This window comes from Anomaloglossus baeobatrachus, chromosome 1 (genome assembly GCF_048569485.1).
Source record: "Anomaloglossus baeobatrachus isolate aAnoBae1 chromosome 1, aAnoBae1.hap1, whole genome shotgun sequence".
Classification (NCBI taxonomy): domain Eukaryota; kingdom Metazoa; phylum Chordata; class Amphibia; order Anura; family Aromobatidae; genus Anomaloglossus; species Anomaloglossus baeobatrachus.
Genome location: NC_134353.1, coordinates 202922881 through 203211238, shown reverse-complemented (window position 1 = coordinate 203211238; position 288358 = coordinate 202922881). Strand labels below are relative to the sequence as shown.

Sequence of the window (288358 nt, the reverse complement as noted above, 5' to 3'; positions counted from 1 at the left end):
CTCATCCCTACTCCTGACCACACAGCCAGCAGAACAAGTAATCAGATGACTCCAGTGTCGGCCGATTACTTGTTCTGTGTCCCCCTGTATCTATCGCAGCGTGTGTGGGCTGTGAGGTCAGCTGAGCTCAGTCCGGCACTGGAGTCAGCTGATCTCAACTCAGTTGAACTCCAGTCCACACACGCTGCGATGGATGCAGCGAGACACAGAACAAGTAATCGGCCGACACTGGAATCTGCTGATCTGAACTCCTGACCACACAGCCCGCACACGGTCACATGTGAACGGCAGCAGGCAGTGACTGCTGTTAACCTGTATCCATCACAGCGTGTGCAGGCTGTGAGATCAGGAGTCAGCTGACTCCAGTGGCGGCCGATAAATTCTGTGTCCCGCTGCAGAAGGATCCGGTAAAATAACAATTGCGGTTGCACGTTTAATCCACAGGATCCGGTCATGTGCGGTTTGCGGCTTTTTGCCTACAGGCAAAAAAACGCTGATGTGAAAGTAGCTTGCAAAATGCATGCCACACGGATGATACGGACGACACAGAGACTAGGCAAGAGGGGAAAAAGCAATCTCATGACCCCATCATTTTTTCCCCAATTATTTATTTTTTTCACATGTTGCACCAGCTAAGGCTGCTTTCATACATCAGTTTTTTGCCATCAGGCACAATCCGGTGAAAAACGGATAAAGCCGGATCCGCTTTTTTCCGCATTGAATTGCATTAGCGTCAGATTGTGCCTGATGCCCTTGTGTTTCATCCGTTGTGCACGGATCCAGCAAAATGTATGTGTCCAGCTGCTGGAAAGGACGCAGCATGCAACATTTTTTGGCAGCGGCAAAAAAAACGGACAGCGCCGGATCCGGCGTCATATACAATGAAAGCCTATGGGCGCTGGATCCGTCGTAAAGCGGCATACAGCGCATTACAGCGACTGATTCCGTTTTCTTCTACTGAGCATGCTCAGTATCAGAGCAGATCCGTCCAAGAGCTAAAGGAACTGATGGAAAAAACTAATGCAACTGATCCGATTTTTCGCCTGATCCATCGCATCAGTTCTTACACCGGATTGTGCCTGATGCCAAATAAGTGATGTGGGAAAGCAGCCTTATCATAATTTCTGTACACACACACACACACACACACACACACACACACACACACACACACTTACTTCTAGAGCCACAAAAGAATTATGGGAGTTGTAGTAACTGAACCCAGGAAGTCAGGAGAGAGATTAACCTCATCAGAGCTGGAGCCAGAAATGAGGATGTGCTGCTAGAGCACGATAAAAGGTAATTTTCCTGAAATAACATAATAGATGTGTGGAGAGGCACATATTAGCAAGATTTATGAGGAGGAAAAAAAACCCAAAACGTTTTGGTAACTGGACAACTTCTTTAAGATGTAGTACTTATCCTGGGTAAGGAGGGGTTAATCGCTGGTGTTTCTCACATTCACACACCAAACACAGTTAGGTGCTTTCCCACTGGGGGGATAGCCTGGGGTAGACAGGGGGTGGCTATCACGAAGCATGGGACTTTCCCGGTCACTAGGACAACCACTTGGGGAAAAGGGAAGGAGCATATACACACTTAGTCAGTCAACCTTGGGCAAAACTTGGGGTGAGGAACACAGTTGGGACCTCGGTCCAATCTTCTTTTACCCTACACTTCTGGAAGCACCATATGACCCGCGGCTTGGAGCAGATAGCTCAGCCCGGGTTCTCTATAGCTACACGGGATTCTAGGGTCTGCGGAGAGTGCAGGAAACACCCGCAGCCCTTTGCATATTCCACATACATCGGGATTGGAGGGACTCCGACCAGAAAGGACTTACAGTGGGAACACCGGTGGTGACCTCGAATTGCTCTAGGATCGACTGGGGCCCATCAGGGCGGTGACCGGTACTCCGGGAGTGGCAACCGGGACTGTGAGTAAAGAAACCTTGAACCCGCGGAGACTGTGTCCGCTTGTCCTTGCCGGCACACCGCGCTTCTGCACCAGCCATCACCACAACTCTCATCATCCTCCCCGGGCCCGCTCCACCTGTGGTGCACAGAAACATCTTAGCTGCTACAACCATCCGCCCCGGAGGACAGCGATGGTAGTGACGGCTAATCCCTGGCCGCGTACCGCAGGTGGCGTCACAAGACAAACCACCATCCACCATCATACCCCCCCTTTATTATACGCCTCGGGGCCACAAAGCCGGGCAGGGACACCCATGACATCCCCAGACCTGGCGACGAGTAACAAGTTTAACCCCTTGCCCCGTGGGTGCTACACATCCGTGTATCTGAATGATATATATAGCAGCGACTGGCGTTCTCACTTGTCTCAGGTACAAGCGGTACTAGACTCACTCAGAACCGCAGGTTTGATGGGAAACACTAAATGTGTAATAGGTCTCAAAGAAGCTCGCTACTTGGGGCTATGTGATAGGCCAAGCGGCTATCAAGCAACAAATTAATAAAAACTAAGCCATACAAAACTGGCCTTGCCCCCGTACCACAAAGCAGGTAAGAGCTTTCCTTGGCATAATGGGGTATTACAGGCATTTCATACCCAATTTTGCTGGGAGATCAGCACCCTTGACCAATCTGTTAAAAAGGAAGAAGTCAATCATGGTGCACTGCAACCCTTAGGCAGAGGAAGAGGTCTAGTGACTGAGCGTCTGAGTAAATTAAACATTGACAAATCCCCCAGGCCAGATGGCATTCATCCATGAATATTGAGGGAATTGAGCTCCTTAATCGACAGACCGCTGTATCTCATCTTTTAAGACTCGCTTGTAACAGGGTTGGTGCCTCAGGATTGGAGGATTGGTGATGTGGTACCGATATTTAAGAAAGGTAAGAGGGTAGATCCAGGCAACTACAGTCCAGTAAGCCTGACATCAGTAGTATGCAAAGTTTTTGAGGGCATTTTAAGGGATGACATGCAAAAATATATTGCAGAAAATAATATAACTGACAGACAGCATGGATTCATGAAAGATAAATCGGGTCTAACCAACCTGTTGGGGTTCTATGAGAAGGTAAGTGCAAATCTGGAAATTAGTAATACAGCTGATGTGATTTATTTACTCTATCACCATTTATCAGTGTGCTGTCACCAGGGGCGTACATAGAAATCATAGGGCCCCATAGCAAAAAAGTCTGAATGGGCCCCCCCCCAAAAAAATATAATGCAATAAAATATTAACATAAACAGCATATAAGTTACTGGGGGCCGGCATACACGTTACTGGGGGCGGCTTACACATTACTGGGGGGAGAAAACAAGTTACTGGGGACCAGAGTGGGGGGGGCATACAAGTTACTGTGGGGTGTATATATGCATTTTGAATTAATCTTTATCCTAGCCAGGCTATACATCTACTAGAAGTGCTTCCGTGTGGCTTCCGGAGATTTTGCGGGTTTATTGACTTGTATTGAGTCACGGTCCGATATTATGGAACAGAAAAGGACATGTTCCATAAAAACGGAACGGACATACGGCATCCAATGTGTTTTTTTGTAGGATCGGATGCACACGGAAGTGCTTCAGTGTGCTATCCAATCCTACACAAAAGGCATTGAAAAGATTGTCCTGTCCGTGGGTCCACAAAAAAACAGGAACTGACCTGGACAAACGGAACGGTCATATGAATGAGCACTTCAAAGAATGAACAAATCCCAAAAGACAACCTCCGCAAAAGTGTGATAACCTACTCTAATACAATACCCATAAATACTGTAGTTAATGCGCATAACAATATAATACATGGAATAAGTATGTGCAGTGCCACACAAGTAGAACAGAGACATACATTCAAATTATATTCTCATATAAACCTGATATGGGCACTGCAAAGAAGGATTAGTATAGAAGGGAAGACCGTCAGGTAGCCCTGAATAATGCTCTGTGCAACAGACCCAATATACCAGATAAGGCACTTATTATAACCCACTCTTATAATATGCCCATAAACAATAATGCACAATAATTCAATACATTGATTAAATATGCGTAGTGCTACACAGCCAGTACAGAGTCATACCTATATCTTAATTACAGATTATTATACCTTACTGCTAACATATCAGCACATCTATGCGATCTAATCAAATAATGAAAAAAGTAACACATAGGATCCTATACCCAGAATGATGATCCACTGAACCAGGAACTATCAATCTCTATACAGATATAGATATGGGACAAGTGCAAAAATATGCCAAAAATATACATGTGCCGGGCTAACAGAAAGGGGGTGGAGGACTTGGATAAATGCTCTGAAGGTCTGATTAACCTGATATAGGAACTGCAAAAGAGTATTAGAATAAAAGGGAAAAAGTCAGGAAACCATAAGTAAACACTCTGTGCAGCGCTGTGAAACAGAGCATTTACATAGGGTTTCCTGACGGTTTCCCTTTTAGTACAGGGATAGGAACACACACACAATGATGTCTCAGAACAGGGATAAAAATACACACACGCAGTGATGTCACAGTACAGGGATAAAAAAACATACACACAATGATGTCACAGTACAGGGATAAAAATACACACACACAATGATGTCACAGTACAGGGATAAAGATACACACACACACAGTGATGTCACAGTACAGGGATAATAATACACACACACAGTGATGTCACAGTACAGGGATAAAAATAGACACACACAGTGATGTCACAGTACAGGGATAAGTTAAAAGAAAAAAGTTTTTCTACCATGTTAGCTAGATGAAAAATGACTGATTGCTCTCAGTGAGAGACACAAAATTATAATCTTGTAGTTGTGATACCTTTTAATGGCTAACTAATATAAAATAAAGTGATATTACAAAGCAAGCTTTTCTCATCTCAGGTCTCTTTATCAGGCATGGTATAACAAAGTATCTGAAGAAACACAAATATATACACAAACAGAGCAGAGGGATGGCATAATAAAAGGACATTTAAATAAACAAACACTGAGCTTAGAAAGTGAATCCTTAATTAGATTTGATTAGTGGTTTGAAAGTTTTAGTGTCCCAATATCCATATAGGATCAGAGGCCTGGTGCCCTCACCATCTCTTGAGCAGACGAATGCTCAGACACTGAAACGCGCGTTAAGGTTGGCACCTATTCTAGCTGGAGAATCTTTCTGTTTATATGGGTACGGAATTTGCACTTTAGACACTGTGCACATGTCACTTTATGATGTGCAATATATTGTACTAATGCATTATGTATACAACAGTTAAGTAGGTCCATTACAATGTGTGACCTATTATCTACACTGTATCATACTATATTAAACTCTCTGCATTTACAATTTAGGACATCTCCTTATATATTATTACTAGCTGTACTACCCGGCTTCGCCCGGGTTAATAACTGCTGTTAACAAAATAGAATGTATTAACAAAAATGTATTCTGCACACAAAAACCACAAAACAAATAGATATACATGTAATTATTAAATTGTTGCCTATATTAACCAATCAGAGCTCAGATTAATTAACTGTACCAAAATAGAAGCTAAGCTGTGATTGGTTGCTATTGGTAGCCTGATAAATCTCCAGGCAACAGAAAGCCCTCCCCCTTGACAGTATATATTAGCTCACACATACACATAATAGACAGGTCATGTGACTGACAGCTGCCGTATTTCCTATGTGGTGCATTTGTTGTTCTTGTAGTTTGGCTGCTTATTAATCAGATTTTTATTTTTGAAGGAAAATACCAGACTTGTGTGTGTTTTAGGGCGATTATGTGGCGAGGTTGGTGTATGTGTGGTGAAATGTGTGCGGAGGGTGGTATATGTGTTCATGTACGTGGTAGTGTGTGGCGCATTGTGTGTGTGTTCATATCCCCGAGTGTGGTGAGTATCCCATGTCGGGGCCCCACCTTAGCAACTGTACGGTATATACTCTTTGGCACCATCGCTCTCATTCTTTAAGCCCCCCTTGTTCACATCTGGAGCTGTCAATTTGCCCCCAACACTTTTCGTTTCACTCTTTCCCCATTATGTAGATAGAGGCAAAATTGATTGGTAAATTGGAATGCGCGGGGTTAAAATTTCACCTCACAACATAGCACCCGGCGCTGCCCAGGATAGTAACGGTCTCTCTGTTTCTCTCCCATTCTCTGTCTGTCTCCCCCTCTGTATATCTCTCTCTGTCTTTCTCTCTATCTCTTTGTCTGTCTGTCTCTTTCTCTGTCTCTTTCTCCGTCTGTCTCAATCTCTTTCCCTGTCTGTCTATCTATGTCTGTCTCTTTCCCTGTCTGTCTCTTTCCCTGTCTGTCTCTTTCCCTGTCTGTCTCTTTCCCTCTCTTTCCCTTTCTGTCTCTTTCCCTCTCTTTCCCTGTCTGTCTCTTTCCCTCTCTTTCCCTGTCTGTCTCTTTCCCTGTCAGTCTGTTTCTTTGTCTGTGTCTGTCTCTTTGTGTCTAGTACATAAGTATAAGGCTGCACATCAAAGCTAGATAATAGTATAATGCTATTAGCATACCGAAAAACATTGAAGCATACAATAAAAAATGCCACTTGCTAACTTGAAAGTGTGAATAATGAAATGCATACTTGCCATGAATATTAGGAAAAAGGAGATATTTAGCAATCGCATTGATCAATGTAACTGAGCCCCAAAACCTCGTCAAGGTATATCTCTATATTGGGGTCCCTAGCTCTATGACCCTAACTATGTGTCATCTCATTGCAATTAAAAACTGTTGTGGGTGGAGAGGGGTAACCAAGGCCTTTCTTATATAGGAGATGGAAAAAACATGGCCGAAAGGGGCGGAGCTGTGTTCACATTCAGAAAAAAAACTTCATAATACTAAATGCAGGTATGCATTTCATTATTCACACTTTCAAGTTAGCAAGTGGCAGTTTTCATTGTATGCTTCAATGTTTTTCGGTATGCTAATAGCATTATACTATTATCTAGCTTTGATGTGCAGCCTTATCCTTATGTACTATGTATTTTTTTGGGCTTGCAGTCATAATATATATTAGTGCTCACTTCAGTTATCCTATTTAGTATTATGAAGTTTTTTTTCTGAATGTGAACACAGCTCCGCCCCTTTCGGCCATGTTTTTTCCATCTTCTATATAAGAAAGTCCTTGGGTACCCCTCTCCACCCACAGCAGTTTTTAATTGCAATGAGATGACACATAGTTAGCCTAGATAGTGGCATTTAAGTTAGGTTCCCGGATTACAGAGATATACCTTGCCGTTGGTCTCCGGGCTTACATGCATTGGCCAATGCATAAACTAAATATCTCTCTTTTGCAGTAATGCAGTGCCATATTTTCCCTGATAAATTTTTGGCTTTTTTCAGTGTGCAACTGTTTGCATTTATAGTTACTATGTTTTTTCAGTTAGCACCTGTTCACATTTGTTGGATGTGCGGGTCAGTTTTTTGATATGACACATAGTTAGGGTCATAGAGCTAGGGACCCCAATATAGAGATATACCTTGACGAGGTTTTGGGGCTCAGTTACATTGATCAATACGATTGCTAAATATCTCCTTTTTCCTAATATTCATGGCAGGTATGCATTTCATTATTCACACTTTCAAGTTAGCAAGTGGCATTTTTCATTGTATGCTTCAATGTTTTTCGGTATGCTAATAGCATTATACTATTATCTAGCTTTGATGTGCAGCCTTATACTTATGTACTATGTATTTTTTTTGGCTTGCACTCATAATATATATTAGTGCTCACTTCAGTTATCCTATTTAGTATTATGTCTCTTTGTGTCTGTCTCTTACCCTGTCTATGTCTGTTTCTTACCCTGTCTGTGTCTGCCTTTTTCCCTGTCTGTGTCTGTCTCTTTCCCTGGCTGCATTGTGACACGCCAACATTCCATATAAGGGCGTGGCTGCGCATTCTTCTGAAGTTCTGGCTGCACTGTGGCTCCCAGCTCCATTCGCTTTAATGGAGGCAGGTTTTTTGGCGAATAACTGTAAAGTGCGGGGTTAAAATATCCCCTCGAAACATAGCCTATGACGCTCTCGGGGTCCAGAAGTGTGAGTGTGCAAAATTTTGTGGCTGTAGCTGCGACGGTGCAGATGCCAATCCCGGACACACACACACATACACACACACACACACACATTCAACTTTATATATTAGATTATTAATTATTTTATATATATATATATATATATATATATATATATATATATATATATATATATATATATATATATATATACATATATATTATATATGTGACTTACTGTGAAATATACTGCATTGTCAATTTCTACATCCACCAGTTTGGGTATTGTTTCTGTATGTGTACAAATACATCGCAATTCTTCTACAATGTCTGTATACTGCTATACACTGACACCTATTATAGTGGTTAGTATTTATGTAGCCATTTCATGTACGATACACAATAACTATTTTCCCTCACCCACTGATATTTTGCCTCCATTTTACTGGTCATTCAACCTTTTTTCATCTGTCCTCATGTTTTATTTTATGTGTTATACCTAATAAAATTATATTTTATTACTACTACATATGAGCGTTATCAGCATTAGTGATGAGCGAGTACTAAAAAGCTCGGGTGCTCGAGGCTCGGGCCGAGCATCCCAAGATACTCGTGTACTCGGCCCGAGCACCGAGCCCAATGTTATCCTATGGGAGACCCGAGTATTTTTGTGAAATGACCCCCGGCAGCATGTAGAAACCCTAAAAATGGCACAAAAGTCTCAGAAGAGTGCTCAAATGACATGGCAACAGCATGGGGAAGATCCCTTGAAGCATTTATCACGCAAAAGTCACAGCTGTGAACAATTTTGTCCGCGTTTTACGCCATTTTTACGGACTCACCAGAAAACCTTCAAAAATGACACCAAAATGAATTTTCATGGCGGAAATGTTAAGGGCACATACCCAATAGTGAGATAGAGCTAATGTATGTTACTTTTTGAGATTAATACATGAAAGATTTTACGTAAAACATTGTGTGGAACTCCGATGTCCCTGAGAAGAGAGGTACATAAAGGCCTCTGAGTCTAATGTGCCCATTTTGAGGAAGTGAGTCTTTGTAGTATTTTCCTTTGCCAGGGCAGTCCAAAATTGTGAGGTTCACCAATGCCCCTGCATACAGACGTGCATGAGGGCCTGTAAACCTGAAGTGCCCATTGTAAGGAAGTGGGTCTATTGTAGTATAGCCCTTAGGCAGGGCAGCCAAAAATTGGGAGGCTCCACGTTGTCCCTGGATAGAGACGTGCATGATGGCCTGTAAACCTGAAGTGCCCATTGTAAGGAAGTGGGTGTATTATAGTATAGCCCTTAGGCAGGGCAGCCAAAAATTGGGAGGCTCCACGTTGTCCCTGGATAGAGACGTGCATGAGGGCCTCAAAACATTAAGTGTCCATTGTCAGGAAGTGGGTGTATTATAGTATAGCCCTTAGGCAGGGCAGCCAAAAATTGGGAGGCTCCACGTTGTCCCTGGATAGAGACGTGCATGAGGGCCTGTAAACCTGAAGTGCCCATTGTAAGGAAGTGGGTCTATTGTAGTATAGCCCTTTGGCAGGGCAGCCAAAAATTGTGAGGCTCCACGTTGTCCCTGGATAGAGACGTGCATGAGGGCCTGTAAACCTGAAGTGCCCATTGTAAGGAAGTGGGTCTATTGTAGTATAGCCCTTAGGCAGGGCAGCCAAAAATTGGGAGGCTCCACGTTGTCCCTGGATAGAGACGTGCATGAGGGCCTCAAAACATTAAGTGTCCATTGTCAGGAAGTGGGTGTATTATAGTATAGCCCTTAGGCAGGGCAGCCAAAAATTGGGAGGCTCCACGTTGTCCCTGGATAGAGACGTGCATGAGGGCCTCAAAACATTAAGTGTCCATTGTCAGGAAGTGGGTGTATTATAGTATAGCCCTTAGGCAGGGCAGCCAAAAATTGGGAGGCTCCACGTTGTCCCTGGATAGAGACGTGCATGAGGGCCTCAAAACATTAAGTGTCCATTGTCAGGAAGTGGGTGTATTATAGTATAGCCCTTAGGCAGGGCAGCCAAAAATTGGGAGGCTCCACGTTGTCCCTGGATAGAGACGTGCATGAGGGCTTCAAAACATTAAGTGTCCATTGTCAGGAAGTGGGTGTATTATAGTATAGCCCTTAGGCAGGGCAGCCAAAAATTGGGAGGCTCCACGTTGTCCCTGGATAGAGACGTGCATGAGGGCCTCAAAACATTAAGTGTCCATTGTCAGGAAGTGGGTGTATTATAGTATAGCCCTTAGGCAGGGCAGCCAAAAATTGGGAGGCTCCACGTTGTCCCTGGATAGAGACGTGCATGAGGGCCTCAAAACATTGTTCCCATTGCAAAGGAGCGGGTCTCCTGTCGTTGTAATGTCCATTCTGCAAAGAATGGGCGAAAAAATTTACCACTGGGGGTATACCTGAAACAAAGGCCTAACTATTGTAACGGTCATCATGGTGGCGCATGAGGAGAAGGAGGAGCAGTCCAGCGATTATCCAAAGTCCAGAAGTGTGTACCCATGGGTGAGTGGAGGTACATGGCAAATTCCCGTTACAAACTTTAAATTCCGCTCTCATTTGCTGGTGGTGTGGTGAAGTCTGGCCCAATCCAACCCTTGTTCATCGTGATCAGAGTCAGCCTGTCAGCATTTTCAGTTGACAGGCGGGTGCGTTTATCTGTAATGATTCCACCTGCGGCACTAAAAACACGCTCTGACAAAACGCTAGCGGCAGGGCAGGCCAGGACTTCCAAGGCATAGAGAGCCAATTCATGCCAAATGTCCACCTTTGATACCCCATAAATTTTAAGGCACAGAGGAATGTCGGAGTACAGTTGTTCGATCTGCAAGGTACTCCTTGAGCATCTGGGCAAACTTAGGATTTCTTGTGGCACTACCCCGCACCTCAGGGGCTGTGGTACGTGAGGGGCTGAGAAAACTGTCCCACATCTTAAAGACTGTTCCCCTACCTCTGGCGGATTGGACTTGTGCCTCTCTCGGCTGTACGCCTTGGTTTTCCACTGATTCCTGACCTATGCCGCTAGCGTTTTGTGAGGGGAATACTTTGCCTACTTCCGTGACTATGGCCTTCCGGAACTGCTGCATTTTGGTTGACCTCTCCGCCTCGGGAATAAGAGACATAAAGTTCTCCTTGTAGCGTGGGTCTAACAGTGTTACCAACCAGTAATGATTGTCGGCCAAGATGTTCTTAACGCGAGGGTCACGAGACAGGCAGCTTACCATAAAGTCAGCCATGTGCGCCAGACTCTTAACAGCCAGGACTTCAGTAGCCTGACCAACACGATGACTGAACATGCTGTCCTCCTCCTCCTCCTCCTCCTCATCTACCCTGTCCTCTGGCCAGCCACGCTGAACCGAGGATATGACTGGTGTGCATGTCATATCCTCAATTTGGCCGGAGAGTTGCTCCATGTCTTCATCCTCCTCCTCGTCATAGTCCTCCACTGCACGTTGTGATGAGACGAGGCTGGGCTGTGTGTTATCACCCACACCCACTACTGTTTCTTGCTGCAACTCATCGCGCTCCGCCTGCAATGCATCATGTTTGTTTTTGAGCAGAGACCGTTTTAGAAGGCAGAGTAGCGGTATGGTGACGCTAATAATGGCGTCATCACCACTCACCATCTTGGTGGAGTCCTCAAAGTTTTGGAGGATGGTACATAGGTCGGACATCCATCTCCACTCCTCAGGTGTTATGTGTGGAGTTTGACCCATTTCCCGACGGCTTAGGTGATGCAGGTACTCAACAACTGCCCTCTTCTGCTCACATATCCTGACCAACATGTGCAGAGTTGAATTCCAACGCGTGGGGACATCACACACCAGTCTGTGAGCCGGAAGATGCAAACGGCGCTGAAAGCCGGCAAGGCCAGCTGAAGCAGTAGGTGACTTTCGAAAATGTGCAGACAGGCGGCGAACTTTTACCAGCAGATCAGACAGCTCTGGGTATGACTTTAGAAACCGCTGAACCACGAGGTTGAGCACATGGGCCACGCATGGAACATGTGTCAGCTGGCCTCGCCTCAAAGCCGCCACCAGGTTCCGGCCATTGTCACACACGACCTTTCCTGGCTTTAGGTTCAGAGGTGTGAGCCAGTGATCTACCTGCAGTTTCAGAGCTGTTCACACCTCTTCTGCATTGTGGGGTTTGTCACCTATGCAGATTAGCTTCAGCACAGCCTGTTGCCGCTTCGCCGAGGCAGTGCTGCAGTGCTTCCAGCTTGGGACTGGTGTGGAGGGTAAAGTGGATGAGGATGCGCAGGAGGAGGAGGAGGCTGAAGAGCATGACATTCCGGAGCTGTAGAGTGTGGGTGAAACCCTGACTGAGGTAGGGCCTGCAAACCTTGGTGTGGGAAGGACGTGTTCCGTCCCTCGCTCAGACTGGGTCCCAGCTTCCACAATATTAACCCAGTGTGCCGTCAACGAGATGTAGCGGCCTTGCCCACAAGCACTTGTCCACGTGTCTGTGGTTAGGTGGACTTTGGGTGAAACAGCGTTGTTCAGGGCACGTGTGATGTTTTGTGACACGTGGTTATGCAACGCGGGGACGGCACACCGGGAGAAATAGTGGCGGCTGGGGACCGAGTAACGTGGGACAGCTGCCGCCATCAGGTCGCGGAATGCTTCTGTCTCCACCAGCCTAAAAGGCAACATTTCCAGCGCAAGCAGTCGCGAAATGTTAGCATTTAGAACTGTGGCATGTGGGGCGTTGGCAGTGTATTTGCGCCTGCGTTCAAAGGTTTGCTGAATGGATAACTGAACGCTGCGCTGGGACAAGGACGTGCTTGATGATGGTGTTATTTCTGCGTAGGCAACTGCAGGTGCAGGACCGGAGGAGGCTTGTTCGCAGGCAGCATGGACAGGGGATTGGCTCGCATGCACAACTAGCGAAGACGTAGCAGTGACATCAGCAAGCACTGCTCCTCGACTCTGTTGTACTTCCCACAAAGTCGGGTGCTTGGCTGACATGTGCCTGATCATGCTGGTGGTGGTCAGGCTGCTAGTTTTGGTACCCCTGCTGATGCTGGCACGGCAGGTGTTGCAAATGGCCTTTTTAGAATCATCTGGAGCCAACTTAAAAAACTGCCAGACTCGGGAAGACCTAACATTTGTACAGGCACCTTGTGTCGTGTTGTTGTTCCGGGGAACGGTTGCCTGACTTCTGCCTGGAGCCACCACCCTGCTTCTTACTGCCTGTTGGGATGCTACGCCTCCCTCCCCCTGTGCACTGCTGTCCTCGCTCTGCATATCCTCCTGCCAGGTTGGGTCAGTTACTGGATCATCCACCACGTCGTCTTCCTCTTCCGCACCCTGCTCCTCCTCCTGACTTCCTGACAATTGTGTCTCATCATCGTCCACCCCTTGTTGAGACACGTTGCCAACTTCGTGAGAACGTGGCTGCTCAAATATTTGGGCATCTGTACATACGATCTCCTCATGACCCACTTCAACATGAGCTGGCGAGAGGCCAGAATGTGCGAATTGAAACGTGAACAGCTCTTCCGAGTGTCCAAGTGTGGGATCATTAATGTCCGAGGACGTGTACTCAGCCTTGTGGTAGGAAGGAGGATCAGGTTCTGAAATGTGCGGTGCAGTATCACGGCTACTGACACTTGACCGTGTGGAAGACAGAGTGTTTGTGGTGGTGCCAATCTGACTGGAAGCATTATCCGCTATCCAACTAACAACCTGTTGACACTGGTCTTGGTTCAAGAGCGGTGTACTGCTGCGGTCCCCAAGAATTTGGGACAGGACGTGCGAGCGACTAGATGTGGCCCTTTGTTGTGGCGAAATTAGAGCTTGCCCACGACCTCGGCCTCTGCCTGCACCACCATCACGTCCACTTCCTTGTTCCTTGCCAACGCCCTTGCGCATTTTGCAATGCTGTGCTGACGTGTATTCACTAGACTTGTGCGTTATATCCAAGTTTGTGCAAATCGTGCACCTGTACGCTGCCACCGACAGGCACACACGTGCGGTTTTTAAATGCAAGCACGGACGCACTAAGAACCAAAAATTACTGAGAAGTCTGACACTATCAGCCACTGCTGACTGACGTGTATTATACACTACACTTGTGCGTTATATAATAGTTTGTGAAAAACGCACACAAGTGCACCTGTACGCTGCCACCGACAGGCACACACGTGCGGTTTTTAAATGCAAGCACGGACGCACTAAGAACCTAACAGGTTTTTAGGAGCAAAAATTACTGAGAAGTCTGACACTATCAGCCACTGCTGACTGACGTGTATTATACACTACACTTGTGCGTTATATAATAGTTTGTGAAAAACGCACACAAGTGCACCTGTACGCTGCCACCGACAGGCACACACGTGCGGTTTTTAAATGCAAGCACGGACGCACTAAGAACCTAACAAGTTTTTAGGAGCAAAAATTACTGAGAAGTCTGACACTATCAGCCACTGCTGACTGACGTGTATTATACACTACACTTGTGCGTTATATAATAGTTTGTGAAAAACGCACACAAGTGCACCTGTACGCTGCCACCGACAGGCACACACGTGCGGTTTTTAAATGCAAGCACGGACGCACTAAGAACCTAACAGGTTTTTAGGAGCAAAAATTACTGAGAAGTCTGACACTATCTGGACTGTTTTAGACTGTGTACACCAGCCCCAGATATGATGAAGGCTCCGTCCCAGTCTCAGGTCTTTTGCAGACTCCATCTACTCCTTCCATCTCAATATGATCTCTTGCACAGTGCTCCTTGGGATGCTTAAAGTTTTGGAAATCTTCTTGTAACCAAATCCGGCTTTAAGCTTCTCCACAACAGTATCACGGACCTGCCTGTTGTGTTCCTTGGTCTTCATGATGCTATCTGCGCTTTAAACAGAACACTGAGACTATCACAGAGCAGGTGCATTTATACGCAGACTTGATTACACACAGGTGGCTTATATTTATCATCATCAGTCATTTAGGACAACATTGGATCATTCAAAAATCCTCAATGAACTTCTGGAGTGAGTTTGCTGCTCTGAAAGTAAAGGAAACGAATAATATTGCACACCCCAATTTTCAGCTATTTTTTTTTTTTTTTTTTAAAGTTTAAAATAAGCAATACATTTTGTTCACCTTCACAATTGTGTCCCACTTGTTGATTTTTTACCAGAAAATTAAAATTTTTATCTTTATGTTTGAAGCCTGAAATGTGGGAAAAGGTTGAAAAATTCAAGGGGGCCAAATACTTTCGCGAGGTACTGTATTTACATTGGCTGGAGATGGCATAGCTTGGACACCCTGTGTGTTTTGCAGCTTGTCAGTGGTATACGGCTCAAGAGTCTGAAACCAGTGATTCTCTGCAGCAGTCACATGGGGCATCTGGGCTGTGATGCCTGCAGCCATTGTAAATGGAAGCATCAGGGAATAGAACACTAGAGCTGTCAGATTATAGAAAGATTAGGATTATAGTTTATAAAAGGCATTGTCCAGCAGATTCTGTAAAAAAAAAAAAAAAATTGTATTCACCTGCTGTCACCTCCTGGATCCTGCGCCGGCCGCCCGTCTGTGCCAGCATTAATTATGTCACCATTCTATGGGATACAGGACTGCTGCACCTTTTGAAGCATGCAGTTCAAGTCACCTGAGCGCTGCAGCCGATCACAAACTGCAGCGGTCCTGTGTCTGGTAGAACAGTGACATAATTAATGCTGGGACAGACCACAGGACAGCCGGGGCAGGATCCAGGAGGTGACAGCAGAGGTGAATAATTTATTTTGTTAGTTTTATAAAATGTAACCCCCATTAGATCCTTTTGCCAGACAATTTCTTTACAGTACCTGTATTGTATTTCAGACAACTCCTTTAAAGGGAACCTGACAGCTGATACCCATGAGACATGGGCAGCCTGTGACAGGCAGTGGCTGTACGATCACAGCCAGATGTGTGTGACCCTAAAACGATGATGAGATTCACAGAAAGACATTAATAGATGTCAGGGACTGAGCCAAATGAAATACTAGTTGTACAGATGTGATGTCTGATACAGGCTGCTTGATCCACGGGTGACATGTATCTGCTGTCAGATCCTAGTAAGCAGCGATCTATACCACAGGTGGTACAGAAGAGAAACAGAGGAAATACAACAAAAAACAGCCACACCATATCATTAAAGAAGGTCTCACTAATTTGTTTACTGATGCAATATGTGTATATGCATGTAGTGTCATAATATACTCACCTACCGCCGCTCTCTCCAGCGCTGTTCTGCTCCATTCTTCAGTGACATGACCGCCGCTCTCTCCAGTGTCCAGCGCTGTTCTGCTCCTTTTCTCAGTGAGGTCACCGCCGCTGTTTCCAGTGTCCAGCGCTGTTCTGCTCCTCTTCTTAGTGATGTCACCACCGCTCACTCCAGTGTCTAGGACAGTTCTGCTCCTCTTCTTAGTGACGTCCCGCTCTTCAGTATCTCCGGGTCATACTGCTCTGTAGGACCTGAAAGTGACTTACAATGTAAGTCTATGAAGCACCAGAGTATAGTGTGACCCGAGATACTGGAGAGCGGTGACTGCACTCAGGAAAGTAGAAGAGCGGCAGTAGATGAGTATATAAATACACTCACACTACATTACTTGCACAAACATACTCCATCAGTAAAAAAAGTGAGTAGGAGGCTTCAGTATATGACTGTATTCACCTATATGCTCACATGCGACTTCACCACATCAGGTCTTTCTCACACTTGTAATGGAGCTGAAATAATATGAGCATATAGGTGAATACAAGGATGTATACAGATAAATACACGTACAACATATACACATATGTGCAGAAATACATAGACATGACACATATACAAACAAATTAGACATATAGATGAATGGATGGATAGATAGTAGATAATAGATAGAGGGATAGATAGACAGAGAGATAGAGGGATAGATAGAGGGATAGACGGATAGATAGAGGGATAGAGAGATAGAGGGATAGATAGAGGGATAGACGGATAGATAGAGGGATAGATAGATAGAGAGATAGATAGAGAGATAGATGGATGGATAGAGGGACAGATAGATAGAGGGACAGATAGATAGACGGATAGATGGATAGATAGACGGATAGATAGAGGGATAGATAGACAGAGGGATAGATAGATAGATAGGTGGATGGATAGATAAATAGAGGGATAGATTGAGGGACAGATAGATAGAGAAAGATAGATAGATAGATATGTGACGCCCCTGGACTATCAGGTCATCACAGGGTACTGCACAAGCTGCCCTTCCGTGCAGTATTCCGCCTCCCTCTTGGTTCTGGGTCCCTATCTAAATGGTGTTGCCTCCAACAGCAAATCAAATCCTAGATACACCCTGCACCACACCCACCAGACACACCAATGGACGGCTTGAGTGGAATAGAGTCAGCCACCTGGGGGGTCAGGGAGGGGAGATGAGGAGTGTAGTAAGTCTGTGAGTGGAGAGAGAGTTGGGAAGTAGCCCTCGAGCTGTTAGGAGCTCAGAGGAGGTCAGGAGTGGTGGCGCCTGGAAGAGCTGTCTAGGTTGCAGACGGTGGTGTGGGCCTAGAGGAGTCGGACCCTCGGTCGCAGGGGACTGTGGCAAGGTGCCTGGACCTGTCGAGGAGAACAGCCGGCAGCCGAGCAGTGTCACCGGTCCGGGACCGAAGGCACGATGGGGTACACGGACCCTAGGTCGGGGAGTAGCTTCAGGCAACCCGACAATTCACCTGAGGAGAAAAGAGCCTTTATGATCTGTTCCCACCCACTCCAGAATCGAGGCATTAGCGCAACGAGGGGGATAGGACTTTCCAATCCAAAACAGTCCACACTTAGCCATAGTGGGGAGCGGGGCCCAGCTAGTTCTATAGTAGTGGGCCACCAAGTTGAAGTCAAACTTAGTGCCAGGAGGCAGGTCACGGATCACCAGGCAACACTATTGGGGACGGGACCCGGAAAAGCTCCCCTCAGCAGCAGCGGTACCCAGAGACTTGGTTTACCTGGTTGTCAGCGTCTGCTTATGAACTGAGTGTGTACTAGAGCAGTGATGGCGAACCTATGGCACGCGTGCCACCAGGGGCACGCTGAACCCATTCTGTTGGCACGCGTGCTGTCGCCCGATCCTGCAGTTTTGGTCTGCTAGTGCAGTCGCGCCGGCAGATCAAATCTGTGTTGGAGTGGAGGAGACATTTCTCCTCCGCTCTGACACTCCTCCTCCCCCAGGCTGCAGGTGTGTTGTCTAGGGGACGGAGGAGCGTCAGCTGGCCGCGTGGGAATTGAGCAGCGTGCAGCGGTGGAGCGGGTGCAGGAAGGTAAGTTGTGTGTTGCTTTTTTTTTTTTTTATAACTCGTGTGCGGCAGCGCCAGCATGGGGTGGGGGAACGCACATTGCAGCGTGGGGTGGGAGAGGGGGAACGCACATGGCAGCGTGGGGTGGGAGAGGGGGAACGCACATGGCAGCGTGGGGTGGGAGAGTGGGAACGCACATGGCAGCGTGGGGTGGGAGAGGGGGAACGCACATGGCAGCGTGGGGTGGGGGTGGGGGAACGTACATGGCAGCGTGGGGTGGGGGAACGCACATGGCAGCGTGGGGTGGGGGAATGCACATGGCAGCGTGGGGTGGGGGACTGCACATGGCAGCGTGGGGTGGGAGAGGGGGAACGCACACGGCAGCGTGGGGTGGGGGAACGCACATGGCAGCGTGGGGTGGGGGAATGCACATGGCAGCGTGGGGTGGGGGAACGCACATGCCAGCGTGGGGTGGGGGAACGCACATGCCAGCATGGGGTGGGAGAACACACATGCCAGCATGGGGGGGGAACATGCATGTCAGGATGGGGGGGGAAACATGCATGGCAGGATGGGGAAAACATGCATGCCAGGATGGGGGGGAAACATGCATGCCAGGATGGGGAAACATGCATGGCAGGATGGGGAAACATGCATGGCAGGATGGGGAAAAATACATGCCAGGATGGAGGAAACATGCATGCCAGGATGGGGGAAACATGCATGCCAGGATGGCGGAAACATGCATGCCAGCATGGAGGAAACATGCATGCTAGGATGGAGGAAACATGCATGGCAGGATGGGGAAAAATACATGCCAGGATGGAGGAAACATGCATGCCAGGATGGAGGAAACATGCATGCCAGGATGGGGAAACATGCATGCCAGGATGGAGGAAACATGCATGCCAGGATGGAGGAAACATGCATGCCAGGATGGAGGAAACATGCATGCCAGGATGGAGGAAACATGCATGCCAGGATGGGGAAAACATGCATGCCAGGATGGAGGAAACATGCATGCCAGGATGGAGGAAACATGCATGCCAGGATGGAGGAAACATGCATGCCAGGATGGGGAAACATGCATGCCAGGATGGGGAAACATGCATGCCAGGATGGGGAAACATGCATGCCAGGATGGAGGAAACATGCATGACAGGATGGAGTAAACATGCATGCCAGGATGGAGGAAACATACATGCCAGGATGGAGGAAACATGCATGGCAGGATGGGGAAAAATACATGCCAGGATGGAGGAAACATGCATGCCAGGATGGAGGAAACATACATGCCAGGATGGAGGAAACATGCATGCCAGGATGGAGGAAACATGCATGCCAGGATGGGGAAACATGCATGCCAGGATGGGGAAACATGCATGCCAGGATGGAGGAAACATGCATGCCAGGATGGAGGAGACATGCATGCCAGGATGGGGGAAACATGCATGCCAGGATGGGGAAAACATGCATGCCAGGATGGAGGAAACATGCATGCCAGGATGGGGAAAATATGCATGCCAGGATGGAGGAAACATACATGCCAGGATGGAGGAAACTGCCAGGATGGAGGAAACATGCCACGATAGGGTACATTTACCAGGAAGGGGTACATTTACCTGGATGGGGTAAATTAACCAGGATTGGGAACATTTATCAGGAATGGGGTACATGCTGGGATGGGGGAACATTTACAAGGATGGGCAATATGTCAGGATGGGGTACATTTACCAGCATGGGGGAACATGCCAGAATGGGTAACACTTACCAGGATGGAGGACATTTACCAGGATGGGGCCGTGATGGGGACAAATATACCAGAATGTAGGAAATATATATCAGGATGGGGGACGTTTACCAGGAAGTGGCCGAGGAAGGGGGACAGAACTACACAATGATGGGGAGGGGAGCCACTCGTACGTCTTTATGGGATTTCAAGATGTTCAGACTTTGAAATGTAGATGTGGAATACAGGGTGACATCTGATTGCATTCCATGCTAAAATCTCTGTCTAATATGCTGCAATTTTTTTCCCAGAAAGATCAATCCAACTGCTGTGTCTGGAAAGGTCAGGGGCTCAGCTCCAATGTGTGGTAAGCATGCATGAGCGTGATGCCCCCTGATGAAGAGAAGAGGGCAAAGGTAAGATTAAAATCAATTGTTTATATAATAGGATTGGTTAGCACTTCGGGAAAAAAATTGGGTTTAGGGCTACAGTTTGGGCACTCGGCCTGTAAAAGGTTCGCCATGACTGTACCAGAGTGACCCCTGCATCCCACGGCACCCCTACACCGAGTCCCAGGGCATTCCCCCTACCCATGGAGGGTTACGACACCTTACTGCCCCACTTCATCACCCCGGGTACTCCCAACGGCAGCTGCGGAACACCACGGGTGGCATCACGAACTACATATCAACTCCCCTGTAAATATCCCCCTTACATTTGATTGGCCGCACGACCCCCGGGTCCAGAGAGCCTCGAGCCACTGCAAACCCGGATCTGAGCAGCTCGTTTGCTACCACAGGGACGGCACAGATAGATAGATAGATAGATAGATAGATAGATGCATAGATAGATGGATAGATAGATAGAGAGATAGATAGATAGATAGAAAGAGGGATGGATAGATAGATAGATAGACAGATAAATAAATACATAGATATCCACCTGTCTACCCGCTACTCCCTGACCTCTCCTCTCTGCCAATCCCTTCACTGGCTTCCCATTGCCCAACGACTCCAGTTCAAAACACTAACTATGATATATAAAGCCATCCACAACCTGTCTCCTCCCTACATCTGTGACCTAATCTCCCGGTACTTACCTGAACATAATCTTCGATCCTCACAAGATCTCCATCTCTGCTCCCCTCTCATCTTCTCTTCCCACCATCGCATCGAAGATTTCTCCCGTGCCTCCCCCATACTCTGGAAAGCTCTGCCACAACATATCAGACTCTCACCTACCTTGACAAGCTTCAAAAGGAACCTGAAGACCCACCTCTTCCGACAAGCCTACAACCTGCCGTAACCCTGAGTCTGATATAACGCCGCACAACCAGTACTACCCTAACCTACTGTATCCTCACCTATCCCTTGTAGACTGTGAGCCCTCATGGGCAGGGACCTCTATCCTCCTGTACCAGCCTGTGCCTTGTATTGTTTATGATTATTGTACTTGTCCCTATTATGTAACCCCTTTCACATGTAAAGCGCCATGGAATAAATAGCGCTTTAAAAATAAATAATAATAATAATATGCACACATTACACATGGACTCACCCTCTCTGCAGACGATGGCACATGGTGGTCAGGACGGCAGGTTTTTCTCCGGAGCTGGTACTTCCATTTTGTGTGTGGTGCAGCCTCTCCTCTTCCTCCTGGGGCCCGACTGCTGTATTTTCTTTAAATATTTCCAGTGCGGGAGGAGGGGAAGCAGCTCTGGGATGAGGGGGGCAGGGACCCATTTCTGCTATACAGCACAGGCCTCTCTCTGCACTGCTGGAAACGTAGCTGGTGGGCGAAGCCTCCTCTGTCTCTGAAAAATGACGTCATCCTATGCACGCCGGCAGCTTGTGTGGAAATGAATCCTCTCTCTCCTGCAGGCCCTAACAGGTGAGGAAGGGGCCCGTGTCAGCTCAGCATAATGATATGCGTTCAGCTTATCGGGCCCCTGCTTCTCCTGTTAGGGTTCAAGCTGCCGCTGGCAAAGGAAATCCCCATATGTTTTCAGGCCCTGGGGGCCCCCTCTCGCTCTGGGAATCTGTGTGGCTGAACATGATCATGATGTCACCAGAGGTCCTGAAGCCATACTGATTCAAATTAATATCCAAATGTCTATATCATAAAAAAATATTTTTGATATAAAAACATACTGACACATGAATTAAAATACCAAATTTTTATTAACCCATATTAAAACATAATTAAAAAGCAAAGGACGTCACCAGTGTAAGAGTCTCAATCACAAGGCCATAAAAAGACCAAAAATAGGTAACTTTCTCAGTTATTCGTATACACCTGGTAAAAAAAGAAATAAGTATTTAAAAACAGAATGCCGGGTAAGTACATAAAGATCCTATTACAAAATATATACAGATGTGATCTAAGTGCAATAAATATTAATTTTTAAAGTATAGGGTCAATATAGGTATCTACTAATGCTGTGCATGTTGATAACCCTAATTAGGGCTGTGTGAGATAAAAGAATCTCCACTATGTAGTACAGGTAGTATACAAAGTTAATACCTATAAGTAAATAATGCGGAGACTCTATATGTACACACTCTTTTCTTATGGCTCACCAAAAAAACTATAAACAATGCTATGACTGGTGATGTCAGAAAATAACCAATATATCCCACATAAAAAGCTAAGTAGCTACAAGATTAGACTATATGGCTAAATCTGTACAATACCTGTGGTCAGTGGTCTATGTGCATGCCTCCTGCCTCCGACTCCTTCATCAGGAGGCGTGCATTCAGTATAGCTCCTGCTGGGAGCAGGGGCCCTGGACATTTATCACGTTTGCCTTGCCCTAACACCGGCCGTGTATGTATGTGTGTACATGTATATGTATATATGTGTCTATGAATCCTCTATGTGTACGTATGTCTGTATGCATGTGTGTATATGAAACCAGAAGTTTCCCTCCACTCTCTATTAAGACACATCTGCATGTTTTTCTCACTATCTGACATGAAATCAGAATAAACCTTTTTTGCAGAAAGTAATAAAAATGCACTAAAACATTCTCTGTCTCATTATTCTGACATTTGGCAAATATAAAAAATTTAGGTTCCAAATGGACCTAAAACAGGAAAGGTTTATTCTGATTTCATGTCAGATAGTGAGAAAAACATGCAGATGTGTCTTTTTAGAAAGTGTATGTAAACTTCTGGTTTTTACTGTATAACTGTATATACAGTCATATGAAAAAGTTTGGGCACCCCTATTAATGTTAACCTTTTTTCTTTATAACAATTTGGGTTTTTGCAACAGCTATTTCAGTTTCATATATCTAATAACTGATGGACTGAGTAATATTTCTGGATTGAAATGAGGTTTATTGTACTAACAGAAAATGTGCAATCCGCATTTAAACAAAATTTGACCAGTGCAAAAGTATGGCCACCCTTATCAATTTCTTGATTTGAACACTCCTAACTACTTTTTACTGACTTACTAAAGCACTAAATTGGTTTTATAACCTCATTGATCTTTGAACTTCATGGGCAGGTGTATCCAATCATGAGAAAAGATAATTAAGGTGGCCACTTGCAAGTTGTTCTCCTATTTGAATCTCCTATTAAGAGTGGCATCATGGGCTCCTCAAAACAACTCTCAAATGATCTGAAAACAAAGATTATTCAACATAGTTGTTCAGGGGAAGGATACAAAAAGTTGTCTCAGAGATTTAAATTGTCAGATTCCACTGTGAGGAACATAGTAAGGAAATGGAAGAACACAGGTACAGTTCTAGTTAAGCCCAGAAGTGGCAGGCCAAGAAAAATATCAGAAAGGCAGAGAAGAAGAATGGTGAGAACAGTCAAGGAAAATCCACAGACCACTTCCAAAGACCTGCAGCTTCATCTTGCTGCAGATGGTGTCAATGTGCATCGGTCAACAATACAGCGCACTTTGCACAAGGATAAGCTGTATGGGAGAGTGATGCGAAAGAAGCCATTTCTGCAAGCACGCCACAAACAGAGTCGCCTGAGGTATGCAAAAACACATTTGGACAAGCCAGTTACATTTTGGAAGAAGGTCATGTGGACTGATGAAACAAAGATTGAGTTGTTTGGTCATACATAAAGGCGTTATGCATGGAGGCAAAAAAACACGGCACTCCAAGAAAAGCACTTGCTACCCACAGTAAAATTTGGTGGAGGTTCCATCATGCTTTGGGGCTGTGTAGCCAATGCCGGCATCGGGAAGCTTGTTAAGGTTGAGGGTCACATGGATTCAACTCAGTATCAGCAGATTCTTGACAATAATGTGCAAGAATCAGTGACGAAGTTGAAGTTACGGAGAGGATGGATATTTCAGCAAGACAATGATCCAAAACACCGCTCCAAATCTACTCAGGCATTCATGCAGAGGAACAATTAAAATGTTCTGGAATGGCCATCCCAGTCCCCAGACTGAATATCATTGAAAATCTGTGGGATGATTTGAAGCGTGCTGTCCATGCTCGGCGACCATCAAACTTAACTGACCTGGAATTGTTTTGTAAACAGGAATGGTCAAATATACCTTCATCCAGGATCCAGGAACTCATTAAAGAGCTACAGGAAGCGACTAGAGCAGTGATGGCGAACCTATGGCACGCGTGCCAGACTGGGCACGCAGAGCCCTTTTTGCTGGCACGTGCGCTGTCACCACACTGAGCCATTTTTAACTATCTGTGTGATCGCGCCAGCAGTTCAAAGTTGTGTTTAGTAGAGGAGACATCTCTCCTCCTTCTGACACGCCTCTTCTCCTGGGCCGCAGGCCTGTTGTCTAGGAGACAGAGGAGCGTCAGTAGGCGGCGCCGGCGTCTTGTGGCCGCACGGGAACTGAACTGACTGAGGACCCAGCGGCGAGCAGCAGAGGAGCGGAGGCTGGAAGGTGAGTTTTTTTATTTTTATTTTTAAGCTGTGTGCAGCTGTGCCAAGGTGTGGTGGGACAGAGCCAGCACGGGGCAAACAGACAGAGCACGGGGCATACAGAGCACGGGGCAAACAAGCAGAGCACGGGGCAAACAAGCAGAGCACGGGGCAAACAAGCAGAGCAGAGGGCAAACAAACAGAGCACGGGGCAAACAAACAGAGCACGGGGCAAACAAACAGAGCACGGGGCATACAGAGCATGAGGTAAACATGGAGAGCAAGGGGCAAACATGGCTGCAAGGATGGGGGAAACGTGCAAAGATGGAGAGAAACGTGCAAAGATGGGGGAAATATGCAAAGATGGAGAGAAACATGGCTGCAATGATGGGGAAAACATAGCTGCAAAGATGGGGGAAACATGCAAAGATGGAGGAAACATGACTGCAAGGATGGGGGCAACATGCAAGGATGGGGGGAAACATGACTGCAAGGATGGGGGAAACATGACTGCAAGGATGGGGGAAACATTCATGGATTGGGGGAAGCATGGCTGCAAGGATGGGGGGAAACATGCCAGGATGGGGTACATTTAGCAGGAAGGGGTACATTTACCAGGATGGGGGGAAACATGAAAGTATTGGGGGAAACATGCCAGGAAGGAAATATTTACAATGATGGGGTACATTTACCAGGATGGGGTACATTTACCAGAATGGAGGACATTCACCAGGAATGGGGTACATTTACCAGGATGGGGAATATGCTGGGATGAGGTACATTTACCAGGATGGGGCCATGATAGGGACAAATATACCAGAATGTAGGAAATATAAGTAAGGATGGGGCACATGTTTACCAGGAAGTGGCCAGGAAGGGGGACAGAACTACACAATGAAAAGGGAGGGGAGCAACTCGTACATCTTTATGGGATTTCAAGATGTTCAGACTTTGAAATGTAGATGTGGATTACAGGGTGACATCGGATTGCATTCCAGGCTAAAATCTCTGTCTAATATGCTGCAATTTTTTCCAGACAGATCAATCCAACTGCTGTGTCTGGAAAGGGCAGGGGCTCAGCTTCAATGTGTGGTAAGCATGCATGAGCATGATGCCCCCTGCTGAAGAGAAGAGAAGACTGCAAAGGTAAGGTTACAATCAATTATTTACATAATAGGATTGGTTGGCACTTCGGAAAAAAAAAATGGGTTTAGGGCTACAGTTTGGGCCCTCGGCCTGTGAAAGGTTGGCCATGACTGGACTAGAGGCTGTTATTTTTGCAAAAGGAGGATCTACAAAATATTAATGTCACTTTTATGTTGAGGTGCCCATACTTTTGCACTGGTCAAATTTTGTTTAAATGCGGATTGCACATTTTCTGTTAGTACAATAAACCTCATTTCAATCCAGAAATATTACTCAGTTCATCAGTTATTAGATATATGAAACTGAAATAGCTGTTGCAAAAACCAAAATTGTTATAAAGAAAAAAGGTTAACATTAATAGTGGTGCCCAAACTTTTTCATATGACTGTATGTATAGAATATATGTGTGTATTTGGATGTATGTACATATTTGGTTTTGGGTCTTGTATGCTATTGTAACGAATAGGAGAATTAAACTGGCTCTTTAAAGAGTTATTCATCCCAATGAATCAAGCTTTCCCTGATCCATGGAATAAGGGATAACCTGCTGAGAGATTCCAATAACATGGCTGGCTCTGCAGTCCCATCCTGAATGAAGCACAGTTGTGCATGCCTGGCCTCTGCCCAATTTATTATCATTATCTATAGAACTGATGAGCACTATGGTATTTCTATCAGCTCCAAGGACAATGAAGAGCAGAAGCTGAGCATGCGCACCTCCAATCCATCCATGGCTGAGCTGCAGAGTTCAGTTCTCAGGACAGACCCCAACAATCACTAAGTTATCCCCTATCATTAGGATCAGTGATAACTTAATGTTTGTGAAGGAATAACCCTTTTATACTAAATGGCCTCTCTTACTGCATATGTGAAGCCCCACAGGTGTTGTGTCGCTGCACTACCTTCAGGGACTCCACGTGGATGGAACAGTCTGGTCACAGGTAGGGAACCTTCTTTTAAGATTGTCGTGACGCCACTCTCGGTATTGCGGTCAGGGTGACCGCCACTGCAGATTAAGGGGTGCCTGGGGCGGATGGTGGGTGCAGTCAGTTGTAGTGGCCTCCCGAGAGTGAGGCAAGCCCCAGGGCCCTGTGTAGGTGTGTAGGTGTGTGGCACCACAAGTCGCAGAATGACTCACACGCACAAGCAGAATGTCTTTCAGGGGTTTTACTCACATTAGGTGGCAGGGTGAGTAACCCGGGCATAGCTGCGATGAACCAGGCTGGAACCAGGAATTCTTATGGCTGGCTGATAAGGGTGACTACCAACTCGCCTTCCCTAGCCCTTTGTGTTTTTGTGGTGACCCCGACTTAAAGTCCCTACGGGGGTCACCAAGGGAAGTTGCTGCTGCCTGTTCTCCCCTCGTTTTGGCCAGTTTGTTTGTAGCCTGGACCAGGTCACTCCGGCTGCTTGCCTCCTGTGAACTATGGGCCCTATCTTTGCTACGTGGCTGCGGACTCTGTGGTGTTGTCTTGAGGGTCTGAAGTGCCCCCTCAGGCAGGTTTGGCAGAAGAAAGATGAATCTATCTCTGCACTGGGACCTGTTACCCTTGCGAGCCTGGTACCTCCCTGGCAGTCCCCTTACTCTGCCACCCTTTTGCTCTCTCTAGCCTTGGGTGGATTTCGGGAGGCACTACCAGGTGACCGATCTCCCCCATCGGTAGTCACTGCGCGGACGCTGTTAGACTGAAACAGCTCCAGGGTCTGCTCCTCACGTCTGCTCTTCCTGAGCTGCACACTAAACTGGCTCACTGCTCCTCCTCTCCTGTTCTTGCCTACGCCACCTAGCAACCAGGCTCTCTACCACACCCCTTGAGTGGACATGGAGGCTATGCCCCCTCCTGGAATCTGTCAGGAGTCCCCTCAAAGGTCAATGTGTGAGACCTGATATCTATGCGCCTGTGTAGTCACACCTCGGTCAGCCTTCTGGATTACCTGTATTGTACTGCCCCCAGCATGGGTGCAGTACTCAGTGGTGCCTGACCAGGTCAGGGGCGCCACACATACACCAGGATGCATATGTTAAACGGTTGCCTTCTATAGATGCTACATAGTGGTTTCCCACATCCACTGTAAAAAAGATGTAAATGTTTTAGCCATGTGTTTTACAGGATACTGTTGTATGGAATAGTGCAGTCTCTAACACTCTAGTACATATAGTTTTATTTGTAGTGTACTTTTCACTGGATGTGTGGCTTCTGTTTGGGTTTGTCACCGAAACAAAGCTTGTTGAAAAGCTGCAGAGCAGCCAATCAGCAAGCTTTTAGGCAGTGGCACTTCTGGAGCCATCGCAGCCGTGCCAAGTATTGCTGCTCACAATTAAAGAGGAAGCTTTGCATATGGACCGGTTGGAGATGTAGGAAGAAACTTCACAGGGAGCTGCGTGCTTGCATATCCTGAGTGGTTGACCTGGAAATGTTACAACTAGGTATGTGGACACTGAGGCTTTCCATTCATGGCGGCAGCCACCCAGCCGCCAGTATATTTCCCGGGATGCCGTCCCTGCCTTAGATCAGCATGTATCTCATAACATCACCCGTACCCTGACCGATGCAGTTAGGATGCAGCAGCAGTACACCTATAGAAGGACTGTAAAGCAATATACCTTGCCTATATGCCTCTAATCTATTCCTCCTCAAGCAGCTATCGCTATACTGAGTACAGCTGACAGCGGTATTAATAGGGAATAGAATAGACGTAGACCTGAAAAGGACTTTTGGTTTTAGGTTAAAGCAGCAAGGACTGTAAGGATATAATCCTTGCCTACATTTCTCGAATGCACAATCCCTTCTCAACCAGCTCCACCTGCACTAATTGCAGCTAAGAGTGGTATTATTAGAAAATAAAATACATGTGTGTTAGCTCTGACAAGGACATTTTGATTAATGTTGCATCAGCAAGGTTTGTAAGGCTAGAATCCCTGCCTTCCTGCCTCTAATACTAATATTATCACTTTTCCATCAGCTCTTCTTATACTAATTGCAGACTAATAGCAGCATTATTAGAGAATATAATGTATTTAAATTAGCCCTGAAAAGGACTATTGGTTGTATGTGGCAGCACCAAGATTGTAACGCAATAAACCCTGCCTAAATGCCTCTAATACACTATCCCTACTGCAGAAGCTAACTGTACACTAATTGCAGCTAAGAGCAATATTGGTATATAATAGAATCTATTTCAATTATCCCTGAAAAGGACTCTTGGTTTAATGTTGCACCTGCAGGTACTGTGACGCTATAACACACTGTTCCTTTTCCAGCAGTAACTCTCACTACATTATTTCCGGAAGCATAGCATCACCGGGTCTTATATAAACTTCATGACGCCATGCGGCCAGCCAATCAGAGTAATGCCAGCAGCCAAAATGGGTACGGCATTACTGTAATTGGCAGACAATCTACAGATGTTTAATGGCTGAAAAACATTGGCAAAACATGAGGAGCAGTGACTCGAGCTTGGCGCCCGAGTACCCGGATACTTGATGAAGTACCTCAATGCTCTATTAAGTACCAAGCAGCTCTCCCATCAATGTGTAAACAGAACAATAAAATCCTGTGATCCCAATGTATTGTTACTCGTCTATAAATAATTTGTAAGGTCACATCTAGAATGTGGGATCCAGCTTTGGGCTCCACATTATAAACAAGATATTCAAAAGTTAGAGTCAGTTCAAAGGCAGCAAGTAGATTACTACAAGGAATGGAAAGAAGGCCTCCCATGTAATAAGAGGCTGGAAAAGTTGGTTTTGTTTAGCTTAGAAAGAAAACGTCTCAGAGGAGATATCATTTATATGTATAAACTAGCTGTAGTACCCGGTGTTGCCCGAGATAGTAACTGTTTCTTTGTCTCTCTCCCAGTCTCTGTCTGTCTGTCTCTCTATCTCTCTGCCTGTCTCTCTTTGTCTGTCTCTCTATCTCTCTGTCTGTCTCTCTCTGTCTGTCTCTCTCTGTCTCTTTCTCTGTCTGCTTTTGTCTCTCTGTCTGTTTCTTTCCCTGCCTGTCTCTGTATATCTTTCTCTGTCCGTCAGTCTCTGTCTATCTGTCTGTCTGTCTCTGTCTGTTTCTGTCTGTCTCTTTCTGTCTTCCTCTGCCTCTATATCTCTCTGTCTGCCTCTCTGTCTGTCTCTCTGTCTGTCTCTCTCTGTCTGTTTGTCTCTTGGCCTGTCAGTGTCTGTCTGTCTCTTTCACTGTCTGCTTCTGTCTGTCTCTTTGTCTGTCTCTGTATCTTTTTGTCTGTCTCTGTCAGTCTCTCTCTATCTGTCTCTGTTTCTGTCTGTCTCTCTCTGTCTGTCTCTCTGTCTGTCTCTTTCCCTGTCTGTCTCTGTATTTATTTGTCTGTCTCTCTCTGTCTATCTGTCTGTATCTCTCTCTATTTGTCTGTCTCTCTCTGTCTGTCTCTTTCCCTGTCTGTCTTTATGTGTCTGTCTGTCTCTGTCTCTATCAGTGTCTGTCTGTCTATCTCTCTGTCTCTGTATCAGTGTCTCTGTCTGTCTTTCTCTATCTCTCCATCTCTCTGTCTCTCTCTGAATGTCTGTCACTTTGTGTCTATCTGTCTCCTTCCCTGTCTGTCTGTCTATTTCTCTATCTCTCTGTCTGTTTGTCTCTCTCTGCCTATTTCCCTGTCTGTCTCTCTCTGCTTCTTTCCCTGTCTGTCTCTGTTTGTCTCTGTCTCTTACTCTGTTTGCCTGTCTGTCTCTTTATCTGTCTGTCTCTTTCCCTGTCTGTTTGTCTCTGTCTCTTTCCCTGTCTGCCTCTTTCCCTGTCTGCCTCTTTCACTGTCTGCCTCTTTCACTGTCTGTTTGTCTGTCTCTTACCCTGTCTGTCTGTTTTTTTTCCTGTCTGTCTTTCACTGTCTGTCTCTTTCCCTGTCTCTTTCCGTGTCTGTCTGTCTCTGTCTGTTTGTCTCTTTCCCTGTCTACCTCTGTCTGTCTCTTTCTCTGTCTGTCTGTCTTTTTTCCCTATCTGTTTCTGTCTGTTTGTCTCTTTCCCTGTCTGCCTCTGTCTGTTTGTCTCTTTCCCTGTCTGCCTCTGTCTGTCTGTCTCTTTCCCTGTCTGCCTCTTTCTCTGTCTTTACCTGTCTGTGTCTCTGTCTGTCTCTCAGTCTGTATCTGTCTGTGTCTGTCTCTCCACCGACATCATATTACCTCACACATAAGCTTCTTATACTAACAATTTCCTTTGTTGCCTATAGCAACCAATCACAGCTCCTATTAATAACCTGTATCTCCCAGCTCCATTCACTTTAATGGAGGCAGCTTTTTGGAGAGTAACTGTAAAGCGAGTGGTTAAATTTTCCCATCAAAACATAGTCTATGATGTTCCCTGAGTCAAGTGGGGTGTCTGTGCAAAATGTTTGGATTGTAAATGCGACGGTGCGGATTCCTTTAGCGGACATACACACACACACATACATACACTCAGCTTTATATATTAGATACATGTGTGGCCAATATAAAGGACTGGCACATGACTTATTCCTTCCAAAGACAAAACTAAGGACTTGGGGGCATTCACTGTGAGTGGAACAAAAGCGATTCCGGCAGCTAAATAGGAAAGGGCTCTTTACAGTTAGAGTAGTGAGATTGTGGAATGCCCTACCACAAGAGGTAGCAATGGCTGATACTATAACCCAGGGGTCTCAAACTCAGCTAGGTGTATGGGCCGCACAGAGGAAAAAAATAATTTGGGGGGCCGCATTCTTTGCGAGACAAAGTGACATTTTTATTGGTACCATATATATATTTTTTACACACCTTTGGATCACTGATTTTCAACATTTTTCACTTGTTTATTATAACAAATGTGCACATTCTTTGGTTAAATATAATAAAAAAAAAAAGTCATGCCTTATTTTCTTTGTTTTTTTTTACATTTTATCCCTTTCTTGTAACTAATAGTGTTACAATTATCACTATATAGAAATTTTGGCCAATATCTTTTAGTATAGTTCCTCATCCTATAGTAATGTGCCCACCTTGTCCCCATCCTATAGTAATGACCCCAGCCTTGTCCCTATTCTAATGTCCCCATCCAATAGTATTATGCCCATCCTTGTAATGTCCCCATCTTTTAGTAATGTGCCCACCTTGTCCGCATCCTATAGACATGTGCCCACCTTGTCCCCATCCTATAGACATGTGCCCACCTTGTCCCTATCCTATAGACATGTGCCCACCTTGTCCCTATCCACCGTGCGGAGCTGCCGCCCGACCACCGTGCGGAGCTGCCGCCCGACCACCGTGCGGAGCTGCCGCCCGACCACCGTGCGGAGCTGCCGCCCGACCACCGTGCGGAGCTGCCGCCTGACCTACACCCCACCTATTGTCTCCTCCCCATAATCCTATAGAATGTAAGCCCGCAAGGGTAGGGCCCTCTTCCCTCTGTACTAGTCTGTCTACTGTAACTTGTATACGTATTTTGTATGTAACCCCCTTCTCATGTACAGCACCATGGAATTAATGGTGCTCTATAAATAAATAATAATAATAATAATAATAGACATGTGCCCACCTTGTCCCTATCCTATAGACATGTGCCCACCTTGTCCCTATCCTATAGACATGTGCCCACCTTGTCCCTATCCTATAGACATGTGCCCACCTTGTCCCTATCCTATAGACATGTGCCCACCTTGTCCCTATCCTATAGACATGTGCCCACCTTGTCCCTATCCAATAGACATGTGCCCACCTTGTCCCTATTCTATAAACATGTGCCCACCTTGTCCCTATTCTATAGACATGTGCCCACCTTGTCCCTATTCTATAGTAATGTGCCCACCTTGTCCCTATTCTATAGTAATGTGCCCACCTTGTCCCCATCCTATAGACATGTGCCCACCTTGTCCCTATTTTATAGTAAGGTGCCCACTTTGTTCCCATCGTATAGACATGTGCACACCTTGTCCCTATTCTATAGAAAGGTGCCCACCTTGTCCCCATCCTATAGACATGTGCACACCTTGTCCCTATTCTATAGTAATGTGCCCACCTTGTCCCCATCCTATAGACATGTGCCCACCTTGTCCCTATTTTATAGTAAGGTGCCCACTTTGTCCCCATCGTATAGACATGTGCACACCTTGTCCCTATTCTATAGTCATGTGCCCACCTTGACCCTATTCTATAGACATGTGCCCACCTTGTCCCTATTCTATAGACATATGCCCACCTTGTCCCTATGCTATAGTAATGTGCCCACCTTGTCCCCATCCTATAGACATGTGCGCACCTTGTCCTTATTTTATAGTAAGGTGCCGACTTTGTCCCCATCGTATAGACATGTGCACACCTTGTCCCTATTCTATAGTAATGACCTCATCCTGTAGTAATGGGGGGGCAGTGGCGGCAGCGGGTGAAAGGGGGCGCTATAATTTACCGATCACTCTCGTCTTCCTTCCACCCACAGATGCCGGAGTGAAGCTGAGGGGGCGGTCTCCAGCCCCAGATCCACAGTGATTGGACAGATCGGTCACAAGGCCGGTCTCTCCAATCAGAGCTGGGGGCGGGTGAAACTGAGGTCACCCAGCTCCAGCCAATGATCAGGGCTACAGCTGCACTGATTAGGGCTGGATTTCAATGTTATAGCCATTTTCAATGGCTGTAACATTACAGTGGCTGTGATTGGCTGACGAACGCCGCACAGCCAATCACAGCCTCCGTACGTCCGGGGAGGAGACACCACCCCTCCTGAGGTCCCCTCCTCCCCGAATCTAAGGTATTTGCTATTGGCAATGCAAACGGCGATCGCAGCCACCGGGGCCACGATTTCACCATGACGTACTGGGTATGTCATGGGTCCTTAAGTACCAGGGAGCCATAACATACCCAGTACGTCATAGGTCGCTAAGGGGTTAATGTGCCGTCCTTCACATACACAAAAAATAAACAAACACCATTCTTCTCACCTGTCCCGCGTTCCCTCGGCTCCTCATCTCTGCTTCTTGCTGTCTTCAGGCCGTACCCCGGTGACTATCGCTGCCGGTGCAGGGGCCGCAGCCACTGGCAGCGATTTATGTCAGATGAATGTTTTGCCGGCGCTGTGCGCGCACAGTCCTTGCCTCTGAGAACGCAGCGCCGGCAAAACACTCATCTAACAAAGTGCAGACAGTGGCTGCGGCCCCTGCAGCTACCGCGATAGTGACCAGGGGCACGGGCCTGGGGGCCGCACGAAGCAGACTGACGGGCTGCATGCGGCCCGCGGGCTGCGTGTTTCAGACCCCTGCTATAACCGCTTTTAAAAAAGAGCTGGATGCTTTCCTCAGCAAAAATGGCATTGTTAGTTATAGATAATTTAGTGACAAAGAATGTATGATGGTGGAGAAAGGTTGAACTTGATGGATCCAAGTCTTTTTGCAACCTATGTAACTTGTGAATCTCACAGAAAAATAACTCCTGATATACCCCAAAATGAAGTGCAAACGCACAACTAAACATTTTGGTTGCGTTTTGACACACCTCATTCATTTCAAAGGGTGAAAAATATTCACAAAATGCAATGAAGAAGTGACATGCTGCTTTTTTTAGGCAATGCTTTTGACAAAAAAAAAGCAACGTGCGCATGGAAATTTTAGATTTATCATAGACTTTGTTGGGGAAGCAAAACGCATACATTTTGTCATTGACACGGTGCAGTTTAAAACGCAACCAAAACGCAGGAAAAAAGCAACGTGCGCACATGGCCTAATCGCTGTGTATAGAGGTATTTAAAGGGGACATTAAATTTACACAGTTATACAAGCTGCAGACTGACTACTTTACATTGTATCAAAGGGTCCTATCTTCAATGCTGGCCCATGAAAATATATAACACAATATTTGCAATAATGTGAGGGGTGTACTCACTTTAGTCACATGCAGTATTATACCCAGAGGGAGCGACTGCAGGAGAAAATCCAAAAGGGACCTCAGTGCTCTGCCCCCTGATTGGACCCCAATGGTCTGATTGCTATGGCATCTCCCAGCTATATGTAACAATGTTCTGTGATGGAAATACGCAAGAACGTTAATGGGGAAATTGAAACAAAAAATGCTTAGATTTGTTCTGAACATAAAACAACAATTTTCGGGCCTTTACAGACACTACCAGGCCTTCTTTATACACAAACCATTGACAATACAGGTAATTTTACCCCAGACATCTCTACAGCTCCTCTAAGTAAATCCATGTAATATATGAAGAGATACAGAAGAACTGCCCACACATTATCTGAGCAGCTCCATGTAATATACAGTGTTATATGAAATCTATGGTAACATTTACTATAGCGCAATGACTGCGTCCTGGCCCTTTAAATCTGCAGATGTCTCTGTTACCATGGTGCCTGCATTCATAGACAGCCAATAGAAATGCACAGTTTGAAAAAAAAGGTGTTTATCCTCAGTTTGTTACATCTCATGTGAGTGTGAAGACAAACACCAGCGATCAGCGCGAGATATCAGGTAATATAAGACACCCGGCCGGCGATACATCCATCACCCGCACTCACACTATATACCGGGGGGCAATACATCCATCACCTGCACTCACACTATATACCGGGCGGCAATATATCCATCACCTGCACTCACACTATATACCGGGCGGCGATACATCCGTCACCCACACTCACACTATATACCGGGCAGCGATACATCCATCACCTGCACTCACACTATATACCGGGCGGCAATATATCCATCACCTGCACTCACACTATATACCGGGCGGCGATACATCCATCACCCGCACTCACACTATATACCAGGCGGCGGTACATCCATCACCTGCAGTCACAGTATATGCCGGGCGGCGATACATCCATTACCCGCTCTCACATAAGATACCGGGCGGCGATACATCCATCACCCACACTCACACCAGATACCGGGCGGCGATACCTCCATCACCCGCACTCACACCAGGGGGATCAGGCATCACTATCTCCCATCAGACAACCCCTAGTGGAATCGATCTCATATGTAACAGGAAATATCTTTCCATTTCCCAATCTCACCCGTCCACAGCAGCCCCTTAATATAGAGACAATATTCTTATGTGTTTTCAGGAACTGTACACCCAAGTCACAGAAATATGGATGAAGTCTCTACAACCTCTGTTCCTGTTTTATAGGATTTTGATTCATTACGACAAGCAAAGATGTCAGAAGAATCCATGGATTGGACTGGATATTGCACCAGCGTTGAACCAGGTAGTATCCGTCAGTTTGTGAGGTCCGACTGTTCCCTAGATTTAGGATTTCCACTTTAAAGGGGTTATCCAGGAATATTTAATTGTTAGACTTTAGGCCTAGAACCTATCAGGCCGGTAGATGCTGACTACCTGTCTGTTAGCTTTTAGGCCCATAGTAAAAAACTAAAATAGTCCCAGATAGCCCCTTTAATTAACTGTAACTTTAATGGGATCCATCAATATTAATTGCACGGGTCTAGTAAACTCCAAAGATGCCCAGGATAATGTTATTCAGTACTGACAGAATCAGTCTGCAGCGCGCTGGTCCTGTCTACACGGACTACTGATGGGGATGATGGGCCAGGGGTTTGCAAATCATTTTACTTATGTCCTACCATAACGTTTTTGGTATTTCTGGAAGTAACTGTAGCATCAAAAAAGTAACAAAAAGCTTAAAAAGAAAAAAGTCATCAGTAATCGCCTATTATTTAAATCAGGTTTCTGTGTTCAATGTATTGTTTAATAATAATATTCGTCATTGCTCCTTTTTACCCATATTACAATCTTTATTGTCACCACTGGGGCTTTTTTTTTGGGGGGGGGGGGCGCTTTAGTCTCTAATCTGATCCTAATATCTGGTTGTTTTCTTTAGTTTACATTACACCAGAGGAAAAACCGAGAAGACTGGCATATTGTATAAAACTGCTGCCTTCACCGCTCTTCAAGAAGGAGGTCAGTGAGAAAGGTAAAGGGAAAAATTGTTGTTTCTTTTATTATAAGATGTTCCTTTTAATCCTTGTAACTTAATCTCTTGTCTTCCCAGCGCCTGATGCCGACCAGCCCCGAGGCCCAGAGAATGTACCGAGTCCGGCACGAAGAACAGCCTGAACCATCCAGAACAATCAACATCACAGTAAAAAGGAAGAGGGAACAAGAAGATGTAAGAAGAAAGATTATGAAAGAATTATGCAACTGGCTGGATGAAGAAGAAGAAGAATGCGTGCCACAAAAGTCTACAAAGAAGCTAAAACTGGATATCCACATCCCTGAAAGGAGGAGGCATCAAAGAACGGTACAGCAGGAAAGCAACCGCCACTACATTAACTGGTTCCTGAGAGGAAGGAGAAATATCATATGGACCATCCTGTTGGGACCTCATGACTGAAACAACAAAGATGGCGGTGGTAAGTATAATAATAAGAACAATAATATGAGAGATAATAAGAAAGTAGTAAAAGAAGAAATGAAGAAAATAACAGTAGTAATAGGTAGAACAGCAGATTGATCCAGGGTTCTAGGACTGATCGCCTTTTCTCGGGGTCAAGAAGGAATTTTTCCCTTGTGACACAAATTGGCTAAATGTGTACTGGGGTTTTTGCCTTCTTCTGGATCAACATTGTAGGGATAGTATAGTTTAATTAGTTATAGAAAATTTAGAATTATACTGTAATAAGATAGCAGGAAAATAATAGTAATAAAATAGTTATATCTATAAAAATAAAACACTAAATTATAAAAAATGTTAACGTTAGAATATTTCTGTAATAAGATAGCAGGATAATAATAGTAATAAAATAGTTATATCTATAAAAATAAAACACTAAATTAGAAAAATATAAAAGTTAGAATAATACTGGAATAAGAGAGCTGTATAAAAATAGTATAACACCTAAAATCTATAAACACTATAGTACTAGTTGAATTAATACTGCAATATTAATTACTTAACTAGAAATAACATTTAGTTTTGATCCAGGGTTCTAGGACTGATTGCCTTTTCTCGGGGTCAAGAAGGAATTTTTCCCCTGTGACACAAATTGGCTAAATGTGTACTGGGGTTTTTGCCTTCTTCTGGATCAACATTGTAGGGATAGTATAGTTTAATTAGTTATAGAAAATTTAGAATTATACTGTAATAAGATAGCAGGAAAATAATAGTAATAAAATAGTTATATCTATAAAAATAAAACACTAAATTATAAAAAATGTTAACGTTAGAATATTTCTGTAATAAGATAGCAGGATAATAATAGTAATAAAATAGTTATATCTATAAAAATAAAACACTAAATTAGAAAAAATATAAAAGTTAGAATAATACTGGAATAAGAGAGCTGTATAAAAATAGTATAACACCTAAAATTTATAAACACTATAGTACTAGTTGAATTAACACTGTAATATTAATTACTTAACTAGAAATAACATTTAGTTTTGATCCAGGGTTCTAGGACTGATCGACTTTTCTCGGGGTCGAGAAGGAATTTTTCCCCTGTGATACAAATTGGCTGAACGTGTCCTGGGGTTTTTGTCTTCTTCTGGATCAAAAATCATCAGGATCAAAAAACATTTATTAGGATTTTTTAATACAACAATTAGAACAAAGGATAAAAATATGATAAAAAAAATTATAATAACAGATGGATATTGAAAAAAAAGTGCAGTAATAATAAAAAATGGTAGTAATAATATCAGATTTCACCTAGCCTCAGATAGTTAATAATTTAGTGATAAGTTAGTGTAGGGACCCATCTGAAGAGGTCGCCTTGACGTTGGCAGATGGGCTCACACAATATGATAACATTGTGTGCTAAGAACCTCACATGTATTTGTAAAGAAAATATAGTATCTATATAGAGATCCTGCCAGCTTAATCCCACATATGCCCAAGTCCGCATCTAGGTGGTTAGTCAGGAGAGGGCTATCTCTACACTCAATTGCTTCCCAGTGATGAGATTGCGGGTGCTGATGGATGGCTCAGATCCCCCATGTCTACCAACTTACTCCTTTTATATGACCTGACAGAAACCAAGCTCAGAAATGACAGATCAGTGAATTAATTTATAGACCTTGAGGTGGTAAACTGATTTCAACAATAAAGATTATTACATAAGTCGCCTCCTGTGTTTTGGTGATAATTGTCCTCTGTCATATCTACTCTAATAAAATACTAAGTGAAAACCAGATAGTACTGTTTTTGGGGAGCTGGGGGTGGTGTTGTTTATTAACCCCTTAACGACCTTGGACGTACTGAGTACGTCATGGTCACATGGTGCTAAACGACCCATGACGTACTCAGTACGTCCTGGCGAAATCGCGGTCCCGGAGCCCCGGGGAGTGAAATTTATTTACTTAAACGGATTCGGGAAGGAGGGGACCTCTGCCTGACCTCCTCAGGAGGGGTGGTGCCTCCTCCCCGAACCTACAGAGGCTGTGATTGGCTGACGAACGCCGCTCAGCCAATTACAGCCACTGTAATGTTCCAGCCATTGAAAATGGCTGGAACATTGAAATCCAGCCCTGATCAGTGCTGCTGTAGCACTGGCCATTGGCTGGAGCTGGGTGATCGATGCTTCACCCGCCCCCAGCTCTGATTGGAGAGACCGGTCTTGTGACCGCTCTCTCCAATCAATGTGGATCTGCGGCCTGTGACCGTCCCTGGAAGCCGAGGAGAGCGGTAAGTTGTTGTCCCCGCCGCCCGCCCCTGTCCCCGATCGCCCCGCCGCCCGCCCCTGTCCCCGATCGCCCCGCCGCTGCTCCCGCTTCACCGCTGTCCCCGCCGCTGTCTCCGATCGCCCCGCCGCTGCTCCCGCTTCACCGCCGCTGTCTCCGATCGCCCCGCCGCTGCTCCCGCTTCACCGCCGCTGTCTCCGATCGCCCCGCCGCTGCTCCCGCTTCACCGCCGCTGTCTCCGATCGCCCCGCCGCTGCTCCCGCTTCACCGCTGTCCACGCCGCTGTCTCCGATCGCCCCGCCGCTGCTGCCGCTGTCTCCGATCGCCCCGCCGCTGCTGCCGCTTCACCGCTGTCCCCGCCGCCATGCTCCCGCTGCACCGCTGTCTCCGCCGCCGCTCCCGATCCACCGCCGTCCCCGCCGCCATGCTCCCGCTGCACCGCTGTCGCCGCCGCCGCTCCCGATCCACCGCCGTCCCCGCCGCCATGCTCCCGCTGCACCGCTGTCTCCGCCGCCGCTCCCGATCCACCGCCGTCCCCGCCGCCATGCTCCCGCTGCACCACCGTCCCCGCCGCCATGCTCCCGCTGCACCGCCGTCTCCGCCGCCATGCTCCCGCTGCACCGCTGTCTCCGCCGCCGCTCCCGATCCACCGCCGCCATGCTCCCGCTGCACCGCTGTCTCCGCCGCCATGCTCCCGCTGCACCGCTGTCTCCGCCGCCGCTCCCGATCCACCGCCGTCCCCGCCGCCATGCTCCCGCTGCACCGCTGTCTCCGCCGCCGCTCCCGATCCACCGCCGTCCCCGCCGCCATGCTCCCGCTGCACCGCCGTCCCCGCCGCCATGCTCCCGCTGCACCGCTGTCTCCGCCGCCGCTCCCGATCCACCGCCGTCCCCGCCGCCATGCTCCCGCTCCACCGCTGTCCCCGCCGCCGCCGCTCCCGATCCACCGCCGTCCCCGCCGCCGCTCCCGATCCACCGCCGTCCCCGCCGCCATGCTCGCCACTGTCCCCGCCGCCGTCGCACCCACCTTTTTCAGCCGCTGCTGCTCCCGATCGGCGGCCGCCGCCGCCTCCTTCATCGGCTGCCCCTTCTCCATCGCCACACCACCTATCCCTCCATGTGCTGCAAGCCACCCTCCCCCCACGTGTGGGGAGGGTGGCTGGCTTGCAGCACATGTGGGGGGAGGGTGGCTGGCTTGCAGCACATGTGGGGGGAGGGTGGCTGGCTTGCAGCACATGTGGGGGGAGGGTGGCTGGCTTGCAGCACATGTGCTGCAAGCCCCCCTCCCTCCCCCTACATGTGCTGCAAGCCCCCCTCCCTCCCCCTACATGTGCTGCAAGCCCCCCTCCCTTCCCCTACATGTGCCATCTCTCTCTCCCATCAGACTCTGCCCCCCTCCCCGATCTGCTGCCTGCTCTCTCCCATTTTCCATCTACTGCCCCCTCTCACCCTCCTCGATCTGTTGCCTCCTTCATCTGCTGCCTCTTCTGTCTGCTGTGATCCTGCTGCCTAGATCCATCCTGTAAGGTAGGTATCCCCATCTCACCTCCCTCCCCCCCCCATCCTCTGCCGCTCCTCCATCCACTGCGCCATTTCCCATCCATCCGCTGCGCCATTTCCCATCATCCATCCGCTGCGCCCTTTCCCATCCTCTGCCGCTCCTCCATCCACTGCGCCATTTCCCATCCATCCGCTGCGCCATTTCCCATCATCCATCCGCTGCGCCCTTTCCCATCCGCTGCGCCCTTTCCCATCTTCCATCCGCTGCGCCCTTTCCCATCCGCTGCGCCCTTTCCCATCTTCCATCCGCTGCGCCCTTTCTCATCTGCCGCCCCGCCCTCTCGCATCGCATTATCCAGCGCAGTTGCTCGCTTCCAGACTGCAGTGGATGATGCGATGCGAGACTCGTGCATTGCTCTCACGTTTGGCACTGGTCTTAGTGGCAGGCGCTCTTTTTTTTTTTTTTTTTTTTTTTTTACTGATGTCTGTATTTTTTATTTCGCCAAACTAATTTTTTTTGTATGGGGGGGGGGGGTCTAGTTTCCAAAATGGGATCACATGTGGGGGAGCTCCATTGTTTAGGCACCTCAGGGGGTCTCCAAATGAAACATGGCGTCTGCTAATAATTCCAATCAATTTTACTGTGAAATGGCGCTCCTTCTCTTCTGAGCCCCGCCGTACGCCCAAACAATTGATTTCCACCACATATGAGGTATCGTCGTACTCAGGAGAAATTGCACAATACATTTTATGGTGCATTTTTTCCTGATACCCTTGTGGAAAAAAAAGCTACCTGTTTGAAAAAACAATTTTGTGGTAAAAAAAAGAATAAAATATTTTCACGGCTGAACATTACAAACGTTTGTGAAGCCTCCAGGGGTTCAAAGTGCTCACTAAACAGCTAGATAAATTCCATGAGGGGTCTAGTTTCCAAAATGGGGTCAATTGTGGGGGAGCTCCATTGTTTAGGCACTTCAGGGGGGTCTCCAAATGAAACATGGCGTCCGCTAATAATTCCAACCAATTTTGCTGTGAAATGGCGCTCCTTGCCTTCCGAGTCCTGCCGTGCGCCCAAACATTTGATTTCCACCACATATGGGGTATCTGCGTACTCAGGAGAAAATGCACCATAAATTTTATGGTGCATTTTTTCCTGATACCCTTGTGATAAAAAAAGCTACCTGGTTGAAGCAACAGTTTTGTGGTAAAAAAAATTTTTTTTCTTTTCACGGCTCAACGTTATAAACTTCTGTGAAGCCCCCAGGGGTTCAAAGTGCACATCAAACATCTAGAAAAAATATTTGAGGGCTCTAGTTTCCAAAATGGGGTCATTTGTGGGGGAGCTCCATTGTTTAGGCACCTCGGGGAGTCTTCAAACCCGACATGGCGTCCGCTAATGAGTGCAGCTAATTTTGCACTCAAAAATTCAAATGGCGCTCCTTGCCTTCCGAGTCCTGCTGTGTGCCCAAACATTTGATTTCCACCACATATGGGGTATCTGCGTACTCAGGAGAAAATGCACAATACATTTTATGATGCATTTTTCCTGATACCCTTGTGAAAATACTAATTTTTATGGCTAAAGTAACATTTTTGTGTTAAAAAAGTAAAATTTTCATTTTTTCGTCTACATTGCTTTGGTTGCTGTGAAGCTCCTAAAGGGTTAATAAACTTCTTGGATGTGGTTTTGAGCAGAGTGAGGGGTGCAGATTTTAGAATTGGGTCACTTTTGGGTATTTTCTGTCGCCTAGGTTTCTCAAATCACTCCAAATGTGATGTGGTACCTAAACAATTTTTTTTTGTAAATTTTGTTGGAAAAATGAGAAATTGATGATGAACTTTGAACCCTTCTAACTTCCTAACGGAAATTTTTTTTTTTTCAAAAATTGCGCTGGTGTAAAGTAGACATGTGGGAAATGTTATTTAGTAACTTTTTTGTGTGACATATCTCTCAGATTTATGGGCATAAAATTTCAAATTTTGAAAATTGCAAAATTTTCAAAATTTTCGCTAAATTTCCGAAATTTTCACAAATAAACGCAAAACATATCTGCCTAAATTTACCACTGACATGAAGTACAATATGTCACGAAAAAACAATCTCAGAATCGCCAGGATCCGTTGAAGTGTTCCAGAGTTATAACCTGTCAAAGTGACACTGGTCAAAATTGCAAAAAATGGCCGGGTCTTTAAGGTGAAAACAGGCTGGGGGCTGAAGGGGTTAATTTTATTAGCGTCTAATACAAATTTACCTCTGTACCTCCGTCACTTCCGGGTTCAGTGGAGCTCCAATCAGCTCCGTGACCCAACATGTGGCGGAGTGTGCACTTTCCAAAGGTCACAGTAGCATGATGAGTTTCCATAATCACACTGCCAGCAGCTCTGCAGAGTGCCGCTGAGGAGGAGCGGTCGCCAAAGTAGGGAGCAGGTAAGATCTCCTGGAGCTGAGCATACTGTGGGTTGGGATCTGCATGGTGGGGGGTTGGGAACTGTATGGAAAAAGAGGAAGCCTGGGTGGAGTCTGTATGGAAAAGAGGGCCGCATGTGGTGGAATCTGCATGGGAAAGGGGGCAGTATGGGGTAGATCTGTATAGAAAAGTGGGCCGTATATGGTGGGATCTGCATGACAAAGAGCTCAGCCTGTGAGTGGGATCTGTATGGAAAGGGGGGCAGCCTGTAGGTTTGGATCTGTATAGAAAAGGGGGCAGCTTATGGGATTGGATCTGTGTGAATAAGGGGATAGCCTGTGAGGTGAAATTTGAGTGGAAAAATGGGCAGCCTAGGAGTAAATCTGTATGGAAAAGGGGACTGTATAGGGTGGAATCTGCATGTAAAAGGGGGCTGCCTGTGGGGTGGGATGAGTATGGAAAAGGGGGCAGCATTGGGTGGGATGATTATGGAAAAAGAGCAGCCTGCGGGTTGTGATCTGTATTTCAAAGGGGGCAGCTTTCAAAGTAGGATCTGTATGGCAAAGGAGGCAACCTTCAAAGTGAGATCTGTTTGGCAAAGGGGGCAGCCTGCAGGCTGGGATCTGTATGGTAAAGGGGACAGACTGCGGGATGGGGGATGGAATATGTATGCATAAGGGGGCAGCCTGCAAGGTATTCTGCATAACATTAAAGGGTCTGTCTTGGCCGTACAGTATATAGTGATGACTTAGGACCATCTTTCCGGCAGGATGTAAACAGTGTACAGATCTGGGACAGCAAAGCACCACGGTGTCAGGTGGACATTATCAGGTACTGCAGCTCAGCTTCTACTGAAGTGAATGGGATCTGAGCTACAGTAATCAAGAACAGATGCTACACTGTGTACATAGCTGCGCTGTGCTTTGTGTATATCTGGCCGCAGTGGGAGGTACAAACAACAAATTAGGGAGGTGTTGATTGCCAGAGCAACATTTATCTGATATTGATGCTCTTTGCTAAGTACAATCACCTTAAAAAAAGAGAGACTGTTTAGGGCAGGGGCCTGAAACACTCGGCCAGGATGTGGCTCCTGAGAAAATTGAGTCCAGGGAGTCAAGGGGCTGCGAACACCAGTATTTATTTTCATCTCCTTTCCTCTGACATGCATACTATTGAAATGAATTGCAACACAGAGAAGAACACTCTTTTTATCACTTTATGTAAATGAGCTCTTCCAGGCTATGGGGTGAATTTTGCCTGAAAGGTAACTCCGCCTTCAGAGCTTATTTTAAATAGAAGGGAAAGTTACCAGTGTGAGACAAGTAAGTGACACAGAAAAGGAGAAATGAAATGTGACTTCTTGCAAACACATTTTTTGCAGCTCATTGTGTTCTGCTTCATTGCAAAAATATTGCAACACTGTCTACCTGTGGGATGGAAACTGAGAGGAACCTGCAGGTGTCAGTTATAATCACACACAGCTCTGCAGTGAGAGCAGAGAGCGGCCATTAAACATCACACTGGTAACACCCCTTTTATATAATATAATCTCTGGAGGCGGAGTTATCTTCCAGGCTACATCCGTCCCATAGCCTGGAAGAGCTCATTTACATAAAGTGATAAAGAGAATTTATCCACAACAAGGCATCTGATATGAGACATACAGGTATGGCTTTTTCAGCATTCTATAAGCTGTATGCCCATATTAATAGTTTAGATAGGTTAAAAGTGGTGACAGATTCCCTTTAAGGCTGGGTTCACACATAGTGACAGCGATAACGACGTCGCTGTTACGTCACCATTTTCTGTGACGTAACAGCGACCTAGTAAGTCGCTGTTATGATCGCTGCTTAGCGGTCAAACACAGCGACGCAGCAGCGATCATACCGTCGCTACATGTGCAGAAAGCAGGGAGCCGCAATCACTGCTTAGCGCTGGCTACCTGCACTCCTAGCTACAGTACACATCGGGTTAATTAACCCGATGTGTACTGCAGGTACACGTGCAGAGAGCAGGAGCCGGCAGCACAGGCAGCATGAGAGAGGCGGAGGCTGGTAACGAAGGTAAATATCGGGTAACCACCTTGGTTACCCGATGTTTACCCTGGTTACAGCTTACCGCAGGCTGTCACACGCCGGCTCCTGCTGCCTACACATGCAGGATTGTTGCTCTCTCGCTGTCACACACAGCGATCTGTGCGTCACAGCGGGAGAGCAACAATAAAAAAAACTAACCAGGGCTGTGTGTAACGAGCAGCGATCTCACAGCAGGGGCAAGATCGCTGCTCAGTGTCACACACAGCGAGATCGCTAATGAGGTCACTGTTGTGTCCAGGGCCGTATTTACCATTAGGCACCCGTGGTCCGGTGCCTAGGGCGGCAGATTGTGAGGGGCGGCACCTTCTGGCAGCAAAAAAAAAAAAAAAAAAAAAATTTTTTTTTTTTTTTTTTTTTACATTTTTTTTTTGTGGCTGCTGAGCACAGGGAGCTGATTGACCCCGGAACTGCCGGCGCCTGCACTTCCGGGGTCACAGGCGCGCGCCAATCAGCTCCTTCCTCTGCGCTGCATCCACTGCTGTGTGGACGTCACATGCAGAGCTCACAGCAGGACGCCGCGGATGACGCCGTGATGGAAGCCGGTGTCAGAAGAGGATACTCACGTGAGCCAGGAAGATGGCGGCGGGCACTGGAGCAGGTAAGTGGATTCATAAGGAGCGTGGGAGTGTCTCTAATGCAGACCCGAGATCTGCGCATGCGGGGGGGGGGGAGGCGGCAAAGGCTGATACTGGAGGGAGGCAGAGGCTGAGACTGGGGGGAGGCTGGAGGGAGGCAGAGGCTGAGACTGGGGGGAGGCTGGAGGGAGGCAGAGGCTGAGACTGGGGGGAGGCTGGAGGGAGGCAGAGGCTGAGACTGGAGGAGGCTGAGACTGGAGGGAGGCAGAGGCAGAGGCTGAGACTGGAGAGAGGCAGAGGCTGAGACTGGGGGGAGGCTGGAGGGAGGCAGAGGCTGAGACTGGAGGGAGGCAGAGGCTGAGACTGGAGGGAGGCTGGAGGGAGGCAGAGGCTGAGACTGGGGGAGGCTGGAGGGAGGCAGAGACTGGGGGGAGGCTGGAGGGAGGCAGAGACTGGGGGGAGGCTGGAGGGAGGCAGAGGCTGAGACTGGGGGGAGGCTGGAGAGAGGCAGAGGCTGAGACTGGAGGGAGGCTGGAGGGAGGCAGAGACTGGGGGGAGGCTGGAGGGAGACAGAGGCAGAGACTGGGGGGAGGCTGGAGGGAGGCAGAGACTGGGGGGAGGCTGGAGGGAGGCAGAGGCAGAGACTGGGGGGAGGCTGGAGGGAGGCAGAGGCTGAGACTGGGGGGAGGCTGGAGGGAGGCAGAGGCTGAGACTGGGGGGAGGCTGGAGGGAGGCAGAGGCAGAGACTGGGGGACGCTGGAGGGAGGCAGAGGCAGAGACTGAAGGAAGGCTGGAGGGAGGCAGAGGCAGAGACTGGGGGGAGGCTGGAGGGAGGCAGAGGCAGAGACTGGGGGGAGGCTGGAGGGAGGCAGAGACTGGGGGGAGGCTGGAGGGAGGCAGAGACTGGGGGGAGGCTGGAGGGAGGCAGAGGCAGAGACTGGGGGGAGGCTGGAGGGAGGCAGAGACTGGGGGGAGGCTGGAGGGAGGCAGAGGCAGAGACTGGGGGGAGGCTGGAGGGAGGCAGAGGCCGAGACTGGGGGGAGGCTGGAGGGAGACAGAGGCAGAGACTGTGGGGAGGCTGGAGGGAGGCAGAGGCAGAGACTGGGGGGAGGCTGAGGGAGGCAGAGGCAGAGACTGGGGGGAGGCTGGAGGGAGGCAGAGGCAGAGACTGGGGGGAGGCTGGAGGGAGGCAGAGGCTGAGACTGGGGGAGGCTGGAGGGAGGCAGAGACTGGGGGGAGGCTGGAGGGAGGCAGAGACTGGGGGGAGGCTGGAGGGAGGCAGAGGCTGAGACTGGAGGAGGCTGAGACTGGAGGGAGGCAGAGGCAGAGGCTGAGACTGGAGAGAGGCAGAGGCTGAGACTGGGGGGAGGCTGGAGGGAGGCAGAGGCTGAGACTGGAGGGAGGCAGAGGCTGAGACTGGAGGGAGGCTGGAGGGAGGCAGAGGCTGAGACTGGGGGAGGCTGGAGGGAGGCAGAGACTGGGGGGAGGCTGGAGGGAGGCAGAGACTGGGGGGAGGCTGGAGGGAGGCAGAGGCTGAGACTGGGGGGAGGCTGGAGAGAGGCAGAGGCTGAGACTGGAGGGAGGCTGGAGGGAGGCAGAGACTGGGGGGAGGCTGGAGGGAGACAGAGGCAGAGACTGGGGGGAGGCTGGAGGGAGGCAGAGACTGGGGGGAGGCTGGAGGGAGGCAGAGGCAGAGACTGGGGGGAGGCTGGAGGGAGGCAGAGGCTGAGACTGGGGGGAGGCTGGAGGGAGGCAGAGGCTGAGACTGGGGGGAGGCTGGAGGGAGGCAGAGGCAGAGACTGGGGGAGGCTGGAGGGAGGCAGAGGCAGAGACTGAAGGAAGGCTGGAGGGAGGCAGAGGCAGAGACTGGGGGGAGGCTGGAGGGAGGCAGAGGCAGAGACTGGGGGGAGGCTGGAGGGAGGCAGAGGGGAGGCTGGAGGGAGGCTGAGGCTGAGACTGGAGGGAGGCTGAGACTTGAGGGAGGCTGAGACTGGAGGGAGGCTGGAGGGAGGCTGAGGCGGAGACTGGGGCAGGCTGAGGCTGGGGGGAGGCAAAGGCTGAGACTGGGGGAGAGAGGCTGATGCTGAGGGAAGATAGAGGCTGATGCTGGGGGAGAGAGGCTGATGCTGGGGGAGTGTGAGAGAGGGGCTAATGCTAGAGACAGAGGACAAGGGATGAGGGATAGTGCAATAACAAAATAGAATGGGTGGGGGGAGTGTAAGGACTCAGAACAAGAGGGGGCAGCATTGGGAGCTCATTGTGAAGAAGGGGCAGCATGTGTGGGATCAGTATGGAGTGGAGCAATGTAGGGGAGTCAATATCAAGAGTGGGGTAGTGTGTGTGGGGGGTGGGGTCTCAGCATAAGCGTTAGTGTGGTGGTCTTAGCATGAGTGGGGCAACATGAAGGTCTCATTATGGAAAAGAGGAAGGCAGCATTAGGAGCTCATGGAGAGGGACAGCATGCATGGGACATTGTGAGAAGGGGGCAGCATGCATGGGACACTGAGGAGGGGGCAGCATGCATGGGACACTGTGAGGAGGGGGCAGCATGCATGGGACACTGTGAGGAGGGGGCAGCATGCATGGGACACTGAGGAGGGGGCAGCATGCATGGGACACTGTGAGGAGGGGGCAGCATGCATGGGACATTGTGAGGAGGGAGCAGCATGCATGGGACATTGTGAGGAGGGAGCAGCATGCATGGGACATTGTGAGGAGGGAGCAGCATGCATGAGACATTGTGAGGAGGGAGCAGCATGCATGAGACATTGTGAGGAGGGAGCAGCATGCATGGGACATTGTGAGGAGGGAGCAGCATGCATGGGACATTGTGAGGAGGGAGCATCAAGCATGAGACATTGTGAGGAGGGAGCAGCATGCATGGGACATTGTGAAGAGGGAGCAGCATGCATGGGACATTGTGAGGCGGGAGCAGCATGCATGAGACATTGTGAGGAGGGAGCAGCATGCATGGGACATTGTGAGGAGGGAGCAGCATGCATGGGACACTGTGAGGAGGGAGCAGCATGCATGAGACACTGTGAGGAGGGAGCAGCATGCATGGGACATTGTGAGGAGGGAGCAGCATGCATGGGACATTGTGAGGAGGGGGCATCAAGCATGAGACATTGTGAGGAGGGAGCAGCATGCATGGGACATTGTGAGGAGGGAGCAGCATGCATGGGACATTGTGAGGCGGGAGCAGCATGCATGAGACATTGTGAGGAGGGAGCAGCATGCATGAGACATTGTGAGGAGGGAGCAGCATGCATGGGACATTGTGAGGAGGGAGCAGCATGCATGGGACATTGTGAGGAGGGAGCATCATGCATGGGACATTGTAAGGCGGGAGCAGCATGCATGAGACATTGTGAGGAGGGAGCAGCATGCATGAGACATTGTGAGGAGGGAGCAGCATGCATGAGACATTGTGAGGAGGGGGCAGCATGCATGGGACATTGTGAGGAGGGAGCAGCATGCATGGGACATTGTGAGGAGGGAGCATCATGCATGGGACATTGTAAGGCGGGAGCAGCATGCATGAGACATTGTGAGGAGGGAGCAGCATGCATGAGACATTGTGAGGAGGGAGCAGCATGCATGGGACACTGTGAGGAGGGGGCAGCATGCATGGGACATTGTGAGGAGGGAGCAGCATGCATGGGACATTGTGAGGAGGGGGCAGCATGCATGAGACATTGTGAGGAGGGAGCAGCATGCATGGGACATTGTGAGGAGAGAGCAGCATGCATGGGACATTGTGAGGAGGGAGCAGCATGCATGGGACACTGTGAGGAGGGGGCAGCATGCATGGGACATTGTGAGGAGGGAGCAGCATGCATGGGACATTGTGAGGAGGGGGCAGCATGCATGAGACATTGTGAGGAGGGAGCAGCATGCATGGGACATTGTGAAGAGGGAGCAGCATGCATGGGACATTGTGAGGAGGGGGAAGCATGCATGGGACATTGTGAGGAGGGAGCAGCATGCATGGGACATTGTGAGGAGGGGGCAGCATGCATGGGACATTGTGAGGAGGGGGCAGCATGCATGGGACATTGTGAAGAGGGGGCAGCATGCATGGGACATTGTGAAGAGGGGGCAGCATGCATGGGACATTGTGAGGAGGGGGCAGCATGCATGAGACATTGTGAGGAGGGAGCAGCATGCATGGGACATTGTGAGGAGAGAGCAGCATGCATGGGACACTGTGAGGAGGGGGCAGCATGCATGGGACATTGTGAGGAGGGGGCAGCATGCATGGGACATTGTGAGGAGGGGGCAGCATGCATGGGACATTGTGAGGAGGGGGCAGCATGCATGGGACATTGTGAGGAGGGAGCAGCATGCATGGGACATTGTGAGGAGGGGGCAGCATGCATGGGACATTGTGAGGAGGGGGCAGCATGCATGGGACATTGTGACGAGGGAGCAGCATGCATGGGACATTGTGAGGAGGGAGCAGCATGCATGGGACATTGTGACGAGGGAGCAGCATGCATGGGACATTGTGAGGAGGGAGCAGCATGCATGGGACATTGTGAGGAGGGGCAGCATGCATGGGACATTGTGACGAGGGAGCAGCATGCATGGGACATTGTGAGGAGGGAGCAGCATGCATGGGACATTGTGAGGAGGGAGCAGCATGCATGGGACATTGTGAGGAGGGGGCAGCATGCATGGGACATTGTGAGGAGGGAGCAGCATGCATGGGACATTGTGAGGAGGGAGCAGCATGCATGGGACATTGTGAGGAGGGGGCAGCATGCATGGGACATTGTGAGGAGGGGGCAGCATGCATGGGACATTGTCCTCACATCATGCTGCTCCCTCCTCACAATGTACAGATCATATTTCATAATCGAGGAAGGTGTGGTGCATATACAGTAGTTTATAAGGGAGGGCAGAATGGTGTTTTAGTTTATTAGGGGCAGTGTCACAGTCACAGTATATAAGTGGGGACGGTGTGGTGGGAATATTTTATACTCATGCTATGTTTTGATGTGCCTGTGATGATTCCCATTGGGGGGGGGGGGTTCGTTTCTTATTGATACTTTTTAAAGTGTGCTACAGAGTAGATCTGCCTTAAACAGATGTCGTGTGCGAAAACTCAGTTTTACGTTGTCACTAAGGGGCGCGACCACTTAAAGTGCCTAGGGCAGCATGAAGGCAAAATACAGCCCTGGTTGTGTCACTAAAACCGTGACGTAGCAGCGATTTTGGTTGCGATCTCGCTATGTGTGAAGCACCCCTAATGCCCAGGCCAAATTTTACAATTCTTAAAGGGGTGGTTCACCCATTTTTTTTATTTTCTGTAGGAGTTCTACTTACCTTTCTAGGTGTTTTCTCCATTGGTTTCTGTTTCCAGTTCTGGCACTGAGCGGCGCTATCCTGCACGCTCAGTGCCTGTCACATGACCCCCTGGAGCTGTGGCCGCCAGCATCCTCTGACGTCCCGGCATTTCCGGGCTCTCAAACAAGACGGGTACGTCAGAGGAGGCTGGCACCACTCACACTGAGTGACCGGGGTGTGGGCGGTGACTACCGCACATCACAGCCCAGTATCGAGGGGAGGATCCGGAGGACATCACTGTGGAGCCGGCGTCCTGCAGATGGTGAGGCACGGGGCGCCAGTGTGCAGTACAGGGGGGGAGGGTTCTTCAGCTGAATCCCCCCCTGCACGTAAGTATGTGATCACACTGTCCACCCGCCCACTCTGCTGCGATGTCAGGAGTGCGGCCGGTGTCAGGCAGTGTGATCATCTGCTCCTCCCAGCAGCAAGACACTGACAGGCATGTCACCGCTGTGCTCTGCCATCTGTCCTGCTGCATGGGACCAACTGTCTGCACTCTGTCACCTGCACCACAAGTCACAGAGTGGAGACAGTTGGTGACATGTAGCATCCGGTCACCTGCACAACAAGTCCCAGAGTGGAGACAGTGACATGCTCTGCTCTGACACATAGTGTGCTATATGTCACTAACTGTCTCCACTCTGGGACTTGTTGTGCAGGTGACCGGATGCTACATGTTACTAACTGTCTCCACTCTGGGACTTGTTGTGCAGGTGACCGGATGCTACATGTCACTAACTGCCCCACTCTGTGACTTCTGCTGCATAGTACCAACTGTATACACTCTCACCTGCACAACAAGTCCCAGAGTGGAGACAGTTAGTGACATGTAGCATCCGGTCACCTGCACAACAAGTCCCAGAGTGGAGACAGTTAGTGACATGTAGCATCCGGTCACCTGCACAACAAGTCCCAGAGTGGAGACAGTGACATGCTTTGCTCTGACACATAGTGTGCTGCATGTCACTATCTGTCTCCACTCTGGGACTTGTTGTGCAGGTGACCGGATGATACATGTCAATAACTGCCCCACTCTGAGACTTATTCAGGTGAGAGTGTATACAGTTGGAACAATGCAGCAGAAGTCACAGAGTGGAGCAAGTTAGTGACATCTATCATCCGGTCACCTGCACAACAAGTCCCAGAGTGGATACAGTGACATGCAGCACACTATGTGTCAGAGCAGAGCATATCACGAACTTGCTCTGCTCTGTCATCTGCGGTGCTGCATGTCACATTTTTGCCGCGATTTGGTGCGTTTTTTGCTGCGTTTTTGCTCACTGCGTTTTTAATCAGTGCACAATGCCATTAAAGATTGTTGATGAAAAAAAAAAAGGTCTGATGTCATTTCCTTATTCAAAATGTTCATTGTATGCAGGAGAGCAGACAGCAGCTGCAGAACTACAAGGCTCAGCATCCTCCATTCACTAGTGTATGCAGGAGAGCAGACAGCAGCTGCAGAACTACAAGGCTCAGCATCCTCCATTCACTAGTGTATGCAGGAGAGCAGACAGCAGCGCAGATCTACTTGGCTCAGCATCCTCCATTCACTAGTGTATGCAGGAGAGCAGACAGCAGCTGCAGGATTACAAGGCTTAGCATCCTCCATTCACTAGTGTATGCAGGAGAGCAGACAGAAGCTGCAGAACTACAAGGCTCAGCATCCTCCATCCAGGACTGTATGCAGTTTTTTACCCAAAAAGAAAAAAAAATGACATGGGCTTCGCCATATTTTTGTATGCTAGGCGGGTACAGCAGGCAGGTACAGGCTGCCCCCAACCCCCAGCTGCCTATTTGTACCCGGCTGGGAACCAAAAATATAGACAAGCCCTTTTTTTTTTTAATTATTTCATGAATTTCATGAAATAATTTAAAAAAAAAATGACTTGAGCTTCGCCTTATTTTGGTGTCCAGCCGGGTACAACTAGGCAGCTGGGTATTGGAATCCACAGTGAAGGGTGCCCAAGCTTTCTGGGCACCCCCACTGTGAATTGCAGTCCGCAGCCACCCCAGAAAATGGCGCTTTCATAGAAGCGCCATCTTCTGGCGCTGTATCCAACTCTTCCAGCTGCCCTGATGCCGGGTGGCTAGCTGGATAATAATAGAGTTAGGGCTAGCTGTATATTATCAGCTAGCCATAAGCCCGAAATTCATGGTGTCACGCCAATATTAGACATGGCCACCATGAATTTCTAGTAATGATAAAAAAAAAAAAACACAACACACAGAAAAATATTTTTATTAGAAATTAAACATAACACAATTAGTGGCTCCATCCTTATTGAAATAAACCCCCCTCCGCAGTAATCCTGGGTTAGGGTCCCGCGCCGTCCAATCCGGATCCAATATCATCTGATCGGTTTGCTGGAAGGCAAAGAGATCAGATGATGTGTCAGGTTAAAGGATGTGAATCACATCATACATCAGCTGATTGTATAAAAGCCGATTATACAATCAGCTGATGCATCAGTAGAAAAAAAATAAATAAATAAATACATACTCACTTATGTGCTGATTACCGGCAGCTCCTACAGCGGAGTCTGATCCTGGCCCATCACTGCAGGAGCTGCCGGTAATCAGCTGATGAAGTCCCCTGACGGCAGGATCAGCTGATAGCCGGCCGCCGGCACCGCGAGAATCGATCAGCTGATGCATCAGGTGACTGCATCAGGTGATCCACCGCCAGGTCCTGCAAGCTTCGTACGTTCCCTGGGGAGACTGCACACAGCCGAAGCGGCGGTACCGAGACAGGGGCTGGAAGCAGGCATGGCACCGGGACCCTGCAGACAGGTGAGTATGACATACACACTCACACACACACTGTATACGCGCACACACTGTATATACACACACACACACACACACACACACTGTATATACGCGCACACACACTTTCTTCCCCTGGCTGTGTAGAGCTGCTGCTGTCTCTGTGTGATTGCTCTCAGTGCACATCCACTGGGAAGAGGCAGGGAGGAGGGTTTGGTCGGAGAGCAGAGTGGGTGTATTAGACACAATGGGTGTGTTAGATAAGCTAGACACCGCCCTAGAGCCACAAAGAGTTCTGGGACTTGTAGGAACTGAACACAGGAAGTCAGAGGAGAGATTAACCCCATCAGAGCTGGAGCCAGCAATGAGCATGTGCTGCTAGTGCACAATAAAAGGTAATTTTGCTGAAAAAACATAATAGATGTGTTGAGGGGCGCATATTAGCAAGATTTATCAGAAAAAAAAAATCAGTTTTGGTAACTGGACAACTTCTTTAAAATAACAAGAAACAAAAATCCACAAGGAAAATGGTTGCATATTTAATTAATAGTACATGAAATCTAATTATAGTCCACAATTTACAGCAACCAAATGTGACTACATATATTCTCTGGACAAGTCGCAAGGGGCAAAAGCTAAAGCAAAACCGAGAAGCAAACAGACCAGACGTCCTGATTGCAAGTGAAAAATATCTTTATTGATCAAAAATAGGTGAACAATGAACATACCTTATGATTAAAAACAAAGTCAAAAGACGGAAATTCCCAGCATGATCATGGTCATAGCAACAGCATAAACTATACAAGGCAGGCAAATGTCCCAAAAATACAGGTATTACTATCAGATGTCACGCAATAATGCTGAACAGTATACATATATAAGCAATAATAGTAATTACCTAGTACAATATCTGTAAACCAATTAAAATCCACTATAGAGACATTATTTTCAATTATAGTCAGAGAAAGGAGGGGATTGTAGCTGACATAACGTCCAATGTTAGCAAATACTGGCACCACCGCTGCTGATCAATTCTAACAATGCTGGAGAGCTCAAAATCACAGGGTACTACACAATACCTGCGTTATAATTCACTGTGGTAAATCTATATGACCTGAACAGTGACTAGAGCATAGGAACAACTGATAACACGTCACTAATGGCATTACCACACGGAGTTAAATCAAGTATGATACCTGCACTCAGGACCACCATCAGGGCATTTCAACCGTGACTGGTGTATGGGGGCCGGTGAAGAGCGGGGCCCGGTTTAATTACTTAGCTTTAATTAGCTGTCACTAATAGCAATACCACACGGACTAGCACTGGCCTATGTGAAAGTCCTTTCACTTAAGTTTGATGGTCTCCAGATGTGAGCTGTTGGTGAGGCCTGTGATTACAGTATATACAGCTGTACACAGGCCCCTTTACACACTGCAACATCGCTAGCGATATCGCTATAACGTCACCGGTTTTGTGGCGTAATTGCGACCTCCCCATCGACATTGTAGTGTATGACATGCATCAGCGACCTGGCCCCCGCTGTGAGGTCGCTGATCGCTACAAGTCGTTCAGGACCATTCTTTGGTCCTTTGTTTCCCGCTGCGCAGCATGTATCGGTGTGTTTGACACCATTGCGACGACATCGTTAGCGATCGAGCCCATAGGCATGCTAGCGTTCCCTTTCCAGCGAGGGCGTTCTGCAGGTCCGTATCGCTGCTGCGTCGTTGGCCAGATCTACCTGTTTGACAGCTCACCAGCGGCTGTTAGAGACTTTCCAGAGATCCCGGCCAGGTCAAGATTGCTGGTGGGATCGCTAGAAAGTCTCAGTGTGGAAAGGGGCCTATAGGGTCCACATTAGTGGATGTAATGGTTTTATATCTGGTTATGTTAACAGTGATATGGTATATGCAGTTAATATCTTTAGTTTCTCTAATGGTCAAGGTGCGTTTGGTGCTGGTGTGGCCTGGTATTACACAAAGGGTCCACGATAATACAGGCAGGGCCGCCACTAGGAATTTTAGGGCCCCATACTAGCAAAATTCTGGGGCCCCCTTGAGGTTCCGCCCAGGCTCCACCCCTCAAACTTTCCACAATATGCCGCCACTCTTGGAAAACCTTATATATATATATATATATAAGGTGTATATGATAGGATGTGTGCAGTGTATATGAGGTGTATATGATGGGTTGTATGTAGTGTATACAGGGGCATAACTACCACGGTCGCAGCGGTCGCCATTGCGACTGGGCCCGGGAGGTTAGGGGCCCGCGGCCGCCCGGCAGATCAGCAGACAGCTCCTTTCTGGGAGAGAGGAGCTGCGCTGTTCTGCCGCAGGCCACGCGGCGTGGCGGCCGCTATATAACCCGGTCACCGCGCACTGCTTGCATTAATATTGCATAGAGCGACCAGTGCCGCTCAATGCATCATCAATCTTCCCCCATGCCTGTGCGGTGACGTCACTCCTGTGCGACTGCTGTGTGTGGTGAGAGCACAGGAGGACGCCGACCGGAGCCACGGGGGAACGAGGACAGAAGTGACGACGAGCAGTGGTGAAACAAGTAGAGGTGAGGACAGAGCTGCGGTGGAAGGAGAAGAGAGGTGAGTACTTGTTTTTTTATTTTTTTTTTTTATAAATCAGTGAGTACACGGGGAGGCTGGCTGCATGACACATGGAGCTCTTGGAGGGACTCTGGCTGCAGGATACATGGAGTCCTTGGGGGGGGGGGCTGGCTGCATGACACATGGAGGCCCGGGGGGCTGGCTGCATGACACATGGAGGCCCTGGGAGGCTAGCTGCAGGACACATGGAGGCCCTGGGGTAGCTGGCTGCAGGACACATGGAGGCCTGGAGGAGCTGGCTGCATGACACATGGAGGCCCTGGGGGGGGGCTGGCTGCAGGACACATGGAGGCACTGGGGAGGCTCGCTGCATGACACATGGAGGCCCTGGGAAGGCTGGCTGCATGACACATGTAGGCCCTGGGGGGAGGGGGGGCTGGCTGCATGATACATGGAGGTCTATGGGGCTGCATGATACATGTTTTTTTATTATTTTTTTTTAGAAATCAGTGAGTACACGGGGAGGCTGGCTGCAAGACACATGGAGTCCTTGGGGGGGCCTGGCTGCATGACACATGGAGTCCTTGGGGGGGCCTGGCTGCATGACACATGGAGTCCTTGGGGGGACTCTGGCTGCAGGATACATGGAGTCCTTGGGGGGGGGGTTGGCTGCATGACACATGGAGGCATTGGGGGGCTGGCTACATGACACATGGAGGCCCTGGGGGGCTGGCTGCATGACACATGGAGGCCCTGGGAGGCTAGCTGCAGGACACATGGAGGTCTGGAGGAGCTGGCTGCATGACACATGGAGGCCCTGGGGGGGCTGGCTGCAGGACACATGGAGGCACTGGGGATGCTCGCTGCATGACACATGGAGGCCCTGGGAAGGCTGGCTGCATGACACATGTAGGCCCTGGGGGGGGAGGCTGGCTGCATGATACATGGAGGTCTATGGGGCTGCATGATACATGTTTTTTTACTATTTTTTTTTAGAAATCAGTGAGTACACGGGGAGGCTGGCTGCAAGACACATGGAGTCCTTGGGGGGGGGGCTGGCTGCATGACACATGGAGTCCTTTGGGGGGGCCTGGCTGCATGACACATGGAGTCCTTGGGGGGGGCCTGGCTGCATGACACATGGAGTCCTTGGGGGGGCTGGCTGCAGGACACATGGAGTCCTTGGGGGGACTCTGGCTGCAGGACACATGGAGTCCTTGGGGGGAGGGGGGCTGGCTGCATGACACATGGAGGCCCTGGGGGGCTGGCTGCATGACACATGGAGGCCCTGGGGGGCTGGGAGGCTGACTGCATGACACATGGAGGCCCTGGGGGAGCTGGCAGAGGGACACATGGAGGCCTGGAGAAGCTGGCTGCATGATACATGGAGGTCCTGGGGGGCTGGCTGCATGATACATGGAGGCCCTGGGGGGGCTGTCTGCATGGCACATGGAGGCCCTGGGGAGGCTGGCTGCAGGACACATGGAGGCCCTGGGGAGGCTGGTTGCATGACACATGGAGGCCCTGGGGAGGCTGGCTGCAGGACACATGGAGGCCCTCGGGAGGCTGGCTGCATGACACATGTAGGCCCTGGGAGGGGCTGGCTGCATGATACATGGAGGTCTATGGGGCTGCATGATACATGGAGGTTTATGGGGCTGAATTATATATTGGAGGTCTATGGGGCTGCATAATAAACATGAAGGACACCTTACACATGGACTATATGGGTGCATTATACATGGAGGAGTATTGGGCTGCATAATACAACATGAAGGTTTATGGGGCTGCATTGTAATACATATAAGACTATGGGGGCTACATTATAATATATGGAGGACTATGGAGGCTACTTTATACATGGAGGACTATGGGGGTGCATTATAAAACATGGAGGACTGTGGTGCAGTATAATATATGGAGAACTATGGGGTGAATTATAATACATGGAGGACTGTGGTGCAGTATAATATATGGAGGACTATGGGGTGAATTATAATACATGGAGGACTATGGAGGTGCATTCTAATATATGAAGGGTTATGTGGACCCTTTATACTATATGGAAGGCTATGTGGGGGCCATTATAATATTTGGAGAACTATAAAGGAGGGGAGACAAAGATACAAGCAGGGGATAGGAATGTTTAGTGCTGAGGGAAAAAGGCTCTTTCCCTCAGCACCCAGCTTTCCCATGCTCTGCTATACATCTCTCAGCACCCAGCTTTCCCATGCTCTGCTATACATCTGCAGTGGGTGAGCAGACCCCCTGCAAAAGGGAGCATAGTTAACCCGGAAATGTTACTAATAAAAATGTTTTATTTGCATGTGTATTGTGTTACCTAGTGGCCGGGTGGGACGGCTGTCACCACAGTGGGGAGGAGGAGCCGGCAGAGACAAGGGGAGGAGAGAGCAAGGGTGTGAGGAAAAGATTAGATCAAGAGAGCAGTCGTCTCGGGGACAGGAGCGGAGCAGCAGAGCCGGGGCAGAGTGTGGGAGCTGGAAATCAGGGAAGCCGGTGAGAAAAGGAGCGGGCGGAACCTCATAGTGTGAAGCAGTCCGGTGTGGGTCCGGGCTGTGGGTAGCCAGAAGTGGGAGCCGGGCGAAGTGGAGTAGCCAGGCACATCCCCACTGGAGGGGACGCAAGGACAGGCTTCCCCCAGCTAAGAGAGCGTATCATCACCTTTATTGCTTTGTTTGGGACTTTGTGAAGAATAAAAGAATGTTTGTTCATTGCATCGAACCCTGCCTGAAGAGTGTTTGTGCGCCGGATAACATCTGCATCACCACCACACTCTGCCCCACCAAGTCATCTCCTGTCCCCATAGTGACGGTGGAACCAGGGGTAAGCCGGATTGCAAGGGCCACGACTACAAGGCCAGAGGCACCCCTGGCACCCCGTTACATGTGGCGTAGTCGGCAGGATCCGAGTCCCCTGCCGGGGACCCAGGAGGCTGGAGATCGGGTCGTGCCTGAAGCACAGGATCCGGACCGTGATACAGGATTTCCAGTCCCGTGGTGGGAAGAGAACCTAGTACCCGTAGCGTTGGACCGGGTACAAGATGGCGGCAAGGAGGCCGTTATCTGTGAGGAAGAAAAGGCGCGGAAAATTGGCGCCGAAAGAAGAGCCTGGGGCTGGCCGGTGCCGAAGAGAAAGCATGGAGTACTCCGCCCAAAGAGGGGAGGCGCCAGCTCCAGGGCATGGAAGAAGAAGAAAAAGAAGTACCTCAGCGGAGGAGTCAAGATGATGCGTGAGGCTGGGGGTGGGGTCCGTTTAAGAGCGGGAAACGAAGACCCGCCTCCACTCTTCCCAGTCTCAGCGTCGACACCACCGCCATCTCGGGCAGAGACGCCATCACCCCCAAGAGGAGCTGCAGCAGCTGTGCCGGTGGAGCCGCCTTTCGCCCCTGTGTCTTTCAGGCGAATCCGCCGCCAGCCGGGACAATCTCTGGGGGCCTATATCCAGGCTCAAGCAGAGGAGGAGAGCTGTGCACACTGGTGGCCGTCCAGAGGAGGAGAACTGGGCACACTGGTGGCCGTCCAGAGGAGGAGAACTGGGCACACTGGTGGCCGTCCAGAGGAGGAGAGCTGCGCACACTGGTGGCCGTCCAGAGGAGGAGAGCTGTGCACACTGGTGGCCGTCCAGAGGAGGAGAACTGGGCACACTGGTGGCCGTCCAGGGAATGGAAGAGGGCCTGGCCCCCCAGAGTAAGTCACCACTGCTGATCTGTTGTTTAAGTCCGGCGCCGTTTAGCCGGCAGAAGTTCTTTTAAAGTTTTACGGGCCGTTGCCCCATTCTGTGTGTTTGTACGGGCAGTCGCCCCATCTAAGACCGGGAGCGCTGTTGCCAAGCCTCCGGGCGCCCATCTAAGACCGGGAGCGCTGTTGAGCCTCCGGGCGCTAGTTGAAAGAAGGACCGGGAGCGCTGCAGAAACCGCCGGGCGCGGGACTGGTGCCCTCTGTGTGGGTGCTGCGCCTATTGTGGACGGTATTGCAGACTTTACGTGCTTCTGTGTGTTTTAAGTAAGAGCCGTGCCGGGAGGCTCGGGTTTTAAGAGGGGAGGTATGCAGTGGGTGAGCAGACCCCCTGCAAAAGGGAGCATAGTTAACCCGGAAATGTTACTAATAAAAATGTTTTATTTGCATGTGTATTGTGTTAGGGTACCCCTAGTGGCCGGGTGGGACGGCTGTCACCACAGTGGGGAGGGGGAGCTGGCAGAGACAAGGGGAGGAGAGAGCAAGGGTGTGAGGAAAAGATTAGATCAAGAGAGCAGTCGTCTCGGGGACAGGAGCGGAGCAGCAGAGCCGGGGCAGAGTGTGGGAGCTGGAAATCAGGGAAGCCGGTGAGAAAAGGAGCGGGCGGAACCTCATAGTGTGAAGCAGTCCGGTGTGGGTCCGGGCTGTGGGTAGCCAGAAGTGGGAGCCGGGCGAAGTGGAGTAGCCAGGCACATCCCCACTGGAGGGGACGCAAGGACAGGCTTCCCCCAGCTAAGAGAGCGTATCATCACCTTTATTGCTTTGTTTGGGACTTTGTGAAGAATAAAAGAATGTTTGTTCATTGCATCGAACCCTGCCTGAAGAGTGTTTGTGCGCCGGATAACATCTGCATCACCACCACACTCTGCCCCACCAAGTCATCTCCTGTCCCCATAGTGACGGTGGAACCAGGGGTAAGCCGGATTGCAAGGGCCACGACTACAAGGCCAGAGGCACCCCTGGCACCCCGTTACACATCTCTCAGCACCCAGCTTTCCCATGCTCTGATATGGGAAAGCTGGGTGCTTAGGGAATGATGTATAGCAGAGCATGGGGAAACTGGGTGTCGAGGACAAGATGGATATCAGAACATGGGAAAGCAGGGTGCTGATAGATTTCAGATCATGGGAAACCTGGGTGCTGAGGGTAAGAGCCAAGTGTCAGTGTCATTATCCCGTACCCCAAGTGTCGGTGTATGTGGAGGGGGGTCCCTGGTACAAATTTTGCACCGGGGCCCATCAAACTCTAGTTACGCCACTGAGTGTATATGTGGTGTAAATGGTGGGAAGGTGTGCAGTGTATGAGGTATATGGTAGGATATGTGTACAGTATATGCGGGGTGTATGCTGGGATGTCTGTGCACGGGGTGTGGGGGGCTGGAGGGGGCGGTGTATGACCTGTGCAGTGTATCACAGGCTCATTCTCATCCACACTAAAAAGTTTGTTTCTCCCGCTCAGTCTACATATTGGTCACCTCGCGGTCACGTGGTACATGTCATGTGACGGTGATGTCATCAGTGTCGATGTGTTGTTCGGTGCTCTAGTGTGTTCCCGGGTGCTGTGCAGTGCTGTGTTATCGGTGCACACGAGTGTAAGGTATAACCGGGCGCCGCTGCTCCGCCAGTGTCCGCCTCGGGAGTGAGTCCGTCCGGTTAATAAGTGATACTGAGTGTAGAAGCGGACGCTGGCAGCATGGTGAGTGCGCGTCAGTTTCCCGCCTTCAGCGCCTGTCAATGCACTGCCGTCTGTGTAAGGAACAGTGGCCAGCCAGAGCTGTTACCCATAGCAACCAGTACCGTCCAGTCACATTGGACACCGCAGGGTACAACAGCCGCATACTGACTAGCTGCACTGGTGACAGAATATCAGTGCCCTGCTCCCATTATCCTGTGCCCATGTATCAGTGCCCTGCTCCCATTATCCTGTGCCCATGTATCAGTGCCCTGCTCCCATTATCCTGTGCCCATGTATCAGTGCCCTGCTCCCATTATCCTGTGCCCATGTATCAGTGCCCTGCTCCCATTATCCTGTGCCCATGTATCAGTGCCCTGCTCCCATTATCCTGTGCCCATGTATCAGTGCCCTGCTCCCATTATCATGTGCCCATGTATCAGTGCTCTGCTCCCATTATCATGTGCCCATGTATCAGTGCCCTGCTCCCATTATCATGTGCCCATGTATCAGTGCCCTGCTCCCATTATCATGTGCCCATGTATCAGTGCCCTGCTCCCATTATCATGTGCCCATGTATCAGTGCCCTGCTCCCATTATCCTGTGCCCATGTATCAGTGCCCTGCTCCCATTATCCTGTGCCCATGTATCAGTGCCCTGCTCCCATTATCCTGTGCCCATGTATCAGTGCCCTGCTCCCATTATCCTGTGCCCATGTATCAGTGCCCTGCTCCCATTATCCTGTGCCCATGTATCAGTGCCCTGCTCCCATTATCCTGTGCCCATGTATCAGTGCCCTGCTCCCATTATCCTGTGCCCATGTATCAGTGCCCTGCTCCCATTATCATGTGCCCATGTATCAGTGCTCTGCTCCCATTATCATGTGCCCATGTATCAGTGCCCTGCTCCCATTATCATGTGCCCATGTATCAGTGCCCTGCTCCCATTATCATGTGCCCATGTATCAGTGCCCTGCTCCCATTATCATGTGCCCATGTATCAGTGCTCTGCTCCCATTATCCTGTGCCCATGTATCAGTGCCCTGCTCCCATTTTCCTGTGCCCATGTATCAGTGCCCTGCTCCCATTATCATGTGCCCATGTATCAGTGCTCTGCTCCCATTATCATGTGCCCATGTATCAGTGCTCTGCTCCCATTATCATGTGCCCATGTATCAGTGCCCTGCTCCCATTATCCTGTGCCCATGTATCAGTGCCCTGCTCCCATTATCCTGTGCCCATGTATCAGTGCCCTGCTCCCATTATCATGTGCCCATGTATCAGTGCCCTGCTCCCATTATCATGTGCCCATGTATCAGTGCCCTGCTCCCATTATCATGTGCCCATGTATCAGTGCTCTGCTCCCATTATCCTGTGCCCATGTATCAGTGCCCTGCTCCCATTTTCCTGTGCCCATGTATCAGTGCCCTGCTCCCATTATCATGTGCCCATGTATCAGTGCTCTGCTCCCATTATCATGTGCCCATGTATCAGTGCCCTGCTCCCATTATCCTGTGCCCATGTATCAGTGCCCTGCTCCCATTATCCTGTGCCCATGTATCAGTGCCCTGCTCCCATTATCCTGTGCCCATGTATCAGTGCCCTGCTCCCATTATCCTGTGCCCATGTATCAGTGCCCTGCTCCCATTATCCTGTGTCCATGTATCAGTGCCCTGCTCCCATTATCCTGTGCCCATGTATCAGTGCCCTGCTCCCATTATCCTGTGCCCATGTATCAGTGCCCTGCTCCCATTATCCTGTGCCCATGTATCAGTGCCCTGCTCCCATTATCCTGTGCCCATGTATCAGTGCCCTGCTCCCATTATCCTGTGCCCATGTATCAGTGCCCTGCTCCCATTATCCTGTGTCCATGTATCAGTGCCCTGCTCCCATTATCCTGTGCCCATGTATCAGTGCCCTGCTCCCATTATCCTGTGCCCATGTATCAGTGCCCTGCTCCCATTATCCTGTGCCCATGTATCAGTGCCCTGCTCCCATTATCCTGTGCCCATGTATCAGTGCCCTGCTCCCATTATCCTGTGCCCATGTATCAGTGCCCTGCTCCCATTATCCTGTGCCCATGTATCAGTGCCTTGCTCCCATTATCCTGTGCCCATGTATCAGTGCCCTGCTCCCATTATCCTGTGCCCATGTATCAGTGCCCTGCTCCCATTATCCTGTGCCCATGTATCAGTGCCCTGCTCCCATTACCCAGTGCCCATGTATTAGTGCCCTGTTCATATAGTGCATGTTTTTCTAACTATCTCACATGAAATCAGAATGACTTTGCAGAAAGTAATAAAAATGTCTTAAAGCATTCTCTCTCATTATTTTGGCATTTGGCAAATATAAATAATTTTGGTTCCTATTTAATCTAAAATAGGAAAGATTTACTCTGATTTCATGTTAGATAGTGAGAAAAACATGCAGATGTGTCTTTATAGATAGTGTATGTAAACTTCTGGTTTCAACTGCATTAGCCATAACCCCTCTGTGCCAGTCACTTTAATGGCCTCCCTGGCATTTTCCCTGGCATAGTGATGTGTGGCAGGGCATAACCCGGTCAGCCAGAACCCAGTGTGCCGTGTATATCATCTTATGCTGACGTATCTGCATTAAATACACATTTTGTTTTCTTTCAGTCTAAGAAAAGAGGGCTTAGTGTGGAAGAGAAAAGAACGAAGATGATGGAAATATTTTTTGAGTCTGTAAGTTTTCATCTGGTCCTTGTAAAATCCTTTTTCCGTGCTGTTCAGGGAATGTGCACACTGAGGTATCTGAGCAGAAAATCTTCAGATTTTCCTAAATATAAAGCTTAAAGTTTCTCACGAGTTTTCATTCCTAAAACTCAGCAAAAAGCCTCCAAATGTGCGAACCTCAAAGAGGTTTTCAGCTGGGTGGATCTGTCCCTAAATAAAGGAAAAAGCCTCCGGAGGCTTTTCTGCGCCACTGACAGCATTAGGCTATGTGCGCACATTGTGTATTTGCATGCAGTTATGTTGCGATCTGCACCGCAGCGTAACTGCATGCGTCCTGCATCCCCAGCATAATCTATGAAGATTATGCAGGAGAAGTGCGCACGTGGCGTATTAGGGTATGTGCGCACTAGGCGTTTTTTTCACGCTGCGTTTTTATGTGCGTTTTTGTCTAAAAAAAACGCACCCGCGGCTAAAAAACGCGGCAAAGACGCATGCGTTTTTGCCGCGATTTGGTGCGTTTTTTGCTGCGTTTTTGCTCACTGCGTTTTTAATCAGTGCACAATGCCATTAAAGATTGTTGATGAAAAAAAAAAAGGTCTGATGTCATTTCCTTCTTCAAAATGTTCATTGTATGCAGGAGAGCAGACAGCTGCAGAATTAGTGTATGCAGGAGAGCAGACAGCAGCTGCAGAACTACAAGTCTCAGCATCCTCCATTCACTAGTGTATGCAGGAGAGCAGACAGCAGCTGCAGAACTACAAGTCTCAGCATCCTCCATTCACTAGTGTATGCAGGAGAGCAGACAGCAGCTGCAGAACTACAAGGCTCAGCATCCTCCATCCAGGACTGTATGCAGTTTTTTGCCCAAAAAGAAAAAAAAATGACATGGGCTTCGCCATATTTTTGTATGCTAGCCAGGTACAGCAGGCAGGTACGGGCTGCCCCCAACTCCCAGCTGCCTATTTGTACCCGGCTGGGAACCAAAAATATAGAGAAGCCCTTTTTTTTTAAATTATTTCATGAAATAATTAAAAAAAATGACGTAGGCTTCGCCTAATTTTTGAGTCCAGCCGGGTACAACTAGGCAGCTGAGGATTGGAATCCACAGTGCAGGGTGCCCATGCTTTCTGGGCACCCCCACTGCGAATTGCAGTCCGCAGCCACCCCAGAAAATGGCGCTTTCATAGAAGCGCCATCTTCTGGCGCTGTATCCAACTCTTCCAGCTGCCCTGAAGCCGGGTGGCTAGCCGGGTAATAATGGAGTTAGGGCTAGCTGTATATTATCAGCTGGCCCTAAGCCCGAAATTCATGGTGTCACGCCAATATTAGACATGGCCACCATGAATTTCTAGTAATGATAAAAAAAAACCACAACACACAGAAAAATATTTTTATTAGAAATAAAACACAACACAATTAGTGACTCCATCTTTATTGAAATAAACCCCCCTCCGCAGTAATCCTGGGTCAGGGTCCCGCGCCGTCCAATCCGGATCCAATATCATCTGATCGGTTTGCTGGAAGGCAAAGCGATCAGATGATGTGTCAGGTTAAACTACGTGAATCACATCACACATCAGCTGATTGTATAAAAGCCGGTTATACAATCAGCTGATGCATCAGTAGAAATAAAAAAAAAAAAATAATACTCACTTATGTGCTGTGGTGATTACCGGCAGCTCCTGGAGCGATCGATTGGACAGGAGTCTGATCCCGTCCGATCGCAGCAGGAGCTGCCGGTAATCAGCTGATGAAGTCCCCTGACGGCAGGATCAGCTGATAGCCGGCCGCGAAAAAGCCGGCGAGACTACGATCAGCTGATGCGTCAGGTGACTGCATCAGGTGATCCACCGCCAGGTCCTGCCCCGGGGAGACTGCACACAGCCAGAGCGGCGGGACCGGGAGGAGATGGGAGCGGGCATGGCACCGGGACCCTGCAGACAGGTGAGTATATATGACATTTTTTTTTTCTACTGTTCACTTTGGTTTTCGCCGCTGCCTCCACCTCCTGCCTGTACATGGCGCCGCACGGAGCTGACATGGCACCGGGCGGGTTGTGGACGCAGCGGTGACGGTACCGGGAGGATTCATGCTTCTGTGTTTACCAACAGAAGGAATCCTCTTCCTGTACACGTCACTGTAGTACCCACCCCTTGCGTTTATAGCTGCGTTTTTAGTCATAGAAACGCGGCTATATGCGTTTTTCATTGCGTTTTTAACATCTCATTGAATTCAATGGGTGAAAAACGCAGTGAAAAACGCAGAAATAATTGACATGCTGCGTTTTTGTGGTCACCACAAAAACGCAGCTAAAAAAAACGCTGTGTGCGGACAGCACTTATGAAAACCCATTGACATTGCTGGGGAAGCAATGTCACTGCGTTTTCAGCACAAAAACGCGGTAAAAAACGCCGCTAAAAACGCCTAGTGCGCACAAGGCCTTAGAGCGCAGCGTTTCGGCTGCTGCATGAAGCGCGCGTTCTAAGAAGTGACATGTCACTTCTTTCCTGCGCTCTGCATGCATCCCCTGCTCTGTCTATGGGAGGGGCTGCAGTCAGAGCGCATGGAATTGGCTTTTTTTCTTTCATTACGGACTCTTTCTGCAGCTATTTGAAGCGCACGTGTGCTGTTCAAATCGCTGCAGAAATTTCTGCAGGGACAGAACGCAACGTGCGCACATAGCCTTACTTCCAGTCCGACAGAGACTGTTAATGGTCTAGTGGCGCAGATTTTGGTGGTAGGAACATATACTTTTTGGTCTACGCCTGTATGCCTCCATATTATGGCTGTATACTCCTCATGAAAGCAGCACTGCAATGTAGCCCAGCGCTGAGCATATGACAGCACACAATGCAGATTGCTTTATTGTTCTTTCAGATATTATGCTATTTACTGCTACATTTGTCCATTTTTTTTTTCTATTAGAAGGATGTATTCCAACTGAAGGACCTAGAAAAAATTGCCCCAAAGCAGAAGGGAATCAGTAAGTAATTGAACAATGGTCTTCTGTTTTCATGTCACTTGAAGGTATATTTTATGCCCATAAAACTTGAGCAGCTCCAAGTTGAAAAGCTGGTTTTCTGAATCTTCGTTTTTCAACACTGATAATAAAAATGAGTTACAGAGAAAAAGTTCCCTCCAGGCACCTCAGATGGCCAGCAATTTTCCCATGACAACAAAGAATCAGTCATATTGAAATTCAACATGCCCGATAATTTTTGTTCCCCCAGCATCTTGTGTTGGGACACCTCCATGCCCATAAGATCAGCTTTTCCTGCTCCTTAATATTGGGGCGAGTTAAAAGTCTATTCTCATTTCATAATGTGGTGAAATATTTCTATGTTATGTCATGGCTTTATGATCGTGAGAGCCTAATGGTACTAATTTTGAGATTTAGGCCCTGTACAGTTTTTGTTTTTGGTGCAATTTAACCCCTAAGGCTGCTTTCACACATCCATTTTTTGCACTGCGGCTCAATCCGGCTCAAAAACCTATGCAACAGATGCGGCGAAAAAAACGGATCCGTTGCATAAGTTATTTCATGCGGCCCGTCCGTTTTTTGACGGATGCGCCTTGATACTGAGCATGTGCAGTTCAAAAACCGCATCCGGATGCGTTTTTTGCCGCAGGACACCGCATCCGTAGCCATAGGCTTGCATTGTAAATTGCGCCGCATTGCGCCGGATCCGGCGTGATGCGTTTTTTTTCGCTGCACAAAAAAACATGCCAGGCAACGTTCCATCCGGCCGCCGCATGGGCTAAATATGCCGGACGCAACGCAAGGCCGTGCAGCACAATACGGCGCTAATGCAAGTCTATGCGGAAAAACCGCAACCGGCGGTCAAAAAGAAAGGTTGCGTTTTTTCTGCAAAGCGCCGTATTGTGCCGCTCAGCAAAAACCGGATTTGTGAAAGCAGCCCTAATGACCGCGGGCCGTAATATTACGTCCTTGCAGTCATAGTGTTAATCCCCGCAGGCTGCTGTAAACAGCCTGAGGCGCACAGCTGACATGTGTGCCTGCCAGGCACGAGTGGAATCACGTTGCGCTCGTGCCTTTTAACCCCTTAAATGGCTCTGTCAATATGTGACAATGCCATTATAATCACGATCGCACTAAAACTTTTACTTACAGCCTGACACGGGAAGTCATGTGACGTGATCACGTGGATTCGATGGTTGTCATGGTAGCACAGGGTCATGCAATGACTCCTGTGCTCACATGACTAAGGTTCTGTAACCAGCAGCCAACTACTGCAGGATACTAAAGATGATCCTTTCTCCCGGTCTGAGCGGTGCTGCTCTGCTCATGAGAAAGGAACAAGCGATCAGACAGCTGATCCTTATTGCACCCTAGGAGGTCTATTAAAAAAAAAAAAAGTTTTTAAAAATTAAAAAAGTTCATATCAGCCTGCCTTTCGCCCCATTGAAAATGAAAGGGTTAAAAAATACACACATTTGTTATCACCACATTAAGAAATGCCCGATCTATCAAAATATAAAATCAATTAATCTGATCGGTAAATGGCGAAGCTGCAAAAAAAGTCTAAAATAAGTGCAATTGCATGATTTTTTTTGGGATAGTTTATTCACAGTGTTCACTATATGGTAAAACTGATGTGTGGGTGTGATGCCTCAGGTTGGTACGAGTTCGTAGACACCAAACATGTCCACCGTGTGCAGAATTATTAGGCAAGTTGTATTTTAGAGGATTTTGTTCTCAGTCAACCCAAAAGACTCATAAATATCAAAGCTTAATATTTTTGGAAGTTGGAGTGTTTTTTTTTATTTGGCTATCTTAGGAGGATATCTGTTTCTGCAGGTAACTATTACTGTGCAGAATTATTAGGCAACTTAATAAAAACCAAATATATTCCCATCTCACTTGTTTATTTTCACCAGGTAAACCAATATAACTACACAAAATTTAGAAATAAACATTTCTGACATGCAAAAACAAAACCCCAAAAAATTAGTGACCACCTTTCTTTATGAAGACACTCAACAGCCTACCATCCATAGATTCTGTCAGTTGCTTGATCTATTTACGATCAACATTGCGTGCAGCAGCCACCACAGCCTCCCAGACACTGTTCCAAGAGGTGTACTGTTTTCCCTCCCTGTAGATCTTACATTTTATGAGGGACGTAAGGTTCTCTATGGGGTTCAGATCAGATGAACATGGAGGCCATGTCATTATTTTTTCATCTTTTAGACCTTTACTGGCCAGCCACGCTGTGGAGTTGTTGGATGCATGTGATGGAGCATTGTCCTGCATGAAAATCATGTTTTTCTTGAACGATACCGACTTCTTCCTGTACCACTGCTTGAAGAAGTTGTCTTCCAGAAACTGGCAGTAGGTCTGGGAGCTGAGCTTTACTCCATCCTCAACCCGAAAAGGTCCCACAAGTTCATCTTTGATGATACCAGCCCATACCAGTACCCCACCTCCACCTTGCTGGCTTCTGAGTAGGAGTGGAGTTCTCTGCCCTTTACTGATCCAGCCTCTGGCCCATCCATCTGGCCCATCAAGAGTCACTCTCATTTCATCAGTCCATAAAACCTTTGAAAAATCAATCTTAAGATATTTCTTGGCCCAGTCTTGATGTTTTATCTTATGTTTCTTGTTCAAAGGTGGTCGTTTTTCAGCCTTCCTTACCTTGGCCATGTCCCTGAGTATGGCACACCTTGTGCTTTTTTTTTCCCCAAACCGTTTTTATTGATTTTCCAATTATATAAAACCGTTATAAAATAATTATGATTACAAAATGGGTTCATTCAACTGACAAGTTGTGACATAGAAAAGAGTAATATTCCAGCTTTTGAGTCCCTAAAGTTCTTCAGTTGAAAATGATGCATAGTAAATTAGAGCAAAAGATTCTACCTAAAACACTTGTAACACAAAACCTTAAAACCCTTTGTCATTCTTTAGTATTTTGAGTGCCGATGTCGTATCTTAAGTCAATCCTTAACGTCTCATCTCCCCCTCCCTCCTGGGTCTCCACTAGGGGAACCTCAATATCCCCAAGCTATCCTGGATTTCATTCAGAAGGTACCACTCAGTTTGCATGAAAGGTGTCACCAAAGTATTTATTTCTCTGTCGCTCCATTGGGAGACCCAGACAATTGGGTGTATAGCTTCTGCCTCTGGAGGCCACACAAAGTATTACACTTTAAAAGTGTAACCCCTCCCCTCTGCCTATACACCCTCCCGTGGATCACGGGCTCCTCAGTTTTATGCTTTGTGTGGAAGGAGGCACACATCCACTCATGCATTCTCATACATAGTTATGTCGTATGGAAGAAAAGAGGACCCCGATGGGGTCCCCGGCATGTTCCCTTCTCACCCCACTATGTCGGCGGTGTTGTTAAGGTTGAGGTACCCATTGCGGGTACGGAGGCTGGAGCCACATGCCGTCTCCTTCACCATCCCTTATGCGGCTCTGGGAGAAGTGGGATCCTAAGCGGTCATCCATGAGCTGGGACCGTGCTCCATCCGCAGCCCCTGGTGGAACCTGCCGGACCGGAGCTTCTTCACCCCCAGGGACCGGGCCCTGCAACTGGAAGGTACTCTGTGTCCCCATGTGGGGACTGTACAGAGAGGGTCGCACCTTATCCCCGGAAGCCGCGGTAGTTCCGTCCGTTGTCTTTTCGGCGGACTTCCGCGCCGACCGTGCCTGCTTGTCGGGCACGGCCTTAAATTTAGTCCCCGGCTTCGCCGCGGCCTAGTCGCGAAAAATCCCGCCCCCGAGCCTGCCTGTCAGGGGTTAGGGCGGGATTGCCGACATGACGTCGGCTTTGAGGGCTGGAGCATCCTGCATGTTTCCCTCCCCCCTCATTGACCACTGTGGGGACTCCAGATCCCGCTCTTTGCTGGCGCCGCCCTCGGCTCCACACCCCCCCTGAGAGCTCCGGCAGCCATTTTTAGCTTTCCGCCGGTGGATGCTACTCAGCAGCAAAGCTCTGCAGCTCCGGGGGATCCACGACAGGGAATCTGGAGGACACACTCCGCTCGTTAGCGGTTGGTAAGCCACACCGGTCACCCGGTGCTGGTCCCCCTAGGGTGCCGGGATATCTATATATAATAGATATATATATCTGTTCGGAAAGGCTGTATACCCTTTTCCTATATACCCTCAGTGGTCACTCTCCTAAGAGACAACAGCATGTCGTCCACAAGGAGCAAAGCTACTAAGGCACAGATTTTTTTCGCTGCCTGTACCTCTTGTGGGGCTATGTTGCCTGCGGGATCCACCTACCCTCACTGTGATCAATGCTCGACTCCTGCCACGCTTGCTCAGCCGGAGCCTAGGGCACTTGTGGGCCCCTTGGCTCATGTAGATCCCCCTGCTCCCACTGAACAGGCTGCAGGGACAGAGTCACCGTCGTTGGCCTCAGTCACTTTCTCAGTCCATTGCTCAGTCTATGGACAAATGGTCATCTAAGCTCCTTGAGGCTTTGCAGTCCAGACCGGGCCCTTCACAGGCCCCGGCCCCTGTTAGTCTGTCTCCTCCAGGCCCTTCTCGGTCCGCGCCGCAGCGCGCTCCCAGGATAGCCCCTAGGCCCCAGGCGGAGGACTCCTGCCCGGACCGCAGCCCCAGACCGGCTAAGCGGCCTCGCTGGGACTCTTCCCCGGCCTCCTCACGCTGCTCTGGATCCCAGCTTGAGGACTCTCAGGACGACGAGGCGGACGTGGGAGCTCAGGGCTCTGACCCTGACTTCGCCCTTAACCTTGATACCCCTGAGGGGGACGCCTTAGTAAATGATCTTATCTCGTCCATCAACCAGGTGTTGGATCTCACACCACCGCCGCCTCCTGCAGAGGAGTTGGCTTCTCAGCAGGAGAAACACCAATTTCGATTCCCCAAACGTACGCGCAATACGTTTTTTGATCACTCTAACTTCAGGGACGCTGTCCAGAAGCCCAGAGCGGTTCCGGACAAGCGCTTTGCTAAACGGCTCACTGACACGCGTTATCCCTTTCCACCTGAAGTCGTTAAGGGCTGGGCACATTCTCCCAAGGTGGATCCTCCAGTCTCTAGATTGGCTGCTAGGTCCGTTGTGTCTGTTGCCGATGGCTCATCCCTGAAGGATGCCACTGACAGACAGACAAAGCTCTTGGTGAAGTCTATTTATGAGGCCACGGGCGCGTCTTTCGCCCCGGCCTTTGCGGCCGTGTGGGCTCTTCAAGCAATCTCGGCATGTCTGACTGAGATTAATGCTGTCACGCGGAATTCTGCTCCACATGTTTCTTCCTTGACCTCTCAGGCATCAGCATTTTCGTCCTACGCCATGAACGCCGTCCTGGACTCCGCTAGCCGTACGGCTGTAGCATCCGCTAACTCCGTGGCAGTCCGCAGGGCCATGTGGCTGCGCGAATGGAAAGCAGACTCTGCTTCCAAAAGGTTCTTAACTGGTTTGCCTTTTTCTGGCGACCGTTTGTTTGGCGAACGGTTGGATGAGATTATTAAGGAATCCTCGGGAAAGGACTCCTTACCCCAGTCCAAACCTAAGAGACCTCAGCAGAGAAAAATCCAATCGAGGTTTCGGTCCTTTCGTCCCTCCGCCAAGTCCCAATCCTCTTCGTCCAACCGGCCGGAGAAAGGCCAGAGGAACTCCTATGCGTGGCGGTCCAAGTCACGTCCCCAAAAGGCCGCAGGAGGCACTGCCTCCAAGACGGCCTCCTCATGACTCTCGGCCTCATCTAGCCACATCCTCGGTCGGTGGCAGGCTCTCTCGCTTTGGCGACGCCTGGTGGCCACACGTTCAAGACCGATGGGTGAGAGACATTCTGTCTCATGGTTACAGGATAGAGTTCAGCTCTCGACCTACGGCTCGTTTCTTCAGAACCTCCCCACCCCCCGCGCAGGCCGACGCACTTTTTCAGGCAGTGGACGCTCTAAAGATAGATGGAGTTGTGATTCCCGTTCCCCTTCAGGAACGTGGTCGCGGTTTTTACTCCAACTTGTTCGTGGTGCCAAAAAAGGGCGGGTCATTTCGTCCCGTTCTGGACCTCAAACTACTCAACAGACATGTGAGCACCAGACGGTTTCGGATGGAATCTCTCCGCTCGGTCATCGCCTCGATGTCACAAGGAGACTTCCTAGCATCGATCGACATCAAAGATGCTTATCTCCATGTGCCGATCGCACACGAACATCAACGCTTCTTGCGTTTCGCCATCGGGGACGAACACCTTCAGTTTGTGGCATTGCCCTTCGGCCTGGCGACAGCCCCACGGGTTTTCACCAAAGTCATGGCATCCGTCGTGGCGGTCCTGCACTCTCAGGGCCACTCGGTGATCCCCTACTTGGACGATCTCCTAGTCAGGGCTCCTTCTTGGGTGGCGTGTCAACGAAGTCTTTCCGTCACTCTGGAGACTCTCCAGCAGTTCGGGTGGATCATCAATTTCCCGAAATCCAAATTGACGCCGACCCAATCACTGACTTACCTCGGGATGGAGTTTCATACCCAGCCAGCGTTAGTCAGGCTACCGCGGGACAAACAGCTTTCTCTGCAAGCGGGGGTGCAATCACTTCTTCGGAGTCAGTCACACCCCTTAAGGCGCCTCATGCACTTCCTGGGGAAGATGGTTGCAGCTATGGAAGCAGTGCCGTTCGCGCAATTCCATCTACGGCCACTCCAATGGGACATTCTTCGCAAATGGGACAAGAGTTCGGCTTCCCTCGACAAGAACATCTCTCTTTCCCTTGCAACCAAAACATCACTTCAGTGGTGGCTCCTACCCACATCTCTGTCTCGGGGAAAATCCTTCCTACCTCCAACCTGGGCCGTGGTCACCACGGACGCGTGCCTGTCAGGTTGGGGAGCGGTTTTTCTCCACCACAGGGCTCAAGGAACCTGGAATCCAATAGAATCGTCCCTTCAGATCAATATCCTGGAGATAAGGGCAGTATATCTAGCCCTATTGGCTTTCCATCGGTGGCTGGAGGGCAGGCAGATCCGAATACAGTCGTACAACGCCACTGCCGTCGTGTACATCAACCACCAAGGCGGCACTCGCAGTCGTCAAGCCTTCAAGGAAGTCCGACGAATTCTGCAGTGGGTGGAAGTCACAGGCTCCACCATCTCCGCAGTTCACATCCCGGGCGTAGAAAACTGGGAAGCAGATTTTCTCAGTAGTCAGGGCATGGACGCGGGGGAATGGTCTCTTCACCCAGACGTGTTTCGAGAGATCTGTCGCCGCTGGGGAACGCCGGACGTCGACCTCATGGCGTCACGACACAACAACAAGGTCCCGGCCTTCATGGCTCGGTCTCAAGATCACAGAGCTCTGGCAGCGGACGCCTTGGTCCAGGATTGGTCGCAGTTTTGACTGCCATACGTGTTTCCCCCTCTGGCGATGTTGCCCAGGGTACTACGCAAGATCCGGTCCGAATGCCGTCGCGCCATTCTCGTCGCTCCAGACTGGCCGAGGCGGTCGTGGTATCCGGATCTGTGGCATCTCGCGGTGGGTCAACCGTGGGCACTTCAAGACCGCCCAGACTTGCTGTCACAAGGCCCGTTTTTCCATCTGAATTCTGTGGCCCTCAACCTGACTGTGTGGCCATTGAGTCCTGGCTCCTAGCGTCTTCAGGGTTATCTCAGGATGTCATTGCCACCATGAGACAAGCCAGGAAGCCAACGTCCGCCAAGATCTATTACAGGTCTTGGCAAATCTTCTTATCCTGGTGCTCTTATAACGGTTTTCCTCCATGGCCGTTTGCCTTACCCACATTCCTTTCATTTCTACAATCTGGAATGGACAAGGGTTTTTCCCTCGGCTCTCTCAAGGGCCAAGTTTCGGCGCTCTTCGTGTTTTTTCAAAAGCGTCTAGCCAGGCTTCCGCAGGTCCGCACGTTCAGGTCCGCACGTTCCTGCAGGGGGTTTGCCACATGGTTCCACCTTACAAACGTCCGTTGGAACCTTGGGATCTTAACAGGGTCCTGACGGCTCTTCAAAAGCCGCCTTTTGAGCCGCTGCGGGATGTCTCTCTCTCCCGTCTTTCTCAGAAGGTGGCCTTCCTGGTGGCAGTCACATCACTTCGGAGAGTGTCTGAGCTTGCAGCGCTGTCATGCAAAGCTCCCTTCCTGGTTTTTCACCAGGATAAGGTGGTTCTGCGTCCTGTGCCGGAATTTCTCCCTAAGGTGGTATCCCCTTTTCATCTAAATCAGGATATCTCCTTGCCTTCCTTTTGCCCTAATCCAATTCACCAGTGTGAAAAGGATTTGCACTCTTTGGATCTAGTGAGAGCACTCCGGCTCTACGTGTCTCGCACGGCGCCCCAGCGCCGTTCAGACGCGCTCTTTGTCCTTGTCGCTGGCCAGCGCAAGGGCTCTCAGGCCTCCAAGTCAACCTTGGCTCGGTGGATCAAGGAACCGATTCTCGAGGCCTACCGTACTTCTGGGCTTCCGCTCCCTTCAGGGTTGAAAGCCCGTTCTACCAGAGCCGTAGGTGCGTCCTGGGCATTGCGGCACTGGGCGACGGCGCAGCAGGTGTGTCAGGCAGCTACGTGGTCTAGTCTGCACACTTTCACGAAGCACTATCAAGTGCATACCTATGCTTCGGCAGACGCCAGTCTAGGTAGGCGAGTCCTCCAGGCGGCGGTTGCCCACCTGTAAGAGGGGGCCTTTTTCGGCTCTTTCTATTGAGGTATTGTTTTTACCCACCCAGGGACTGCTCTTGGACGTCCCAATTGTCTGGGTCTCCCAATGGAGCGACAAAGAAAAAGGGAATTTTGTTTACTTACCGTAAATTCCTTTTCTTCTAGCTCCTATTGGGAGACTCAGCACCCACCCCTGTGCCCTTCGGGCTGGTTGTTCTTTTGTGTAGACATGTTATGTTGTTGATGTTGATTTTGTTCTTTTGGTTCATGGTCTTCAGTTCTCCGAACATCCTTCGGATTGAATTTACCCTAGACCAATTTATAAGTTTTCTCCTTCCTGCTTTTGCACCAAAACTGAGGAGCCCGTGATCCACAGGAGGGTGTATAGGCAGAGGGGAGGGGTTACACTTTTTTAAATGTATAATACTTTGTGTGGCCTCCAGAGGCAGAAGCTATACACCCAATTGTCTGGGTCTCCCAATAGGAGCTAGAAGAAAAGGAATTTACGGTAAGTAAACAAAATTCCCTTTTTCTCCCCGCGTGAAATGGATTTCTATAAAGTTTGTCCACCTCCCAAAAAATTTGTCTGTCTTCTTGTCCTTATCCCTTTCCGCCTCTAGTTTCTCCAATCTCAGAAGGTTGTGTAAGTCGTCGATAACCTCCTTTTGTAGATGGAGCTTCCCTACGTATCCAGTGTCTTAAGATGCACCGTTTAGCTATCATAGCTAGGTCATGAATGATTGCAAATGTCCTTTTGTCCGGGATACTTTGCCACCCTCTAACTCCTCCTTCAAAGACCTGGAAAATCCACACCATTACCTCTAATTTACAAAATATTCCCCATGTTGATTGGGCCAAAATTCTGACTTGATTCCAGAACTTTTGAATTACCTTACATTCCCATAACCCATGTAACGTGTCCGTTTTCTCTTTTTGACATTTGGGACACCGCGCCTCTCTTCCCGGAATGTTATAGCCCACAATGGCCCTATGTAATATCCTGAACTGAGTGTCTCTCCATCCCTCGTTGATGACGTGCTTTCACATTTAAACCCATCCTTTCAGTATGCTTCCTGTCACTTCTTGTCCTTTCAGTTGTTTTCCCCACGCTGTAAGGCTATGTGTCCACGGTAGAATGTACCTGCGGATTTTTCTGCATGAAAATCCGCGACTTTCGCGGCAAATCCGCACCCTCGGATTTGCCGCGGATTTTGATGCAGATTTTTTTTTTTTTTCCCCCCATTCTATACCCAAAATCCGCACCAAATCTGCAACAAACAATTGACATGCTGCAGATTTTTCCGGATCAAAATCCGCGGCAAATCCGCAGCGGAAAAATCCGCAGCATGGACACAGCATTTCCAAAATGCCATTGAAATGGCTTGGAAGTGCCGCTGCTGCAGATTTTCGGGAAATCCGCGGCAAAATCCGCGGTAAATCCGCAGCGTGGGCACATAGCCTAAGGGTACGACTATCCTCCCGAGATATGAGCACTCCCCTAAATGTTCGCTAAATTTGGGAGACATTTACATTTCTTGCATCACATTCCTGGAGCTCATCAATCAGGCTTTTGTTCAATTCTCTTCCAACCTCACCAAGATCCCCAATCACTCCATACTTCAATTGCTCGTACTGAATGATATGAAAGTTATTGAGGTCGTATATGTCGAGCACTTCCCGACCTGTGATCCACCTTCTCTCTTCCACATTCATAACATCCTTCATTCTCTGGATACCCTTCTCTTTCCAACTAATAAATAGCTTGTTATCTCACCCCTGGGGGAAGCTTGGGGATGCCCAGGGATTTAAATATTTAGACACCTTCCACGCAAGTCCCAACTTCCTTCTTATTAGTTTCCAGGTCAACATGGTATCCCGAAATATCATTGAATTTTTTATATGGCCTTCAACCCCAGACAATGAGGAGTGGAGAATAGACATCAGATCCCATGGTGCTGCGTATTTATTTTCCAAACCATAATCTGAGTGTCTACTTGTTCCTCTTAGCCAATCAATTACATGTCTCATAATGCACACGAGGTTGTAACCCCTAACATCTGGGAAACTGAGTCCTCCCTCCTCCACTGACTTCATCAGCGTACGTAGCTTTATTCTAGGTTTCTTCCCCCTCCATACAAAATCCGCATACGCTGAGTTGAGTCTCTTGACCTCTTTTAGTTTCAACAATAGCGGAATCGTCTGGAAGGGATACAACAACCTAGGAAAGCTCATCATTTTTACTAGGTGGCATCTTGCCAGAAGTGGTAAGGGCAGACCCCTCCACCCCCTTAGTTGGGTTATGATTTTTATAATCAGCGGGTCATAGTTCAATTTATAAATTGCTTCCACCGATCTTCCTATATGCACTCCCAAGTACTTGATTGATGTCTGTGCTATAGGTATCCCACATAGACAACCATCTCTCGAGCTTCTACCTGTTATCCCTTGATATCCCCTTAAAAACAAGATCTCACATTTTTTTTTGTTTAACTTAAAGCCTGAGAGTGAACCAAATTTTTCAATCATGGCAAGAGTCTGTGGCAAATCCGCGTTAGGATCCCCCATATACAATATCACATCATCAGCAAAAAGTACTGTTTTTTTATTTCTGTTCCTCTTATCCTAATCCCTTTGAAACTGTTTTGTCCTTGTAGTACTCTTGATAGTGGCTCAATTGCCAAATTAAATAACAGGGGTGATAACGGGCAACCCTGTCTCGTCCCCCTCATCAGGGGGAACACATCCGACAGGAAGCCTGGGGTATGGACCCTAGCTCCGGAATTGGCGTATAAGCCCCTGATGTAGAGTCTCATTCTGCCTTCAATCCCTGTGGCCTCCATCACCTTGTCCAGCCATCTCCAATTGACATTGTCGAATGCTTTCTCAGCATCGAGTGTGACTAGAGCAGGTCTTGCCCCCCCCTCCGTGCACCCCAATCTAACCGCGTCTACCACTAGCATCGTCTTTCTAATGTTAGTTACTGCATTTATCCCTTTGATAAACCCTACCTGTTGGTCTGATATTATCCTGGGTAAAATAATGGCCAGTCTGTCAGCCATGATTTTAGACTTTAGTTTCAGATCTTGATTGATGAGCGATATGGGTCTGTAACTGGAGGGGTCATCCAGTTCTTTGGTTCCCTTAGGGAGTAATTTGATATACGCTATGTTGGCATTTCTAGGAATTTCTGCTCCTCCCAGGATTGCGTTAAAAACTGCAGTTAGATCCGGTGAGATCTGCTCCTTCAACACCTTATAAAATTCGCTATTAAAACCGTCGGGTCCTGGTGCCTTATTGACCTTGAGCTTCCTGATTGCTCTTGTTACCACCTCCACTGTTATGTCTTCATTTAAGGCTCCCCTGTCTTCCTCCATCAAACTAGGCATTTGGGCTTGTCTTAACCATTCTTCCTCATTAGGTGTGTGATTATTTCCTGTCCCTGTTACCTCTCCCTCCTTTGTTTTCAGACACCTTGTGCTTTTTGATACTCCAGTAACGTTGCAGCTCTGAAATATGGCCAAACTGGTGGCAAATGGCATCTTGGCAGCTTCACGCTTGATTTTCCTCAATTCATGGGCAGTTATTTTGCACCTTTTTTGCCCAACACGCTTCTTGCGACCCTGTTGGCTATTTGCCATGAAACGCTTGATTGTTCGGTGATCACGCTTCAAAAGTTTGGCAATTTCAAGACTGCTGCATCCCTCTGCAAGACATCTCACAATTTTGGACTTTTCAGAGCCCGTCAAATCTTTTCTGACCCATTTTGCCAAAGGAAAGGAAGTTGCCTAATAATTAAAGAAGTTGTCCAGTTACCAAAACTGATTTTTTTTCTGATAAATCTTGCTAATATGTGCCCCTCAACACATCTATTATGTTTTTTCAGAAAAATTACCTTTTATTGTGCACTAGCAGCACATGCTCATTGCTGGCTCCAGCTCTGATGGGGTTAATCTCTCCTCTGACTTCCGGTGTTCAGTTCCTACAAGTCCCAGAATTCTTTGTGGCTCTAGGGCGGTGTCTAGCTTATCTAACACACCCATTGTGTCTAATACACCCACTCTGCTCCCACCCAAACCCTCCTCCCTGCCTCTTCCCAGTGGATGCACTGAGATCAATCACACAGAGACAGCAGCAGCTCTACACAGCCAGGGGAAGAAAGTGAGTGTGTGCGTATATACAGTGTGTGTGTGTGTGTGTGTGTGTGTGTGTGTGTATACAGTGTGTGTACGTATATACAGTGTGTGTGTGAGTGTGTATGTGTGTGTGTATGTCATACTCACCTGTCTGCAGGGTCCCGGTGCCATGCCTGCTTCCAGCCCCTGTCTCGGTACCGCCGCTTCGGCTGTGTGCAGTCTCCCCGGGGCACTTACGAAGCTTGCAGGACCTGGCGGTGGATCACCTGATGCAGTCACCTGACGCATCAGCTGATCGATTCTCGTGGTGTCGCCGGCTTTTTCGCGCCCGGCCGGCTATCAGCTGATCCTGCCGTCAGGGGACTTCATCAGCTGATTACCGGCAGCTCCTGCAGTGATGGGCCAGGATCAGACTCCGCTGCAGGAGCTGCCGGTAATCAGCACAGACGTGAGTATTTATTTATTTTTTTTCTACTGATGCTTCAGCTGATTGTATAATCGGCTTTTATACAATCAGCTGCTGTGTCATGTGATTCACGTAGTTTAACCTGACACATCATCTGATCGCTTTGCCTTCCAGCAAACCGATCAGATGATATTGGATCCGGATTGGACTGCGCGGGACCCTGACCCAGGATTACTGCGGAGGGGGGTTTATTTCAATAAAGATGGAGTCACTAATTGTGTTGTGTTTTATTTCTAATAAAAATATTTTTCTGGGTGTTGTGTTTTTTTTTTATCATTACTAGAAATTCATGGTGGCCATGTCTAATATTGGCGTGACACCATGAATTTCGGGCTTAGGGCTAGCTGATAATATACAGCAAGTTGGGCTGCAGTGTGTACATCGCCCAGGCCAAAAGCTAATGCTCTACCAGGATACAGCTAAACCCCCACTAATGTGGAAGCATCACAGGTGCAGGTGAAGCAGATCACACACACACCTCCATGGAATGGAGGGGAGGCGAATGCTAGATGATAAAACTGCACACAAGTGGCTTGCATAGAGCGCTGTTCACATGCAGATGGCACAGTCACAAACCCGCAGCCTATTAGGTGACGCCCTTCTATTAGATCAGGCGGGCTGCCAAGCCGTACCCCACTGTGTATCATGCATGGACAGACACTCTACAATGCAAGGCCCAACAGAAAGGGGCCTGGCTGTATCCTGTACAAACAAAAAAATATGAGGTTTTTGTTGGTATTTATGGCCATAAAACGTAAGCCTACACCCTCGTCACGGGACCTCATGTCTGTAGGTCCCTACACTAAATATAAAAATAGCAACAAAAAGAGGACAATTTTTATTTAGTGTAGGGACCTACAGACATGAGGTTTTTTGTTTGTACAGGATACAGCCAGGCCCCCTTTCTGTTGGGCCTTGCATTGTAGAGTGTCTGTCCGTGCATGATACACAGTGGGGTACGGCTTGGCAGCCCGCCTGATCTAATAGAAGGGCGTCACCTAATAGGCTGCGGGTTTGTGACTGTGCCATCTGCATGTGAACAGCGCTCTATGCAAGTCACCAGTGTGCAGTTTTATCATCTAGCATTCGCCTCCCCTCCATTCCATGGAGGTGTGTGTGTGATCTGCTTCACCTGCACCTGTGATGCTTCCACATTAGTGGGGGTTTAGCTGTATCCTGGTAGAGCATTAGCTTTTGGCCTGGGCGATGTACACACTGCAGCCCAACTTGCTGTGAGTAATACTTAATTTTTGGAGGACATTGTCCTCTTTTTGTTGCTATTCTGATAATATACAGCTAGCCCTAACTCCATTATTACCCAGCTAGCCACCCGGCATCAGGGCAGCTGGAAGAGTTGGATACAGCGCTAGAAGATGGCGCTTCTATGAAAGCGCCATTTTCTGGGGTGGCTGCGGACTGCAATTCGCAGTGGGGGTGCCCAGAAAGCTTGGGCACCCTTCACCGTGGATTCCAATCCCCAGCTGCCTAGTTGTACCCGGCTGGACACCAAAATTAGGCGAAGCTTACGTCATTTTTTTTTTTTTAAATTATTTCATGAAATTCATGAAATAATTAAAAAAAAAAAAAGGGCTTCTCTATATTTTTGGTTCCCAGCCGGGTACAAATAGGCAGCTGGGGGTTGGGGGCAGCCCGTACCTGCCTGCTGTACCCGGCTAGCATACAAAAATATGGCGAAGCCCATGTCATTTTTTTTTCTTTTTGGGTAAAAAACTGCATACAGTCCTGGATGGAGGATGCTGAGCCTTGTAGTTCTGCAGCTGCTGTCTGCTCTCCTGCATACACTAGTGAGTGGAGGATGCTGAGCCTTGTAGTTCTGTAGCTGCTGTCTGCTCTCCTGCATACACTAGTGAGTGGAGGATGCTGAGCCTTGTAGTTCTGTAGCTGCTGTCTGCTCTCCTGCATACACTAGTGAATGGAGGATGCTGAGCCTTGTAGTTCTGCAGCTGCTGTCTGCTCTCCTGCATACAATGAACATTTTGAATAAGGAAATGACATCAGACCCTTTTTTTTTTTTCTCATCAACAATCTTTAATGGCATTGTGCACTGATTAAAAACGCAGCACAAACGTGACATGCAGCACCGCAGGTGACAGAGCAGAGCAAGTTGGTGACACGCTCTGCTCTGACACATAGTGTGCTGCATGTCATTGTATCCACTCTGGGACTTGTTGTGCAGGTGACCGGATGATATATGTCACTAACTTGCTCCACTGTGACTTCTGCTGCATTGTTCCAACTGTATACACTCTCACCTGAACAAGTCTGAGTGGGGCAGTTAGTGACATGTAGCATCCGGTCACCTGCACAACAAGTCCCAGAGTGGTGAAAGATAGTGACATGCAGCACACTATGTGTCAGAGCAGAGCATGTCACTGTCTCCACTCTGGGACTTGTTGTGCAGGTGACCGGATGCTACATGTCACTAACTGCCCCACTCTGTGATTTCTGCTGCATAGTACCAACTGTATACACTCTCACCTGCACAACAAGTCCCATAGTAGAGACAGTTAGTGACATGTAGCATCCGGTCACCTGCACAACAAGTACCAGAGTGGAGAAAGATAGTGACATGCACACTATGTGTCAGAGCAGAGCATGTCACTGTCTCCACTCCGCTGACCTCACAGCCCGTACACGCTGCGATGGATGCAGGGGGACACAGAACAAGTAATCGGCCGACACTGGAGTCATCTGATTACTTGGGATGAATGAGAAGTAAAATGCTCCAGTGCTCGATGGGCGAAGCCCATGCCGATTTTTCTTTTTAAAAAAATTCATTAAAAATAAAAAAAACAAAAAAATCACATTGTTTGTGGGCTCCCGCTGCATTTTCTATTGCTAAGGGTAACCAAAGCAGCTACTGGCTGCTAGCCCCCGCTGCTTGGTGTTACTTTCACTGGCAATAGAAATGCAGGGAAGCATTTTTTTTTTTTTATAAAGGTTTTTCCCTGAAAACGTTTTTAAGAAAATGACGTGGGCTTAGCCATATTTTTGTATGCTAGCCAGGTACAGCAGGCAGCTACGGGCTTCCCCCAACCCCCAGCTGCCTAGTTGTACCCAGCTGGGAACCAAAAATATAGAGAAGCCCTTTTTTTTCATGAATTTCATGAAATAATTAAAAAAAAAAAATAAATGATGTGGGCTTCGCCAAATTTTTGAGTCCAGCCAGGTACAACTAGGCAGCTGGGGATTGGAATCCACAGTGCAGGGTGTCCAAACTTTCTGGGCCCCCCACTGCGAATTGCAGTCCACAGCTGCCCCAGAAAATGGCGCTTTCATAGAAGCGCCATCTTCAGGCGCTGTATCCAACTCTTCCAGTGGCCCTGGTGGCAGGTGGCACGCTGGGTAATAAGGGGTTAATACCAGCTATGTTTTACCAGCTGGTATAAAGCCCGAGATTCTTAATGTCAGGCCAAGTTTAACCTGGCCATTAAGAATCTCCAACAAAGGGTTTAAAAAAAAAAAAAAAAAAAGACATCACACAGAGAAAAATACTTTATTAGAAATAAATACACAGACACAGTAGGGACTCCATGTTTATTACTCCCTCCACGATGGAGAGATTTCTGTACTGACCATGCCAGGAGAGAGCGAGGAAAAAGAGCGAGCGGGGAGGAGGAAAAGAGAGCGAGCGGGGGGGGGAGGAAAAGAGAGCGAGCGGGGGGGAGGAAAAGAGAGCGAGCGGGGGGGAGGAGAAGAGAGCGAGCGGGGGGGAGGAGAAGAGAGCGAGCGGGGGGGAGAAGAGAGCGAGGGGGGGAGAAGAGAGCGAGGGGGGGAGAAGAGAGCGAGGGGGGGGAGAAGAGAGCGAGGGGGGGGGGAGAAGAGAGCGAGGGGGGGGGAGAAGAGAGCGAGGGGGGGGGAGAAGAGAGCGAGGGGGGGAGAAGAGAGCGAGGGGGGGAGAAGAGAGCGAGGGGGGGAAGAGAGAGAGGGGGGGAGAAGAGAGGGAGGGGGGAAGAGAGGGGGGGGATAAGAGGGGAGGAGAAGAGAGAGGGGGGGGAGAGAGGGGGGGAGAAGAGAGTGGGGAAAGAAGAGGGGGGGGGGCAGAGGTGCTCTGTCACTAACTGTCTCCACTCTGTGACTTGTGGTGCAGGTGACAGAGTGCAGACAGTTGGTCCCATGCAAGATGGGGTATGGCTAAGCACACCGTTTAGAGTGGGTGCTCTGGAGAAAAAAAAAAAAAAAATCGAACTATAGTATAAGTAACTCCGGCACTCAAGAGGAATTTTATTTTGATTATTTTTATTCAAAAAAAGTTTTCTTCCAGTAAGGTTATTATAAATAAAACGTTTCGGCTATTCGCCTTCTTCAATTTTATATGGTTCTATATAATGAGAAAACAAAGTATCAATACAATATGTATATACACATACATCAAATAGAAGAGAAAATCATGTCACAAACGGGGTAAATCAAAATATCAACCATACTTGGGAATGTACAGTAAAAATAAACAGAAAAATTAATTTCTCCATTTTGTTAATAAATTCAATTATCCATTACCTCTGGTAATGGAAGATAGGTGCTGGACTCACAACACTTTTATCTTTGCTTATGCAATTGAAGTGAAATTATCTGTGTGAAAAATAAAAATGCATACATATGAATTGTAATACTATTATAGACAGCTGTTTGTCAGCAAGATACAGGTTTACTGCAAGCTGCAGGATATCAATGAGAGACTATGAAAGGGTTCAAATGAACGAAACTGATAACAATCAAATCAGCCCTCACCATAAATGCCATCTGTATATATCCAGACACATACCTCATGCTGCTCTGATAATTAACAAGTTACTGTGTGATATAATGCCCTTAAGGCACAGGAAACATCAGGTCATGAAATGAAGGATCTAATGTGAACAATAAAAAAATAAAAAAATAAGTCCCATGCAGCAGGACAGATGGCAGAGCACAGCGGTGACATGCCTGCCAGTGTCTTGCTGCTGGGAGGAGCAGATGATCACACTGCCCGACACCGGCCGCTCTCCTGACATCGCAGCAGAGCGGGCGGGTGGAGAGTGTGAGCACATACTTACGTGCAGGGGGGGATTCAGCTGAAGAACCCCCCCCCCCCTGTACTGCACACTGGCGCCCCGTGCCTCACCATCTGCAGGACGCCGGCTCCACACTGACGTCCTCCGGAACCTCCCCTCGATGCTGAGCTGTGACGTGCGGTAGTCACCGCCCACAGCCCTGTCACTCAATCTGAGTGGTGCCAGCCTCCTGTGACGTACCCGACCAGTTTGAGAGCCCGGAAATGCCGGGACGTCAGAGGATGCTGGCGGGCACAGCTCCAGGGGGTCATGTGACAGGCACTGAGCGTGCAGCATAGCGCCGCTCAGTGCCAGAACTGGAAATACAAGCCAATGGAGAAAATACCTAGAATTGTAAGTAGAACTTCTACAGAAAATAAAAAAAAATGGGTGAACCACCACTTTAAGCACACCTTATACAGGGTGTTGATGTCATTACTCCACACCCCTCCTCATTACAGAGATGCACATCACCTGATTTACTTAATTGGTAGTTGGTTCTCAAGCCTATACAGCTTGGAGTAGGACAACATGTATAAAAGTATCATGTGATCAAAATACTCATTTGCCTAATAGTTCTGCACACAGTGCATAGGTTTACTTTTATTTAAGGGGTTAAAAAATGCAGAAGTTTGAAAAAAAAAAAAAAAAGGCGCACTTTTTGCACCATTTTTTGTGATCCATAGTTCTCTCATTTTTTGGGATCTGGGGCTCAGCGATGGCTTATTTTTTGCGTTTTGAGCTGACATTTTTAACGGTACCATTTTTGCGCAGATGCTACGTTTTGATCTCCTGTTATTGCATTTTGCGTAAAATTCGCAATGACCAAAAAACGTAATTTTGTCATTTGGAATTTTTTTGCCTCCACGTCGTTTACCGATCAGATTAATTAATTTTATATTTTGATCGGGCATTTCTGAACGCAGCTATACCAAATGTGTGTGTATTTTTTTATTTTTTTAATCCTTTAATTTTCAATGGGGTGATTTGAACTTTTATTTTTTTTATTTATTTTTTTTAAATTATTTAAAACTTTTTTATTTTTATTTTACTAGTACCCCTAGAGGGGCTATAACGATCAGCACTCTGATCGCTGTTCTGCCATCTGTCTGCCGGCTGTAAGAGGAACTAACTCATAATAGCTACAGGAGTCATCACATGACCATGTGCTACCATGGCAACCATCGGATCCACGTGATCATATCACGTGACTTCCAATTGAACCGCGTAAGTGAATGCTTACCACAGCCCTATGTTACATCGCGCTGTGACATTTTCACAACGCGCTGTAAGGCTATGTGCGCACTGGAAAATGGAATTTTCTCAAGATAATTCCGCAGGTATTCAAAGATTACCGCACCCGCGGTAAAAAACCGCGGCAAACCGCACCCGAAAACCGCATGCGGTTTGCTGCGGTTTTACCGCGGTATTGTTCGCGGTATTGCCACGGTTTTGCCGCGTGCGGGTTGGGATGTGCTTTATTCCATTCAATGCAATAAAGCACATTGAAAAAAAAAAAAAGTCATTTCACTCTGAGATAGATAGATAAAGAGACAGAAGAATAGATAGAGGGATAGATAGATAGACAGAAGGATAGATAGATAGACAGACAGATGGATAGATAGATAGACAGATAGAGGGATAGATAGAGAGATAGATAGAGAGATAGATAGACAGAGGGATAGATAGACAGACAGAGGGATAGATAGACAGTCAGAGGGATAGATAGACAGACAGAGGGATAGATAGACAGACAGAGGGATAGATAGACAGACAGAGGGATAGATAGACAGACAGAGGGATAGATAGACAGACAGAGAGAGGGATAGACAGACAGAGGGATAGATAGACAGACAGAGGGATAGACAGACAGACAGAGGGATAGACAGACAGACAGAGGGATAGACAGACAGACAGAGGGATAGACAGACAGACAGAGGGATAGACAGACAGACAGAGGGATAGATAGACAGACAGAGGGATAGACAGACAGACAGAGGGATAGACAGACAGACAGACAGAGGGATAGACAGACAGACAGAGGGATAGACAGACAGACAGAGGGATAGACAGACAGACAGAGGGATAGACAGACAGACAGAGGGATAGACAGACAGACAGAGGGATAGACAGACAGACAGAGGGATAGATAGACAGACAGAGGGATAGATAGACAGACAGACAGAGGGATAGACAGACAGACAGAGGGATAGACAGACAGACAGAGGGATAGATAGACAGACAGAGGGATAGATAGACAGACAGAGGGATAGATAGACAGACAGAGGGATAGATAGACAGACAGAGGGATAGATAGACAGACAGGGGGATAGATAGACAGACAGAGGGATAGATAGACAGACAGAGGGATAGATAGACAGACAGAGGGATAGATAGACAGACAGAGGGATAGATAGACAGACAGAGGGATAGATAGACAGACAGAGGGATAGATAGATAGACAGACAGAGGGATAGATAGATAGACAGACAGAGGGATAGATAGATAGACAGACAGAGGGATAGATAGATAGACAGACAGAGGGATAGATAGATAGACAGACAGAGGGATAGATAGATAGACAGACAGAGGGATAGATAGATAGACAGACAGAGGGATAGATAGATAGACAGACAGAGGGATAGATAGATAGACAGACAGAGGGATAGATAGATAGACAGACAGAGGAATAGATAGACAGACAGAGGAATAGAGGGATAGATAGATAGACAGAGAGAGGGATAGATAGACAGACAGAGAGAGGGATAGACAGACAGACAGAGGGATAGACAGACAGACAGAGAGAGGGATAGACAGACAGACAGAGGGATAGATAGACAGACAGAGGGATAGATAGACAGACAGAGGGATAGATAGACAGACAGAGGGATAGATAGACAGACAGAGGGATAGATAGACAGACAGAGGGATAGATAGACAGACAGAGGGATAGATAGACAGACAGAGGGATAGATAGATAGACAGACAGAGGGATAGATAGACAGACAGAGGGATAGATAGACAGACAGAGGGATAGATAGACAGACAGAGGGATAGATAGACAGACAGAGGGATAGATAGACAGACAGAGGGATAGATAGACAGACAGAGGGATAGATAGACAGACAGAGGGATAGATAGACAGACAGAGGGATAGATAGACAGACAGAGGGATAGATAGACAGACAGAGGGATAGATAGACAGACAGAGGGATAGATAGACAGACAGAGGGATAGATAGACAGACAGAGGGATAGATAGACAGACAGAGGGATAGATAGACAGACAGAGGGATAGATAGACAGACAGAGGGATAGATAGACAGTCAGAGGGATAGATAGACAGACAGAGGGATGGATAGACAGACAGAGGGATGGATAGACAGACAGAGGGATGGATAGACAGACAGAGGGATGGATAGACAGACAGAGAGAGGGATAGACAGACAGACAGAGGGATAGACAGACAGACAGAGGGATAGACAGACAGACAGAGGGATAGACAGACAGACAGAGGGATAGACAGACAGACAGAGGGATAGACAGACAGACAGAGGGATAGACAGACAGACAGAGGGATAGACAGACAGACAGAGGGATAGACAGACAGACAGAGGGATAGACAGACAGACAGAGGGATAGACAGACAGACAGAGGGATAGACAGACAGACAGAGGGATAGACAGACAGACAGAGGGATAGACAGACAGACAGAGGGATAGACAGACAGACAGAGGGATAGACAGACAGACAGAGGGATAGACAGACAGACAGAGGGATAGACAGACAGACAGAGGGATAGATAGACAGACAGAGGGATAGATAGACAGACAGAGGGATAGATAGACAGACAGAGGGATAGATAGACAGACAGAGGGATAGATAGACAGACAGAGGGATAGATAGACAGACAGAGGGATAGATAGACAGACAGAGGGATAGATAGACAGACAGAGGGATAGATAGACAGACAGACAGAGGGATAGATAGACAGACAGACAGAGGGATAGATAGACAGACAGACAGAGGGATAGATAGACAGACAGACAGAGGGATAGATAGACAGACAGACAGAGGGATAGATAGACAGACAGACAGAGGGATAGATAGACAGACAGACAGAGGGATAGATAGATAGACAGACAGAGGGATAGATAGATAGACAGACAGAGGGATAGATAGATAGACAGACAGAGGGATAGATAGATAGACAGACAGAGGGATAGATAGATAGACAGACAGAGGGATAGATAGATAGACAGACAGAGGGATAGATAGATAGACAGACAGAGGGATAGATAGATAGACAGACAGAGGGATAGATAGATAGACAGACAGAGGGATAGATAGATAGACAGACAGAGGAATAGATAGACAGACAGAGGAATAGAGGGATAGATAGATAGACAGAGAGAGGGATAGATAGACAGAGAGAGGGATAGATAGACAGAGAGAGGGATAGATAGACAGACAGAGGGATAGATAGACAGACAGAGGGATAGATAGACAGACAGAGGGATAGATAGACAGACAGAGGGATAGATAGACAGACAGAGGGATAGATAGACAGACAGAGGGATAGATAGACAGACAGAGGGATAGATAGACAGACAGAGGGATAGAGGACAGATAGCTGCATTTCCCACGGTCGGCAGTGAGTTCACATTACCGGCCGTGGGAAATGACCGGTAATTACCTCTGCTGTCTCGCTGCGAAACAGCAGAGGTAATTCAGCGCTGTGTGTCAGTCGCGGCTGGATGTAAGCAGCGCGGGACCTGTGGATTACGTCGGAGCTTTGTTTCGGGAGGGGTTAATAAAAGGGTTAACGAGGCTTGTTTATTTTATTTAAAATAAAGGATTTTTCTGTGTATTTTTTCACTTTACTTACGGGTTGATCATGTCAGCTGTCTCATAGACGCTGCCATGATCAAGCCTGGAGTTAATGGCGGCGATCCGCCACCATTAACCTCTTGTATTACCCTGACAGCCACTGCTACACGGCGGCAGGAAGAGCCGGGGACATGCCGGTGCTGCCGCATAATGCATGCGACAGTGCCGGGGCAGCTGCGGCTGATATTCTCGGCTGAGGGAGGCGGGGGACATTAACCCTGCCCCTCTCCCTCCTCAGCCTGAGAATACCGGGCCGCCGCTGTGTGCTTACCTCAGCTGGACGGTAAATATACAGCGGAGCCCACGTTATTTTTTTTCTATATTTCCGTTTGCTTTCTATGTGTGTTCTATGTGTCTGTGTCTGTGTTCTATGTCTGTGATGTGTGTGTGATGTGTGTGTTTACTCTCTGCACGGCTTCCTCTTCCTGTAATGACATCACTTCCCTGCAAAACCGCAGACAAGCGATGTACATTACCGGAGGTAAACCGCAGGGAATAACGCAGGAAAACGCAGTGAACCGCACAGAATTTGCTGCCTGCGTTATTCCCTGCGGGATTTCACGATTAACATTGGAGTCAATGGAGTGAAATCCCGCAGCTACGTGCGGAAAAGAATTGACATGCAATTGTTTTTGCTGCGGGAATCCCGCAGCAAAACATGCAGCTGTCAAATTCCGCCTAGTGCGCACAGGATTTTTTTTGCCCATAGGTTTTGCTGGTGATGCACTGCAGAGATGTTATGAACATTTTCTGCAGCGAAACATGCAGCAAAACCGCAAAAAATCCGCGGACAAATCCGGTAAGTGCGCACATAGCCTAAGGGTTTAACAGGCACGTGTGAGTAGCGAATCAACTCGTGCTTCATAGCCGCACGTCAGCTGTTCAAATCTGCTGACATGTGCAGGGATTGCTACCGACTGCCTGCGTCAGGGATTATCCTCCCACGATCCATGACGTACCCAGTACGTCATGTGTCGTGAAGAGGTTAAGTGACTGCTGGCTAAGAGTGATGTGAAGGAGCTGCAATATTGATTAGAACAGCAGCTTTTTAAAGACAACCTGGTCTCAGGTGTTTCCTGTGTAATCCAAGTGCAGTGTGATGTAGGGGCTGAGAACTGGATTCCAGCGATGTATCACTTGCAAGGCTTTTTCAATAAAATCAGTATTATCAGCAGGAGATTATCACTACAGGACTAGATGTCTCAGGTCTCCTAGTCAACTGCTCTGTATAACCGACCCCAGCACTGATTAGCAGCTTTATGTGTACACTGCATAATGACAGGCAGCAGCAAATCAGCGATGTGGGCAAGTTATTCAGGGATCTGCAGCAGGGAAAACCGTGATTGTCAAGACAGCTTTGTAGTGATGGATGAATAGTAACTATTCATGTTTGGATACTGCTTACCGAATACTATTCCAGTGTTCATCACAGCAAGAAAAACGCTTGGGTTCCCCATTGACTTGCGTTAGGTTCGTTATTTGTGATGAATCCCAGAATAGTGCTTTGGTATTTGGTAAAATAATCCAAATAGTTACTATTTGCTCATCACTACTTATTTATGATCGCATTATACTTTAGTGTCAGGCTTATCTCTTAATAGAGCTTGTGTTATAGAGCATAGTAGGTACCCCTCCCTTCAGTTGTAAAATTGTTATCCGTCCATCTTCCTTCTAAGGTTACATTCCCATAATGAGCGTTTCAGTTTCTGCAGAATTTCAGCACCTATGATGTAAAGTTAGGTTACTTGTGTTTTTCATTGCGCTTTTTGTGTATTTTTTTTTAACGTTTAAGGCTATGTGCGCACGTAGAATTTTTTTTCTCCACGTTTAAGCAGCATTTAAAACAGCAGCGTAAATGCATGTGTTCTGCTTCCCCAGCAAAGTCTATGAGAAGTCAGCAAATTCCATGCCCATGTTGCTTTTTTAAACGCAGCGTTTTCGATGCCAAATATTTGACAAAATCAATGGGTTTAAAAAAGCAGCATGTCACTTCTTATGTGCGTTTTGGTTGCATTTTCCACCCATTGAAATCAATGAGGTGTATCAAAACGCAACCAAAATGCGCTTGCAATGCATTTTTGTTGCGTTCAACATGCTTTTTTGACAAACAGAATGCAGGTCTTTCGGCTTCTCTCTCTCTGTCGGTTGGTCGGTCGGTCTCTGTCTCTTGTCGGTCTCTCCCTCTCCATCCTTCATACTCACCGATTACTGTCACGGCGCTGCACAGCTGTCGCACTGCGGCGGCGTCTCCTGCTTTTGAAAATGCCGGCTGCTTGTTATTCCATCTCGTATTCCCTTCCTCCCCCGCCTATGATTGGTTGCATTTAGACAAGCCCCCACGCTGAGTGACAGCTGTCTCACTGCAACTAATCACAGCTGCCGGTGGGCGGGTCTATATAGTGTAGTAAAATACATATATTTTGCTCCCCCCCAATTTTGGTACTAGCCAAGGTAAAGCCATACGGCTGAGGGCTGGTATTCTCAGGATGGGGAGCCCCCCAACCTAAAAATATCAGCCAGCAGCTGCCCAGAAATGTCGCATCCATTAGATTTGACAGTCCCGGGACTCTACCCGGCTCATCCCGAATTGCCCTGGTGTGGTGCCAATCGGGATAATAAGGAGTTAATGGCAGCCTATAGCTGCCACTAAGTCCTAGGTTAATCATGGCAGGCGTCTGAGACACCCCCATGATAAACCTGTAAGTTAAAGAAAATAAACACATACACCCAAAAAATCCTTTATTTGGAATAAAAGACAAAAAAAACACCCTCTTTCACCACTTTATTAAAATCCTCAAAAACCCCTCCAGGTCTGGCGTAATCCACACAAGGTCCCACAATGCTTTCAGCTCTGCTACATGAAGCTTGCAGGAGCAGCCACAGACCACGACCGAATTTTAATATAGGAATTTTCTTTATGGTTTTTTGATAATTGGGTTCCTCCTTCTAATTGATAATTGAGGTATATAACAGACCACGACCGCCCTGTGTCAGCTCCACGCAGCAACTGAAGTGAGCCGCGCGATCAGCCGTGATGTCACTCAGGTGACTCTCGGCCACTGCTCTCAGGTGGAGGACTCCAGCTGGCCGCGGGTAACCTGAGTGATGGCACCGCTGATCGTGCGGCTCATTTCAGTCACCCAGGGGATTTGTGGTCACCAGTGAGTCCTTCACCTGTGATCGTAAATCAGGCGGCGGCACACAGACAGAGCCGCGCAATGACAATAAAGTCAGGTGAAGTTCATTCTTGTTCATTCTGATCGCGCGGCTCTGTCTCGCAGCCAGCCGTGCTCTATGGGGATGTAGTAGAGCCGAGTGGGACCGCACTGTCAAAAATGCATCCAAAATGCATGCGTTTTGGATGCATTATTTTTTTGTCAAATGTAGTGTTTACAGTTGTCCAGTCTGCCAGAGGGTGCTTTTTTTCTGCACTTGACAGAACGCAGTGTGCGCACATACTCTTATTGACGCAGCGGTTTTTGTCTCTTGTTTGTACTTCATGCTTTAAATAAAGCTGCTTTATTTTTGATACATCCTGGCATTTGACTTTGACAACTTTATTATATGCTTTGGTGTGGATTACATGCATTTTTAATATTTTAATTTCTTCGTCGCTCCATTGGGAGACCCAGACGATTGGGTGTATAGCTACTGCCTCCGGAGGCCACACAAAGCATTACACTAAAAAGTGTAAGGCCCCTCCCCTTCTGGCTATACACCCCCAGTGGGATCACTGGCTCACCAGTTTTCTGCTTTGTGCGAAGGAGGTCAGACATCCACGCATAGCTCCACTGTTTAGTCAGCAGTAGCTGCTGACTATATCGGATGGAAGAAAAGAGGGCCCATATAGGGCCCCCAGCATGCTCCCTTCTCACCCCGCTGGTGGTTTGTAAGGTTGAGGTACCTATTGCTGGTACGGCGACTGGAGCCCACATGCTGTTTTCCTTCCACATCCCCCTGAGGGGCTCTGAGGAAGTGGGATCTTACCGGCCCCAAAGCCCTGAGGCCGGGCTCCATCCACAGACCCATTGAACCTGCTGGATACGGAGCTGGGTACCGTTCAGGGACATGGCCCTGCACCATTCAGGTACTCTGTGTCCCCGTACACACAGGCACAGCACACTCCAGACTTGCTGGGTGTGCTAGTGCGCCGGGGACAGTAAAGGGTTACAGTCACTGGAGCCTAGCTGAGTGACTTTATGTATGGGGAACTACCGCGCCGGACGCTCGGGAGCGGCGGCGCGGCTGGGACTTGTAGTGCGCCGGGGACTTAGCGCCGACCGCGCTTTTACGGCGGCGGCGCTTATAAATCCAGTCCCCGGCTTTTGCGGCCTAGCTCCGCTTCGTTCCCCCCCCCACCCTGTCAATCAGGGTAGGGGAGAGACGCTGTACAATCAGCAGCGCCGAGGCCTGGAGCCTTATTTACATGCTCCAGCCCTCTCACTGGACACTGTGGGACGCCGGTTTCCCGCTCTGACTTGGGGGCCCGCCCCTACTCACACGAGCTGGAGAAGGACGCCGGCAGCCATTCCTGCAGTCCGAGCTGAGAGATCGGACTCTGGGCGACCAGGCACAGGACTAAGGCGACCACACACCCGCTTATAGGCGGGCGGTAAGCGGCACCTGAAGTGCTGACCCCACTAAATACCGCAGTTGTCCATTTGTATTTTTATGCTTACACTGCATAGGTCGCTATTTTTGGCTATATGCCCTCTTAGATGGCGACACATCAGCAGCAGGAAAGCAGGGGTGCTAAGGCACAGGCTTTCTATGCTGCTTGTATTGCATGTACTGAAGTGTTCATGTGTATTTATGCTTGTATGCTATACACTGCACTGTACGGTCCCTAGTCTGGGCTATTTTCGCCTAGAATGACTAGACTACAGCAGCAGAAAAGCAGGGGTGCTGAGGCACAGGTTTTTTCTATGCTGCTTGTATTGCAGGGGTTGCAGTGTTCATTTGTACTTATGCTTGTATGCTATACATTGCTCTGTATGGTCGATATTCTGGGCTATATTCCCCTAGATGGCTAGTCTACAGCAGCAGAAAAGCAGGGGTGCCAAGGCACAGGCTTTCTATGCTGCTTGTATTGCATGTGCTGCAGTGTTCATTGTACTTTATGCTTGTATGCTATACATTGCATTGTACGGTCGCCATTCTTGGCTCTATGTCCTAGTTGGCTAGTCGGCAACAGCATATAAGCAACACAGGCTTTCGATGCTGTTTTTACTGCATGTGATACTGTTCCACGGCACTGAACCCCATTGTGTGCAATGCTCCCCTGGAGCACTTGATCAGCCGGGGTCTCTACTAGACGTGGCCAAAGGAACCACCTGTCAACCCTGTCCAAGGACAGGGATGGAGTTGCAATGGGATAGAGACTTGCAGTCCGGACAGGCCATGGGCAATCTGGATCATTGCTCCCTGGCCACCCTCATTGGGAATAAAATCGGTGCTCCGGGGGGGGTCCCAGGAGGCTCTCTGTATGAGGAGGCAGACGTAGCTCATCAGGACTTTGATCCTGACAACGCTCTCAATCCGGATACACCGGATGGTGACGCCATAAGGAATGATCCTATAGCGTCCATCAATGGAATGTTGGATCTTTCTCCCTCAGCTCCCCCAGCGGAGGAGTCAGCTTCACAGCAGGAGAAGTCCCATTTCAGTAGCTCAAACGTATATTGAGTATTTTTCTGGCCACGCTGACTTCAGAGAAGCAGTCCAGGAACACCACGCTTACCAGATAAGCGTTTTCTCCAAACGTATTAAGGATACACGTTATCCTTTTCCCCCTGACGTGGTCAAGCGCGGGACCCAGGGCCCAAAGGTGGATTCTCCAATCTCCAGGCTTGCGGCTAGAGCTATAGTTGCAGTGGAGATGGGACTTCACTTAAAGATGCCAGACAGATGGACTCTGGTTGAAATCTGTCTATGAGGCTATCGGCGTGTCGGTTGCTCCGGCATTTACAGCCGTATGGGCACCCTAAGCTTTTCAGCGGTTCTTGCACAGCTGGTCTTGAGCATATGTACATTTGTGCCGCAGGGGCGTCCGTAACCTCGCAATGTCTGCATTGCGACTTACCCTATTAATGCTGTCCTGGAAGGACAGTCGAGGTTTCGGTCCTTCCCAAGCTCGGGCAGGTCCCAATTGTCCTCGTCCAAAAGAGCTGAAAAGCCTCAGAGGGGCTCAGTTTCCGGGGGCTCAATCACGCCCAAGGAAGGCAGCCGGAGGAACCGCTACCAAGGCGGTCTCCTCATGACTCTCAGCTCTCTCATCTCTCCGCATCCGCGGTTGATGGCAGACTCGCTCGCCTTTGGCGACATTTAGCTGCCACAGGTCATAGACCGGTGGGTGAGGGACATTGTGCCCACGTGCACAGGACAGAGTTCTGTTCTCGTCCTCCGACTCGATTCTTCAGAACGTCCCCACCTCCCCACCGAGCCGATGCTCTTCTGCAGGCAGAAGGAGTGGTAATCCCTGTTCCTCTTCAGGAACGAGACACGGTTTTCCTCCAATCTGGTTGTGGTGCCAAAAAAGGATGGCTCTTTCCGTTCCGTTCTGGACCTAAAACTGCTCAACAAGCACGTGGAGGCCAGGCGGTTCCGGATGAAACCCTCCGCTCCGTCATTGCCTCAATGTCTCAAGGATATTTCCTAGCATCAATAGACATCAAAGATGCTTATCTCCACGTGCCGATTGCTACAGAGCACCAATGTTTTCTACGTTTCGTGATGGGAGACGACCATCTTCAGTTCGTAGCTCTGCCATTCGGTCTGGCGACAACCCCACGGGTGTTCACCAAGGTCATGGCGGCAGTGGTAGCAGTCTTGCACTCACAGGGACACTCTGTGATCCCTTACTTGGACGATCTACTTGTCAAGGCACCCTCTCAAGAGGCATGCCAACTCAGCCTGAATGTTGCGCTGGAGACTCTCCAGACGTTCGGGTGGATCATCGACTTCTCAAAGTCAAACCTGTCACCGACCCAATCACTAACGTATCTTGGCATGGAGTTTCATACCCTCTCAGCGCTAGTGAAGCTTCCGCTGGACAAGCAGCGGTCACTACAGACTGGGGTGCAGACTCTCCGTCAAGGTCAGTCGCACTCCTTAAGACGCCTCATGCACTTCCTCGGGAAGATGGTGGCGGCAATGGAGGCGGTTCCGTTTGCGCAGTTTCATCTGCGTCCTCTTATTGGGACATTCTCCGCCAATGGGACGGGAAGTCAACATCCCTGAACAGGAAAGTATCCTTTTCACAGAAGGACTCTCTGCAATGGTGGCTTCTTCCCACCTCATGATCACAGGGAAGATCCTTCCTACCACCGTCTTGGGCGGTAGTCACGACAGACGCGAGTCTGTCAGGGTGGGGAGCAGTTTTTCTCCACCACAGGGCTCAGGGTACGTGGACTCAGCAGGAGTCCACCCTTCAGATCCATGTTCTGGAAATCAGAGCAGTGTATCTTGCCCTACTAGCCTTCCAGCAGTGGCTGGAAGGAAAGCAGATCCGAATTCAGTCGGACAACTCCACAGCGGTGGCATACATCAATCACCAAGGAGGGACACGCAGTCGGCAAGCCTTCCAGGAAGTCCGGCGGATTCTGACGTGGGTGGAAGCCACGGCCTCCACCGTATCCGCAGTTCACATCCCCGGCGTAGAAAACTGGGAAGCAGACTTCCTCAGCCGCCAGGGCATGGACGCAGGGGAATGGTCCCTTCACACGGACGTGTTTCAGGAAATCTGTAGCCGCTGGGGAAGGCCGGACGTCGACCTAATGGCGTCCAGGCACAACAACAAGGTCCCAACCTTCATAGCACGGTCTCGCGATCACAGAACTCTGGCGGCAGACGCCTTAGTGCAAGATTGGTCGCAGTTCCGGCTCCCTTATGTGTTTCCACCTCTGGCACTCTTGCCCAGAGTGCTACGCAAGATCAGATCCGACTGCAGCCGCATCATACTCGTCGCCCCAGACTGGCCAAGGAGGGCGTGGTATCCGGATCTGTGGCATCTCACGGTCGGCCAACCGTCGGCACTACCAGACCGACCAGACTTACTGTCCCAAGGGCCTTTTTTCCATCGGAATTCTGCGGCCCTGAACCTGACTGTGTGGCCATTGAGTCCTGGATCCTAGGGTCTTCAGGATTATCCCAAGGGGTCGTTGCCACCATGAGACAGGCTAGGAAGCCCACGTCCGCTAAGATCTACCACAGAACGTGGAGGATATTCTTATCCTGGTGCTCTGCTCAGGGAGTGTCTCCCTGGCCTTTTGCATTGCCTACCTTTCTTTCTTTCCTGCATTCTGGGTTAGAAAAAGGTTTGTCGCTCGGCTCCCTTAAAGGGCAAGTCTCGGCGCTATCCGTCTTTTTTCAAAAGCGTCTAGCACGACTTCCTAAGGTGCGCACGTTCCTGCAGGGGGTTTGTCATATTGTACCCCCGTGCAAGCGGCCGTTAGATCCATGGGATCTGAACAGGGTACTAGTTGCCCTCCAGAAGCCGCCCTTCGAGCCTCTGAGGGAGGTTTCACTTTCTAGACTATCACAGAAAGTGGCTTTTCTGGTAGCGATCACATCTCCTCGGAGAGTGTCTGAGCTAGCAGCGCTGTCATCCAAGGCTCCTTTCCTGGTCTTCCACCAGGACAAGGTAGTGCTGCGCCCCATTCAGGAGTTTCTCCCGAAGGTGGTATCCTCTTTTCATCTTAATCAGGATATCTCTTTGCCTTCTTTTTGTCCTCATGCAGTTCATCGGTATGAGAAGAATTTACATTTGTTAGATCTGGTGAGAGCACTCACAATCTACATTTCCCGCACGGCGCCCCTGCGCCGCTCCGATGCACTCTTTGTCCTTGTCGCTGGTAAGCGCAAAGGGTCGCAGGCTTCCAAAGCCACCCTGGCTCGATGGATCAAAGAACCAATTCTTGAAGCCTACCGTTCTGCTGGGCTTCCGGTTCCATCAGGGCTGAAGGCCCATTCTACCAGAGCCGTGGGTGCGTCCTGGGCATTGCGACACCAGGCTACGGCTCAACAGGTGTGCCAGGCAGCTACCTGGTCGAGTCTGCACACTTTCACCAAACATTATCAGGTGCATACCTATGCTTCGGCGGACGCCAGCCTAGGTAGAAGAGTCCTGCAGGCGGCAGTTGCCTCCCCGTAGGGGAGGGCTGTCTTCGCAGCTCTAACATAAGGTATTTCTTTACCCACCCAGGGACAGCTTTTGGACGTCCCAATCGTCTGGGTCTCCCAATGGAGCGACGAAGAAGGGAATTTTGTTACTTACCGTAAATTCCTTTTCTTCTAGCTCCTATTGGGAGACCCAGCACCCGCCCTGTTGTCCTTCGGGATTTTTGGGTTTTTTCGGGTACACATGTTGTTCATGTTGAACGGTTTTTCAGTTCTCCGATGTTACTCGGAGTGAATTTGTTTAACCAAGTTATTGGCTTTCCTCCTTCTTGCTTTTGCACTAAAACTGGTGAGCCAGTGATCCCACTGGGGGTGTATAGCCAGAAGGGGAGGGGCCTTACACTTTTTAGTGTAATGCTTTGTGTGGCCTCCGGAGGCAGTAGCTATACACCCAATCGTCTGGGTCTCCCAATAGGAGCTAGAAGAAAAGGAATTTACGGTAAGTAACAAAATTCCCTTCATTTTGTACAGAAGCACACTAAAAACGCATGTACGTTTTCTACCTGCGGATTTTTGACATTTAATGCTAGTGTATGGGGAAAAGCTGCACAGAAAGCTCAGCATACCTGCCAGAAGAACTGACATGCTGCTGATTTGATACACGCACTGCAGATGAGGTTACGCTGAGTAAAAAAGCACAGAGGGCAGGAGATTTCTATAAAGCCCATATACTTTGCTGGAACTGTAAAACACTGCTTTTTATGTCACAGTAAAAATATGCATCAATAACTCACCAACTTAGGGGATGTATCCTACTATTCCCCATAGTGAAAGAGCGCCCTGAACATTGTTACTGTAAGTGCTAGTGCACATGAAGCAGCATGTCATGGCAGGCAGCTCTACCGCAAGCCAGGTCTAGCACATGAGCTATGCCTAGACAAAAGAGTTCATTAAATGTGTGACAGGATGGTACTTGCTTGAAATATTGAGGTGTAACAATGAAAACAAGGTGTGGCGGTAAAATAAAATCTACTAATCAGATTTTTGGTGCCATACAAATATTTCTCTTCCATTTCTATGTATATAACTATCAGAAAAGTAGATGCAGGAGACCACCTATATTGATGAAGACATAGCATATTATTATATCAAAAGACAAGATGGCACTAGTACTACCGTATTTCTGAATAATAGTAATATTAAATCTGGTTTTATGAGATCAATGTAGTGATATGCCCAAAAGACATTAAACCTCCATTCATTTTATCAAACCATGTCCATGAGGCTGATGGAAGCAGCAGAGCTGTACTTTATTTTCACCATGAGTCTCATGAACATTACTGGAGTAAAGACGTGTGGTCATCTGCTATAAAAGGGTGGTGGCTCTTACTCTCAGGCCGGGGCCACACTGGGATCTACTGCGATCCTCGCATAACACTCGGCTCACGCTGGCAGCACAGCAGGAGCCGATTGTCATTAAAGTGTCACTGCGACTGAGGTCCAATCATGCGATTGGACCTCAGCTGCGGGGGGCTGGTTTGGCACTCAGGAGGGGCGGGCCAGCGGTGCAAAGGGGAGGGCGGGATTTATCTCCCTTTCTCCTCCATTGCCGGCTATTGACATTCTCACCCTGCACTCACAGTACATCGTTGTACTGTGAGTTCAGTGCGATTTTTCTCTCACCCCATAGACTTTAATGGGTGCGAGAGAAACCTGGATCGCATTACAGTCGCAGCATGTTGCGATTGTTTTCTCGGTCCGATTAGGGCTGAGAAAATAATTGCTCATGGGTGCTGACACACAGGCTAATATTGGTCCGAGTGGAATGCGATGTTTTATCGCATCCCACTCACTCCAATTTTCACGCCGTGTGTCTTCGGCCTAACTCCGTCATCCACATGACGCGATCGTTGTTATCCGATGGTTGTCATTGCACTAAGAGACCAAATGATGTCATGTGTACAGTGACCTGCAAATGTTTGGGCACTTCTTGTCAAAATTACTGTTGTGGTAGATGAAATGATCTCTAAAACACAAAGTTAAAGATGACACATTTTCTTAGTATTTTGGGAAAAAAAAACCCAACTCATCTTTTTAATTCATCTTTTTAATTTAAGAAAAAAAAGAAACTGAGCCGTTGCAAAAGTTTGACCACCCTGCATGGTTAGTACCTAGTACCTTTGGCAAGCATAGGCTTGTAAACAGTTTTTGTAGCCAGCCAAGTGCCTTTCAATTCTTGTCTGAGGGATTTTCATCCTTGGAAAAGTTTTCCAGTTCTGTGAGATTACTGGATCATCTTGCATTCTCGCCTCTTTTGAGGTCTAGCCACAGATTTTCAATGATGTTCAGATCAGGGAACAGTGAGGGTCATTGTAAAACTTCCAGCTTGTCTATTGTGGATTTAGACATGTGTTTAGGATCACTATCCATTTGTAGAAGCCATCCTCTTTTCAACTTCAGCTTTTTTAACAGTTGGTGTGATGTTTGCATCAAGAATTTGTTGAAATTTCATTGAATCCATTTTTCCCTCTACTTGTGAAATGATCCCTGTGCCATTGGCTGCAGCACAACCCCAAGCATGATTGATCCACCCCAATGCTTAATGGTTGGCGATATGTTTTTTTTTTTTTAAATTCTGTGCCCTTTTTTCTCCAAACACACCTTTTGATCATTGTGGCCAAAGAGTTCTATATTAACTTAATCAGTCCACAGGATTTGTTTCCAAAATTCATCAGGCTTGTTTAGATGTTCTTTGCATACTTTACATCTGACCCTGAATTTTATGTTGAGAACACAGGTGAGGTTTTCTTCTGATGACTCTTCCATGAAGGCCATCTTTGTGCAGGTGTCTCTGAACAGTACAATGTACCAAAACTCCAGAGTCTGCTAAATCTTCCTGAAGTTCTTTTGCAGTCAGGCGGGCGTTCTGATTTGCCTCTGTGGCAATCCTACGAGCAGCCCTCACAGAAATTTTGCTGCAAAAAAGCTGAAGTTGAAAAGAGGATGGTTTCTACAAATGGATAATGTTCCTAAACACACGTCAAAATCCACAGTAGACTACCCCAAAAGGCACAAGTTGAAGGTTATACAATTGCCCTCACAGCCCCCTGATCTGAACATCATTAACAATGTTTGACTAGACCTCAAAAGAGCCGTGCATGGAAGACGACCCAGGAATATCATAGAATTGGAAGACTTTCCAAGGAAGAATGAATTAAAAACCCTCAAACAAGAATTGAAAGACTCTTTAGCTGGTTACAAAAATAATTTACAAGCTGTACTACTTCCAAAGGAGGTGCTACTAGGTACCGTATTTTTCGGACCATAAGACGCACTTTTTTCCCTCCAAATGTTGGGGGAAAGTGGGGGTGCGTCTTATGGTCTGAATATAGGGCTGCGGGGAATGAGGGTGCTGCGGTGGAGCGGGTCATCGGGGGCACGAGCAGGCTGTAGCAGCCTGCCGTGACCACGTGGACCCGCTCATTTAATATGCACGCCCATCCTCCCGCCCATCTCTCAGCGCTGAAGCCGGCACTGACAGGTGGGCGGGGGATAAACAGCCGGCCCGCATGATCACCCCTGGCAACTGCAGCCTGGAGTGATCATGTGCGGCTATATTCACTGCCCCCCGCACATCATCATCAGTGCGGGGGGCAGTGAATCAGTACACATTACTCACCGTTCCCCTGCAGCACCGCAATCTCCTCCGGTCTGTGCCGGTCAGCTGACTTGCATGGAGTCTAGCGCCGCGCACAGCGATGACGTCATCGCTGTGCGCACGTGTCCACACGGACAGACAGGAGAAGATCGCGATGCTGCAGGGGAACGGGGACGGCTCCACACTCCAGCGCTGCCGCTGACATAGACGGTAAGAGGAGCGGTGCTGCAGGGAGTAAGGTGAGGTAAGGTGAGTATGAACGTTTTTTGTTTTTTTTGATGTGGCACAGGATGCGGCCATACACCAGAATGATAGGGGTATATGAGCAGGATAGGGGTTTATTATGAGCAGGCTGGGGAGTATATGAGCAGCCTGGGGAGTATATGAGCAAGCTGGGGAGTATATGAGCAGCAATGGGGAGTATATGAGCAGCAATGGGGAGTATATGAGCAGCAATTGGGAGTATATGAGAAGCAATGGGGAGTATATGAGCAGCAATGGGGAGTATATGAGCAGCAATGGGGAGTATATGAGCAGCAATGGGGAGTATATGAGCAGCAATGGGGAGTATATGAGCAGCAATGGGGAGTATATGAGCAGCAATGGGGAGTATATGAGCAGCAATGGGGAGTATATGAGCAGCAATGGGGAGTGTATGAGCAGCATGGGGAGTGTATGAGCAGCAATGGGGAGTGTATGAGCAGCAATGGGGAGTGTATGAGCAGCAATGGGGAGTGTATGAGCAGCAATGGGGAGTGTATGAGCAGCAATGGGGAGTGTATGAGCAGCAATGGGGAGTGTATGAGCAGCAATGGGGAGTGTATGAGCAGCAATGGGGAGTGTATGAGCAGCAATGGGGAGTGTATGAGCAGCAATGGGGAGTGTATGAGCAGCAATGGGGAGTGTATGAGCAGCAATGGGGAGTGTATGAGCAGCAATGGGGAGTGTATGAGCAGCAATGGGGAGTGTATGAGCAGCAATGGGGAGTGTATGAGCAGCAATGGGGAGTGTATGAGCAGCAATGGGGAGTATATGAGCAGCAATGGGGAGTATATGAGCAGGACATTATCCCATAACAGTGTCAGCAGCAGATCCTCGCCCCATAAGTGTGTCATGACCATATTTTTTGCTTAAAATTTTATTTTCCCATTTTCCTGCTCTAAAACCAGGGTGCGTCTTATGGTCCGGTGTGTCTTATAGTCCGAAAAATACGGTACTTACCATACAGGAGGGTACCTAAACCTTTGCATCTGCCCATTTTCCTTGTTTATTAATTTTAAAAAGTTAAAGATTAAAATATGTAATTTATTTTGCCTAAAACACAAAGTTAGGCTATGTGCGCACGTTGCGTACAGTCACTGCAGAAATTTCTGCAGCGATCTGAAGAGCACATGTGTGCTTTAAATCGCTGCAGAAATGTCCGTAGTGAAAAAAAAAAAAAGCCGATTCCATGCGCTCTGCCTGCAGCTCCTGCCATAGACAGAGCAGGAGCTGCCGGCAAAGCGCACGGAAGAAGTGACATGTCACTTCTTAGAACGCAGCGCTTCGGCAGTAGCCGAAGCGCTGCGCTCTAAAACGCCATGTACGCACGGCCCCTGCACAATCTCCATAGACTGTGCAGGGGACGCAGGACGCATGCAGTTACGCTGCGCTACAAAGCGCAGCGTAACTGCATGTATTTACGCAACGTGCGCACATAGCCTGAATGTGTCATCTTTAATTAACTTTATGCCTTTTAGAGATCATTTAATCTTCAACTTGCTTAACTGTTCACAATAACAATAATTTTGACCACGCGTGCCCAAACTTTTGCATGCCACTATGTATGCGGTAAAAACTATTTTTCTTCATCATATTTCAGAACAAAAAGTGAAATAAAAAGCAATCAAAAAGTTCAATGTGAATATAAACAGTATCCCTGAAAATGTCATCTCATACCACAAAAAACTAGCCACCCCTTAGCTCTATCAGTGGGGAAAAAAATGCTATAACTTTAAGAATTTGGACATACAAAAACTTTTTGTTTCTGAAACAGTGCTTTTTAGTGTTCAAAATTGGCAAAATATAAAAATAGGTATCACTATAATCATAGTAAGCCAAAGAATGAGTAGTTTTATCAGTTACCCCAAAAAACAATTCCTGAGTTGCTACTTTTTTGTTCATTCTGTCCTCCAAAAATCGGAAAAAAATGAGCATAAAATGTTAGGTGCCCTAAAGTGGTTCCAGTGAAAACTAATTTTTTTAAAAAACAAGACCTGACATGATCTTGTTTGCTGAATAATAGGAAAATTATAAGTCCCAAAATATGGAGATGAAAAAATATTTTTTTAGTGTGTGATAGTAGCAAAACTGAAAAAAAACAACCCCTATATAAATCTGGTATCACTGTTATACTGACTCAAAGAATAAAGAAGTCTCATCACTTATACCACATACTGAATGGCCAAAAAAGAACAATAAAAGCAATTCCTAAACTGCTGTTGATGTGTTCATTCTACCTCCCAAAGATCACAATAATGCTCAGTTTACATTTGTGTGCTTCATGCTGAACACTTATGTTGTGATCTCACAGGGCGTTTTTGCTGCTGTGTTTTTTTTTCTGCAGGAAAACTATAGCAAAACCTCATCTCTTGGCAGGACATAACCTGCAATTTTGGTGCGGTTTTTACAGTTGTTTTGCACTTCCTCATTGCTTTGTATAGGTGAAAAAACAGTGCAAATCCACTGAAAGAATTGACTTGCTGCTGCTTTCAAAAACAAAAAGGGAAGACAGGAGTATAAAGTGCAGACCTATAATACTTTGACAATAATAGATCACAAACACAACACCATAAAACCACTGTGTAATAAAATCAAGCATGGTGGGGAATGTGACATCAATCTGTCAGTAAGATCAGTAGAAATGCAAATGCAGGATGATCAGGGAGAGGAAAGGGGGAAGGTAGATGCAGGTGGAATGGAATACATGTTATAGTCCCAAAGCACTATCCTTCACCCATGCAAGACATGGTGCCAATCATTCGTTAAAAGGAATAAATGTATCAATTACCTAAAGTGCCAAGTGCATACCAGCATGTAAGGAGAGTTCCAAGTAGTCACAGTGATCCCCACAGAACGGACCTATGGACCCCCCAATGCACATTTCGCTAGGGTTTCTTATGGCTTCATCAGGGAGCAAGATCCCACTGGTGTGTCAGCACAATGTGCCTTAAATAGCCCGCCAAGCAAAAATAATAGGCAACAGATGTGAAGTGGCCGAGTGGTGAGCACGCAAAGCGCGCTGTCGCACCGCTGAGGCTATTTCCTGGTGAGCAGTAGTGACGCATGCGCCGACCAGCAGAGGTTGGACGGCGGGCTGGCGGGCCGTGTGACTGAAGGGCGCACACGTAGCAGTGGGGAAGCATCACCCTAGTAACCACGCATGCATCCCAGTACAGAAGACTTCAGGCGGGTCGGCCGGGAGGATCAGCCATTGGCACATGCATAACTGGGAACTGGATTGTAACACCATGGACCAACACCTTAAGCCACTTTGTAACCAGTTTGGCAGTATGCTTGGGGACATTGTCCATTTAGAAGACCCATTTCCACCCAAGCTTTAAGTTCCTGACTGATGTCTTGAGTTGTTGCTTCAGTTTTGCCACATAATTTTCTTTCCTCATGATATTATCTATTTTGTGAAGTGCACCAGTCCCTCATGCTGCAAAACAACCCCACAACATGATGCTGCCACCCCTGTGTTTTACAGTTGTGATGGTGTTCTTAGGTTTCAAAGCTTTTCCCTTTTTCCTCCAAATGTGGTCATTATGGCAGTTTAATTTTAGTTTTGTCAGACCACAGAAAATGTCTCCAAAATAAGGTTTTTTTCCCTTTGCATATTTGCAGACCTTAATCTGGCTTTTTTTTATGTTTCTTTTTGCCTTTCAGTCCATGTTGATACAGTACTCATTCCACTGTGGATAATGACACAATCTTTCCAGCTCCCGCCAGCATCTTCAAAAGGTCTTTTGCTTTTGTTCTTGGGTTGATACACATGTCTGACCAAAGCACGTTCATCTCTTTTACACAGAACTCTTTTCCTTCCTGAGCGGTATGATGGCTGAACATTAGCATCTTGTTCGTACTTACTTATAATTGTTTGTACAGATAAACGAGGCACCTTCAAGTATCTGGAAATTGCACCCAAGGATGAACTAGATTTGTGCAAGTCCACAATCCACTTTCTGAGATCTTGGCTGATTTTTTTTGACTTTCCCATGATACTACACAAAGTAACAGTGTTTTTAGGTGTGCCTTAAATGACATCCACAGGTGTGTCTGTAACTCAGATGTTGCCAATAAACAGAAGCTTCCAAAGACATGAAATTATCATATGGGCTGTCCAATATTGTTTTTAAATGCATAGTACTCTTACTGTATGTAAACTTTTGACTTTGCAGAAAGTAATATAAATGCCTTAAAAAATTCTCTCTCTCATTATTCTGGCATTTGGCAAATATAAATAACTAGCTGTAGTACCCGGGCGTTGCCCGGGATAGTAACTGTTTCTCTGTCTCTCTCCCAGTCGCTGTCTGTCTCTTTGGTTGTCTCTTTCTTTTTCTGTCTGTCTATATCTCTGTCTGTTTCTATCTCTCTGTCTGTGTTTGTATCAGTCTATCTGTCTCCATCACTGTGTCTGTGTGTGACTGTCTGTCTGTCTCTTTTATCAGGCTGTCTCTGTGCCCAGGCTGTCTCTGTGCCCGGGCTGTCTCTGTGCCCGGGCTGTCTCTGTGCCCGGGCTGTCTCTGTGCCCGGGCTGTCTCTGTGCCCGGGCTGTCTCTGTGCCCGGGCTGTCTCTGTGCCCGGGCTGTCTCTGTCTGTCTCTCTCTATCTGTCTCCCCACCATCATCATATTACCTCACACATAAGCTTCTTATACCAACAGTTTATTTTGTTCCAATAGCAACCACTGACAGTTGCTATTAAAGGGAACCTGTCAGCAGAAATTTCGCCCAAAACCTAAAAGATTCCCCCTCTGCAGCTCCTGGGCTGCATTCTAGAAAGGTCCCTTTATAAAGCGGTACCTTTTTGTATTCAGATTCTGTAAATGTGACACGGGGGCGGGCTGCGTGATGGCCGTTATTCTGCCTCCTGCCGCTTTAGGCCGTCCCCCATCGCTGATTTCCATAGCTGTGGACGCCGCCCAGTGCTCCACAGGTCCCCGCGCATGCCCAGTGCCTATCTCTCGTGGATGAGCACTGTGCCCAGTGTCACCGCTGGTGACGTGCGCGCAGGCTTTAGATTATGGGCGGTGCTGTGATGTTTATTACCAAGCAACCGCCCATAATCGCGGGACCGCGCTTTCCCCCTCGGCCTCCTTCGTTCTGCGCAAGCGCGGTGCTGCTGACCCCACGTCACCTCCTTCCCATCTTGCCCTGCTGACAGGTTCCCTTTAATAGCCTGTAGCTCCCACCTCCATTCAGTTTAATGGAGGCAGAATTTTGGAGAGTAACTGTAAAGCGCAGGGTTAAATTTTCCTGTCAAAACATAGTCCATGATGTTCCCTGAGTCACATGGGGCGTCTGTGCAAAATTTCATGATTGTAAATGCAACGGTGCAAATTCCTTTAGCACACACACACACACACACACACACACACACACACACACACATATATATATATACACTGAGCTTTATATATTAGATTTTGGTTCCTGTTTGACCTAAAATGGGAAAGGTTTATTCTGATTTCATGTCAGATAGTGAGAAAAACATGCAGATGTGTCTTTTTAGATAGTGTATGTAAACGTCTGATTTCGACTGTACAAATATAATGTCCGTTATATAATAACCCCATCCTTGTCTGCAAGGTAACATCAGTCTATCACTCCCCCACCAGTGAGCGCCGGTGTCTTTTTAGTGTTATATAATATTCTCAGTTTTAGTTCTGCAGTAGTAAAGAGTGGTCTCTCGTGCACTGCTGGAGCCAATCAGAAGCTGGGGGTGTGTCCTCTTGCCATCCAAGCTTCCGACGGAATGACAGGTTCAGCATTATATGGTGAATGCTGCGGCTCGGGAAGCCACACCGCATGTCAGTTTACACTGCGGGAAAAACAAGCACAGTGGGCATGGGACTTCTAGAAATCCATCCACTGTTCTTGTACTGTACAATGCAGTTTTTTGAACGCAGAAAAAATACTCTGTGTCCAAAATACTGTGAACCCGGATCGTGGGTATACAGCCTAAATAAAACATTATGCTAATATTCTGAGATGCTCTACAGTACCCCCACAGCCTCATCAGGTCTTGGTCTATTTAATAATGTATGCAGTTTAAATTGTGAATTCGGGGGACAGATCCAAAAAAAGCATAAATTAAGATTCCAGTTAAAATTCCTGTACCAAAACTGCTTGTGCATCTGCACATAACAGAGAAATTGTAGAATGGGGCTTTGTAAACCGCGCCAAAGATCACTGATGAAATCTTGGATTAATGTAAACTTTTTATTCTTGCACAGGTCTACACGTTTCAGGAGACTCTGCTCCCTTCCTCAGGACCAAACAGGCATAAGTTACATCAAAGGGATTTGATGTAACTTATGCCTGTTTGGTCCTGAGGAAGGGAGCAGAGTCTCCTGAAACGCGTAGACCTGTGCAAGAATAAAAAGTTTACATTAATCCAAGATTTCATCAGTGATCTTTGGCGCGGTTTACAAAGCCCCGTTCTACAATTTCTCTCTGTTATCTGCCACCTGGGGTACTGCTGCCTTTGATCCGGATTTATGCTGTTACAGGAGTTGTGCCTTTCACAACCATCTTTGGTGAGTAGGATAATCTCCTTTATCACCCCCTGTCTGTCAGGGTAAGACCCTATTGCGCTTTTTTGTCTGCAGGTTCTTTTTATCTATGTGGATCTGCACATGAACACTTAATGAAGGTATGGGAATATATATTTGCAGTTCTTTTAAGCCAAAGACCAAAGTGTATTTAGAGAAAATGGGAAATCGAGAAGAAGGATGCATTTTCTGCTTCTTGCTGGATTCATATCTGACTGTAGGTTAAAAATTTCGTCAAAAACTTCAGTGGTGTGTTTTCAGAAATAGGCAGGTACATTTATTAAGACTGATGGTTAATGTGCCAATCCAATAAGAGGGAGGAATGGAGGAAATTGTGCCAAATGTCTTAAAATGGGTATGCCACTTGCACATTTTTAGATTGCCCTAAGGTGAGAATTTGCAGTGACACCTTCTGTGAGCAGACAGAGATGGTAATCTTCCCACACAGTCTCCCAGCTTTTGGCGAGTGGTTTAATTTCTTATATATAATGCACTGTGATATGATGCAGGGGGGATAATGAAGCCACGTGGAGATACAAGTCAGTGAGCTGCATTGCATTACTTCCTGTATACATGCTCCTGGCTAATAGATTTCTGATTGGTGGCAGCTTCCATGTCGGTGAAGGATGTCCTGCAGAGCCTGGTGGATGACGGAATGGTAGATTCAGAGCGCATCGGAACTTCCAATTATTTTTGGGCTTTCCCCAGCAAGGCTCTTCATGCACGAAAACGAAAACTGGAGACATTAGAAAGCCAGGTAATCCTGACATGTTATGTTTTTTGGGTCGCCTTTATTGTACATAAAGGAAGCACTTTGATTAGTCACATTCTCACTGCCTGCACCAATACTTATCATTTATGTTTCTACTTTTAACTAGTGTTTGGTGGTTTTTTTTTATGTTTCACATGATTTGCATCTTTAATTACCATATTTTTCGGACCATAATACGCACTTTTCTTCGGCGCTCCATTGGGAGACCCAGACGATTGGTGTATAGCTACTGCCTCCGGAGGCCACACAAAGTATTACACTAAAAAGTGTAAGGCCCCTCCCCTTCTGCATATACACCCCCCGTGGGATCACGGGCTGCTTCAGTTTTCATGCTTTGTGCGAAGGAGGTCAGACATCCACGCATAGCTCCACTGTTTTTAGTCAGCAGCAGCTGCTGACTATGTCGGTTGGAAGAAAAGTGGGCCCATATGGGGCCCCCAGCATGCTCCCTTCTCACCCCACTTTTGTCGGCGGTGTTTGTTAAGGTTGAGGTACCCATTGCGGGTACGGAGGCTGGAGCCCACATGCTGTTTTCCTTCCCCATCCCCCCTCGGGGCTCTGGGTGAAGTGGGATCTTACCGGTCTCCAGGCACTGAGACCGGGCTCCATCCACAGACCCGGAGAACCTGCTGGATATGGAGCTGGGTATCGTCAGGGACAGGGCCCTGCTACATTAAGGTACTCTGTGTCCCCGTACACATCGCGCACACACACACCAGCATTGCTGGGAGTGCTAGTGCGCCGGGGACAACAGCGCGGAGCGCTTGTGCTATTATTCACTGCAGCTTAGCTGAGTGAATTTATGTGTTAGAAACTGCCGCGCCGGCCGCTGCGGGGTGTTTTACACTGTGGCGCGGCTGGGACTTGTGGTGCGCCGGGGACTTCCGCGCTGGCCGTGCACATAGGACGGCCGCGCTTATTACTCGAGTCCCCGGCTTTGCGGCCTAGTTTTCGCTTCGTTCCCGCCCCCAGCCCTGCCAGTCAGGGGAGGGGCGGGACGCTGTACAGAAAGTCAGCGCCGAGAGCTGGAGTCTGCTTTGCATTCTCCAGCCCCCTTCACTGGACACAGTGGGACGCCAGTTTCCCGCTCTTGTCTGGGGCACGCCCACGGCCCGCCCCTCTTCACAAGACGCCGGCAGCCATTCCTGCACGCAGTCTGGGCTGGAGAAGGGAGACAAGCTCTGGGCAACCAGTCACAGGATTCGGGCGACCACACACCCGCCTTTGTGCGGGCGGTAAGCAGCACCTGAAGTGCTGACCCCACTAATGCCATTTGTACTTTATGCCTAGATGGCTAGACTACAGCAGCAAAAAGCAAGGGTGCTAAGGCACAGGCTTTCTAGGCTGCTTGTATTGCATGTGCTGAAGTGTTCATTTGTACTTTATGCTGGTATGCTATACACTGCACTGTACGGTCGCTATTCCTAGCTATATACTCCTAGATGGCTGGACAACAGCAGCAAAAAAGCAAGGGTGCTAAGGCACAGGCTTTCTATGCTGCTTGTACTGCATGTGCTGAAGTGTTCATTTGTACTTTCTGCTTGTATGCTATACATTGCACTGTACGGTCGCTATTCTTGGCTATATGCTTCTAGATGGCTAGGCAACAGCAGCAAAAAAGAAAGGGTGCCAAGGCACAGGCTTTCTATGCTGCTTGTACTGCACGTGATACTGTTCCACACGGCAGGTTCCACTGTCCCCATTGTGTGCAATGCTCCCCTGTAGCACTTGGTCAGCCGGGGTCTCTGCTAGAGGTGGCCAAAGGAACCACCTGTGAACCCTGTCCAGGGACAGGGACGGAGTTGCAGTTTCGGCTGATAGATTGTCTGTGACTGTGACTAACATCTTAGAGACTTTGCAGTCCAGACGGACCATGGGCAATGTTGATACAATGCTCCCTGGCCGCCCTCATTTGGAACAAATCTGTGCTCCGGGGGGGGGTCCCATGCATCCCAGGGCGCAGGCTCTGACACGGACGACAGTCCCAGACAGTCTAAGCGAGCTCGCTGGGAGCGGCACTCGGCTTCATCACTGGTTAGGGTCCCAGCAGGACTCTCTGTATGATGAGGCAGACGTAGCTGATCAGGACTCTGATCCTGAGACCGCTCTCAATCCGGATACTCCGGATGGTGACGCCATAGTGAATGATCTTCTAGCGTCCATCAAGGGAATGTTGGATATTTCTCCCTCAGCTCCTCCGGTGGAGGAGTCAGCTTCACAGCAGGAGAAATCCCTTTTCAGTATCTCAAGCGTATATTGAGTACTTTTCCGGCCACTCTGACTTCAGAGAAGCAATCCGGAAACACCACACTTATCCAGATAAGCGTTCTCCAGTTATCCTTTTTTCTCCCTGACGTGGTCAAGCGCTGGACCCAGTGTCCAAAGGTGGATCCCCCAATCTCCAGGCTTGCGGCTAGATCCATAGTTGCAGTGGAAGATGGGACTTCACTTAAAGATGCCATTGACAGACAGATGGTCCTCTGGTTGAATTCTGTCTATGAAGCTATCGGCGTGTCGGTTGCTCCGGCATTCGCAGCCGTATGGGCATTCCAAGCTATTTCAGCTGGTCTTGCGCACGTGGACACTGTCACATGTACATCTGTGCCGCAGATGGCGTCCTTAACCTCGCAATGTCTGCATTGCGACTTACGCTATTAATGCTGTCCTGCACTCTACGAGCCGTACGTCAGTGGCGTCCGCCAACTCCGTGGTTTTACGCAGAGCATTGTGGTTGAGGGAATGGAAAGCAGATTCTGCTTCCAAAAAAGTGCTTAACCAGTTTGCCATTATCTGGTGACAGACTATTTGGTGAGCGATTGGATGAAATCATTAAACAGTCCAAGGGTAAGGACTCTTCCTTACACCAGCCCAGATCAAACAACACCCAACAGAGGAAGGTACAGTCGAGGTTTCGGTCCTTCCCAGGCTCGGGCAGGTCCCAATTGTCCTCGTCCAAAAGGACTCAAAAGGCTCAGAGAGGCGCAGATTCCTGGCAGGCTCAATCACGCCCAAGGAAGGCAGCCGGAGGAACCGCTACCAAGGCGGTTTCCTCATGACGTTCAGCCCTCTCTCTCCGCATCCGCGGTCGGTGGCAGACTCTCCCGCTTTGGCGACATTTAGCTGCCACAGGTCAAAGACCGGTGGGTGAGAGACATTTGGTCTCACGTGTACAGGATAGAGTTCTGTTCTCGTCCTCCGACTAGATCTTCAGAACTTCCTCACCTCCCGACCGAGCCGATGCTCTTCGGCAGGCAGAAGGAGTGGTAATCCCTGTTCCTCCTCAGGAACAAGATACGGTTTTTACTCCAATCTGGTTGTGGTACCAAAAAACGACGGCTCTTTCCGTTCCGTTTTGGACCTAAACCTGCTCAACAAGCACGTGAAAACCAGGCGGTTCCGGATGGAATCCCTCCGCTCCGTCATTGCCTCAATGTCTCAAGGAGATTTCCTAGCGTCAATAGACATCAGGATGCTTATCTCCACGTGCCGATTGCTCCAGAGCACCGGTGTTGGCTACGATTCGTTATTGAAGACGAGCATCTTCAGTTCGTAGCCCTGCCCTTCGGTCTGGCGACAGCCCCACGGCTTTTCACAAGTTCATGGCAGCAGTGGGAGTAGTCCTGCACTCTCAGGGTCACTCTGTGATCCCTTACTTGGACGATCTACTTGTCAAAGCACCCTCTCAAGAGGCATGCCAACACAGCCTGAACGTGGCGCTGGAGACTCTCCAGAGTTTCGGGTGGATCATAAACTTTTCAAAGTTAAATCTGACACCGACCCAATCGCTGACATATCTTGGCATGGAGCTTCACACTCCCTCAGCGATAGTGCAGCTCCCGCTGGACATACAGCGTTCACTACAGACGGGGGGGCAGTCTCTCCTTCAAGGCCAGTCACACCCCTTAAGACGCCTCATGCAGAGGCAGTCCCTTTCGCGCAGTTTCATCTGCGTCCACTTCTATAGGACATTCTTCGCCAATGGGATGGGAAGTCGCCGTCCCTAGACAGGAACGTACCCCTTTCTCAGACGGGCAAGGACTCTCTTCAGAGGAGTCCACCCTTCAGATCAATGTTCTGGAAATCTGGGCAGGGTATCTTGCCCTGCAAGCCTTCCAGCAGAGGCTGGAAGGCAAACAGATCCGAATTCAGTCGGACAACTTCGCAGCGGTGGCATACATCAACCACCAAGGCGGAACACGCAGTCGGCAAGCCTCCCAGGAAGTCCGGCGGATTCTGATGTGGGTGGAAGACAGAGCATACACCATATCCGCAGTTCACATCCCGGGCGTAGAAAACTGGGAAGCAGACTTCCTCAGTCGCCAGGGCATGGACGCAGGGGAATGGTCTCTGCACCCGGACGGGTTTCAAGAAATCTGTAGCCGCTGGGGGAGGCCGGACGTCGACCTAATGGCGTCTCGGCACAACAACAAAGGCCCGATTTTCATGGCGCGGTCTCACGATCAAAGAGCTCTGGCGGCAGGCGCCTTAGTTCAGGATTGGTCGCAGTTCCAGCTACCCTATGTGTTTCCCCCTCTGGCACTGTTGCCCAGAGGGCTACGCAAGATCAGCTCCGATTGCCGCCGCGCCATCCTCGTCGCCCCGGACTGGCCGAGGAGGTCGTGGTACCTGCATCTGTGGCATCTCACGGTCGCCCAACCGTGGGCACTACCAGACCGGCCAGACTTACTGTCCCAAGGGCCGTTTTTTCCATCTGAATTCTACAGCCCTGAACCTGACTGTGTGGCCATTGAGTCCTGGATCCTAGCGTCTTCAGGATTATCTCAAGACGTCATTGCCACCATGAGACGGGCTAGGAAGCCGACGTCTGCCAAGATCTACCACAAGACGTGGAAGATATTCTTATCTTAGTGCTCTGCTCAGGGAGTGTCTCCCTGGACATTTGCATTGCCTACTTTTCCTTCCTTCCTGCAATCTGGTTTGGGAAAAGGTTTGTCGCTCGGCTCCCTTAACGGATGAGTCCCAGCGCTGTCTGTATTCTTTCAGAAGCGCATAGTACGACTTCCTCAGGTACGCACGTTCCTGCAGGGGGTTTGTCACATTGTCCCTCAGTACAAGAGGCCGTTAGACCCATGGGATCTGAACAGGGTACTAATTGCTCTCCAGGAGCCGCCCTTTGAGCCTCTGAGGGATGTTTCACTTTCTCGACTTTCACAGAAAGTGGCCTTTTTGGTAGCGGTCACGTCTCTTCAGAGAGTGTCCGAGCTAGCAGCGCGGTCATCCAAAGCTCCCTTCCTGGTGTTTCACCAAGACAAGGTAGTGCTGCGCCTGATTCCGGGGTTTCTCCCTAAGGTGGTATCCCCCTTTTCATCTCAGTCAGGATATCTCCTTACCTTCCTTTTGTCCTCATCCAGTTCATCGATATGAATTGGATTTGCATTGTTGGATCTGATGAGAGCGCTCAGAATCTACATTTCCCGCACGGCGCCCCTGCGCCGCTCGGATGCACTCTTTGTACTTGTCGCTGGTCAGCGCAAAGGGTCGCAGGCTTCCAAATCCACCCTGGCTCGATGGATCAAGGAACCAATTCTTGAAGCCTACCGTTCTGCTGGGCTTCCGGTTCCATCAGGGCTGAAGGCCCATTCTACCAGAGCCGTGGGTGCGTCCTGGACATTACGGCACCAGGCTACGGCTCAGCAGGTGTGCCAGGCGGCTACCTGGGCGAGTCTGCACACCTTCACCAAGCGTTATCAGGTGCATGCCTACGCTTAGGCGGATGCCAGCCTAAGTAGAAGAGTCCTGCAGGCGGCGGTTGCCTCCATGTAGGGAAGGGCTGTTTTTACAGTCCAAACTTGAGGTATTAATTTACCCACCCAGGGACTGCTTTTGGACGTCCCAATCGTCTGGGTCTCCCAATGGAGCGCCGAAGAAGAAGGGAATTTTGTTACTTACCGTAAATTCCTTTTCTTCTAGCTCCAATTGGGAGACCCAGCACCCGCCCCTGTTCCTTCGGGATTTTTGGTTGTTCGGGTACACATGTTGTTCATGTTGAATGGTTTCAGTTCTCCGATGTTCCTTCGGATTGAATTGTTTAACCAGTATTGGCTTTCCTCCTTCTTGCTTTTGCACTAAAACTGAAGCAGCCCGTGATCCCACGGGGGGTGTATATGCAGAAGGGGAGGGGCCTTACACTTTTTAGTGTAATACTTTGTGTGGCCTCCGGAGGCAGTAGCTATACACCAATCGTCTGGGTCTCCCAATTGGAGCTAGAAGAAAAGGAATTTACGGTAAGTAACAAAATTCCCTTCTTTTCCCCCCAATTGTTGCTGGAAAGTGGAGGGTGCGTCTTATGGTCTGAATATAGGGCTGCGGGGAATGAGGGTACTCCGGTGGAGCGGGTCATCGGTGGCATGAGCAGGCTGTAGTAGCGCCTGCCGTGACCACGTGGACCCGCTCATTTAATATGCACGCCCATCCTCCCGCCCATCATCTCTCAGCGCTGAAGCAGGCACTGACAGGTGGGCGGCGTGATGGGTGGGGGTGCGCGCATAGTAAACAGCCGGGGTAAGCCGCAGTCTTCTAAGGAGAGCCATGAATGCAAGGGCCCATAATGTTAATGTTTTGCCAAATCTTCCTGAAAAAGGACTCCAGTGTAAAGCCCCCGTCACACACAGCGAGATCGCTAGCGAGATTGCTGAAACGTCAAAGGTTTTGTGACGTATCAGCGACCTCGCTGTGTGTAAAAATCAGCAACGCGTGGGCCTCTGCTGTGAGGTCGCTGATCATGACACAACGATCAGGACCGTTTTTTGCTCGTTGGTCTCCCGCTGTGCAGCACGCATCGGCATGTTTGACGGAGGGAGACCAACGAGTGCCCAGCGTCGAACTGGCTACTGGAGAAATTTCCAGTGATGCCAGGCCTGGATTCAGTTACCTGCATTGCACTCCGGAACTCTCACCTGAGCTCCAGAGTGCAGCCTAGACTGTACCGCGAGCGCCGAGTGATTGATTCCCCGGCGATTGCGGTTCAGTTCTTGACAGCTGAAGACAGGCTGGGCTGATCTCTAGTGCTCTCACCTGAACTCCGGAGTGCACCCCGCCCTGTCTGCAGTTGTTATGAACTGAACCACAATCGCCGGGGAATCAATCACTCTGCGCTGTCGCGGTGCAGTCCTGCAAACTCTGAGATCAGAGGCTGCAGCTGAGAGCTCCGGAGTGCAAAGCAGGTAACTGAATCCAGGCCTGGCATTACAGGCGATTCCTCCGGTAGCCAGCAGGGAGCCGTCGTTACACGGGTCGATGGTGGCTGATCTCTGATCGCTGTTGAGATCTGCCTGATTGACAGCTCACCAGCGACCATGTACCGACGTCTCAGCGATCCCTGCCAGGTCGGATCGCTGGTGCGTCACTACGTGTAACGGGACCCTAAGTATAAACCGTAAATGAGATTATTGGTACCCTTTACTTGTTTTATTACATATAGCAAACTCCTGTGATAAGATCTTATTTACATTTACACTGCCAGTCGTTTTTCTGTATAAATCAGACATCCGTCGTAGCATGTTAGGTTTTAGACTCACCCACAGCGTCTCATTTACCCTATAAAAATCCTTTTCTTCATCGGTAAATAGAAGCATAAGGGGCTGAATATTTATTCTGAATTTGTGTATAAAGTTTAATGTTTCAGTAGTGTTGATGCCTCCCTTCCTCTCATGAATCCCGCCAATCTGGGTGGATAACGTCCTATAAAAAAAAGAGACATTCTGGACACAATCATTTTCGTAAACTGTTTAATATCTACAATTCTACATTAAAGTGACTGTCAGGTCCCCAGTGCACCCAAACCACAAGCATTTATGTGCCCATATCTTTATTCCCTGCATGACAGCCCCTGCATCTAGTACCATACATAAACAGATTTTCTTTGTCGCTCCATTGGGAGACCCAGACAATTGGGTGTATAGCTTCTGCCTCTGGAGGCCACACAAAGTATTACACTTTAAAAGTGTAACCCCTCCCCTCTGCCTATACACCCTCCCGTGCATCACGGGCTCCTCAGTTTTATGCTTTGTGTGGAAGGAGGCACACATCCACTCATGCATTTTCAGATTAGTTATATCGGTTGGAAGAAAAGAGGACCCCCACGGGGCCCCCGGCATGTTCCCTTCTCACCCCACTATGTCGGCGGTGCTGTTAAGGTTGAGGTACCCATTGCGGGTACAAAGGCCGGAGCCTAATGACTTTTTCCTTCACCATCCCTTAGTGGCTCTGGGAGAAGTGGGATCCTGACCGGTCATCCATTCACTGGGACCGGGCTCCCTCCGCAGCCCCTGTGGGAATCTGCCGGACAGGAGTCTATTCATCCTCAGGGACCGGGCCCTGCATCTCTAAGGTACTCTGTGTCCCCATGGGGACTGTGCATGGAGCGCCTTCTTCCCGGACGCTGCAGCAGCTGCTGATTTGTGAAGACCGGCGGACTTCCGCGCCGACCGCGCCTGCTTGTCGGCCGCGGTCTTAAATTTAGTCCCCGGCTTCATCGCGGCCTAGTAGCAAAAATCCCGCCCCTGGGCCTGCCTGTCAGGGGTAAGGGCGGGACTGCCGACCTGACGTCGGATGTGAGGGCCGGAGCATCCTGTATGTTTCCTCCCCCCTCACTGATCACTGTGGGGACCCCAGATTCCCGCACTTTTTCTAGCACCGCCCACGGCTCCACTCCTCCCCTGAGAGCTCCGGCAGCCATGTTTTTAGCATTCTGCCGGTGGAGGATTATCAGGGAAGAGCTCTGCAGCTCTGGGAGACCTGAGGCAGGGAATCTGGAGGACACACACTCCGCTTTTTAGCGGTCGGTAAGCCACACCGGTCACCCGGTGCTGGTCCCCCATAGGGTGCCGGAATAGATATATATATATATATATTTCTGTTCGGTCGGGCTGTATACCCTTTCCCATATACCCTCAGTGATCACTCTCCTAGGAGACAACAGCATGTCGTCCACAAGGAGCAAAGGTGCTAAGGCACAGGGGTTTTTTTTGCGACCTGTACCTCTTGTGGGACTATGTTACCTGCGGGTTCCACCTACCCTCACTGTGAGCAATGCTCGGCCCCTGTTTCGCTTGCTCAGCCGGAGCCTCGGTCACTAGTGGGCCCCTCGGCTCAGGTAGACCCCCCTGCTCCCCCTGTCCAGGCGGCAGGGACAGAGTTTGCTGCTTTTGCGGAGAAACTCTCTGAGTCACTTTCACAATCCATGGCTCAGTCTATGGACAAATGGTCTGCCAAGCTGCTAGAAGCTTTGCAGTCCAGACCGGTCCTTACACAGGCCCCGGTCCCTGTTGGATCGTCGCCTCCAGGCCCCTCTCGGTCCGCGCCGCAGCGCGCTCCTAGGTTGGGCCCTAGGTCCCACGCGGAGGATTCCTGCCCGGACCACAGTCCCAGACCGGCTAAGCGGGCTCGCTGGGAATCTTCCCCGACTTCTTCACGCTGCTCGGGTTCCCAGCTTGAGGACTCTCTGGAGGACGAGGAGGACGTCGCAGCTCAGGGCTCTGAACCTGACGTTGCCCTCAATCTTGATACACCTGAGGGGGACGCCTTAGTAAATGATCTTATCTCGTCCATCAACCAGGTGTTAGATCTGTCCCCCCCGCCTCCACCTGTAGAGGAGTCGGCTTCTCAGCAGGAGAAACACCAGTTTCGGTTCCCCAAACGTACACGGAGTGCGTTTTTCGATCACTCTAACTTCAGAGATGCTGTCCAAAAGCCCAGAGCGGTTCCGGACAAGCGCTTTACTAAGCGCCTTACTGACACACGTTACCCCTTCCCCTCTGACGTAGTTAAGGGTTGGGCTCAATGTCCCAAGGTGGATCCTCCAGTCTCTAGATTGGCGGCTAGATCTGTGGTCTCGGTTGCAGATGGTTCATCGCTAAAAGATGCCATTGACAGGCAGATAGAGCTCCTGGTGAAATCCATCTATGAAGCCTCGGGCGCGTCTTTTGCCCCGGCCTTTGCAGCCGTGTGGGCACTCCAAGCTATCTCCGCTTGTCTGGCTGAGATTAATGCAGTCACACGTAATTCTGCTCCGCAGGTCGCGTCTCTGACTTCTCAAGCGTCAGCTTTTTCTTCCTACGCCATGAACGCAGTCCTAGACTCTGCTAGCCGTACAGCGGTGGCATCCGCTAATTCTGTGGCAGTCCGCAGGGCCATGTGGCTGCGCGAATGGAAGGCAGACTCGGCCTCCAAGAGGTTCTTAACCGGTTTGCCGTTCTCTGGCGACCGATTGTTTGGCGAACGATTGGATGAGATTATTAAGGAATCCAAGGGAAAGGACTCCTCCTTACCCCAGTCCAAACCTAAGAGACCTCAGCAACGGAAAATTCAATCGAGGTTTCGGTCCTTTCGTCCCTCCGCCAAGTCCCAATCCTCTTCGTCCAGCAGGCCGGAGAAAGGCCAGAGGAACTCCTATGCGTGGCGGTCTAAGTCACGCCCCCAAAAGGCCGCCGGAGGCACTGCCTCCAAGGCGGCCTCCTCATGACTCTCGGCATCCCCGAACCGCATCCTCGGTCGGTGGCAGGCTCTCCCGCTTTTGCGACGCCTGGTGGCCACATGTTCAAGACCGATGGGTGAGAGACATTCTGTCTTACGGTTACAGGATAGAGTTCAGCTCTCGTCCTCCGACTCGTTTCTTCAGAACCTCTCCGCCCCCCGCTCGGGCCGACGCACTTTTTCAGGCAGTGGACGCTCTGAAGACAGAAGGAGTTGTGATCCCTGTTCCCCCTCAGGAACATGGTCGCGGCTTTTACTCCAACTTGTTCGTGGTACCAAAGAAGGACGGATCATTCCGTCCCGTTCTGGACCTCAAACTACTCAACAGACATGTGAGCACCAGACGGTTTCGGATGGAATCTCTCCGCTCGGTCATCGCCTCGATGTCACAAGGAGACTTCCTAGCATCGATCGACATCAAAGATGCTTATCTCCATGTGCCGATCGCACACGAACATCAACGCTTCTTGCGTTTCGCCATCGGGGACGAACACCTTCAGTTCGTGGCATTGCCTTTCGGCCTGGCGACAGCCCCACGGGTGTTCACCAAAGTCATGGCATCCGTTGTGGCGGTCCTACACTCTCAGGGCCACTCGGTGATTCCCTACTTAGACGATCTCCTAGTCAGGGCACCTTCTCGGGTGGCGTGTCAACACAGCCTTACCGTCGCTCTGGCGACTCTCCAGCAGTTCGGGTGGATAATCAACTTCCCAAAATCCAAGTTGACACCGACCCAATCACTGACTTACCTCGGGATGGAGTTTCATACACAGTCAGCGGTAGTCAAGCTACCGCTGGACAAACAGCTTTCTCTGCAGGCAGGGGTGCATTCTCTTCTTCGGGGTCAGTCACTCCCCTTGAGGCGCCTCATGCACTTCCTGGGGAAGATGGTGGCAGCGATGGAGGCAGTGCCGTTCGCGCAATTCCATCTGCGGCCACTCCAATGGGACATTCTCCGCAAATGGGACAGGAGGTCGACTTCCCTCGACAGGAACGTCTCTCTGTCCCTTGCAACCAAGACGTCTCTTCAGTGGTGGCTCCTTCCCAATTCTCTATCGCAAGGAAAATCCTTCCTACCCCCAACCTGGGCTGTGGTCACCACGGACGCGAGCCTGTCAGGGTGGGGAGCGGTTTTCCTCCACCACAGGGCTCAGGGAACCTGGACTCCGCTAGAGTCTTCCCTTCAGATCAATGTTCTGGAGATAAGGGCAGTGTATCTAGCCCTATTGGCTTTCCATCGGTGGCTGGAGGGCAGACAGATCCGTATACAGTCGGACAACGCCACTGCCGTCGCATACATCAACCACCAGGGCGGCACGCGCAGTCGTCAGGCCTTCCAGGAAGTCAGGCGGATTCTGCAGTGGGTGGAAGCCACAGCCTCCACGATCTCCGCAGTTTACATCCCGGGCGTAGAAAACTGGGAAGCAGATTTTCTCAGTCGTCAGGGCATGGACGCGGGGGAATGGTCTCTTCACCCAGACGTGTTTCGAGAGATCTGTCGCCGCTGGGGAACGCCGGACGTCGATCTCATGGCGTCACGACACAACAACAAAGTCCCAGCATTCATGGCCCGTTCCCTAGATCACAGAGCTCTGGCGGCGGACGCATTAGTTCAGGATTGGTCGCAGTTTCGACTGCCTTATGTTTTTCCTCCTCTGGCGATGCTGCCCAGAGTGTTACGCAAGATCAGGTCCGACTGTCGTCGCGCCATTCTCGTCGCTCCAGATTGGCCGAGGCGATCGTGGTACCCGGATCTGTGGCATCTCACGGTGGGTCAACAGTGGGCGCTTCCAGACCGCCCAGACTTGCTGTCACAAGGGCCGTTTTTCCATCTGAATTCTGTGGCCCTCAACCTGACTGTGTGGCCATTGAGTCCTGGCTCCTAGCGTCTTCAGGATTATCTCAGGATGTCATTGCCACTATGAGACAGGCCAGGAAACCAACGTCCGCCAAGATCTATTACAGATCTTGGCGGATCTTCTTATCCTGGTGCTCTGATAATGGGTTTACTCCCTGGCCGTTTGCCCTACCCACTTTTCTTTCATTCCTTCAATCCGGAATGGACAAGGGTTTGTCACTCGGCTCTCTCAAGGGACAAGTATCGGCGCTCTCCGTATTTTTTCAAAAGCGCCTGGCCAGGCTTCCGCAGGTCCGCACGTTCCTGCAGGGAGTTTGCCACATAGTCCCACCTTACAAACGTCCGCTGGAACCCTGGGACCTTAACAGGGTGCTAACGGCTCTTCAGAAACCACCTTTCGAGCCGCTGCGGGATGTTTCTTTATCACGTCTTTCGCAGAAGGTGGCATTTCTAGTGGCAGTTACATCACTCCGAAGAGTGTCGGAGCTTGCAGCGCTGTCATGCAAAGCCCCCTTCCTGGTTTTTCACCAGGATAAGGTGGTTCTGCGTCCTGTCCCGGAATTTCTCCCTAAGGTGGTATCCCCTTTTCATCTCAATCAGGATATCTCCTTACCTTCATTTTGCCCTAATCCAATTCACCAATGTGAAAAGGATTTGCACTCATTAGATCTAGTGAGGGCACTCCGGTTCTACGTGTCTCGCACGGCGCCCCTGCGCCGTTCAGATGCGCTCTTTGTCCTTGTTGCTGGCCAGCGTAAGGGTTCGCAGGCTTCCAAGTCAACCTTGGCTCGGTGGATCAAGGAACCGATTCTTGAAGCCTACCGTTCTTCTGGGCTTCCGATTCCTTCAGGGCTGAAAGCCCATTCTACCAGAGCCGTGGGTGCGTCCTGGGCATTGCGGCACCGGGCTACGGCTCAGCAGGTGTGTCAGGCAGCTACCTGGTCTAGTCTGCACACTTTCACGAAACACTATCAGGTGCATACCTAGCTTCGGCAGACGCCAGTCTAGGTAGGCGAGTCCTTCAGGCGGCGGTTGCCCACCTGTAAGAGGGGGCCGTTTTCGGCTCTTTTTATCGAGGTATTCTTTTACCCACCCAGGGACTGCTTTTGGACGTCCCAATTGTCTGGGTCTCCCAATGGAGCGACAAAGAAGAAGGGAATTTTGTTTACCACTTATCGTAAATTCCTTTTCTTTTAGCTCCTATTGGGAGACCCAGCACCCGCCCCTGTGCCCTTCGGGCTGGTTGTTCTTTTGTGTACACATGTTGTTCATGTTGAATTGTTCTTTTGGTTCATGGTTTTCAGTTCTCTGAACATCCTTCGGATTGAATTTACCTTAGACCAATTTATAAGTTTCCTCCTTCCTGCTTTTGCACCAAAACTGAGGAGCCCGTGATGCACGGGAGGGTGTATAGGCAGAGGGGAGGGGTTACACTTTTAAAGTGTAATACTTTGTGTGGCCTCCGGAGGCAGAAGCTATACACCCAATTGTCTGGGTCTCCCAATAGGAGCTAGAAGAAAAGGAATTTACGGTAAGTAAACAAAATTCCCTTCTTTAGAAAAATTATTTCGAAAGATCATTTATGAGATGTTAATGAGGGCTGTGACTAGTCGCAGGGGCGTTAGTTCCCTGACTAGTCGGCCCACTAAGCTTGTTATCACACCCCTGTGGGTGTGATAACATGCTTTACAGCGGTAGTCATCATCGGTAGCGCGATACAAAGCCGCACATGCTCACAGCTTTGTACCTGTCAGCATTGAGCTTCTTTGATGCCGAAAGAATAATATTTAGTGGCTACCTAAGTGACTCCATAGTAACTGTTACCACGGTTGCAACAGGTATCCTTTATTTATGATAGGATACCGACTGTAGTTCTCCTAAGAGCTTTTTGGTTTATGTTATGTCCGTCAGTAGGACATTACTAGTGTTGAGCGGACCCGGATCTGAAAAATCCGGATCCGCACGGTTCGAGGTTCCGATCCGAGTCCGACCAGTACCCGGGATCCGGGGTGCACGATCCGGATCGTTTTTTTTTTTTTCCTCTCTCTCTCTCCCGGATCTCCCGGATTTCTCTCGTCCCGGATCCCGTTCCATATTGATTTATATGGCCGCGGATTTCAAATCTGATCCGGACTTCAGCGGCAACCCGTTCAGTTTTTTATTTATTTTCTGATTTATTATTTTTACAATTTCTTTTAACTATTTTTTCTTTGTCGCTCCATTGGGAGACCCAGACAATTGGGTGTATAGCTACTGCCTCCGGAGGCCACACAAAGTATTACACTCAAAAGTGTAAACCCCTCCCCTCTGCTATACACCCTCCCGTGCATCACGGGCTCCTCAGTTTTTATGCTTTGTGCGAAGGAGGCTGACATCCACGCATAGCTCCACATCTTAGTCAGCAGCTGCTGCTGACTAGGTCGGATGGAAGAAAAGAGGGCCCATATCAGGGCCCCCAGCATGCTCCCTTCTCACCCCACTCTTGTCGGCGGTGTTGTTAAGGTTGAGGTACCCATTGCGGGTACATAGGCAGGAGCCACATGCTGTTTTCCTTCCCCATCCCTTTAGGGCTCTGGGTGAAGTGGGATCCTAATCGGTCTCCAGGCACTGGGACCGTTCTCCCTCCGCAGCCCTGGGGAATCTGCTGGACAGGAGCCGGGTATCGTCAGGGACAAGGCCCTGCTACTGTGAGGTACTCTGTGTCCCCGTGGGGACCGCGCATGGAGCGCTTGTGCCATACACACTGCAGCACTGCTGGGTGTGTTAGTGCGCCGGGGACTACCGCGCCGGCCGTGCTTATTTGCCGGCCGCGCTTATAACTTTAGTCCCCGGCTTTTGCGGCCTAGTTTCGCTTATTCCCGCCCACAGGCCTGCCAGTCAGGGGAAGGGCGGGACGCTGCACAGGACGGCAGCACTGAGGGCTGGAGCATACTCTGTATCCTCCTCCCCCCTCACTCAGCACAGTGGGGCACTGGATTCCCGCACTTTCTAGGGCACGCCCACGGCCCCCTCCACCCCACAGAACGCCGGCAGCCATTACTGTCAGCACTTCTGACGCTGGAGAGGAGAGACAACATCAGGGGGGCCCGGGCACGGATTCTGCTGATCACACAACCGCTGTGAGCGGTCGGTAAGCAGCACCTGAGGTGCCGGCCCCGCTGAGTGCCGAAGTGTACATATATATATATATATATATATGCTTGTTGTATGGTCGCACTGTTGATTTTTGGCTACTCCTAGAGAAGCCTTACAGTCCAGCCCCGGGCACTGTTCAATTATTATACCACCCCGGACCTGCCAGTCAGGAGGAAGGGCGGGACAGTCGGACTGACGCCGACAGTGAGGGCCGGAGCACACTTCGCTGTCCTCCGCCCCCCTCACTAATCACGCTACGGAACTGATCCCCTCAAGGACTCAGTGTCCCCTTGGGGACTGTGCAGAGAGCAGCTTCGCCTCAGACTTGGCGACTACCGCGCCGACCGTGCCTGCTTGCCGGCCGCGGTCTGTAACTTTAGTTCCCGGCTTTTGCGGCCTAGCGCCTTAAACTCCCGTGCCTGGCCCTGCCAGTCAGGGGGAAGGGCGGGACGGTCAGTCGGAGGCTAGCAGTGACGGCTGGAGCACACTTGGCTGTCCTCCGCCTCCCTCACGTTTCGCTCAGGGCACCAGATTCCCGCACTTTTGGGGTTACGCCCACGGCTCCCCCCTCCACTGTACACGCCGACAGCCATATTTTCAGCAGCACATACTGCTTCAGGGTCGGTACACCAGGGGGCTTCTTCTCGATGCTGGGCCCCCTAGAGTGATGAACTGTATATGTGATACACTGTATATATGGCTATATAAGGTTTGAATGCAGTTTCACTGGTTGAGCTTCGCCGGCGTTCCCTGTCCAGGCGGCAGGGACAGAGTTACAGCTTTGCTGAGAAACTCTCTGGGTCATTTTCACTATCCATGTCTCAGGCTATGGACAAATGGTCGGCTAAGAGACTAGGAGTTTGCAGTCCAGACCGGCCCCTTACACAGGCCCCGGGCACTGCGGGATCGCCCCAGGCCTCCCTCGGTCTGCGACGAAGCGTGTTCCTGGCGTGGCCTCTAGTTATTACGTGGTAAACTCCAGCACGAACCGCAGTCCCAGTCCGGCTAAGCAGCCTTGCTTGGAATCTTCCCCGACTTCTAGGGTCTCAGCTTGAGGACCCTCTAGAGGATGGGGCGGAGGTCGCAACCCAGGACTCTGTCCGGACGTGGCACTCAAGGCTTCACAGATTCTGTCCAGAAGCACACCTTCCCGGACAAGCGTTTTACTGAACGCCTTATAACACACGTTGTCCCTTCCCCTCTGACGTTGTTAAGGTTTCGGCTCAGTGTCATAAGGTGCCCGCCAGTCTCGGGACTGGCGGCTAGATCAGTAGTAGCAGTGGCTGGCGGGTCCACGCTCAAGAATGCCACGGACAGACAGATAGAACTCCTAATGGGATCCATCTATGAAGCCATAGGCGCGTCCGTCGCCCCAGCCTTTGCAGGGGTGGGCACTCCAGGCTATCTCAGCTGCTCTGTCTCAGATCAATGCGGTCATCCTGTGCTCCGCAATTAGCGTCTTTGACGTCTCAGGCGGTGGTATTTTCATCCTCCGCCGTGCACAGAGAACCTTTTTCTGCATGGCGGTCCAGGTCAGGGGAGTGGTCCCCACATGTCCAAGACCGATGTAGGAGACATTCTGTCTTACGGTCACAGGATAGAGCTCAGTTCTCGTCCTCCGACTCGTTGCTTCACAGCATCTCCATCCCCCGAGCGAGCCGATGCACGTTTCCAGTCGGTGAACACTCCGAAGGCAGGAGGAGTTGCGATCCTCGTTCCCCTTCAAGAACGTAGTCGCGGCTTTTTACTCCAGCTTGTTCGTGGTACCAGATAGGACGGATCACTCCGCCCCGTTCTGGACTTCACACGGCTCAACGGACTGAGAACCTGACGGTTCCGGATGGAATCTCTCCGCTTGCCATCACCTTTGATGGCCCAAGGAGGTTTCAGGAACAGAATGTGTCGTTGCTTACCAGTTGAATAGAGAATTAGCAAAGCAAAGGTATTAAAATTGTGGTCACAATTAAAATTTAACTTTTAATATTTGAATATTTTTTTAAAAAAGAAATTATACCACACACCATAAATGGTTGTAAAACCAACCAGCTAAATAGGGCTGTTGTTCAAGCCCCTATTATTACCCAGTCAAGGACACTGTGTAACCAGTAATAATAGTTCTACTGGAGTAACACCAATTGAGACAATTGTCCCATAAATGCACATATAGATTAATAATCCATAGCATAGACAGATACTAAAGTGGGTATAATCCCACTATAATATCGATATTAGAGACTAAAAGATGTTGTTGTCTCCACAATATTCTACAAAAGCTGCTTACTACCAGCCCGGACACAGTATGTTGGCTGTCCGTCTCTTCAATGAAGTTGTTATTTCTTGACCACAGTCCCCTGAGGATTAAGATTAATTAAGAAACGCGTCGGGAGGTCTAAAGAAAACATCAGGTCAGATCGTTGCCAGCCAAGGGGTATTGTGAGGCGGATTGGTGCGCCCCCCCCTGGTACTGGACAACTAAAAACAAGTTTTTGTTTCAATTGACCATACTGTTGGTTACTGATTGCTGCAGATCGCAGCTTTTGTAGAATATTGTGGAGACAACAACATCTTTTAGTCTCTAATATCGATATTATAGTGGGATTATACCCACTTTAGTATCTGTCTATGCTATGGATTATTAATCTATATGTGCATTTATGGGACAATTGTCTCAATTGGTGTTACTCCAGTAGAACTATTATTACTGGTTACACAGTGTCCTTGACTGGGTAATAATAGGGGCTTGAACAACAGCCCTATTTAGCTGGTTGGTTTTACAACCATTTATGGTGTGTGGTATAATTTCTTTTTTAAAAAAATATTCAAATATTAAAAGTTAAATTTTAATTGTGACCACAATTTTAATACCTTTGCTTTCCCAAGGAGGTTTCCTAGCATCAATCGACATCAGGGATGCTTATTTCCACGTGCCGATTGTACCAGAATATCAGCGCTTCCTGCGCTTCGCCATAGGGAACGAACACCTTCAGTTCGTGGCACTAACTTTCGGCCTGGTGACAGCCCTACGGGCCTTCACCAAGGTCATGACAACGGTGGTAGCGGTCCTCAGGCAATCTGCTGGTCAAGGCCCCCTCTCGGATGGCATGCCAACACAGTCTGAACATTGCTCTAGAGACTCTCCAGAGATTCAGGTGGTTCATCAATTTTTCCTAAAGTCAAAATTGACACCGGCCCAATCACTGACATATCTCGGCATGGAGTTTCATACTCTCTCAGCGATAGTGAAGCTTCCGCTGGACAAACAGCGTTCACTACAGACAGGGGTGCAATCGTTCCTTCGAGCCCAGTCACACCCTTGAGGCGCCTCATGCACTTCCTAGAGAAGTTGGTGGCAGCAATGGAGGCAGCTCCATTTGCGCAGAGTCATCTGCGCCCACTTTAATGGGACTTTCTCCGCAAATGGGACAGCAAATCGACGTCCCTCGACAAGAACGTTGCTCCTTCTCGGGCAGCCATGGCCTCCCTTCAGTGGTGGCTTCTTCCCACTCTTGTCGAAGGAAAAATCCTTCCTGCCCACATCCTGGGCAGTGGTCAAGGCGGACGCGAGTCTGTCAGGGAGTCTTCCTCCACCACAGGGCTCAGGGTACATGGACTCAGCAGAGTCCTCCCTCCAGATCAATGTTCTGGAGATAAGGGCAGTGTTCTAGCCCTAATAGCGTTCCAGCCATGGCTGGAAGGCAGGCAGATCCGAATTCAGTCGGACAACGCCACGGCGGTGGCATACATCAACCACCAAGGCGGCACAAGCAGTCGCCAAGCCTTCCAGCAAGTCCGGCGGATTCTGCTGTGGGTGGAAGCCACAGCCTCCACCATCTCCGCAGTTCACACCCCGGGCGTAGAAAACTGGGAAGCAGACTTTCTCAGTCGCCAGGGCATGGACGCAGGGGAATGGTCTCTTCGACCGGACGTGTTTCAAGAGATTGTTGCCGCTGGGGGAAGCCGGACGTCGACCTATTGGCGTCCCGGCACAACAACAAGGTCCCGGCATTCATGGCACGTTCTCAAGATCACAGAGCTCTGGCGGCAGACGCATTCTGAATTCTGCGGCCCTCAACCTGACTGCGTAGCCATTGAGTACTGGATCCTAGCGTCTTCAGGGTTATCTCAAGAGGTCATTGCCACTATGAGACAGGCCAAGAAACCAACGTCCGCCAAGATCTACCACAGGACGTGGAAGATCTTCTTATCCTGGTGCTCTGATCAGAGTTTTACTCTCTGGCCATTCGCCTTGCCACTTTCTGTCCTTCCTTCAATCCGGAATGGAAAAGGGGTTGTCTCTCGGTTCCCTTAAGGAACAAGTTTCGGCGCTTTCTGTGTTTGTGTTTCAAAAGCGTCTAGCCAAACTCCCTCAGGTACGCACGTTCCTGCAGGGGGTTTGCCACATAGTCCCTCCTTACAAGCGTCGGCTAGAACCCTGGGATCGGAACAGGGTGATACCGGTTCTTCAGAATCCACCCTTCGAGCCAATGAGGGATATTCTCTTTCACGCCTTTCGCAGAGGGTGGTCTTCCTAGTGGCAGTCACGTCACTCCGCAGAGTGTCTGACATAGCAGCGCTGTCATGTAAAGTCCCCCTTCCTGGGGTTTCACCAGGACAAGCTGGTTCTGCGTTCGGTTCTGGAATTTCTCCCGAAGGTGGTATCCTCTGTTCATCTCAATCAGGATATCTTCTTACCTTCTTTTTGTCTTATCCGGTTCACCAACGTGAAAAGGATTTGCACTTGTTAGGTCTGGTGAGAGCACTCAGACTCTACATTTCTTGTACGGCGCCCCTGCGCCGCTCGGATGCGCTCTTGTCCTTGTCGCTGACCAGCGTAAAGGGTCGCAAGCTCCCAAGTCAACTTGGCTCGGTGGATCAAGGAACCAATTCTTGAAGCCTACCGTTCTGCTGGGCTTCCGGTTCCTTCAAGGCTGAAGGCCCATTCTCCCAGAGCCGTGGGTGCGTCCTGGGCGTTGCTGCACCAGGCTACGGCTCAGCAGGTGTGTCAGGCGACTACCTGGTTGAGTCTGCACGCTTTCACGGAGCACTATCTAGTGCATACCTACGCTCGGCAGATGCCAGCTTAGGTAGGCGAGTCCTTCAGGCGGCGGTTGCCCACCTGTAGGAAGGGGCCGTTTTACGGCTCTATTACGAGGTATTCTTTTACCCACCCAGGGACTGCTTTTGGACGTCCCAATTGTCTGGGTCTCCCAATGGAGCGACAAAGAAGAAGGGAATTTTGTTTACTTACCGTAAATTCCTTTTCTTCTAGCTCCAATTGGGAGACCCAGCACCCGCCCCTGTTCCCTTCGGGCTGTTATTCTTTGTGTACACATGTTGTTCAGATTGAATTGTTCTTGGTCATGGTTTCAGTTCTCCGAACATCCTTCGGATTGAATTTACCTTAGACCAATTTATAAGTTTCCTCCTTCCTGCTTTTGCACCAAAACTGAGGAGCCCGTGATGCACGGGAGGGTGTATAGCAGAGGGGAGGGGTTTACACTTTTGAGTGTAATACTTTGTGTGGCCTCCGGAGGCAGTAGCTATACACCCAATTGTCTGGGTCTCCCAATTGGAGCTAGAAGAAAAGGAATTTACGGTAAGTAAACAAAATTCCCTTCTTTGTAAACTTTTTTTAGTTTGTCCCTATATTACCTTTTATTGCCCTGATTGCAAGTATAATGTAATGCAATGAGCCAGCATTGCAAAACATTATTGCTGTCAGTGCAGCACTGACATAAGCCTCTGGGATCATGCCAGGAGCATGATCGCAGAGGCCTTAGGAAGCTCTGTGAACTGGAGGTCGTTATGACGACCTTGGGTCACCATGGCAATGATCTAGCCCACACTATGACGCTGCAGGGGCACTGATCGGACTGGAGAGGGAGTGCACTTCCACTCCCAAGCCCTTAAATGCTGCTATCGATATTGATTGTGGCATTTTCGGGGTTAAACAGACAGAGACTGCACGGGACCAGTCCCTGGTTGTGACAGCTGGGACTCGGCTGCCATGTAAGCCAAGCCCTTGGCGGCGATCGTGTGAGCACAGCGCCTGTGCTCAGACAATCACCAGGATGTACACAAACTTGACACCGTTTTACCGGCCAAGGATGAAGTGAATTAATACAATATCATCAATGAAAAAATGTATTTTATTATTAAAAAACTCACAAATATACACTTTCAAACAAGAGAGCCACCTGGGGGGCACATGGTTCCAGATTATCTACATATCATATCATTCCTATACATATATATATCATATCAAGGTTAACTCCAAGAAACTGGATAATTGCACTCAATATTTATACATAAATACTTATTCAAATTTAAGAGTCACATCCAGAGTCTGTTTACATTAACCTACAGTGTATAACAAAGATTGATTGCAAGCAGTCCTCAATTTCTCATTCAGACATATGTGACTACTTTTAGTACGCATATCACCGCTGCTGCCCAATCTATATAAACACCTACTTTTCTTTGCCTTCATCAGCGCAAAAAAATGAGGTAGAAAAGTATAGATTCCTCTAACATTATATTAGGGCTATCATACGCACAGCTGAATTGTCCACCAATACATCAATATCAGCATCGCCTGATTTATATATAAAACACTATTCAACTGCTGCGTCTCCGTCATCAAATGACGACTGATCCCCACAAATCACGCTGATGATGCAAGGGGATCAGTCGTCATTTGATGACGGAGACGCAGCAGTTGCAGCTGTGCGTATGATAGCCCTAATATAATGTTAGAGGAATCTATACTTTTCTACCTCATTTTTTTGCGCTGATGAAGGCAAAGAAAAGTAGGTGTTTATATAGATTGGGCAGCAGCGGTGATATGCGTACTAAAAGTAGTCACATATGTCTGAATGAGTAATTGAGGACTGCTTGCAATCAATCTTTGTTATACACTGTAGGTTAATGTAAACAGACTCTGGATGTGACTCTTAAATTTGAATAAGTATTTATGTATAAATATTGAGTGCAATTATCCAGTTTCTTGGAGTTAACCTTGATATGATATATATATGTATAGGAATGATATGATATGTAGATAATCTGGAACCATGTGCCCCCCAGGTGGCTCTCTTGTTTGAAAGTGTATATTTGTGAGTTTTTTAATAATAAAATACATTTTTTCATTGATGATATTGTATTAATTCACTTCATCCTTGGCCGGTAAAACGGTGTCAAGTTTGTGTTCAACCAGATTGCATAGAAGTGTTCATAAGTAAGTGGACTTTGGTGATTAATCACCAGGATGTACTGGATATGTGCAAAGTTGGGAAGTAGTTAAAGGGAATGATATCGGAGAGCAGCTTAACGTAGGGGCAGAGATCCTGATTCCAGTAATGTCACTTACTGAGAAGTTAGTGTATTTTTTTATAAAATCACTGATTAATCAGCAGTAGATTATCATTAAAGGACTGCTTAGGCTATGTGCGCACTTACCGGATTTTGCCGCGGATTTTTTGCGGTTTCGCTGCATGTTTCGCTGCAGAAAATGTTCATAACATCTCTGCAGTGCATCACCAGCAAAACCTATGGGCAAAAAAAATCCTGTGCGCACTAGGCGGAATTTGACAGCTACATGTTTTGCTGCGGGATTTCCGCAGCAAAAACAATTGCATGTCAATTCTTTTCCGCACGTCGCTGCGGGATTTCACTCCATTGACTCCAATGTTAATCGTGAAATCCCACAGGGAATAACGCAGGCAGCAAATTCTGTGCGGTTCACTGCGTTTTCCTGCGTTATTCCCTGCGGTATTTCGCGGTTTACCTCCGGTAATGTGCATCGCTTGTCTGCGGTTTTGCAGGGAAGTGATGTCATTACAGGAAGAGGAAGCAAAGCAGAGAGTAAACACACACAGATCACAGACACAGACATCACAGACATAGATCACAGACACATAGAACATACATAGAAAGCAAACGGAAATATAGAAAAAAAAGAACGTGGGCTCCGCTGTATATTTACCGTCCAGCCGAGGTAAGCACACAGCGGCGGCCTGGTATTCTCAGGCTGGGGATGGAGAGGGGCAGGCTTAATGTCCCCCACCTCACTCCCCCTCCCGCAGCCGAGAATATCAGCCGCAGCTGCCCCGGCACTGTCGCATGCATTATGCGGCACTACCGGAGTGTCCCCCGGCTCTTCCTGCCGCCGTGTAGCAGTGGCTGTCAGGGTAATACAAGGGGTTAATGGTGGTGGATCACCGCCATTAACTCCAGGCTTGATCATGGCAGCGTCTATGAGACAGCTGACATGATCAACCCGTAAGTAAAGTGAATAAAACACACAGAAAAATCCTTTATTTTAAATAAAACAAACAAGCCTCGTTTACCATTTTATTAACCCCTCCCGAAACAAAGCTCCGGCGTAATCCACAGGTCCTGCGCTGCTTACATGCAGCCGCGACTATCACAGACACTGCGCTGAATGAATGCAGCAGACAGCAGAGGTAATTACTGGTCATTTCCCACGGCCGGTAATGTGAACTCACTGCTGACCGTGGGAAATGCAGCGATCTGTCCTCTATCTATAATAATAATAATAATAATAATTTTATTCATTTATATAGCGCTATTAATTCCATAGCACTTTACATACATTGGCAACACTGTCCCCATTGGGGCTCACAATCTAGAGTCCCTATCTGTATGTCTTTGGAATGTGGGAGGAAACCGGAGTACCCGGAGGAAACCCACGCAAACACGGGGAGAACATACAAACTCCTTGCAGATGGTGTCCTTGGTGGGATTTGAACCCAGGACCCCAGCGCTGCAAGACTGCAGTGCTAGCCACTGAGCCACCTATCTATCTATCTATCTATCTGTCTATCTATCTGTCTCTCTATCTGTCTATCTATCTATCCCTCTGTCTGTCTGTCTGTCTGTCTGTCTGTCTGTCTGTCTATCTATCTATCTATCTATCTGTCTATCTATCTATCTATCCCTCTATCTATTCTTCTGTCTCTTTATCTATCTATCTATCTCAGAGTGAAATGACTTTTTTTTTTCAATGTGCTTTATTGCATTGAATGCAGTAAAGCACATCCCAACCCGCACGCGGCAATACCGCGGTAAAACCGCGGCAAACCGCATGCGGTTTTCGGGTGCGGTTTGCCGCGGTTTTTTACCGCAGGTGCGGTAATCTTTGAATACCTGCGGAATTTTCTTGATAAAATTCCATTTTCCAGTGCGCACATGGCCTAAGTGCTGCCAGGTGGTGCAGCATATTCATGAGCTCTGTATAACTGCTAGATCTGCAGCAGAGAAAACAATGATTTTATCAAAATGACAGCAAACACCTCAGTAAGTGACACATCGCTGGAATCAGGGTCTCTGTCTCTACATTATGCTGCTCTCAGACAGGGGAGAAAAAACCTGCTGCAGACTCCAATTAGGATGGGAATACATTGAAATTAAAGCTGAGTCTGCACTTTATATAAACCCATATTGATTTTATAACTACATATTTTTGGACCTACATTTAATAAGCAGAAAAAAAGTCAGTTTTTTCTTCTGCAGAATGTTTAGAAACTGAAATAACAGGTTGTATGAAGCTTTTGTCTGGTCTATAACGGCAGGCAGTGCTATAGATATTTACTCAGTTGTCACACATGTTGGAGACTAAGTCACACAGTGCTCACATCAGTGAGAGCTTGTATATCCCAGTGACATTACCCATACACATGCATCTCACAGCCAGTAAGAATTCTGACCACTAGAGGGAGATCCACACTATGAGGTTTCTATGTCAGATCCATTCTGTTCATCATCAGTATAAGAGAGAAACCAAACTAAGTTATGGCACGAGCTTTACCTTATATGGCAGTCTTCCCGCAGGTTATTTAAAGCACATCCTATATCATTTCCCTTTTTAAAAATATTCACCATAGGTTTTTGTTGTTTCTTTTTTTTTTTTTTTTTGTAAGCATAACACAGTTTGAGTTTTAGACCATACAAATTACAAAAGCAACAGTAAAATGTAATACTTTACCAAAAACACTTACAGAAAAAGTAACATGAAAGAGAACATGTCAGCATGATTTAACAATGTAAAGTATAGACGTGGCCATAATGGCGCTGTTATACTGATACCGCTTTGTGGTTCTTCACCATTTGAAGTTTTCTTCTATGATTTCAATGGACAAGGGTGTTCTCATGCTCTGGCCTGCCTCCGGTGTGTCAATGATAGGTCAATCATTTTTCAGCGATCTACCTCCAGTTTAAAATTTTGCACCTCGTCATTATTGGAATGGACAGCACATGCGCAGTTTGATTTCCTTTTAACTACTTCTGGACTACCCATAGACTTTAAATGTCTAGGCATCTATGACTGCTGCAAATGGGACCTGGAGCCCGCAAACCATTTCAGCCTAATTTACACTCTCCACATTTGGAGTATCTGTGCGCTCAGAAGAAATTGTACAACAAACTAAGGGGTGCTTTTCTCCTGTTACCCTTGTGAAAAGAAAAAAAATGGGGCTAAAATAACAATTTAGGAGAAAAAAAAAATGAATTTTTTTTTTTTCTTCCAGCTTGCATTAAAGAGGTACTCTAGGGACATATAAAATTATTCTAATGCCCATGTATGTTTCCCATTCTCAAAGTACCTGTAATTCAATGTAACAGCTGCTCCTTGGTGCTCCCCCTCCTTCTGGGACATTACATCACAGATCAAGGGGTGTCGCCTATTTCCTGTTGTTAGTAGCTGCCAGCCTCCTGATAGCTGCTTCTTTCTATTCAGTTGCAAAACAGGGAGCATGGTGCCGCTTTGCCTGCACCGTGGTATAGGACTGCAATAAAGCTGATATCAGAGGTCCGGCAGCTTCTAGCAGCAGGGAGCAGGCCTTGCCCCCTGTTCTCGGACTGAATAGGAGATACCAGGGTCTTATATTATTGTTTTCTCTGAAAAATGGGCTTACGGCTTATCTTCAGGGGACGTCTATTTTTTCCATGAACAACAATCCACATTTATCCTTACACCAAAAAAAATCAACATAAATTCAAATATATCACGTTCTAGAACAGTGTTTCTCAACTCCAGTCCTCAGGACCCACCAACAGGTCATGTTTTTAAGTTTTCCTCAATGTTAGACAGGGAATAATTCCATCACCTGTGAAACATTAAGGAAAACCTGATGAGGAAAACCTGAAAACATGATCTGTTGGTGGGTCCTGAGGACTGGAGTTGAGAAACACTGTTCTAGAACATCAACATGATTCTCCAAATACTGTAACACGTGTATCATATATAATAAATACGTGTGTATGTGCATGTCTGCTATGAATAAACACACATATATACCAGCCCGTCTGCTCTTTAGCGTTAGGTTATGTGCACACGCTGCGTTCGTAATTTGAAAAAAAAAAATTCACGCCCTGGCAGACTTTGACAACTCTAAACACTGCGTTTGACAAAAAAAATAACGTGAAAACCCACGCGTTTTCAATGCGTTTTTGACACTGCATTTTTTAAAGGAGAAATAAAATATGATCGGGGAAGGGGCGGAGCCGGACATGGCTGAGTGAGGGCGCTGCTTGCTAGAGCTCCTCTAAGTAATCCCCCATAGAACCGGTTTATCATTTACAATGGGCAAATCATTTTTCTAACACAGATATTTGCCCAGGCTCCACTGAGATTTGATCTCAGATCACTGGATTCAGAGTCCAGAGTGCTAACCATTACACCATGGAACCAGGGACATTTTCTAACACAGAGATTTGCCCAGGCTCCACTGAGATGGAGCAAAATACAATGGGCAAATCAACAGCAAAAAAGAACAAGCCAAACAAGCCCAGCACCTCAGGGCAACCTCCTGCACCCCAGGGTACCATCGGGGCTTACCTTACACGCTCCCAGGAGCCTGGGACTGTCTCACTGCCACGGAGAGAGCTACGGCCTACAGGGCCTGAAGGGAGCCCTATCACGGTGCCCGAGGGGGCAGAAAGTCCGGAGACCCAGGGAAGGGGTGAGGCAGCAAGGGTCCCCCGCGATCCAGGGGGACCCTCCAAAGGACTAACGGCGGCGGTGGGAGCTGGCGGTCCCCCCGCAACTGAGGCAGCGTTACCGCCAGCGGCGCCATTCCAAGATGGCGGCCGTGATCCATAGACGCTGGCAGGCGGACCAGGACTGGAGGACGGGTCTCCCGCGGCTGTAGCCCTGCCAGTCTCGCCCTCCGCTATGTCTCTGATGGCGCCGAGGAGCTCTGGTAACTCACCTGTGGCCAACACCAGTGGAGCTGGGAGAAGTGCGGGAGCGTGGCGCACATGTGCTCGGGCTCAGGAGATGACTCATCGATGCGAGCCCGAGCACTGGAGAAGCAGGCGCTGCATGGAGAAGCCGCGCTACTGACACCACCGCTCCCGTCCTCACAAGCAAGCACACTGATCAGAGGTGAGGAGGGAGCGGCAGCAAACCCTGCTAGTCTGCTGAAATAAAAGACCCAGGTGCAGGGTCCGCAGACAGACCTGGGGAGCGGGATACAAGCCAGAGGGGGGAACAACACCATCAGCCACTTACCAGGGGCCACACGATCCTCAGGGGGAGCAGGAAATAGAGGAGGGCCACCTGAATTTTGGGTGGCTGCCAATGAGTCCTGGGGGATACCTCAGAGGGAAGCACCCTCCCCAGATCGGTTGTCCACTGGGTCCTCCTGGGCTGAGAGTCCGACAGCCGCAGACGGGGACCTGGAAAGGGGCCCACTGATCCCCGTGAATGGGGTACCGAGGGTACTGGGGTCACCCCCAATTCGTCTTACATCTGTACCACAAGTATGGGACGGCATAAAAAACCCCCAAAATACGCAGACGCTGACATATGGTCCGGCCCTTCGGGACGCTTTCTACGCATACCCCAATATGTCTCGCGCTGCCGCCTCGATGGGCGACGATTGCCTGGCATCCCTGGCAAACTTGCGATCACTGTTACAAGCGATCCCCACCAAGAACGACATTGCAGCACTGGCTAATCAAGTGGTGGCGGAATGTAAACAAGAATTTATCCAGCTGCGACAGGATCCTCTCTTCACTTACAGGGTTGATACCCTGGCAAAGCAGCAATCTAATTCTCAGGTGTCTATTCGATCTATCCAAGAAACTGTAGAAAACCAATCCAAGCAACTATATGCCCTTCAACAACATGTAGATGACTTGGAGAACAGAAACAGACGGAACAATCTACGGATTAGAGGTCTCCCGGAATCTATTGCCGCCCCTGATATTCCTGCTGCTCTCCGTTCCATTTTTAACAATTTGCTAAAGAGGCCACCTGGTGCTCCCCTTGAACTTGATAGCGCCCATAGGGCTCTACGCCCTCCGGACCCAGATGACTCCCGCCCAAGAGATCTCGTGTGCAGAGTGCATTTCTTCGCTGTAAAAGAGGCCATTCTACAAGCAGCCAGGAGAAAACAGAACTTGTCATATAATGGCTCTACCTTTCGCATAATGCCAGATCTCTCACGGCACACCCTGGCCCAACGTGCGACTCTTAAGCCCCTCCTTGATGTCTTAAAAGAGAGAGGTCTACCGTTCCGGTGGGGATTTCCATTTTCCTTATCGGTACAGAAGGACTCCCGATGGATGGTCCTGCGTTCCCCAGAGGACCTCCCGGCTTTTACTGAGAGTCTGAATCTGCCTACAATTTCTATTGCACCCTGGCCGACTACTCTACTCCAGCCGTGGGTACCCAGGGGACGACCTACCTCTTCTAGACCAACTCCACCTCCAGAGTCCAGCAGGGGGTTACCTCCGAGAGGAGAACGGGGTCGTAGGGCGGGCCTTCCGCGGTAACCGATAATGAGGAAATCAATAGCTGAATACGCCTGTATGACTTATATCTTTTACAGTAATTTGACTTACTTGGCTTCCACACGCTGCCTCACAGTCTATTCATAGCCCGTATTACATAAGCATTTGTTACCTTTGCCGGTGTCTATGGTTATCCTTAATGTTTTTTAGTATATACAGAGCTCTGCTCGGCTATGTCTGACATCCTTTTTCCCCAAATAGGTCGGGATCCTCTGTCCTGCCTAGATGAGGCGGATATGTTCCCTAGGAACGTTTGTTCGGATTTAGTTTACTATGCTAGGCTTTTTGTGCCTGTTGTTCTCCTTGTTCTCTTTTCTCTCTTCTTTTTTTTTCCCACTACATTCTACCTTCCTCAAGTCTTCTTTTCTCCCTATCTTCGGCGGCTGGGCTGATCGTGTTCAATCCCCTTTCTTATATATCTCTAATGACCTATTCTCTTATAGATGGCGGACCTAACAATCGCTTCTTTCAATGCCAGGGGCCTCAATGTTCCGGAGAAAAGGACACAGATACTATATCATCTTCATAAACAGAAGGTGAGAATAGCATGTCTACAGGAGACACGCTTCAAACAAGGACATGCCCCTATTCTTAAAAATAAATATTACCAGACATGGATGTCCTCGGATAACCCTAAGTCCCGCTCTAAAGGTGTGGCGATAGCCATCCATAAATCCCTCCCACATCAAATCCTAAAATGCACGACAGATAGTCTTGGAAGATATATTATTCTCTCACATCTTCACAATAATCAATGCGTACACCCCAAATCAAAAACAGGACAGTTTTGTTTCCCGTTTGATCGATACCGCGATCTCCCTGATACAGGGTACGGTGATTTTATGTGGTGACCTTAATGTCACACTGGACCCTACTTTAGACAACTCCAAGGGGAAATCCAGTATTGCATACACTAGCATTAAACGTATTAAAAAAGCTTTACTACGCATGCAATTGTTTGACACCTGGAGAATACAACATCCATCGGACACAGACTATAGTTTCTATTCCCAGACTCAGGATTCATATAGTCGTCTTGATTACATACTAATACAACACAGCGCGCTCCCTTGGGTTCAACACACGGGCATGGATAATATATTATGGTCAGACCATGCGTCGGTATATTGCACGATTGGGATTCCCTCTCTTTCGGCTCCTAGAGGGTCGTGGCGTCTGAATGAGTCGTTGCTACTGGATGAGCTTTGTGTTTCGGATATCCAGACCTCTATTGCAAGGTTCATGGAGGACCACTCAGTAGATGACACAGCCCCCACTTATAAGTGGGAAGCACTGAAATGTGTCCTACGTGGCATTTTTATTAAGCACGGGTCCCGAATCAAAAAAGAAAAGGCCCAAGACATAGTAAAAGCTCTCCATAGGGTTTCTGAACTGGAGCTCATCCACAAGCGAGCCTTATCGGCCACAAATTTACAAGCCCTCCTGCAGGCTAGGTTCGAGGTTAAGAAACTGCTTGATTCCTCATATCAGCGTCTAATACAGGTGGGAAGGGGGAAGTTTTACGAGTTTGGGGATAAACCCGGCAGACTGTTGGCAAATGCGCTGAGGGAAGAAAAAGCCCATACCCTCATTCCCTGCATCAAGAATTCACGCGACGAATTACTTTATGCCACCCCAGACATCTCAAATACCTTTCACGACTATTATTCCAAGTTATATAATCTACCTGTCGAGCCCCATAGACCGAGTGATGGGTGTCCTTCAATGCCCTCACCTTTTAGATGTCCCGACAGTTCTATAATTGATAACCTGGAAAGTCCATTTTTATTGGAGGACTTATTGGCAGTGATTCGCGACACTCCGGGCAATAAGAGTCCTGGCCCCGACGGGTTCCCCGCCAAATTGTATAAATCCTTTTCAGAACAATTAGCGCCCCTAATGCTCCTTTCCTTCAATTCAATTTCGGACTCCGTCCCCTTTCCGCCCCACTCCACCACGGCTTATATTTCACTAATCCGAAAGGCCGGAAAAGACCCCATGGCGTGTAGCAGTTTTAGACCGATATCGCTCCTTAATGTATATTTAAAAATTGATGCCAAGCTTTTGGCAAATAGACTTGGCCCTTTGATTCCCGACTTGATCCACCTTGATCAGGTCGGGTTTGTCCCAGGTAGAGAGGCAAGGGACAACACCATAAAAACCCTGGATTTAATTCAACACGCACATACTAAAAAAACTTCCCTTGATGTTGCTATCTTTGGATGCTGAGAAGGCTTTCGACAGAATCTCCTGGCAGTCGCTCTCACAGACCCTGGACCATATAGGCCTGCGACCGGTTTTCTCGTCTAAAATTATGGCTTTATATCATTCCCCGACTGTTCTCCTTAAGATTAATGGCACTCTGTCGAGGCCCTTCTCCATACGAAACGGGACCCGGCAGGACTGCCCCTTGTTACCGTTACTATATGTTTTAGTCATGGAACACTTGCTGTCGGCCATCCGGGCTAACCCAGACATACGGGGAATTAGGATCGCCAATCGGGAGCATAAGTGCGCTGCCTTTGCCGACGATCTTCTTGTGTATTTGTGTAACCCCACCACATCCCTCCCGTCCTTAATGATGGAGCTAAACTGGTTTAGTAAGTGGTCCAATTTTAAAATTAATTTTGATAAATCAGGAGCCCTAAATATCTCTTTACCCCAAGCAACTGTAAATATTATAAAACCAAACTTCCCCTTTAGATGGCCACCCCATGGTAGTATTGGATATTTGGGCATCAAGATCCCATCTGACCTGTCCAGACTCTTTCAATTAAACTACCAAAGTTTCCTGTCACGGCTCGAGGGGGATCTGGCTCGGTGGCATAGGGGCACTCTTTCATGGTTTGGCAGGATCAGTGCACTCAGGATGACTGCTCTGCCGAGATTGCTGTATTTGATACAGACGGTTCCGGTCTATGTTCCAGCAACCTATTGGGCCAAGATGCAGCGCATATTCGGTTGATTTGTATGGTCTGGAGGGCGTGCTCGTATAGGGAGTGGCGTCTTAACTAGGACCAAAGGTGCGGGAGGAACGGGGCTGCCTGACTGTAGACGGTACTACTTGACTGTAGACGGTACTACTTGGCAGCCGCTCATACCAGGGTCTTGGACCTTTTGCATAATTCTAGTTCTAAGCTTTGGGTTGGCCTGGCACAAGATATGTGCCCCTTATCAATACCAACCCTGCCGTGGACCTGGCCGCTCCTCACCAAACATAAGATTGAAATGTCTTACAGCACCAAACAAACTCTGAAAACGGTTCACTCTGGGTCGTCGCGCAATCTCATGATCCAGCCTAGAGGGCTCCTCATGCCACTGACGGATAACCCGGAGTTTTTACCGGGTGCATCATCCAACAATTTTTTAGGAAGCACGAAATTGAATCCCTTGAGACTAAATCGGGTAGCCCCGGGGGGGTCCATCATCCCACTTCAGGAGATGGTGGAGAGCCGTAATTTCAAACTGCGATTTCCATTTTGAATATGCCCAACTCAAACACTTCTTAACCTCCCAAGACACTATCATGACTCACCCCTCGCCCCAAACTCCCTTTGAAAACCTTTGCACTGGTTCCTCTGATACGCGCCACGCTATATCAAGGGTGTACAAGCTTATGACGAGTGCAGTAGAGGTGTCGCCTCCTCGCTTCTGTAAAGCATGGGAGTTAGAGCTCAACCAAACGATTTCCAGGAATCAATGGGAACGTTGTTACCGCCTGACCCACAGGTCCGTGGTTGCCACTAGGATGCAAGAAACCAGCTATAAAATACTTTCCAGGTGGTACAGGGTACCGGCGTCCCTTCATGCGTGGTGCCCCGAAATACCTGACACTTGCTGGCGATGTGGAGCCCCAGGAGGCACCATGTCCCACATCTGGTGGCACTGCCCAAACCTGTCGGTCTTTTGGAACAAAGTACTAGCAGCCATACAAGGGGCCACAGGGATCGTAGTCCCCAGTCGCCCGGAGGCAGTTTTACTGTATATCTTTAACGTATCGGAAAGGGTTTTTAAGAAATCTATCTTAGGCCACCTTCTTCAGGCCACCAAGACCGTGATCCCTCGGCGCTGGAAGGATTCCAACCCTCCGACGGTAGATGAGTGGATAACAGAGGTAAATGTGATTCACCGCATGGAAACGGTGATTGCCGAGTCACAAGGGCAGACGGTGGAGACAGCCACCAAATGGTTCCAATGGGAATCTTTCTTGTCTAGTAAAAAAACTTCTTGAACTAATTTAATCTCCGGAAGGGGGGCACTCTGGCTTTTTCTCTTTCAGACAGTTCATACCGCCTTTTCGACAAATTTTAGCTCAACAGACAATGTGTCAGTCCCGTTCGCCCCATTCTGCTTTCTATCTCTCCTCTCCTTCCTCTGAATCACCCCTCTTTCTTTAGATTCTGCGACTTTTTCTCGCTTTAATCTCTTCTTCTTGTTTTATCATTTTCTAAGGTTTTAAATGATTATCTATGTACCATTTCTACCATCCATAGAATTTTGCGAAGCCTGCAAAGGCTTGGTGCCGCATTGACTTCTGATCTGCATCATTTGTTATAGCATGGATGTATGTTCTAATATTGTATTTCTTTGGAAAATTAATAAAATCTTAAATGGGGAAAAAAAATATGATCGGGTAGGATAATTGATAGCTAGCTAGAATAGATAGAACATATAGAATAGATAGAAAATATAGATAGAACATATAGAATAGATAGAACATATAGTATAGATAATAAGAAAGAACAGGTAGGATTGAGAGAAATAACAGAATAGCTCGATAGAGCGACAGCTAGATTGGACAGCTGTTTTTTAAAAAATTTGTGTAAAAATAAAATAAAAAATGAGGTAGTGTCCCCCCATTTTTCATATCCAGCACAGGAAAGCTGCGAGCTGCAACCCTCATCTGTCTGCTGTACCTTAGTTGGTTATGAAAAATAGACGGTATCACACATTTTTTTTTTTTTTTATTTATTTGATTTATTAAAAAAAAAAAAATGACGTGGGGTCCCCCCATTTTTATAAAACCAGCCAAGGTGCAGCAGACAACTGGGGACTAATATCATTAGAGTGGAAGTCCGATCGTTATTTGGCTATTTCCAGCCTAACAATAGCAGCCCATAGCCGCCCCAGAAGTGGCGCATTCATTAGATGCACCAATTTTGGCGCTGGACCCAGCTCTTCCCGTTGCCCTGGTGTAGTGGCAATCGAGGTGATAAGGAGTTATTGGCAGCCCACAGAAACCACTAAGTCCTAGATTAGTGATGGCAGTTGTCTGTGAGACCTCGCCCCATCACTAATCTATAAGTGAAAGTAAATAAACACATACACCCCCAAAATCCTTTATTTGGAATAAAATAGAAAAAGCACCCTTTTCACCACTTTATTAACCCCTAAAAACCCTTGCAGGTCTGAAGTAATCCACACAAGGTCCCACGGCGATTCAGCTCTGCTATATGCCTGTTTTGTCACTGCTAGCACCATAGAGCATGACTACCCGCTGACACCAGACAGAGCCAGAGCTGCGCGATGAGAATGAACTCGGGTGAACCTCTGACATCAGTGCGACGATACAGGCAGTAGTGCGGGGCCAGCAGCTGTGACGTCAGAAGTTCACCTGAGTTCATTCTTATTAGGCAGCTCTGTTTCTGCGTCACGGCCTGATTTGCTGTCACAGGTGGAGGACTCCAGCTGTGGCTGCGGGGAACCTGAGTGACGTCATCACTGATAGCGTGACTCACTTCAGTTGCTCAGTGGAACTCACAGCAGGCCGTCTTGTTCTATGGCGCTCACTGTGAGTGTCAGATGAAGCAGTGCTGGAAGCGTCGTGGGACCTTGTGTAGATAATGTCGGACCTTGAGGGGTGTTTTGGGGGTTAATAAAGTGGTGAAAGAGGGTGGCTTTTTTGTCTTTTATTTCAAAGAAAGGATTTTTCGATGTACGTGTTTATTTACTTTCACTTACAGATTTGTGATGAGGGGTTGTCTCATAGACGCCTTCCATGACTAATCTAGGACTTAGTGGCAGATATGGGCTGCCATTAACTTCTTATTACCCCGATTGCCACCGCACAAGGCACTCGGCTGAGCCGGGCGGGTAAAGTCCCGGGACTGTCGCATCTAATGGATGCAGCAATTCTGGGTGGTTGCTGGCTAATATTTTTAGGCTTGGGGGCTCCCAATAACGTGGGTCTCACCAGCCTGAAAATACCAGCCCCCAGCTGTGAGGCTTTATCTTGGCTGTATATCAAACTTGAGGGGGACCGCACGCCGGTTTTTTTTTTCAATTATTTATTTTACTGTACGATATAGACCCTCCCACCGGCGTCTATGATTGGTGCACTCAGACAGCTGTCACACAGTGTTGGGGCATGTCTGACTGCAACCAATCATAGGCGCCAGTGGGCGGGGGAAGCAGTGAATATATAAGGAGCTTAATGTGCGTCCAACACTGTCAAAAGCAGGAGAAGCTGCGGGAGCAGTGTGACAGCCGGATCGGTGAGTATTAAGCGGAGAGAGAGAAAATGGAGAAAAGTTCGTGACCTGCGTTTTTGTTGACCAGTACGGATCCAAAATGCAACAAAAATGTGATGCAAATGCACAGCTAACATTTTGATTGCATTTTGGACACACCTCATTCATTTCAATGAGTGGCAAAACGGGACCAAAACGCAAAAAGAATGAACATGCTGCTTTTTTTGTCAAAGATTTTGACAAATATTTGTCAAACAAAACGCTGACAAAAAAATGCAACATATGCATGGAAATTCTGATTGCTCATAGACTTTGCTGGGGAATCCAAATTATGTAGTTTGTCAATGACACAGTGAAGTTTAAAATGCGACCAAAACGCAAGAAAAAAACTTAATGTGCACACAGCCTCAGACTCCTCAAATTAAGTAACCTTTGGTAAAATCATGGCTGCATAACCTTGATATCACAAAGATTCTTCTTTACCCCACAGCATGGTTTTGACCTTCATGACCATGCCATTCTTTCAATTCTGACCAGTCTCACTTTGACAGTTTATAAGTCTGGAATGATTCAATAGATTGCGGTGATTCTGACATTGTTTTTGGATGACTTATTGTACTTCATGATAGTGGTAAAGTAAGGATGATATTTTTTGCATTTATTTGTGAAAAAAATCAGAAATTTAGAGAAAATTTCGCAATTTTGAAACTTGACAAAGTGCCTAAAAATGACACCATTCTAAAAACTGCACCCCTCAAACTGCTCAAAACCACATCCAAGAAGTTTAATAACCCTTCAGGTGCTTTACATGAACCAAAGCAAAGTGGAAGGAAAAAATGAAAATTATACTTTTTCTTACAATAATGTTAGTTTAGCCCCAAATGTTGCACTTTCAAAAGGGTAGCAAGAGAAAATGCACCATACAATTTGTTGTGCAATTTCTCCTGAGTACGGTGATACCCTATATGTGGTGGAAATCAACTGTTTGGGCGCACGACAGGGCTCTGAAGAGAAGGAGCGCTATTTCACTTGTAGAGCGCAAAAGTGTCTGCATTGGGTAACGGATGCCATGTCACATTTGGAGAGCCCCTGGGTGCCTATAGTGGAACTCCCCCACAAGTGACCCTATTTTGCAAACTAGACCCCTCAAATAACTTATCTAGATATTTGGTGAGCACCTTGAACACCCAGGTGCTTCACAGAATTTTATAATATTGAGCCGTAAAAATGAAAAGATACATATTGTACCACAAAAATCACCGAATCTTGAAGGCTATAGTTTTTTTATTTTTCTGCCAACAGTCACGTGAGGGCTTGTCTTTTTTATATCATTTTTTTATGTTCTGCCACTCTTACACCATAACATTTTTTTTTTTATAGATCACAAAATGTTTTGTGTTGCTGTATTTAAAGGACTATAGTTTTTTTTATTTTATCACTGACTAAGGTGGCTTGTTTTTTGCAGGACAAGATGACGTTTTCTATCATAACATTTTAATCTATTGATCACGTTTATTCCAGTTTTTTGTCAGCTGTATGATGAAAACACATAGTTTTTGCTACGTGTATCTTTTATGGGTTTTTTTACGGTGTTCACTGAAGGGGCTAGCTAGTGTGAAAGTTTACTAGATCGGGTTGTTACGGGCTCGTCGATATCAAATATGTGTACTTTTTTGTTTGTTCTTTTACATAAATATACATATTTATTATATTTTTCTTGTATTTCTTTTTGGTTCTTTATTTTCTGATTTATTTTTTTTTTTATAGTTTTACAATTTATTTTTTGTACATTGTCCCTATATAGAACATTACCTTGAGCTGCCCTGATCGCAGCTATAGTGTATTGCAATGGACCAGAATAACAATACACCATAGCTGTCAGTGCAGCATGAACAGAAGCATCTGAGATCATGCTCTTGACATAATCCAGGAGGTTTTCCTTATCTTTGTGACCTGGGTCACCATGGCAACGATTGGACCCTTGCAATCACATTGCGGGGCCACCGATCAGAGGAGAGCAAGAGTGTGATCCTTCTCTCAGAACCCCTAATGCTGCAATCGATATCGATCGCAGCATTTAGGAGATTAAACAGTCAGGGATGGTGAAGGCACCATCCCTGGCTGTGAGACCCGGGGCTCGGCTGTCAGGAAAGCAAAGTCTCACGGCTCCTGTGCCTGCACGATCGCTGGGACTTGTTATGAAATGTACTGTATGTAAACCTTTGACTTTGCAGAAAGTAATGTAAATGCCTTAAAACATTCTCTCTCTCTCATATTATTCTGGCATTTGGCAAATATAAATAATTTTGGTTCCTAATTGACCTAAAAGGGACATGTTTATTCTGATTTCATGTTAGATAGTGAGAAAAACATGCAGATGTGTCTTTTTAGATAGTGTATGTAAACTTCTGGTTTCAAAAGTATATCTCTGGTATTAACAAGTCTGATTTAGCAAAATGAAACTTATTTAGCTTTTTTTGTCATCTTTTTTTATATACTTTTAAGAACTTTTTTGGCTTATTTTATACTTTTGTTTTTATTCCCCATAGAGAACTTGAGCCATGGTATTGCTGCATATTAAAAATGACAGCCTGATATAAAGGCCCCCAGCTTTAATGGCATTCCATCAGATCCCCACAGTTCTATTGTTGGAGGACCAATAGGTGTCAAAAGGCTCCCTTACCGGCATTGCACCGTTTAAATGTAATGAGCAGCAGCATTTAAGTGTTTAAACAGCCCCAATCAGGGCTAGCATGGCAAACTGGCACCTGCCCTGCTTGGAGCATGGACAGTTCCAGAGCCCACTCCACACAATGAGTTTCCCCGTGCCATTGCTTATTAGAAAATCCTTAAATTAAACCGGTCAGTCCTTCCATGCTTCCCGAACCAGTGGCTGAATAAACCCGACACAGACTCCTTTGTTATTCTAAAATTCTGTGGCGCTGTAAAGAAAACATATCTTGAAAAAACAAACTTGGCTCCGGGAGATCAGTCCACTACTAGAATGATCTCTGGCTTTACTGTACTTGATTAACAGGTTTGTCACTGTAAGCAAGTAGAGAGAAAGCTGTCAATCACGTAGAGCTGCATGAAGGTAAGCCAGACAAAGCCTCTTCTAGCCTTGCCAAGTTCATTTTTCACGTTCTGTTTTTTTTTAACACTCTGTATTGTTTCAGAATAAAATATAGTTTTCCGTAATTTTGGAACCGGTTTCTGTTTCCTGATGCTCATGGTTTGAGCTGCATGTAATGGTTGATAGGTTCCCTTTGGGGATTCCTTATAAAATACATTTTATCATTTAGCAATAGACTCGTTATTGTCAGAAAGCAGCACTAAACCTCAGACTGAAAGATAACTCCAGGTATTTTGACTTATGTTTTGTTTGTAGAACATGGTAGCCTCTGCAACAGATTTTTTTTTTTTAAGTAAATATTTGTACTGCGTGCTGATCTGTATAAAACAATCCTGCTTGCAACTGACTTCTCTTATAACAATTGACCACTGTTTTTTATGTGTAATTGATCAAGACTATAATATACCGTATTTTTCATTTTATAAGATGCACCGGATTGTAAGACGCACCCCAAATTTGGAGGGGAAACAAAAGGTAAAAAAAAAAGGGGTCCGTTTTATAATCTGGTGGTGTCTTACCAGGGAGAGGGGGCAGCAGCGGAGCAGGGGTCACAGGAGGCAGGGGTGGTACTGGAGTACTGAAATACTGCGAGTAGTATAGAGAGGGCCCAGATACTCACTGCGGGTGCTGCTCTGTGCGGGGCCGGAGACGCCGCTCTGCTCTGTGCGGGGCCGGTGACGCAACTGCTGTGTGCGGAGGGCGGTGAGTCACCAGCTATTCTAAAGATGTTGGCGGTGAGCGCTTCAAATAATAGCAGTCGGAGTTAGCGCGTGTGCAGATGAGAGCTTGAGCTGAGAGCTCCATCTGCACACGCGCTGACCCTAGGCGCCATTATTTGAAACCCTAACCGTGACATCTTGAGAATGACCGCTTGGAGCAGCCGAGCAGAATGGAGCAGCCGTGCACAGAGCAGAGCGGGGCCGCCCAATGCACAGAACAGCGTCGCACAGACCAGCAGCGCCTGGCAGCACACCACCACAAAGTATTATCCTGGCTCCTTTGACCACTCTGCACAACCCCCCCGGTAAGCTACATTCGGATTTTAAGACGCACCCCTCATTTTCCTCCCAAAGTTTTGGAAGGAAAAGTGCGTCTTATAATCCGAAAAATACGGTAACACCTTCTATGTTTTATTTTTTACTTATTGAATGCAAAAATTTTAATATAAACCTAAGTTCAATCTTTGTCCTTGAGCTTCGGCCAAATTTTGATGTCTGATCTGACCGCCGGTCTCCTGACCTGAACAGCTTTATACAGTGGGGAAAATAAGTATGTGATACACTGCCGATTTTGCAAGTTTTCCCACCTACAAAGAATGGAGAGGTCTGTCATTTTTTATCGTAGGCACACTTCACCGGTGACAGACGCATTATATGATTTTTAAATAATTAATTTGCATATTATTGCATGAAATAAGTATTTTGATACAAAAGAAAAACAGAACATAATATTTGGAACAGAAACCTTTGTTTGCAATTACAGAGTTCAGACTTTTCCTGTAGTTCTTGACCAAGTTTGCACACACTGCAGCAGGGATTCTGGTCCACTCCTCCATACAGATCTTCTCCAGATCTTTCAGATTTCGGGGCTGTCACTGGGCAACATTGCGTCTCAGCTCCCTCCAAAGATTTTCTATTGGGTTCAGGTCTGGAGACTGGCCAGGCTACTCCAGAACCTTCTTATGGAGCCACTCCTTAGTTGCCCTGGTTATGTGTTTCGAAATAGAAATTACATGTTTATCTTCTAAGTATGCAAATTAGCTACCCTCCAATCAGTCTCCAAAACTTCACTGAACCTTATAGTAATATTAAGAAAAGTCGTGGCCGATAGTGTTTTCGCCCTAGAAACTGTTTCTGAAAATGAAGTATTTCTCCCAGAAAATTTTTGCAATTACACGTTTTGTCATACACGTTTCTTTCCTTTTGTGTGTATTGGAAAAACACAAAAAAAAATAGAAAAAAAGGCAAATTGCATATAATTTTACACAAACCCTAAAAATGGGTCAGACAAAATAGCTGGCACCTTTCCAAAATTGTGGGTAAACAACTTTGTTTCAAGCTTGTGATACTCATTCAAACTCCACCTCTGTCAAGAAACAGGTGTGAGCAATATGAAAATCTCACTTTAAACCAGATAAAAAGGGGAGAAGTTGACTCACTCTTTACATTGTATGTCTGTGTGGGCCACACTGAGCATGGAGAACAGAAAAAGGAAAAGAGCACTGTCTGAGGACTTGAGAAACAAAATTGTTGAAAATTATCAACAATCTCAAGTTTACAAGTCTATCTCTAGAGACCTTGATATTCCTTTGTCCGCAGTTTGCAAAATAATCAAAAAGTTTACAACCCATGGTACTATAGCTATTCTCCCTGGATGTGGACGGCAGAGAAAAATTGATGAGAGGTTGCAATGCAGGATTCTCCTGATGGCGGATAAGCAGCCCCAATCAAGCTACAAAGACATTCAAACTGTCCTCCAGGCTCAGGGTACATCAGTGTTAGCACTAACTACCCGTCAGCATTTTTTAGAAATTAAATGCTATGGCAGGAGGACCCCATTGCTGACACACAGGCATAAACAAAGCTAGACTGCAGTCTGCTAAAATGGACGTGAATAAGCCAAAATGTTTTTGGGAAAGCGTCTTGTAGACAGGTGAGACCAAGATAAGAGTTTTTTGGTAAAGCACGTCATTCTACTGTTGACCAAAAATGGAATGGAGGTTCAAAGATGTTTTGGTGTTATTTTGCAGCCTCTGGCACTGGGTGCCTTGACTGTTTGCAAGGCATTGTGAAATCTGAAGATTACCAAAGGATTTTGGGTTGTAATGTTGTGCCCAGCTTGCGAAAGCTGGGTTTTTGCCTTAGGTCATGGGTCTTCCAGCAGGACAATGAGCCCAAACATACTTCAAAAACCCAGAAATGAATGGAAACAAAGTGCTGGAGAGTTTTAAAGTGGCAGCAATGAGTCCGTATTTAAATCCCATTGAACACCTATGGAGAGATCTTTAAATTGCTGTTGGGAGAAGGCGCCTTCAAATATAAGCGACATGGAGCAGATTGCAAAAGAAGAGTGGTCCAAAATTCCAGTTGAAAAGTGTAAGAAGCTTGTTGATGGTTATTGGAAGTAATTGATTGCAGTTATTTATTCCAAAGGGTGTATGACAAAACTTGTGTAATTGCAATAAAGTTTTAGGAGAATTACTTAATTTTTGTCAAGAATTTCAAGGGTGCCTACACTCTCAGCCATGACTGTATTGGAAAACTAGAAGATCATTCTAATACAGCCGGTATTGGCCTCTGGTCATTACGGAGCCGAGTAGTGGTTGGCAGAGTCAGAAGCCTTTAAAATAGTTCTGGGAAAGGGTAGGGCTCGCTTGAAGACTATGTACAGTGCCTTGCGAAAGTATTCGGCTCCCTTGAATTTTTTAACCTTTTCCCACAGTTCAGGCTTCAAACATAAAGATAAAAATTTTAATATTATGGTGAAGAATCAACAACAAGTGGGACACAATTGTGAAGTTGAATGAAATTTCTTGCTTATTTTAAACTTTTTTTAAAAATCAATAACTGAAAAGTGGGGCGTTCAATCGTCCCCTTTAAGTTAATACTTTGTACCGCCACCTTTTGCTGCGATTACAGCTGCAAGTCGCTTGGGTATGTCTCTATCAGATTTGCACATTGAGAGACTGAAATTCTGCCCATTCTTCCTTTGCAAACAGCTTGTGCTCAGTGAGTGTGGATGGAGAGCATTTGTGAACAGCAGTTTTCAGCTCTTTCCACAGATTCTCGATTGGATTCAGGTCTGGACTTTGACTTGGCCATTCTAACATCTGGATACGTTTATTTGTGAACCATTCCATTGTAGATTTTGCTTTATGTTTGGGATCATTGTCTTGTTGGAAGACAAATCTCCATCCCAGTCTCAGGTCTTTTGCAGACTGCATCAGTTTTTCTTCGAGAATAGTCCTGTATTTGGCTCCATCCATCTTCCCATTAATTTTAACCATCTTCCCTGTCCTTGCTGAAGAAAAGCAGGCCCAACCATGATGCTGCCACCACCATGTTTGACAGTGGGGATGGTTTATTCAGGGTGATGAGCTGTGTTGCTTTTACGCCAAACATATCGTTTGGCAAGGTGCCCAAATAGTTCGATTTTGGTTTCATCTGACCAGAGCACCTTCTTCCACATGTTTGGTGTGTCTCCCAGGTGGCTTGTGGTAAACATTAAACAACACTTTTTATGGATATCTTTGAGAAGTGGCTTTCTCCTTGCCACTCTTTCATAAAGGCCAGATTTGTGCAGTGTTAGACTGATTGTTGTCCTATGGACAGACTCTCCCACCACAGCTGTAGATCTTTGCAGTTCATCCAGAGTGATCATGGGCCTCTTGCTGCATCTCTGATCAGTCTTCTCCTTGTTTGAGATGAAAGTTTGGATGGACGGCCGGGTCTTGGTAGATCTGCAGTGGTATGATACTCCTTCCATTTCAATATGATCTCTTGCACAGTGCTCATTGGGATGTTTAAAGTTTTGGAAATCTTTTTGTAACTAAATCCGGCTTTAAACTTCTCCACAACAGTATCACGGACCTGCCTATTGTGTTCCTTGGTCTTCAAGATGCTCTCTGTGCTTTAAACAGAACCCTGAGACTTATCACAGAGCAGGTACTTTTATACGGAGACTTGATTACACACAGGTGTCTTATATTTATCATCATCGGTCATTTAGGACAACATTGGATCATTCAGAGATCCTCAATGAACTTCTGGAGTGAGTTTGCTGCACTGAAAGTAAAGGGGACAAATAATATTGCACGTCCCAAGCGACTTGCAGCTGCAATCGCAGCAAAAGGTGGTGCTACAAAGTATTTACTTAAAGGGGACGAATAATATTGCACGCCCCACTTTTCAGTTATTTATTATTTTTTTTTTTAATTTAAAATAAGCAATAAATTTCATTCATCTTCACAATTTTGTGCCACTTGTTGATTCTTCACCATAACATTAAACTTTTTATCTTTATGTTTGAAGCCTGAAATGTGGGATAAGGTTGGAAAAATTCAAGGGAGCCGAATCCTTTCGCAAGGCACTGTAGATGAATTAGAGACTTACAAGTAAACCTCTATGGGCATATTAATTTTCCTTCAGAATGGAGCAATTGTTAATTTTAATTTACATTTCACTTTGTTTTGTGGTGTTAAGAAAGTCTGACTTTTGAAGGTCCATGCAATTACATGTCTGTGTGATAAGTATGCAATTTAGCTCCATTCCAGAAAATAAAAAAAGTTTCCATACTGCCGCCTTTTGGAGGCACCTACGTTATACGTGAATGTCCAACTTTGTTCTTGGTATATTACACTTAGGCCCGTTTCACATGTCAGTGAAAACCACTGACGTGTAAAACACGCACATGGCCCTCCGTGTTCCGTGATTCACGGCACACGTGCGTTGTCCATGTGCGATCCGTGGTTGCACATGGACATTACGCACCGGCCTTCACTACTGCTGTTCATGGTGCTGAACTCCTCGGCTCTGCAGCGTCCGCCCACCGCTCTCTGCAGCTACTTCCGGGTCGGCTGTTTTTGCTTTCATGAATATTCATGAGCCAGGCAGGAGCTGCGGAGGCTGCACAGCGAATCGCTGGAAAGGTGAGTTGAAAATATTTATTATTTGATATGCCAGTGTTTTTCTAGTATGTGTTTCACGGATCACACATGGATCACACCATAGTGTGGTCCGTGGGTCATCAGTGATGCCAGAAAAAAACTGACTTGTCTCCGTGCAGAATCACGGACACTTTTGTACGCTGCACGGAGACACGTTCAGTGAAAAATCACTGATGTGTGAGCAGACCCATTGAGTATAATGGGTCTGCGTATGTCAGTGATTCTGGTACGTATAAAAAAAAAAAGCACATCCGTACCAGAATCACTGACGTGTGAAGGGGGCCTTAGTGACATCCATTAAATGTATGTCTAAGGTTTCTGGAAATTTTGTATTCCTAGAAAAGAATCCATTGTACACATTGACTGCACATACAACCATCAGGTAAGTCCAGTTTTCACTAGACCTAGATAGATGTCGTTATATCTGCATTTAAATTTATTGAGCCCCCTCCCGAAATGAGGTTTATTAGCAAAATTTATTACAGTAAACTAATGAAATCACAACAATTTATATAACTCAACACAAGTGGTTTCTCCGAATACTACAAAAAATGCCACTTTTATTGACTAAAAACATAACTCGCAAGTGCCTCAATCACTATAGGGGTAAAAAGTCAAATTTGAGTGTAGCAGAAAAGTGTGCGTACCTGGCACACACTCAAGTGACCAAGGAAAAACAAAACATTTATTTTCCACACTTCAAAATTTTTTTCCAATATTGAGAAACTGAGAATGAAATTCAGCAAAAAAATGTGTAAGTGCAAGAAACTAGAATAATGATGGTTCCTAATATAACATAATACAATGATCAGGCAGCCATGCAAAAGGCATTTGACTCACAGTGCATACAAACTATTAAAAAAAATGTACATGATGTGGCTGCTTTTGAGAATATAGAAAGGAAGAGGACCTGTACGTAGTTGGTCAGAATCTGTCTTTATCCATATTTTGTTTCAAAGTCCCTCTTATTTGATAATCCACAGCTGATGGTGATGGTAAAAACTAATTAATCTCCTGGTGTGTTCAATGAGGGAGTGATTCAGCTGGTAGCGTACTCCTCTCACTAGGAACACCATGCAGTCTGAGTCATGTCAGTCCTTCCAGTGCAGGTACCTCTCAGGACCATAAAGAATATAAACACAATATTTTTGAAGTGGGCAAAGTAAATTTTTGTTGTTTCTCCACTATTGCAGTCTCAGAATTATTCAACTTCTTGAAGACAATTGTCTTTAGTACTTAGTGGAGCACCTGGCTGTTATGACCTGCTGTAAAGATAATGCATAGTCGGACACCGGATTCTGACAGTGTTCCTGAGGATTCTTAGCCCATTCCTTATCAACAACCTCCAGATCTCTAATATTCTTCTCTGGTCAAGAGATTTAGTCCAAAATATTCAGAGAAGAAATCATAGCCTTGCACAAACAATGTAAGGGTATGTGCGCACTAGGCGTTTTTTTCACGCTGCGTTTTTATGTGCGTTTTTGTCTAAAAAAACGCACCTGCGGCTAAAAAACGAGGCAAAAACGCATGCGTTTTTGCCGCGATTTGGTGCGTTTTTTGCTGCGTTTTTGCTCACTGCGTTTTTAATCAGTGCACAATGCCATTAAAGATTGTTGATGAAAAAAAAAAAAAAAGGTCTGATGTCATTTCCTTCTTCAAAATGTTCATTGTATGCCGGAGAGCAGACAGCTGCAGAACTAGTGTATGCAGGAGAGCAGACAGCAGCTGCAGAACTACAAGTCTCAGCATCCTCCATTCACTAGTGTATGCAGGAGAGCAGACAGCAGCTGCAGAACTACAAGTCTCAGCATCCTCCATTCACTAGTGTATGCAGGAGAGCAGACAGCAGCTGCAGAACTACAAGTCTCAGCATCCTCCATTCACTAGTGTATGCAGGAGAGCAGACAGCAGCTGCAGAACTACAAGTCTCAGCATCCTCCATTCACTAGTGTATGCAGGAGAGCAGACAGCAGCTGCAGAACTACAAGTCTCAGCATCCTCCATTCACTAGTGTATGCAGGAGAGCAGACAGCAGCTGCAGAACTACAAGTCTCAGCATCCTCCATTCACTAGTGTATGCAGGAGAGCAGACAGCAGCTGCAGAACTACAAGTCTCAGCATCCTCCATTCACTAGTGTATGCAGGAGAGCAGACAGCAGCTGCAGAACTATAAGTCTCAGCATCCTCCATTCACTAGTGTATGCAGGAGAGCAGACAGCAGCTGCAGAACTACAAGGCTCAGCATCCTCCATTCACTAGTGTATGCAGGAGAGCAGACAGCAGCTGCAGAACTACAAGGCTCAGCATCCTCCATCCATGACTGTATGCAGTTTTTTGCCCAAAAAGAAAAAAAATATGACATGGGCTTCGCCATATTTTTGTATGCTAGCCGGGTACAGCAGGCAGGTACGGGCTGCCCCCAACCCCCAGCTGCCTATTTGTACCCGGCTGGGAACCAAAAATATAGAGAAGCCCTTTTTTTTTAATTATTTCATGAAATAATTAAAAAAAAAAAATGACGTGGGCTTCGCCTAATTTTTGAGTCCAGCCGGGTACAACTAGGCAGCTGGGGATTGGAATCCACAGTGCAGGGTGCCCATGCTTTCTGGGCACCCCCGCTGTGAATTGCAGTCCCGCAGCCACCCCAGAAAATGGCGCTTTCATAGAAGCGCCATCTTCTGGCACTGTATCCAACTCTTCCAGCTGCCCTGAAGCCGGGTGGCTAGCCGGGTAATAATGGAGTTAGGGCTAGCTGTATATTATCAGCTAGCCCTAAGCCCGAAATTCATGGTGTCACGCCAATATTAGACATGGCCACCATGAATTTCTAGTAATGATAAAAAAAAACCACAACACACAGAAAAATATTTTTATTAGAAATAAAACACAACACAATTAGTGACTCCATCTTTATTGAAATAAACCCCCCTCCGCAGTAATCCTGGGTCAGGGTCCCGCGCCGTCCAATCAGGATCCAATATCATCTGATCGGTTTGCTGGAAGGCAAAGTGATCAGATGATGTGTCAGGTTAAACTACGTGAATCACATCACACATCAGCTGATTGTATAAAAGCCGGTTATACAATCAGCTGATGCATCAGTGCAAAAAAAAAAAAAATAATACTCACTTATGTGCTGTGCTGATTACCGGCAGCTCCTGGAGCGATCGATTGGACAGGAGTCTGATCCCGTCCGATCGCTGCAGGAGCTGCCGGTTATCAGCTGATGAAGTCCCCTGACGGCAGGATCAGCTGATAGCCGGCCGGGCGCGAAAAAGCCGGCGAGACTACGATCAGCTGATGCGTCAGGTGACTGCATCAGGTGATCCACCGCCAGGTCCTGTAAGCAAGGTCCTGCCCCGGGGAGACTGCACACAGCCAGAGCGGCGGGACCGGGAGGAGATGGGAGCGGGCATGGCACCGGGACCCTGCAGACAGGTGAGTATATATGACATTTTTTTTTTTTCTACTGTTCACTTTTGTTTTCGCCGCTGCCTCCACCTCCCGCCCAGACATGGCGCCGCACGGAGCTGACATGCACAGGACGGGAGGTGGACGCAGCGGTGACGGTACCGGGAGGATTCATGCTTCTGTGTTTACCAACAGAAGGAATCCTCTTCCTGTACACGTCACTGTAGTACCCACCCCTTGCGTTTATAGCTGCGTTTTTAGTCATAGAAACGCGGCTATATGCGTTTTTCATTGCGTTTTTAACATCTCATTGAATTCAATGGGTGAAAAACGCAGTGAAAAACGCAGAAATAATTGACATGCTGCGTTTTTGTGGTCACCACAAAAACGCAGCTAAAAAAAAACGCTGTGTGCGGACAGCACTTATGAAAACCCATTGACATTGCTGGGGAAGCAATGTCACTGCGTTTTCAGCACAAAAACGCGGTAAAAAACGCCGCTAAAAACGCGGCAAAAACGCCTAGTGCGCACAAGGCCTAATGAATACAAAAATGTAGCAAAGGCATTGACTGTTAGTAAAGATACATTTGATAGCAAAGTGTGCAAATTCAAAGTTAAAGCAATACTGGCTACGCTACCTCGATGTCATAGGAAGAAGAAGCCAGATTTAAACCTTCAAGTGACTATAAATGACCTGCAGCAAAATTTGGCGACTGTATGTGTGACGCCCTGGGCAAGCCAGGGGTCACAGGTCATCACACCACCACACCCTACATCCCAGTTAGGAACACCAAGGCTACTAAAATCCTTGTTGCCTTCCTCCAGGGGCTGATGTTCACACCAGGGGGTGGGCCAGGCGGTTGGCTCCGCCCACCGAGGAGTTCACAGCCCTGGAGGCGGGAAGAACCAGGCAGATAGAGAAAGGAGGAGGAAGTGGAAAGAAGTAAAAGTTGAAGCCAGACTAGAGTCTGAGGAGGAGTGCAGTTAGGGAAGTGAAGGAGTAAACAGTGGAGTGGTAGAGGAACTAAGTGAAGTGAAAGTGAAGTAGTAGTGGAGCAAAGAAGAAAAGAGGAAAAGAGAGAGGAGGAAAGCCTGAAGTTGGTCCGGCTGTGTGCCAGGACAGTGTCAGCAAGGTCAGCAGACGGCGGTGACAGTCTGCAGGGGAGACTGCTCAGAGGTTGCTGGAAGGACCGCGGACGGGTAGTGGCCCGGCGGTCTGGAGCAGTATACGAAGAACAGTCAGCACCAGGGCAGGGGCCTCTCGGACCCCGGCAAGGCTAGGAGTCGCCGTAAATTTGCCAAATCCGTCAGTGAAGGGGACGTCTGTCTCCAAACAACCAAGTCCCGATTGAAGGCAACAGTCCAACCATTGAGGAGAGACACCGCCACCGCCAGGGCACCAGTTTCTCAGGGCCAGCGCCTGCGGGCAAAGTAGGGCTCCTCCGGCCCATATCCAAGCCGGGGAGCGGGTTACCGGTGGGAACCCATCGCTACCAACACAGGAATATTAGGTGCAGGACAAAGGGACATCACCGTCACCTACTGGGAGAGCAAGTGCAGCCGTCTGTGGGAACAGTCTTTCCAGCCGTGTATTTTACCGAGAACTGTGTCATCGTCTCAGGCTGAGTGAGTACCACAGTGCCGCAAGGCACAGCGCTGCCCCCGCGTCCCTGCGCCCACCAAGCCCTGCATCTCCCAACTCATCACTGGGCCCCGGGATCACCAACCCCTACCCATGGAGGGGCAACACAACAACACAACAACTGGCTGCTCCATACCATCCTTCCCGGGATCCCCACACAAGAGCAGCGGTGGTGCTAACAAATCACCACAACCGTGGGTGACGTCGCGGACAATAAATAATCCCCTCACCCAAAAAAAACCCCTTTCTTTGTCACTCCATTGGGAGACCCAGACAATTGGGTGTATAGCTTCTGCCTCCGGAGGCCACACAAAGTATTACACTTTAAAAAGTGTAACCCCTCCCCTCTGCCTATACACCCTCCCGTGCATCACGGGCTCCTCAGTTTTGTGCTTTGTGTTGAAGGAGGCACACATTCACTCAAGCTCCACTTTTTAGTCAGCAGCAGCTGCTGATTATATCGGATGGAAGAAAAGAGGGCCCCAGGGCCCCCGGCATGCTCCCTTCTCACCCCACTAAGTCGGCGGTGCTGTTAAGGTTGAGGTACCCATTGCGGGTACAGAGGCTGGAGCCACATGCCGTTTTCCTTCCCCATCCCTTAGAGGCTCTGGGTGAAGTGGGATCCTATCCGGTCATCCAGGCACTGGGACCGGGCTCCCTCCGCAGCCCCTGTGGGAATCTGCCGGACAGGAGACTTAATATCATCAGGGACAGGCCCTGCATCTAAAAGGTACTCTGTGTCCCCTTGGGGACGGTGTATGGAGCGCTCGTGTCACAGACACCGCAGCGGCTGCTGTATTTTTATGTCGGCCGGGACTACCGCGCCGACCGTGCCTGTTTGTCGGCCGCGGTATTAAATTTAGTCCCCGGCTTCTGCGGCCTAGTACCATAACTCCCGCCCCTGGGCCTGCCAGTCAGGGGTAAGGGCGGGACGGTCGACCATGACGTCGACAGTGAGGGCTGGAGCATACTTTGGTGTCCTCCTCCCCCCTCACTGATCACTGTGGGGCACCAGATTCCCGCACTTTATTAGTCGCCGCCCACGGCTCCCTCCTCCCCTGAGAGCTCCGGCAGCCATTTTTACAATCATTCTGCCGGTGGAGGATTTCAGGAACGAGCTCTGCAGCTCTGGGAGGCCCAGGCAGGGAATCTGGTGGACACACAACCGCTTTGGGCGGTCGGTAAGCCACACCGGTCACCCGGTGCTGGTCCCCCTAGGGTGCCGAAGTGTATATATATATATAATATTATATATATATATATATATATATAATATTATATATATATATATATTATATATTTGTATACATTTTCTCTGTTCGGCCGCATTGTTTTGCTTTTGGCTATATACCCTCAGTGATCACTCTCCTAGGAGACAACATCATGTCGTTCACAAGGAGCAAGGATGCCAAGACACAGGGTTATTTTGCAACCTGTACTTCTTGTGCGGCTATGTTACCTGCAGGTTCCACCTACCCTCACTGTGAGCAATGCTCGGCCCCTGTTGCACTCGCTCAGCCGGAGCCTCGGGCACTGGTGGGACCCTCGGCTCAGGCAGAACCGCCGGCTGCCCCTATTCAGGTGGCAGGGACAGAGTTTGCAGTTTTGGCTGAGAAACTCTCTGAGTCGCTTTCACAATCCATGGCTCAGTCTATGGACAGATGGTCTGCTAAGATACTAGAAGTCCTGCAGTCCAGACCGGTCCTTACACAGGCCCCGGGCACTGTAGGATCATCGCCCCCAGGCCCCTCTCGGGCTGCGCCGCAGCGTGCTCCTGGGGTGGCCCCTAGGTCTCACGGGGAGGACTCCGGCACGGACCGCAGTCCCAGACCGGCTAAGCGGGCTCGCTGGGAATCTTCCCCGACTTCATCACGCTGTTCGGGGTCTCAGCTTGATGACTCTCTGGAGGATGAAGCGGACGTCGCAGCTCAGGGCTCTGAACCTGACGTTGCTCTCAATCTTGATACACCTGAAGGGGACGCCATAGTAAATGACCTTATAGCGTCCATCAACCAGGTGCTAGATCTTTCTCCTCCAACTCCACTTATAGAGGAGTCGGATTCGCAGCAGGAAAAACACCAGTTTAGGTTTCCCAAACGTACACGGAGTGCGTTTTTCGATCACTCTAACTTCAGAGAGGCTGTCCAGAAGCACAGAGCATTTCCGGACAAGCGCTTTAATAAGCGCCTTAATGACACACGTTACCCCTTCCCCTCTGACGTAGTTAAGGGTTGGGCTCAATGTCCCAAGGTGGATCCGCCAGTCTCTAGACTGGCGGCTAGATCCGTAGTATCAGTGGCAGATGGTTCATCGCTCAAGGATGCCACTGACAGGCAGATAGAGCTCCTGATGAAATCCATCTATGAAGCCACAGGTGCGTCTTTTGCCCCGGCCTTCGCAGCCGTGTGGGCACTCCAAGCTATCTCAGCTTGTCTGTCTGAGATTAATGCGGTCACACGTACCTCTGCTCCGCAAGTTGCGTCTTTGACTTCTCAGGCGTCGTTTTTTTCGTCCTACGCCATGAACGCCGTCCTGGACTCTGCTAGCCGTACAGCGGTAGCGTCCGCCAATTCGGTGGCAGTCCGCAGGGCCATGTGGCTACGCGAATGGAAGGCAGACTCTGCTTCCAAGAAGTTCCTAATCGGTTTGCCATTCTCCGGCGACCGATTGTTTGGCGAGCGATTGGATGAAATTATTAAGCAATCCAAGGGAAAGGACTCGTCCTTACCCCAGTCCAAGCCAAACAGACCTCAGCAACGGAAAATTCAATCGAGGTTTCGGTCCTTTCGGCCCTCAGCCAGGTCCCAACCTTCCTCGTCCAACAGGCCACAGAAGGGCCAGAGGAACTCTTATTCATGGCGGTCTAAGTCACATCCGCCAAAGGCCGCCGGAGGCACCGTCTCCAAGGCGGCCTCCTCATGACTTTCGGCCTCCCCAAACCGCATCCTCGGTCGGTGGCAGGCTCTCCCGCTTTTGCGACGCCTGGTGGCCAAATGTCCAAGACCGATGGGTGAGAGACATTCTGTCTCACGGTTACAGGATAGAGTTCAGCTCTCGTCCCCCGACTCGTTTCTTCAGAACACCTCCGCCCCCCGAGCGAGCCGAGGCACTTTTTCAGGCGGTGAACACTCTGAAGACAGAAGGAGTTGTGATCCCCGTTCCCCTTCAGGAACGTGGTCGCGGGTTTTACTCCAACTTGTTCGTGGTGCCAAAAAAGGACGGATCATTCCGTCCCGTTCTGGACCTCAAACTGCTCAACAGACATGTGAGAACCAGACGGTTTCGCATGGAATCTCTCCGCTCGGTCATCGCTTCGATGTCCCAAGGAGACTTCCTAGCATCAATCGACATCAGGGATGCTTATCTCCATGTGCCGATCGCACCAGAGCATCAACGCTTCCTGCGTTTCGCCATCGGGGACGAACACCTTCAGTTTGTGGCACTGCCAATCGGCCTGGCGACAGCCCCACGGGTCTTCACCAAGGTCATGGCATCCGTTGTGGCGGTCCTACACTCTCAAGGCCACTCGGTGATCCCTTACTTGGACGATCTCCTAGTCAAAGCACCCTCCCGGGTGGCATGTCAACACAGCCTGACCGTGGCTCTGGAGATTCTCCAGAGATTCGGGTGGATCATCAATTTCCCAAAGTCAAAACTGACACCGACCCAATCACTGACTTACCTCGGGATAGAGTTTCATACTCTCTCAGCGATAGTCAAGCTACTGCTGGACAAACAGCGTTCGCTGTAGACAGGGGTGCACTCTCTTCTTCGGGCCCAGTCACACCCCTTGAGGCGCCTCATGCACTTCCTGGGGAAGATGGTGGCAGCAATGGAGGCAGTCCCCTTTGCGCAGTTTCATCTGCGTCCACTCCAATGGGACATTCTCCGCAAATGGGACAGGAGGTCGACGTCCCTGGACAGGAACGTCTCTCTTTCCCTGGCAGCCAAAACCTCTCTTCAGTGGTGGCTCCTTCCCACTTCTCTGTCGAAGGGAAAATCCTTCCTGCCCCCATCCTGGGCTGTGGTCACGACGGACGCGAGTCTGTCAGGGTGGGGAGCGGTGTTTCTCCACCACAGGGCTCAGGGAACCTGGACTCCGACAGAGTCCTCCGTTCAAATCAATGTTCTGGAAATAAGGGCAGTGTATCTGGCCCTGAAGGCGTTTCATCGCTGGCTGGAGGGCAGGCAGATCCGCATACAGTCGGACAACGCCACGGCGGTCGCGTACATCAACCATCAGGGCGGCACGCGCAGCCGTCAAGCCTTCCAGGAAGTTCGGCGGATTCTGCTGTGGGCGGAGGCCACAGCATCCACCATCTCCGCAGTTCACATCCCGGGCGTAGAAAACTGGGAAGCAGACTTCCTCAGTCGCCAGGGCATGGACGCAGGGGAATGGTCTCTTCACCCGGACGGGTTTCAAGAGACCTGTTGCCGCTGGGGAACGCCGGACGTCGATCTCATGGCGTCTCGGCACAACAACAAAGTACCGGCATTCATGGCACGCTCTCAAGATCACAGAGCTCTGGCGGCGGACGCATTAGTTCAGGATTGGTCGCAGTTTCGACTACCTTATGACCTTATGTGTTTCCTCCTCTGGCAATGCTGCCCAGAGTGTTACGCAAGATCAGGTCCGACTGCCGCCGCGCCATCCTCGTCGCTCCAGACTGGCCGAGGAGGTCGTGGTACCCGGATCTGTGGCACCTCACGGTGGGTCAACCGTGGGCACTCCCAGACCGACCAGACTTGCTGTCTCAAGGGCCATTTTTCCATCTGAATTCTGCAGCCCTCAACCTGACTGTGTGGCCATTGAGTCCTGGATCCTAGCGTCCTCAGGGTTATCTCAAGATGTCATTGCCACCATGAGACAGGCCAGGAAACCAACGTCCGCCAAGATCTATCACAGGGCTTGGAGGATCTTCTTATCCTGGTGCTCTGATAAGGGTTTTACCCCCTGGCCATTTGCCTTACCCACCTTTCTTTCCTTCCTTCAATCCGGAATGGACAAGGGTTTGTCTCTCGGCTCTCTCAAGGGACAAGTATCGGCGCTTTCCGTGTTTTTTCAAACGCGTCTAGCCAGACTTCCGCAGGTCCGCACGTTCCTGCAGGGAGTTTGCCACATAGTCCCACCTTACAAGCGGCCGCTGGAACCTTGGGATCTTAACAGAGTGCTAAGGGCTCTTCAGAAACCACCTTTCGAGCCGCTGCGGGATGTCTCTCTATCACGTCTTTCGCAGAAGGTGGCTTTTCTAGTGGCGGTTACATCGCTCCGTAGAGTGTCGGAGCTAGCAGCGTTGTCATGCAAAGCCCCCTTCCTGGTTTTTCACCAGGATAAGGTGGTTCTGCGTCCGGTCCCGGAATTCCTCCCTAAGGTGGTATCCCCGTTTCATCTCAATCAGGATATTTCCTTACCTTCATTTTGCCCTCATCCAGTTCACCAACGTGAAAAGGATTTGCACTTGTTAGATCTAGTGAGAGCACTCCGGCTCTACGTGTCTCGCACGGCGCCCCTGCGCCGTTCAGATGCACTCTTTGTCCTTGTCGCTGGCCAGCGTAAAGGGTCGCAGGCGTCCAAGTCAACCTTGGCTCGGTGGATCAAGGAACCGATTCTTGAAGCCTACCGTTCTTCTGGGCTTCCGGTTCCTTCAGGGCTGAAAGCCCATTCTACCAGAGCCGTGGGTGCGTCCTGGGCATTGCGGCACCAGGCTACGGCTCAGCAGGTGTGTCAGGCGGCTACCTGGTCTAGTCTGCACACTTTCACGAAACACTATCAGGTGCATACCTATGCTTCGGCAGATGCCAGCCTAGGTAGGCGAGTCCTTCAGGCGGCGGTTGCCCACCTGTAAGAGGGGGCCGTTTTCGGCTCTTTTTATCGAGGTATTCTTTTACCCACCCAGGGACTGCTTTTGGACGTCCCAATTGTCTGGGTCTCCCAATGGAGCGACAAAGAAGAAGGGAATTTTGTTTACCACTTATCGTAAATTCCTTTTCTTTTAGCTCCTATTGGGAGACCCAGCACCCGCCCCTGTGCCCTTCGGGCTGTTGTTCTGTTGTGTACACATGTTGTTCATGTTGAATTGTTCCTTTGGTTCATAGTTTCAGTTCTCCGAACATCCTTCGGATTGAATTTACCTTAGACCAATTTATAAGTTTCCTCCTTCCTGCTTTTGCACCAAAACTGAGGAGCCCGTGATGCACGGGAGGGTGTATAGGCAGAGGGGAGGGGTTACACTTTTTAAAGTGTAATACTTTGTGTGGCCTCTGGAGGCAGAAGCTATACACCCAATTGTCTGGGTCTCCCAATAGGAGCTAGAAGAAAAGGAATTTACGGTAAGTAAACAAAATTCCCTTCTTCACTCACGGGCGAGGAGCGCCGCTAGAGTCCCCGGGATCCGGCTCATCGCTCGAGGCACCGAGCAGCAGCAGGCCGCAGCAGCCGCGGCAGCCGGACCCGAGCAGCAGTGGGAGAGCGCGGCGTCCCCTCCTCCGCCCGTGACATATGCACTGATGTTTGTTTGCCCAGGTAAATGCTGAAGGTCTAATCTGTTAAAGTCTACTTGCCCGGACTCCGACATACACTGACCTTAAAACATATGAAAAGTGTGCTCCATTATATTCAAAATCACATATCTAAGCCACCAAAGTTTTAGATTTCTCTCCTGTGGCTCGGCAAGAAAAAAAGTAGTCCTTCTCTGACCTATCTGTGGTATGCTTGGAGGAGACAAAAACACTCATATACTGAAAAGAATTCCTTGATTACAGTGAAGCCTAGTGAGAATGCAGTGATGATCTGTGGCTGCTTTGCTTCCCCTGGTACTGAAAACCTGCAAGCAGATTGGAAGGCAAGATCGATTCAATCAAATATCCTTGGCAAAAATGTTGCATCTACTGTGAGGAAGCTGGAGTCTGGTCTTCATTGTACCGTATATGAACCCAGCACACCTCCAGTGTTTACCAGAGTTTGGTCTCCGATGAAGAAATCTAAAGACGGCTTTGCATCAAACACCAAGAATATTAGTGAACATGAGGCTTGTGTCCATGAGAAATGGACTAAGATTCCTCAGGGATTTTTCCAGATGCTGGTGTCTGGCTGTTATCTTCCACAATCATGATGCATAGTCAACAAGTCTCCGCTAAGTGCTAAAAACGCTTGTCATTAAGGGTTTGATTAAGTCTGTAGTAGTCACTATAAGGCTATGTGCCCACGGGGAAAGTGTTCTGCAGATATATCCGCAGGACATTCCGCAGGAGCTCCCAGAAAACCGCAGCACAACTTTGTCTGTTTACATGCTGCGGTTTAATTGCGGCATGTCCTGCGGATATGCTGCGGTATTCTGCATTGAGGATATATTACCATGGCTTCGGCACTGCATCCTCAATTGAGAACAAGTTCTGCAGTGATCGAGGCGTTCATACTTCCCTCCATCACGCAGCACTTCACTTTCCAGCCGTGTCTGTCTGCACTTTACAGGAGGTGAGCGGGCCTGAAGTAGCTCCAGCTATCACATGACCGGAGAACGTGCAGGCCCGGCCCACCTCCTGCTACTGGCTCCACTGCGCTCCTCTGCACCGGAGGAAGTGACTCCGGTGTCTTCTATCAAGGCAGGTAAGTATGGGATTGTGCGGAAAAATCCGCAGGAATAATTCACATGCTGCAGATTTTTCCGCAGGGCAATCCGTATTATTTCCGCTGCGGACAAAAACGCAGCATGGGCACAGGACTCCCCAAATGCCATAGAAATGGCTGGGGAGTCTCTGTACTGCGGATTTTTGAAAAATCCACGGAAGTTCCACGGAAAAATCATGTCAAATTCCGCAAATTTTCCGCAGCGTGGGCACAATAGCCTAAAGGCTGCTTTACATGCCCCCATCGGTTGTGCGTCATGGGCAGATCGCTGCCCGTGACGCACAACATCACTCGGACCCGTCACACTACTTACCTGCCTAGCGATGTCGCTGTGACCGGCGAACCACCTCCTTTCTAAGGGGGCGGTTCGTTCAGCGTCACAGCGACGTCACTAAGCGGTTGCCCAATAGAAACGGAGGGGTGGAGATGAGCGTGACTTAACATCCTGCCCACCTCCTTCCTTCCTCATTGCTGTTGGCCGCAGGTAAGGAGATGTTCCTCGCTCCTGCGGTGTCACACATAGCAATGTGTGCTGTTGCAGGAATGACGAACATCATCGTACCTGTAGCAGCAACGATATTTGGGAACTGGACAGCGTGTCAATGAGCAACGATAAGGTGAGTATTTTTGCTCGTTAGCGGTCGCTCGTACGTGTCACACGCAACGACGTCGCTAACGAGGCCGGATGTGCTTCACGAATTCCGTGACCTCAACGACATTGCGTATAAAGCGGCCTTAAGTGTCATTTTGTGTTGATTTTGGAGAAACCACTCATCTTCAGTTACATTGTTCTTACCTTTTTGGGGGTTTTTTCAAATGCAGAAAACCTGTAAATTTATTCCAATAAATCTAATTTGTAAAGGGAATTGAGTAATTTAGATTGAAGCTATATGTGTGTAATATATATATATTTATATATATATATATATATATATATATATACACACAAATATCGATAGCCCTCTAGTCTATACATACTGTATGCACTGTAAAGTAGATGTACTACATCAGAAGGTGATTTGAGTTGGCGGTTACTTGATTGTTGCATTTCATTCAATTCCTGTAACTCTGTGTTACATGGTGTATTAATCCCTCTGTGGACATCCATATTGGTACATGAATGATTTAATTATGCCACATAACTAGGACTTGTGTTTGGTTATTCAGTGATTTATAGACCAGTCTGCTTGTACAAGTGTAATGACTTATTTTTTTACAATGTATGGTTCATTTATATATTTTTAGCTCTCCAGTGAAAGTGTTTTAAATGTTCTTGGACTGCAGCCTGAAAGTTACCCATGCCTTAGGCATTAGCGCTTCGCTCCATCTATGCTATTGCCTTACACTGATCCATGGCTTGTTGACCTTATATGATTTAAACACTGTGACCTATGAATCCAAAGCTAAACTGTCTAAAAACATTGCAGTCATTCCTGTCTTTAGTAAGGGAAATAAATTATATCGGTCGTCAGTACTAAATATAGACCTCCGCATTTGAAAACTTTTTATATACAACAGTATGAATAGTGCCTCATTCAACAACTGTACAGTGATCGTATCCTAAAAACATGAAGTTTAATAAATATATAATGTGAGCGTATTTGTGCCAGCATTTGTCAATTTCTCATGATACAAATAAAATACACATAACATGCAGAAATGATATGGATGTAAAATACAGATCCATACCTTGTGTCTGGAGAGAACTCTACACACATGGCCTCTGATTGAGCATAGATCATCAAGAAAGTATTGGATAACACAATACGTTATTGTGTATATGAGGCCTAAAAAGAAGACGTCCCTTTATACTGCTGTTTTTTTCTAGATAATATCTAATATCAAAACAGATAAAAGTTGCATGTACAGTGCCTTGAAAAAGTATTTTTACCCCTTGAACTCAACATTTTTTCATGCTGAACCCACAAACTTAAATGTATTTTATTGGGATTTTGTGATATACCAACACTAAGTAGTAAGTACTTGTGAAGTGTAAAGGAAATTATACATGGTTTTCTAAATATTTTAAAAATTTAAATCTTAAACTTGTAAAGTTCATTTGTATTCAGCCCCCTATAGTCTGAAGCCCCTATATAAAATTCTGAATGACCAATTACCTTCAGAAGTAACCTAATTAGTAAATTGAATCCACCAGTATGCAATTTATTTTCAGAAGTCTAACTACAGTCATTCTGTGAAAGATTCAGAGTTTTGTTTGAGAACAGTAGGGATCAAACAGCATCATGAAAACCAAGGAACACACCAGACGGGTCAGGGATGTAGGGGACACAGCTAGCACGTGGAAGAAGGTGCTTTAGTCAGATGAGACCATAATAGAACTTTTTCGGCTAAATACAAAACACTGTGTGTGGAGGAAAGCTAACACTAGACATCACCTGAAACACCACCCCCAACATCAAATCTGGTGGTGGCAGCATCATGCTGTGGGGATGCTTTTCATAAGCAGGGAAAAGGTAGGTGATTACAGTTGATGAAAAGATGGATGCAGCTAGGTACAGGGCAATCTTGGAGGAAAACCTGTTAGAGGCTGCAAAAGACTTGAGGCTTGGGTTTAGGTTCACATTCCAGCAGAACAATGACCCTAAATATACTGCCAGAGCTTGTGGGATTTTGGGGGGGGAGGGGGGTGTACAATGCTGGGAGGATGCCTATGGTGGAATTTTCAGGGTTTATAATGCTGTGCAGATACCTGTGGTGTGTTACAGGGTGTGTGCAGTGATAGGGGGAATCTTGTGGTGGGATTTACAACCCAAGAACCGCACCTTTTAGCCCTACAACCCAGGGACCACACTCTTAATCCTACAACCCAGGGACAGTGCCCTTAGTTTTACAATCAAGGGACAGCATCCTGAGCCCTACAACCCAGGGACAGCGCCCTTAGCCGTACAACCCAGGAACAGTGCAATTAGCCCTGCAACCAAGGAACAGTGCACTTAGCCCTACAACCCAGAGACCGTGCCCTCATCCCTACAGCCCAGGGACAGCATCCTTAGCATTACAACCCATGGACAGCTCTTGGATAGCTCTAGTACCCAGAGACAGTTGTCCTACAGCCCTACTACCCACGGACAGCCATTGTACAGCCCTACAACCCAGGGACAGCTCTTGTACAGCCCTACATCCCAATGACAGCTCTCGTATAGCCCTTCTACCGAGGCACAGCTCTCATATAGCCCGTCTATCCAGGGACAGCTCTCGTATAGCCCTTCTACCCAGGGACAGCTCTTGTATAGCCCTTCTATCCAGAGACAGCTCTTGTATAGCCCTTCTATCCAGGGACAGCCCTCTTATAGCCCCTTACCAGTTTGTGCGTTGCACTTCATGCTCATAGCATGTTGTATGGTGATCTGCTTTAGCCCTTAAAATTACAAGCAGCAGTTTGAAGGCAACCATAATGCTGGTGTTGGCCTTGGTGAAAATGAGTTTGACACCCCTGCCATTCCATTGTAATTCTGACAGTATGTTTATGTTCATTGTGCTGTTGGAAGGTGAACCTACTCCTCATTATCAAGATTATTGCAAGTTTTTCTCAAAGATTGCCCTGTATTTAGCAGCATCCATCTTCCCTTCAATTCTGACCATCTTCTCTGTCTCTGCTGAAAAAAAGCATCTCAACAACATAATGCTGCCACAACCATGTTCATGTTTGTACACTACACTGAAAACACCATCCCCACCGTCAGTGTTAGTTTTCCGCCTCACAAAACATTTTGCATTTAGCCTAAAAAGTTCCACTTAGGTCTCATCTGACCAGAGCACTTTTTCCACAAGCTAGCCGTGTCCCTTAGGCCCCCTTCACACGTCAGTGATTCTGGTACGTATGTACTTTTTTTTTATATGTACCAGAATCACTGACATACGCAGACCCATTATAATCAATGGGTCTGCTCACACATCAGTGATTTTTCACTGAACGTGTCTCCGTGCAGCGTACATGCGTGTCCGTGATTCTGCACGGAGACAAGTCAGTTTTTTTCTGGCATCAGTGATGACCCACGGACCACACTATGGTGTGATCTGTGTGTGATCCGTGAAACAAGTACCAGAAAAACACTGACCTATCAAATAATAAACATTTTCAACACACCTTTCCAGCAATTCGCTGTGCAGCCTCCGCTCTCTGCAGTTCCTGCCCTGCTAATGAATATTCATGAAAGCAAGGAACAGCTGACCCGAAAGTAGCTGCAGAGAGCGGTGGGCGGATGCTGCAGAGTCGAGGACTTCAGCACCGTGGACAGCAATAGTGAAGGCAGGTGAGTAATGTCCATTTGCAATCACTGATTGCACATGGACAACCCACGTGTGCCGTGAATCACGGAACACGGCGGGACATGTGCGTGTTTTACACGTCAGTGAAGAACGTCAGTTTTTTTCACTGACGTGTGAAGGGGGCCTTACATGGATTTTTGCAAACTGCAAATGGGATTTCTTAAGGCTTGCTTTCAAAATTTCTTTCTTCTTGCCACTTATCCATAAAGGTAAGATCTATGGAGTTTGACTAATACTTGTCCTCTGAACAGATTCTCCCACTTGAGCTGTGGATCTCTGCAGCTCCTCCAGAGTAACAATGGGTTTCTTAGCTGCTTTTCTAATTAGTGCTCTCATTGCTTTTGAGGTAAGTTTAAGTCGTTGGCAATGTTTTGGTAGGTTTGTAGTTCAGCATTAGAGGAGGTTAACAGTCAGTACAAGTAGTGTGGACTCAGCTGCTGCTCTGCATATACGGAGCAGTGAGTTAACCAGGGCCACCCCCAAGACTGAAACCCGAGTGCTACCGGGAAGATTAAAGTTAATTTCCTCCTGGCAGCGGAATTCGGTGTGCAGGTGCCGGGAAGGTTTGAAACTCTGTTAGCCTGCAAATTGACCCCATGTAATGCAGGTTAATACTTTTTTTTTTTTACATTTGACGGTTTCCCTTTAAGTAAGATATAATGAATAATAAACCTTGCAACTACATTTCTATGTATACTTATTACTTTACATTATGTCCTTGTTTGCAGTTGTCTTTTAAAAATACACGTTCCAGCAAGTCTAGGGAAACATAAATGCATCTATGGTTATTAAATATAATTACAGGCTTTATTGTAATAAATATATTTATCTTTGCATTTATATTCCATTTATGTAATCTGTCATCCCACAATGCCATGCACTGCTGCACTGACACTCTAGTATTTGACTTGAATTTATAGCGTTGTTAAGCACATATGGTAAGGCTCCCATTCATCACGACCAGTGATCTTCATGCCTGGCTTGATCAGTTGGAGGACGAGACTCCTGATTCATTAAGAGGCTTAGGCTAAGTTCACATTTCCGTTGATTTGTATCAGTCACATGCGTCGCTTGACGCATGTGACTGATGCGCTGTTCAACGCTGTACAACGGATGACAAAGAACAGAATTCTTTGTCGGATTCCGTTGTGTGCGGGGGGCGGAGTTCTGGGGCAGAGCCGAGCGGGGGGCGGGGCCAGGCGCTGAGGATGTCAGTGGCAGTGCTGCGGTCTGCATGGCTGGGGACAGGTGAGTGTATCTGTGAGTGAGTGAGTGTGTGTATGTGCATGTATGTATGTATGTATGTATGTGTGTGCACATGCAAAGTGCGGGAGGGGGCGGAGCCGAGCGGGGGGCGGGGCCAGGCGCTGAGGATGTCAGTGGAAGTGCTGCGGTCTGCATGGCTGGGGACAGGTGAGTGTATCTGTGAGTGAGTGTGTGTATGTGCATGTATGTATGTATGTATGTATGTATGTATGTGTGTGCACATGCAAAGTGCGGGAGGGGGCGGAGCCGAGCGGGGGGCGGGGCCAGGCGCTGAGGATGTCAGTGGAAGTGCTGCGGTCTGCATGGCTGGGGACAGGTGAGTGTATCTGTGAGTGAGTGAGTGTGTGTATGTGCATGTATGTATGTATGTATGTATGTATGTATGTATGTATGTGTGTGCACATGCAAAGTGCGGGAGGGGGCGGAGCCGAGCGGGGGGCGGGGCCAGGCTCTGAGGATGTCAGTGGAAGTGCTGCGGTCTGCATGGCTGGGGACAGGTGAGTGTATCTGTGAGTGAGTGAGTGTGTGTATGTGCATGTATGTATGTATGTGTGTATGTATGTGTGTGCACATGCAAAGTGCGGGAGGGGGCGGAGCCGAGCGGGGGGCGGGGCCAGGCGCTGAGGATGTCAGTAGAAGTGCTGCGGTCTGCATGGCTGGGGACAGGTGAGTGTATGTGTGAGTGAGTGTGTGTATGTGCATGTATGTATGTATGTATGTATGTATGTATGTGTGTGTGTGCACATGCAAAGTGCGGGAGGGGGCGGAGCCGAGCAGGGGGCGGGGCCAGACGAGGGTGTCAGTGCTTGTCTGCATGGCTGGGGACAGGTGTGTGTGTGTGTACATACATGTGCGGAGTGCGGGAGGGGGCGGGGCCGAGCGGGGAGGTGTCGGCCTCCCTGCACACGTAACCAGCCTAAATATCGGGTAACAGCAAAGCACCCGATGTTTACCTTGGTTACCCGATATTTACCTTGGTTACGGGCCTACACCGCTTAGCGCTGGCTCCTTGCACCGTAACCAGGGTAAATATCGGGTAACCAACCAAAGCTGGTGACGTGTGCAGGGAGCCAGAGAGCATGCGCAGCGAAATCCGACGGATCTCGCTGCTCAAAAAACGTTACATGCTGCGTTCCTCCCGCCCGGCGGTCAGTCGTTCCACGACTGATCAGTCGGGCGGAGGGTGCAACGCAGCATCATCAGTCACAATCCGCTGCTCATACAAGTCTATGGGAGCAGCGGAATCCGCTAAACGGATTCCGCTGTTTACAAGAGCAGCGGATTGTGACTGATAGATTTTAGCGGAAATGTGAACTTAGCCTTACACAAGTGCTTCTGGAATATGATTTGTGGCGAAACAAAGGCCGCCGCTTGTCATGAATTTGACAAGTAGTGGTTGCCTCACCCTGTCCTGCTGCACCAACTTTGTTAGAGTTGGGTGAAAATGGCATGAGAATGTCAAAAGTTGCAAAATTTTAGAACAGCCTTGAGTAGTCCCAAAAGTTTGTGACCTTCTAAAGCTTTTTAAGCCAGAATTATGTTGTAAAAAGTTTTGATGAATCTGACCCATGTCTTTTAGACGTGTGTGCACCCTCTGTGTCTATTAGGGCTTGCTCATACGAGCGTATAACGGTTGAGTGCTATCAGATGTTTTGGCGAATAGCACTCAGCCCAATGTTATTCTATGGGGCAGTGCCAACTTGCGCTTGAGCAATTCGGCATGAGAAAAATCACGATGACGCACACCCATACAGGTCTATGAGTGCGTGGAAGTGTACGTCAACACAGACAGTGGAGAAGATGGAGAAATTAAGCTCTCCATCTTCTCAGCTGTGCTTCGCTTCTCACGTGTGAGAGACTCGGATCACAGTCAATGACACTCGGCTCAATCAGTTATTGAATCAAGGGTCATTTAAATGTTCGTCTCGATTCTCTTGCATTATATAATGTACGCCCGTGTGATGTGAATGAGTCCTAAGGCCACGTTCACATGCTCAGTATTTGCTCAGTATTTTACTTCAGTATTTATAAGCCAAAACCAGGAGTGGAACAATCAGAGACAAAGTATAATAGAAACATATTGTGTACCACTCCTCGTTTTGGCTTACAAATGCTGATGTGAAACACTAACCAAATGCTTAACTTGTGAATGTGGCCTTAAAGTGAGCACGCTTCACTTAATGCCAGAGTTTTTGGATTTATTTATTTTTTTTCAGCATCTTTTGGCCCTGTTTTTTTTTTTTTTTCTTGTACTGCATAAATTAGTGGGTGGCTTCCAAACTGCTTGAAGATTGGTCATGTCACTTTTAACCACTTTGTGTCTTTGTAAACCTAAATATTTAAAAAGAAATAAAAAGCTCAAAAGACTTGAACAAGCTTCCTTGTGCAGGAATAGGTTGTGTTCACTACAATATGCGATAGACCACCACAGAACAGTAGAACTGGAAGATATTACTGTAATCCATCCTCCAGTCCGGCAGAGGTGAGCAGCAGCAGAAATGTTCTGCCCTTCAGGCGGTATCTACATATAATGCATCATCCACTCTATTTCTGACTCTTGAGCCAATATGATATTGAGATGTTAGAAAAAAAAAATTCCTGAGTTTCAAATTTGGCTTCAGACAGAATAGTCTTAGTCTGTTCTAAAGAAAGCTAGCGGTCGCTGTTCTGATACTGTCGCTGTATTGTTTCAGCTGTTCATGTACATTTTGACACTCATGCAATGACGACAGATTGGCGCTATATTATGTATTTTTAATCGCAGACTGTGTATGTTCTTGTTACACTACATGAACATACAAGATTATATTTTATTTATGAAAGAGAACGTAGAAATGTCCAGCATCAAATAGACTTATCACAGCACCATCGCTTTCATCTAAACTTATGCCCGTCATTCTTGTGCAGGACTGCGTAAGGAACGTATTATAGTTACACTCTAACCTTACATATTGGCTGTTGGAAAATGCCATATAGTTACATAATCTTGCTTTACAAGCTGAATAGTCCCAATGAGAAAGGACTTTGAAGACTTCCCAGGACTTTCCTGTCTTCTGCCAGCCTCATAGAATTAAATGTCAGTGAGTTGGGCTCTGTTCACATCAGCATTATCAAATTATTTTTCATAAAGCACAGTAAATGCACACTTATTGTTACAGACTAAGCACAAGATAAAGTTTTCTCGGAATCCAAGAGGTCTGGCTCAACATAGATTATCATGTTTAAAGGGAACCTGTCACCACTTTTTTGGCGTATAAGCTGCGGCCACCACCACCGGGCTCTTATGTACAGCATGTTAGAATGCTGTATATAAGAGGCCAGGCCGATGTGAGAACATAAAAAACACTTTAGAATACTTACCTAACGGTCGCTCGGTTGGCCATATGGGCATCTCCGGTGCCGCCTCTTTCGGCTATCTTCGTCCTCCTTCGCGGTGCATGACGCGTCCGACGTCATCCACACTCACCAGCATTCAGGTCCTGAGCAGGCGCACTTTGATCTGCCCTGAGCAGGGCACATCAAACTATTGTAGTGCGCCTGCGCAGGACCGGCGAGTGTGTATGACTTAGGACGCGTCATGCACACAGGAGTCAGAAGGACGAAGGTGGCTGAAAGAGGCGGCACCGGACAACGGAAACGCCCATATGGCCAACCGAGCGACCGTTAAGTATTATAAAGTGTTTTTTATGTTCTCACAGCGGCCTGGGCTCTTATATACAGCATGTTAGAATCCTGTATATAAGAGCCCGGTGGCGGTGGCCGCAGCTTATACGCTGAAAAAGTGGTGACAGGTTCCCTTTAATGTTTTATTTCAAGTAATTAAAAGGAAGCTGTCACTATATTTGTCCCCTATGACCTGTGGCCACCACCAGTAAGCCCTTTATATACAGTATTCTAGAATACTGTATATAAGAGCCGAGGCCGCTCTGTATAACACAAAAAAACACCTATATAAGACTCACCTGCAGGGTGGTCCGGTCCAATGGGTGTCGCTGGTCTCAGTCTGGCGCCACCTCTATCCTTGTGATCGCCGTCCTCCTTCTTGCTTGTGAACAGTAAGTTGTGGTATACACTACTTTAGACTGGTTTGAGGAGACAAGTGTGAGAAGCAAAGTCAATGGACTCGATTCATCAAAACTGTTGTTTTTCACGCCATTCTAAACGAGGGGGCATGCCAGAGTCAGACACAACTTATTAAGAAGTGCACACTTTTTAAAGGGGTTGTACAGTCTAAATCCACAAGTCTGCAGTCACTCTATGTCCTTGCCACAAATCTTACTCCAGGCAGCAACTGAAGTAAGGTTTGTGGCATAAGGAACAATGCTGCTCATCATGGCTTTCACCAGTGGGCTACTCCACCCACATTGTTGGAGCTCGGCAGAAACGGCATGAGACCACCCAGTGTTGCCAAATTTTAGCAGAGCCTTATGTTGCAGAAAAGTTGTGAGATTTAAATTGCTTTTTTTACACCAATATTCTGGCATAAAAGCACTAATTATTTGGGATAAATTAGTAAGTGAAAAAAGGAATGCACTTGCACACAAAACTGATTCTGCTCAGAAAATTGTATTGATGATTCACGTGGAATATTGTATACTTCTCATTAGTAAAACACTTGCAGTTTGAAATTTGTCAGAATATAGAATAAGACTGGGTGCACATCAACACTGAAATTATTGGCCCAGTCCTGCCTGCAGTTTGGGTCTGTGTTCAGCTCCATGTGGGCGCAGGAGCGACTCATTGTTGTTTCTCATGCCTGTGATGGCACATGCTTCCTTTTTCTTTGTCGCTCCATTGGGAGACCCAGACAATTGGGTGTATAGCTATGCCTCCGGAGGCCACACAAAGTATTACACTAAAAGTGTAAAGCCCCTCCCCTTCTGCCTATACACCCCCCCGTGCTCACGGGCTCCTCAGTTTTTATGCTTTGTGCGAAGGAGGCAGACATCCACGCATAGCTCCACAGCTTAGTCAGCAGCAGCTGCTGACTAGGTCGGATGGAAGAAAAGAGGGCCCATAACAGGGCCCCCAGCATGCTCCCTTCTCACCCCACTTTGTCGGCGGTGTTGTTAAGGTTGAGGTACCCATTGCGGGTACACAGGCAGGAGCCACATGCTGTTTTCCTTCCCCATCCCTTAATGGGCTCTGGGTGAAGTGGGACCCGGATCGGTCTCCAGGCACAGGGACCGTGCTCCCTCCGCAGCCCCTGGGAATCTGCTGGATAGGACCCGGGTATCGTCAGGGACAAGGCCCTGCTACTGTGAGGTACTCTGTGTCCCCGTGGGGACAGCGCATGGGTCGCTTGTGCCATACACTTTCCAGCACTGCTGGGTGTGTTAGTGCGCCGGGCATGGAGCGCTTGTGCCAGACACTTTCCAGCACTGCTGGGTGTGTTAGTGCGCCGGACATGGAGCGCTTGTGCCAGACACTTTCCAGCACTGCTGGAGGTGTTAGTGCGCCGGGGGACTACCGCGCGGACGCGCTTATTGCCGGCCGCGCTTATAACTTTAGTCCCCGGCTTCTGCGGCCTAGTGTCGTTTATTCCCGCCCACAGGCCTGCCAGTCAGGGGAAGGGCGGGACGCTGCACAGATCGTCAGCGCCGAGGGCTGGAGCATACATTTGTATCCTCCCCCCTCCTCACTCAGTACACTGGGGCACTAGATTCCCGCACTTTTCTTGGGCACGCCCACGGTCCCCTCCTCCCCACAGAACGCCGGCAGCCATTCCTGTCAGCGATTCAGACGCTGGAGAGGAGAGACAACACAGGGAGACCCAGGCAGGGAATCTGGTGATCACACAACCGCTCTCAGCGGTCGGTAAGCAGCACCTCTGGTGCTGGCCCCACTGAGTACCGAAGTGTATATATATATATAGGCTTATAGGCTATACATTTGCACTGTACGGTCGCTCTGTTGATTTTTGGCTATATACCCTCCTGGTTGTTCTCAGAGGAGACAACATGTCATCCGCAAAAAGCAAGGGTGCCAAAGCACAGGCGTACTTTGCAACCTGTACCTCTTGTACAGCTGTACTACCGGCAGGTTCCACTGACCCTCATTGTGTGCAATGCTCGGCCCCTGTGGCACTTTCTCAGCCGGAGCCTCTGCTACAGGTGGCCCAGGTGGAACCACCTGCTACCACTGTCCAGGTGACAGGGACGGAGTTTGCAGCCTTTGCTGACAAACTGTCTGAGAGTATGGATAAATGGTCTGCTAAAATACTGGAAGCATTGCAGTCCAGACCGGTGATTCAGGCCCCGGGCACTGTCCAATCCTTGACCCCTGGTCCCCCTCATTTGGAACAGCAAAATGCCCCTGGGGTAACCCATAGGTCACAGGGTGAGGTCTCTGACACGGACCGCAGTCCCAGGCCGCCCAAGCGGGGTCGCTGGGAAATTCCCTCCACTTCATCACACTGTTCAGGGTCCCAGCAGGGGGACTCTCTGGAGGATGAAGCGGAGGTATCAGATCAGGATTCTGATCCTGAAGCCGCTCTCAACCTAGATACACCTGAAGGTGACGCAGTAGTGAATGACCTCATAGCGACCATCAATCAGGTGTTGGATATTTCTCCCCCAGCTCCCCCAATTGAGGAGTCTGCTTCTCAGGAGAAATTCCGTTTCAGGTTTCCAAACCGTACATTAAATATGTTTCTGGATCACTCTGACTTCAGAGAGGCAATCCAGAAAAACCGAGACTGTCCAGACAAGCGTTTTTCCAAGCGCCTTAAGGACACACGTTATCCCTTCCCCCCCCGAGGTTGTTAAGGGCTGGACTCAGTGTCCTAAGGTGGATCCTCCAATCTCCAGACTGGCGGCTAGATCCATAGTTGCAGTGGAAGATGGGGCTTCACTCAAAGATGCCACTGACAGACAGATGGAACTATGGTTGAAATCCATCTATGAAGCTATAGGCACGTCTTTTGCTCCAGCATTCGCAGCCGTATGGGCGCTCCAAGCTATCTCAGCTTGTCAGGCGCAGATTAATGCAGTAACACGTACATCTGCCCCGCAAGTGGTGTCCTTAACCAATCAGGCGTCGGCGTTTGCGTCCTACGCCATTAATGCTATCCTGGACTCGGCGAGCCGTACGGCGGTGGCATCCGCCAATTCGGTGGTACTCCGCAGGGCCATGTGGCTACGTGAATGGAAGGCAGACTCTGCTTCCAAAAAGTTGTTAACCGGTTTGCCATTGTCTGGCGACCGCTTGTTTGGTGAGCGATTGGATGAAATCATTAAACAATCCAAGGGAAAGGATTCATCCTTACCCCAGTCCAAACCAAACAGACCTCAACCATGGAAGGTACAATCGAGGTTTCGGTCCTTTCGGACCGCGGGCAGGTCTCAATTTTCCTCGTCCAAAAGGCCTCAGAAAAGTCAGAGGAACTCCGATGCATGGCGGTCTAAGTCACGTCCTAAAAAGACCGCCGGAGGAACCGCTCCCAAAGCGGCCTCCTCATGACTTTCGGCCTCCTCAAACCGCATCCTCGGTCGGTGGCAGGCTCTCCCGCTTTTGCGACACCTGGCTGCCACAAGTAAAAGACCGATGGGTGAGAGACATTCTATCTCACGGTTACAGGATAGAGTTCAGCTCTCGTCCTCCGATACGTTTCTTCAGAACATCTCCGCCCCCCGACAGAGCCGAGGCTCTTATGCAGGCGGTGGGCACCCTGAAGGCGGAAGGAGTGGTGATCCCTGTTCCTCTTCAGCAACGGGGTCACGGTTTTTACTCCAACTTGTTCGTGGTGCCAAAAAAGGACGGATCCTTCCGTCCCGTTCTGGACTTAAAACTGCTCAACAAGCATGTGAAAACCAGGCGGTTCCGGATGGAATCGCTCCGCTCCGTCATCGCCTCAATGTCCCAAGGAGATTTCCTGGCATCAATAGACATCAAAGATGCTTATCTCCACGTACCGATTGCACCAGAGCATCAGCGCTTCCTGCGCTTCGCCATAGGGGACGAACACCTTCAGTTCGTGGCACTGCCTTTTGGCCTGGCGACAGCCCCACGGGTCTTCACCAAGGTCATGGCAACAGTGGTGGCAATCCTACACTCTCAGGGACACTCGGTGATCCCTTACTTAGACGATCTCCTTGTCCAGGCACCCTCTCAAGGGGCATGCCAACACAGCCTGAACATTGCTCTGCAAACTCTCCAGAGTTTCGGGTGGATCATCAATTTTCCAAAGTCAAATCTGACACCGGCCCAATCACTGACATATCTTGGCATGGAGTTTCATACTCTCTCAGCGATAGTGAAGCTTCCGCTGAACAAACAGCGTTCACTACAGACAGGGGTGCAATCTCTCCTTCATGGTCAGTCACACCCCCTGAGGCGCCTCATGCACTTCCTAGGGAAGATGGTGGCAGCAATGGAGGCAGTTCCTTTTGCGCAGTTTCATCTGCGCCCACTTCAATGGGACATTCTCCGCAAATGGGACAGGAAATCGACGTCCCTCGACAGGAACGTCTCCCTTTCTCGGGCAGCCAAAGCTTCCCTTCAGTGGTGGCTCATCCCCACTTCTCTGTCGAAGGGGAAATCCTTCCTGCCCCCATCCTGGGCGGTGGTAACGACGGACGCGAGCCTGTCAGGGTGGGGAGCGGTCTTTCTCCACCACAGGGCTCAGGGGACTTGGACTCAGACAGAGTCCTCCCTTCAGATCAATGTTCTAGAGATAAGGGCAGTGTATCTTGCCCTAAAGGCGTTCCAGCCGTGGCTGCAAGGCAAGCAGATCCGAATTCAGTCGGACAACTCCACAGCGGTGGCATACATCAACCACCAAGGCGGGACACGCAGTCGGCAAGCCTTCCAGGAAGCTCGGCGGATTCTGCTGTGGGTTGAAGCCACAGCCTCCACGATATCCGCAGTTCACATCCCGGGCGTAGAAAACTGGGAAGCAGACTTCCTCAGTCGCCAGGGCATGGACGCAGGGGAATGGTCCCTTCACCCGGACGTGTTTCAGGAGATCTGTTGCCGCTGGGGAATGCCGGACGTCGACCTAATGGCGTCCCGGCACAACAACAAGGTCCCGACATTCATGGCACGGTCTCAAGATCACAGAGCTCTGGCGGCAGACGCCTTAGTTCAGGATTGGTCGCAGTTTCAACTCCCTTATGTGTTCCCTCCTCTGGCACTGTTGCCCAGAGTGTTACGCAAGATCAGGGCCGACTGCCGCCGCGCCATCCTCGTCGCTCCAGACTGGCCGAGGAGGTCGTGGTACCCGGATCTGTGGCATCTCACGGTCGGCCAACCGTGGGCACTACCAGACCGACCAGACTTGCTGTCTCAAGGGCCGTTTTTCCATCTGAATTCTGCGGCCCTCAACCTGACTGTGTGGCCATTGAGTCCTGGATCCTAGCGTCCTCAGGATTATCTCAAGAGGTCATTGCCACTATGAGACAGGCTAGGAAACCAACGTCAGCCAAGATCTACCACAGGACGTGGAGGATATTCTTATCTTGGTGCTCTGATCAGGGTTTTTCTCCCTGGCCATTTGCCTTGCCCACTTTTCTGTCCTTCCTTCAATCCGGATTGGAAAAGGGTTTGTCGCTCGGCTCCCTTAAGGGACAAGTCTCTGCGCTCTCTATCTTTTTTCAGAAGCGCCTAGCCAGACTTCCACAGGTACGCACGTTCCTGCAGGGGGTTTGTCACATCGTCCCTCCTTACAAGCATCCGTTAGAACCCTGGGATCTGAACAGGGTGCTGATGGTTCTTCAGAAACCACCGTTCGAGCCAATGAGGGATATCTCTCTCTCACGCCTTTCGCAGAAGGTGGTTTTCCTAGTAGCAGTCACTTCACTTCGGAGAGTGTCTGAGCTAGCAGCGCTGTCATGCAAAGCCCCCTTCCTGGTGTTTCACCAGGACAAGGTGGTTCTGCGTCCGGTTCCGGACTTTCTCCCTAAGGTGGTATCCCCCTTTCATCTCAATCAGGATATCTCCTTACCCTCTTTTTGTCCTCATCCAGTTCACCAATGTGAAAAGGATTTGCACTTGTTAGATCTGGTGAGAGCACTCAGATTCTACATTTCTCGTACGGCGCCTCTGCGCCGCTCGGATGCACTCTTTGTCCTTGTCGCTGGCCAGCGTAAAGGGACACAAGCTTCCAAATCAACCCTGGCTCGGTGGATCAAGGAACCAATTCTCGAGGCTTATCGTTCCTCGGGGCTTCCGGTTCCCTCAGGGCTGAAGGCCCATTCTACCAGGGCCGTGGGAGCGTCCTGGGCTTTGCGGCACCAGGCTACGGCTCAGCAGGTGTGTCAGGCGGCTACCTGGTCGAGCCTGCACACTTTCACGAAACACTATCAGGTGCATACCTATGCTTCGGCAGATGCCAGCCTAGGTAGGCGAGTCCTTCAGGCGGTGGTTGCCCACCTGTAGGACGGAGCCGGTTGCGGCTCTATTATGAGGTATTATTTACCCACCCAGGGACTGCTTTTGGACGTTCCAATTGTCTGGGTCTCCCAATGGAGCGACAAAGAAGAAGGGAATTTTGTTTACTTACCGTAAATTCCTTTTCTTCTAGCTCCAATTGGGAGACCCAGCACCCGCCCCTGTTTTTTGTGTACACATGTTGTTCATATTGAATGGTTTCAGTTCTCCGATATTCCTTCGGATTGAATTTACTTTAAACAAATTTATAATTTTTTCCTCCTTCTTGCTTTTGCACCAAAACTGAGGAGCCCGTGAGCACGGGGGGTGTATAGGCAGAAGGGGAGGGGCTTTACACTTTTAGTGTAATACTTTGTGTGGCCTCCGGAGGCATAGCTATACACCAAATTGTCTGGGTCTCCCAATTGGAGCTAGAAGAAAAGGAATTTACGGTAAGTAAACAAAATTCCCTTCTTTCTGTCTGTGGAAAATCGTTAGTGTTCAGTGTGCACTTTCACATTGACTAATATTGGACATTCTGCTGTCTGTGTGTGGTTTGTTGGTTATATGTACAGCTCCTTGACTGAGAAATACATTCATTTGAGCCTGGATTTAGAAATTCTTTCTGTAGACTGCATTATATTACTAATCCCTTAAAGGGAACCAATCATCAGGATTTTCGTATATAAGCTAAAGCCAGTGCTGTACTGGCACTATCAGACTGATTCTCTACATACTATTAGTGGGCAGCTCGGATGTTTATGCTTTCAAATCCAAGAAAGTAAAGTTTATAAATTGAGCAGCTTCTTGAGTGACAGTTGCACTAACCAGATAATCTCTGGGTGGGTATTCATATGGATTCCCGCCCCCCTGCCTGTTGTTACTCCCTCTCTCTGTTCTCTATGGTAAGTATTATACAAACTATTCACTTTTTTGAAGGACCTGTGTGAGGTCATACCCATGTGACCTGGTATCCAGCTTTGTTGGCTGAGGCCCCGTCCCTTCTGGTCATATGGGTATGACCTCACCACAGGTCCTTCAAAAAAAGTGAATAGTTTGTATAATACCATAGAGGGAGGAACAGGCGGCAGGGGGGCGGGAATCCATATGAATACCCACCCAGAGAGTATCTGCTCAGATAAAACTGTCACTCAAAAAGCTGCTGAATTTATAAACTTCACTTTCTTGGATTTGAACGCCTATACATCCGAGCTGACCACTAACGGTATGTAGATAATCTGCCTGATAGTGCCAGTATAGCACTGGCTTTACCTTATATACGAAAATCCTAATGATTGGTTCCCTTTAACCCCTTCACCCCCGGCCACTAAAACACCCTAATGACCGGGCCATTTTTTGCAATTCTGACCAGTGTCACTTTGACAGGTTATAACTCTGGAACGCTTCAACGGATCCTGGCGATTCTGAGATTGTTTTTTCGTGACATATTGTGCTTCATGTCAGTGGTAAATTTAGGCCGATATTTTTGCGTTTATTTGTGAAAATTTAGGAAATTTGGCGAAAATTTTGAAAATTTCGCAATTTTCAAACTTTGAAAATTTATGCCCATAAATCTGTGAGATATGTCACACAAAATAGTTACTAAATAACATTTCCCACTTGTGTACTTTACATCAGCGTAATTTTCGAAACAAATTTTTTTTCCGTTAGGAAGTTAGAAGGGGTCAAAGGTCATCAGCAAATTCTCATTTTTCCAACAAAATTTACAAAATAATTTTTTTAGGGACCACATTACATTTGAGGTGACTTTGAGAGGCCTAGGTGACAGAAAATACCCAAAAGTGACCCCATTCTAAAAACTACACCCCTCACACTGCTCAAAACCACATCCAATAAGTTTATTAACCCTTTAGGTGCTTCACAGGAACCAAAGCAATGTGGAAGGAAAAAATGAAAATTTTACTTTTTAACACAAAAATGTTACTTTAGCCATAAAATTTTCATTTTTACAAGGGAGAAAAGAGAAAGTACACCATACAATTTATTGTGCATGTTCTCCTGAGTACGCTGATACCCCATATGTGGTAAAAATCAATTGTTTGGGCGCACGGCAGAGCTCGGAAGGGAAGGAGCGCCATTTGAATTTTTGAACGCAAAATTAGCTGCACTCATTAGCAGACGCCATGTCGGGTTTGAAGACCCCCTGAGGTGCCTAACCAATGGAGCTCCCCCACAAGTGACCCCATTTTGGAAACTAGAGCCCTCAAATAATTTTTCTAGATGTTTGGTGAGCACTTTGAACCCCTGGGGGCTTCACATAAGTTTATAGCGTTGAGCCGTGAAAAGAAAAAAAATTTTTTTTACCACAAAACGGTTGCTTCAACTAGGTAGCTTTTTTTTTCACAAGGGTAACAGGAAAAAATGCACCATAAAATGTATTGTGCATTTTCTCCTGAGTACGCAGATACCTCATATGTGGTGGAAATCAAATGTTTGGACACACAGCAGTGCTCGGAAGGCAAGGAGCGCCATTTGAATTTTTGAGTGCAAAATTAGCTGCACCTGTTAGCGGACGCCATGTCGGGTTTGAAGACCCCCTGAGGTGCCTAAACAATGGAGCTCCCCCACAAGTGACCCCATTTTGGAAACTAGAGCCCTCAAATAATTGTTCTAGATGTTTGATGAGCACTTTGAACACCTGGGGGCTTCACAGAAGTTTATAGCGTTGAGCCGTGAAAAGAAAAAAAATTTTTTTTACAACAAAACGGTTGCTTCAACTAGGTAGCTTTTTTTTTCACAAGGGTAACAGGAAAAAATGCACCATAAAATGTATTGTGCATTTTCTCCTGAATACGCAGATACCTCATATGTGGTGGAAATCAAATCTTTGGACACACGGCAGTGCTCGGAAGGCAAGGAGCGCCATTTGAATTTTTGAATGCAAAATTGGCTGCACTCATTAGCGGACGCCATGTGGGGTATGAAGACCCCCTGAGGTGCCTAAACAATGGAGCTCCCCCACAAGTCACCCCATTTTGGAAACTAGAGCCCTCAAATAATTTTTCTAGATGTTTGGTGAGCACTTTGAACACTTGGGGGCTTCACAGAAGTTTATAGCGTTGAGCCGTGAAAAGAAAAAAAATTTTTTTTACCACAAAACGGTTGCTTCAACTAGGTAGCTTTTTTTTTCACAAGGCTATCAGGAAAAAATGCACCATAAAATGTATTGTGCATTTTCTCCTGAGTACGCAGATACCTCATATGTGGTGGAAAGTAATTGTTTGGGCGCATGGCGGGGCTCAGAAGAGAAGGAGCGCCATTTGACAGCAAAATTGGTTGGAATCATTAGCGGACGCCATGTCACGTTTGGAGACCCCCTATGGTGCCTAAACAGTGGAGCTCCCCCACAAGTGACACCATTTTGGAAACTAGAGCCCTCAAATAATTTTTCTAGATGTTTGATGTGCACTTTGAACACCTGGGGGCTTCACAGAAGTTTATAGCGTTGAGCCGTGAAAAGAAAAATTTTTTTTTTTACCACAAAACAGTTGCTTCAACTAGGTAGCTTTTTTTTTCACAAGGGTAACAGGAAAAAATGCACCATAAAATGTATTGTGCAATTTCTCCTGAGTACGCAGATACCTCATATGTGGTGGAAAGTAATTGTTTGGGCGCATGGCGGGGCTCAGAAGAGAAGGAGCGCCATTTGACAGCAAAATTGGTTTGAATCATTAGCGGACGCCATGTCACGTTTGGAGACCCCCTATGGTGCCTAAACAGTGGAGCTCCCCCACAAGTGACACCATTTTGGAAACTAGAGCCCTCAAATAATTTTTCTAGATGTTTGATGTGCACTTTGAACACCTGGGGGCTTCACAGAAGTTTATAGCGTTGAGCCGTGAAAAGAAATTTTTTTTTTTTTACCACAAAACGGTTGCTTCAACTAGGTAGCTTTTTTTTTCACAAGGGTAACAGGAAAAAATGCACCATAAAATGTATTGTGCATTTTCTCCTGAGTACGCAGATACCTCATATGTGGTGGAAATAAATTGTTTGAGCGCATGGCGGGGCTCAGAAGAGAAGGAGCGCCATTTGACTTTTCAAACGCACAGACGCAGTGCACTGATCGGCCGCTGCAGGACGCACGGTCGGATGCGATAAAAAAAAGCGTCGGGGATACGTAAAAAAAAAAAAGTCACGCCAAAAATTGACCATGGATGCAGATCCGTTATGTGCATCCCTGATCAGCGCTTGGTGGGACGCACGGACGGATGCGATACAAAAAGCGTCGCAAATATGGAAAAAAGTCACGCCAAAAATTGACCATGGATGCCGATCCGTTATGTGCATCCCTGATCAGCGCTTGGCGGGACGCACGGATGGATGTGATACAAAAAGCGTCGGGGATACGGAAAAAAAAAAGTCACGCCAAAAATTGAGCAGGGATGCCGATCCGTTATCTGCATCCCTGATCAGCGCTTGGCGGGACGCACAGACGGATGCGATACAAAAAGCGTCGGGGATACGGAAAAAAAAGTCACGCCAAAAATTGAGCAGGGATGCCGATCCATTATCTGCATCCCTGTTCAGCGCTTGGCGGGACGCACGGACGGATGCGATACAAAAAGCGTCGGGGATACGGAAAAAAAAAAAAAAGTCACGCCAAAAATTGAGCAGGGATGCCGATCCGTTATCTGCATCCCTGATCAGCGCTTGGCGGGACGCACGGACAGATGAGGTGTAAAAATGGACAGGGGATACGGAAAAAAAAAAAAAAGTTATACTCACAGTACCCAGAGGACTAGCAGGAGGATCACTGACCAGAAGAGCTGCAGAGGAACAGATGGCAGAGAGATGGACAGCTTTACAGGAGCAGCAGGCAGATCAGCAGAATGCCCAGGAAGGACCCAGCGATGGACGCAGATGTGATCAGGCCGGTGAAGACAGGTAAGAGGACGTCGGGGGAGAGCAGAGGGGGAGAGGGGGGGGGAGTGAGAGCAGAGAGGGGGGGGGGAAGCAGAGGGGGAGGGGGTAGAGCAGAGGGGGAGACCGGAGAGGGAGCTGCAGAACAGAGATAATGGGGGAGGCAGTCAGATCGCGGGGGGAGCAGATCGGGATGTCGGGGGGGGGGGGGGGGGGGTTGGGGGGAGCAGATCGCGGGGGGGGCACGGCAGGGGCTACCATGGCAGCGCGCAGGGGCACCACGGGAGCGCGCAGGGGCACCACGGGAGCGCGCACGGGCTGGCTGCAAAGTGAGCACAGTACTCACGTGCAGCAGCGGTGACAGCTAGTGCGGCGGCGGCGGCAGCAGCGGTGGTGGCGTGGTACCACAAGTACCAGCCACTGCACGCTGCAGACATGTTGGGGGAGGGCTCGCAGGCCAGCACAGGCCTGGGGAGGGCGGCCACCGGCAAATCACACCGCCCCACTGCACACTGATTGGAGCGATTGCGCGTCATAGCACGATCGCTCCAATCAGTGCTGCAGGGGCTGGGGGAGACATGTTTGAGGTCCACCTATGATATGCTGCAGCAGCTGCGGCATCTCATAGCTGGATCTCACAGGATCGCACTAATTCGGGCATTATTTTTGCCGAAATTAGTGCGATCGATGTGGTTGGCGGTTCAGATTTGAACAGCCAATCACATCGATCGTCGATAGGGGGTGGCGATGCCGCCCCCCCTAGGGTCAAGCAAAGGTCCCCTGCTGTAAGAAACAGCAGGGGACATCATTTGAAAGCCGTTGCTATGGCCACGGCAATCAAATGAAGTTTAGGCAGTAAAATTACGTCCCTGGTCGTTAAGTCACGTTAAAATAGGACGTAATTTTACTGCCCGCGGTCGTGAAGGGGTTAAGGACCAGGCGATGTTTCGTTTTTGCACTCTAGTTTTTTCCTCCCCTTATTCCAAGAGCCATAACTTTATTTATTCATCGATATAGCCGTGTGAGGGCTTATTTTTTGTGGGATTAGTTGACCTTTTGAGTGGCACCATCCATTTTATCATATGATGTAATGGTAAGCGGAAAAACAATTCCAAATGTAGTAAAACTGCAAAAAGGTGAAATTCTGCAATTTTTTTTTATTTTTATCATTTATTTTATCATAAATCTGACCTGGTCTTATAATTGTCCAGGTTAGTATGATTACGTGGATACATGTATACTTTTTGTTTTATTTACCTGGTAAAAAAAAAGAAAGACATTAAAAAAATAATACTTTTGCTTGTGTCACCAGTTTCCAAGCTCCATAATGGTTTCAATTTTTGTGATCTGGGGTTGAGAGAGGGCTGTTTTTTTTGCAATCCAAGCTGATTTTTTTTATTTATTTTGTGGTACATATGATGTTTTGATCGCCTGTTAATAAATTTTTTTTCTACTATTGCAGCAGCTGGAAAACTGCAATTTTGGCGTCTGATTTTCTTTCTAATTATGCTGTTTACCGATCAGATGAATTTATTTTATTTTTTTAACTCAGCGATACCAAACTTGTATTTTTGTTTTTAGTCATTTTTAATGTAGAAAATGAAGTTGATTTGAACTTTTTATATTTTTTTCATATTTTTTTTTTTTTAAAACATTTATTTCTTTATCGTTCCTTTGAGACCCAGACCATGGGTGTTTAGCTTCTGCCTCCGGAGGACACACAAAGTACTACACTTAAAAGTGTAGCTCCTCCCTCTGAGCTTATACACCCCCTGGTGAGCAGACCCAGCCAGTTTATCGCTTTTTGTTCAGGAGGCATACATCCACACATGCATTCTCATATGATTTTTTTCCTTTTTGGATTGAGATTGAAGAAGTGCGGGTCCACGTCTGGACCCCCGGCATGTCCCTTCTCACCCCACTGTGTCGGCGGTGTTGTAAGGTTGATTTCCGAGGCTGGAGCCTTACATGCCGTGCTCCTTCACCATCCCTCCTGGGCTCTGGCTTGAAGTGGGAGCCAGCACGGTCTCCATGCCTGGCAGGAGACCGGTCTCCATCCGCAGCCCTTCAGGACCCTGCTGGACTCATGCTTCATCACTCATCCCCAGGGACCTGGCCCTGCGTCTCAGCAGCTAAGTACCTGAGACGTTTATATATTGGGGGTCCCTGTGCTTTATTGTTTGGGGAAAGTGTGCTTACTGTATTTATTGGCATTTCCGGCGGGTTCTCTAGCTGTCGCCCGAGAACCACGCCGATGGTGCCTGCGCGTCGGCCTCGCCGCTCAAATTTAGGCCCCGGCTTTGCCGGAGGCCTAGTTTCTGTTCACTGCCCTCGCATGTCACTCATGCAGAGGGACAGGCTCGGCTCCTCCCGGCGGCCGTTCTGCACAGGGGAGGGACACTCCCCACTGCTGTGCGTGTTACTCCTCTGTAGGTCTCTTTGGCCCTACAGATCCCACTCTCCAAGCCAAGTCCCGCCCCCTCTCTTCGCTCCGGTGGCCATTTTCTCAGACAGAGTTCACTCGGCGCTGGTCTGCACTCTGCATCCCTGCTGAGGTGCTGTGCTTGGGGGTCCGGGCTTGGGGGTCCGGGCTTCGGGATCTGGAGGGCACACAACACCGCTCCAGCGGTCTGGTAAGCCACAACCGGTCTCTGGTTGTGGACCTCTGTATATACTCTCTGGGGTTCATTCTCTTGCAGAGCCTCCACTCCAGCAGCATGTCTCACACGAGGAGCAAGGCTCCAAAGCTTTATACCATATGCGCTGCATGTAAGCTCCTGCTGCCTGAACCGAGCACCTATCCACATTGTGATGTCTGCTCTAACTTGGCGGTGCCACAGCCTGGAGTCTCACCCCCAGTGGTCTCTCAGGCTGCTCCTGCACCTGTGGCTGAACCCCCGGCTTGGGTAGAATCCTTTTCTAGGTCTATCTCCCAGTCTTTTGCTGAGTCCTTGGGACTTCTGTCCAGGACTTTGATGAATATGCATCAGCCCCCTTCACAGGGTGCCTCTACTGCTAAGGGTCCCTTAGGACCGGAGCTCACAGAGGATTCATCATCAGGGCCCAGACCCCGTCCTCCTAAGAGGAGACGCAGGGTTTTCTCTCCCTCCTCCTCCCGCGGCTCTGATTCAAGAGCTGACTCGCAGGATGAGGAGGATGCCTTTACAGGGGGCTCGGAGGCTACCTCCATGTATCCCATTGATCTGTCCGAGGGTGACTCAGATCTTAGTGACTTGATTGCTTCCATTAATTCTGTACTGGATCTCAATCCGCCATTATCAGAGGAGCAACCCTCTCTGGCAGAAAAGCACCAGTTTACCTCGCCTAAGAGAGCAAAGAGTGTGTTCTTCAACCACTCCAGTTTTCAGGCCGCTGTGACCAAGCCCAGGGCCTGTCCTGACAAACGCTTCCCAAAGCGTGATTCTGATGACCGTTTTCCCTTTCCACCTGAGGTGGTCAAGGAGTGGGCTCACTCCCCAAAGGTAGACCCCCGGTGTCTAGGCTCTCAGCCCGGACCGTTGTGTCGGTGGCTGATGGCACCTCCCTTAAGGATTCCACTGACCGTCAGATTGACCTTCTGGCCAAATCTGTGTATGAAGCGGCGGGGGCCGCGTTTTCCCCGACTTTTGCAGCAGTGTGGGCTCTCAAAGCCATCTCTGCTTCTCTAGAGGAAATGCATTCCCTCACCAGGGAATCTATGCCCGAAATGGTTGCCTTAACTTCTCAAGCTTCAGCTTTTTCATCTTATGCCATGTCTGCCATGCTGGAGGCTTCTCACCGCACTGCGGTGGCTTCGGCTAATTCCCTCGTTATCCGCAGGATCTTGTGGCTTCGAGAGTGGAAGGCAGATGCTTCTTCTAAGAAGTACCTTGCTGGGCTCCCTTTTGCTGGGTCCCGGCTGTTCGGAGAACAGCTGGATGAAATTATTAAGGAAGCTACTGGCGGGAAGAGTACTTCCATGCCACAAACCAAAACCAGGAAACCTGCCCAGGGTAGGAATCAGTCGAGGTTTCGCTCCTTTCGTTCCTCCAACTGGTCGTCCTCTAAGCCCTCGGCCTCGTCCGCTAACTCAGCCAAGGACCAGAAATCCAACTGGCTCCCAAAAGCGCGTCCACAGAAGACCGCAGGAGGTGCTGCCACTAAGGCAGCCTCCTCGTGACTATATGCCCGCTCCGGCGACGTCTTTAGTCGGTGGCAGGCTCTCCCACTTTGGTGACGCTTGGTTTCAACACGTCTCCGATCAGTGGGTGAGAGATGTCATCTCCCACGGCTACAGGATAGAATTCTCTTCCAGCCCGCCAAACAGATTTTTTCTCTCAACTCCCCCTTGCTCCAAGGCCGCCGCCTTCTCACAGGCCATGGCAGCCTTGCAGGCCAACGGAGTAATTGTACCAGTTCCCGCCCAGGAACGGTTCAGAGGTTTCTACTCAAATCTCTTCCTAGTTCCCAAAAAGGACGGTACCTTCCGGCCCATCCTGGATCTCAAGCTTCTCAACAAGCATGTTCAGGTGCGGCATTTTCGCATGGAGTCTCTGCGATCAGTCATTGCCTCAATGACCCAAGGGGATTTCCTGGCATCCATCGACATCAGAGATGCCTATCTGCATGTGCCAATTGCAGTTTCACACCAGCGTTGCCTACGTTTTGCAATAGGAGAAGATCATTTCCAATTCGTGGCTCTCCCCTTCGGGTTAGCCACGGCCCCTCGGGTATTCACCAAGGTCATGGCAGCAGTGATTGCGGTTCTGCACCTCCAGGGGTTGGCAGTGATTCCTTACCTGGACAACCTTCTAGTCAAGGCTTCATCCAGCGCAGACTGTCAGCGGAGTGTCTCGCTCACTCTCGCCACTCTAGCCCAATTCGGGTGGCTTGTCAATCTTCCCAAATCCACTCCGACTCCGACCCAGAGTCTCACGTACCTAGGGATGCAGTTCGAGACTTTGCCGGAACTTGTGAAGTTGCCCTTAGTCAAACAGCAGTCACTCCAGCTAGCGGTGCGCTCTCTGCTGAGGCCCCGCCGTTATACCCTCAGGCGTCTGATGCAGGTGCTGGGTCAAATGGTGGCGTCCATGGAGGCTGTTCCCTTTGCCCAGTTCCATCTGCGCCCCCTGCAGCTGGACATTCTCCGCTGTTGGGACAAGCGGCCTTCCTCCTTACACAGGTTAGTGGCTCTGTCGCCACGGACCAGGAGCTCTCTTCAGTGGTGGCTTCGGCCCCTCTCTCTGTCCCAAGGGCGCTCCTTCCTGGTCCCGTCCTGGGTGATTCTCACCACGGATGCCAGTCTATCCGGCTGGGGAGCGGTATGTCTCCACCACAGAGCGCAGGGCACTTGGACTCCGTCCGAGTCAGCCTTTTCAATCAATGTGCTGGAAACCAGAGCCGTGCTTCTAGCTCTCCTAGCTTTTCACCACCTGTTGGCGGGCAGGCACATTCGAGTCCAGTCAGACAACGCGACAGCAGTTGCCTACATCAATCACCAAGGCGGGACACGCAGCCGTCTGGCAATGATGGAGGTACAACGCATCCTTCAATGGGCGGAGGACTCCAAGTCCACCATATCCGCAGTCCACATCCCAGGCGTGGAAAACTGGGAGGCAGATTATCTCAGCCGTCAAACCGTGGACGGTGGCGAGTGGTCCCTGCACCCGGCAGTGTTTCAGTCAATCTGTCGCAAATGGGGCACTCCGGACGTGGACCTAATGGCATCCCGTCACAACAACAAAGTTCCTGTTTACGTGGCTCGCTCCCACGATCCTCAGGCCTTCGCCGCGGACGCTCTGGTTCAAGACTGGTCCCAGTTTCGTCTGTCCTACGTGTTTCCCCCTCTAGCTCTCTTGCCCAGAGTCCTGCGCAAGATCAGAATGGAGGGCCGTCGAGTCATCCTCATTGCACCGGACTGGCCCAGGCGAGCTTGGTATCCAGACCTGCTCCATCTGTCTGTAGAGATGCTGTGGCATCTCCCGGACCGTCCAGACCTACTCTCGCAAGGTCCATTTTTCCGCCCGAATTCTGCGGCTCTCAAATTGACGGCGTGGCTCTTGAGTCCTGGATTTTGACGGCTTCTGGTATCCCTCCTGAAGTCATCTCCACTATGACTCGGGCCCGTAAGTCTTCCTCCACTAAGATCTATCACAGGACTTGGAAAATTTTCCTGTCCTGGTGTCGCTCTACCGGCCATCCTCCTTGGCCATTCTCCTTGCCGACCCTTCTGTCTTTTCTACAGTCCGGTCTGCAGATAGGACTGTCCCTCAACTCTCTCAAGGGACAAGTCTCAGCTCTGTCAGTTCTGTTCCAGCGGCGTCTCGCTCGGCTAGCTCAGGTCCGCACCTTCATGCAAGGCGCGTCTCACATCATTCCGCCTTACCGGCGGCCCTTGGATCCCTGGGACCTTAACTTGGTTCTCACGGTTTTGCAGAAACCCCCTTTTGAGCCTCTTAGGGAGGTTTCTTTGTATCGTCTTTCTCAGAAGGTGGCCTTTCTGGTGGCCATAACTTCTCTCAGGAGAGTCTCTGATTTGACTGCGCTCTCCTCGGAGTCACCTTTTTTAGTCTTTCATCAAGACAAGGTGGTTCTCCGTCCAACTCCGGACTTTCTTCCTTCTGTCCGGCTCCTGTTCATCGCTTTGAAAAAGCGCTGCATACTCTGGATCTGGTGCGTGCTCTCCGGATCTATGTGTCTCGCACCGCTGCGCTTAGGCGGTGCACCTCTCTTTTTGTGCTAACCACAGGTCGGCGCAAGGGCCTCCCTGCTTCTAAGCCGACCTTAGCCCGTTGGATTAGATCGACCATTTCGGACGCCTACCAGAGTACTCAGGTGCCTCCCCCGCCGGGGATCAAGGCACATTCGACCAGAGCTGTCTGTGCCTCTTGGGCTTTCAGGCACCAGGCTACGGCTCAACAAGTCTGTCAGGCTGCCACTTGGACTAGCCTGCATACCTTCTCGAAGCACTACCAAGTGCATGCTCATGCTTCGGCAGATGCGAGCTTGGGCAGACGCATCCTTCAGGCGGCTGTCGCCCATTTGTGAAGTTAGGTTCTGCCTACTTCTTAGTTTTTCTGTTTATTCCCACCCAGGGACTGCTTTGGAACGTCCCATGGTCTGGGTCTCCCAAAGGAACGATAAAGAAAAAGAGAATTTTGTTTACTTACCGTAAATTCTTTTTCTTATAGTTCCGTATTGGGAGACCCAGCACCCTCCCTGTTGCCTGTTGGCAATTTCTTGTTCCGCGTGTTATCACCGGCTGTTGTCATGGACAGAGTCTCCGGTTGTTCCGGCTCTTGCTCTGTTCTACTTGTGGGTGGCTATTCTCCTTCAGCTTTTGCACTAAACTGGCTGGGTCTGCTCACCAGGGGGTGTATAAGCTCAGAGGGAGGAGCTACACTTTTAAGTGTAGTACTTTGTGTGTCCTCCGGCGGCAGAAGCTAAACACCCATGGTCTGGGTCTCCCAATACGGAACTATAAGAAAAAGAATTTACGGTAAGTAAACAAAATTCTCTTTTTTCTACTTTGTAATACACTTAATAGTCTCCATAGAGGACTTGAACCTGCAATAGTCTGATCACGGGTTCTATATTGAAGGTTGAACTAGATGGACCTAGGTCTTCTTTCAACCTAAGTAACTATGTAACTATATACTGCAATGCCACAAAATTGCTGTATATACTATAAAATAAACCACAGTCTCCTATGAACGCAGGCCACAGGCTGATTTTCACAGGAGTACAGTGATGACAGACACAGGGGTCATCACTAGTAGAGATGAGCGAACCGGTCGCGGTTTGGCTCGAGGTCGGTTCGCCGCACGGAGGTCCCGTTCGAGTTCGGTTCGACGAACCGAACTCGAACTGCATAGGAAACAATGGCAGGCAATCACAAACACATAAAAACACCTAGAAAACACCCTCAAAGGTGTCCAAAAGGTGACAAACAACTCACAACACAACACAAACACATGGGAAAGTGACAAGGACATATACTCATGCGAAAACAAAAGAGCTGGACAAGGAAAAAGAGGAGGAGACACAGATATAGGCATGGCACGCCCTTCTAAAATCATGTAAAACACCGCAAGGTGATTCCAAGCGGAGTCTCCCTTTTTTCTAAAAATTGGGCCCCACACACACCCACCCATTCAGTGGCAGCACTTGTGCCCTTGTTGTACACTTCACAGCTAGATTTGCATCAAGCACATTCAAAAATACGCCATTCTTAACCGTCCCCAGGATGACACCGGGGTAGGTAGCAAAGTCTTTGCTGAACCATGACTTGTTCATCTTGGCTCCTTTTAAAAAACACAGCAAGCAACGGTTACTCCAAGCAGAGTCTCCCTTTTTTCCAAAAATTGTGCCCCACATCCACCCCATCAGTGGCAGCACTTGTGCCCTAGTTGCAAACAGGATGTTTTGATTTGCATCAAGCACATTCCAAATTCAAAAGCATTTACTCTCCCCAGGATGACACAGGGGTAGTAAATTCCTTGTGGATCCATGACTTGTTCATTTTGATGAACGTTAGTCTGTCCACATTGTCACTGGACAGACGCGTGCGCTTATCTGTCAGCACACACCCAGCAGCACTGAAGACACGTTCAGAGACAACGCTGGCAGCTGGACACGACAAAATCTCCAAGGCGTAAGTGGAGAGCTCTGGCCATTTTTCTAGATTTGAAGCCCAAAAGGAGCAAGGCTCCATTTGCAAAGTCATGGCATCGATGTTCATTTGGAGATACTCCTGTATCATCCTCTCCAGCCGTTGACTATGTGTCAGACTTGTTGTCTCTGGTGGCCTTGCAAAGGAGGGTCTAAAAATATTATGAAAAGATTCAATAAAATTGCTGTTACCAGCACCAGATACGGTGCTACTGGTACGGGTAGACTGTTGGAGATAACGAGACCGTCCCATGTTTGTCAAGTTACAACTGGGAGATTCACTCCCTGCACCTGCACGGTTGTTTGGTGGAAAAGCCGAGCTAAGATCAACAGCTTCTGCTGATACTCCTGCATACGTGCGTCCCTTTCTATGGCTGGAATTATGTCACAAAATTTGGACTTGTACCGGGGATCTAATAGTGTGGCAAGCCAGTAGTCATCATCACTTCTAATTTTGACAATACGAGGGTCATGTTGGAGGTAGTGCAACAAGAAGGCACTCATGTGTCTTGCGCAGCCATGCGGACCAAGTCCACGCTGTGTTTGTGGCATAGAGGTGCTAACCGTTCTTTCTTCCTCTGACATCTCCCCCCAACCTCTTTCAACTGAAATTTGACCAAGGTCTCCCTCATCCGCTGAGTCTTCCATGTCGATGGACAGTTCGTCCTCCATTTCTTCATGTTCTCCTGCACCTTCCTCAACATTTCGCCTGCTACCATGCGCCCTTGTTGATCCCTGTCCCCCATGGTCCCATGCCTGCCGCGCTGGTGATGATGAAAGTCTGGACCTTGGTGATGTTGTTGTCCCTTGCGCATATGAATCCTCCTGTAGTTCCTCCCCTTCCTGTTGTCCCACACCCTGACTCCGAATAGTGTTTAGCGTGTGCTCCAGCATGTAAATGACTGGAATTGTCATGCTGATAATGGCATTGTCAGCGCTAAACATATTCGTTGCCATGTCGAAACTGTGCAGAAGAGTGTCCTTGATCTGAGACCACTCCATCAGGGTAATCTGAACCACCTCTGCATCTCGTTGGCCCAGGCTATATGTCATGACGTATTGCACCAGGGCTCGGCGGTGTTGCCACAGTCGCTGTAACATGTGGAGAGTCGAATTCCAGCGTGTCGCCACATCGCATTTCAGGCGATGAACCGGCAGGCCGAAAGACTTCTGGAGCGATGCAAGTCACTCAGCTGCGGCGGTTGAACGGCGGAAGTGAGCAGACAGTTTTCGTGCCCTGGTCAGAAGGCCATCTAGGCCGGGATAGTGTGTTTAAAAATTGCTGGACAACAAGGTTCAACACTTGAGCCATACAAGGCACATGTGTCACCTTGCCCAGGCGAAGGGCCGCACCCAGGTTTGCAGCATTGTCGCACACGGCCTTACCAGGCTGCAGGTTGAGTGGAGACAACCATTTATTAAACTCGGACGGCAGAGCTGACCACAACTCCTTGGTCCGAGGCTTGGGGCGGCGGTGGAGGACACAGATGAGGTGGAGGAGGCAGAAGCAGTGGCGGAACTTGGACAGACAGAGGATTGACACACAAGTCGTGGAGACGGCAAGACTTGTGTAGCAGACCCTTCACCATCTATCACCATAGTTACCCAGTGCCCAGTCAGCGACATGTAACGTCCCTGTCCATGCTTACTGGTCCAAGTATCGGTGGTGAAATGCACCCGTTGACACACAGAGTTTCTCAAGGAAGCGGTGATGTTGTGTGCGACATGCTGGTGTAGCGCGGGCACACCTTTCTTAGAGAAGTAGTGGCGACTGGGCATCTGGTACTGGGGCACAGCGACAGACATAAGGTCTCTATAATCCTGTGTGTCCACCAGGCGGAAAGGCAGCATTTCGGTAGCCAAGAGCTTACAGAGGGATAAAGTCAACCTCTTAGCTTTGTCATGGGTCGCAGGAAATGGCCTTTTATTTGTCCACATCTGAGGGACAGAGATCTGGCTGCTGTGTGTAGACGGTGTTGAGTAGGGTGTCCCTGGAAAAATGCAGGTTTGTGAGGAAAGTGCAGGCGTAGACATGATGTTGCCTTCATCCAACGTTGGTGCTATCTATGTCTGAGAGAGCTGTACACACGCACTTGTTTCCCCTTCCAAACCAACTGACGACCTACCAAGCAAACTGCCTGTTGCGGTTACAGTGGTGGAAGTTGTGCGTGGAAAACCAGGTGTGACAGCTGTCCCCACAGTCCTAGAAGATGAAGAGCGCGCGGATGCACTGGAAGGGGCAGGCCGTGGATGGTTCGCTCCGCTAGGCCGCATTGCAGCACGGTGAGCTTCCCACTGGGACCTATGATATTTATTCATGTGACGATTCATGGAAGAAGTTGTCAAACTGCTGAGGTTTTGACCTCTACTAACAGAATCACGACAAATTTTACAGATCACATAATTTGGGCGATCTTTTGCTATGTCAAAAAAGGACCAGGCTAGGCAAGGCTTAGAGGGCATGCGACCTGCTGATCCACCCCGACTAGTGCTCAGAGTCACAGTGGTGGCTGAGGATGCAGTTGTAGACGTGCTACCAGTACTCCTACTCTGTCCAGGAAGGTGCAAGGTAACTTCATCGTCAGTTGCATCCTCCTCCACCGTCTCTGTTGACCTCCTCGAGGGCCTGACTGTGGGTTGACAGTAGGTGGGATCTAGAACTTCCTCATCAATTGTTGTGTTTGCACTCCCCTCACCCTCAGACCGAGCCTCTTCTTGCCCTGACCGAATATTTAAGTTGTCATCCCAATCTGGTATCTGCGTCTCATCGTCATCAGTATGTTCCTCATTGTCTATAACCACAGGTGTTACAGTTTGTGACAAAGGGTCAACATTATGCTCAGAAACTTGGTCCTCACGGCCTGAATCAGAGTCACAAAGGTTCTGGGCATCACTGCAGACCATTTCCTGGTCTGTACTCACTGTAGCTTGGGAGCAGACCTCTGATTCCCAGGCTATAGTGTGACTGAACAGCTCTGCAGACTCAGCCATCTCAGTTCCACCATACTGTGCAGGGCTGATGGAGACTTCAGAGCTGGGAGAAAGCAAGTTTGATTGGGATGACAACTCAGAGGACTGGTGTTTTTTGGATGCGGTACTTGAGGTGGCTGAGAGGGCACTTGTTGGACCACTTGAGATCCATTCAAGCATTTTCCTTTTTTGGCCATCATCTACCTTTGTTCCTGTTGTTTGTGTCCGTAAAAAAGGGAGCACATCGGATTGTCCACGGTAAGTAGTAGACATCTTACTTTTGCTGGTAGATGGTCTATCTTCAGCAGATGTTAATGGAGCTTTGCCACCTTCCCCACGGACAAACCCTTTTTTTCCTTTTCCACCACGCCTCTTCCCCTTTCCACCAGCATCTGTCATTTTGCCACTCATGTTGATTGCGACAAGATTGTGCACTGAAAATGTGGTAGTAAAAATTGAGAGGTGGTGTAGATTGCAGCGGTGGTCTAGCTTTATTAACAGCAGAATAATAAAGAATAAATATCCCTGACAATGCAACTACGGCCCTTAAACTGGCAGCATAAATTGCTAGTATAATGGCTTAGTAACAATGAGTTTGAGTGTGCAATGCAGGCAGACGTGCTGCAAATATCTTTGCACTAGTGGGACTATACAGAAGTCCAATAGCCACGTTTAGGATGCCACTAGGTTCACTCAGTGTTTGCTAGTATAATGGCTTAGTTACAATGAGTTGGGGTGTGCAAAGGGCAGGAGGGTACAGTGGCAGGGTTGTGGGTCTCTGGGTAGAGGAAAGGAAACCTGCCTTTCTATCCCTCCTAATGGGGAAATGCAGCGAGGAAATCCCTGACCTTAGCTACACAGACGCTGTCATCTTGTGTAGCTGTTAAACTCTGTTTTAAACTCTGTCACCTATGGCTCTGACCCTGCCGGTATGATCCCTTAACAGGACTGATAGAAAGTGCTATCCCTAAGCTGTCCAGCGCTGTGTATGGAGCGTATACAGCAGTATCGGCGATAGGAGCTGCGCCAGTGATGTCTGACACCAAGGACGCAGAAGGCAGATAATGGCGTGCTGGAGGAAAATGTCCTGTTTTATAATGCAGGGACATGCGACATGGACATCCTATCACACATGCCGTTGCTTCTCTGGCTAAAAGTCCACTTAGCTGTGTGTGTGTCTGGGATTGGCTGACATGCTGGCCCGCCCCACTAAACGCGCGCGCTTAGGGAAGGAAGACAAGGAAAAAAAAAAAAATGGCGATCGCCATTATACATACAGCAGTGATCTGAATGCGCTGTTCCCGCACACTATACACTGAAATGTCATAATAGTGTGAGTCACAGAGTGACTTGCACTATTACAGCGGAAAGCCAGCTAGGAATTAGCTGTTTTTTTTTGCTGCTAGAACCGTTCTCGAACGTAACTAGAACTATCGCGCTTTTAGCAAAAAGCTCGAGTTCTAGTTCGATCTAGAACAGCCCCCAAAATCACTCGAACCGCGCTCAACTCTAATCACTAGACCCCTAGCTGTCATGTCAACTTATTGGCATCCTGTGATTCCGTTCACAGCTCAGAAGAGCGCATCCCTGCCAGCTCGCGTTAAGAGTCTCTATCACAGATTGACAGCGTCATTCAACAGCGCTGTTAGAAGCAGAAGAAGGCTGAAAGAACCAACCATCCTCTGTAGAGAAAGATGCAAGCTCGCATCAAAGGCAGGGATACGGCTCATGGCGTACATGGCACGTCATGGGTCGTAAAGGGGTTTATGTAAAATATTATAGAACTTTTAGGCAATGTGCGCACGTTGTGTTTTTTCCCACGTTTACGCAGTGTTTAAAACAGCAGTGTAAATGCATGCGTTCTACTTCCCCAGCAAAGTCTATGAGAAGTCAGCAAATTCCATGCGCACATTGCATTTTTAAACGCAGCGTTTTGGATGCCAAATATTTGACAAAATCGATGCGTTTAAAAAAGCAGCATGTCACTTCTTTTGTGCATTTTGGTTGCATTTTCTACCCATTGATATGAATGAGGTGTGTCAAAACGCAACCAAAATGTTTAGCTGTTTTTTGACAAAACACAGGTCTTTCGGTCTTTCTCTCTGTCAATGTCAGTTTCTGTCTGTCGGTCAGTCTCTCTCTCTCACCCCCTCTCTCATATTCACCGATCACCGACGTGGCGCTCCACAGCTGTCACACTGCTCCGGCGGCTTCTCTGCTTTTGAAAATGCCGGCCGCTCATTATTCCATCTCGTATTCACTGCCCATCAGCGGCTTTGTTTGGTTGCAGTCAGACGTGCCCCCACACTGAGTGACAGCTGTCTCACTGCAACCAATCACAGCCGCCGGTGGGCGGGTCTATATCGTGCAGTAAAATAAATTAGTAAATAATTTAAATGGCGTACGTTCCCCCCAATTTTGATACCAGTCAAGGTAAAGCCACATGGCTGAGGGCTGGTATTCTCAGGATGGGGGAGCCCCACGTTATGGGGAGCCTCCCAGCCTAAAAATGTCAGCCAGCAGCCTCCCGGAAATGCCGCATCCATTAGATGCGACAGTCCGGGGGATCTATTCGGCTCATCCCGATTGCCCTGCTGCGGTGGCAATCTCGATAATAAGGAGTTAATGGCAGCCCATAGCTGCCATGAAGTCCTAGCTTAGTGATGGCAGGCGTCTATGAGACACCGCCCCATCACTAAACTGTAGTGAAAGTAAATAAACACAAACAACGAATAATCCTTTATTTGAAATAAAAGATAAATCCCCCCCCCTCTTTCACCACTTTATTAATACCCAAACACCCCTCCTTGTCCGACGTAATCCACACGAGGTCCCACGACGCTTTCAGCTCTGCTACATCGGAAGCTGACATGAGCGGCCATAGAGCACGACTGCTAACTGTGAGCTCCACGCAACAACTGAAGTGAGTCGCGCTGGCAGCGGTGATTTCATTCAGGTTACCCGCGGTTACAGCTGGAGTCCTCCAACTGTCTCAGATGGAAGACTTCAGCTGTGGCCGCGGGTAACCTGAGTGACGGTGCTCACTTCAGTCACTTAGCTGATTTGCGGTCACAGGTGAGTTCTTCACTTGTGATCGCAAATCACGCCGCACGATGACAGTGAACTCGGATGAAGCTCTGACGTCACTGCTGCGGACTCCTGTGTTCTGGCACTAACCTCAGAGGTTCATCTGAGTTCATGACAGCACACAGAGACAGAACCACAGGACGAGAATGAAGTCGGGTGAAGTTCATCCGAGTTCATTCTCATGGTGCGGTTCTGTCTGTATCGGCTGTCAGTGAGCATGTAACAGAGCTGAATTGCCATACTCTTCGATCACCGGAGCACCGCTGCACAGCTGTCACAAAGCTCCGGCGGCTTCTCCAGCTTTTGTAAATGCCGGCCGCTCATTATTCCATCTCCTATTCACTGCTTCCCCCGCCCACTGGCACCTATGATTGGTTGCATTCAGACGAACCCCCACGCTGAGTGACAGCTATCTCACTGCAACCAATCACAGCCACCCTGTGGGCGGGTCTAAATCGTGCAGTAAAATAAATGAATAAATAATTAAAAAAAAAAAAAATGACGTGCGGTCTCCCCCAATTTTAATACCAGTCAAGGTAAAGCCACACGGCTGAAGGATGGTAATCTCAGGATGGGAAGCCCCACGTTATGGGGAGCCCCCCAGCCTAAAAATATCAGCAGCCGCCCTTAATTGCCGCATCCATTAGATGCGACAGTCCTAGGACTCTACCCGGCTCATTCTTAATTGCCCTGGTGCGGTGGCAATCGGGGTAATAAGGAGTTAATGGCAGCCCATAGCTGCCACTAAGTCTTAGGTTAATCATGGCAGGCGTCTATGAGACACCCCCCATGATAAATCTGTAAGTTAAAGAAAATAAACACGTACACCCAAAAAATCATGTATTTGGAATAAAAGACAAAAAAACACCCCCTTTCACCACTTTATATTTAGCTTCCCCAAACATCCTTCCAGGTCCGACATAATGCATACGAGGTCCCTTTTCAGTTCTGCTACATCGGAAGCTGACAGCGAGCGGCCATAGACCACGACCGCTCTCTAAAGTGAGTCGCACTATCAGCGATGACGTCACTCAGGTTACCCGCGGCCACCGCTGGATCCTCCAAGTGTGACAGCAAGTCGCCCGAGTGACTAAAGTGATCAGCGGTGCCGGCACTCAGGTGATTTGCGGTCTCGGCTGGAGGACTCCAGCTGGCCGCGGGCTAACGTGAGTGACGGCACCGCTAATCGCACGGATCACTTCAGTCACTCAGGGGATTTGTGGTCACCGGTGAGTCCTTCACCTGTGACCGCAAATCAGGCCGCGGCACACAGACAGAGCCGCGAAATGACAATGAAGTCGGGTGAAGTTCATTCTGATTGTGCGGCTCTGTCTCGCAGCCAGCTGTGCTCTATGGGGATGTAGCAGAGCCGAGTGGGACCGCACTGTCAAAAATGCATCCAAAATGCATGCGTTTTGGATGCCTTTTTTTTTGTCAAACGTAGTATTTACAGTTGTCCAGTCTGCCAGAGGGTGCTTTTTTTTCTGCACTTGACAGAACGCAACGTGCGCACATACTTAAGCAACCAGATTTTAGGTTTATATGTGTTTTATAGTGAGAATACAATTCTGCCTGTGGCAGTGGAAAGCTGAGATATAGGACTTAAACACCAGTGTAAATACAGCCTTACATTATCATGCTTTATCCACATGAATGACATTTCTATTTTAAGATATAGAGAATCATCTCATCTGGATAAGGATACACCCTTTGGATCTACCCTTTCTTTCCTTTATATACATAGATTTCATTTGGAGTAGATCTGCTGCTTCCACTGAGAAGAATGTGTAACCTTTGCTTTGACTTGTAATTAACGTTGCATTAAACCGTGGCACCTTTTCATCACAGAAACTCTGGTCTCTGAACACTTCCTGTGAAGCTTTATTAAGTTAACAATACTGAGGAAAGCGCTGAGCCCCCCACGCACCTACAGCTATGTACTTGTATTATGCACAGGAAACGTCTTGATGCCCTTTGTTTTTAACCGTTTCCTTCAGTGAAATGTGTTTATTCATTTAGGCCTTCTTACATGTGCACTTTCCTTGTATGAACTGCTCATAGCTTGGTTTATATTTGCACAATAGATGGAGGTATAGACTGAGGCAGAGGTGGCTTCTGTCAGCGACAGTTATACGCTGACAGCAGTGAGGCACAAGGCCTTTATTTTACTAGAATCAAAAGGAATTTAGTACACTGCTATTTCATGCCTTCAGATTTATGTGCAATGTGCACGTTTTTACTGTTCTGCCTGGAGGTGACCATTGAGAAGAAAAGACCCCTATATTGTATAATACATTAGTATATTTGCCTCTCCCTCCCTTAAAAGGGGTGGTTCACCCATATTTTTTATTTTGTAGATCCATATTATGCTGAGAAACAATGTTTCTCTCAAATACCTTACGTTGGCAATAGTGCCTGTGAGAGGCGCTATTGCGGTCTGCTGTTCCTCTCGCCTGACCCCCGGGCTCCGTGACCTCGGGAATCCGCTGATGTCACGTCAAGTTCCTGTTAACCTGACGTCACCGCGGCCGGCCGCAGTGTCCGTGAGTGATGGGCTGTGGGCGCTGTCTCACCGCTCGTCACAGCCCAGCATGTCAGCCCATCAGCTCCCTCCTCCCTCACAGCAGAGCGCTGCAAGCAGGAGACACGCCATCTCAAACATTTTACATACCCACAAGATATCACCTAGTATGATAAATGTGGGTCCCGTTGCATGATATCTGGAATGAAAAGATGGCCACCCATGTACAAATCTGTTTATTTGTATGGGTGCTGACAATTGCAGAGTATCCTTACCAAAGTTGTGCACAACTTCGGCATGTTGCATCAAAGCTACATGTTCCTGTTACAGAACTGTTAAAGCGGATCTGTCATCATATTTCATAATACAGACTGCACACAAAATGAAAGAGGACCTATTTATTATGATTGCATTAGAAAATCAGATAATTTGCCTCAGTATTACATCAATTCACGTGTTACTTTAATTTTACTGACCTTTCATTTAGTCTGTGAAAAACAAATCAGGTGCAGATTTACCAAACAGGAGCCAGAATATTAGTACATAAAAATTGTCAATTATTAGTCATGTAATTAAGGGATTTTCCACTTTAAGAAAATAAACAACAAACACTAGTATATACAAAACCTAACAGAACAGGAACACTTTAATATATCGTATCCATTTGTATTATGCAGCACTGATAGAGAAGGATACAGCTACTTCTAAACAGTTAATAGGAACGTGTATGACAAAACTGCATGTACGAGTAAACTGTTAATCCACAAAAGAAGGAATGACCATGCCTGTAAAGAGTTTTTCTTAGTCTTTAGGTTACTTCCCTTTCCTTGATCCAGCATTCTGCGCTGCTTTTTTCATACTGCTGATTCCTTGCACTTTGGCAATCTAGTGCACATGTATGATTTCATGACTAGGGATGAGCAGACCCATGGACGTTCAGGTTCGATTGAACTTTAGTTAAAAGTTCAGTTTGGTACCCGGACTTGACCCTGGACCCCGAACCCTATATAAGTCAATGGGGACCCAAACTTTGGTGCTGTAAAATGGTCGACGTAAGGGCTAGGGGGCTGAAAAAGTAAGCAAAATAGGGGTAAGAGAGCAAGAATTGCCCTGCAAACAAATGTGGATAGGGAATTAATAATAAAAAAAAGTGTGGGAGTCCCCCCATTTTTTGATAACCAGCTCAGCTAAGGTAGACAGTTGCGGGCTACAGCCCTTAGCTGTCTGTTTTACCTTGGCTGGTTGTCAAAAATAGAGGGGACCCCACACAGTTTTTTAAAATTATATATTTATAAAAAAAATAAGTAATTTAAAAACTGTCTTTGGGTCCCCCCTATTTTTGATAACCAGCCAAGGTAAAGCAGACAGCTGGGGGCTGGTATAATCAGGTTGGGAAGGCCATGGTTACTTGGCCTTTCCTAGCTTAAAAATAGCAGCCCTCAGACGCCCCAGAGTGGCGCATCCATTAGATGTGCCAAAACTGGTGCATTGCCCAGCTCTTCTCGTTTGCCCTGGTGCAGTGGCAATCGGGGTAATATTTTAGGGTTGAAGTGAGCTGTAAATTGATAGCTGGCATCAAGCCCAGGGGTTTGTCATGGAGAGGCGTCTACCAGACATCCCCATTAGTAATCAAGTAAGTGTAATGTCAAAAAAAAAACACAGGAAAAAATTGTTTATTTGCATAAACACTCTCCTATACTCCCTCATTCACCGATTTATTAAGTTAAAAAATCCTTGACCTTCCAACGTAATCCAATGGTGTAATGTCCCACGACGTCCATCTAGTCCTATGGATCCTTAGGGGTACTTTGCACACTGCGACATTGCTAGCTGATGCTAGCGATGCCGAGCGCGATAGTACCGGCCCCCGTCGCAGGTGCGATATCTTGTGATAGCTGCCGTAGCGAACATTATCGCTACGGCAGCTTCACATGGACTTACCTGCCCTGCGACGTCGCTCTGGCCGGCAACCCGCCTCCTTCCTAAGAGGGCGGGTCGTGCGGCGTCACATGGCAGGCGGCCAATAGAAGCGGAGATGAGCGGGACGTAAACATCCCGCCCACCTCCTTCCTTCCGCATTGCCGGTGGACACAGGTAGGAGATGTTCCTCGCTCCTGCGGCTTCACACACAGCGATGTGTGCTGCCGCAGGAGCAAGGAACAACATCGTATCTCCTATTGGTGCGACATTATGAAAATGTCCGACGCTACACAGATCACCGATTTTCGACGCTTTTGCGATCGTTTATCGGCGCATCTAGGCTGTACACGTTGCAACGTCGTTACCGGCGCCGGATGTGCGTCACTTTGGATTTGACCCCGACGATATCGCAGTAGCGATGTCGCAACGTGCAAAGTACCCCTTATTCTCAGAACGAGGCTCCATAGGTCATACACAGGCCGCACCAGAGATAGAATTTGAGGGGCGTGCTGATGGGAAGGAGGAATGTTGCGGCCCCCTGCCAGCGCTTTTTAAATGCTGCTGTCTGAGATTGATAGCTGTATTTAACTGGTTAACAGCCATGAGCAGATCTCCAATCCACCCGCAGTTGTTAAAGGCACTTGATGGCTGATTAAATCAACTGTTAAGTGCGGAGAAAGATGCGGTTTTGTCATGTGAGTCTTCATTAAATGCAGGGACACAAATTTTGACTTCTATGTACTTCAAAAGTCATTAAGGCGTTACAGGGGTACTCTGGGGCAATAAAACTATTAAAACGTACACGCCTTATTAAACTGTAAAGCTAACATCCATAGAGTTTGTACTTTTTACAGTACCTGCTATTGAATGTAACTGTGGATCTGTTCCTCAGTGCATCCCCTCCTTTCTGGGACGTTACATCACAGATCAGGGGGCTTGGCCTGCTCCTGGCTTCTAGTAACAGCCAGCTCCCTGATCACATCTCCTTCCATGCAGTCTGAGATGAGATGGCATGGTCAGCCCCTGCTAAGCTGCTGTGATCTAATCTGATCCCTGCCAGCTCTTTCCTTCCCATTTCCTCTCAGGATCCATGCATTCTAATGTCAAAGCTTCTTTATGACATTCTTAGGCTAAGTTCACATGTCCAGTATCATCTGTTAGAACGGATCCAGCAGCAATCCAAGGGCAAAACAGATGTAATTGATTTTAGTTGGATCCGTTTTCCATTAATCTTGAAGTCTATGGTTGTCCGGTGCCGGCGCTGCCTCTTTTGGCCATCTTTGTTCTCCTTCTTCTCTAGCCGCGATGTATGACGGCTCCGACGGCCTCCACACTCGCCGGCATTCAGGTCCTGAGCAGGCGCACTTTGATCTGCGCTGAGCAGGGAGGATCAAAGTATTGTAGTGCGCCTGCGCATGACAGGCGAGTGTGTATGACGTAGCCGCGTCATGCACACAGGCTTCAGAAAGAGGCCAAAAATGGCCGAAAGAGGAGGCGCCTGCACCGGACACAGGAGACGCCTGCACCGGACAACGGAGACGCACATCTGGCCCACCGCACGACCGTTAGGTAAGTATTATAAAGTGTTTTTTAAGTTATACCCCCGGCCTGAGCTGTTATATACAGTATGTTAGAATGCTGTATATAAGAGCCCGGTGGTGGTGGCTACAGCTTATAGGCCAAAAAAGTGGTGACCGGTTCCCTTTAACTGATTGTTATTTATCTTCCATTTGAAACAAAAAACGGATCCTTTACAATTGAAAAAAGAACAGATTGCTAATTAACAGATCCATTTTCCATATACTTTAAAGTTTAAAATAAAACCAATCCAACTGAAATCAGTTGTTTAAAAATGGACAAATAAGTTGTGTATGCACAACTGAATGGATTGTGATCAACTGCAGTGTACGCAAGAATTTCAAAGGGTTCACTTACTTTTTCTTATAACTATTTAGATAAGTGCAGGAGTCAGACTGATAGATATTTTTGTAGGAAAAGTTCCATTAAATCTTCTATTGTATTCATTGCAATCCTTGGTCATTTGTGAGTCCAGTAGGTGGTCCTATTTAATGATGGACAGGCTTCCCTTCATTACTATTCATGTAAAGATAGTTGTCAGTCACTAGAGCACCACCCACCGGACTCATGTATACAAGTTCTAGGAATATCAATGAATAAAATACAAATTATACTGAATCATTGCACACAAACCGATATATCATGTTTCCCTTTTTCTCCTCTATACCATGTTGTCTACAGATTGGACTGCTTATACAGTATGACAGGTTGCCTTTAAGAAGAGTAATAATTTTCAGACATCTATTTATTTTTATTTTCTTTTGATCTCCCATGCCTTGGTTGATTCTTAACGGGACCCTGTCACCAGATTTTTGCATTGTAAACCAAAACTAGCAGCTTAAGCAGCACCCATAAAAGTGCATGTTGTCTCCTGACTCCGACTGTAGACCCCACAAATACTTTTATAAAAATTCCCATCATGTATTCTAATTATTGGGTCTGGTCCAATGGACATCCTATTTTGCGGACATCCTATTTATCTTATCCCTCCTTTCAGCAATGATCACCGTCCTTTTATGATTGATGTAGATGATGTCTGCGGCGCCATTCACAACATTGGGTGAAATCTCTTGCCTGCACAGAGAAATCGCCAACTCGTGCAGGCGCACATGTTTTTGACTCTGTCCGCAATAGGACTTTTGCACTCTGCTGCAAGTGCAAAATTTTGCCCAGCTATATGGATGGCGCCAGAGGCATCATCCACGTCAATCATCAAAGAAGGATGGCAATTGGCGCCAAAAGGAGGGACGAGAACCGTAAAATAGGACGCCCATGTCACAGGACCAAACAATTCACAAACATGGTGGGAGATTTTATAAAGGTGTTTGTGGTGTCTACAGTGGGAGTCAGGGGACAACATACATCTTTATAGAATGCAGCACGGGCGCTGCTTAACACTAGAAGTCCCAGGAATTTCGAGCTCCATAGGGTTTTAATGGCAGAAATGTCAAATGACCCCTCTCTGGGACTTCTAGTGTTAAATGGAACCTGTCATCACTTTTGGCCTATAAGCTGCGGCCACCACCTCGGTCTCTTATATACAGCATTCTAACATGCTGTATATAAGAGTCCAGGCCGGGGGTATGACATAAAAAAACACTTTATAATAGTTACCTAACGGTCGCGCTGTGGGTCTTATGGGCGTCTCCGTTGTCCGGTGCCGGCGCCTCCTCTTTCGGCCATCTTCGTCCTCTTTCTGAAGCTTTGGGTGCACGACACTGTGACAGGTTTGAAAAAGTGGTGACAGGTTCCCTGGTGCTAGTTTTTGGTTTAGAACGCAAAATTCTAGTGACCGGTTCCCTTTAAGTCATAAATTAACACTGGTCAGATTTGAGAAACAAGGCTCAGTCATTCACTTACAAATAGGCTCGGTCCTTAAGGGGTTAAGGGAAATATTTTTGTGGTTGCCAAGTTTTCTTCCCCAAGTGAAGCTATTGTATTCCCTGCTGTTCATGTTACCGCAGGAAAATGGCCGAGTAAATACAGAAGGTTTACAGTGATGATCTAAACTAATGTCCACGACTTCTTGCATTCCTTCATAAGATACAGGAAGAAGCCTAGAGAGAGTCACATAAGTCAGGGATTTCTCAGCTGGCTTCGAATCATGTATGGAGTGATTGTAGCCTGTAGCAAGTCATAACAAGCCTCCTCGAAATTGATTATACATTGGAGGAGCTAATCGCTGACTCTGGATTTAGGCAATTTCTGTTGCAACTAGCTTAGAAAATTGTTACCTTTCTTTTGTATAGTGTGGAAAAGAGCATAAGGCTATGTTCACACAATGCTTTTTTTTTGTTGTGTGTTTTGTTTTGTTTGGAGCAAAACCTGCTCTTGTGGCAGTAGAGAAGCTACTTATAAAAAGCAGGTTTTGCTGTGTTTTTCCTCTGCATTTTTGGTGAAGATTATATATGTCATTTGTGTACAGTTCATGTTTAATAACACAACAAGTGAAATCACACCCAGCTTCTTTTTTTTTTTTTTTTTTTGGTGTGTTTTTTCAGAAATCTCATGTACACTTATATTTTTGGGGAGAATTGCAGTTTTGTAAATATGCAGCATAATAATTCTTCATTTTTTTTAAATGTTTTTGCACACACAAAGCAATGAAAAAGTGGTGAAAACACCGCAAACCGATTTGCTCTTTTGGTGAAGGAAACGAACTTTATTAAACATTTACTGTAAACAAATCACACATGTAATTGTAGCACCCCAGGGGGTCGGGGGAAGATATTCGTCACTAGGTCGGGGAGGATCAGGGGATGTCACGGGTGGCCCCGCCCGGTTTTGTGACTCTGAGGTATACACGGAGGAGGATGGGTGGAAATAAAGGTGATGGTGGAGATTGTTGTGGTGACGCCACTTGCGGTATGCGGACAGGGAATTATCCGTCACTGCTGTTGCTGTCCTCTGGGGCGGATGGTACTAGCAGCTAAGGTGTTTCTGCTCCCCACAGGTGGAGTGGGCCCCGGGGAGGATGATGAGGGGAGTAGCGATGGCGGGCGCCAAGGCACAAGGCTACGGCGCCGGCAATGACAGGCGGACACAGTCTATGCGGGTTCCAGGTGTTAGACTGTGAGTAAATGTCGCTAGCCTGGGAAGTACTGGTCACCTGCTGTGATGGGCCCCATTGACCTCGGATAAGTTGGAAGAAGCCACCGGTGTTTGGAAAATGTCCTTTCTATGAGTTGCCCCTCCAATAGTGATGAACCCAGGCTGAGCTTTCCGCTCCAAGCCACAGGCTCCATGAATGAAGAAGAAGGTAGTGGTAGTGTCTTGTCGCCAGAAAAGAAGTCCCGGGTAGACTGACTGACTATTGTGTAAAGTTCCTTCTACTTCTACCCCAAGTCGAACCCGCCCCCCAGGTGGCTGGATTCAGTGACCGGGAAAGTCCCATGCTTCGTGATGGCCACCCCCTATCTACCCTGGGCCATCCCCCCCAGTGGGAAGGCACCTAACTGCATGTAAAGTGTGAATGTGGAACACTGGTGATTAACCCTCTCCTTACCTCGAAGCGAATGCTGCACCTTAAATAAGGTGCAGTACTCTGTGGCGACTGGAGCCGCAGGGGCGCCACATAATCCCCACCCCCAAAAAATACTGCAAAATCAAACCAAAACATGCAACCTTTTCATTGTCAAGAATGCTTGTTTTGGCTGCGGAAAAAAAATAACGCTGCTTGTAAACATAGCCTCACTGTATGACTGTGGCAGATATGGTTTTTTTGTTTTGTGTTTTTTTTTAGTATCTGTACATAGGGATTCATTAATATCTGAATGTGGTAAGTATATACACCAGTCAGCCGTAGTATTAAAACCACTGAAGAGATAATTATCTCAATACAATAGCACCTGTCAAGTGGGGTATTAAGTAACAAATGAACAGTCATTTCTTAAAGTTGATGTGTTAGAAACAGGGCTAGGGTTATGTTGTAATGACCATATGACATAGCAGGTCAGAGCAATTGTAAAACTGAAGGTCTGTTGGTTGTTCCTGTATGTAGTTTCTGTATGCACCAAAAATGTTGTCTAAGGAAGGACAATGGATGAAATAGTTCCTGGGTGACAAAGTCTCCTTGATTTGCCTGGGGAATGAAGGCTAGCCCGTCTGGTCCAGTACTACCGCAGAAACTGGCAGAACACACAGCTAATCACAGTTAGCTGGATATGATGTTAAGTAGTTGCAGATCGGTTACAGTAGCCATTCTAACCCCTATCAGACCTGAAAGCATCTACAATGGATAAATAAGGATAAAACCTGGACAATTGAGAAATGGAAGAATGTTGTGTGGTCTTGAGAAGGTTCTTTTACATTATGTGAATGGCTGGAAGCTTGTGCTTGGGAAGAAAGTTAGTGCAGCCCTCAGCAATATTTTGCTGGGAAAAGTTGAGAACTGCTACCCATGTGGATGTCACTGTGACCTATGACGCCTACCTAACATTGATGCATACCAATTACACTTATTTATGCTAATGCTATCGGTTAATGGCAGTGGCTTCTTCCAGTAGGACGCCGTGCCCTGCCGGTCTTGTTCAGTAATGGTTGGAGGAACATGAAAGAGGAACATTATGGTGACGTGGCCTCCAAATTCCCCAGATCTTGGTCCATTCAAGCAGTTATGCAAGGTTCTGAATAAATACCGTATTTTTCGGACCATAAGACGCACTTTTTCCCCCCCAAATGTTGGGGGAAAGTTGGGGGTGCGTCTTATGGTCTGGCTATAGGGCTGCGGCCGGGAATGAGGGTGCTGCGGTGGAGCGGGTCATCGGGGGCACGAGCAGGCTGTAGCAGCCTGCTGTGACCACGTGGGCCCGCTCATTACATATGCACGCCCATCCTCCCGCCCATTTCTCAGCGCAGAAGCCGACACTGACAGATGGGCGGGAGGACGAGCAGGGACGCGCGCATAGTAAAGAGCCGGTCCGCATGATCACTCCTGGCAGTTACAGCCTGGAGTGATCATGTGCGGCTGTATTCACTGCCCCTCGCGCGTCATCATCAGCGCGGGGTGCAGTGAATCAGTGTACTCACCTGTCCCCGTGTGTGGCGCCGTCCCCCTGCAGCACGCGATGTCTTCCTGTCTGTGCCGGTTAGCTGATCTGTGCTGATCGGCACAGACAGGAAGACATCGCGATGCTGCAGGGGAATGGCTCCACACACACAGGTCAGTGGCGCAGAATGGAAGATGATCGGTGCTGCAGGGAGTGAGGAACAGGTGAGTATAAACGTTTATTTTTTTCTCTGTGCTGTAGGATACATGCCATATACCAGGATGGTATATGAGCACGATGGGGGCATATAGCAGGATGGATGGGGGTTATATGAACAGGATGGGGGTATATGAACAGGATGGGGGTATATGAACAGGATGGATGGGGTATATGAACAGGATGGGGGTATATGAACAGGATGGGGGTATATGAACAGGATGGGGGTATATGAACAGGATGGGGGTATATGAACAGGATGGGGGTATATGAACAGGATGGGGGTATATGAACAGGATGGGGGTATATGAACAGGATGGGGTATATGAACAGGATGGGAGTATATGAGCAGAATGGATGGGGGAATATGAGCAGGATGGATGGGGGGTATATGAACAGGATGGGAGTATATGAGCAGGATGGATGGGGGAATATGAGCAGGATGCTGGTATATGAGCAGGATAGGGGTATATGAGCAGGATAGGGGTATATGAGCAGGATGAGAGTTTATAGCAGGATCATATACAAGGCAGGAGGATCATTACCAGGATGAGGTACCTTAGTAGAGAATTTGGGGACATTACCCCCATAACAGTGTCAGCAGCAGATCCTTGCCCCATAACAGTGTGTCATGACCACATTTTTTTGCTTAAAGTTTTATTTTCCTCCTCTAAAACCAGGGTGCGTCTTATAGTCCGAAAAATACGGTAAGCTTGAACCAACCATAGTGGACCTGGCTCACAACTTGCCGGACTTGGATCTGCAGCTTATTGTTGCAAGATACCACATGACATTTATGTTTTGACATATTCTAGAGGGTTTCATCAACTTTTCTTGGGACATAGACATTGTAATTTCTCCATAAAATGCAGTTTGCTGATCGTATATTTTAATGTCATTAGGTACAAATGTTCAGAAATATTGTTATGGTGTCCAAATCGAAAGAATATGGCACCGATCATCAAAGCCATTTTGCCAGAATTCTGGAATAAATTGCTTTTCACTCCAGTTTGTCACCGATACACCAAAATGGACAGAGCTTGGGTGTATCAACGGCTTGATGCCATGGATAATCTAATTCATGATGAGCTGTGGAGTTACTTAACCCAGAAATCTTACACTAATCAGAGACTAGTAGAATATTCTTAGCCTGGTGCAAACAAACTCAAACTACTCTTCATGAATTAGGAGGGTCTGACTCCACCATGCCACATCATCAGGAACGGCGAGAAAGTGGCCTTAACAGATGTATGGCTATGTGCGCACGTTGCGTATTTGCATGCAGTTACGCTGCGATCTGCACCGCAGCGTAACTGCATGTGTCCTGCGTCCCCAGCATAATCTATGAAGATTATGCAGGAGACGTGTGCGCACGTGGTGTCTTAGAGCGCAGCGCTTCGGCTGCTGCCTGAAGCACGCATTCTAAGAAGTGACATGTCACTTCTTTCCTGCGCTCTGCATGCAGCTCCCGCTCTGTCTATGGGAGGGGCTGCAGTCGGAGCGCATGGAATCGGCTTTTTTTTTTTCTTCATTACGGACTCTTTCTGCAGCGATTTGAAGCGCACGTGTGCTGTTCAAATCGCTGCAGAAATTTCTGCAGGGACAGAACGCAACATGCGCACATAGCCTAACTGTAAACAGGTTCATTTATTACACTAGAAACATATGAAAAATAAGTGTTCTCAAAATCTCATGTGATTAGGTAAAATTTATCCCCTCTCAGCAACAAGTCTTAGGTTTTTTGAATTGCTTTATTTGCTTCTCAGTTTTAATTTACCTGTTAATGGCTTTATCCATAATCATGTGAAGAAATAACATTAAAATCTATTGTCAGATACTAAAGACAGATTTGAAAATAAAATGTGTATTATTAGCAAAAACTGTAGGTGAAACATTCATTATACGTATATAAAAGTTTTGTATGTTCATCACTATGTTCATTTTTTTTTATTTATTATTTATTTATTTATAAGACTTCGGAAGCAAATCAGAAGAAAAAGCAGCTGGAGCAAAGTGTTCAAAAAGCTAAAGTTGGACGTCAGGACACGGTACTGATTTCTTTTCATATTTTGGTTTTTCACCTATAGTTTCCTAATCCAGTAAAATTCTTTTACTCCAGTAGTATTGACCAGACAGTTGCTAGAACATTAGAGCACCACTACATTTTTGTTTTTTTATTGCATCGCTGGAGTGATATTTTAAATCTAAGTCCCCTGCGCCCTGTATTATACTCACCTGCCTCTGTCTCCTACTGTTATCGGCGCCATTCCAGTCAGTCTCCAGCGAATTGTGACCTGCCAGCAGCTCCAGTGTTTCATGGAGCCAAAGGTCACAAATCAATGTAACTCTATGATCGCCTCGTTCTGGTTCTCATAGAGTTGCATTTAGAGCCAGTGACCTAACTTCTGGCCAATCAGAAGTCACAGGCACAAGTCGGGGCTGTGAGACTGGAGTGACACTGAAAAAAGGTAAAGACACCAAATGGTGAGTATGAAACCGGGGGCTGGGACTTAGAGCTAAAGCGGTGAAAAAAAACAAAATCCTGGAGTGGTGCTTTAAACATTTTGGACTGTATTCTAGTAATAGAAAAGTGTTAGTACTTTGTAGTGTAAAAATCTGCCAAAAACATATTCCAGTGTAAAATACAAGCAGAAATGGTCCACTGTCACCTTAATTAAAAAATTACTTTCTCGTAAATTCTCATAATTGGTGGTCACCTTTCTTGTCTTCTTTGTTTCCAGATTACTTAGTGATTTTTTTGTTTTGTGAAAAACAAGTGCACAATATTCAGAATTTATGGACAGAATTTGTGGATGGTGTGTATTGAGGATTTTTTTTGTACAGCTACACTCTGAAAAAAGCATGACAGATTTCTCAAAAACTCTTATAAGGCTACATGCGCACGCTGCTTCTTTTTCGTGTTCACAAACTGCAGCCAAAACTGCACCTTGTCAGAGAGAGCCTGGAAATGTCACAAAAAATGTAGGTGCTTTTTTTGGTGCGTTTTTGGCTGCAGTTTTGTCAACAATTGTTTCATGTATTTTTCAGCTCAAACAAGCCCATAAAGCTTGTTGAATTGAAAAAAAAAAATTAGAAATAAATAAATAATTAAAAAAACTGCCGTGCGGTCCCCCCCCCCCCCCCTCCCAATTCTAATGCCAGCCAGATAAAGCCATACGGCTAAAGGCTGGTATTCTCTGGATGGGGAGCTCCACGTTATGCGGAGCCCCCCAGCCTAACAATATCAGTCAGCAGCCGCCCAGAATGGCCGCATCCATTAGATGCGGCTGTTCTGGGACAGTACCCGGCTCTTCCCGATTTGCCCTGGTGCATTGGCAAATTGGGGTAATAAGGAGTTAATGGCAGCCCATAGCTGCCAATAAGTCATAGATTAATCATGTCAAGCGTCTCCCCGAGATACCTTCCATGATTAATCTGTAAGTTACAGTAAATAAACACCCACCTGAAAAAATCCTTTATTAGAAGTAAAAAACACTAACAAATTCCCTCGTTCTCCCATTTAATAAGCCCGACAAAGCCCTCTATGTCCGGCGTAATCCAGGATGGTCCAGCGTCGCTTCCAGCTCTGCTGCATGGAGGTGACCGGAGAAGCAGCAGACACCGCCGCTCCAGTCAGCTCCACGCAGCAACTGAAGACAGCCGCGCGATCAGCTGAGCTGTCACTGAGGTTACCCGCGGTGGCCGCGAGTAACCTCAGTGACAGCTCAGCTGATCGCGCTACTGCGTGGAGCTGACAGGAGCATGGAGGACGGGACTATCAGTGGCGGCGGTGGCAGCGAGAGGGGTCCATCATCTCCCCTGTGCATGCACGCTGGGGACAGCGGTATTTCAGGGAACACGTGGAGGACGGGACTATCAGCGGCGGCAGCGAGAGGGAAAAATCAATGTTTTCAGCTGCCAATGTCCATCCCCCTCTCGCTGCCGCCGCCGCTGATAGTCCCGTCCTCCACGTGTTCCCCGAAGTACCGCTGTCTCCAGCGTGCACGCACAGGGGAGATGATGTGGAGGACGGGACTATTAGCGGCGGCAGCGAGAGGGGGATGGATATTGGCAGCTGAAAACATTGATTTTTCCCTCTCGCTGCCGCCGCCGCTGATAGTCCTGTCCTCCACATCATCTCCCCTGGGGACAGCGGTACTTCGGGGAACACGTGGAGGACGGGACGGGACAGGACCACTAGCCTGTTACCTCACTTCCGGACAAATCACCTGCGTTTTTAGTACCAAAAACGCAGGTAAAATGCACCACTTTTGATTAGCATGCATTTTTCCTGCGTTTTTGATGCCCTCATTGATTTCAATGGGTGACAAATGTTGACAAAAACGCAGGAAGAATGAACATGCTGCATTTTTTTTGTCACAAACTTTTGACAAAAAAAATGCTGACAAATAAACTGCAACGTGCGCATGACAAATCTGACTTCTCATAGACTTTGCTGGGAAGTCAAATGTTTTTTTTGCTGCTTTTTTGCTGCTTTTTTGGCTGCAGTTTTGTCAGCTGAACTTTCTAACATTTGACTTCCCAGCAAAGTCTATGAGAAGTCAGATTTGTCATGCGCACATTGCAGTTTATTTGTCAGCGTTTTTTTTGTCAAAAGTTTGTGACAAAAAAAATGCAGCATGTTCATTCTTCCTGCGTTTTTGTCAACATTTGTCACCCATTGAAATCAATGAGGGCATCAAAAACGCAGGAAAAATGCATGCTAATCAAAAGTGGTGCATTTTACCTGCCTTTTACCTGCGTTTTTGCTAGCAAAACCGCAGGTGATTTGTCAGGAAGTGAGGTCAGGCAAGTGGTCCCGTCCCGTCTTCCATGTGTTCCCCAAAGTACCGCTGTCCCCAGGGGAGATGATGTGGAGGACGGGGACTATCAGCAGCGGCAGCGAGAGGGGGATGGACATTGGCAGCTGAAAACATTGATTTTTCCCTCTCGCTGCTGCCGCCGCTGATAGTCCCGTCCTCCACGTGTTCCCCGAAGTACCACTGTCCCCAGCGTGCACGCACAGGGGAGATGATGTGGAGGACGGGACTATCAGCAGCGGCGGCAGCGAGAGGGAAAAATCAATGTTTTCAGCTGCCAACGTCCATCCCCCTCTCGCTGCCGCCGCCGCTGATAGTCCCGTCCTCCACGTGTTCCCCGAAGTACCGCGGTCCCCAGCGTGCACGCACAGGGGAGATGATGGACCCCTCTCACTGCCACCGCCGCCGCCGCTGAAAGTCCCGTCCTCCACGCTCCTGCCGGCTCCACGCTCCTGCCGGCTCCACGCTCCTGCCGGCTCCACGCTCCTGCCGGCTCCACGCTTCTGCCGGCTCCACGCTGTAGCGCGATCAGCTGAGCTGTCACTGAGGTTACTCGCGGCCACCGCTGGATTCAGCGGTGGCCGCGGGTAACCTCGGAGACAGCTCAGCTGATCGTGCGGCTGTCTTCATTAGCTGCATGGAGGTGACCGGAGCTGCTTCTCCGGTCACCTCCATGCAGCAGAGCTGGATGCGACGCTGGAGCATGCTGGATTACGCCGGACATGGAGGGCTTTGTCAGGGTTAATAAATTGGTAATGAGGGAATGTGTTTGTGTTTTTTATTTCTAATAAAGGATTTTTCGGGTGTGTGTGTTTATTTACTGTAATTTACAGATTAATCATGGAAGGAATCTCGGGGAGACGCCTGACATGATTAATCTAGGATTTAGTGGCAGCTATGGGCTGCCAATAAGTCCTTATTACCCCGATTTGCCAACGCACCAGGGCAAATCGGGAAGAGCCGGGTACAGTCCCAGAACTGTCGCATATAATGTATGCGGCAATTCTGGGCGGCTGCTGACTGATATTGTTAGGCTGGGGGGCTCCCCATAACGTGGGGCTCCCCATCCTGAGAATACCAGCCTTCAGCCGTATGGCTTTATCTGGCTGGCATTAAAATTGGTAGCCTTAGACTCTTCTATTCTTTTTTTTTTTTTTTTTTTTTGTTATATGAATGCTGTCACGGCTTCAGTCTTTTTAGTGTTTTTTCCTCTACTTCAGGTTTTCACAATCGTCTGGTGGGAGAAAAGGTGCATGTTACTTCTTTGAAACAAAGGTTGCAAAAAAAAAATCAGGAAAAAAAACCCACTTCAAAACTGACACCAGGAATATGAAAAATTCCACAAATACTAGACTTAATAGGAGCGTTTTCTCCGTTATACTTGGTGTTTGGCCTCCTCAAAAAACGTTTGGTTTTTTTTGCATGCAGCTTTAGATGCCGGATTAAAGGTTTATTAGAATATGATCAGACATAGCTTTATTGGTACATTTTTTTTTCTGCATGAGGAAAAGGCAGCAAAAATTATGCTACTTTTTTGTGCTTTTGGTGCTAAAGCCATTTTGATCTCAGTGGGGAGAGATGGCAGTACAACAGCTGACAAATTTCAAATGCTATGGCACTGATTCATCAAGACTGGCGATATTTTTAGCCAGTCTTGATGAGGCGTTGTGGAGGAGTCAGATGCTCCTGATTCATGAAGAAGTGCATGCTTCTTAATGAATTCGGAGCATCTGATGAGTAGAATGTGCCTCTGTGTGCCACACCGGGAATCTCACTCCAGTCATGGCCTGAAGTAAGATTTCTGGTGTAGGAAATGCCACAACTCGTCATGAATTAGACAAGCTGTGAAGTCCCGCACCCCCATCACATCCCATATCTCCCAAGATGGGTGTGAAAACACCAACAGATGCAAAATGTCGTGCACTTTAATAAATTAGGTCCTATCTTTAAAAAAAACAAAAACGCATAGTGTGAGTGAGATGTTAGAAATCACCTTCATTTTGCTGTCAAGGTAAAAGTAAAACATAGCTCAAAGCATAAAAAATGCCACATGTAAACAAATCTTTTTAATATAAAAGAACATTAAATCGTCCTATGCTGGTTTTATTCCTTTCTGTTAATGGATACTGATTAGTGCATTTTTTTTTTCATTCATGCCACACACATCATAAATTTGAAGTCACAATATTTTTTTTTTTTTTACATAGATGAGTAATGCATGTGAATACATAAAAGTTTGTCATGTAATGTAATTTTACAGCATTTTAAGGATTTTTGCTCTAGTATTATGCTTCTATCCCAATTGTTTTGGGAACATTTCCCGTTTTGCTTTTGAGTAAGAAAGGCGGATTTATGGCGTTATCTTTGCCCGCTTGTGTGTGACTCCTGCTGTGGAGGCGAAACGGCAGGGAGCTGCAGCAGATTGGTTAGAGCATACCACTTTGCACAGCAGCTTTTAAAGAGAATCTGTCACCAGGTTTTTGCCACCTAATCTGAGATCAGCATGTAGAGACAAAGACCCTGACCCAGTGATATGATCACTTACTGGGCTTATTGCTGCAGTTTTGATAAAATCACTGTGTTATTGTTTTCGAGGGTTAATAAACTTCTACCATCACTTTCTCCCTTGGAAAAAGACTACACGTCGAAACGCGCGTAGGGTTCTTGCAAATCAAAAAGGTCCGTGGAGCCTCTGTTAGGAGTCTCAACACAGAAACCAGCCAGATATCCCTCCGGGAAGGGCCCAGCCAAGGGGTGACTCTTTAGGAGACCACCATAACCACCATATTAAGTGGCCCTTTTAGTCAATATCCAACTTTTTGACAAGTTTAAAGATATGACAAGGGAAATACCAAGGCCAGGTATCCATCCACAGACAGCTGTTTCGGGGTTCTTGGACAGAGCACATGTTTGGCTAGGTAATGATCACTATTTCTGATTAATTTATTTATCACTTCACCTCCTTTCTGTGATCAATAATGCACTAGTGGTAGCAGGTACATATGGGCTAATTGGGTGAAGTGGGTTGCTGCCTTTGCCATTACCTTTTAGACATATAATCTATATGCTCTTAGCTACTAATTGTCATATATTGTTTTGCTGGGCAATACTATAATTTTTTTCCTGTTATTTTGTTCATCTGCATAGCCCAGGAGGCTATATGAATATATATCTGGTTGCAGAATTACCCCATTTGCTATTTGGGGATTTATTTTGTTGTACTTTTGTTTTTTTCTGTGTCAATATATGATATTGTTCATTTGCAGTGATTCCATTGATTCTACATTATTCTTAATGGATCTCTCCAGCTGTCATTATTTCTGCCTGTCCATATGTGTGTTATTTGTCCTTACTTTTCTTTATAGCACCTAAATTGTAATTATATAACTAATAAAAAAGTATTACTTTTTATCCAAAGTATGTTTTTTGCGTAATTTTTCTGTATGAGTTCTAATTTTTTAGCGCTGACGCATGGTCTGTACTGTGTTTTGGCAGATAGTCTTTCTATTTCTGTGAGCGAAGTTTTTGATCTAAACTTCCTAGCATGTAGTCCTCCATGTTCATGAGCTCAGTATAACCCCGTCCTATCACTGATTGACAGATTTGTGTACACGGTGCCAATCAGTGGTGTGGTCGGGGTTATACAGAGTGCTGCATTCAGAGTATTAGTAGACCTGAAAATGGGAAAGCAGTGTTTTTATCAAAACTACAGAAAGCATCCCAGTAAGTGACACATCGCTGGAATCAGGGACCCTACATTATGCTGGTCTCAGATGAAGTCTGGTGACATATTCTCTTTAAATCAAAAAGTCTCCAAACACAAAAAGCAGGCAATTTGTTTTTTCCTCTATCACTTTTGAAAAGGGCAAAACAGCATGCAGTCGGAAAAGGGTTTTGCGCAGTGGCGTATAACTTGTGGTAAATCCCCCTATATGTTTATATGTAAATAAGTATATATCAAAAGAAATAAAAATAGATTATTATTAGACTAAGAAATAAGCAGCTACATCACATCGTACATTTGGAGGGCCAGCCAGGGTCGGAGTCCTTCATAAGGGTGTAATACATTGATCTTCAAGTTGGATTGACAGCGCACATTATTTTTCCACTGCTTGTCCGCCTTATACATAAACATGATAACTTATTTAAATATATGTAGAGAATTTTATTAGACTTGAAGGAGAATATATTAGATGTTGGAAAAGAATACTGCCCATATGGAGGACTTTGATCTGGTATAATAGTTATGGAAATTCTTTTGAGGATGGATTTTGGAATACGTTCTATAATATGATAAGATTGTTGAAATGCATTGGCAAAATACAAACCTCTTCTAAGGATATTGCATAAAGAGCTTTGTGATTCTTCACACACGCCAGGTTTTCTATAACTCCACAGCAAGATACTTCACAATAAGAGGTGAGATTTTCATATGAATACTGTATATCACATACAAAGTAATGATAAGGCACCGGTTACATTTGCACTTTTGAATATAATGAGCTCTCTTTTCATTCACAGTGCCCGTTGAACTGGGGGCTGAGTTTCCTCTCACTTGTAATATTAGGACTATGGCTTTCATTTTTCTGCATTGAAAATGTATATTTCTATTAGTAATTCCTGGATTTTGTTTATTCTGGGGGTTCATTGTATGTAATGAATAAATTGGACAGTTGATGTCGAGAGAAAATATATTGCAGAAACAAATTAAGAAAAAGAGATTATTTTTAGTAATAGAACCATAGGTAACATCTTGTTCTTTTGTAACAAGGGTTGTCTAAACCTCAAAATGGGTAAAATTACAAATGCTTGTAAGGGCTTGTGCACACGACTATATTTTCTCTAATCCCCTCAAAGCCAGCAACACAGGAGGTTGCTTCCCCATTTTAATTGGTGACAGTAAGCACAAAAAGGTTAAATAGCCCCTCCCTCCATCGTCAGTGTTTTTCCTGTCCCTAAGGCATGAAGAGGTTTCCTGGAGTGCTGTGGCGAACAGTCACTCCTTTAGTTTTACCTTCCAGTAGCTTGGCAGCCAGGGGTTGATCGTTCTGCTTTCCTCCCCTGTATTCTGCTTCCGGTTTTCCTGAAGCGGGACCACACCATTCTCCTGTGCCCCAGGGCAATGCTGAGTTGTGTCGGGCTTGGGCCCCTTTGTTGTTCCTCAGCTCACATCCCTCGCCTCCTTCCCTGCTGTCTCCAGTGTGCTACACGCTCACAGGAAGTGCCGCGAGCCACAGAGCCCTGGAGCATGACGTAATTTCCGGTTCATTCTACTCTAATCCTATTGGATGGGAGCGCGCTGAGTCTGAAGACACCTTAAGGTTGGACCAAGGTTCTATTATGGAGAATGTGTCTTCCGATAGGGCTGAATATTGCTGAGATTGGTAGGTCCAACTTTGGTGCAGCATCCAATCTGATGTCATCTCCCTTTCCTTTTAGGAGGACAAGGATCCTGCACCAAAGGTTAAAGATAAGATTGCAAATCGCAAATGTGCCATCTATAACAAAAAGCTCCCTATTTACCATAGATAGTCTTTATGTTAACAGTGTACAGAAGAGGAATAGCCCTCCCTTCTGGAAGAAGTAAGGATCAATTGAGTTTTTGACTCTGCAGAATTCCTGCACGATCTCCGCACCTTAGTTTACTTCCATTTTTTTTAACTGCATTTTTGTGTATGTTTTTGTCTGTTTGGTGTCATCTTTTAACTAAGGCTGCTTTCACACTACGTTTTTTTAACATGCGTCATGAACGTTTTTTTGCTGTAAAAGTGTATCCTGCCTTTACAGCAAAAAAACGCATGCAAACGCATGTGTTATTTTGCAGGATCCTGTCCCTTTAAGTTTATGGGCGGGCATTGGAGTCATGTGATCGGGAGTAAGGGGAACTGAACGTGATAGACTGGGAGCCGGCTTCTGACAGCTGCAGACGCTCGTAACCAAGGTAAACATCGGGTAACTTGCTTGGATACCCGATATTTATCTTTGTTACCAGCGTCTGCAGATGCTAGGAGCAGGGCTGCCTGCACACGTAATCAATGTAAACATCGGGTAACTAAGAGAAGAGCTTTCCTTGGTTACCCGATATTTATCTTGGTTACGAGTGTCTGCAGCTCTCAGGCGGGGGAGAGAGAGGGGGAGGGAGGGGAGGGAGGGGAGAGAGTGAGGGGGGAGAGAGACTGATCACCCGAGGCTGGTTTCTGTGCATGCTCAGTAGAGCAAGCAGGATCCTGCCTATCAGCATGCCAGCGATCACATGCGTTTCCGTGCTGTTTAGTCAGGATCCAGCAATTTGCAGTATTTGGACGCAGCTCAAAAACGCTACAAGTAGCGTTTTTGAAACATGTTAAAAAAAACTGCAAGTCGCTGGATCCTCAAACACAGGTGAACGCATGTTGACGCGAGTCCATTGCAAATGCATTGAAATGAAAACGCATTTGCACTGGATCCGCTTTTGCGTTAAAAAAACCGTTCATGACGGATGTTAAGAAAACGTAGTGTGAAAGCAGCCTAAAGCTGATTTGTTTTTGAAACTTCCTGGTATTGACATCATTAGGTGTGGATTACATGCATTTTTGATGTATTTCCACTGTGTAAATGCACTAAAAACGCATGTGTGTCTTTTACCTGCAGATTTTTCGCATCTAATGCAGGTCTATGGGGAAAATCCGTACAGAAAACTGAGCGTTTGTGCAAGAGAAATTGACATGCTGCGGGTTACACCACAGGTGAGCATGCAGCATAAAAAAAGAAGCACAGTGGATATGAGATTTCTATTAATCCCATTCCACTTTGCTTGTACTGTAAACTGCAGCGATTTGGATGCAGCAAAAATATGCTGCTTCCAGAAAGCAAGTAAGACTGATCATGGAAGCGTTCCCTTACTGCAATCTTTGGGAGAAAGAATGAAAAAATCAAAAGCAGCTCAAGAATTGCTTTTATTTTTTTTATGCTGTTCACCATGCATTATTAGGTGACATTATTGTTCACATTGCTGCGATTACAGTAATACCAGATTAATATTGTTTTTTTGTTTGACTACTATCACTCACTAAAACCCTTTTTGTTTTGTTTTTTTACATACAAAATTAAGTCTTTTTGCATCACCAGTATTTGAGGTATAATTTCTAGATATTTCTGCCAACAGAGTCATGTGAAGGCTTGTTTTTTGCTACATCAACAGTCAACATTTTTATTGGTACCATATTTGGTCACATATTTTTTGATCGCCTTCTACTCTGATTTTTGGGATGCAGAATTAACAAAACCGAGCAATTCAGAAATAGATTTTTTCCTTTCCCGCCTTTTCATTGGGGGACACAGACAGTGGGTTATATGTTGTCTCCATGGGAGGCTTGACACTAGGTTTGAAAAAAGTGTTAGCTCCTCCTCCCACAGCATATAACCCCAGCTAGGCAGGAAACTAGCTCAGTTTTTTCCTAGTGTCAGCAGGGGAGCCTGACATGTCTGGACTGAGCGCCACCAGAGGTGCCTCAGGCCAGCTTATTTTTACTTTTTATTTTGTTTTTCTTTTCTTATTCATTCTATTTTTGATAGGGGCAATACCAGGGTGCCCTGCCACCCCCGTTCCCCCCGTGTACGGGCAGAGGAAACCTGGGGTGCACAAGCCGTCAGTCTTCCCTCGCGCCCAAGTGGTCGGGTCTGCGTACCCCTCCAGGCTCCCTGGAAGCACCTCACAGAGGTAGCTCCAGAGGGCTAAGCAGAGCCGAGAACCTGCTTCAGCCTTGTGCCGAAGATGCGTCCCCGAGATCCCCGCATCCCAGGACCGACACGTCTTCAGACGGAGCCAGGAGCAGGTAGGGAGACGACGAGTCAGTCCCCTGCATCCAAACCGCCGCCTGGAAAGGCGCCGGTGGGGCGATGCAGGCCGTGATCCCGGGGAAGTATCATTAATTTAGCTCCCGGCGTCGGCCTGCATTCTAGCAATGCCCCCTCCACTGCTCTAGAAGCTGCTCCCTCAAGTGGGCCGTCTCTCCCCTCCATGCTGCCAGAGAACACTGGACGCCATTACATGTGGGGAGCAGACACGGGTGAGATCGCCTCCTTGGCTCTGCGATTCTGCAGCACTATATACCGCTCTGCTCAGTGGTATATCGCTGTCTTTCTAGCGGTGTGTGTCTGCTGGCTGGCGGTGTATATCAGCTTTTAGCAGTATATACTAACTGTGCCTGTAGGTATATACCGACTGTTTGACAGGGTGTGCTACTTTACTCAGTGTATACCGGCTCTGCATAGCAGTCATTTATAATACTGCTAGCAGCTCCTCACCCACAGCAGTCCCTTTATAATACTGCTAGAGGCTCACTGTACTTATTGTGGAACTGTTGCTGACATGCGTAACCGCAAAGGTGATAAAGCTTCCCAGGCGTCCTCTACGGACCTGTACTATGCTTGTACCACCTGTGGACGCTCGTTTTCTAATGGCCGAAGCTATCCACTATGCCGGGGCTGCGATGCCCCTACTACTGTGTCACAACAGCCTCCACTGCCGGACCAGGAGGTCGTACAGTCTGTGGATTTGGCTGCAGCCACTATCCAGGTAGTACCCCAGTCTGATGACGTGACTCCTGCCGGGGCTCTTCTAATGTCTAAAGAGGTTAGATGACCTGGCCGCTCAGATATCCCAGCCTTCCACAGGCTCAAACAGCCTCCCCCAGGGGAGCCCGCCTTTGTCTGGTGTCTCGTTCCCAGTACGTAAAAAGGCTGTCTCCAAAGGGCGCCATTGCGACCGTTAACGTCTCGTCCGACTCGGACGGTGATCAATCTGACTCAGGCTCCGTGACCTTTAGTAGTCACGATTCCCAAGACTCTGACTCTGATTCAGATGTCCCTTCTGAGTCTAGACATATGGAAGACACATTAATTTCGGCTGTCAATCACTCTGTCGATTTCTGATCAGCCTTCGGACCCGACTTCTCAGTCGGCAATCAAACGGGCCAAGAAGCCTCCTAAGTCCTTTGCCCAGGATCCGATTTTTCATCAAGTCATATCTAAAACGGTGGGATCACCCTGATAGGTTTAATAAAAATTCCTCCTCTTCATTCGCTTATCCCTTTCCATCGGAACTGGTTAAGCTCTGGTCAGTAACCCCCATTGTGGATCCGCCAGTATCCAGGCTGGCTAAACACACGGTCATGTCTGTCTCAGACACCGCGTCTCTCAAGGACTCGTCTGACCGCGCAATTGATGCTGCGGTCAAATCTATTTTCCAGGCTTGCAGCTCCTCTCTGCGCCCCCTGTTTGCCTTGACATGGGTGGCGAGAGCTATGAGTGTGTGGAGTAGGAACTTGCGCAAGTTGCTTCGCTCTTGCAATATTCCTTCAGAGGCTCTTGAGATCCTTGATTTGTTCTCTCTAGCCTCTAATTACTTGCTTCACGGCTCCTTAGATGCAGCTAGTTTGTCATCCCTAACGGCAGCCAACGCTGTTTTTTGCCCGCAGAGTCCTGTGGCTAAAGATATGGAACGCGGACAGTGCCTCCAAGAAGTCCCTATCCACACTCCCCTTCCAGGGTTTTCGTCTGTTTGGAGAATCCCTGGACAAGCTTATATCTGAGATGACGGGTGGTAAAAGTACCATTCTACCACAAAAGCGGCCTGTATCCAAAATTTTTAAAGTCTTCTTGGCGCAGGCAGTCCTTTCGGCCCGCCCCCCAAAAACCATCACAGGGGTCGTCGCAACGCTCAGATCAGGGATCTGGTCCCTCAAGGGACTCTTCCTGGCGTTCCCACTTCAGGCAATCTAAACCCAAGGGACCTCACCCCGCGAAGGCCCCTTCAACATGACGCCAGGTACCCCTCAGAGGCGACTCCTGTTGGAGGGCGGCTTCTGCTTTTTCGGGATATCTGGCTAGACCATACTCACGATGCTTGGGTTCGAGAAATCGTCACCTCAGGTTACAAGATCGATTTCCATTCCCTACCGGCCAACAGGTTTCTGCGTTCTCGGCTTCCAAAGTCCACAACGCAAAGCCAGGCCTTATTTCAGGCCATAGCCGCTTTACAGAAAGCAAACGTTATCATTCCAGTGCCCCTGGAACAGCGCGGCAAAGGTTTCTATTCAAACCTCTTTGTCGTCCCCAAAAAAGATGGCTCTGTCCGTCCTATCCTGGACCTCAAAAGGCTAAACAGGTCCGTACGGATTCGGACCTTCGGAATGGAATCATTGCGAGCCGTACTAGCTGCTATGGAACCGGGAGAATTCCTAGCTTCCATAGCCATTCAAGATGCTTATTTACACATTCCCATATGTGTATCGCATCAACGGTTCCTTCGTTTTGCCGTAGGACACCATCAATCCAATTCAGGGCCCTTCCCTTTGGACTGGCTACTGCGCCTCAGGTCTTCACAAAGGTCATGGCGGCCGTCATGTCCATTTTGCACGCCAGAGGCGTTTTGGTCGTTCCCTATTTGGATGACCTACTTGTCAAGGGGAGCTCTCCTCAAGTTTGCTCAGAAAGCGTGCAAATTTGCCGAGACACGCTCTCAAGGCTAGGGTGGCTTCTCAACTCAACAAGTCATCCCTTATTCCTCATCAGCGCACCACCTTTTTAGGTATGCTGATAGACACGGTTCAGGCCCGGGGTTTTTCTTCCAGAAGACAAGAGGTCTTCCCTGATCCGGGCCGCCCAATCCCTCCGCTCCCGCCGTTACCCATCCCTCCGGAGTGGGATGAGAGTGTTAGGCAAGATGGTAGCAGTCATGGAAGCCGTGTCGTTTGCCCAATTCCATTTGCGCCCTCTGCAATTGGATCTTCTGTCCTCTTGGGACAAGAATCCAGCCTCTCTAGACCGTTCAGTCCGCTTATCTCGGACTGCCCTCAGCTCCCTCGTCTGGTGGACTCAGGTCTCGTCCCTATCTCAGGGGAAGTCCTTCCGCCCTGTCCACTGACACGTAGTCATGACAGATGCCAGCCTGTTAGGCTGGGGGGCGGCGTTTCTCCACCACACTGCTCACGGACGCTGGTCTCACCCCGAGCGATCCCTTCATATCAACGTTCTGGAGATCAGGGCCATATTTCTGGCCCTTCAGACCTTTCAACCCTTGCTTCTGGGCCTCTCGGTTCGGATCCAGTCAGACAATGCCACGGCTGTGGCTTACGTCAACCGTCAGGGAGGAACTCGCAGCAGGGCAGCGATGAAAGACGTCTCCAGGATTCTTCTTTGGGCAGAGATGCACATTCCCATTATTTCAGCTGTCCATATTCCGGGGATAGACAACTGGGCCGCAAACTTTCTCAGCAGGCAAGGTCTAGCGGCAGGGGAATGGTCCCTCCACGACGAGGTGTTCCATCAGATCACTCTTCATTGGGGGCTCCCAGATGTGGACCTCATGGCGTCTCGGCTAAACGCCAAAGTACATCCTTTCGTATCCCGGTCGAGAGACCCGCTAGCGCTCGGCTCCGACGCTCTAGTCCTCCCGTGGTCGCAGTTTCGCCTGCCATACGTTTTCCTTCCGTTCCCTCTCATTCCGAGAGTAATTAAGAAAATCAAAGCGGAGGGAATCCCAGTGATCCTCGTGGCCCCGGACTGGCCCAGAAGAGCCTGGTTTCCAGAGCTCCTCCACCTTCTCGGCGACACTCCCTGGCGTCTTCCCGACCGCCCGGATCATCTGTCACAAAGTCCAATATTCCACCAGAATACAGCAATAGCCGCATTTGACGGCGTGGCCCTTGAATCCTTGATTCTAGCCAAGTCTCATCTTTCTTCCAGGGTAGTTCAGTCCTGGTGTGACCGTCATAATCGGTCGCCCCTGACCTTTTCAATCCCTAATGTTCTTGCCTTTTTGCAAGACGGTATGGACTCGGATCTTGCTCTCAATACCTTTAAAGGACAAGTTTCTGCCTAGTAAATTTTTTCCAGAAGCAGCTGGCTTCTCGCCCCTAGGTCTGTACCTTTCTTCAAGGGGTGGCGCATTTGGTCCCCCCTTATCGTCACCCCTTATATCCCTGGGATCTGAATTTGGTTCTCGGAGCACTTCAGCTTCCTCCTTTCAAACCCTTGAGAGAAATCTCTCTTCAACGGCTGTCTTGGAAAGTTGCCTTTTTAGTCGCTATTACCTCTATCAGGCAAGTGTCCGAACTGGCAGCTCTGTCCTGTCGCTCACCTTACCTGATATTCCATCATGATAAGGTGGTCCTTCGGCCTTCCCCCGCCTTCCTTCCGAAGATCGTATCCTCTTTCCACCTGAACGAGGACATTGTGTTGCCGTCATTCTGCCCGGCCCCGGTCCACTTCTTTGAGAAAGCCCTTCACACTCTCGATCTTGTCAGGGCTCTGCGGATCTACATCTCCAGAACAGCGCCGTTGCGCAAGTCCGATGCCCTTTTCGTCCTCTCAGAAGGACACAAAAAGGGCGACCGGGCTTCCAAATCCACGATTTCTCTATGGATCAGGACTGCCATGTGTGAATCTTACAAAACACGAGGTATTGTTCCTCCTCAATCTGTGCAGGCCCACTCTACACGAGCAGTGGGTGCCTCCTGGGCTATCCACCATCAGACTTTGGCGGCCCAACTTTGCAAGGCCGCTACCTGCTTCAGTGTGCACACGTTTACAAAATTCTACAGAGTGCATACGCATGCATCTGCGGATGCTGCTCTTGGAAGACAAGTCCTTCAGGCGGCAGTGGCCCATTTATAAGTGGCCACTGCTCGGTTTTTTGACAGTGTTTGTTATGTGTTCACTGCAGTTGCAGTTGTTAGTCAGCTCTTAGGCTGATGTTATACACTGTTAATAGTTCAGTTCCCACCCAGGGACTGCTTTGGGACGTCCCACTGTCTGTGTCCCCCAATGAAAGGCGAGAAAGGAAAGGACATTTTTGTGTACTCACCGTAAAATGTCTTTCTTGGAGCCTTTCATTTGGGGACACAGCTCCCACCCTTGTTGTTTTGGTTGTCCTTCTACTGCTTTTACACCAAACTGAGCTAGTTTCCTGCCTAGCTGGGGTTATATGCTGTGGGAGGAGGAGCTAACACTTTTTTCAAACCTAGTGTCACGCCTCCCCTGGAGACACCATATAACCCACTGTCTGTGTCCCCCAATGAAAGGCTCCAAGAAAGACATTTTACGGTGAGTACACAAAAATGTCCTTTTTTTAATGTAGTTCACCATGTGGTAAAATTGTTAGTACAACTTTATTCTTTGGGTCAGTATGATTACAGTAATACCACATTTATATATATTTTTTTTATGTTTTGAAATTTTTACAAAATAGAGCGTGCTATAATTTTTTCTCCTCTAAAATAACTGTATGGTGTCTTATTTTTTGCGGTACAAGATGACATTTTAATCAATACCATATTTATTTACATGCAACTTTTTGATCGAGTTTTATTTAACTTTTTTCAGCAGTATGATGAAAAGTATCATTTTTTGCCATGTCTTTTGTTATTTTTTTATGGTGTTCAATAAATAGGTTAAATAGCGTAACTGTTTTATAGATCGGGTTGTTTCTCATGCGGTGATACCAAATATGTGTAGGGTTTTTTTGTTTTTACATAAATATATGTAATTATTGGTATTTTTTTTTGCTCTTTATTTTATGATTATTTACAATTTTTTAAAAATGTTTTTCTTTCACTTTTTTATTTAGTCCATATATGGGACTTTAACTTTTAGTACTCTGATTATTGGTAGAATTAATTTCAATGTACAAATATTGAAATAGATTATTCCTGTCAATGTTACACTGATAGAAGTCTTTTAGACCATTCTGTTGGCATGGTCTAACAGTAGTTGGCATACCCGGAGGTCTTCATTACCACAGGTTGCTATGACTACCATAGGTTGTCATAATTACCATTGGGTCCCAATGATTATGTCGTGGGAGTCTAGATCGGCGGGAGTGGGAGCGCACTCTTCCTCCCAGCCTCCTAAATGCTGCAATTACTATTGACTATATACGCGGCATTTAGGGGGTTAAACAGCCAGGGCCGGCGGCAATTGACAAGATCGTAGTACATTCATTTGCATACATCTACATACATTTGTATTTATATGAAATATCAGGAAGGGTTTAAAACACCACTCCAGCGTTTAGGAGTTTTTTTTCTCAGTGCTCGAGTGGCATTTTATATGTACGTCCTCTGCTCCGTATCATATGTTAACCTTCCAGTGGTTTCATCATTTTATTTGCACTGCTCTAGTCTGCAGCGACATCTTATGCCTGTAATTTCTGACTAGCCAGAATTCAGAAGTTATGTCACAAAGTCTCAATACATCTCTATGAGAGCCAAAACAAGGCTTTCATAGAGCTGTATTGAGTTGTAACCTTCGGTGCACTCCATGAAACACTGGAGCTGCCGGCAGGTCATAAATAACTGGAGACCGACCAGAACGAAGCTGGAAACAGATGAAGACGTCAGAGGGTGAGTATAAGACGGGGAAGGGGACTTACATTTATAGCACCACTGCAGCAGTGGAATTAAAAAAACAAAAGGCTGGAGTGGCGCTTTTAGGCCCTGTGCGCACACTGCATTTTTATCTGCGTTTTTTTGCTGCAGAAATTTCTTGAGAAAATAGCTGTGCGCACACTGCGTTTTTTTTCTCAAGTAAATTCTTTCTGCAGAATTTCTTGAGAAAAAGAAGGTGCATGTCACTTCTTTTCTGCAGGTAGCTACGTTTTTTGCCATAGATAATGGTAAAAAAACGCAGGGACGAACCTGCGGGGAAAAAAACGCATAAAAAACACGGTAAAAACGCATGCGTTATTGGTGCGTTTTTTGAACGCAAGTATGCTAATCTTTCAGATTCAAGAAATTTCTTGAGAAAAATCCTGCGCACAGGGCCTTAAAGTGCTTATTACTCCAAAATCCAAATTTAAAAAAATGCATCAAAAACTCTGCAAATACTTCTTTTGATTTCAATAGGAAACCACATTGTTTGCTCATACAAGCAATTTTTTTTATGTATAGGTTTAAACGGAAAAAAAAGGAAAGTGAATTGCGGAAAAAAATAAAATTAAATTATCACTTCTTTGATTCGAATTCAACACCCAACAAAAAAAAAGAAACAACTTGGAAGAAAAACACTTTAAAAACTGTGTCGGAATTGAAAAGACACCTAAATTTGTGACATTATTTCACCTAGTACGTGTCAGAATATCCAGATCCTAAAGTTGTGATTTCCAAATATTTTCAGAGATGAATGGCTTCAATGGGGAAAAAAAGCCCGATGGGCTCCATGAACTGCTGAAATATTGTGTACACTGCCCAAAGTAATCCTTATCCTGTAATTACCCAGAAAGTTGTGTCCGGGTTTTTTTTTAAATTATTATCATCATTGTGCAGCAAGGCAAAAAAATATTAAAATTCAGAAATCCCGGAAAAATTTTCACTAAAGTTTCTGCAGTTTGGCTGATGGAAAAAATAACGCCACAATGATGGCAACATGTATTCTTGTTACGATTAATACAACAGACTTTGAGAGCACTAATGCTCTCAGCAGGGAGAAAATCCGGTATTAACTCAAGTGAATGAAAGTAAATTGGTATTAACCGCCAAAATCTATCTGTACCGTATCCCTTAACTTAGTGTTAGGGAAAAAGTTTTGTTTTTTTTTCAAAGTTGGAGAAGAAATGATGATCAGCATGTCTACTGTAAGGTATTTTTATAGAAATGATTTGTGTTCTTGCGTGCTTAGATGATACAAATCTTCCTTTTCCGTTGGTGTATCCCGATGAGGCTGTTTTGATTTGTAGTTTTTGGCCCATGCCATTTACCATAAACAATGTTCCTATGGCCATCGGCAAGCTCCAGTCTTTGATATATTCAGCACCTGAGATCCTGCTCCTAGTTGCATAAACTGGAATTTATTTCCTCTTGTACCAGACCAGGACATGAAGTGATGATTTGTTGATACATTTACTAATCTCTTTAGACATCTACAGAATATTGACCTTTTCTAACTTTCTCTGTAGTGACACATATTTTACAGAGAGGCTCCAATGTCAAAACAGCAAACAGAAATCCAAATTTACTAGTTAAGCATCAGCAAACCTTAGGGAAACTTTTTTTTTTTCATAAATTTGTTTATTGAATAACTTGCACAAGTTACGGTACATAATAATGGACAAAAATATGTCATTTATGTAACACAGTATATGGTATAATCCCAAAAAGGTGAAAACTTCACAAACTAAAGCAATCTATATGAAACCTTACTGTATATATCATATTAAAAACAAAATATCCCCATAAAATTAAAAATACTCCAATCACTAATACTAAGAAATTATTAAGAAAGGAAGAGAAAAAGATGAAGAGGGAAGAGAAAAGAAGGTAGTGAAAGAATTGAGGGGAGAAAGGGGATGGGTGCTATTAGTTAAATAGGAGGAAAATAGTCTCCATATTTAAGGATATCAGTTTAGTACAACTGATGGAAAGTCAGGAAGTTCCCTAAACATAATGCAATCTTGCCAGATTCGATAGAAACTCTCAGGGTTAATTTTATTACATGTTGAAAGTCTCTCCATTCTGCACAAGAAGTTCATGTCCATTATCCATTCCTGCATGGTGGGAGCTATCTCTGCTCCATTATGTTAGTATAAGATAACAAAAAGCTGTAAAACAATGTTTTAATAGTCCTTGTTTGATGAATTTGAAAGAACCTGGAATTATAGAAAGAAGGCCAACTTGGGGAGATCTGGGCAAATCCAATCCAGAGACATTTGTATAGACATCATAAACTTTGCTCCACAATTGTTGGATTGGAGGACATTCCCACCATATGTCAAACATAGTACCTTCTGTGGATTTACATCTGCAACTAAGGTTTAAAACCGATGGATATATTCTATGTAAATCGGCTGGGCATCTATACCATCTGGTGATAATTTTATTCTTGTGCTCTACAAGCTAAAGAAAGTCTATGTACACAAAAGAAGACTTTTTTTCCACTGGTCTTCCGTGAAGACTATACCAATCTCCCACTCCAGAGCAAACTAAAGCTGGGTTCACACATAGCGACAGCGACAACGACGTCGCTGTTACATCACCACTTTCTGTGACGCAACAGCGACCTTGTAAGTCATTCTTATGATCGCTGCTTAGCTGTCAAACACAGCAGACGCAGCAGCAAGCATAACGACACGCGTCGCTGTGGTACATGTGCAGAGAGCAGGGAGCCGCGCATACTGCATAGCGCTGGCTCCCTGCACTCCTAGCTACAGTACACATCGGGTTAATTACCCGATGTGTACTGCAGCTACATGTGCAGAGAGCAGGGAGCCGCGCACACTGCTTAGCGCTGGCTCCCTGCACTCCTAGCTACAGTACACATCGGGTTAATTACCCGATGTGTACTGCAGCTACATGTGCAGGGAGCCGGCACTGGCAGCGATAGCGGCGGACGCTGGTAACGAAGGTAAATATCGGGTAACCAGGGAAAGGTCTTCCCTTGGTTACCCGATGTTTACCGTGGTTACATCTTACCGCAGCTGCCAGACGCCAGCTCCTGCTCCCTACTCGCATCATTTCGTCGCTCTCTCGCTGTCACACACAGCGATGTGTGCGTCACAGGGGGAGAGCGACGACCAAAAAATGAAGCAGGACATTCAGCAACAAGCGGCGACCTCACAGCAGGGGCCAGCTCGTTGCTGGATGTCACACACAGCGACGGGACGTCGCTGCTACGTCACAGAAAATGGTGACGTAGCAGCGACGTCGTTGTCGTCGTCGCTGTGTGTGACACCACCTTAAGGCTTAAATTCATCAGATTGTCAGGCAAGGATTAAATAGATCTGAGATCTGGAACTCATTGGTGAAGTATCCTGAATAAATAGTGATTCAAGGGGAGTTAAATTAGATTTGACAATGGAGACCGTCTGGAAGGTCAATAGAAAGATTGCAACTGTAAGTATGAAAACCAGGCTAAAAATTGATTTGGAAATGAATTTTTGAGCTCAAGTAGAGTCAGTAAAATAAGAAGACATGTTACAATCTTATTTTAATATAGAAAGCTCAAAGAAATGATTGTGTCAATGCTTACCAATAGTAGTATAAAAGAGCCAAGCAAATGGTATCGTTAATAATGTGGTAACAATTAAAATATAACTTTTAATCACTAATAATTAAAAAAAAAAAAAAATTTAACCACACGACATAGACGGTTGTAAAACCAACCTAAGGTGATTAGAGCAAATATCGAGCTCTTACTATTACCAAATAGGACAAACAGACACGGTAGGAGAGTCCCCCACCGTGAATGATAGTATTGGAGGTGACAAGAAATCACCAGTTGTCACGCCAATGTGTACACCAAGATATATTGCACATTAATCTACAGTGTTCAGGAATATCACCAAGACCATTGGTTAGGCCTCACTGTGGTAAATGAAACAAAAAAATATTGTCCAATAGAGGAGGGGGCAGACACTTCAGCCTCACAATACCCCTCAAATAGCAACAATCTGACCCTAAATGTTCTTAGACCCCCAACGCTTTTCTTAATTCATTTAGTCATCAGGGGACTGTGGTCAAGAAACCAAAGGCTGAAAAAATTAGCAATGTGGTCAGAATGAGCATAATAATGCAAACGTGCACAAAAAGTCTCAGCATAGACACAAAAACCTGTTCCTACCTTCAGTATAATACGGACTTCCAGCATGGTGTGTCTGGGCATGTCATAGTGCACAGGGCTTTAAATATGCCGCCCTTAAATATCATGTGGATGAGTTCAAGTACCGCCCACCGCCTCATAATGAGGTCATATGTTGCTGTCCATCACCACAAATAGGAGGAACGCCCCAAAAAGAATTTAGGGCCTTGTATAGGACAATGGCAGGGGATGAACTCCGCCCACCAACGCGTCTCTCCACAAGCAGTGAGAGACGCCTATGTGGATACCACCCGTAATCGCGTTACCCACCAACAAAATGCCTGCCCCCAGGAGTCCAACGCGAGGGAGCAACGCCCACCACCGCGCCGCTCAGCCAGTCAACAAACGCCCCCACGACGAACGTCACAAGCCAGAGCGACGCCCCCACGACAAACGTCATAAACCAGAGTGACGCCGATCACCGCGCCGCCCATCCGGCCACGTGACTATCTCCCCGATAGACGCCAGAGGACAGACGTCATTGGAGCGACGCCCATCACCGCGTCACTTACCTGGTCATGTGACCGCTCCCACCATGCACGCAGGAGCAACAGCAACGCCCATCACCGCGTCACTTACACGGTCATGTGACCGCTCCCACCATGCACTCAGGAGCCAGAGCAATGCCCACTGATGCATCCCTCACCTGGTCACAAGACTGCCCCCACAATAAACAAGTGAAGACGTCAAAAGAGGCTCCACTAGGTGCCAATCACCCACACAAGAGGTGCCCACCTACACAAACAACGTGGAGCGGGGAAAGGCAATGAATGGGCCATACATATTAGCGTCATTGACATAATAGATGTTCACCCCCACAAACATCATGAGGGGGATACAATAGTATAAACAATCCATTGTCAACATTAATAATGAGGCCAAAGGGGAGGGTGGGAAAAAAAGAACGGGGCTGGTTTATTATATACAGGCTTAGTCCTTCATAGTCCCCAAAGGCCAATACCTGAGGGCACGGCGTAATTGCTCGACTCCTCTGAACTTCTCTAGGCAGGCTGAAGATCTGCGTAGCCGTTTCAGAGAGAGAGGATACCCAGATCATTTCCTCTCCCAGGCCTTCCAGACAGCACAATCGAGAGAAAGGACAAGTTTACTGGTCCCTTCTCTTAAAAAGAATGAGATGGCAGAAGGCAAGTTCCGTTTTATCTCCACATTCACTAATTGTTCCGCGGAGATACGGAAGACTCTTGAGAGACATTGGTCCATTTTGCGAATGGATGTGGACATTGGCGACGCAGTGGGAATGTACCCTAAATGCACATACAGAAGGGGTCGCTCTATTGGTGACAGGGTAGTCCATAGCCACTTTGTCCGCCCACGAGAGAGTAGTTGCCTACACTCAGACCCCAAAGGATGTTTTAGATGTAGTGGGTGCATTGCCTGCCCACACATACAGACCAGCAAAACTTTCTCCAGCTCAGCAACAGGTGATTCTTTCCACATTAGGGCCTTCATTAATTGCCGTTCAAGAGGGGTGATCTATAAGGCCAGATGCATTTGTGGCCTTGAGTATGTGGGAAAGGCGAGCAGGGAGTTTAGGAGGCGTGTTGGGGAGCACCTCAGAGATGTAGCCAATAAGAGAGATACCCCCTTGACGAAACATGTACAAACGATGCACAACAGGGATGTTTCGGGCCTTACCTTCATGGGCATCGATCTCATCAACTACCCGGTTCGAGGTGGAGATTGGGATCGCAAAATCCTCCAACGTGAATGTAGATGGATCCACACACTTAAAACGCAGACACCATCAGGCCTCAATGAGATTCTAACATTTGGCTGTTTTTTATAGACTTTAGGGCTCTACAGGGACTCCAGGGAAAGCTGCCGTGGAACGGGGGCACCCGGTACTTTATGGTGTTGTTATACTCCGTTGGTAGGTAGAAAAAGGATAGGGCATTGCAGGGATACCATTAGAGCTATTTCTCTTCCCTTGCCTCGCCATGTCCGGATCCATTTATTTGCTCCTTATTGATCTTTATTGGGCATTTATACCCCCCTCACATTCCTGGACCACACTAGTCTAGTTTGCCTCTTGTCCCTTGTGTCATCTGCATTTGTTGTGAGTAGCTGCCTAAATCCAATTAGCGTGTCCTCTTTGCAACGAGATATTCTCTTGGACAATTCCAGTCCAGCTTATACCCATCCTTCTCTTGTATTATTTAGACTTCTGAGTAGTATTCAATAATATCTGATTAATATAATGGTTCTGCCTTGAGCGCCCCGTGGATCTTCAGGTGATATTTACCCCCAACCCCCCCCCCCCCCTTCCCCTGAAAGGACTTTTTGTTCCTCCACAGGTCTCTTTTAGTCATGCCCTGTCCATTATGTCAGGGTTGAATGATGTGTAACATCTATTGTGTAAAATGAAGGACTATGCCTGTATATAATAAACCAGCCCCGTTTGCCCCCTTCTGCACCCTCTCCCCCCCCCTCCCCTTTGGCCTCATTATTAATGTTGACAATGGATTATTTATACTATTGTATCCCCCTCATGATGTTTGTGGGGGTGGACATCTATTATGTCAATGACGCTAATATGTATGGCCCATTCATTGCCTTTCCCCTCTCCACGTTGTTTGTGTAGGTGGGCACCTCTTGTGTGGGTGATTGGCACCTAGTGGAGCCTCTTTTGACGTCTTCACTTGTTTATTGTGGGGCAGTCTTGTGACCAGGTGAGGGACGCATCAGTGGGCGTTGCTCTGGCTCCTGCGTGCATGGTGGGAGCGGTCACATGACCGGGTAAGTGATGCGGTGATGGGCGCCGCTCCAATGACGTCTGTCCTCTGGCGTCTATCAGGGAGGTAGTCACGTGGCCGGATGGGCGGCGCAGTGATGGGCGTCGCTCTGGCTTGTGACGTTCGTCGTGGGGGCGTTTGTTGACTGGCTGAGCGGCGCGGTGGTGGCCGTTGCTCCCTCGCGTTGGACTCCTGGGGGCAGGCATTTTGTTGGTGGGTAACGCGATTATGGGCGGTATCCACATAGGCGTCTCTCACTGCTTGTGAAGAGACACGTTGGTGGGCGGAGTTAATCCCCTGCCATTGTCCTATACAAGGCCCTAAATTCTTTTGGGGGCGTTCCTCCTATTTGTGGAGATGGGCAGCAACATATGACCTCAATATGAGGCGGTGGGCGGTACTTGAACTCACCCACATGATATTTAACCCCTTCAGCCCCCAGCCTATTTTGACCTTACTGACCTTGCCATTTTGTCCCTTTATGAGGTTATAACTCTGGAACGCTTCAACGGATCCTGGCGATTCTGACATTTTTTTGTGACATATTGTACTTCATGAAAGTGGTAGATTTAGGCCGATATTTTTTGCGTTCATTTTTGAAAATTTCGGAAATTTGGCGAAAATTTAGAAAATTGCGCAATTTTCAAAATTTGAAATTTTATGCCCGTAAATCTGAGAAATATGTCACACAAAATAGTTACTAAATAAAATTTCCCACGTGTCTACTTTACACCAGCGCAATTTTCAAAACAATTTTTTTTTTTTGTTAGGAAGTTAGAAGGGGTCAAAGTTCATCAGCAATTTCTCATTTTTCCAACAAAATTTACAAAAAACGTTTTTTAGGGACCACATCACATTTGAAGCGACTTTGAGAGGCCTAGGTGACAGAAAATACCCAAAAGTGACCCCATTCTAAAAACTGTACCGCTCAGGCTACGCAAAACCACATCCAAGAAGTTTATTACCCCTTTAGGTGCTTCACAAGAATCAAAGCAATGTGCAAGGAAAAAATGAAAATGTACTTTTTTTGCACAAAAATGTTACTTTAGCCATAAAATGTAGCATTTCACAAGGGTATCAGGAAAAATTACACCATAAAATTTATTGTGCAATTTCTCATGAGTACACAGATATCTCATATGTGGTGGAAATCAAATGTTTGGGTGCAGGGCTCGGAAGGCAAGAAGCGCCATTTAACTTTTCAAACGCAAAATTGTCTGGAATCGTAAGGGGACGCCATGTTGCGTTTGGAGACCCACTGAGGTACCTAAACAATGGAACGCCTGCACAAGTGAGCCCATTTTGGAAACTAGACCCATCATTGAATTTTTTTTTTAGAGGTTTAGTGAGCCCTTTGAATCCCTGGGGGCTTCACAGAAGTTTATAACGTTGAGCCGTGAAAATATTTATATTTTTTTTTACCACAAAATTGTTACTTCAACCAGGTAGCTTTTTTCACAAGGGTATCAGGAAAAATTACACCATAAAATTGATTGTGCAATTTCTCCTGAGTACACAGATACCTCATATGTGGTGGAAATCAAGTGTTTGGGTGCACGGCAAGGCTTGGAAGGCAAGGAGCTCTATTTGACTTTTGGAGCTAATTTTCCATTCAAAAAGTCAAATGGTGCTCCTTCCCTTCCGAGCCCTGCCGTGCACCCAAACAGTGGTTTATGACCACATATGAGGTATCTATGTACTCAGGAGAAATTGCCCAACACATTTTAGGATCCATTTATCCTGTTGCCCATGTGAAAATGAAAAAAAAATGAGACTAAAAGAAAATTTGTGAAGAAAAAAAAAAAAAGTACTTTTTCATTTTTACGGATCAATTTGTGAAGCACCTGGAGGTTCAAAGTACTCACTATGCATCTAGATAAGTTCCTTGGGAGGTCTAGTTTCCAAAATGGGGGTCACTTTTGGGGGAGCACCAATGTGTAGGCACACAGGGGCTCTCCATACGCGACATGGTGTCTGCTAACAATTTGAATGGAAAATTAGCTCCAATTATTTACCGACACCATGTGGCGTATGGAGAATATGTAGTGTATGTCAGGTTGGTGTGTGTGTGTGTGTGTGTGTGTGTGTGTGTGTAGTGTAGTATACGTCAGGTTGGTGTGTGTGTGTAGTGTAGGATACATCAGGTTGGTGTGTGTGGTGTTTAGCACACACACATCAACCTGACGTACACTACACCCCACACCAAACTAACATACACTACACCCCACACCACACACCAACCTGACGTACACTACACCACACACACACATCAACCTGATCTACAATACACCACATACCAACCTGACGTAGTGATGAAGAAAGATATTCCAGCAACTTGAGTCCAAACAGGAAATTCTTTAAAACGTTGATTCTTTATTATTTACATATTAAAAAGTCCATGTTGGGGTGAAACAAACCCAAGACAGAGAGGACGCGTTTCAAACACTTGGTTCTTAGTCAATCTCAGAGATTGACTAAGAACCAAGTGTTTGAAACGCGTCCTCTCTGTCTTGGGTTTGTTTCACCCCAACATGGACTTTTTAATATGTAAATAATAAAGAATCAACGTTTTAAAGAATTTCCTGTTTGGACTCAAGTTGCTGGAATATCTTTCTTCATCATTACCAAAGAATTGCCGACTTTTTTCCTTGCACGGTCCACAGGTCTCGGTCTCCTATCAAGCAGGTGAGCTGGGTAAAACCTTCATTCCTTCAACCTGACGTAGTGTATGTCAAGTTGGTATGTGGTGTAGTGTAGGTCAGGTTGATGTGTGTGGTGTAGTGTACGTCAGGTTGGTATGTGTGGTGTAATATACACCACACACCATCCTGACATGCACCACACACCAACCTAACATACACTAAGTAAGGTTGGTGTGCAGTGTGGTATAGGGTAGTGTACCTCAGGTTGGTGTGTGTCAGGTTGATGTGTGATGTAGTATACACCACACACACACACACACACTACCTGATGTACACTACAACACACACACCAACCTGACGTACACTATACCACACCGCATACCAACCTGACGTAGTGTATTTCAGGTTAGTGTGGTGTAATGTACTTCAGTTTGGTGTGTGTGGTTTAGTGCACTAGCGTTAGGTTGGGGGTTACTCACACTTTACTGTGGGTCTTCCTCCATGGCCACCGGCTCTTCTTCCCCCGGCCTCCTGCTCTTCTCCTCACAGCCTTCGGACGATTTCTTGTCCTGCGATGTCAAGTCTGTGTCACTGGAGGAGGAAGAGTGGGAGAAATAGAGAAAAGTGGGACCCTCTCCCTCACTATCAGCTACGGAGGGACGAGCAGGACATTTGTGTACGCGTGTGCAAAAAAACCCCTAACTCTAAACTTTATTTTAGTGTGCTTGTGTATGTGCAAGTGTTTGGTGAAACTTTCTACTGCAGGAGAGGGCTGAGGAGATGCAGGAGCCGTAATCACTGGGGTGCAATCACCGGGGCGCAGGGGGACGCAATCACAGGGGGATGCAATCACAGGGACGCAATCGCAGGGGTGTAATTTCCGGGGCACAGGGGGACGCATAATCACAGGGGCGCAGTCGCAGGGATGCATAATCACAGGGGCGTAATCACCGGGGCGCAGGAGGACGCAATCGCAGGGGCGGAGATCGCAGATCGCAGGGGCGCAGGTGGGGCGATCGCAGGGGCGCAGGTGAGGCGATCGCAGGGGCGCAGATCGCAGGGGCGCAGGTGGGGCGATCGCAGGGGCGCAGATCGCAGGGGCGCAGGTGGGGCGATGGCAGGGGCACAGATCGCAGGGGCGCAGGTGGGGCGATCGCAGGGGCGCAGATCGCAGGGGGGTCCGAGTGATCACCCACCCGCTGCCCAGTGATCAGCCCCCTGCTGCCCAGTGATCAGCCCCCTGCTGCCTAGTGATCACCAGGGCGGGGGGATTGATCACTGGCAGCAGGAGCAGTCACTCACACCAGCCGGGTGTCAGAAGCAGGACACCGGCGGAGAGTGATCACAGGAAGCGGAGGTCGGGGAAGGCAGTGGAGGTCAGTGTGGGTTGGGGGGGGGGGGGTAGAATCGGACGGCGGGGGGAGCGGAGGTGGGGGTGGGATCGGACAACGGGGGGGCGGAAGACAGCGGGGGGGAGCGTGGAACAGCACAGAAGGGAGGGGGAAGACAGCACAGAAACGAAGGGAAAGACAGCAAAGAGGGGAGAAAAACTTACCGGATGGTGATCGGTGGCGGCAGATCGTGGTGGCAGCGGCAGCAGGTGACCCTCCTCTTCATCATCGCAGTCCACGGTCAGGATGAAGCTGAAGGGGGAAGACACCCACCGGTCACATCGCTCTTCCACATCTGATTGGAGGGATAGCGTCACACGGACGCTACCTCCAATCAGATGGGGGGGGGGCATTACACGGAGCTCTCCCTGCTCCAGCCAATGGCTGATATTGCATCATCAGCCATGGCTGGAGTGTAGTATTTCACCAAGTTTCATTCATTTCATTCTGATTGAATGTGAAAGTGAAAGTGACATTTTGAAAAGCCAATCAGAGCGATCGTAGCCACGGGGGGGGGCAAAGCCTCCCCCCTGGGCTCAACTACAAGTCCTTATGTACCTGCAGCGCTAGTGACATTTCAGTAATCCCGGTCACCAGTGCTGCAGGAACGGAAACCCGCCATGACGCATACAGTGCGTCAACGGTCGGGAAGGCACAAGGTTTCATGACGCATATGGTGCGTCAAAGGTCGGGAAGGGGTTAAGGGTGGCAGATTTAAAGCCCTGTGCACTATGCCATGCCCGGATACACCATGCTGGAAGTCCGTATTATACTGAAGGTAGGAACATGTTTTTGTGTATATGCTGAGACTTTTTGTGCACGTTTGCATTATTATACTCATTCTGACCACATTGCTCATTTTTGCAGCCTTTGGTTTCTTGACCACAGTCCCCGATGACTAAGTGAATTAAGAAACGCGTTGGGAGGTCTAAAAACATATAAGGTCAGATTGTTGCTATTTGAGGGGTATTGTGAGGCTGAAGTGTCTGCCCCCTCCTCTATTGGACAATATTTTTTTGTTTCATTTACCACAGTGAGGCCTAACCAATGGTCTTGGTGATATTCCTGAACACTGTAGATTAATGTGCAATATAGCTTGGTGTACACATTGGCTTGACAACTGGTGATTTCTTGTCACCTCCAATACTATCATTCACGGTGGGGGACTCTCCTACCGTGTCTGTTTGTACTATTTGGTAATAGTAGGAGCTCGATATTTGCTCTAATCACCTTAGGTTGCTTTTACAACCGTCTGTCGTGTGGTTAAAAAATCTTTTTAATTATTAGTGATTAAAAGTTATATTTTAATATAGAAAGCTCATACAATACACCTCCCAACTCTAAAGGCCGCTTTACACGCTGCGACATCGCTAGCGATCGCACCCGCCCCCGTCGTTTGTGCGTCACGGGCAAATCGCTGCCCGTGACGAACAATATTGCCGGTACGCGTCACACCAACTTACCTTTCTAACAACGTCGCTGTGGCCGGCGAGCAACCTCTTTTTTAAGGGGGAGGTTTGTGCGGCGTCACAGCGACGTCACACAGCGGGCCAACAATAGGGGCGGAGAGCAGCCGCGTGAACGTCTCTCCCACCTCGTTGCCGGAGGATGCAGGTACGCTTTGTTCGTCGTTCCTGGGGTGTCACACGTACCGATGTGTGCTACCTCAGGAACGACGAACAACCTGCGTACCAAACGAGCAACGATTTTTGGGAAACGAACGTGTCAACCACCAACGATTTTGGGCACTTTTCAGATCGTTAGCAGTTGCTAGTAAGTGTCACATGCAACGACGTCGCTAACGAGGCCAGATGTGCGTCACGAATTCTGTGACCCCAGCGATATCTCGTTAGCGATGTCGCTGCGTGTAAAGCGACCTTTACTCCTGGAGGAAATTCTGGATTATCAAGAATTGGTGGCATGATGATAGGCCCTAAAATCCAGTAGATCAGTGCCCCCCAATTTTAGATTTATCTAAGAATCTGTGCGCTAACTGAGGCCTGTTAGACCCCCAAATAAATTTACAGCAAGCTTTTTTCAATTGTCTAAAGAAAATATGGGGACATGTGATTGGGACTGATTTTGAAGGTTTTTTATAATATGGGCAAGCTGCGGTTTGTGATTGTAATGAAAAAGTTGGGAAACATCAGGAATTAATTGTACCCCATGGTATGTAATTGTGGAGGAGCACCACTGAAAAGGTAACGAACCTTGTAATTAGAGTGCGATCCCACAATCAGTGTTACTTGCATGTTACGCTGCGTATTTTCACTTTGTCTGAAATACTGCGTTTTACAGTAAAAGCAAGGTGGATGGATTTAATAGAAATCTCATGTCGACCGTGCTTCTTCTTTACGTTGCATAATCACCTGCGGTACGTTTTTTTAATCCACAGCATATCAATTTCTCTTGCGGGAATGCTGAGTTTTCTGTGCGGATTTTTCCCTATAGACTTGCATTAAATGCAGAAAATCCGCAGGTAAAAGACAAACGCGTTTTGGGTGCGTTTATACTGCGGAAATGCATGTAATCCATACCTAATGATTTCAATAAAAGGACATTCCAAAAACAAAACTGTGTAAATCTCTGAAATACTCGATTCAGGCAATGCCCCTGATGGAAAATTTCCTATAACGAGATAGAGGGACTCATTTTGGACTCTTTCTGTCCTATGATACGACAGTTTCCATCTTTTTAGGCGTGCATAAAAGCACTGTCATTCCCAGTTTTATGCACTTCGGACAAGACAGACATCTCTGAACAGAGGCCACACCGAGTCCAGAGAAACCCTGCTGCCTCACTATAGTGAATGGATTCCTTGGCGGTTTCATCTGATTTGTGTCATTCGGAGATTTAGATAGACACCTCCGCTGTAAGTGCTTAACGTTTTTCTTGAGTAGGAATATTGATATTATGAATCTGATTTATTAAGGTTGACTCTCTAAAATTGCTCACCAAGCTACGTATATTTCTCAAATTCCTTCAAAATTGAAGGTATGGTTCTCAGATTTGTGATGTATAATAAGAGGTCATCCGCATATAGTGAGTTTATATGTCTTAAGACCGGCATAAATGGACTGAATATTTGGATTTGTCCTTAATCCCTTCATGACCTTGGACTTACCTGTATGTCGAAGGCCATGTCTGTCTTTTTGATTTGGGCTCCCGTGGTGAGCTCGCATTTTCCTCCATACATGTTGGCTGATCTGATCAGCCGACTTGCAGCTAAGAGGCACAGGTGGATCTGAAAAATTTCTTCCCGCAGTTGGGCTATCAACCTGCATATTGACCCCATATCTTTAGGTTAATAGCGTTTTTACACGTGACAGGTTTCTTTTAAGGACGTGCTGCATTTTTGCTCAGAAAAAGCCCAGCGTTTTACAGTACCAGCAAAGTGATTGACTTTTCTGAAATCTTATGCACATGCTGCTTATTATTTCCTTACTGATTTGAACCATCAGAGCATCTTATCAAATATGCAGCTTGTCAATTTTTGCAGTATTTTTGTAGCATCTTTTACCCATTTAAATGAATATGAAAAAAATGCCTTAAAAACGCACACAAAAATACGTAAAAAAAGTGTATTTTACACCGAATTTTTCTTGCCAACTCTCTTGATTTTGCTCTAGAAAAATCTGCTTCGTAAAACTGAACGTGACCACATACCCTATGATGGGTTTGTACTTGCGTACAACAGAAAGCCTTTGACTTTTTCTGTGATCACCTATGTATGCCATGTTGAGATACTGTAATATGCTGCTTAGTAAATTGCATCATTTACAGCTGGTACTCAGAGACATCGTGTATTATTGCCCAAGTTGTCAAAGTTCTGCTTAGTTTAGTTACTGGGATTACTTTACCTCCTACTGTCATACCGATAGTGGGATTGCTGTATACATCCTGATGTCATAATGACGCACCAGAGCAAGGTCTATTCATAGCCTGAAGGCGAGATCTCTTACAAGGGAGATGGCACACAGTGTTTGCACATAACTGTTCAGAAGCTTTGAGGTCTTGCAATTTACTGACTTTATACAATTAACTACAAACTGATCTTGAGTTACCGCCTGTGAGTACATAGATGCATTTACATTTTTACTGTTTGTTATTAGAAACAGTCAAGACGTTTATCAGTGGACACATCTATAAACCACTTCAAAGGGTTGTCAAGATCTTTTATAAGGTGTGCAACTTTCCCCTTCACACCTTAGCGGGAAGGTGATGCTGGGAGGATGGTGTGCTCCTAATGATTGACAGTTTGGACCAGGAGAATGGGTGCACGGAGAATGGGTGCACCGCTGGATGAATCATGGACTCTTCAAAGCTTCAAAAAGTAACAGCCTTGCCTCTGCAGCATCGGAGGAACGCAATGAAACTGAAGCTTGAAGCTGGCTGCATCCAGCAATCTAGATAACTTCGGAGTAGCGTTTATAAGCTCTAAAGCAATGAGGTCGCAAGCACTGCTCTTATTGCCTAGACCCTAGAACATGATCCTTACTCATACTTACGATGAGTAAGGACCATGTTCTAGGGTCCGAAACATGTCAGGTTTTGGTCATGTTTTTTTTAATTTTGTATGTATTTTTAACATTATGATCTGAATAAACGAAAAGACTTTTTTATTCATCTTTCTGGTTGGATTCCTGTTATGGTGCTGGATATTTTTCTACATACTTTGAAGTCTGTTTTTAAAAGCACTTTACGATTTTATCTATTTAAGATGTTTATAAAAGCCTTTATATGCTGTGCTTTGAATCTAATGATTCTGTGTCTGTTGTAAGGACTACAAGTCCCAGAATGCTGTATGTTAGAGCATGTGCTTTAGAACAGCAGTGATTGCAAAATGATGTAAGCTCTGAAATCAGGAGAACTTTAAACTCCACTCAGGACTATAATACACATAACAGATATTCTTTCCATAATTGTTAGGACTTTCTGTATACGAAATCATATTTGTTTGTCATCAATGAGCTCTAAATACCTTGTTTAGATAACACACAGAGAACACACGTAGGCAATAAACACGGCTCACGGAGGGCAAAACGCACCTCTGACACGTCCGTGAAAAACGTCGTGGTTTTTCACGAACGTGTGAAAGAGGCCTTAGGCCTGTTTCACACGTCAGTGAAAAACACTGACGTTTTTCACTGGCGTGTAAAACACGCACATGTCCCTCCGTGTGCCGTGATTGCACTTAGAGATTAACTCACCTGTGCCCGCTCCTGCTCTCCATGGTCCTGATCGCTCCCGCGGTGCAGCATCCGGCCGGCGCTGACCCCCGCAGCAGCTGCTTCCGGGTCGGCTGTGTTGTGCATCATGAATATGCGCGACAGTAATCAGCCGGCTCAGAAGCAGCAGGGAGAACAGGCTGCAGAGAGCGCGGCTGAAGCCGGGTGAGTTAAAATGTTTTTTATTTTAGAAGCACGTTTTTTTCTGGCACGTGTTTCACGGACCACACCACTGCGTGGTCCGTGGGACATCAGTGATGCCAGAAAAAAATGGACATGTCTCCATGCAGCAATCACGCACACGCGGGTACGCCGCACGGAGACACGTGCAGTGAAAAATCACTGATGTGTGAGCAGACCCATTCATTATAATGGGTCTGCGTATGTCAGTGATTCTGGTACGTTTAAAAAAAAGCACAAACGTACCAGAATCACTGACGTGTGAAAGAGGCCTTACGTTGAGTCTGCAAACTATTGTACTAAAATTTGTACTCCAAGAGTCGAATAGCATTCCTCCCTTCTGAGTATCGCCGTGTGGCTAAGCAGTACTATAAAGCCACATATGGGGAATTGCCAGATTCAGCAGAAATTGTGTGACAGATTTTGGTGTCATTTTTACCCATTTTCCTATGGGAAAATGTAAAATCTGGGGCTAAAACAAAACTTTTGTCGTAAAAATGTAACTTTTTTTACTTCACCGCCCAATGGTATAAAATTTTGTGACACATTTGTGGTGTCATTATCACCACTGCACCCCTAGATGAATTAATTGACAGATGTAGTTTGTAAAATGTGGTCAATAATGGTGGGATCCTGATGGTCAGGGACACTGCCAGTGTGACATAGGACCCCACACTCATAACAGCCAAATCTGCATTATAATATGGCGCTCCTTTCCTTCTGAGCTTTGTATTGTACCGCAAAAGTTGTTTTCGACCACATATGGGGTATTGACATACAATAATATAATAAATTGTATAGTTCATTTTGTCACATTACCCCTTTGAAATCTTGGTGCCAAAGTAACATTTTAGCCCAATGTTATACAATTCTGTGAATCACCTGAGGATTAGAAATGCTCACTAATTCGCTGGATTAATTAATTGAGACTAGTAATGAGCGTACTTGAGATCAGCAGGTCTAACTGGGTTTTAAAAAGAACCCCGAGTCCAGCCCGGAATTGATCCCGGATATCTGTCCGGACACTGGTACCCATATAAGTCTATATAACCTGAAGGGTTAATAAATTTCTTGACTGTGGTTTTCAGTACTTTGAGGGGTGCAGTTTTTAGAATGGTGACACTTTTAGGGTATTTTCTGCCATCTATGCCTTCCAAAGTCATTTCAAATGTGATGTGGTCTCTAAAAAATGGTTTTGTAAATTTTGTTTGAAAAATTACTGATAAAGTTTGAATCCTTGTAACTTCCTAACAAAAACAAATTATGTTTCAAAAATGTCGCTGATGTAAAGTAGACATGTGGGAAATGTTATTTATTAACTATTTTGTGTTAAATAACTCTGGTTTGAAGCATAAAAATGTAAAATTTGAAAACTGCAAACATTTACGCCAAATTTCCGATATTTTCACAAATACATGCAAAAAATTTGGTCCTAAATTTACCACTAAAACAATCTCGGAATCACTGGCATCTATTGACGCGTTCCAGAGTCATAATCTTATAAAGTGACAATGGTCAGAATTGAAAAAATTGGCCTGGTCAAGAAGGTGAAAGCAGGCTGTGTGAAGAAAGGGTTAAACACTGCCTATATGTCTTCACTAATCTAAGCTCTCCTCCTAGATCAACTCTCCTAAACTACTTCCAGAGAAGTGTGCCATGTATCGCGTCACCAGGTTTTATATTAGATCCGATGACGCGATGTGGCTGGCCAACCAATCACAGTAATGCCAGTAGCCAATATGGCTCAGGCATTGCCCAGCATGGCAAGCAATCACAGCATGCCGGGCGGGGTCTCGTGCATTACGGTTTATGCAATACTTGATCAAGCAACATACGTACCCAAGCACCCTGATGCTCGATTGAATATCCAGCAGTGCCAAGCATCGTCACTCATAACTAATATTTATTTATCCTATGAAAATTGTAACTAGTTTTCAAGGCTGCACATATCGTGTATTTGTTATTATTTTTTGACCTGATACAGTGCTGATGTCTTACAGGACGAGCGGACAAAGCTAGCTGAGGAACTTGCAGCATTAAGGCAACAACAGGAGAAACTTACCACGGAGCTGGAAAAATACAAGGAATGTGATCCAGATGTGATAGATGAAATTCGTAAGTTCCCTTTTTTTGCGTAGAGATCCATTGTGGGATATGTACGCATTCATGTCAGTCCTTTTTTTTAGATCTGGAAAACTGACAAGAAACAGCCCAATTCTAGTTACAGTACACCCACACCTTCACTTTTGTTTTCCCAACCATGGAAATTGTTTAAAAATGTGTATATGGCAATCACATCTAGTATTCCGAATAAGATTCTATGTTGCACGGCTTCTGCTTTAATATGAACATTTACAGAAAGAAGTTTGCTTGAAAGGTTTGAAAATTGCTTAGTTATGTGCTGACTGTGCAACTAGTGGGAACCCCCGTTAATCCCAAAAACTGGGCTATACATAGCCCCATCTAAACGGAATGACGTTTACAACAGGGCTCCATTCATTGCCTTTGGGACTGCAGGAGATGGCTAAATGGCAACCCTTTTTATTCATATATTTTATATATATATATATATATATATATATATATATATATATATATATATATATATATATAATTTGTGAGGTTAGCCGCATCTTTGTTTTCAGACCTAAAGGTTTAGGATTATTTTAACTTTGTGTATCCAACTTCATTAAATCATGCCACCTTAGCTCAGAAGTAGTTATTTTTCAGTCACTCTCCAGCCAACATCCAGGTTCTAAAAGAATTTCAATTTTAGAGTCTGGATGCTATGTAGAGTGATGCTCAACTTGTATCTTTAGAAATCCCAATATGTATTTGGTTGGATTCAGATTAGGAGACATAGTGAGTCACTTTCACCCTGTTCTTCAGAAGCGCAACAGTGACCTTAGATGTGTGTTTGGGATTATTGTCATGTTGGAAACATGCACGTCTACCAAGGGCATGGAGGGATTGCAGCATCTTCTCTTTCACCATAAAGCAGTACAGTTCGTAAAAAATGGAAAAGATGATGCCATATTTCAACAACTTGATCATTCAAGCCTATAAAACCTTGTGCTGTTTTTACAAATCAAGGAGTTCAAACAAAATACTGGATGTAGTAGTTTTTGATGTGGGGTGAATTTATTTTTTGCATCAACTAAACTAATTTAAGTAAAGCTGAAGATTTTGCATTCCAAGTTATATTATTAACCTTACTTTCATGTTATGGGTTAAAAAAATGTTCTATGAAATTCAGTCTTGTCAAAATGTTTAATATTGTTCATATTCAATGAGAAATTGATTAATATCTTACTTTTCAAAGGGGTTGTATTCATGTATGCTGAACACTGTGTATATGTATGCACAAACGCAAAATTTGTAACCTATATGGTAAACTATCTGTACATGAAACAGAATTATAATTGTGTAGAATAAGGACCTGCATACTTTTTTTATAGCCAATACTATATTCACATGACAAGAAAATAGGTCACGAGGTAAAACATTTATAAAACTGTATTATATAAATATTTAATTTCACAACCTATTTTTTGTTGACCTTACAGTATTGGTGATAATGGTCCGTATTCTGCACAATTATATTTCCAAGAGAAACCAAGGGAAAAATTGTGAAAACATACCCTGCTGTAACTAAATAAAAGCATAGTGCATATAAACATAGGGTACTTAGTAAACACTGTTTTTGATCAAAAAAGCATAAAGCTATCCCACCAACGACAAGGTGTACCCAGTTGGGATAGTACCTACACTCTCTAATATTATGTTTTGTTTTTTTGTTTTATACAATTATATTTCTGTTGCTTCAGGTGCAGAACATTTTCGATATCAGTGTGAAATTGTTTCCGGCATGTGTAAAAAATCATTTTGTTTTAATACTTTTTAGGTAAAGCAAACAAAGTGGCTAAGGACGCAGTTAATAGGTGGACAGGTAAGTTATTTTGTCATATTTTTTGTAAGATGAGTCAGGTAGCTTACACATAGCTCTGATGATGTGCTTCCAGTATAGCTGGTGAACCTGGGACCAAGGTGAAAAATTGCAACATCTTTAACCCCTTCACGACCCATGACGTACTGGGTACATCATGGATTGTGTGCGGTTAATCCCCGCAGCCTGCAGTCCGTGGCAATCCGCGCACATATCAGCTGATTTCAACAGCTGACATGTGTGCCTGCTAGTCGCGAGTGGAATCGCGTTCCACTCACGACTATTAACCCCTTGCATCTCGCTGCTTAAATCTGGCAGCAAGATGTATATGCGCACAGCCATAACGATAACTTATCCGCCCCCATCGGACGTCACGTGACGTGATCACGTGACTTCCGGTGGTTGCCATGGTAGCACGGGTCATTTGATGACGCCTGTAGCTATCATGAGTCACTTTCTCTCAATGCCGGCAGACTGCTGTGTGTGAGAAGAAAGCACTTTTTCTCCAGATCTCAGCTGTGTAGCTGTGATCTGGAGAAATGGAAGAGCGATCAGACAGCTCATCGTTATAGCCCCTAGAGAATCTAGTAAAATAAAAAACCTAAAAGTTAAAATCACTTCCCTTTTGCCCCATTGAAAATTAAAGTGTTAAAAAAAGATATATATATATACACACATATTTGGTATTGCCACGTTCAGAAATGCCTGATCTACCAATATATAAAATCAATTAATCTGATCGGTAAATGACATATCTGCAAAAAAATTCCAAATGCCCAAATTGTTTTTTGGTCACCGCAAAATGCAATAACAGGCAATCAAAACATAGCATCGGTGCTAAACTGTTACAATTAAAAACGTTAGCTCGAGACACAAAAAAATAAGCAATCACTGACCATATATACCGAAAAATGAAAACACTACGGGTTTTGGAAAATGGCGCAAAACGTGTGCCCCCTTAGATACAAGTAAAAATATTCATGTTTGGTGTCTTCAAACTCGCACCGACCTCTGGCATCACATCGAGACATCAGTTTTACCATATAGTGAACATGGTGAATAAAATATCCCGAAAACTATTGTGCGATCGCACTTTTTTTGCAGTTTTTCCACACTTGAATTTTTTTTGCTGTTTTCCAGTACACTTTATGGTAACACGTATGGTTTCATTTAAAGCTACAACTTATCTCGCAAAAAACAAGCCCTCATATGGCAAGATTGATGGAAAAATAAAAGTTATTGCTCTCAGAAGAAAGGGAGCAAAAAAACAAAACAATGGAAAAATGCCCGGGGGCTGAAGGGGTTAAAAACAAAAGTATATTTGTAAGTTTATTTTTTTTATAATCTTATAATCAAAACATGTTAAAGTATTTTTTTTAATTTTAATCATGCTCGTAGTGTATTATGCACCAGCTGTGTCTTCCTAGTGTCCTGTATTCAGTATCGCCGTTTTTACTGTAACACGCCTATCCTTTTAATATCATTTCATACAGAATGGTGAAGCCAAAGATGGAAAGCACCAGGATCGGCTTCCATTTGTGACGTTCCTAGCTAGCATGCAGCAGAAACCACAGGACATAAATGTTACTGTGTTCTAGAAAAAAGATTCAGCTAATGCAATGTACTGATGAATAAATAAAGTACTGTAAATTGTGTAATTTTATCCTATACTGTAGGGAAGGTTCACTTAAAAACCAGTTATCTGGTAAATGGCTTCTGTGGCGTCGCATGAGTGTTCATAGGTTCCTATATCTCCACACATTTCTAACCTTTCCTACTGTCTAGGAATCCTGCAAGCAACATTCACTCCCAAACGCAAAGCAGTAAGATTTTCCAAGACTGTACGCTGCATGTGCAGTATATGTTCTGTGCGAACAGAGCCTTAAGGCTATGTGTGCACTAGAAAAGTGATTTTTCTCAAGAAAATTTCTTGAGCAACTTCTGGGAGTTGAAGATTACCGCATCTGCGGTTAACAAAACGCACCAAAACCGCGGGAAAAACGCATGCGGTTTTGCCGCATTTTTGCCGCGGTTTTGGTGCGTTTTTGCCGCGGTTTTTCCGCAGGTTGGTCCCTGTGGTTTTTTATGCTGTAACTGCAATAATATATAAATAAAGCATATTGAAAAAGGAAAAAAAATAGATAAATGGATAGATTGATAAATGGATAGATATAGATAGATAGATAGATAATGGATAGATAGATTAATAGATAATGGATAGATAGATAAATGGATAGATAGATAATGGATAGATAGATAGATAAATGGATAGATAGATAGATAATAGATAGATGGATAGATAGAAGGATAGATAGGATAGATAGAAGGATAGATAGAGGGATAGATAGATGGATAGATAATCAATAGATTGATCTGTCCTCTATCAATCAATAGATAGAGTCCCTGTGAGGACACTGCAGTTCTCACGGTTGGTAGTGTGTTCATATTACCGACCTTGAGAAATGACCTGTAATTACCTCTCTGTAGGCTCGTTATGAGGCTGCATTTTGTACAGTGTCAGTCGCGGCTGGATGCAAGCGTAGTGGGACCTCGGTGGATTACGCTGGAGCTTTGTGTTGGGGGGTGTAATAAAGGGGTGAAAGAGGGGGCTTTTTTGTCTTTTATTTAAAATAAAGGATTTTTCGGTGTGTGTGTTTATTCACTTTACTTACAGGTTAATCATGAAAGCTGTCTCATAGACACTGCCATGATTAAGCCTGGACTTAAATGGCAGCGATCCGCTGCCATTTAACTCCTTATTACGTGGACTGCCACCGCATCACGGCAATCTGGAAGAGCCGGGGACACTCCGGGACTGCCGCATAATGGATGCGACAGTCCCGGGGCAGCTGCGGGCTGATATTCTTGGCTGCGGGAGGTGGGGGCATTAACCCTGGCCCTCACCCTCTCCAGCCTGAGAATACCGGGCCGCCACTGTGTGTTTATCTTGGCTGGATGGTAAAAATACAGCGGAGCCTGTGTTGTTGTTGTTTGTTTTTTTTTATATATATTTACGTTTGATTTCTATGTGTGTTCTATATGTCTGTGTGTTAGAGTGATGTGTGTGTATTCTATGTCTGTGTCTGATATGTGTGTGCTTACTCTCTGCTCCACTTCCTCTTTCTGTCATAATGACATCACTTCCCTGCAAAACGCAGGCAGTAATGAGCATTACCGCAGGTAAATCGCGGCTATACCGAGGGTATACCGCACATCATTTGCTACCTGTGGTATACCCGCGGTATTTCGCGATTACATTAAAGTGAATGGAGTGAAATAGCACAGGTACTTGCGGAAAAGAAGTGACATGCACATTTTCTCAAGAAATGTTCTCAAGAAATTCTGCAGAAAGAATGTTCTTGAGAAAAAAACGCAGTGCGCACAGCTATTTTTTTTCCCATAGGTTTTGCTGGGAAATGTCTGCAGAAAGGTTACAAACATTTTTCAAGAAATTTCTGCAGCAAAACAGCGGGTAAAAACGCAGTGTGTGCACAGGGCCTTAAAAGGGTTTTTATATTAATCTTGGAATAATAGTAACTTCCACAATTGGATGTATTGAACCTCTTTACGACCTGGCGATTTTTTTGTTTTTGCCTCCCCTTCTTTCAAAAGCCATAACTTTTTTTAATTTCCGTCAGTGTAGCCATATGAGGGCTTGTTTTTTGCTGGACGAGTTGCACGAATAACACCATTCATTCTGCCACTTTTTGTACTTTAAAACGGGAAAAAAATTCCAAGTGCAGAGAAATCGCAAAAAAAAGTGCAAATTCACTCTTGTTATTTGGCTTTTTTACTTCCCATGCTCACTATATGGTAAAACTGACGTGGCATTATGATTTGCCAGGTCAGTACGAGTTCATAGATACCAAACATGTATAGTTTTACTTTTATCTAAGTGGTGAAAAAAAATTCTGAATTTATCAAAAGAAAGAATAGCGCTTTTGTTGCCATTTTCTGAAACCTGTATCTGGGGCTCAGTGATAGCTTATTTTTTATGTCTTGAGCTGGGGTTTTTAATCATACTAAGGAACTCGATCTGACCATACCACAGCTTCTGGGAGGAAGTAAAGGATTATACAGACAATACAGCATGGGATTGCAAATTATTCTTTCTTTGAGGTAAAACATTTTTTAAAAACAAGGCAGGGAAATATTTTACCTCACAAAAAGAATCAGCTGTGATCCCATGCTCTACTATCTGTATACTCTCTTTTGTTTCCTCCTCTACTCAGGAGATGTGGTATGATCAGAACATGTCCCTGTATTGAAGAGAAAAGTGCAAATAAGCTTCTTTTTTTTTACCACCACCAAGTCATCACTTAAAGAATATGTGTTACCAAGTTTTTTTGTTACTTCATTCTAACTATGTCACTTAATTTACTATTTGTTGAAGTTTTAATAAAATCACTATTTTATGTGCAGCAGATCTATCGGTTCTCTCAATGCTGAGCTGGGTATAACCCTGTTCACACTACTGATTTTCAGCTTTCTACGTATCCTGTGCATAGGCAGAAAGCTGTCAATCAATGGTGGAGACTGGGTTATACCCAGCTCATGAATATGGAGGACTACATGGCAGCAGGTTTACTAGTCCTCCAATAATCATAATCTTCTGCTGATAAGATTGATTTTTATCAAAACTACAGCAAGTAGGCCAGTAAGTGACATACCGCTGTATTCAGGTTCTCTGTCTCTAAATTATGCTACTCTCAAAATAGGTGGCAAAAAGATGAAGACAGATTCCATTTAATGGCCAACGCAGAGTCCTTTATCAAGTGCTGTGTAGGCTGATACATGGTGACATGTTGCTGGTCCAATAAAGAACCTTTCTTTTTGCACTTTCAGTGCTGGACAACTTATTTTTTTATCTTTTTCATTGGTAGTGGATTCTAGGTTGTTGGACCTTTACATCCTGGCATGGTTGTTTTGCCTGCGCGATTTCTTGTGCTACCTTACCATTTCTTTCATAGGGAAGGAAAGGATCTGGCAGTTGGATTACACCATTCCCATTACGTTTGTCCTCCAGTATATAAGTTGCTGCCAGAGATTCTTACAGTGGTTCATTCTCCACCTTGTGTCATCAAACGTGCACTGCCCAGTCCTGCTTCATAGATATTCACAACGGACCTCCAATAGAGGCAGGAACTTGTACTGAGCCTTCAGCTTCTGTGTCTGGAGCTGGCAGAAGTCTTCAAGGTCACATAACTATGAGGCGAGCATGTCACCTTTAAGATCATCTTGTCAGTACCTGCACCCCTTCTTTTTATTGGCAATAGGTCAGATAAACTAGTTTTATGTTTCAAGGCAAATCCGTATCACAGGCGGCCTCGCTTTAGAGCCCATAGCCATTCCCTAGCACCAAAAAATGGCAGGACCGCATTCTAGTGACATTTCACCCGCGCTCACAACTACTTGTACTTTGTCTGGATTCTAACTGTATCACCATTATACTAATCTGATGTAATGCTGGGTATTCCATGGTGCAATATAGACCTTTTGGATGACTACGTATATTCTGTGCAAACGTTGCCAACCTTTTTTATGATTGAATGCTAAATTCTGAGGAGCACAAGTGGTATGACAGAGGGAAAGCTTTCTCTGTGTAAAAGAAAAAAGAAAACTCTTAGAAGCTGGATTTCCTACTGACCATGGGATCTGAAGGATTTTCAGATCTGAATTATCTTTCATTCCAGCCTTGCACCAAGATGTCGGCTGCAACGTACAGGTGTCAGAAGCTCCTGTGCCCATGCCATCTCCATGCTGTCAATTTATGGTACAGCAAAATGGGCAGTAGTTTTTTTGTTTGGGAAATGGTGTTTTTTGCCTTTGTGTATTTTTATGTTTTAATTTTCTTTTTGTTACTTTGTTTTACCTTATTTTTCTTGGTTTGGGATTGGCAGGTAGATCGTGTTTTGTATTCAGAACTACAGACCACAGAAAGTGAGGAGCATTTTCAGCTGCCAGCTTTGTTAGTTAGATGAAGCCAATGTCTGTAATGGCAGCGTGCAATAATACACAAACTGCCACTAAATCTATGGAGCATATTTGCATTACCTCAGAATAGCATATATACTACTAAAATGTCAATACAAAGATTGCAGTCTGTAAAGGGTTAACAGATGGAGGGTTTATTGACATGGCTAATGTTTATCCAGCTAAAGCGTGAACTTGATTCTGAGACCGATATCAGTGAGAGCTGACCAATTATGCTCAAGCGGTTTCTTGCCTAAAACCGTCACTGACATGTTTCTAGACCATGGTTTGGGCACAGTTTGCAATACATGGAGTAGCTGTGTGTCTCCTGACCTGAACTTGACAGCTTCATATGCATAAATGAGGCTATTGATTTTGGGACAGGAGGCCATCTGCTAGTCCATGCAGCAGAGTCCGTACACGTGATGTCGTGCTTAAAGGGGCTGTCCACTAACTATTTTGAACAGTTGTTTGAAATTGTTAATTTGTATATTTGCTTTTTAAGAGTTTGTTTCCATATGCTATACTTTCAGAATGTAAAGCATATTTTCTACTTATCTGCATTCATCAGAGATAGTCTGGCTTTTAGATGTATTTGTAGGAGGTTCACTTTATATTGCATGTCTATTTGCAAATATTGGAAATTAATAGTTTCTGAAATGTATCATAATCTTTTAATTTTAATGATGGAAATATCTGGTAAACACCATAAATATTTAGTGACTACAGCCAAGTTCACCCACAGGTTTGCTGAAGTAGCAAAGTTGTAAAATACACATCTGAACACCTGAAACAGCAAGAATAGGAGTCCAGGTAGACTAACCCCTGAAATGCCACCATCAGTAGTGAGCAAGCATTTAATCATTCGTCTCAATCCCTATAGATCCCCCATGAAAATAATAATGGCTATACACCACGACATTTCAGAGATTCCAGTGCCTGCTCTCCCAGGGCTCACAATATTACGTGAGCCCCGGGACAGCAGGCGCTCACATTGTGGGAACGAGGCACACTCCAGAGGTGAGTATAGCTGTTATTGGCTGCAGGGTTCACGTGACATAATATTATGCAAGTCCCAGGACAGCAGGCGCCCACATTGCTGGAACGTCGCCCACTCCAGAGGTTGGTATAGCTGCTATTGTTTTACTTGGCGGAGCTATGGTGATTGAGAAGGGGTTTCTGAGTAGTGGACAACCTGTTTAACACTTGAAGTCCCAGAAATTTCGAGCTCCCCCCTGAAGTCCCGAAAGAGGGTCAAATGACCCTTAGTCCAAACTAACTAGAAACTAAATGGCTAAACTCAATGGAAAACAACAACCTCCTGTGGTGCGACAGTAATGGCCTTAATTACAGAACAAAAGACGGTGATTTATAGGATGTTAGCTAAAATCCTTCAGGTCATTCGACCCGCCTCTGGGTTCCAAAGGTAGAAATGTTAAATGACCCCTCTCTGGGACTTCTAGTGTTGTCAGACAGAATAAGTGAGCAACCCTTATTAATGCTATTCCATGAAACCTCATGGGTCATGCCACAAGCAGGACCGAAACATCTGTCAATATAACATAAACGGGCAATGTTTCTGCAGACCCTATGGTACATTGTCAGAATTGTCCAGATTAATCAAAATGCATTTTCATCTATATTTCAGGATTGATCTAATTTTTTAGATGGCTGGACAGGCTACAAATAATAACACAGCACAGCAAATAAACACTTTTTGTCTGCTACTTGGCAAAAACCATGTGCGCTATACTAAATCGAATGCGCTGAATCCAAATCTGAAGTTAGTTTTTTTGTAGCACGTCAGGATATTAAGTTATTCCAATTTTTGTGAAAATTAAAATAAGCAATTAATAAAGATACAGAATCGTTATGTCCCACAGTTTCACAACATGTATTATCATTTTTATTGAAAAAGAAGTATAGGTAAATAAACCAATAAACTTAAAAATCACTTATAGTAGCTTAAGAAATCGCCTTGTACTCAGCAGAGTACTTTTAAAAGTGCTTCAGGCACTTGCTTTTGCGCTTGTGAGTGGTCCTAGTGGCCCGTTGCAAAAACCAGCAGTAATCGCCCATCATGTTGGGGTTAAAGCGACCTGGGTATCTTTTTTTCATAGTAGAAATGTCCTGGTGGAATCTCTCACCATGTTCGTCACTGACATTACCCATATTTGGAGGAAAGAAGTCAAGATGTGAATGTAGGAAATGCATTTTCAATGACATTCGGGCACCATGCATTTCGTATGCTTGAAGCATATTGTCTATTAGTTCAGCATAGTTTTCTGCTCTTTCGTTTCCAAGGAAGTTTTGAACTACTAATATAAATGCATCCCATGCAGTTAGTTCAAGTGGGGTGAGTTCTTTCTTGAAGATTTCATCATGGATTAGTTGGTGGATTTCAGGACCAATAAAGATTCCTGCTTTGAGTTTGGCCTCAGTTTTCAATGCACTAAACTTTTCCTTCAGATACTTAAATCCATTCCCTTGACGATCCATTGCTACTACAAAATTTTTCATTAGTCCTAGTTTAATGTGAAGAGGTGGAAGATAAACTTTAAGTGGATCGACAAGTGATTCGTGTTGAACATTGTGCTTACCAATCTTATGTTCATCTCTATTGGGCCACCGTTTAATTTTATAATGGTTGTTGTCATCTCGACTGTTCCATAGGCACAGAAAGCACATATGCTTAGTGTAACCTAACTGCAAACCAAGGACTAGTGCAACAACTTTGAGGTCAGCACAAATGTTCCATTGATGTTCTGAATATTTAATCAATTTCAGAATGATCTGCATAGAAGCATAGGTCTCTTTTCTAAGTATAACTCAAAATCTGGACGTGCTGTGCAAATTCTGTGTTCATATTTGGAATCAGCATGTTCAAATTAGTAAAGAACACATGTTTTACCCTCAGTAGCAAAAACATTGTTGTGCTGTGTAATCTTTCTGAATTCTTAAAACCAAGGAAACTAAATGAAGATACTGATTTTGTTTGTTTTATGCATCTAAGCTGAAATGTAGAACGACTATGTTCACCTCTATCTTTCCTTTGCAGATAATATATTTTCTGTGAAGTCTTGGGCTAAGAAGAAGTTTGGATTTGAAGAAAGCAAAATTGACAAGACATTTGGAATACCGGAAGAATTTGATTATATTGATTGAATTACTTTGATGACTGGTTTTCTTTCTTTTTACAAACATTGATGCATAATATGTTCTTTTTCTTTAAAGAATGTTAGTCTGGTTATCTGTGGTATCCAGGATTTGTATATCTGTATTGTGTAATTAATATGTAAATAGTTTCACAAATAAATCCATACATTAAATGATTACTATTACTTTAATTTTAGCAAGAACAAGTTAGACAACTTATATTTAGGAATAAAACTGATGGTCTTCGAGACAAATTCACAATCCACAATTTGTTATATCAAATTTTTTAAGGGGTGAAGCTCAACTTTTGCAATTTTTTGTGCCAGGAAAGTAGGGCAAAATGTTTAAACAGCATCCTTCCGCTTTAGCCTCATTCTGATTTTTTTTTTTGTACGTGTTCCATCATCATTTTTTACAGATGAAATACGTACCCAGTGTATGGTGTATGGTTGTGTTCTTATATTTTTTTGTGGACCAATTGTAAGGGGGGAAAAAATTGTAACGTCTGATCTATGGATCAAAATCACTAATTCAACTCCGAGATCAGTGAAAAAAAATGGACAGCACATGGGTGCTATCTGGGTTGTATGGTTTCCACTGTCTAATGGGTAAGAGAAGTTCTGACAGATCAGCCATCGCATACAAATGGGGGCGATGACTTTGAGATACTCTAGCTCTTAGTTTCTATGAAAAATCTAAACAACCATGTACCTAGGTTACTGTTACATTTACAGAACGCACACATGGGGTAGATATAATTTAGTCTAAACGCCTTTTCAAGTGATTTCACTGGTAGACTGTCATGAGAGACTTTGCTAATTGTAAAAAAGCAGTTGTATTTGTGGCCATCTCCACACCTGCCCTTGTCATTATATTGGTAAAACAAAATGGGAAGTCAGGAGGCGTATTGACGAACATTTGGGAGATATCAGACACTACAGGGATACCCCAATTTCACATCATATGAGAGAAGTCCATGGCGGAGATACGGGATCCATATCAATCTGTCATTGAAGTCATCACCCCATCTCATGTAAGGGAGACTGAAACTAAAGAAGTCTCCAAACAGGATGTCAATGAAACTTTCAACTGAATTGCCTGGACCCCTATGGTCTCATTGAGAATATACAGCATGGATGCTTCATATGTAAATGGAAGTGACTCATTGGAAAGTAGTACCATATATTCTGGCACTTGACATGCTTTTACTTTCCATACCACCATCTCTGTGGTACCATCATATTTTGTATGGAGACCGATCCACAAACACGCACAGCCTCCTGATGACCGTTAATGGGAAGGAGAAATGCATTGAGGTACGACGCGTGCACCAGTATGGTCTCTGTGACACGCATCATACAGGTTTTCGTATTTCTATGTTTGCTGCACTTTACCATGCACATCACTGTGTTTATTTGTTTGCACTAATGGACTTTATTATTATGGTTGAAATTTAACCTACCCATGGTGCCAACCTTATGGGCGCTATATCTGTGGTATCGATCACAGTAACTGGCTATTTTTTATCATCGTGTGTGACTATAGACTGTTCATTATTGTAATTGTTACTAATCCCTGCTGCAAGAAATTGTAAGAAAATATATTATAATACTTATATAACATTTATCTTAGTATATATAATTTGTTATAATTTTTGCTATTGCTGGAGAGTATAATCGTTGGTGACCCCTGCAGCAAGTTGTTCTACCCATATCTACAACACTAATATTGATACATTCAGAACTTTTGTCATTATATCTAATGGTTAATTGGTAGCCCATTTGACTGTTGACTGGGCCGTTTTCTATCCCAGATTTACTAATATATCTGATCTCATCGTTTAGATATTTATATCTTTTTCTCCAGTCTACATCAGTCAATTCTTCTAGACACCAACATATACTGTATATGTAATTGGCCGTCTGTGCATCAAATTGTTTTTATGAGACAGATGTATATCTAAAATGGTTAGTTAGCAATGATTTTTAGGTAGTGATCTGCATTTTTGGTACTCCACACAGCAAGCAGTTCTATAGATTGCAATAGTTAATTGCTCTATTGTTTTTAGTGACTAACACTAGAGAGCCCTAGCGCATGCAGGTAAAGACTTTGAGGTGTAGGGACGACATATCTTGTATATCATACGGTGTCAAGCTCCTTTCTAGAGATATCCTGGTATATTAACTACCTATCGATTCTTTCTCCCTCTGTGGTTTATTCTTCATAAAGTGCCTTTATTAAAGGACAAGTTTAATAATAAAAATTGTTTTTAATGGTATGTTTTTTATATTAAACCCTGCAACTTTTTTTTCTCATTGAGGAGTAAATAATGGTCATGATGTATTCAGATCTTTAGTTACAAGTATCTGAATGCAATGAATTACTGACTGGTTTTGTGTGGTGTTTCTTACAATGTATATAGATTATATTGCTACATCATTAGTTTAATTCTTTTCATTGACTTTCCCTGTGAAAAGTTGATGATTTTTAATTTTTGTACATTGGTCAAGATGAACTTACAGCTGGCAACACATAAAAGAGCTGTCAGCAAATAGCTATCTTTCGAGGACAGCTATGTCGCACGACTTCTCCATGAACACTTGGCTTGTGAGGATTTATGTGTTTTCAAGGAGAGAGGAGAAAACTGTTGCCGGGCACTTAAGCTATGTTCACATGTAGCGTTTTTTTTTTCTGTAGCAAAGATGAGGTGTCTTACAGTGTAGAGTGTTAAGGGATGGTAGTCATTGACGAGGGATAGACTCTGGACGCCCTGGCACGCTAAAGGAAATACATGGTGCTGACTGGCTGTGTGGGCTTGTCATGTAGGCTGTTCGTCCGCATAAGCCGCAGACTGCTGCTGATTTCAGCTGGCTAGGCCAAGATAATGACGGATATGGCATAGCAGGCACATAAGTTCATGATAGTTTCTTCAGTATAAACCATTTGCAAACAGTCTCAGTTCCCACTGGTTAGCGTTCATCCTCCTGGTCCTGTGAGTCCCAGTGCAATCCAGTCCACCAAAACAATAGAGTTTGTGACAGGCACTTCCCTTTCTACGGCTCCATGTATCTTCTTCTAGTACAGGATGGAGTATGAGGGTTTTGCCACTAAGGCAAATCAGAGACTATGCTCTTCAGACACCTGAGGGACATTACACTTGGGTAAGCTGACTACAGTTATGCATCAGTTCAGATTGACTTGTTACCTTGACCATTAGGAGTCTGGCCACTTAATCCTGTCCTCCGGCTCCTTCAGTATGGTGCCTGCTCCATTCCAAGGTCGGTCTCTTGCCTCACTATTGTTTCCGCTTGATATTCCAGACAACAATCGAAGATCAGGCAGTTTGTTCTGGCCTTCTTCTTTCTTTTGCCATAAGTCACCAACTGCATACGGCTTCGAGAGCCTGCTGACTATTCGTCCTGCCGCTATTACACACTAGATCTTCACGAATGTTCTAGAAGGAACTGTCTCTTACCCTATCAGCTAATCTTTCCCATTGTGGGCTAGTCCCAACACTTAACTGCTTCCTTATCCTACAGTTAGGCAACGACATATAAAACACTGTATATTACAATATGTATCACATTACCACCGCTACATATTACAGGTTACACTATACAGTACACCAGAACACGTTACAATACATTACATTACAATCCAAATGACAATGTTTACAAAAGATGCAAGACATTGTTCACATTACACTACACAACGCGATTGATGTCTTCACAGGCAGGAACCCAAGACCAACAGTCCTCCACTTTTACAGCAGCACCAGAAAAAGCTTTGAGATTTCAGAAATCTCATGTAGATGTTTGGTTTTTATTTTCCTGACTGAAGTTAACAACTGCAGTGTTTTTGAAGTCTTCAGCTTGTCACATGTCAATTCTTTCCATGTTTTTGCTATTTTTTCACCCATGGAAAGCAATAAGTGAGTGCAAAAATGCTGCAATAAAAAAATTAAACAGAAAACCGGTTTCGGTTGATTATTTCACTGATTTTTGTTGAATAAAACTACATTTATTATATGTGTACTGTAGACAAATGACATAATCAGGCACACAAAAAGTTTCATCTATTGTGTAGGGGAAGGGGTTGGCCTTAAGTTTATTGAAATGACAATGACCATTTAATGATCACACTTAATTCAATGTATTTTCTCTTTAGTTCCCTGAACAGTCATAGGTGACAGATTCCATAGTTGTTTTTTTTCTTTCGAGACATTGAAAAGAGATAATTACTGAGACTGCCAGTGCTAAGAGCTTTTCTTCTTCAGACACACCTCTGAGTGTTGTGAACTGTGTAATAGGCGCAGTGAGAGTATAGCTGGATGGGATTAAGGGAGCCGCACACAGGCTGCTGGATGGGGTTTTCGATATTCCTTATAGAGCTGAAGTGTTTACTTCCATAGATAAAAATGTGCTTGTGTATCCTGACTGTCAGAAAAATGATAGGGGACGTTAATTGCTGCATACTCCTGGGGATGAAAAGAGAAAATAATCGCAGCATAGTCTTTTTCTACCAATCATGGCTTTATAAAGGAAGTTTGATCCCCGTAAATAATGGTCAACAGAGAGAGATCTTGTATTTATAAAGAGTTTAAACATAATTAGTTTACCTGTATTTGTATCCCTGTTGTACAGAAGCCCGTTCTTGTTATTTGTAGTGCTTGGCTATAACTGATATGATTGTTTCCCCTTAAAGTGCTATTTCACTACATCTCTCCATATGCCCAGTTAGGAACCAAGATATATGAGCCAGGGCAAAGAGCTGCTGGTATATTACTGAAAATTATCATCATGTAGTTAGATCATAAAACACATTGGAGATAATTGCCTTCTTCAGTCAGTAAGTGCTGTGGTTTTCTGAGCAGTAAAGAGCCCCATGCATTGGGAAGTGCGGCAGACTTTGCTCACCTGAGCAGTTACCATGTTTAGTATCCACGTGTTTCCAGTGCTTGTATTAAGAGTAGAGTTGAGCGAGTACTTAACTATTCGTACTGACTATACTCATAATGAGTACTGTCTAATATTTTCGTATTTGTTACGAATAGCATGTGCAATGCAAGTCAATGGGGAAAACCTTGCAATGTAACGGGTAACTCGAATGCCGCACTATTTGCTACTCACACGAATAGTATGGCATTCGGGTTAGTCTTACTTTGCAAGTTTTCCCCATTTACTTGCATTGCAGACGCTATTCGGAGCGAATACACGAGTATTAGTACTCGTTATGAGTATAGCGAGTACGAATAGTTATGTACTTGCTCAACTCTAGGGACATTATTACTGGACCTGGACATAATTACAGGACCGGGTACATTGTTATAGAATGGGGCCAGAATTACTAAATTGGGCCAATTGTAAAACAATATTACTGTATGGGACAAAGAAAAAGGAAACCTTTCTAAAAAATTAAACCAAAGTCTGGAAAAAATAACGAAACATTTTTTGCCACCAAAAATGCTGTGTCATCCAAAAATTAAAATTAAAAAAAACATTTTTGGTATCAACGCATTTAAAATGACCAGAGGAATAAAACTGTACCATAACCAATACGATAAACATAATTAAAAAAAAAATCATGCCAACAATGTTAGAAAAAAATCTTAAAGAAAATGGTATCAATGTAAATGTCATGTTGTTCTGCAAAGAAGGCGGCCAGTCCTACTCCGATTTTTTTTATATGTACAGCCCTTTTACCTGGCTGAGTTTGAGACCCCTGCCCTTGACTGATATTTTAGTATCTGCTGGATCACTTTAGATTAACCACTCTTAAATTTATAGCAATTTTTCTAAATACCAAAGGGTGAGCAATGTTGAAGTTATTCATCAGTAGAGTTTTTCGGCCTATAGCTAGAATGACAGAATTGTTGGTCAAACAACTCAAATCCTTCTTGAAGTGAATCTGCCATCATTGTATGTATGATATGCATCTGCTCTTCTATTAGTCAGCACAAAAAATAAACTAAGAATAGTTAGTTATTAGCTGTATTAATAAGGGAAGGACTCCTCCCGCTCCTCTGAGCTATAATTGTCAGGCCTCATAGAGTCACAAAGAGGGGAGGGAAGCGTTCCCCTTATGAATACAGCTCCAATTATTGTGTCGCTTGAATTATCAAGACGGTGGAACTGTTTGTATAATTCGCTGACTCTAAACAGAGTAGCATATTCTGATTGCGGATTTCTTTTAAATAAAAACTACAGTAAATGTTCTAAAATAATATCCATTTAGTCTTTAGCCTATCCAGTTTTGCACCCAGAAGCTACCTCAATTAGTATATCTAAAAACAATTTTTATTGAAATTTATTAAAATAACTCAACATTCCACCTGTGAAAAAATGTGACACAGACAAAAGATCCCAGGACCATGGGACAGCCCCAATAGTTTCCACCAAGGGAACAAAGCCAGTTGTTCCACTATTATATCACCTTAATTGTACTGCCAATGGGAAGAATCTCTAGATGACCCTTGTTCTCTCTTTCCTCTGCCTGCCAATGGAGATATAACTTAAGTTACACGCACCCTAAAGGTAAAGAGGTGCCCCCATTCCTCGGCGGCTTTCCCTCCTATGATATCCCTGAACTCCCTTCTTATCGGGTAGAATCTAGAGCAGTCATGGCGAACATTTTACAGGCCGAGTGCCCAAACTGTAGCCCTAAATCCATTTTTTTTCCCGAAGTGCTAACCAATCCTATTATGTAAATAATTGATTGTAATCTTACCTTTGCTGGCTTCTCCTCAGCAGGGGGCATCACGCTCATGCCTGCTTACCACACATTGAAGCTGAGCCCCTGCCCTTTCCAGACACAGCAGTTGGATTGATCTTTCTGGAAAAAATTGCAGCAAATTAGACAGAGATTTTAGCATCGAACGCAATCAGATGTCACCCTGTAACCCACATCTACATTTCAAAGTCTGAACATCTTGAAATCCCATAAAGACGTACGAGTTGCTACCCTCCCCCTTCATTGTGTAGTTATGTCCCCCTTCCTGGCCACATCCTGGTAAACATGTCCCCCATCCTGATATATATTTCCTACATTCTGGTATATTTGTCCACATCATGGCCCCATTCCTGGTAAATGTACACCATTCCTGGTAAATGTACCCCATCATTGTAAATGTACCCAATCATTGTAAATGTACCCCATCATTGTAAATGTATCCCATCCTGGCATGTTCCCCCATGCTGTCAAATGACCCCATCCTGGTAAATGTACCTCATCCAGGCATGTTCCCTTATACTGGTAAATGTCCCCTTTCCTTGTAAATATACCCCATCCTGATAAATGTCACCCTTCCTGCTAAATGTTCCTCATCCTGGCATGTTCATTTTCCCCCTATCCTGGCATGTTTTCCCCCATCCTTTCATGTTTCCCCCCATACTGGTAAATGTACCCCTTCCTGGCATGTTCCCCTTCCTGCTAAATGTACCCCATCCTTGCATTTTTCCCCCATCCTTGCAGTCATGTTTCCCCCATCCTTGCAGTCATGTTTCCCCCATCCTTGCAGTCATGTTTCCCCCATCCCTAGAGTCATGTTTCCCCCATCCTTGCAGTCATGTTTCCCCCATCCTTGCAGTCATGTTTCCCCCCATCCTTGCAGTCTTGTTTCCCCCCATCCTTGCAGTCTTGTTTCCCCCCATCCTTGCAGTCTTGTTTCCCCCCATCCTTGCAGTCTTGTTTCCCCCCATCCTTGCAGTCTTGTTTCCCCCCATCCTTGCAGTCTTGTTTCCCCCCATCCTTGCAGTCTTGTTTCCCCCCATCCTTGCAGTCTTGTTTCCCCCCATCCTTGCAGTCTTGTTTCCCCCCATCCTTGCAGTCTTGTTTCCCCCCATCCTTGCAGTCTTGTTTCCCCCCATCCTTGCAGTCTTGTTTCCCCCCATCCTTGCAGTCTTGTTTCCCCCATCCTTGCAGTCTTGTTTCCCCCCATCCCTGCAGTCATGTTTCCCCCATCCTTGCAGCCATGTTTCCCCCATCTTTGCACGTTTCTCTCCATCTTTGCACGTTTCCCCCATCCTTGCAGCCATGTTTGCCCCGTGCTCTCCATGTTTGCCCCGTGCTCTCCATGTTTGCCCCGTGCTCTCCATGTTTGCCCCGTGCTCTGCATGTTTGCCCCGTGTTCTGCATGTTTGCCCCGTGCTCTGCATGTTTGCCCCGTGCTCTGCATGTTTGCCCCGTGCTCTGCATGTTTGCCCCGTGCTCTGCATGTTTGCCCCGTGCTCTGCATGTTTGCCCCGTGCTCTGTTTGCCCCGTGCTCTGTTTGCCCCGTGCTCTGTTTGCCCCGTGCTCTGTTTGCCCCGTGCTCTGTTTGCCCCGTGCTCTGTTTGCCCCGTGCTCTGTCTGTTTGCCCCGTGCTCTGTCTGTTTGCCCCGTGCTCTGTCTGTTTGCCCCGTGCTCTGTCTGTTTGCCCCGTGCTCTGTCTGTTTGCCCCGTGCTCTGTCTGTTTGCCCCGTGCTCTGTCTGTTTGCCCCGTGCTCTGTCTGTTTGCCCCGTGCTCTGTCTGTTTGCCCCGTGCTCTGTCTGTTTGCCCCGTGCTCTGTCTGTTTGCCCCGTGCTCTGTCTGTTTGCCCCGTGCTCTGTCTGTTTGCCCCGTGCTCTGTCTGTTTGCCCCGTGCTCTGTCTGTTTGCCCCGTGCTCTGTCTGTTTGCCCCGTGCTCTGTCTCTATGCCCCGTGCTCTGTCTCTATGCCCCGTGCTCTGTTTATATGCCCCGTGCTGCCATGTTTGCCCCGTGCTCTCCATGCCCCGTGCTCTCCATGCCCTGTGCTCTGTTTATATACCCCGTGCTCTTCATGCCCCGTGCTCTCCATATATACCCCGTGCTCTCCATATATACCCCGTGCTCTCCATATATACCCCGTGCTCTCCATGCCCCGTGCTCTCCATATATACCCCGTGCTCTCCATGCCCCGTGCTTTCCATGCCCCGTGCTCTCCATATATACCCCGTGCTCTCCATGCCCCGTGCTCTCCATATATACCCCGTGCTCTCCATGCCCCGTGCTCTCCATATATACCCCGTGCTCTCCATGCCCCGTGCTCTCCATATATACCCCGTGCTCTCCATGCCCCGTGCTCTCCATATATACCCCGTGCTCTCCATGCCCTGTGCTCTCCATATATACCCCGTGCTCTCCATGCCCTGTGCTCTCCATGCCCCGTGCTCTCCATATATACCCCGTGCTCTCCATGCCCCGTGCTCTCCATATATACCCCGTGCTGGCACTGTCCCCACATCTTGGCACAGCCGCACACAGCTTAAAAATAAAAAAAAAAAACTCACCTTCTAGCAGCAGCTCCACCGCGCGGCCACAAGACACCGGCGCCGCCTACTGAGTGACGCTCCTCCGTCTCCTAGGCAACAAGCCTGCGGCCCAGGAGAGGAGGAGTGTTAGAGGGAGGAGAGATGTCTCCTCTGTTAAACACCACGTTGAGCTGCCGGCGCGATCATATCGGCAGTTCAACGTGGCTCAGTATGGCAACAGCGCGCGTGCCAACACAAAGGGCTCTGCGTGCCCAGTGTGGCACGTGTGCCATAGGTTCGCCATCACTGATCTAGAGGGTTATACCATCAAATAGTGAGGGAAAATAGAAAAAATTGCACTTATCTGAGATACATTCAGGTCTAAAGTCCCGTAGCAGTATTTCTCTCTTAAGGTGAGGGTGTCCGGGCTTTCCATGGTCCTCAACCCAATAATATAAAATCACAGAGTCTCAGTCACAACGCGTTTCTCCCCATTTAATTAATTGGGGTTCATCAGGAGACAGTATTAAATAGATGGCCCAGTCGCCTGTGGAATAAATAGATATCAAAAACCCCAAATCTAAACCATGAAAAATGTCCTTAAAGTATTAGGTCACATGGGTTACATACCAGAAGGTTGTCAGGGGGCTACTCGTTCTGCAGTACACACCTCTCCATGTAGATGTATAGCATGGATGACCTGCCTGCAACTAACCATACTTAAATACCCCCATGTAAAGATAATTGGCCAGGTGATTAACCCGAGCACGCCCATGTATCCATAGGAACCCTGGATGTTTATCATAAAACCAATCATCATTCTGGGAACTCGGAGCCCGCGCCGGATGTAAATAATACCATGTGACCCATCTGGGTCACATGACCGCACAGGCTACGTCACCGGGTTACCATGGATTAGTTATACACAGCGTGAGAGGCCAGGATGTGACTAACAGTCCAATGCCTCGTATATCCCAGCTGGTACCGCCCACATGGGCGTTACCCCCAGAGTCACATGACAGCATAGTTCGTTCCCCTCGGGTACGGAGTAAATCTCCGCCCCCCTCAGCGTCATTTGTTTTGAGCAGGGAAACAGGGACAGCAAAAGAAGGGAGTGATCGCCTGGGACATAAAACTCTCACCCAGCGACGCCTATAAGCGCGTCTTCACGGGACCACGTGATTCACAGTAATAATGCATAGGGTCCATGCGCAGTACATTCACCACAGCCAACACCTTGGCGCTGTATAAGATGTTCAACTATATTACAAAGGGGGAAGAGGAGGGAAAGATATATCCCAGTCACAGAGGAGCACACTCCTTTTATCATAAGGATGGCCAGTCCCATCCAATCCAGGATCCCCTCTAGATCGAGGGATTTTAATGCATTTATAGATATGGGCAGCCAGATGAAAGCATCACCCTCCCATTAGATTAGTTCTGCATACATCAGCTAAGGACATTACATGGATTCAAATATGGGATAATAAGAGATAAAGGAAAATCTGATTTTAAGATATCTTATGGAGGTGAGGATGATTACACCATTCCAAATATGGCCTATTCCTTTACGGAATTATATTGCCCAGACGGGTATAGATCAAGATTTATTTTCATGCAGAATAAAGTGTCTCCATTTTCGGACAGACGCCTCCTATAGAAAACATCCAAATGTCAGCTGTTCATTCAAGCCTTTAGGATATACACAGTCAAAATGGTATATCCACTTACTTTCCTTTTGCAAAAGGATTTTGTTCCAATTACCCATTCTAGTCGGCTCCGGGACAACTTCAATGATCTTAAAGCTAATGGAATTTAGATCTCTACCGTGGACCTGTCTGATATGTCGTGAGATCGAGGTATCTCTCTCGTTCCGTATATCTCCCAGGTGTTCCCCTATCCGCTTTCTCAGTTCCCTTTTCGTCTTTCCAATGTAGTCCAGGGGGCAGGTACATCTGGCCACATAAATAACCCCCTCGGTACTACAATTGGCAAAGTCTCGAATTTAATACTCACGGTTCGTACAGGCGGACACCACCTGCTTCCCCGGAGAGATCCACCTACAGAACTTGCAGTGTCCACATCTATAAATTCCATTCACCTTCCTCTCTAACCATGTCCCTTCTTTCTGGGGGGCCTGATAGAAACTATGTACCAGCCTGTCCTTGAGGGACCTCCCCTTTCGGAAGGTAATTGTGGGCCGTACCCCAATGAATTCCCTCAGATTAGGGTCCGTCCTCAAAATTCCCCAGTGTTTTTCAAGGATGGTATAGATCTCCCGATTGTGGTTGTCAAAAGTACCAATGACCCTTGTGATTTTCTCTAGCTCTTCTTTTTGTTTCACCATCAATAGTTCCTCCCTATCTCTTACTACCGCATTTTTATAAGCTTTTTTTAAAATGCTAGCCGGGTAACCCCTCTTTGAGAACCTCTGGCAAAGATCTCCTGCCTGTTTGTGAAAAGCTTCACTCGTAGAGCAGTTCCGCTTTAGTCTCAAGTACTGGCCTCTTGGTATCCCTCTCTTTAGGGGTTCCGGATGATGGCTCGTCCAGTGTAGAAAACTATTTGTCGCTGTCTCCTTCCTGAAGACCTGGGTTTCTATTTGCCCCTCGGTTCCCCTCATCAGCAGGACATCCAAGAAACCCAGTTTATCAATGCCTATGTCATATGTGAATGACAGACCAATATTGTTCATATTTAGATCTTTGACAAATTCCTGGAAGGAACCGACCGTCCCGGTCCAAAGGACCAGGACATCATCAATGTAGCGGCCCCAGTAGGTGATGTGTTGGAGTGTGGTTCTTGGAACACCATTGTATCTTCCCACAAGCCCAGGTACAGGTTTGCATATGATGGGCACAAGAACACCCCATCGCTGTGCCCCATAGCTGGTGGTAATACTTCCCATTAAAGGTGAAGAAATTATGGGTCAATATATATTCCATCAACCTCAATGTGAACCTGCTGTGTTTCTCGTAATGGGTACCTCTACTGTCCAGGAAATACTTTAATGCTTTCAAACCCAACTCGTGCGGGATAGAACTATATAAGGCCTCTACATCTATTGAGGCGAATATGGTGCCTTGATCGATCGTCACCCCGTTAATTTTTGTCAAGAGGTCACTCGTGTCACGAAGATAAAAAGATAGGGAGACCACGAATGGTCTGAGAATGGAGTCCAGGTATACACCAACGTTCTGTGTGAGGGAATTAATTCCCGCCACAATGGGTCTCCCTTTTAGGGGAGAAGTCCCCTTGTGGACTTTGGGTAATGTATAGAACGTTGGTGTAACCGGAAACTATGGTACACAACTGCTGAGGCCACGGATTGATTTTTTCTGTTTATGGCTACTGCAACAAGAGGGCTTTGCAAAACTGAAATGGATGCTCTGTCGATACTTGCCAATAGGAAGGATTTAGTCTTTAAGCCCTCGGACAAGGGGGGGGAATATAGTCGTCATGAATCACGGGATTTATCAAAAAATGTGTTATTCTATTCTACGTGATCATGGCGGCTATGCGACCCTAGATCGAGATCCAACTACAAGGTTCAGCAAAATATTGGTTGACATTTTGTCTGAGGGTTTTGGAGATCGTCTTATCTCACAAAATGAGTTGGATTTTATTTATGCATTTTATGCACTGCTTTCTCCACATAGCAATAGGAATCATAATGCACTCAACAGCTGAAGCATGTTGTAGCCTCTTGGTAACAAAGATTAGGGGGCTGTATGACCTTATAGGATCCTGGCACTTCTAGAAACGCTGTTTACCTGTTGATGTACATGGGGACATACAGGTAAACATGGTTTAAATCATGTCTGGCAAGCTTACTGGAGCAGTAGCTACGAGGAGAAAATGAAGTTATATTCTCCCTGTAGCTGTTCCCTTCAAGCCACTGGGGCTTTACAGTCATTGTGCTGTAATGACTCCCAGGCACATTGACAGCTTGCTCAGCATCATGTGTGTGCAGAACCGGCTGTCAATGAGTGTGCTCCAGCGTGATGACATTGCACTTACTGTAAAGTGAGTGGAAACTGCAATTGCTTGCTGCACTACCCCAATGACTACAATCTAGCGACTGTAGGGGAAATAAAACTATTTTTCCCCTATAGCCACTCCTTTACTAAGTAAGAAGACTTTTTTTTTTTAACAATACATTTTTTAATTAAGTTTTTTTACACAATACATAAGTAAACCATTAACATTTCTTACAAAACAAAAAAGACAAATTACAAACACCAAAGTAGGATGAAGGAAAGACGGAGGATAAAGAGAAAAAAAAGGGGGGGAGGTAAAGCCACATAGTGCCAGTCCTAGGATTCATAATATCATAATAGATTAATGGGAGATAATTGTCAGCAGGGTTTTTCAAAAATTATAAGGCTAAGAGAGTTCATCCAGATCCATGGAAGGGTATGTTACAACATTTATGTGAATAGGTAATTATGTGCACAGAAGAGAGAGGGAAAAATCCCTACAATATCCACTCCCTCCTGTGCTCTGCCTAGCCGTGGAGGTTGGCACCCTAAAGATACGTAATGGCGCCCCCACTCCTCGACGACTGTCCCTGCTATGACCCTGTGAGTCCCTAGCCAAAAAGATAAAGTGCAGTGCATATAATTAAAGTGCAGTGCAAAACCATAAAGTGATATTGTGCCAGGATAAAACTCACAATCAACCTCTAAAGATAAGAGGCCGCAAAACTTTCTCAATAAACTCTCATTATAGCAGGATGTAAAACTTAGCTTATGCTGCCTAAACGCGTTTCCCCATTTCATGGTTCATCAGGAGGCCGATATCCATCTATTGTGGTATGATAAACCTGTGGCAGCCAGTGTGTTGCCAAATTCACATGATGCTAAAGGGGCCACCAGGTAATAAATTTCCCTTATAACCCCTCAGATGTCCTCCAAGTCCAGGTGCTAGCCAATAAGCATTAAGGTTTCCAATTACCTTATTCACTGTCACCATGTGTCCTGTTGCTATTCCTCCACCAGTCCCGCAATGGTGCATGCGTTCACTTCCGCGTTCCACACTGGAACGCACGTGAGCACCGCCCCCAAACACGTGGGGCCGCGTCACTGTGCGTGCTCCAAGGGGATGATCCCAGGACGCACGCAGACATGGCATCCCCACTCCACCCCCAGGTTAGATACAGTGCCTACAAGTAGTATTCAACCCCCTGCAGATTTAGCAGGTTTGATAAGATGCAAATAAGTTAGAGCCTGCAAACTTCAAACAAGAGCAGGATTTATTAACAGATGCATAAATCTTACAAACCAACAAGTTATGTTGCTCAGTTAAATTTTAATAAATTTTCAACACAAAAGTGTGGGTCAATTATTATTCAACCCCTAGGTTTAATATTTTGTGGAATAACCCTTGTTTGCAATTACAGCTAATAATCGTCTTTTATAAGACCTGATCAGGCCGGCACAGGTCTCTGGAGTTATCTTGGTCCACTCCTCCATGCAGATCTTCTCCAAGTTATCTAGGTTCTTTGGGTGTCTCATATGGACTTTAATCTTGAGCTCCTTCCACAAGTTTTCAATTAGGTTAAGGTCAGGAGACTGACTAGGCCACTGCAACACCTTGATTTTTTCCCTCTTGAACCAGGCCTTGGTTTTCTTGGATGTGTGCTTTGGGTCATTGTCTTGTTGGAAGATGAAATGACGACCCATCTTAAGATCCTTGATGGAGGAGCGGAGGTTCTTGGCCAAAATCTCCAGGTAGGCCGTGCTATCCATCTTCCCATGGATGTGGACCAGATGGCCAGGCATTCTCCAGGTGGAGAAACAGCCCCACAGCATGATGCTGCCACCACCATGCTTGACTGTAGGGATGGTATTCTTGTGGTCGTATGCAGTGCCATCCAGTCTCCAAACGTCACGTGTGTGGTTGGCACCAAAGATCTCGATCTTGGTCTCATCAGACCAGAGAACCTTGAACCAGTCTGTCTCAGAGTCCTCCAAGTCATCATGAGCAAACTGTAGACGAGCCTTGACATGACGCTTTGAAAGTAAAGGTACCTTACGGGCTTGTCTGGAACGGAGACCATTGCGGTGGAGTACGTTACTTATAGTATTGACTGAAACCAATGTCCCCACTGCCATGAGATCTTCCCGGAGCTCCTTCCTTGTTGTCCTTGGGTTAGCCTTGACTCTTCGGACAAGCCTGGCCTCGGCATGGGAGGAAACTTTCAAAGGCTGTCCAGGCCGTGGAAGGCTAACAGTAGTTCCATAAGCCTTCCACTTCCGGATGATGCTCCCAAACGTGGAGACAGGTAGGCCCAACTCCTTGGAAAGGGTTTTGTACCCCTTGCCAGCCTTGTGACCCTCCACGATCTTGTCTCTGATGGCCTTGGAATGCTCCTTTGTCTTTCCCATGTTGACCAAGTATGAGTGCTGTTCACAAGTTTGGAGAGGGTCTTAATTAGTCAGAAAAGTCTGGAAAAAGAGATAATTAATCCAAACATGTGAAGCTCATTGTTCTTTGTGCCTGAAATACTTCTTAATACTTTAGGGGAACCAAACAGAATTCTGGTGGTTTGAGGGGTTGAATAATAAATGACCCTCTGAATAAACTTTTCACAATTTAAAAAGAAAAAAAAGAAATAACATTCTTTTCTGCTGCAGTGCATTTCACACTTCCAGGCTGATCTACAGTCCAAATGTCACAATGCCAAGTTAATTCCGAATGCGTAAACCTGCTAAATCTGCAGGGGGTTGAATACTACTTGTAGGCACTGTAGGTCCCGCATTCACTTCCGCGTTCCTCATTGGAACGCATGCGCGTCCCGCCCCCATGACGTGGCATGCGTCTCGGATCCTCCCAGACTTGGGGAGGATTAGGTGACGTCGCGCCTGTCTGCACTTGGGACCCGCCCCCTGGAACGCGCGCCTGACGCGGCCCCACGTCATGGGGGCGAGACGCGCGTGCGTTCCAATGAGGAACGTGGAAGTGAATGCGGGACCTATCTAACCTGGGGGTGGAGTGGGGATGCCATGTCTGCGTGCGTCCTGGGATCATCCCCTTGGAGCACGCACAGTGACGCGGCCCCACGTGTTTGGGGGCGGTGCTCACGTGCGTTCCAGTGTGGAACGCGGAAGTGAACGCATGCACCATTGCGGGACTGGTGGAGGAATAGCAACCAGACACATGGTGACAGTGAATAAGGTAATTGGAAACCTTAATGCTTATTGGCTAGCACTTGGACTTGGAGGACACCTGAGGGGTTATAAGGGAAATGTATTACCTGGTGGCCCCTTTAGCATCATGTGAATTTGGCAACACACTGGCTGCCACAGGTTTATCATACCACTATAGATGGATATCGGCCTCCTGATGAACCATAAAATGGGGAAACGCGTTGAGGCAGCATAAGCTAAGTTTTACATCCCTGCTATAATGAGAGTTTATTGAGAAAGTTTTGCGGCCTCTTATCTTTAGAGGTTGATTGTGAGTTTTTTCCTGGCACAATATCACTTTATGGTTTTGCACTGCACTTTAATTATATGCACTGCACTTTATCTTTTTGGCTAGGGACTCACAGGGTCATAGCAGGGACAGTCGTCGAGGAGTGGGAACGCCATTACGTATCTCTAGGGTGCCAACCTCCACGGCTAGGCAGAGCACAGGAGGGAGTGGATATTGTAGGGATTTTTCCCTCTCTCTTCTGTGCACATAATTACCTATTCACATAAATGTGGTAACGTACCTTTTTAGAATCAATTTAAGAATAAATGTTAAGTTTAAGATAGGGTTTATGATAATCGTATATACATCCCTAAACTAGTGGAAATTGTAGATCCATGGAAGGGGTCATGTAATATAGTGGACAACTCCTTAAAGTAAGGTGGTAGCATAAGAAGAGGGCCAAAGAGACCATCGGGCCTCCAATGCCATATGGCATTGAAGGTCCTGAGAGAGGGTGAGTTCATACAGCCTACAGGTATTAACTCTATTAATCACCTCCTGGAGAGACGGGATCACCGCTTGATTCCACAAGGCGGTAATACTTTGTCTCGCTGCAGTAAAAGTAAATGAGCAAGTCCATTTAATCTCTCTTCGGAGATGTGAAATTCCAATATTATGGAGAGCCATAGCCGGGTCAGGAGGGAATTGAACATGCGTACATTTCGCTATTAAATAAAAAACTTGATTCCAGAAAGAGGCAACTTTTGGACAAGACCACCACACGTGGAGAAGCGACTGGTATCCCCGCATTTTTTCCAACAGAGAGAGGGATATGAAGGATAGATATGAGATAGTCCCTTAGGAGAATGAAACCACCTCATATGTATTTTTTTAATAAGTTCTAAATGGTTAACACATGAAGAGCATCCTGAGGACCAAACTAGGGCCTTCATCCACTGCTCTGCAGAGTATGTCACACCCAGATCTTGCTTCCATTTTAGCATGTATGACAGTTTCATCTGTTCCGTCGGGGAATTAAAAATATTGTATGCAATTGATAGCCCATTAGCAAGGTCTTATTTTTACCAGTTATATAACGTTAGATTTCAGAAGGGGGGCTTTGTGTAGTGACAGTCGGGCAGGATGACAGGAAGCTCCTCATCTGCAAATATTGATAGACAAAATGTTTCGGAAGACCGAATTTTTCTCTTAAATACTCAAATGAGCACATAGTTACACCTTCAAATGACTAACCCCTAAGGAATGCCACTGTGAAAGGGAGATGTAAGGGAACACATGTTCAAGACTTCTCAAAGAAAGTAAATTAACACTAGAAGTCCCAGAGAGGGGTCATTTAACATTTCTACCTTTGGAACCCAGAGACGGGTCAAATGACCTGAAGCATTTTAATTAACATCCTATAATCACCGTCTTTTGTTCTGTAATTAAGGCCATTACTGTCGCTCCACAGGAGGTTGTTGTTTTCCATTGAGTTTAGCCATTTAGTTTCTAGTTAGTTCAATTCAGTTTGGACTAAAGGTCATTTGACTCTCTTTTGGGACTTCAGGGGGGAGCTCGAAATTTCTGGGACTTCTAGTGTTAAGCGGGATACTAAAGTGACCTTTCACTAATTCCCTCCACATCCGCAAATAATTTTGCATAACAGGAAGTTTCTGAGAGTGCAAGCTTGGTTTAAGATATTCAACCTCTAGGAGTCTTCTAGTGGAGTGAGACTTCACAAACTCTTTTTCAATTGCCACCCATTTATGATCTGAATTCGTATCCCACCAACTTTTGAGTATATCCACTAAACAAGCCTTATACTATAGTAAAAGATTAGGAACACCCATACCGCCCTCCTGCAACTTAAAGTAGAGGGTACGTCTAGCAACTCTTGATGATTTGTTGGCCCATATCAATTTACACAACATAGATTGAAGAAAGGATATCTTAGATTTAGGTATGGGTAATGGAGTACATCTGAAGATATATAATATTTTAGGAAGGAACAATATTTTGCAAGTGTGTATTCTAGCAATCTATGATAGCTCTAGAGAGGCAATCCTATCTATATCAGGTTTGATTGAAGAGATAAGGGCACTAATATTTTCATCAACCAAGTTAGAAGAAGGGAAACATACATTTATGCCCAAGTACTTTAAACTTGTATCCGCACAGGTAAAGGATTGGGCTCTTTTCAGCCTGAAAATAAGTTGAGGAGAGCAGTTTATTGGGAGTATTATCGATTTGGAGACGTTCAGCTTATAAAAAAAGAGACTCTAGAGAAAGAGGACAAAATGTTAAGAAGTGCCAGAAGGGATTTTTCTGGGTCCACACGAGATGAGATCATCATCTGCGTATAGTCATGATGTGAGAGGTCTCCCCCACTTTAATTCCTTGAATCTTAGTTGATGTAAGAATAGCTTCTGCCAGAACCTCCATAGCAAATTCAAAGATTCCCGGAGACAGGGCACACCCCTGGTGTGGGCCATTTGTGATCTTAAATGGAACCGAAAAATACCATGAGGCCAGCACCCTTGCACTAGGATTTGTGTACAAGGCCAAAATTGCTTTCCCCATTGGACCCACAATACCAAATTTCACAAGAATAGCATCTAGATATCCTAAAGTGCACCCAATCAAAAGCTTTTTCAGCATCCAGAGAGATGACTGCACTGGGGATCCCAGACCCCCTCAACAATATGAACGAAATGAATTACCCTTCTGGTACCATCTCTGGCTTGTCGACCCGGAACAAATCCCACCTGATCTGGGGATATCAGGGAAGGGAGAATTTTATTTAATCTCATAGCAAGAAGCTTAGAGTAAAGTTTAAGATCACAATTTATATGAGAGATGGGGCGGAAGATTTCCAGTTTATTGGGAGATTTGTTGGATTTAGGAATCGTAGAAATAGTAGCTTCTAAGAAAGATGGAGTTATGTCACACAGGCCAGGAGGAAAAAAGTCTAAGTAAAAAAGGAGCCAGAGAGGGACCAAACATTTAGTAGTATTCATTGAGCAAACCGTCAGGACTCTGGGTTTCTAAGTGTTTTTAGCAGGAAGACTTGATTTAACCCTTTCACACTAGAGCCTGTTTTCACTTTCCCAACCAGGCCAAATTTTACAATCCTAACCACCCGTGTCACTTTATGTGGTAATAACTCTGGAACGCCTCAACATGTCACAGTGATTCTGAGAATGTTTTTTCGTCAGACATTGTACTTGATTTAAGTGGTAAATTTTGGCCAATATTATTTGCATTTATGAAAAATAAAAAAATTGACAAATTTTAAAATTCCGCAATTTTTGAGCTTTGAATTTGTAATGTTTATCAGCAATTTACAAAAACAATTTTTTTTTCTAGGGACCACATCACATTTGAAGTGACTTGAAGTAACATTTTAAAAACTGCATCTCTCAAGACGTTCAAAACCACTTTCAAGAAGTTTATTATCACTTTTGTTGTTGCCCAAGAATTTAAGCAATGTGGAAAAAAATTATGAAAATTTTACTTTTTAAGATAAAAATATTGCTTTAGCCCCAAATTTTGCATTTTCACAAGAGTAAAAGGAGAAAATGGTCTGTACAATTTGTTGTGCAATTTCGCCTGAGTACGCCGATCCCCCATAAGTGGTGGAAAACTACTGTTTGGGTGCACAGCGGTGCTTGGAAGTGAAGGAGTGCCATTTGACTTTTTGAGCGCAAAATTGGTTTGAATAAATAGCAGACACCATGTTGCATTTGCACAGCCCCTGTTGTATCTAAACAGTGGAAATTCCCAACAAGTAATGCCATTTTGGAAACTACAGAAACTACACCACTCAAGGAATATATCTAGAGGTGTGGTGAGCACCTTGAACCACCAGATGCTTCTCAGAATTTTATAACATTGAACCGTGAAAATGAATTTTTTCCACATTAATCTTGTTTTAGCCCCAAATTTTTCTTTTATACAAGAATAATCGGAGAAAATGGACCATACAATTTGTTTTACAATTTCTGGATTTGAGTACAACTATACCCCAAATTTGGGGGAAAACTACAATTACATTTTTTTCACTAAAATCTTATTTTAGCTCCAAGTTTTTAAATTTTAAAAGGGCTATTAGGAGAGATTGAACAACTAACTATGCTGTCCATTTTTTCTTTCTGTAGTTTCTGACCCATATGTGGTCATAAACTATATTTCAGGCATAGCGCAAAGCTAAAAGGGAAGGAGCACCATAGTATAGCACAAATTTTACTGTTTTGGTTTCCGGGTGCCATGTCACATTGGCAGAGCCCCTAAGGTGCCAAAACAGTAAAACCCTCCCACAAGGCGTGCAGTGAGTATATTGACATCACAGGTGCTTCACAGAATTTTACTCCATTGGGCAGGAAAGAAAACAAAAGTGTAGTGGTAAAAATCTATATTGTTTTAGCCACAAATTTTTCACAATAGGGAATAGGTAAAAATGTCACCAAAATTTCTTAGACAATTTCTATAGTACTGTTTGGTCACATGGCAGGGTTTGGGAGGGAAGTAGCACTATTTGACTTTTGGAGAGCAAATTTTCCTAGAATAGTTTGCAGACACCATTTGCAGAGCTTCTAAGTGCTAGAAGAGAAGAATCGCTCAATTGACTCCCATTTTGCAAATAACACCCCTTTGATAATTCATCTATGAGTATAGTGGCTATTTTGACTCCATAGGTGATTTCCAGAAACGAACAGGGAATGTTGGAGAATGAAAATTGCAAATATGCCATTGTAGTGCTCATACATTAACATTGTTCCCAACTTGTGCTTCTGGAAACACACCGATTAACTCCGCGCTTCTGTACTGAGAAACAAGTTGACCCTAGTTGTGTTTTAGACACAATATGGAGCTCAGAAGAGAGGGAGCACTTTTGGGAGCGCAGCTTTGCTTGGATTTCTTTTCTCTGCCTCATTATAGTGAATCTTCCGTTGGGGTTCTGCCTGAATCACGTGTTTCAGAGATTTACACATAAACCCAGGTGTAAGTCCTCAGCATAGAGTGAGTGGTAGAATGAACCAATCAACAACAGGTCAAGAATTGCTTTTATTTATTTTTTACGCCGTTGACGGTGTAGTATAATTGATAAGACCGCTTTATTCTCCTGGTTTTATGTATGGCAACTATCACACACAAACAATGCTTTAAAAAAATAGCATTGCCATATCAAAGTCATGTAAGGGCTTGTCTTCTGTTGCATTAGTTGAAGTTTTTATTTGCATTATTGTCGGGCACATTACGTTTTTTGATCGCGTTCTATTTCAAATTTTGAGAGGCAAAATGAACAAAAGCGAGCAATTCAGAAATTGTTTCAGTTTTGTTTTTAAGCCATTCACCATGCTGTTTATGTGATGAGACTGTTTTATTCTTCAATTCAGGACAATTACAGCAATTATATAGAAAATTATATAGCAAAAAGGTTTTTAGTTATTGGTATTTTTTTTTCATTCATTATTTTGTATTTTTTTTTATTTTAAATATTTTTTTTTTTCTTAGTTTTTCTATGGGACTTTAACTTTTATTAGTCTGATCGCTGGTATAATGAATTGCCATGTACAAGCATGCCAATACACACCTGTCAGTGTGACATTGACAAATCACCTATTAAACCCTTAGGGGTGTGTGAGATGTCCATTGATATGTGACGGACGGTACGTATCTCCCAGAATGCGTATAGAAACATATTAGAGCCCTACATAGTGGTCAGTCCAGTAACCTCCAGGCTAGGTTATGCAGGTGGCTCATGGCCACAGTTCTCGTTTAAAAGCTCTTTGCAAAGGCCTGGGTGGGGCAGAGCTGCTTTTGTAAGCTGCAGAGCAAGAAGCTGAGAGGAGTTCGGACCCGTGTGGTGTGATAACACAGGTCTGTGGGGCTCCCTGAAAAGCAGTACGGGGTACAGTAAGACCGACTTCTACGGCAGCGGGTACCTGTGTGACGTGGTAACCTATGGACTGTATATAGCCTGGATGTATCCTGAAAGACGTATATTCCTGTGCAGCAGCGGTAAATAAACTGATGTTGATTGGACTTTTTGGGTCACTGCCTCTTTGTCGTCCTGGGGGACCCCCACCCCGCTACATTATGGTGGAGAATGCGGGCATTGAGACTTGAGGCATACCCCACCGCTGCATGTCAATAATCAAGCCTGCTACGCTACAGTATAAACCCGCTGACAACATGGAGGAGCTTCTGCGGCAGCTGGTAGTCACTCAGCAGAAACAACAGGAGCAACTGGGTCTGTTTCAGCAGCAGCTGGGTCTGTTCCAACAGCACCACCAGGAATCCCAGCAGCAGCACCAGGAATTCCAGCGGCAGCATCAGGAAACCCAGCGACAACAACAGGAGGCGAACACCTTGCTACGGCTGCAGATGGCGGCCCTGTGTGAGACAGCGCCAGCAACTGCCTCCGACCAACGGGTACCCCAGGACAGTGTTCGCTCTGCCCTACGGAAGCTAAGTCCGGAGGATGACGTGGAGGTCTTCCTTACTGTATTTGAGCGCACAGCAGAGCGGAAAAAACTGCCGGCGGATCAGTGGGCGGAAGTGGTGGCTCCGTTCCTGATTGGGGACGCCCAGAAAGCCTGCTTTGACCTCAGCCGGGAGGATGCCTTGGACTACGAGAAACTGAAAGGTGAGATCCTTGCCCATCTGTGGGTCAATACCTACGTGCGGGCTCAGCGGGTATTTGCCTGGACCTATGTGGAGACCTGTCCGCCCAGCTCTCAGGCATATGACCTACTTCAATTGGTAAAAAAGTGGCTGCAGCCGGAGATGTTGTCTCCAGCCCAGATGGTGGAACGGGTGGTGGTCGACCGGTTGGTGCGGACTCTGCCGGTCGCTATACAACGCTGGGTGGGGCAAGGGGACCCGGGTAACCTGGACCAGGTGGTGAGTCTAATTGAGCGTTATACCGCCACCCAGGACTTTATACGAGACTCTGCCCCAGGGCGTCAGGCCTGGCGGCCACAGGACCTGGGCTGAGAGACACGTACGGCACAGGTGAACCCCAAAAACCAAACCCATACTGAGGGGGTAACCCGCACTGAGAGTGGCAAAAGACTAGTCCCCCCAAGAATGGTAACAAAAACTGGTGGGGCCACCGCTATGAAGTGCTGGAGATGTCAAGGGCCCGGCCATATCGCAGCTTATTGCCCTTTGATTACGGAGTCCATGGATTGTGGGTGCACATGCCAAATGTCTATGTATGCTAATACGGTGTGTGCTGCATACCCTTTTCTTGAACCTCCTCTCTGTCCTGTGTATATAAGTGGACATCGGGCAGAGGCCCTGTTGGACTCGGGCAGTATAGTGACCCTCGTACATGGGTCGCTGGTATCAGGGTTGGAGTCCACGAAGAGGGAGGTTGGGATTGTATGTATACATGGAGAGCTCCGCAAATATCCAACAGCAGAGGTAGGCCTCTCCACTCCGTGTGGAGATGTGACACATGTAGTA

At 47.0% G+C, this 288358-nt stretch overlaps 1 protein-coding gene and 1 non-coding gene across 2 annotated transcripts; one reads left to right on the top strand and one right to left on the bottom strand.

Annotated features, from left to right (window-relative positions):
- The first annotated feature begins 62165 nt into the window (after nucleotides 1-62165).
- Nucleotides 62166-264679, top strand: MND1 (meiotic nuclear divisions 1). The gene is made up of 8 exons (XM_075335534.1): nucleotides 62166-62347; nucleotides 64965-65030; nucleotides 67947-68004; nucleotides 111363-111511; nucleotides 217490-217564; nucleotides 253143-253257; nucleotides 255047-255091; nucleotides 264120-264679. The coding sequence occupies exons 1-8, from the start codon at nucleotides 62345-62347 to the stop codon at nucleotides 264224-264226; spliced, it is 618 nt and encodes a 205-aa protein (XP_075191649.1). The 5' UTR covers nucleotides 62166-62344; the 3' UTR covers nucleotides 264227-264679.
- Nucleotides 138651-138722, bottom strand: TRNAQ-CUG (transfer RNA glutamine (anticodon CUG)). The gene has a single exon. It is a non-coding gene; the product is annotated as a tRNA-Gln (tRNA).
- Nucleotides 264680-288358: the final 23679 nt, after the last annotated feature.

Coding starts and splice junctions, on each gene's coding strand:
- MND1 (XM_075335534.1), top strand. Junction 65,031..67,946: donor TGGAAATATTTTTTGAGTCT/GTAAGTTTTCAT, acceptor TTTTTCTATTAG/AAGGATGTATTCCAACTGAA. Junction 111,512..217,489: donor TGGAGACATTAGAAAGCCAG/GTAATCCTGACA, acceptor TTTATTTATAAG/ACTTCGGAAGCAAATCAGAA.